Source organism: Lepus europaeus, chromosome 22 (assembly GCF_033115175.1).
Source record: "Lepus europaeus isolate LE1 chromosome 22, mLepTim1.pri, whole genome shotgun sequence".
Lineage (NCBI taxonomy): Eukaryota > Metazoa > Chordata > Mammalia > Lagomorpha > Leporidae > Lepus > Lepus europaeus.
The window spans coordinates 31,452,235-31,738,921 of NC_084848.1; the positions used below are offsets into that span (position 1 = coordinate 31,452,235).

Consider the following 286,687-nt stretch of genomic DNA (forward strand, 5'->3'; position numbering starts at 1 on the left):
TGGAACTCAAATTGAATCTTTTTTTTAAAGATGTATTTATTTATTTGAAAGGCCCGGGGCGGGGGAGAGCGGGGATCTTTCATCTGCTGGTTTACTCCCCTAATGGCCGCAATGGCTGGAGCTGAGCCAGTACAGAGCCAGGAGCCAGGAGCTTCTTCCAGGTCTCTCACGCGGGTGCAGGGGCCCAAGCACTTGGACCATCCTCTACTGTTTTCCTGGGCATGTTAGCAGGGAGCTGGATTGGAAGTGGAGCAGCTCAGACTCGCACTGGCACCCATATGGGATGCCAGCATCACAGACAACAGCTCTACCTGCTGCACCACAGCACCAGCCCCTCGAATTGTGTCTTCCATGTGAGTGGCAGGAACACAAGTACTTGAACCATCATCTGCTGTGGGTATCCCAGGGTATGCATTAACAGGAAGTTGGAATTGAAAGTGAAGCCAGGACTCGAACCCAGGCACTTCAATATAGGATATGGGTGTCCCAGGGTGCATCCCCACCACTATGGAAACACCCATCCCTCCCCCTCTTGTAGAACAAACAAGTCCCCATCAGAGCCAGCCCCACTTACCCTGTGTGCAGCAGAGGGAAGGGCCCACACGGAAGAATCTAGTTCTACAGAAGGTGGAGGGAGTGGCTCAAGGACAAAGATAGGTCAAGGGCTGAGCCAGTATGAGAAGCTGATCTCCTGGCTCTAAGTCCAGGACTCGTTCTGAGACAACTGGGAAACTAACTTGTTCAGAGCAGCTGGGTGTTTGCAGACCCCCACTCCCACCTTGTCTGGGCTCCTCCTATAGTCCTCTCCACCATCTCCCACTGAGGCCTCTCCCCTCTCCCCAAGGGGTTGCTACAAAGCTTTCCTGGACCACCTGCCCCAAGCCAGTAGCCCTGCTCTGGTTTCTGGGGTTTGCAGTGTCCTGGGAGAGTCCCCACCAGGGCCATTTCACAATAGTCACGGATTTTGAAAGGTTCAAGAAATCCTATCAAACCTTCTGGGGTCAGCACGGCCCCGCCCTGAATCTCAAGCGTGACCCTTGAAGAAAGCAGAGTTCACGCCTTGAGTGGGGAGGAAGTTCCCTGGGGGCAGGCACTGTCAAGTGTTGGGCGGACAGAGACGCAGAGCCAAGCCAGGAAGCAGTTGAGCATCAGCCTGTGCCCCTTCCACTTGGCATGGCCAGTAGGTGTGAGTTGCCTGTGAGTGATGAGCCCCGAGTTGGGCACAGCTGGAGCCTAGGCAGCGTCCTTAGAACAAAGCAGGGAGTAGGGGTGGCACTAAACTGGTATTGGTATGGTGAGTTATGGAAAAGGGGAAGCCAGAACTGGACTGCCCACACCAAGACTCTCTGGCACCTGCCACACGGAGGGAAAGGCAGTGTTGACCTGAGAAGCTGCCACAAAGAACAGAGAGGGCTACAGCTGCTGTTTGTTCAGAAACCCTCCTGAGTTTTCTCTCTCCTCCTTACCCCCTCTGAGGCACAATGGAATGGACGAGGAAGCATCACAGGGGCGGTGATAGCTCCACCATTCCCTGGGGTGATGGCCAGGGGCCTGCACAAGAGTGCACCAAGGCAGTGAGGGGAGAAGGATTTAAATCCGGCTAGAGATGGAGCTAATACGTAGCTGAAGAGGCCAGGAAATGATGGGGACTACCCAAGTCGTGAGTCGTGGACCCAGGCACCTTGCGAGGGCGAGTCACTGCAGTGCAGCTGAAGGCAACGATTGCACAAAGAGGGGGAGGGGGAGGAGGAGGAGGGAGGAGGGAGGGGGAGGGGGAGAGGGCTTCAGTTATCCCAGAATCAGCTTCCCGGTGGGGGCTTTCCCCTTCCACCTCACTGGGGAGGAGATGATAGCCGATGTGATAGCCCTGTCAGAAGTGATTTACATAAAATGCATCATTGAAACTGGGACAAGGGAGTCTTTTTGTTTTTCCACAATGCGAGAATTTCAATTTTTAAAATAACTTTGATGCATTCATTTTTATTTTATTTTAAAGGCAGAGAGATCTCTCATCTGCTGGCTCACTCTCCAAATGCCTGCATGCAGCAGCCAGGGCTGGGCCAGGCGGAAGCCAGGAGCACAGAATTCCATCTGGGTCTCCCACTTGGGTGGCAGGGACCCAAGTAGTTGGGCCATCATTTGCTGTCTCCCAGAGTGTGCATTGGAAGTGGAGTACATGGGACTGAAACCAGGCACTCCGAAATGGAATGCCGGCATCCTAAGTGGCAACTTAGCCACTGTGCCAAACGCCCAGCCCCCAAATTGCAAGTTTTTAATCACGATAGAAAACACAGTCAGTGTGGTGGCTGTCCCCAGAGTCGTTCAGTGATATTCTGATTCTGTGTCTGGGTCATTACACCTTGTCTTTGACTTAGGTGGAGCCATGCATTTGCTTTCGGCATTGGAACGTGAGCAACATGGCACACGTCGCTTCTGGATGGAAGTTCTGGGAATCAGGCTGCGATATACCCAGCTCCCTTTTCCCTGCCTCCACACCCAGGGAAGTCAGACTCCCTCAGCCAGGGGCCCTGAGTGGGGACAATGCAGAGAGGAGCCCAGCTGCCGCTCATTGGCTGTTGCAGGAGTGAGGAAAACACCTTTGAGCTTTAAGCCCTGAGGCTGGGAGGGGCTGGTGTTCCTGCAGCTCATCCGTGTCTCCCCTGGCTGATGGGCAGAGTGGTCACGCCCACGTCTGTAATGTTCCCCTCCGCCGTCAAGTGTGTGCATTATGAGCGTGGCTCTGGACTGCGGACAGGCCTGGTCCAGGGTGCCACACACCCGATCACCAGCTCCAGGCAGTGCTTTGGCTAGGAGGACATAAGCAAAGGGGCTTTCATGGAGTGTACCCCCTTAGAGGAAAAAGGAGGGGTACAGGCCAGGGAAGCGTGCTGAGGCTGCACTGACGACGTGCTGTGTGAAGGGCTTAGGAGAGTAAGAGAAATCAGCCAGAATGCTCTGCCTGGGTTTGGCAAGAGAAGCCCGTGCGCCACAGCTAGCACAGGTGTTTGGGAGGAGTAGGCACAGAACCAAGGTCCATTTGTGCACGTCACACAAAGGGTAGTAGAGATCCCTAGGACTGGGGCCTCCACTAGGTGGCGCTGCATGAAAAGATGGAGTTCTGCTGTCCTCCCCTGTACAGTCCCACCAACCAGGAACTTGGGAGCAAATGGCCAGACGACAGCCTGGCTATCTTGGGGTTTTTCTATGAGGCGGTTGGTGCTGCCAGCTTCTCAACCCACTTGGATGCCCTTGGGATCCAGGGGCGAGCACTGATCTGGGGCCCCTTCTCTGTTGGCATCACAGGGACCCTGTGAAGATGGCTGGTCCCATCAGTATCCACCTCTGAACATCCCAGCTAAACATGGGCCCAGTCTCCCCCGCCCCAGAGACCAAGAGTGGCTCCGGAGCCTCCAGGTGAAGGGAGGGACACGGGGGACCTATCTTGCACTGTTGAGTCTTGCCCTGCCGTCCTTGGAGAGCGTGGAGGAGGGAGGCTGCCGCTTGTCCTGCAGCCCTGCCCCCTTCCTACTCCAGGTGGACTTTGTGCCGGGGGCAAGGACAACCCAAATCTGCCAACGAGGTCCTGTGGGAGCAAGTGCCTTCCTGTTTCTTTTCCAGATCCCCGAAGCCTGCAGTAGGCAGAGCAGTGACTTTTTTTTTTTAATATTTACATATTTATTTGAAGGGCAGAGTTACAGAGAGGCGAAGGCAGAGAGAGAGAGAAATGTCTTCTATCCACTGGTTCATTCCGCAAATAGCCACAATGGCTGGAGCTGGGTCAATCCCAAGTCAGGAGCCAGGAGCTTCCTCTAGGTTTCCCAAGTACCTGGGCCATCTTCTACTGCTTTCCCAGGCCATAGCAGAGAGCTGGATCAGAAGTGAAGCAGCCAGGACATGAACCGGCGCCCATATGGGACTGGGTTTACCTGCTACGCCGCAGTGCTGGCCCCCAAGCAGTAGCTTTAATAAGGCCCTTACCTGCTCAGAGAAAAAAATGCACTCGCGGCTGAACGCAATCCCCAGGCAGGTGCAGGCTGGGCAGGAGGGGGAAGGTTGCGGTCCCAGCCCTTCAAGGAAGCAACAGGGCGTGGGCAGAGCTCCAGACCCACAGTCAGAAAATCTGAGGGTGACGCCTGCTCTGCCTGTCCCAGCTGTGCGGCACCCAATACGTCGCCAAGCTCCCGGGTCTGTGTCCACAATGATGCGTGTGTTATGGGGTGGGGGGAGTACTACACAGGGCAGGGTCTGCAGCCAGGCAGCACGGGATCTGGCAGCTGGGGAGTGGGCAGTAAGCTGTGGCCGCGGAGAGCCTGGGGGCAGGGAAAGCCCAGCCCTGGGTGGGGGCAGCGGCGCAGTGTGGCCACACTCAAGGGCTCAGGAGCGCTTAGTGGGAGAAACGTTAGGGGGAGATTTTGCAAGGGGAATTCTCTCTGCTTGCTGGTGGAGGTCAAGGGGGCAGGGCATGGAGAAGGTTCTCAAGGTGCTGAGCATGGAGTCATCATCACAGACAGCTGTGTGTGGAAAGAGGGCACGGGAAGACGCCAGTCACACAGAGGGCGCTGGAGAGCCCCGCCGGGCCCGCTGCTGAGCCCCGGCCTGCAGACCTGCAGCTCTGTAAACCAGACCAGCCCAGACTCGCTCCCTGCAGGACTGGGCCACAGACTGCGTGAGCCCAACCCAGAGCTGCATGAAGCCCGCTGAGCCAAGCCTAGGGTCTTCAGATCGGGCCTCGCTCCCAACTCCCGCTGGCCATGGACTCGGCTTCCCATGGCTTTGCCCCCAAAGCTCTGTCTGCAGCGTTCCCCACACACCAGTGATGTCTGAGGTGGACGGCGGGGGACTCCATGGGGCAGCTGCAGGGCGGAGATAAGAGGAAGAAGAATGACGGAGAATGCACACATAGTGGAGGTAAAGCCCAAAGGGGTGGGCCCGGCTCCTCCCACAAAGTGTGGGCCACCTGGTGGCCACCTGCAGGGATGGTCCTTGACAGCCAGGAGGAGAGGATCGAGCAACCCCGGCCAGGGACGAAGACTGCGCTAGGAGAAACCAGAGCCTCACCCCCCCAGAGACCACCCAAAGAACGCGGCAACCACTGCGAGGTGCATCCATTTTTATTTTATATAAAACAAGCTACAAATGGATTCCCTCCCTCCCTCCCCACCCTGCCCCTCCCTCACAAAGGAAAACCACAGCGCAGCCTACACGCACAAGCGAAGAAGACGCCTGGGGAAGATTTCAGCCTCCCCAAGTGAGCCCCTCTCCATGTGGACACGCTTCCTCCAAGCCGGGAATGGGGCTGGGGTCTCCTCCATCCAGCTCCAGCGCGCCGAGTTTTCTGGTTGAGGCCCAAAGCGAGGGCTTGCTCTCCACCCTGCCACATGTCACCCTGAGACACCCTCGAGGACTTTCTGCAGGACAGCTGGAACCTCCTCTGGCCTGAGACCCCATCAGATCCTATTCCCAGAAGGCCGTGGGCCCCGGGGAGGGCAGTGCTCACAGGCCACTGCCTTGCAAGCCTGTCTGTGTGGCAGACACACCGGCTGCCGAGGTGGGTGCCCTTCCAGGGACACTGGGCGGGAAACGAAGATGAGCCAGGTGTCGCGTGGGATGAGGGCAGCAGTCCTGGGCTCCCCACGCTCCCTCCGCGCCGCAGGGGCTGCCCACGGGAATAGGCGCTGCACTGTCACCTGGCGCTGTGTCTGAAGGTCATCTGAATGTGGAGAGGTCGCAGCGCATCTCCCCGACGGCAGGGCAGCACGCTCGGGAGCCCTGCCGGGACAGAGCCTTGCCAAGCCAGGCCTGGGTCTCCCCAGAGCCTGCTTATTGTCCCTGTCCTTTTAGGGGAGGCAGAAGCAGAAGGTCCGAGAGTTTTCCTTCTAGAATTGGCCCGAAGCCTGGGAGCTCAGAGGAAAATTTAAGGGAACAAGAGGAACCTCAGTTTGGGTTACACACACACACACACACAACTGCTGGGTACGGAGCTCCCTCGGGCTGTGGCCAGCGCTGAGGACAACGCGGGAGATGGGCGAGCGGAGGCAGCGGCCCCATCTGAAGCCTTGGAGCCTCGTGCAGAGGTTTGCGGGGACTCAGATGTCTTCCCGCGGGTTCCGCTCCCCAGAACGGGCCTTCTGTCCCCCTCCCCGCGCTGCGGGCGTGGGGGGGGGGCCCTTTTCTGCCAAGGGCCGTCTGGACATTTATAGCATCGTTCGTGGGCCGTACAAGATCAGCAACTTAAAAATTAGCCTGCTAGGGATTTATTGCATCGCGAGTCCCGCCTGCGGTTGCCTTGGCAGGGCCAGACCCAATGATTTCACGGGCCCTCGACAGCTCGCGGCCGGACCGTCCCCACCCCTGCTAAATGTACTAAATCAAGGCCCGGCTGCGTGTGCTTTTCTTTGGCTCCCTTCCCATGCCTGACACGTGGAAGATGCTTAAACTCTCCTAATGCAAATTCTTGGAGGGTCATTTGCTTGGTGGGTAGCAAACCAGGCCCCAGGAGGTCTGTAGCGCAGAAGCAAATGGATCAGGCGAGAGTTGGGGCCTGCGCTGGCTGCTCCGCTGGCCTGGCCTCTCCTCCTCCCGCGGAGCAATGCCCATCTACCCCCAACCCAGCAGCCCTGGAGAAGGCCAAGGGCCAAGCGGCCTGACAACTTCACCAACTGATGGCCCGGAGCAGTGCACTCCTCCCACCAGAAGCGAACAGCTGGAGTCTGCAACAGCATCGCAGGCTCCCATCTGTATGTGCACCAGGGCGAGTCTCCAAGCGGAGTCCAGGCCAGCTGAAGACACAGTTCTGGGTTCTAGAAAGCGTCCACAATCGGCAGCAGGGAGAGGGAGGGGGGTAACGAAGAGCAATGCCAACGCCTGTACAACAGGACTATACAATTTACATATATATTTATGTACAGTATATAAATCTCTTTCTTCTCAGTTCCAGCGACACCCTTCCCCGCCTCCCCCCTAAAAAAAATCCCCTAAAAGTTGTCAGTAGCAGATCCAAAAACTTACAATGAGAGAGAGAAGAAGCAGTCTTTCTTCCCCTTCCTGTTCCCACTGTGGTGTTAGATACTGGTGTTTAAAAATGAAACCGAACACAAGACACGCAAATAAGAGTTATTAAAAGTGCAAACATGGTGGGCGTCACTTATGTTACAGGGGATGTGGCGGGGCCGTGGGCAGCGCTGAGGTTAGGGTCAGATGGCGCATCTTGTTCCCCTGGGCTCTGCACCTGCCCTCTGGTTTCTGCTCCTTAGACGAGGCGTCCTGTGGGAGGAGGAGGAGAGTACAGAAAGGGGGGGGGGGATACAAGCAAAAAGCAGTTAGCGTTGGGGGTGTGAGAAATGCAGCTGTGTGTCAACTCCCCACAGGAGCAGCCTTGTCCCCTGCTGTCAGACACAGCACCTGGGGCACAGGTGGCCTAACTGTGCACATTAGCACATCCGCCCAGCGTATCCATCAACTCTGAGCCACACGATGGCTGTCGGAGGTTCCAGAGAACAGGGCTTTCCTGGTACGCACAGGTCAGGCTGTGCACTCTGTACAAATCACACTACCCCGGGCTGCGCTGCAATGACAAGTATGGGAGTGACCGGTGGGGCGGCAGCGTCCTCTTAGCGCTACTTCAGCCTTTCTTGTCCTCAGCGAACAAAAATGGAAAATGACTGTCGAGGGGGGAATCTAGTAAGGGCGGATCCCTTCACCAAGCTTCCTGGCGGGGGCTGTGGAGTGAAGAGGGAGCCCAGGCGGGGGCCACTTACTGAGAGGGTTTGTGCCTGCTCATTTTCCCTGGGGAAGGCGGCCAAGGCTACCACCTGCAACGAATAGGAACACATGACACTGCAGGGGCCTTGACCCAGGGAGCTGGCAGGGCTTCGCTGGCTCTCTCTATCCCGAGAATGAAGAATGAGGTGGGGAAACAGCTGTGCTTCTGTCCTGTCTGCGTGGGTGGGCCCGTGGCTGACCAACACCTCCAAGCAAAGCCCCCTTCCAAAGCCTCTTTGGGAGCCCCTCAGTGAGCAGCTCCTGGACATCTACAAGACCTTCAAGTCCCAGAACGCCGGAGGTGGAGTCTTCAAACCAGTCTGGTGCCTCCACTTGACAGATCGTAGAAGCAGAGGCACAGGCAGCTGAGTGACTTACAGAAAGTCCAAACCCACTTCCGCTAACACCCACTGCTCCCCCAGAGGGTGCTGAGAGGTCCCGGACGCTATTGAGCCTGCTTCTGCAGGGCTCAGGCCTCCTGACGGAGGGGCAGGGAGTGCAGAGGCCTGCACACCAAAAGCCGGGCCAGCCGTGGGTTGTTCTGTGCAATGGGAATTAGGACCTCGGCTGTGCTGTTTCAGCTCCGCCTCCTGCCCAGGCCTGCCTGGGGAGCAGCCTGAACTCTTGCGGGAGGAGAAAGACGTGGGGAGCGTTCAGTGCTGTGCATGCATTGTCTGTGTGACGCCATGGCTCCGTGTCCCTCTAGCTATGCCAACATGGCTTATGCCCCGAGACAGAGGCGCAGACCGTGGGGTGGAGTGGACGCAGGCGCGTTGGTGCGTCCAACCTTGCAGACGAGAACACAAACTCAGAACGCTCCAGAGACATGCCCGGGGGCAGGGGGCAGCGGCAGAGCCAGGTTGGCTGCCTGCCCCTCCCCGCTGAGCTGCACCCACAGCTGCTCCTCCCAGTGGTGGGCAGAGAGGTGAGCGCATATGAGGGGCCTTCAAGGAGTCCGTGGAGAACGGAACTAAGAAAGTTTATTTTGGGGCAAACAAGTTTTAAACCCAGGTTTTTTTTTTCTTTAATTTTTGACAGGCAGAGTGGACGGTGAGAGAGAGAGAGAGAGAGAGAGAGAGAGAAAGAGAGAGAGAAAATGGATTCTATTCTCCATGATATCTTAAATCTGCTCTTTTCATTTTGCACTGTATTACTAATTGTTTTTTTTTTTTTAATTTTTGACAGGCAGAGTGGACAGTGAGAGAGAGAAACAGAGAGAAAGGTCTTCCTTTGCTGTTGGTTCACCCTCCAATGGCCGCCGCGGCTGGCGCACTGCGGCCGGCGCACCGCGCTGATCCGAAGCCAGGAGCCAGGTGCTTCTCCTGGTCTCCCATGGGGTGCAGGGCCCAAGCACTTGGGCCATCCTCCACTGCACTCCCAGGCCACAGCAGAGAGCTGGCCTGGAAGAGGAGCAACCGGGACAGAATCCGGCGCCCCGACCGGGACTACACACTCTGTCATGTGCTTTTGGAAGGCCCTCCTACACTTAGCTTTCTGAATTTTTTGCATCAGTATAAACTTATCCTATAATTCCATTTTCCACAAACTTTTCAAAGTCCCCCACAGCAATGAGGCTCAGGAAACCAAATGGATCACCAGGCATAAAACCAGTTCCCTTTCGTAGAGGCGCGCACTGCTGGTCCCCGTACCTGGGTCCCATCACGGAATCCTCAGTGCCTTTATACGACAGTGGCACAACTGTCCCCACGTTGTGAGGACGGCACTGAGGCTCGCGGACGCCGAGGAGCCTCTCCCGGATGGCACAGGTTGCTTGTGGAGAACTACACTCTGACCACCAGGGAGGGCAGGCGAGAGGACGAGCCTGAGCCCGGGGCAGCCGGCACCCTCGGGCAGGTCAGAGGGAGGGTTAGCATTCCTGAAATACGGGAGCACTGGGCCAGGTGCTGACAACCTCCCTGACGCAGGTGCTTATAAATAGGGAAGGGCCCGTTCAGACACAGGCCTGGGCCTCAGAATGGCCTCTTCCGGTGCTGCCCAGACTTCTCCAGCAAGGGTTCTTGATGGTAAAAGAAGCTGAGATCCCAAGGCGTTTCCAAAAATTCAGTCTCACACGCCGTAAACTCTACTCATTCCCATACTCTACAGCCGGCCCCTATCTAGCTTTTGCCCCGCCCCCCTGCATGCAAGCCCCTGTCAGCCCACCAGAGGGCGCCCCACGACACCAGATGACCAGTGTGTAGGCTTCCTGGCGTGGAGCAGCCGCACAGGTGGCATCTACCCAAGCCGCTTTTCTGCCCACCTCCTGAGCAGGCGGACACAGGGAAGCCACCAGGCCTGTGCCCAGCGCAGGCTGAAGGGATCCTCCGGTGCCCATCCCTTCTGTGCGTTGTCTGTGTGCCAGGCACTGTGCTATGTCCTCGACATGCCACAGCTCAGTAAAGCCTCACTCCAAATCTAGGTGTTGATGCTTTCCTTCCCATTCTACAGATAGGAACACTGAGACTCGGGGAGTTCAGATCACTTGCACCTCTCCGCCTGTTCACACCATCCCAAGGCTGGGTCTGCTCCCTGCTTCCCCAGGCGCACTGATAGCCAGCCACCCCCTTGGCTTCTTCAGGCCTCCTCAAGCCTGACCTGGACACACGAGGCACTGTCTTCAACATTCTGGGCTGCTCCTCGTGGAGGGACAGCGGTCTGGCCCAGGATGCCTGAGGCTGGGCCAAGTGCCAGCAAGGACGCTGCGTCACGAGCAGCCTGGAGGAAACAGCGGGCCCTCTGCAGGCTCTTCTAGGTCCTCACCTGCAGAACACACTAGAGGACCTAGAGGGGCTTCTCGCTCTTGGCAGGCGTGCACCTAGAGCGGCGCACCCTGTGGCGTGCGCAGAATTGCAGCATGAAGGAGAGGAATCCTACTGCACTTCCCCGTGGGCTTTGCATCCACACAGCCTCCTGCCCAACCCATTCGACAAACTAACCCTCCATCCCCTGCTGCCGCACTCTGTCCCACCCCATCACACACACGCGCAGACAGGCAGACATATTAAAGACAGTGCATATACAGACATGCACACGTGCACCCACAGACAATGCCTAAAGACGTGTGCACAGACACTACGCAGACCTTGCACACACAGACACAGCCACGCACACACTCAGCCATGCCCACAGAGACACGCACATACGTGTGCACATACAGATGCACTTTTAACCACGCAGTACGTTCAGGGTTCAAACAACCGTCCAAAGCTTCTGGTCTCCCCAGTCTCGCCTTGCGGCGGGAGTCAGGAGAGAGGTTGGGCCAAGAAGGATGACAGCTGCATTGCAACGCACCCTAGAGGCCTCCGTGGGCAAAGCTGTGAAGGTAACCTGAACCTCCGTCCTGTCCCCAGCTGAGTGTGGGGTGAGGAGGGACTTCGAGATGGCCGGTGTGCCCTAAACACCACGTCTGACCCGCACTTTTCCCTGGCTGCTTCATTCCGTGCTGGACTGGCAGACACCTGGTGCCTGCAAAGGCTTCAAGAAACGGTGGGGAAGCTCCTAGGCTTTGGGGACCCGAGGTCACCACACTCAGCCTTCCTTTGGCTTCTGTGTGCTGTGACAACCAGAACTACCAGCAGGGGAAGGGGACCAGAGACAGGGTTGGAACGGATCTGAGATCTCTTTCCTGCTCAGCCCAGAAATGCTCCTGGCTGGGTGTGGGGCCTACACAGACACTGGGGTAGCCCTCTGTCTGCACCCTGTGAAATGGGCACACACTTCAAGTGTGAAGTCACACTAGAGGCAAATCCCCCATCCACTCATTCACTCATTCAGTCATTTGACGAGGGCTCAGTGAACTGCTCAGTGCCCTGAAGTGTGCAGGAGATGGGGAATTGAGAAGACAGAGTCCTCGGCTTCACGGGGAGCTGAGAAAGGAAGTGCAATGCTGTGGTCGGTGCTGCTGAGACAGGCAATGACCTCATGAAGCAGAGGGGTAGCGCTGCACTTCTGCTGTTTCACACGCTCAATATCCCCACTGCACAGGTGAAGAAACTGAAATACAGAATGGCGGAGTCTGCCACAGTGAGAGCCCTGCGGCTGAGGCAGACCCACGCCCCGGCGTCCCAGGGAGCACAGAGAAGCATCCTCATCAGACAGCCGTGCCTAGAGTGAGGAGGTCATTCACCTGGGGTCACACACTGGTTAACCTCAGAACCCACACAGGTTCTCAGATGGTTCCTGGGGTAGCCCATCCATTCCCATGCTACCCTTTGAGTCGACACAGTCTGCCATGAAATAAGAAAAAGCCCTTTTGTGTTCTAGACCACCCTAGACCACCTTGGCTTTCCCAAAGCCTCTGTTAGGAATAAGTCAGCATCACCCAAGTCTGCTTCTGCAGCCCAGAGCCTCCACCTGTACCACAGGGCCATGCAGCCTGCAGGTGCATCCAACTCGACACGTCTAAGCCGTCCTGTGTCTTCCCCGCCCGCTTCACCTGCTCTGCTCCCTGTCCACACTGCGCATGTCGGTGAAAAGCCCTGCCCTGCAGTACATCCCCAGAGTCCACTCAGTCGCCAACCCACCCTCTTCTTCAAACCCCCCGGGTTTCATTAACTTGGCCCCTTACCGCCTCTCGTCTGGACTCCACCTTGCTCATCGCCAGTCCGTTCCACAGTGCAGTGGGAACCACACTCGTAGGCATTGACGGAGCCCCTCCCAAACCTCTCTTCCGTCCTCATGAAGTCAAAGCTCTTACCTGGATTAAAAGGTTCTCTGGTCTCACCTGGCCTCTTGTCACTGCCCCCCTCCCAATTCCTGCCACCTGAAACTCACGGCTTTCAGTTCCTCTAAACCTGTTTCCCAGTCTTCTCTCCCCATCGTCTGCGGCTTAGAACGCTTTTCTCTCCCTTGATGTCTCTCCTTGGCCAACTTCTACTGACGCCTCGGCTGTTCGTTTAGACCAGAGGTAGCAAAATTTATCTGTAGAAGACTGGATAGTAAATATTTTAGATATTTTGTGGCCCATGGATAGTCTCTGTCTTATATTCATCTTCTTTTAAAAAAATGACAACCTTGGAACCAGCATTGTGGCACAAGGCGTTAAGCCGCCACCTGTAATGCCAGTATCTTAAATGGGGCTGTTTGAGTTCTGGCTGCTCCACTTCCAATACAGCTCCTTGCTAATGTGTCTGGCAAAGCAGCAGAAAATGGCCCAAGTCCTCAGGCCCCTACACCCACAAGACCTGGAAGGAGCTCCTGGCTCCTGGCTTCAGCCTGGCACAACCCTGGCCATTGTGGCCATTTGGGGAGTGAACAGTGGATGGAAGACCTCCTTCTCTCTCTCTCTCTCTCTCTCTCTCTCTCTCTCTCTCTCCTCTCTCTGTAATTCTACCTTTAAAATTAGTAAAATTAACATAAAAATAGGACAGTGATTTTTTTAAAAAAGATATCATTATTTTTTAAATATTTACTTATTTGAAAGGCAGAGTTACAAAGAGACAGGGAGAAACAGAGAGAGAGCTTCCATCCACTGGTTCACTCCCCAAATGGCCACAATGGCTGGGGTTGGGCCAGGCCAAAGCCAGCAACTGGAGTTCCATCTGAGGTTACCATGTGTTGGCAGAGGCCGGAGCACCTGGGCCATCTTCCACTACTTCCCCAGACACATTAGCAGGGATCTGGCTAGGAAGCAGATAGCTGGGACACACACCAGCTCTCACACGGGATGCCGGCTTCACAGGCAGTGGCTTAACCCTCTGTACTGCAATGCTGGCCTCAAAGGATAACCTTTTAAAAGAGCAGAAACTGGGGTGGGCATTTGGCCTAGCAATTATGCAGGTTAGGAATCCACACTCTGTATCGGATGGAACACCTGTGCTCCAGTCCCAGCTCAGCTCCTCATCCCAGCTTCCTGCTAATGTGCACCCTGGGAGGCAGCAGGAGGGGATTCAAGCATTTGGGTCCCTGACACCCACACAGGAGACATGAACTGAGTTCTGGGCTCCTGGCTTCAGCCTGGTCCAGCCTAGGCTGTTGTGGGCACTGGAGAGTGAAACAGTGGACACTAGAGCGCTCGCTCTCTCTCTCTCTCACCCCACCCCAGGTGTCTCTGAAATAAACAAAATAGTACCTAAACATTGAAAATGCAAGATCACACAAAAACAGGTCACGGACTAGGTTAGGCACGTGAGCCGTGGTTTGCTGAGCCCTGGTTTAGACATTTCCATTCACAAAGTGTCCTGAGGCTGCCTACCCACCTCTGTATGTTCCCACAATCCTCTCCACCTGTTCTACTGTGACGGAGGTTTCTAGGTAGGTGTTCGCCACAATCCATGCTTGCTGCCTCCTCCTGGCTTCCCAGTCTCCTCACAGTTGGCTGTGGTCTTGTGACTGAGTTCGAGCCAGCGAAATAGGAGAACTAATGCATGTCCTTCCCAAGACCGGCCATGGAACTCCCTCCCTCCACTGCTCCACGCTGACTCCATCTGGTTGACGGGGAACGCAGATGACTCCAAGGGTGACCTTTGGAGCCACAGGGTGGAGATGCAGAGTCACTCTCAGCCTGGATCTCGGGGTGGCTACAGGAGATCACCCCACTCCGAGGGCTTTCTCTACACACACACACACACACACACAACCACCACTACTGAACCACTCCATGGGCAAGACAAAACATCTCCACTCTGCTGAGCCAGGATACACGTGGGTCTACTTGTTACTGCAGCCTGCCGTAACTAATACACCCTCACGGCCCTTATCACAATGCGTGGGAACGCTTACTAAAAACCTGTCTCCTCAGTAGACTGTGAGAACACAGGGCCTTACCTGTCTGCTCTGCCACAGTAACAGGCATCTAGCACGAAACATAGCAGAATCCCAGGAAATAGTTGTGGAACACATAAGACTCCAGCGCTCACTGAGTAGATGACATTTCAGAGCCCTGGGTCCCTGTACAGAAAGGCCAGGGGCCCACTCACCTTCTTTGCTAACACCCAGGCAGCCCTTTAGCTCAGGCAGCGAGATGACCTTGTCCTTGTTCAGGTCACAGTAGTCGGTGAAGCGCCGGGCACATTTCTTGGGCTTGGCTTTCTTCTTCACGTAGCGCTTGAAGGGCTTCATCTCGCGCTTGTTGATGTCACTGCTGCTGTTGCTGTCCAGCTGGCTGAAGTACCAGTGCACCACTCGCTCCTCCAGGGTGTGGCTGGGATCTGGCTCTGAGAATCTGGGCCCAGAGAACAAAGTTTAGCATCTGGCAGGGACCGTCGGCCACTCCACCCACCCATCCCGCCACGATTCTCTCCCAGGTGGTCAGTCGCCAGGGCGCTTGCTGTAGTTTGAATGTGATTTGTCTCCACCAAAACTCATGCTGGAATTTGGTTGCCAATGAAATGGTGTTGGGAGGTGGAGCCTTTAAGAGAGTTTATTGTCTTTGTTGCAGTACAAGGTTAGTTCTCACGGGAATGAATTTGTTCTCCCAGGAGCAGACTGTTATAAAGCATCTGGCTTCCTTTGTGCCCCCTTCTCTTTGGGTGCACCTGTTGCCCTCCTACTCTCTGCCATGAGTTTAAGCTGTACAAGGCCCTCCTCTGCTACTCTGGCTGCTCTTCAGACCATATAAATCTTTTGCCTTTCACTAAAGGCCCTCCTCTTGCCAGATGCCAAGAGGTTGCCAGCTCCACGCCCTTGGACTTCCAGAACCAGAAGCCAAAATAAACCTCTTTCCTTTATAAATTACTCAGTACCTGGTATTCTGTTACAGTAACAGAAAATGGACTAAGATAGCACTCATGCTGGGCCGCCAGGCGTCAGGAAGAAATGACTTCTGCAAGCCACAGACCCCCAGATGCACTCAGCTCAGGGCAGCATCGAGACAGCCTCTCCCACTTGTCTCAGAACTGGACCATTTTTTTCCCAGGGACCCCACAGATGTGCACCTTATGAACCTGCCACAGCCAAGAAAGTTCTTGCACCTGATGAGTACTTAGAATAACTTGGCTGGATTTAATTCACCTGAGTAGGCCACAGCTGGATTCCGAGCTGCCCTTCTCTTGGCCTTGTGCTCACTGAAGACAAATGTGTGGGCCTCGTTGGATGCAACCATGGAAAAGGGTGCTCTATGGCCACCGCACACTCAGTGCCGGGCCTGGTCCTGGGAGGGCACCCATGTCCTCCAGCTGCCCACAGTCTCTCTGAGGTAGAGCCAGTGGTGTGACAATAGCCAGTGACAAGTACAAGCAAAGGATGAAATGTTCATGGCCCTTCACTGCCAGGCACCAAGAGGGCAGGAATTGAGAGAAGAAGGCAACTGAGATGCACAAAAGCAGAGCTTCTAAAACCAGCCAATCCCAGGCCCTCTTAGAGGGAGTCTCTCTAGCCCATAGTTATCCGACAGGAGGTCAGGGGTGGACCCAGGGGAACCACAGGTTAACCAGCACCCCCTGGGGATTCCGCCGGAACTAGAGTTACCAAGAACACCTCCTGCTGTCCAGATGCACAGTAAAGGTCACATCCAGCAAGGCCATGCACCTGACTGACTGTGAGGCTACGAGTCCAGTGCCCACTCGTATAACTCCATGCAACGACCCATCCATCTGTCTTATCTATTTATGTCTGCCCCTTCTTTTCCCCAAAAGGATTAGGGTGCTAGCTAATATTTATAAGCTTTAGAGGATGTGTCCATTCCAGAAGGGGGGACTGGATGGAGCCGCACAACTCTCGTGGCTCCAGGTCCCACGGCTGGGCCCTGAGCGAATATCATCTAGGCCCTAGCGTTCAAATTCCTGAGCAGCTTCCCTTTGGGAAGGGGACCACGGTTGAGCCTGGGAGCCCCATGCTTCCAGATACTTCACGTGCAGGACACTGGGATACAGCACATGTGTGCCAGGGCTCAGAAGAGGGCACAGAGGGGCTGCTGTTATACAGGGACCTGAAGCAGGGGTCAGGGCCTGCCTGCACATTCGGAAGCTGCTCATCAAAGAAACTATTCAAGGTGCTTGCCAAAGTCACCCTCTTTTCTCTGGAGTTTGCAGATTTTTCCAGAAGGGAGGGGCCCATCTGCGACCTATCCCCTGTGAAAGATCCAGCAAACTCCCTGCCCACCTCACCCTTTAAGTGACCTCAGAGTTCAAGGAAAAAGAAATTTTATTACAAAAAAAGTAGAGAGGGAGTGCTTTGTGGCCCAGCAGGTTAAGCCACCACTTAGGATGCCCACATCCTATATCAGAATGCCTGGTTTGAGTCTGGGCTACTCCACGCTTCTGATCCAGCTTCCTGCTAATGAGCCTGGGAGGCAGCAGATGATGGCCCAAGGACTTGGGTATCTGTCTCGCATGTAGAAGACATAGATGGAGTTCAGGGCTCCTGACTTCAGCCTGGCCTAGTCTGGGATGTTGCAGGCATTTGGGGGAACGAACCAGTGGATAGAAGCTCTCTCTCTCTCTCTCTCCACCCCCCCTCCTTCTCTGGCTCTCCCTCTCTTCCTGCCACTCTGTTTTTCAAATAAACAAATAAATCTTTCTAAAAAATAAAGAAAAACAAAAAGTCAGTCATCCTGCTGTACGCCCACCTCTAATTAAGTGCGTTTCCATCTTGGACAGGTTCCCCTGGGCATCCTGGACTGATTCCAAGAGGGCACAATGAGCAGCTCTGCCAGGCGGCCCTCACCCTAGCAGGGCTGACCCAGGGAGAGCCTGGGGACAGTGTGAGGGAGCCATACAGAGCCGCCAGCTGCCTGCAGTTCTTCACGAATCTGCTTCATCCGTCACGGAAACCAGGCTCGGGAGGTCTTTGAAGCAGGCATGAAGTTGCTGGCTGCACAGCTTGGATTTTGTCACGTGCAGCGCACACAGCTTGTGAGTGCTTGGACTCCACCCCTGTGCACCTGCAACACCGCCTCTGGGGGGGGGGGGCGCCCCCCCCCCCCCGCGGTGCACAGCAGGTGGGCAGCGGGAGGCCCTCTTCGGGATGCAGGAGATGCAGGATGGACGTGGAGCACCCCACGGCCTCTGCCTTCCTCTAGATGTCAGGAAGGACACAGGTGGTGGAGGAGGGGGTGGTCCCCCGCCGCCCTGGGCAGCTGGGTACCTCCCCTCCCGGCCCCTCCTGCCAGGGGACCACGCTTGCTCCAGGCGAAGGCGGCTCTTCCTTTAACCTTTAGGCACGGCATGGCGTCATGTCTGCCCAGGTGCTGGAATAATAAGGCTCCAGCTGCTGAGACGGGAAGGGATGAAGTCATCCCTCAGGAGGCCCTGCCAGGGAAGGCTCGCGGCCTCCAACGTGCGCTCCCGGGGCTCCTGTCTGTCCAGTTCTCAAGCATGCCATTGAGAGAGTTTCCCCTCCCCGCCCCCACCGAGGGCAAGAAGCAGTGCCTCCCCACACGGCAGCCTTTGAGAGCTTCTTCCCATGCCAGAGAGCCATCATCACCATCCTCGTTCAGCTCCAGCCGTCCCTTCCTGCCCCGTCCCCCTCATCAGGAGACGGGTTCCGGCTCTCCCCACTCCCACCAGGGCTCACAGCACAGAGCAGCTGCAGCTCCAACTGTGGCCTCCTGGTCCCAGCCCTGGCCTGGGCGCCTCGGGGGCTGCAGAGTGCACTTGCACTTCCTCAGAACGGCCCCTCCCAGCACTTCCCAGGGCTCCTTGCAGCACCGCCACCCCTACCCCCCCCCCCCAGCCTGCCCTGGGGCCTGAACATCCTGCCTCTGTTGCCTCCTTGCCTGCTGGCGTGGGGGCTCTCTGGAGACCCTTGACAATTAGAACCACTCTCCCAGCCCCTGTGTAACTCAGCCCGGCTCTACCTGTAAGTCAGTGAGCACTGGGGCTGTCCTTTGGAACTATACACCTTGGCCAGACCAAACCCCAAATGCATTTGGAGTAAAAGCTTCTTAGCTTTGGGTCCGTGGAGGTCCATGGAGGACCATGGGTCCACCTGAGAATCTAAGCAAAGCTATAGGCTCCTTCTCTAGAAAAATGTCCGTGCACACGCAGTGCAGATCTTAGGGGATGATTGGGTTTCCTAAAGCCCATCCAAAATCCACGGCCTCAAGTCAAGAACCCTGATCTAAGAGCAGCTCTTTGGCCTGGAGGTTAAGATGCTGGTTAAGGGGCCAGCATTGTAGCACAGCGGGTTAAGCCACTGCTGGTGAGCCAGCATGTGATATCAGTGTCGTTTTGAGTCCCTGCTGCTACTTCCTGATAACGCAGCTGGGTAGGCAGAGGGTGATGGCGCCAGTACTGGGTCCCTTCCACCTTTACAGGAGATCCAGATGGAGTTCCTGGCTCCTGGCTCTGGCCTGGCCCAGACCTGGCTGTTGTGGCCAGTTAGGCAGTGAATCAGCAGATGGAAGACCCTCTGTCTCTCCTTCTCTCTCCCTCTCCCCTGTCTCTCACACACTCTCTCCCTTCCCCCCTCTGTGTATGTGTGTATATGTGTGTGTTTCTCCCCGTCTCTCTCTGCGTCTCCCTCTCTGTCTCTACTCTCTTTCTCTGTTGCTCTGCCTTTTAAATAAATAAATAAATAAGTGTTAATACTGGGGGCAAAGACGCTGGTTAAAAAGCCTACATCCCACTGGAGTGTCTGGGTTCAATCACTGCCTCTTTCTCTTGACTCCAGTTTCCTCATACTGCAGACACTGGGAGACAACAACGATAGCTCAAGTAATTGGGGTCCTGCCACCCACGTGGGAGACCTGGATTGGATTCTTAGATCCCAGCTTTGGCTTTGATCCAGCCCCAGGCATTGCAGGCATTTAGGGAATAACCAGCAGATGGGAACTCACTCTCTCTCTCTCTCTCTCTCTCTCTCTGACTCTCATATAAATACAAAATAAAAAGGACCCTGATCTAGAGAAACAGACGCTCTAGCCATGGTCCAGGAGAATACTGAAGCATGACGCTTCTAGAAGATGAAAGGAGACAAAAGGCAGCAGCTAGGAGAGAAATAAGAAAACTGCTGAAGGCATCTGACTTAAAATCCTGTACATTTCTGGGGCCGGCTCTGTGGCGAAATGGGTAAAGTCACCGCCTGCAGTGCTGGCATCCCATATGGGTCCCGGTTCTAGTCCCGGCTGATCCACTTATGATCTAGCTCCCTGCTATGGCCTGGGAAAGCAGTAGAAGATGGCCCAAGTTCTTGGGTCCCTGCACCCTCATGGGAGGACCCAGAGGAAGCTCCTGGCTTTGGATCAGCACAGCTCCGTCCATTGCAGCCAATTGGGGAGTGAACCAGAAGATGGAAGACCTCTCTCTCTCTCTCTCTCTGCCTCTTCTCTTTCTGTGTAACTCTGACTTTCAAATAAATAAAATAAATCTTTAAAAAAAAATAAAACCCTATACGTTTCTGATTTGGCAATAGCCTTAATTCACAGACAAGGCAGACAGCGGGGAGCTTATGTTTTATGCAAGCTTTGGTTAAGACTGGGCCCTATCGGGTTCCTGGTGGAGACAAGCAAGCAGTGTGCATGTCCGAGAGAGGGCTCAAAAAGTCTTTGTCAGCTGCACAGAATCTGTGATTTATCCAGAGAGGAGTGTTGGACTGGAGTGGGGCAAGGTGGCCTCCCCCACTGTCCCCAGGAATGTCTTAAGTCATCTTTTCTGGGGTCCTTTCTACTCCAGGCTGCCACTTACACCCTGACCTGGAAGCCATGCCCCTCTGCCCGCTCTAGCTCTCACAATTTTTCTGTCCTATCCTTTTACATAAACCTCAGTAACTCAACTTCCAGCTCTAGGCTGCCGCTAGCCTCAGACCCGGGACCCTGTCTCACACATTCTCACACAGCTACCCACTGCACACCAAGCTTGCTGTATTCACTCAGGCCAGGGCTGGGGTCCTAAACTGAGCACACCGCGCCCCTTACGATCACTGTCACTACACTCCCTGAGCTACACTGTGGGTCTCTCCATAGGTGGGGTGCTACTAAAAGCGTTCTCTGGGAAGGTAGAATAACCAAGTTCCCTTGGGTGTGGCGTAGAAACACCCAAAAGGTACCAAATTCTAGAGTTTGGAAGGCAAAGGTGCAGTTCCACACCAGTATGTGCCGTGTCCCTGGGCTCTCAGTGGCTGCCCTGTTGCCTCGCACCTGCAGGGACAGCGAAACCTACAGGATCCAGGGTCCTCCCTAGACTGGCCCCACGGAGCCTTCTCCCCACCTCAAGAGAGAGGCACAGGCCGCCTTCTGCAGCACTTTCGGTTTTGTTTCTGCAGCCTCAGCCCTGCCAGCCTTGGCTGCAATGCACCGCTGGCGAGCCAGCCCCGTCCACCACGAGGAAACCTCTCTCGGCCAAGATCTCGGGCCCAGGACTGCTGTGCTCAGCAGCTCCAGAGAAGGTAAGGTGGGATGGGCTACAGGCAGCAGCCAAGCCACGCACACCCACAGAGCCCCACCTGGAGTCGGGTCTGGGCTCTGCCAGCTGCGCAGGTGGGGCTGGGAAATGCCAAGTCAGCGCCGTGCCAGCCTCTTGCTAGCACAGCCATCGGTGGGCAGCAACACCGGGCAGGGAGGATGAAGCCCCAGGGGAGTACGGGAAGGGCCAGGAGGTGCATCCCCTCCCCTCCCAGCTGACTTCCCCTGGGCTACCTGGAGCAGGGAGAGCTCTCCCGGGCTCCAGAAGGCTCGGCCAACTGCGATCACAGAACTCTTCCTTGACACTGATAAACGGGAGGGCCGGTCTAAGGGACATGCTGCCTCCTGCTGGAGGGGCCCGGGATAACTCAACAGGCTATCTGCAGGGTGTTCCTTGCCATGCACCAGCCCCAGAGGTTTCCGCCAACGCCCCCATTCCACTTTGCCTATTTTTAGACTTGGGCTTCACCACTAACTCAGGCTAGAGGGCCAGAAAAGGGAGCAGACGCCTCCTCCTCTTGCACTGCCTACATCTAACACATCTGGAAATGCTATTGATTGCACCGCAGCTCAGCACCCTGCCCCCCGCCCCTCACAATCCAGGCTCTCATCCCCCTCCACACCGACGAGTGCTGTTCCCTGCATGCCCCGGCCTCGCGCCCCTCCAGTCCCGCTCGCATAGCCCATCTCGTCCGGTGGCCCCCTGCTGCCCTTTGGCATGACTCAGGGGACTGGTGAGCCCTGGGCTCCGCCCGGCTCTGCAGCCTCATCTCCCGCTTGTCCACAGCCTGCCCTCAAACCTACGCTTCTTGCAATGCCTCCCATATGCCCTGGCTCCTTCATCCTCAAGACAGTGTTCCCCTCTGCTGAGATGAGTGTGCCCCTGGCCATCTAAGGGAGGGTGCTGTCACATTTGTGAGTGACAAGGCGGCTCAGATGTCACCTCCTATGTCAAACAGACCCTCAACGCCCTTGCTGCCCTTCCTCCCCAGAGCGCTCTCGCAGGGTCAGTGGCCACGCCGACTTCGCAGTGTGGTCCTGTGGTTCCATGTGTCTCCTCCAGACTGGGGACTGTGCCCTCTCCCTCAGATGTCCCCAGAACCCAGCATGGAGCTCATCCCCGGGAGGGGCTGCCAAAATATCTGTGTCTTAGAGGTCGGGGAGTGAGGAGGTAGGAGGGAGACACCTGCCCCACGTTGTTCAAACGCCCTCCCTGTCCCTTCTCACTGTCTCCCGTCGGCCTCGGCTCAGGGACAGCTCCATCTGCCAGACCTCAGAAAGATGCAGGCGAGATCAGGTGTGGTGTCCTTGCCCCGTGTCTGCAACCCCCAGCATCCCCCCATCGCGCATGAATTCCAAAGTGAAGGCCAAAACCCAGGAGGCCTGGACTTCCTAATTTGCTTCCTCAGCCCTGTCCCAGATCGCCACCAGATCTCCAGCTGCTCCTACATCGTGGAAGGGGAGCAACTGGCCGGGTTCTGTCCACACAGTGCCCCCAAGCCCCTCAGGCCCAGCCAGGGCATTGCAGAGCTCTGGTTACAAAGACGTGCCACCATGAACTTGACTGCTGCATCTGGCCCCTACACTGAGTCGTGCAGTAGTCGGTGGGCCCTCTGATGTGTGCCTGATACAGAGGCCTCATCAGGAAATACCACACGGGGCACCCAGCCACCCCCCACCAGTATTTCTAGCTCTTCATTCACTTAGCACATACTGTTGAGTGCCTGCTGTGTGCCGGGTACTAAGTCCGGGGAACACAGCAGAGAATAAGGCAGTGAGTGCTCCCTCTCTCATAGAACTTAGATTCTTGTGTGTGAGGGGTGGGGAGGGTGCAGCAGACAACACATAAAGCAGCAGGAAAAGATCACAGCGTGACAGGCGCTAGCTAGGCCATGCACCACACAGGGCTGCTGGGAAGAGCACTTGGCCTGGAGGGTAAGGCACACTCCCTACATTTCATTTCAGAGTGCTGGATTTGAGTCTGGGCTCTGGATCTCAATTCCAGCTTCTGTGAAGGAAGACTCCGGGAGGCAGCAGGTAATAGCTCAAGTGGTTGGATTCTTTCCACCCATATGAAGGAGCTGGTCTGGGTTCCTGGCTGCTGGCTTTGGCCTGGCCCAGTCCCAGCCATTGTGGGCATCTGCTGAGTGAATCGGCAGATGGGAGCTCTCTCTCTCCTTCTCTCCTCCCCTCCTCCTTCTCCAATAATAAAAAATGGAGGGAGGAGGTGCCATGGCAGAGGATGACGGGACAGCTCCTTCAGGGCAGGTGGTCTCCAAGAAGGCAACATTTAAATGGACAAGCAGGGGCTGAGGCATTGTATTCTAGGCTAAAGGAGCAGCAGGGATGGAAAGCCTAAGGCAGACAAGAGCTTGACCTGTCGGAGGAACCCAGGGGATCAGCACCCGGCACATGAGCTTGGGAGGGAAGGGAACATGAGAGGAGGGCCAGGGGCCAGCAAGGCCAGCCTGCAGGAGGGCTTATGCCAAACATGAGGGGAGGGTCCTGGAGGACTTTAGCCCCAGTAAAACCAGCAGCCCCAGCCAGCTACCTTCCCCTACCCCGCCCCCGTATCACTGCTTCTCTCTCTCTCCTTCTTTCCCCTTCCTCTCACACCCTTCCTTGATTTCTAAATCATCGCTCGGGCCCTCTCGTCCAAGCCTCTAGGTAACACAACTACCCAAGCAGTTGCAACCTCTCATTCCAAGCATAGTCAGGCTAAGATGAGCCCAAAATCAAACACACACACACACATACACACACACACACACATATATATATATTTTTTTTGATAGGCAGAGTGGATAGTGAGAGAGAGAGAGACAGAGAGAAAGGTCTTCCTTTTTGCCGTTGGTTCACCCTCCAATGGCCGCTGCGGCCAGTGCATCTTGCTGATCCGAAGCCAGGAGCCAGGTGCTTCTCCTGGTCTCCCATAGGGTGCAGGGCCCAAGGACTTGGGCCATCCTCCACTGCCTTCCCGGGCCACAGCAGAGAGCTGGCCTGGAAGAGGGGCAACCGGGATAGAATCCGGCGCCCCAACCGGGACTAGAACCCAGTGTGCCGGCGCCGCAAGGCGGAGGATTAGCCTGTTAAGCCACGGCGCTGGCCCAAAAACACATTTTTGAAAAGAATAGTTTTTAAAAATTTCTCTCAACTCTAAATTACACCTGGAAGAGAAGGGAGTCCTCTCCCTAGGACACACGGGTATTAAAAACATTATAAATGTCCTAGTTTTGGGGTCAGTGCTGTGGCGCAGAGGGTTAAAGCCCCAGCCTACAGCGCAGGCGTCCCATATGGGTGCTGGTTCAAGTCCTGGCTGCTCCACTTCTGATCCAGCTCCCTGCTAATGCTCCTGGGACAGCTTCAGAGAATGGCCCAAGTCCTTGGGCCCCTGCACCCACATGGGAGACCCAGAAGAAGCTCCTGGCTCCTGGCTTCGGATCAGCTCAGCTCAGCTCCAGCCATTGCGGCCATCTGGGGAGTGAACCAGTGCATGGAAGACCTCTCTCTCTCTCTCTCTCTCTCTCTCTCTCTCAATCTCTCTCTGTAACTCTGTCAAATAAATAAAATAAATCTTTAAAAAAAATTACGCTATGAGAGAGAAAAGACCCCATGTTATAAAAATATATAAATAAATATCCTAGTTTCCGTTTTCTGTAAAAGCCCCTTCAGCCCATGGTTGGAGGGTAGGACCCCATTCTGACTTCCCCAGTATCAAGACTTGGCCACGTTCCCCTACCTGTAGCCCAGGGCTCCCCTAGAAGAACGCGGGCTGCGGCTGGACAGCTGGCTCCAGCTCCGGCGGGCCGGCAGCCCCCAGACCTGGCCTTTTCAAGCCCAGACAACAGCAGATATGGCCCAAGACCCCCAGGGATGCCTGAAACCCCAGATAGCATCCATCTCAGTACAGACTATGTTTCGCCCATGCTACATCCAGGGACTTCCAAAACTCATGGAAAAATGAAACTAAAAGATAAGCTTAGTTTGGTGCAAAACAAAAAACAAAAACAAAAACAATCCAGTGACCTCCATGTGGGCCCAAGTGGGCTTGACGGTTTCAGGGCCCCAGGGAAGCAGCACCACGCGGTGTCGCTCAGCCCCGTGTCTCCATAGGGCAGGACTTCCTTCCTGGGTTAGGACTGACGACCACTCCGCCACCCTTGCATCTTGGCTGTTTCCACAAGGCGGCTCTGTGGGCACTCACGTTGCCAGGACACGCGCTGGGTTTCCAAGATGGCTGCCTTCTTCTGCCCCAAATGCAGGGGGCTTGACAGCTGCGCTCAGAGCCTAGCGCCCCGCCCTACACCCACACCCAGCGGTGCTGGCGATGGCGGCTGAGGGGGCCTGGGGGCCTGGGCCTGTCCTCCTGGTGGCAGCCCTGCTGAGGCCGATGCTGGGGGACCAGCTGCCCGTCCCTGCCCCGTCCCGGCCCCGCCCCAGCCACACCGAGCTGAGAGGTGCTCTTTCTTAGAGCCACATGTTCCTTCCTCCTTCCTGAAATGGCCTTCTTCCTTCTCCTGACTGGTTGAGACCCCCTGTCCTTCAAAACTCAGCTCGGCTGGCACCTCCTCCAGGAAGACTTCTCTGATTCCTCCAGACTGTTAGACAGCCGCTCTCCAGTCTTCCACCTCCGTCCTAGCACTCTCCACCAGGTTTGGAGGTGTAGAGCACGGTCTAGCGTCTCTACTAGGATGCTTTCCTTGAAGTCAGGGACGTGTATATCCCTGGGTACTGAGTCCGGATCCCAGTACTTGGAACATCGCACATCCCCATGAGGTGCCAAGTGGACGCAGGCACGCAGGCAGCTGACCTGATGGCCCAACCTGCGACCCCAGCGATGCTGGTTCCGAGGAAGCATGTGCGTGGCGGCTGCACGTCAGGACGGCCTCACTCCTCAACTAAGCTTGATTTGGCTCTGGGAGAGACCAGAGCCCTCGGGACTGCCAGGAGCTCAGAGAGGCAGCTAGCCCCTGGCTTCTCAGAGGAGAAGAAAGTCACTAAGGGCTTTGAACCCTCCCCCAACCCCATCCGCCCTGCCCCCATCAGGTGCCCGGCACCCTTCCTCCTATGCAGGGCTCGCACTCCAACACATCCCCCTTCTGAGACCAGACAGCTGGAACTTTCCAGACAACTCTGCTAGGCAGGTCACTGCAAGCTGGAGTCACAAAGCTCCCAAAGGCTCGGGGAAAGGGGAGGAGCTAGAAGATTAGGCAGAAGGTGAGACAAAGCCATGGGGACACAGTTCCAGGAAAACGCCAGACTTCCGGCTCTTCCCTCCGCAGTCCTCCCTGCTCTCCCATCAGCAAAGTCAAGGCCCACCCCCCACTCCCTGCTAGGCCCAGTCCTGCTCACATTCTCACCTCCCACCTCCAGTGGGCGCTGCTGAGTTAATGGCCTGAACCATGTCGGTGGTGAGTGCGTCCAGAAGGCTGGTGATAAACTCCAGTTTCTTCTCTTCTGGACAGCCTAAAAGATAAAATGAGTTTGAAGACAGACGCCAGGCAAATAATCAAAGAAAACAGCTTTCTCAACTACCATCCGTTCCCAGACCTCTGGAAGTCCTTCTTGTCCAGCCAAATCCACTTTTAGGATTTGTTTACTGCTCAGATGATTCTTATAAACCTCCCTAATTCCTCCACCCCCATGGGACCAAATGGATAATAATGCTTTAAATTTTCTGCCATTCCACACATTTTGGCTGAGAACCAACTCAGACGCTACGTTCAAAACTGCAGATATAACAGTGAACAATACACAGGGTCCTTATGAAGTTCACAAGATTTTGGGGGCTCACGCAGAAGGGCAGGCAGTCCCCCTAGAGTATTAAAAATGCCACTCGAGAAGTAAGAACTAAGTGCTATGGATGCACAACTAGGGGCAGAACTCCCAGTGGTTGGAGCGGGCACTGTGGCCCAGAAGGTTAAGCCGTTGCTTTCGATGCCAGCATCCCATATCAGAGTGCCAGTTTGAGTCCTGGCTACTCCACTTCTGATCCAGCTGCCTGCCAGTGCACCTGAGAAGGCTGTGGAAGATGCCCAAGCACTTGGGCCCCTGCCATTCATGTGGCAGACCTGGATGGAGTTCCAGGCTCCTGGCTTCAACCTGGTCCAGACCTGGCTGTTGCAGCCATCTGGGTAGTGAACCAGCAGGTAGAAGGTATCTGTGTCTTTATCTATTTCTCTATCTATCTTATTTACCCTATCATCTAACTCTATTTATTGATCTCTCTCTTTTGTGCCATTTTCCAATGAATAAAGAAATCTTAAAAAAGAACTCCCAAGGGTAGATGACTTACAGAGACCTTCACTTTGTCCAAGAACCTCCTCCTTTTGTTGCTACCCTCCCCACCCAGCATGGACTACAATTATAGAAGCTCCCTTGTAAATACTCCAAATCCTTTGTTCTCCTTGTCCTCACTGCACTATTCCAGCAAGCACAGATGGACCTCCTGGTGCACAGGCCTTTTCCATGTCCACCCCCACACAGCTGAGCATTGCCAGGGAAAACACTACGGCACAGCTGGGTAGATGGGTGTCCCCAGAAATTCACGCTCACTGGTACAAGTGTATCCTCAACACGGCCCACAGTCCTCTCTGCACCAGTAGTTTGTTCTCGTCTCTTTCCAAACACTCCAGGTGTTGGGTTAAACACACTTGTCAGAGAAGCCATGAAATACAAGGTGGCCTCTCGCTCACGTCCTCACAGTCCCTGCTGTCCTCCATCAGAGGCTCATCAGAGCTATCTACACCAGGGCACTTCAAAAAATTTTGTGGGAAAATGGAAATAAAATATATGTGTATTTTGGTGCAAAAAAAAATTGAAATCCATGCAAAGAGTGTTCTTCAAAGAGTTCATGGGAAGTATGTATGATGGGAAACTGTTCATGAACTTCAAATCTTCAGGGACTGGCACTGTGGCACAGCAGGTTAAGCCTTTGCCTGTGATGCCGGCATCTTATATGAGCACCCGTTCAAGTCCTGGCTACTCTGCTTTAGATCCAGCTCCCTGCTAATGCGTCAGCGACAGCAGCAGAAAATGGTCCAGGTGCTTGGGTCTCTGCCACCCAAGTGGGAGACCTGGATTGAATTCCTGGCTCCTGGCATCAGCCTCACCCAGTCGCTGCCATTGTGACCATTTGGGGAGTGAATCACCATATAGAGGATCTCTTTCTCTCTCTATCTCTCCTTTTCTCTCTATAACTCTGCCTTTCAAATAAATCAAATAAGTCTTTTTTTTTTTTTAAGATTGATTGATTGATTTGAAAGGCAGAGTCACGGAGAGAAAGAGAGAGAGGGAGGTCTTCCATCCGTTGGTTCACTCCCCAAATGGCCATAGCAGCTGGAGTTGAGCCAATATGAAGCCAGGAGCCAGGAGCTTCTTCTGGGTCTCCCATCGGGTGCAGGGTCCCAAGGACTTGGGTCATCCTCCACTGTTTTCCCAGGCCATAGCAGAGGGCTGGATTGGAAGTGGAACAGTCGAGACTCGAACCGGCACCCAAATGGGATGCTGACACTACAGACGGCAGCTTTACCTGCTACGCCATAGTACCAGCCCCTCAAATAAAAGTCTTTTAAAAAAATAAAAAAGTCTTTAAAAAAATAAATTTCAAAGCTTCTTTTGCACCAAAATAAACCTCTCTTTTAATGTAACAACAAACACTTTCATGTGTCCTAGTGTATGGATGGATTCCTTTATTTGTATGTAATCCGTCTCCCTCACTCTGTAAGCCTCACGCCGATACCGATCAGTAGATTAAACCCAGTGCCAGGCACAAAGCCGAGTCTCACTCACACCGGTATGGGGGTGACTAGAGGGAGGTGCCCTGGCCTCCGCGACTGTGCTCCTGTGACAGGGAGGTTCCTACCACGCCGTGAGGAAACCCTCTGACTCCAGGACTCGCCACTCTCAGTTCCTCCTCCGGAGCCCTGATGTGTACGGAAGGGGCTCTAGTTCCCACCAGCACTGCTGCAAGTCTGTGTGCAGTAAAACTCGGAGAGTCCAAGCCCTCATCTCTAGTAATCTTACTGTCACCGGCAGGCAGAGGTCGCCACAAAGAAGGAAAAGCCCAGCACCCGGTCGTTAGGAGGTTCTGAGTCTCTTCCTGTGTGTCTTAGGTCCCCGGTCACCCCCTGTGGCCGTCCTGTGTCACCAGGGACCATCGTGAAAGTACTCTACAGGGCAAGTGACAGACACTGCCCCACCCACCAGGACAGCCCCTGCCTGTAGGCTATACTCTCTTCACAGTCCTGGAAAAAAGCGATTCCCAGACTCCAGGACATTATCCCACAGGTGGAAAATGACTTAGAATTGCAGAGTCAGCATTTTAACCCAATAACTGTGGCTTTTTTTTTTTTTTTTAGAAAAATATATTTATTTAAAAGTCAGAGGGAGGGAAGAGAGAGAGAGAGAGAGAGAGAGAGACTCTTCCATCCACTGGTTCACTCCCCAGTGCCCGCAATGATTGGGGCTGGGCCAGACTGAAGCCAGAAGCCATGAACTCCATAAGGGTCTCTCACATGGGTGCAGGGGCCCAAGCACTTGGGCCATTTTCTCCTGCTTTCCTAGGCTCATTAGCAGGGGGCTGGGTTGGAAGTGGAGCAGCTGGAACTCAAACCTGTGCTCCGATAGTGGGTGTGGGTGTTGCAAGCAGCAGTGTAACCCAGCAGTGCCACAACACTGGCCCCAGTGACTACATTTTAAAGATAAAGAGGCCACAGCAAGGAAGGGAAGCAACGCACTCAAGAGCCCGGGAGGAGCTAGGGACAAATCCCAGAGGACCCGGGATGCAAAGCTCCAGTTCGCTGGCCCGCTCAGCAGTCCCGGCTCCATCTCATAGCCCAGGAAGACGGGCAGAGAGCTGCTTCTGCAGGAGGAGTGGCTGCAGGGACAAGCGGAGGTGAGAGCCAAGCAGAAGTCGTGCAACTCCCACCTGGTAGCTCCCTGTCCTTGAAGGGGTCATCCACCTCGGCGCTCTTGGCTCTGGCGTCGCTCTCACAACTGGGCATCACGTAGCTGGGAGGAGAGAGGGAAAACGAGTTGGGAGGGGCTGGCAACTGAGCCCCGCTCACCCATGGCTGCCCAGTGTTGTCACCAAGCCTGCAGTACCCAGGGCAGCCAGCAAAACCTCCCCTTGCTGCCCAGCAGCCACAGACAGCCCCAGCAGAAAGGTTCCCGTTGAGACATGTCACTTTTACCACTCGAGCACAACCATCGTGTCACCTTAGGTCTGCACACAGGATCTTTTTTGAAACAGAACCCAGCGGGCAGGGCAGGAAACTGACATTCAGAGGCCAAGTTCTTTTCCAAGGCCCCCAGCAAGGCAGGAGCAGATCTGTGACCGGAATCCACGTTCCAGGTCTTTCTACCAGACCCTCATCTGCTCCCCTACCATCTCCACTGCCAGCAAACCAGGGCAGGGAAGCTGGGAGATGCCGGAGGGGCAAGAAGCTGGTCCGCTTGGCCAGAACCCAGTCTGAGCTGCAGGACAGGCTCTGCGTGGGCTTACCGTGTGGACGTCCCGGGCAGTGGGCGCCCCGTGTCCACCAGCACACACCAGCAGTAGCCAGTGGACTGGTGGCACTGCACCGGCTTATAGAGGCCCCCAGGGGCACACTCCGGGATGACAATGCCCTCGCGGGGATTCTGCCGGGCCTCTTCCAGGGCGCTCTGCCTTTCCTGGTCACAAGAGTGGACTTTCTCTGCAAGAGAACAGACAGCCTGGCTGTGACTCTCACTCCTGCAACTTACCACTGCTGTGTGCTCTGCCCGGCACCCTAAGTACATAGCAAGAACTAGGCCTGGCCCCAGGCAACTGATGAGTTGGCTGGCAAATCAGCAGAGAGCGAGCTGTGTCTCCCACACCAGCGGGTGAGAGGGCTGGATGCCCAGACCCTCTCTGTGGCCACCTCTACTGCCAGCCCTCAGCCTCCCTGCCAACAACAAGCCAGCCAGCCAGGGCCTCCTGGGCTGCCTCTTCTTAGAGCAGCAGTTTGCCCTGGGGCTGGAACTTTCTCCCTGCTGTCAGCTTGGTTCCTACCGGATGCATGGTCTACGAGCTGCAGGAGAGGCAGGGGCAGGAGCCTGGCTGCCCTGCACAGGAAGGCCCAGGCATGTGGACACTGCCAAGCCTGGGCACAATAGGACAGAGCCAAGGCCACAGGCCTCTTGTGCAGGGATGCTCCAGGAGGGACAGAAGGAAGGGCCAAGTCCAGCTCTGCCCCAGTGGGACAAAGTAGGCTGAATGGCATTGGGACAAAGTAGCGGGACAAAGTAGGCTGAAGGGCATTGACCTGACTCAGCGCTGCATCTACCCAGTGGCAATGAGAACAGGCCCCGGGGGCAGGGGACTGCACTCAGGAACGTAGGAGCGTGGGCACGGCTCAACTGCCACACTTGGTTTCCCCTGAGCCAAGGCCACGCCGAAACAGGGTATGACGCCTTGTGCCAGGCATGGCCAGCCCAAGGGGGCCTCACACCTGCTTGGCCCCTTATCTGAAAATGCCCATCAACCTGCCTGGCTTTGCTTTCTTTGGTGGTGTTGTTTCAAGTATTAAAAATAAGTAGCACTGGGTTTCTTATTATAAAGAAATTTTTAAAAGGAAAGTTTGAAAATCCCATAACCCTATCAAAGTTAAACACCATGACTCCCCTAGACTTCCTGCTGTGGACACAAAAGGACAGGTCCAATAGCCCATGGGAAAATGGAGTTAAAGACAAGTTCATTTCAGTGCAAAGTCTTTGAAATCCACACATAGCTTTTCATAAATGCATTTCCCAGGAACTTTCTGAAGACCCCAGGACACACAGGCACACACAGTGACACACGTTTTATTTTTATTTTTTTACAATGAAAAAGATCACATCATAAGCTGTACTATTACCTTATCTTCATTTAATTAATTCATTTATTTACCATATTATGACTTTTTAAAAAATATTATTCAGGGGCTGGCGCCGTGGCTCACTTGGTTAATCCTCCGCCTGCGGTGCCGGCAGCCCATATGGGCGACGGGTTCCAGTCCCGGTTGCTCCTCTTCCAGTCCAGCTCTCTGCTGTGGACCAGGAGGGCAGTGGAGGATGGCCCAAGTGCTTGGGCCCTGCACCCGCATGGGAGACCAGGAAGAAGCACCTGGCTCCTGCCTTCGGATCGGCACAGCGCGCCGGCCATAGCGGCCATTTGGGGAGTGAACCAATGGAAGGAAGACCTTTCTCTCTGTCTCTCTCCCTCACTGTCTAACTCTGTCAAATAAAAAAAAAATTAAAAATTAAATTAAAAATAAAAAAATAAAATATTATTCTACAATTTTGCTCTTGAAATGGACAGGAATCCCAGGGAATTTTTGCAGAGTGTTAAAAAATTACCACTCTTGACCCAAGTTCTTTTTTTTTTTTGACAGGCAGAGTGGACAGTGAGAGAGAGAGACAGAGAGAAAGGTCTTCCTTTTTGCCGTTGGTTCACCCTCCAATGGCCGTTGCGGCCAGCGCATCGTGCTGATCCGAAGCCAGGAGCCAGGTGCTTCTCCTGGTCTCCCATGCAGGTGCAGGGCCCAAGCACTTGGGCCATCCTCCACTGTACTCCCGGGCCACAGCAGAGAGCTGGCCTGGAAGAGGGGCAACCGGAGTAGAATCCGGCGCCCCAACCGGGACTAGAACCTGGTGTGCCAGTGCCGCAAGGCGGAGGATTAGCCTAGTGAGCCACGGTGCCGGCCCCCAAGTTCTTGATATCAGCAGCCTGGAGACCCACACGCTCACTGGCAACAGCAGAAAAGATCAAAATCACAGAAACTCAGCTCCACCTTAAAGGACCCAGACACCCTGAAATAATGGTTCTGCTGAGTTCCTCAAAAAGTTCATAGAAAATGGAATTAAAATATGATTTAATTTGGTGTAAAATGTTTGAAACTCACACGTGGAGGGGGATCCTTAAAAAGTTCATGGAAATTGTATATTAAGAAAAAAAAGTTATGCATGGATTTCAAAGATTTTGTGTCAAAATAAACATTTTTTTAAGATTTATTTTATTTCTTTGAAAGACAAGTTACAGAGAGAGGTAGAGACAGAGAGAGAGGTCTTCCATCCGCTGATTCACTCCCCAGATGGCCACACGGCCGGAGCTGTGCCAATCCGAAGCCAGGAGCCAGGAGCTTCTTCCGGGTCTCCCACGTGGGTGCAGGGGCCCAAGGACTTGGGCCATCCTCCACTGCCCTCCCAGGCCATAGCAGAGAGCTGGATCAGAAGTGGAGCAGCTAGGCCGGCGCCGTGGCTCAACAGGCTAATCCTCCGCCTTGCGGCGCCGGCACACCGGGTTCTAGTCCCAGTCGGGGCACCGATCCTGTCCCGGTTGCCCCTCTTCCAGGCCAGCTCTCTGCTGTGGCCAGGGAGTGCAGTGGAGGATAGCCCAAGTGTTTGGGCTCTGCATCCCATGGGAGACCAGGATAAGCACCTGGCTCCTGCCATCGGAACAGCGCGGTGCGCCGGCCGCAGCGCGCTACCGCGGCGGCCATTGGAGGGTGAACCAACGGCAAAAGGAAGACCTTTCTCTCTGTCTCTCTCTCTCACTGTCCAGTCTGCCTGTCAAAAATTAAAAAATAAATAAATAAATAAATAAATAAATAAAAAGAAGTGGAGCAGCTGGGACTAGAACCAGTGCCCATATGGGATGCCGGTGCCTCAGGCCAGGGCATTAACCCATTGTGCCACAGTCCGGCCTCCAAAATAAACATGTTTCAACTCTGTTTTCCCACAAACTTTTGGGGCCACCCCCTCGTATAGGAGAAGCACATATGCTTAAACAATCTGCAAGTGTGTGCACAGGGCACAAGGTAGCTCAACATGGTTCTAGAGAGAAGTCAGATGAAAAAGCCGTTCGTCTCCCGGTCAGGAAGACTACGACAGCCAGTAGCCCAGCGATGCTCACTGCAGGGTAAAGCGATACTTCCCTTGGGGCACAAAAATATTTGAGGGCCAGGGCGCAGGGATGTGTGGTACATTCACTTCTCCTCCTCCTCCTCCTCCTTCTTTTTAGAATTTTTTTTATTTATTTGAAAGAGTTTCAGAGAAAGAAACAGAGAGAGGGAGAGAGAGGTCTTCTATTCCATTGCTTTACTCCCCAAATGACCACAATGGCCAGAGCTGTGCTGATCAGAAGCCAGGAGCTTCTTCTGGGTCTCGCACATGGGTGCAGGGGCCCAAGGACTTGGGCCATCTTCTACTGCTTTCCCAGGCCACAGCAGAGAGCTGGATTGGAAGAGGAGCAGCTGGGACTTGAACAGGTGCCCATATGGGATACTGGCACTGCAGGCTGGGGCTTTAACCTGCTGTGCCACAGCGCTGGCCCTGCACATTCACTTCTAAAAGATAGTTTGACTTTGGAAAATGGAAAAAAAAAAATCTATTGCTTCATAAAGCTGAATAGAATCCCACTGGCTACAGGAAAAAGAGTTTTAAAAGGTCAAAAACATCAGGGTCGGGATTCCGCCCCCAGCCCCAAGTAAGCCCCACCAGAGCAGCACTGAGGGGCTGCTCAGGAAAGAGAGAAACAGTGGCAGGGGGCCTGCAGGAATCTGCCTCGAAGATTCTGACTTCAGCCCCTGGCCAGAGTGGTGCCATGGCAGCTTACAGGGTTTTCAACAGCTCCCACCAACCCCAATTTGGTAGCCTTATTTTCCTACCTCATATTTCACCCCATGAAAGAGGAGACAGAAGAGCAAAACCAAAGGAAAACAGCTTCTTACTGGTACCCACGTTCGGGTAACAACCTCTGACAGAGGCTTTAAATTAGGACTCTCCAGGCCGACCTTCTCAAGTCGTAAATCAGACTGAGGGCCAGATGGAGAGAGAGAGCAGGGGAGAACACTTCCCGGGGCCCAGGAGCGATGAATTGACTTCACTGCCCTGAGGGGCCCGCAACCCACCCCCGGGGGACACGTGCACCGGGGCCATCCTGGAGCTGCACACCCTTGGTGTGGGCCCTCCTAATGCAGTTCAGGAAGTCCTTGAGGACTGTTCTGAAAGGTTTAAAGTCAGCTTCTGTAAAGTTCTAGAGAGAAGCCGGTGCCGTGGCTCAATAGGCTAATCCTCTGCCTTGTGGCGCCAGCACACCAGGTTCTAGTCCTGGTTGGGGCACCGGATTCTGTCCTGGTTGCCCCTCTTCCAGGCCAGCTCTCTGCTGTGGCCCGGGAGTGCAGTGGAGGATGGCCCAAGTGCTTGGGCCCTGCACCCCATGGGAGACCAGGAGAAGCACCTGGCTCCTGCTTTCGGATCAGCGCGGTGCGCCAGCCGCAGAGCGCCGGCCACGGCGGCCATTGGAGGGTGAACCAACGGCAAAGGAAGACCTTTCTCTCTGTCTCTCTCTCACTGTCCACTCTGTCTGTCAAAAAAAAAAAAAGTTCTAGAGAGAATATAGTCATAAAAGGATAAAGCTCCCTAATGCGGAAGCATGCCGATCAGCACAAGGTTAGAGAGAAGGCTGAAGGCGGGGCTTATACTTGATGTTAATTTCCCCATTTTGTTCTTTATGAAGCCCTGTAAGAAAGAGACAGGATGGTTTGTCACAACAGCATCAACCGCTGAGGAGCACACAGTTCGTTTTCCAACACAGAGAAAATCTCTCTTGAAATCATGTTTACCCTAATAACCGCACAAGCAGATTCGTAAAATGTGCCAGGCGAGAGACTAAGGGCTGTACTTGTCTTGTCTCTTTGCCTAGCCGAGATAAACAAGGAAGCTTAACTTGGGAGAGAGTCATGAATTTTCCCAAGTTCACCCAGCAGGAAGAGAGGAGGGCTAAAGATTCCAGTCAAGGGCTTCCGATGGCCAAGCCCAAACTGCTAACCCGAGACAGCATCACCGCCCACCCATCACTGTGGGGGAGACACACTAACTGTTGCAGGGAGCTTTCTGCAGACTCCCCCAGATCTGCTGTGCTGGGCACCGCCTGGCTGCTTCTTAACTGACAGTTCCCTCCCTGCTCACAGTCTCGTGCCTGAGTGCTTCTCTCTGCCTCAGAACTAGAAAACTCAAAACCGTGTCTGTAACTCTCCCAGCACGAGAGAACTGTAAAATGAGCAACTTAAATAGTGACACCTCGTGGGTATTTACCATGTGCCAGACTCAGGATGAGGCCCTTGTGTTAACTCATTCCAGGCTCATCGGAAGGCTTTAAGAGACGTGTGGCTGTGAGCCTCACTGAACAGGAGGATGCCGAGACAGGCTGGCCAGTTCCATCCAGGTCAGACAGCCACAGGAAGTGGCAGAGCTGGGAGTCTAGCCCGGCTCCCGTCTTTACCGCTGCAATATCCTCACATTGCCATAGGTAAGTTTGACTTTCACTCTGGCCTATATCTTCCTTTACCAGTATGGTGACTTGTGGAAAAATGACCCCAGTGACTACACCTGACCTCAGGCCTTTCTGATTTGCTATGGCCAATGGAACGGCTGAGTGACAACGGGACCAGGCCGGGGTCTGCAGACGCTTGCGCTTCCACTTGCACTTTCTTGGAAGCCATCCTGAGGCCAGCATGAACAGAAACAGGTACAACCTGAAGCAGGAGAGGCCACTGAGAAGAAGAGGAGCAGCTCTGCCCACACCCACGCCAGCTGCTGATGTGTGCATCTTTTTTTTTTTTTTTTTGACAGGCAGAATTAGACAGTGAGAGAGAGAGACAGAGAGAAAGTTCTTCCTTTCTGTTGGTTCACCCCCCAAGTGGCCACTACGGTTGGTGTGCTGCGCCGATCCAAAGCCAGGAGCCAGGTGCTTCCTCCTGGTCTCCCATGCAGGTGCAGGGGCCCAAGCATTTGGGCCACCCTCCACTGCCTTCCCGGGCCATAGCAGAGAGCTGGACTGGAAGTGGAGCAACCGGGACAGAATCCTACACCCCAACCGGGACTAGAACCCGGGGTGCTGGCGCCACAGGTGGAGGATTAGCCTAGTGAGCCACGGCGCCGGCCTGATGTGTACATCTTGTGCATTCCAGCCTCACTGATCCGCTACCTGGAGGCATCCAGGAGCAAATCCAGATAAAACCAATCACGGTCTCTCAGCAACCCCACAGCCACATTAGAAAGAATCAATCATTCCCATGGTGGGCCAGGAAGCTTTGGGATGGGCTGCCACACAGCAATAGATAACTGAAACCTCTTCATCAATCTATCCCATGAGTGTCGTCATGGCCCCTGCAAAGCCCTTCAATCGATTAACCAACCGATTATTCTTGCAGTGCTTCTCCTAAATCAATTATTCATGCAAAAGCTAATCGGTTAGCATCAAGAAGCATAAGCTCATGTGATATATGAGTACCCAGAAGCCAGCCCGTCCTTGGGACTGCTGTCACCCTCTGCCCTTGTCAGTCACTCCCAAAATCAATCTTCAAAACCACGTCTATCAGTTTTCCTAGTGCCAAGAAATCACCTTCCTGGTTGCAAGACAGAGCTGTATTTCAAAGGTCTCGTCCTGACCATCGGTTCAGAGAGGCGGCTCTCTAGACGTGGACACACACTATTACAGCACAGTCACCCTCACCTTAGGAAAGCCTAAGGAAGGAAGCCAGGACCAGCCACACACTCAGAAGACGCAATCAACAGCAGGGAAGAGGCCAAACCAGGGCTGTCTGGGGGGAGGGGGGTGGTATGAGCTTGTGGAGCCACACACACTTGCACACCTGCCCCTGATAATCCTCCCCCTGGAATGGTGCAACAAGCTTCACTCACAAACCTCTGATGGCCTCCGAGAAGAAACACAATAGAAAAAGCATCCTGAGTAAGAAATGCAAGCAAGTGGCCGGCGCTGTGGCTCAACAGGCTAATCCTCCGCCTAGCGGCGCCGGCACACCAGGTTCTAGTCCCAGTTGGGGCGCCAGATTCTATCCCAGTTGCCCCTCTTCCAGGCCAGCTCTCTGCTATGGCCCGGGAAGGCAGTGGAGGATGGCCCAAGTGCTTGGGCCCTGCACCCCATGGGAGACCAGGAGAAGCACCTGGCTCCTGGCTTCGGATCAGCGCGATGCACTGGCCACAGCGGCCATTGGAGGGTGAACCAACGGCAAAAAGGAAGACCTTTCTCTCTGTCTCTCTCTCTCTCTCTCACTATCCACTCTGCCTGTCAAAAAAAAAAAAAAAAAAGAAAAAAAAAAAAGAAAAAAGAAAGAAAGAAAGAAATGCAAGCAAGTGCCGCAAGAGAACATACAGTCAGCTGGTCCTCCAACCCCATGTGGCACCGGGTAAGCAGGCCTGTAGTGGAGCAGCAGACAGGAGATGAACGGTGAGGGGGAGCCAGACAGACACAAACCCTGTGTGCAGGCCCAGGGCCTGGGTCCTCATACACCCCACCAAAACAGGTCAGCGTGGAGAATGGCCGACTGCTGCGGCTGGCCTGGGCCCCTGTGTCTCTCCATTCCGCCTGGTAATTAGGAACAAATAGGAGATGGAGGACCTAATCCTCAGTTAATGCCCAGAGTTTATCCTTCTGTCCTGGGGATCTTTCCTCCTTCATCATCTTTTTCTTTACCATTTTTTTTTTTAAAGCAAAAGCAGCCAACAAACATAAACATCACAAGATTTGAGTTTGAGCTCCTTGGGCTGGTCTTTCTTTCTGATGGCTGCTTCTAGTTCAGGGAACTGCTAGGGTCCGGGGCAGGCGTTCGGCACAGCAGTTAAGACGTCCACATCCCATCTCAGAGTGCCTGAGGACAAGTCCAGGCTCCACTCTCCATTCCAGATTCCTGCTAATGCACACACTGAGATGCAGCAGGTGACAGCGCAGGTGCCACCCAAATGACCACTGGCTTAAGTTCCAGCTTTGGCCTGGCTTTGTCCAACTATTGAGAGCATGAGGGGATTGAACCAGAAGATGGAAGCTCGCTCTCTCTCTCTCTCTCTCTCCCCCTCAAATAAAAAGAAAAAAATAACATTTTTTTCCAAAAGAAAAGAAAAGCTGAAGTCCTGGCAAACTAATGCCCAAGCACCTGAAAAATGCTGTCAGTTACTACTGGGCCAGTCACGGTGTGAACTTTTTGGAGCAAGGGGATGGGAACCTCACAATTCTGGGGCACGAGGTGAGAAGGGTAGAGGGAAAAAAGCAATGGTTAGGGCAGGTCTGTATCACCCAGAGAAAGAGGACCAATAGGAAATACGTAAGAGGTTACTTCAATGTATTCACGGGAAAAGGCAATTTAAAAATAATGTACATTTTCTTTTTTTTTTTTAATTTAATTTAATTTTATTTTTTTATTTTTGACAGGCAGAGTGTACAGTGAGAGAGAGACAGAGAGAAAGGTCTTCCTTTGCCGTTGGTTCACCCTCCAATGGCCGCCGCAGAAGCGCGCTGCGGCCGGCGCACCGCGCTGATCTGATGGCAGGAGCCACGTGCTTCTCCTGGTCTCCCATGGGGTGCAGGGCCCAAGGACTTGAGCCATCCTCCACTGCACTCCTTGGCCACAGCAGAGAGCTGGCCTGGAAGAGGGGCAACCGGGACAGGATCGGTGCCCCGATCGGGACTAGAACCCGGTGTGCCAGCGCTGCAAGGCGGAGGATTAGCCTAGTGAGCCACGGCGCCGGCCAATGTACATTTTCTATGAACTTATTTAGTTATTTGAGACAGAAAGAGACACAGAGGGAGGCAGAGAAAGAGAAACAGACAAAGAGGGCTCCCACTTGTTGGTTCACTCCTCAGACACTTACAGCATCCAGTTCCAGGGGCCAGGACTAGAGTGAGGCCAAAGCCAGGAGCCAGGGACAGAATCCAGGCTCCTACATGAGTGGCAGAAACTCCATTACTTGAGCCGTCACTGCTGCCTTCCCTGGTCTGCATTAGCAGGAAGCTGGAGTCAGGAGCCAGAGCTGGGAATCAAACCCAGGCATTCTGATATGGGACGCAGGCATCCTAAGTGCTAAGTTAAATGTGTGCTTCTTCCACAAGCTTTTTGAAATCCCCATGTGTGTGGGGTGAGGAGGGGTGGGGAAGGGTGTATAATAGTCTCCCACTTAGCCACAGTCTTATTTTCAGCAATATCCATTATCCATGGTCAACTGTAGCTTGAAAATATTAAATGGAAAATGTTAGAAATAAACAATTCAAAGTTTTAAATTGCTGTTCTGTGTAGTGTGATAAATTCTCATGTCATATCCCTTGGGACATGGACCTTTTATGCCTTGTTTCACATCCCACAACAGTAGAAAGAGACTGCATTCACATAACTTTTATTACAGTATCCTGCTATAATTGTTCTATTTTATTATGAGTTACAGTTGTTATTCTCTTATGGTGCCTAATTTATAAATTAGACTTTACCATGGGTATGGATGTATTGGAAAAAACAAACTGTGTACAGGGTTTGGTTCTAACCACAGTTTCAGGCACCCATTGGGAACTTGGAATGTATCCCCTTGTGGATAAAGACGGACTTCCAAATGTTTGTGCATGAACACATACATACAGAGAGAAAGAGAGAGAGATATTTTATGAAATTGGCTCAAGTGGTTGTGGGCACTGTCAATCCTGAAATATATGGGGCAAGCCAGGAGGCTGGAAATTCAGGTACAAGTGATGGGCAGCCTTGAGTCCAAAATCAACAGGGCAGGGCAGCCGCCTGCAAAGTCAAGCAGGAATTCTGTGTGGAATTTGGAGGTAGAATTCCTACTTCTTGGGGAAACCTCAATCTTTGCTCTGAGTCCCTCCAGCTGTTCAGATGAGGCCTGCCCACACTGCAGAATGCAATGTTGAAGTTTGCTCAGCTTACGCTCTACATAGGTGTTGAGATCTTGCACTGTGCCCCATAAAAATACACAAGTAAAACATGTTAATCAAACATTTTCATTAAAAATTTTCTTTAAAAATTTGATATTGACTGTAAATGCTTAGCCTGTCCACAGTCAACCTCCACAACAAAATCTACATTCATGTTTGACCGTAAAACTGGGCACAGTAGCCAAGTCAAGTTGACACATAAAATGGCCCATAGGATAAACTAGGGCAAGCAAAAGGCCAGTGTCTCAGAGAACCGTGCGCAGAAGAGCTGAGAAGAGTCATGGGCCATAAAAATGTGGGCTGGGTGGACGCCCGGATGAATGAGGCAATCTCCCCAGAGAAAGAAGCTCTCCTCCTAGAGGAAGCTGTGTTGGCATTAAGGGCAGTCCAGGCCCCCCAGACAAGTTGCTCACAGTATAGACAAAGTGGGGAGCTGACAAGTCTCAAGACAGAGTCCTGAGGGAGAGGGAGCCCAAAGCAGGAATCAGAGGAACAAAGGAGGTTGGGACCCAGGAGGAGGAAAATAAGATCTGGGGTCTTGGTGGACCTAGGTTCTCACCATGGCTGTTACTGGGTGTGCACTCGATGCTGGTGCCACGTCAGGCAGCAGAGAGAACAGCGAAAGCTCTATAAAAATAGAGCAAGCAGAAGGAACTAGCCATGAGCTCTCAATCAACCCCATGCAAAGCCTTCCTTCATCCCTGAAGCTTTCCCCAGGAACCCACACCCTGGAGTGACCCAAGGAGCAGTGCGACCCCTGCTGAGCACCAGTGCCCCTCCCACATCTCTCCCCTTGGCCTTGCCTTCACTGGACTGTCCACTCCTGAGAGCCAGGAATCTGTCACATCTCTCCCAATCCTTTGCCACACATCCATCCCTGGCACCCAGCTCCCAACTCACAGGAGAACCAAGGAATCTTGGGGATCAAGGATCCACTAAGAGTATTTAATCCAAGCATCCCATTATGCGGTCCCACCTACAGAATTCTATTCTAATCTGATGCTTCAGAGATGGGGCTGTCCACTGCCAAATAGAGTCTCGCATGATGGGAATGAGACCATAGGGGCTGGGAAAACAATATCTCTCCCCTTGACTCATCCTGGGAAATGCTACACACTCAACCCTCAGACCATGAAGCATTAGATTTTCCTAGGGGAAAAAAATCAATAAAAGTTTACCCAGCCTGAAAAGTGAGAGGCACTGGCTTATGTTTCATGGCAAAAGGATTCATCCCACTGGGCCAAGATCATTAAAGGAACCACCGGGGTTCTGTCACCTTCAATAACCCTGAAACCCCTTCAAATACTTCCTACCCACCTAGGGTCTTACCAGAAACAAGTGAAATGCTCAAAGAAAACCCCAGACAACAAACCGTGTGTTAAAAAAAAAAAACAGCCTTCCTACATCACAATATGAAACTAGAGGCACAGGCATGGTGCGGCTTCTGCTCAGGGTTCTCCTAGTCCATGCAGGTGTACCTGTGCCTACAAGCGGCTGCTATCAAGACCTTTCCTGAACTGCTGGGCGGCTGCGGATTTGGTGGAAAAATCGCAGAAGCAAAGGAGGGAAAGGCAGGGCTGGGTTTCGGGGAACGGAGTTGGCTGTCTGGGCAGGGCAAGCCCAGGGAGAGGAGACGCGGGGCTCCAGCGAGGGCCCTGCTGGAGTGAGTAATCTCCGGGAGTGATTTATGGGACACCACTGAGCAGGCGCTTTCTGTGTGCTTAGCTCCATGGGGTTTTTAGCACCTATGGTTCCAAGCCAACTATGTGAATCGGTTATTTTTCTTGCTTGTGGATTTTGCACTTTGTCACAGGAGGGACTAAGTGGCCCCCAGAGACACATCTGTGCAGCCCCCATCTGCTGGGCCGGCTCTGCCCTTCCACACAGACTTCTCCTCATGCACAGCACTGGGCACCACGTGGCCGCAGCCAATTGCAGAGTCTCGGCGTCCACGTGACTCAAAGTCATTCAAGAACCCCTGGGGGGAGGAGGGCCCACACGAGCCTCTGCCCGGCATACAACTGACCCTAGAAGGAAAGAACCAGAGGCGAGGGCCTGCCAGGGCTGGGCAAAGCAAAAGTCGCTGGCAGACGGAGCAGGCCCTGGAATTGTGTTCAGCTGTGTGTCCAGTTGAGGAGGGGTGGGGAGAATCGGTGCAAATTTTAAAGGCAACCTCAGCCCCCAGGCGTAACCTACAAGAGGACCTTGGAGAACTCCCTGGAGAAGGCATTCCTTTTGACTGACTGACTGGCCAGAGAAGAGTTGTCTGCGGTCCCAGCCCAGATGGGGAGGAGAGGCTGGCGCTCCGCTGGATGGCTGCTTCCCATTGCCAGCTGGAACCGAGGGCCGTCACAGGGAAGATGTTCCTGGAACTGGGGTGGATGAGGGATACCTGGGCTTGCTTGCCCAGGCTGCAGCCACAGTCAGTGCCTGTCACTCCTATTTCTGCACACTCCACCCACGGGTCTGGCACAATGGAGGCTTCTGCCACCATTCCACAGAAGTCAACAGCCCTCAGAATAGAGGCATGTAGCATGGCACTCAAGAGCATGCACAAGGGCCAGTGCTGTGTCATAGCATGCTAAACTGCCACCTGCGACAATGGCATCCCATGTAGGCACCAGTTCAGTCCCAGCTGCTCCACTTCCAATTCACCTCCCTGCTAATGGGAAGATGGCCCAAGTCCTTGGGACCCTGCACCCACATGGGAGACCTGGATGAAGCTCTTAGCTCCTGGCTTTAGCATGACCCAGGCCTGGCCATAGCAACTATTTGGGGAGTGAACAAGTGGATGAAAGATTCTCTCTCTCTCTCTCTCTCTCTCTCTCTCTCTCTGTGTGTGTGTGTGTGTGTCGGTCTGTCTGTCTCTCTCTCTCTGTAATTCTGCTTCTTAAATAAATAAATACATCTTTTAAAAAAAAGAGCATGTGATTTGTTGGTCACTGACCCAGGCTTTGGAGTTACTTATCCCCGGTTAGCTCTGTGACTTTGGCCAGTTAATTTAACTTCTTTGTTTTTTTTAAAGATTTATTTATTTTACTAAAAGTCAGAGTTATACACAGAGAGAAGGAGAGGCAGAGAGAGAGAGAGAGAGGTCTTCCATCCGCTGGTTCACTCCCCAGTTGGCCGCAACAGCTGGAGCTGCGCCCATCTGAAGCCAGGAGCCAGGAGCTTCTTCTGGGTCTCTCACGTGGGTGCAGGGGCCCAAGGACTTGGGCTATCTTCTACTGCTTTCCCAGGCCATAGCAGAGAGCTGGATTAGAAGTGGAGCAGCCGGGTCTCTAACCGGTGCCCATATGGGATGCCTGCACTGCAGGCAGCAGCCTTACCCATTTTGCCACAGTGCCAGCCCCTAATTTAACTTCTTGAAATCCTACATTCCTTCCTTTAAGAACAGGATAATCTTAGCACATTCTTCATGGGGTCATTGTGAAAATTAAATGAAATAGCTTGGGGGTATTTGTAAAACCCCATGGAAAACAGAAGTAAAAAGAAAGTTATATTTAGGGGCAGGTGTTGTGGCTCAGCATGTTAAGATGTCACTAGGGACATCCATATCCCGTATCAGAGTACTGGTGTGAGTCCTGGTTACTCCGCACCTCTGGTCCAGCTTCCTGCTAATGTACTCGAAGGAAGTGGAAGATGGCCCAAGTGCTTGGGTCTCTGTCACCCATGTGTGAGACACAGATGGAGTTCCAGGCTCCTGGATGCAGCCTGGTCCAGCCCTGGCTGTTGCTGCCATTTGGGGAGTGAACCAACAAATGGAAGATCTCTCTCTCTCTGTTTGTCTCTGTCTTTCCCGCTCTGTCACTCTGCCTTTCAAATATATAAATGAACAATTTTTTTAAAAAAATATAAGCTTATTTTTGTGTAAAAAATTTAATATTATATAGATGATGGGACAAGTGCTGTGGCCTAATGGGTAAAGCTACCGCCTGCAGTGCTGCCATCCCATATGGGCGCTAGTTCGAGTTCTGGCTGCTCCTCTTCCAATTCAGCTCTCTGCTATGGCCTGGAAAAGCAGTAGAAGATGGCCCAAGTCCTTGGGCCCCTGCACCCACATGGAAAGACCCAGAGGAAGCTCCTGGCTCCTGGCTTCAGATTGGCACATCTCCAGCCATTGTGGCCAATTGGGGCGTGAACCAGCAGATGGAAGACCTCTCTCTCTCTCTCTCTCTCTCTCTCTCTGTGTAACTCTTTCAAATAAATCTTTTAAAAAAAATCATATAGATGAGAGGTCTTCCAAAAGTTCATGAAATGTATATTATGAAAAAAACTGCATGGGTTTCAATTTTATTTTGCAAAAAAATAAACTTATCTTTTAATCATATTTTTAACAAGCTTTTTGGAGTACCCTTGTACATACAAAGCATTTAACCTGGGGCCATAGTAAGCAGATAAATCACTTCTATGGTGATTAACTGGTCCTAGGGAGCAGTGTCCTCAACAAATGTGAAGTCAATCCAGTGCTCCTGACTTCTCCCTGGGAATGACTGTTCTCTACTGACCCACAATGACTGACACAGCTAGATATAGATATAGTAGACATAGATATAGATATAGATATAAAGACATAGACATAGACATAGACATAAACTAAGAATCAGACTTCTCTTTACAACCATTGTGCCAATGATAAAATATTTCTGTCCCTGGGGCCAGTGCAGTGGCTCACTTGGTTGATCCTCCGCATGTGGCGCCAGCATCCCATATGGGCACCGGGTTCTAGTCCCGGCTGGTCCTCTTCCAGTCCAGCTCTCTGCTGTGGCCCGGGAAGGCAGTGGAGGATGGCCCAAGTGCTTGGGCCCTGCACCCGCATGGGAGACCAGGAAGAAGCACCTGGCTCCTGGCTTTGGATCGGCGCAGCACACCAGCTGTAGCATCCATTTGGGGAGTGAACCAACACAAGGAAGACCTTTCTCTCTGTCTCTCTCTCTCTCTCACTGTCTATGACTCTGCCTGTCAAATAAAAAAAATGTATTTCTGTCCAGGGAATGGCCTGCGCTTCCCCTGCCCTCCCCCCACTCTGCCCCACCTCACTTCCTTTGGTATACCACTGCCCGATGGGCAGCCCCTTCCTTAGATATGCCTTATTGCTTCCCTGGACCCGCTTGGTTCCATATAGACCTTGACACATAATAGCTGTTGATGCACCTGCATGACTGTGTACAAAAACCTCAGCAGGCTGGTTCCCATTGAACTTTAAGATCCTACATGACCCCCAGTCCCTTCTCACTCTAATGGCCTACAACCTGCCAACTAGACAGGATCAGGTGCCCCTCCCCACAGCTCAGGGGCCCAACTGCAACTTAACTTCCCAAGTCTCAGTGCAACCAGGAAGGGGCCAAGTCAAGGGCAAGCCTGCCTCAGGCTTCCAGGCTCCCCTCCTACCTCATGCCTCTCTCCAGCGTTGCTATGCGATCTGTGAGCCCCACCTAACCTGTGTGTCTCAGAGGCCCCATCTTCAGAGCAAAATGAACACCAGCCAGCCCACATCCCCGGTGCTGGCTGCACGGCTACTCACAGGGGTGTTTGCATTTGGCACTGTAAATAGGGCAAGTTGTTGGGATGAAGTGTCATGGGTGAGGCGGTGTAAGGGAAAATTACAAACCTATCAGCCTGAACACTGTCTCTCTGCAGCACCTAAAATGGTCATGCATGGCTCACCGCGGTCTGAGGGGGTGACCGCTTCCCTCTCACACAGGCAGAGCTTGAGCACCTAGGGGCCAAGGAGAGGAAGACATAAACTCTGTAGAGAACTGTCCTCCAGCATGGACTGGCCCAAGAGCGCATGGAGGCATTTTTCTTTTTAACGATTCCTCCAAAGCATCGCTGACTCATACCCACTCGGGGTTCCCATCTCTGCTGACTCACACCATTAAGTGAGTAGATACAAACCTTCCTCCAAAAAGAATAGGAAATGCCTCACAACATTTTTGCCATGACTGGTACTGAGACACAGTCCTCTTTCTAGCTTTTCTCAGTCACTCCATTGACCTTGGCCCAGAAGGGTCTGTACTTTAAGGATCAAGAGCTGATCAACAAAAATTCAAATGAGAAAGGAGACAAAGACACAGGGGGCAAGATGGAACAGATAAGCAGAGCTTCAGAAAGCTCGCGGAAAATGTGTTTCATGAAAAAAAAAATATGCATGGATTTCAAAATCCTTTTGCACCGAAATAAACTTACATGAGCTTTTTCAAGTACTTTTGTATTTTTAAGTTTGTCAAAATAAAGTATCATACTCCACTCTAGACTAGTGTTGCAAGTGTGAGTGTGTTTATAAGATGGATGGCCCACTTCCAAATTCATTTTGCAAAGAAACACAGGATGAAGGCCCTCGGAGCAAAACAGAGACCGCCATTGGCTTCTAGCAAACATTACAACACATGGGCAGGACCTTAAGAGGTTTTTTTTAAAATTATTTATTTATTTGAAAGGCAGACTGATAAAGAGAGAGATGCAGAGACAGAAAGAGAGAGAGAGAGAGAGAGAGAGAGAGAGAGAGAGAGAGAGATCTTCAATCCACTGGTTCACTCCCTAAATGGCCACAGTGGTCAGGGCTGGGCCAGGCTGAAGCCAGGAGCCAAGAACTTCCTGCATGGATGGAAGTGGCTCAAATACTTGGGTCATCATTTGTGTCTTCCCAGGTGCATTTACAGGGAGCTGGACGGAAAGCACAGCAGCTGGGACTCGAGCTGGCACCCTGATACAGGACACTGGCACCACAGGCACAGCCTGACCTGCTGTGCCACAACGCCGGTCCTGATCTTCAGATGTTTTACAGCAGAGGCCCTAAGAAGGGAAATACTAGGAGGCGTGGTTTTGCCATCAAATACCAAAAGGTGCACAAGTCCAGAAGCCCCAAAGGCAGGATCACGTAGTCACCTATCACCTGTGCCACCTTTGCAGACAGACAACACAGCAAAGGAGCCAGGCAACTAGAAAAGCTAATTTTACAGTCAAGTCAAAATGGACTGTGGGGCTAAGCTCTTGGGGGCCTCTAACACATTTGCTGCTCCTCTTGGCAAAGGAAACGTTTGAGAAAGAGCAAGGCCTTCATGGCCTTGGAGAGAGTCACAGAGATGATCACTTGTTCCCAGCCCAACTCTACCGGCCACTATTGGCCAAGGCACCTGCATAGGATACACGAGCAAGACACTCAGAAGGTCAGTTACAGAAATAAACATCCAAGGTTTGTTTTCATATAGATATTTTAAACACACACAAGCCCAGGCCCGTCCTCAGCTGCTAACGTTGCTGTATTACTCATTCTTCCTTCCAATCACGTCATGTATGAGAGTCCAGGTGGCTGTGGGGTATTTGCTTACGACGGCTACCGCTGGTTTCCTTGTGAGCTGTTTATTTTTCCAGGCCTCAGGTCATTACATCAGCTCGTGGTTTCTAGGCGGGCCTAGACTGCTGGGCTGGGGGTGGGGGATCCAGCCAGGAGATGCTGTTGCCTCACTGACCCCCAAGTCTCAATCCTAGCTGCTGTCCCAACAGGAACACTCCTGGATGAGGGTGGGGCATCCAAACGGTGGCCAAGGGGCTCAGGGCTAAGAAGATCAAGGCCTGACAGAGGCTGGTAAAGACAGGGACAGGGACGATGCCTTGGGCAAGCAGAGACTCTCACAGACGAGAAGATAGGTTGTCATTTTCATGGCAGAACTCCTAAGAAATCAATTTCTGTCTTGTGTCCCCTCTGATGGCTCTGTCTGCAGGGAGCACAATTGTTCCATTTTTAAAGAGATATATTTATTTGGAAAGCAGACTGACAGGGGCAGAAGGAGAGAGAGAAAGAGAGATCTTCTATCCACTGGCTCATTTCTCGAATGGCTGCAAAAAGGGCTGGGCGAGGCTAAAATCAGAAGCCAGGAGCTCCTTCATCCAGGCCTCCCATGTGGGTGGCAGAGGCCCAAGTACTTGGGTCATCTTCCACTGCCTTCAGGTGTATCAGAAGGGAGCTGGATTTGGAGTGGAGCAGTCAGGACTTGAACCGGCACCCATATGCAATGCCAGTGGTGTAGGCAGTGGTTTAACCGGCCACAATGCTGGCCCCAGTTGCTCCATTCTTTGATATACAGAAAGAAGTTCTACTGGTCAGACAGTCAAGGGAGGAAGGCATGATCTCTTTGCACTGAAATCACAAGCCCAGGTTCTAGAACCTTCTTCAAGTCCCTGACCATATATGAAGGAAGTTAACTAGGAAAGACAGGGATAAAAGCAAAGAAGAGACAGGGAGGCAGACAGGGAAGTCAAATCTCTCCACTAGAGGCTACAAGAGCTAACTTTAACTCTTGACCTCCCGGCGCAGAGGGAAATTGGATTGTAGGCCCTGGTAGCATTACAAGCTGCACAAAGAGAAGAGCTAAGGCTTGTATGACCTTTTCCTGAGAGATCACATTTTTCCAGAGGAGAATTTTGTTGGGCAGAAACAAAAAGACATATAAATCACAGCTGGAAGAAAGTGTCTGCATATAGTCAGATTGGAAGCCATGGGGTATGCAATGAAGAATTATATGAAGTCTAATTCTCATTTATTTCATCTCTTTAAAAATGGTTTTAAAAATATCTTACACTCTAGGTATATTAAGAAACGCTTTGATAACTAGCTCCGGATACAAAACTCAGCAGGAATTCATATTTCCTTATGGAAGTAGCACAGAAGGTCTGGCTAATGTGCATCTGTGAAAGGATGCTGCTCTCAAGTTCAAAGTGTTAGCTGCTCAGGTACATCCTCTCCTTGGACACGAAAAGAATTCCCAGGGCAGTGAAAAAGCAAGAGGGGAAGAGTGCAACAGAGGTGAGAATAGAAGAGAAGACCAGAGAAGCCGACCTGTCACTGCTGAACCTGCCCAGAACTCCAAGGGTAGCACTGACCACAGTGAACCCATGACAAAGCCTTAAAAACAAGGACCAGAGCTTCCAGGAGGGAAGGAGACTGGATATGTCTGCAGGCCTGTGTGTCATGTTATTGCAAAACTGCAGCTGCCCAATGGAACCTTTCCAACATCAACAGTCCCCAGGCCAGAAAACAAACCTGGCGTCACAGGGTCTGAGTGTGAAAAAGGATGTTTGGGGTGTAAAAGAAGCTGGGATCTTCTTTTCCCTCTGAGAGTCAGCTGAGAAGAAGCCATCTCTCTCCGGTGCCAGCCTCTCCTTACAGGCAGCTGAAGCTCACCTGAATCCGGAAGCGTCCATCGAACTCTAATGGAAAACAGTCTCAGGTGTTTGACCAGTTTCAGGGCCTCGCCAGAGCCAGGTGCCCAGACTTGAGTTAGCGTTAACATCTAGCGAGCTTCTCATTAAATCAAATGAAATAATGTGAAAATTGGCTAACATGTTACCTTAAGATAGTCCATCAAGAGTAGCCATTCTTGGGGTTGGTGTTGTGGTGCAGCAGGTTAAGCTGCTGCCCGTGATGCCAACATCCCATACGAGCCCTGATTTGAGTCCCAGCTGCTCCATTTCTAACCTAGCTTCCTGCTAATGCACCTGAGGACATAGGCAAAGATGACTCGAGTGCTTGAGTCCCTGTCCCCTGTGTGGGGAGACCTGGATGGAGTTCCTGACTTCTGGCTTTGGCCTGGCCCAGCCCTGGCTATGCAGCCATTTGGGAAGTGAACCAGCAGATAGAGGATCTCTCTCTCTGCCTTTAAAATAAATAAATAAATAAATAAATAGCTTTTTTAAAAAAATAGTCATAGGATTTTAAAAACTAATTTATAGTACATCTAATATGTGCCATGCATTGTATATCTATCATTAAATCCTCAAAAAAAAAAAAATCCTACAGGACACTAATCACTTTCGTTTTTTTTGTTTGTTTGTTTTGTTTTGTTTTTTTTATTTGACAGAGTCATAGACAGTGAGATAGAGAGAGACAGAGAGAAAGGTCTTCCTTCCATTGGTTCATTTCCCAAATGGCTGCCACGGCTAGCGCTATGCTGATCCAAAGCCAGGAGCCAGGTGCCTCCTCCTGGTCTCCTATGCGGGTGCAGGGCCCAAGCACTTGGGCCATCCTCCACTGCCCTCCCGGGCCACAACAGAGAGCTGGCCTGGAAGAGGAGTAACTGGGACAGAATCTGGTGCTCCAACCAGGACTAGAACCCGGGGTGCCAGCACCATAGGCAGAAGATTAACCAAGTGAGCCACGGCACCGGCCCCTCTAATCACTTTCTTTTACATACTAAGATACTTTAAAGGAGTTTGTGAAACAACAAAGTTAAAAGCTATGTTTATCTTAGTGCAAAAAATTGCTTAAATCCATGTATAGCTTTTTCATAACACAGAGTTTTCATGACCCCACTTGTGCATGGATTTCAAACACTTTTTTCAACAAGAAAACTTATCTTTTAATTCCATTTTCCATGAACTTGCTGAAGCACCCTCTTATTAGGAAATCTAAGCTCAAGGAAGTTAACTTCCCCAAGCTCACCAAACCTCTGAAGGAAGCTAGCATTGGAAGCCAAATTGAAAGGTTTGTCTGGGCTCAGTGTTGTGGCACAATCAGTTAACCACTGCCTATGAATCCAGCGTCTCATATGAATGTGGTACACACACTGGCTGCTCCACTTCTGATCCAGCTTCCTGCTAATGCACCTGGGAAGGCAGTAGATGATGCTCCAAGTGCTTGGGCTCTGGCAACCCATTTGGGAGATCCAGATGAGTTATTGGTTCTTGGTTTCAGCCTAACCCAGCCCTGGCCATTACAGCCATTGGGGGCGTGAACCAGTGGATGGAAGATTTCTCTGTTTATGTGTGTGTAACTGCCTTTCAAAGGAGAAAAAAATCTTTTTTAAATGAAAAGCAACAAATTTTAAAAATGAAAGGCAAAAGGCCAGCGCCACGGCTCACTAGGCTAATCCTCTGCCTGCAGCGCTGGCATCCCGGGTTCTAGTCCTGGTTGGGGTGCCAGTCCTGTCCCAGTTGTTCCTCTTCCAGTCCAGCTCTCTGCTGTGGCCCAGGAGTGCAGTGGAGGATGGCCCAGGTCCTTGGGCCTTGCACTGCATGGGAGACCAGGAGGAAGCACCTGGATCCTGACTTCGGATCTGCACAGTGTGCCAGCCGCAATGCACTGGCCGTAGCAGCCACTTGGGGGGGGTGAACCAAAGGGAAAAGGAAGACCTTTCTCTCTCTCTCTCTCCCTCTCTCTCTCTCTCTCTCTCTCTCGCACTGTCTAACTCTGCCTGTCTGCCTGTCAAAAAAAAAAAAAAAAAAAAAAGGCAAAGCCCATGCATTTGCCATTCCATAGGCAAACATTCCCAACAATTTTGCCTATGAAAGCCAAGCCTCAGGCTGCTTCCTTGGCAACTCATCCATGAGAGCATGCACAGAATAGGTTAGCAAAGCTTGAAAAAGGTGTATGTGAGATGGTGAAGAGCTTTGAGAGGCGTCTCGAGAATTCTTGTGCGGATACAGGTGTACCTGGTCGTATCAGGAAACATCCCAGGAGCTATAGCCCTACTTTTGCTTGGTCGACAAGATGCCAAAGAATTGGGTAAGACAATCCCCTACACACTCCCATCCAAAAGCTTCTTTTTCATCCTACTCATTGCATGAGTTTTAAATATTTTTCTGGACCCAAACTTATCTTTTAATTCTATTTTTCCATCAAAATTTTTATGTACTTTTATATTTTAAGCTTTTCAAGCCATCCAGGCTCTGTCACAATTATTTCTCTCTACTCTCATGGTTGAAACCAAACAACCAACCAAACAAACAAAAAACCCAGCTATGGACAATATGTAGATAAGTGGTTGTGGCTATGTTCCAATAAAACATTATCTGCAAAAATGGGCAGGCTGTCACCTGCCAACCCTTGCTATGTGCCTTTGTGGTAGGACACCTTTTCCATACAATTACCTCAAAAAGGTTGACAGGCACTCAGCAGCATTATCAGTTGATGGTGATGAAGGATGTCCCAGTTCATTCGGACAGTTCTAAGTTATCAATACTTGGTAATTGGTCCTAGTGTCAATTTCTCCCAGGGGGATTGTTCTCTCCCAACTGTCCTGCCCTACACATTAACCATCCAGACATAACTTGGGTCAACTGGGGAAAAGTTAACACAACTGTGCCACTCCAATGAGAAGGTGGCTGTACCTGCCTGGAAACCATTTCCCACCATGACCCTATTCTCAATCAGTTGTAAACTATGGATAAGGTAAGGATGGTAGGGAGAAGAACTTACAGAGTGGACAAGATCTTCAACTCATGTGACATCATCTCTTTATTACACTTGAAGAATATAGCACAAGAGAGCACACATTCTATTCCCAAGGATAGCTAAGCCCAATCGCTTTCTACCTATGACTCTGGATGAGCTATTTCTTCTCTCGGTCTCTCATCCTTCATCTGCAAGATAGAGACAATCATCAGAGTCATCTCACAGGGCAGTGGTGAAATAAGCTCAAAGGAGTTGACCTCTGTAAAGCTGTGCAGGACCCAACAGAGACCAGCCGTTGTGACAGTGCTCTTCTGATTTTACAGATAACAACGAGGATGACCGTTCTTCTCCATCCCATCTCAGAGCAATCCAACACAGCGACTTAATTCTAAATTATTACAAAGAATTGGTAGGCAGCAAAGACCTGGCACCTAGAGACTTTTTATCTGGGTGGAGAAATTAACCAATGGTAGATCAAGAAGAAATTCATGGAAGCAATTTCAAGTGTTTCAGATAAAAGGTGCACAGTTCAGAAAGTTCACTCCCATGTCTACCATGTAATCACGGAATGAGCATTATCCCTCTCTCTGGGACCCGGCAGCCTTCCAGAGTTTCAGGAACTAGGGAGACCATTTTCTTTCTTTCTTTCTTTCTTTCTTTCTTTCTTTCTTTCTTTCTTTCTTTCTTTCTTTCTTTCTTTCTTTCTTTCTTATATTTATTTGACAGGTAGAGTTACAGACAGTGAGAGAGAGAGAGAGAGAGAGAGAGAGAGGTCTTTGTTCTATTGGTTCACTCCCCAAATGGCAGCTATGGCCAGAGCTACGCCAAATGGCCATGTGGGTGCAGGGTCCCAAGCACTTGGGCCATCCTCCACTGCCCTCCCGGGCCACAGCAGAGAGCTGGACTGGAAGAGGAGCAACCAGGACTAGAACCCGGCGTCCATTTGGGATGCCAATGCCACAGGTGGAGGATTAACCTAGTGTGCCACCACACCGGCCCCTAGGGAGACCATTTCCAAATGTTCCTTCTAGCACCAGATACTATAGGCACCAAACCACCTCTCTCTCACTTATCCTATTTGCCTAGGAGTGAGGTGTGGAGGGAGGTCCTAAGGAGCCTGCCTACCAGATGCCCCCACTTGGGTCCACAATCATCAATTCTTTCCTGATTGGAAAATTCCCACAATAAGTGCTAAAATTAACACCCCCTTATTCCTACCAACAATGATGATTAATACATCGATAGACTTAAAATTTAACATGCACTATCACTAAGCCAGGCATTTATTAAATACCATATTGACATTGACTTAGCTAACCTTTAACCACAGTCTCTTGAGGGAGAGACCATAATCCCATTTTATATATGAGATTGAACCGACAGGGCTAAGTGTTGGAACCAAAATACAAACCCCAGTTTTCCCAATTCCCAGTCTATGTTTTTATCACTGCCCTATTCCACCAAAGACTGTGGGCCAAGGGAATTCCCATGATTTCCTTCTACCACCACCCCCATCCCGAACTTTCAGCTCTCATCAGTGAACTAGACACATGGAGAGGTACTCAGTCACAGAGAAAATCAAAATGCCACATGGATTCACATCTGGATCTAGATCAGCCCCAGCACTCCAGCCCCCATACTGCCACCTGTAGGGCAGAGATGGAACACAGGGTGTGGGGGGCGCGGGGATGACAGTACAATTCATTAATGGCCATGTAAAACTGCCTCTCCATTCAAAGCCCCTTTGTTCCTAGTCCTTACCAGCTATAAGGAAAATATTATATGGTTAAATTCAATAACCAGGCATAAATTATGCATAGTAGTGTTTCTCACAATGAAGTCTTGAGCTGTAGAAAGAAATCCTCCCTGATAGAAACCCAGATTTGGGCCGGCGCCATGGCTTAACAGGCTAATCCTCCGCCTTGCGGCGCCGGCACACCGGGTTCTAGTCCCAGTTGGGGCGCCGGATTCTATCCCGGTTGCCCCTCTTCCAGGCCAGCTCTCTGCTATGGCCCGGGAAGGCAGTGGAGGATGGCCCAAGTGCTTGGGCCCTGCACCCGCATGGGAGACCAGGAGAAGCACCTGGCTCCAAGCTTCGGATCAGCGCAATGCGCCGGCCGCAGCGGCCATTGGAGAGTGAACCAACGGCAAAAAGGAAGACCTTTCTCTCTGTCTCTCTCACTATCCACTCTGTCTGTCAAAAAAAAAAAAAAAATTAAAAAAAAAAGAAACCCAGATTTGATTTGTTAACACATTTTCTTGTTAATGAACATTGCATCTTTATTGATGGTAAATGAATGTTAATGACTTTGGTCTGTATCCACAATAAATAAGCTCTATTATCATTACCTTTCTACAAAGAGTTCAGTCAGAGTCAAAACCTAACCTCTGGGCTGGTGCTGTGGTGTAGCGGATAAAGCCACTTCCTGCGGTGCTGGCACCCCATATAGGCACCAGTTCGAGTCCTGACTGCTCCTCTTCCAATCCAGCTCTCTGCTATGGTCTGTGAAAACAGTAGAAGATGGCCCAAGTCCTTGGGCTCCTGCACTCATGTGGGAGACCCGGAAGAAGCTCCTGGCTCCTGGCTTCAGATTGGCTTCAGATCAGCTCAGCTCCAGGCGTTGCAGCCATTTGTGAAGTGAATCAGTGGATGGAAGACCTCTCTCTCTCTCTCTCTCTCTCTCTCTCCCTCTCTCTCTCTTTCTCTTCCTCTACCTCTCTGTAACTCTGCCTTTCAAATAAATAAATAAATCTTTTTAAAAAACACCCTAACCTTATTCGCAAGCTCCCCGAAGATCAGACCAGAAAAGCCATCACTGTAAGCAGTTACTTAGAGCCTTGGAGGTGCATACCAACAGGTCTTTTTAGACTTGAGGTCCAACTTCTTTGTGCTAGCCATTCTTCTTTCAAACTCTTCTGACTGGCATATAGAAAGTCAATCAAAAATTAAAATATACAGTCAAAACTTTTCGGCTAAAAGGATCAACTACTCATGAAAGATGATCCCTGTGATGATAACCAAAAATAATTAAAATTAGAAGGGATTAGCCCATCCTGTCTCCTTACTTAATAGGTATAGAAAGTGAAGACCAGACCGATCCAATGCCTTGCCCAAACCCATAGGATAGGTCGCCGTGGGGCAACCAGGCACATACTGGGTACATATCTAATCCAGGGACGGTTGTTACCTGAATTTCTTATGTTGGTGTTGTTCATTTTGGAGTCCTTGATCACCAAGTGTTTAATCCATAGAGTGGGAGCAGTGATTTCTGAAAAAATATAAAAATAAAAGGAAAGAAAAAAGGTATGAGCACAGAGAAGTATTGACATGGTATATAACCCAGACTTATTTTTATAGCTTTTATAAAAAGCCTGAGGCACCAAAGCTTCAGCTATCTCATTCCACATCCACCCTGTCCCAACGCCCTCTCCCTTCCTCATGACGGAAGCTCGTCTCCCCACCAGCTCCTAGGAGCCAACCAGAGCATCCTGTGTGAGGAGACAGAGTGGTCAGAGTCCAGAGGCACCAAGCCACTCCATCCAGGAACAAAAATATTATCCCAGGATGGGAGGGACAAGGGCCAAGCCAAGTCCCTCTCAGCTGCTTCCCTGGGAGAAGATTTAAAGGGGATAAATCAACAAATGACCGCCAAACCAACCACAGCGACCATTCTAGAGGAAACAGCTGAGCCACAGCAGATTCATCATGCTGGGGCTCTGGCTCAGACAGGGCAGAGACAAGCAGGCCTGTCGCGGGTGTCAACCCCTTCTGACAACCTGTCACGGAACAGAGATGAGTGCCGCTTCCAGAGCACCCCGGGTGCCTCAGGCCCTCTCTGGACTTGGGGTACCCAGCAAGGAGGGCATGTAGCAAATGACACTGAACATACTTTGGGGTGACAAGATCTTCAGTGAGGGTGTTGGGGAGGTCTCCCACAATGACATGGTCTCCACTCCCCACTCCAATGACCTTTGTGGATCACACAGACATTTGCACTTGCAAGCACAAACATACACATACTCCACCAAAGGAGCCAGTGGCACAGATGGTTCACATATCAATCCTTGTCCCCAAAGCTGAGCCACGCTAGGGACATCCCCGGCCACGGGACTAACCATGGCACAACCTGTTTTTCTCCTCCTGCTTCCCTGTCCAGTCTCAGGGTGCAGGCCTGGATGCATTGAGCTAAGAGCTGCTAGAAGTTTGCTGCATCTTGCATCAAGAGCTAAACCTTGTGCTTAGATTTTCGAGAGACCTCACTCTGCCAACTTCCTGCTCCTCCCCATGGAGAGCTGGGATGCTCAGTCATGTGACACTGAAGAATACAGGCCCTGAGCAGCTCAACCTGAATGGAGTTCAGGCTTCTACACCCCATGTCCTTTCTGTCCACTCCACCGCTGTCCAGGGGCCTCCAGCCTTTATTTTGCCACCAGCCATGCACTATTTCCCTTAACCCAGGATTTCTTCCCTCCCAAATGTCTTTTAAGGAAAAAAAAAAGATTTATTTATTTATTTGAAAAGCAGATCTAGAGAGAGAGAGAGAAAGAAGAAAGAGAGAGAAGATCTTCCATCTACTAGTTCATTCCCTAGGTGGGCACAACAGCCAAGCTGACTCCTGGCTTCTACTTGGCCCAGCCTTGGCCATTGCAGCCATCTGGGGAGTGAACCAGTGGATTGAAGATCTCTCTCTCTCTTTCTCCCTCTCTTTCTGTAACTCTGACTTTCAAACAAATAAAGAAGTCATTAAAAACAATCAAAATCGTAGAATTCAGCACATTAAGCTCTCTAACAGTTGCCAGCATGATGAGAGCGAAGGCTGACATTCATAGACATCCTTTTCATCCCCAGGGACCTTGCACAGTGCTGGACATGTAAGTGCTGATTCATTTACTAAAGGGACATTCCTGGCCATGACCTTGGCAGTTCACAGGGTCTGTCCAGGCTGTGTTGATGTTGGACATGGGGAGAAAGTCAGGAAGCCAGGAGAGAACGGAGGACCTTCCCAGAAGTGGAGAGCATCTCCATACCTTGGAGAATTTACATTTGTTAAAAGGTTAAGACAACCCAACTTACACTGGGAAAATCTGAAATTAAAAAAATGAATAAAAATAATAATAATAAAGCTTAAGCAAATATCCAAAGTTAAGACCTCTCCCAAACCTGAAAACGGGTGGAAAAACGATGCCTTGGAGTAAATCATAGGGCTTACCATCTCCATCGAACACCGGCTGGGTCTCCATCGTGGGTGTCGGCTTGGATCCGTCATCTGAATTGAGGGTTAAAAAAAAGCGAAAAGAGACTACCATTATTGAGGTAAATACTATCTACTCTCCAGCACTGTTGAATGGTTGGGGTTTGTACATGGCCCGGCCAAGGCCCAGTGAAGAAACCAAAGAAGAGAAAAGAAAGGAGGCAAGAATAAGAAAGAAAGAAAACCCACAGAGAAACACCAACAATAGAACAATTCCAGTTGTGTGCACACCCTCCCAGGGGACAGAACAAAAAGCAAGCCAGTTTGCATGGCTTTGGGGACCCCTTTTCTGAAGTCTGAGGACATTGGTATGACTCTGTCAGCCCTTGTTGCTCCCCACAGGAGAGCCGGGAGGAGGTACCTTCCCCAGCAGCCCTGAGCTCCAGCCACGCTTGTTAGAGTAAGGTTGACAATTTTAGGTATCAAATTCTGATGTTCCCAGTTCTGTTCCTGCCTCTTATGAAAGGGGTCAACTCAGAATATTTTTCTAGTTTCCTTGATTGAAAGGAGCTTAAGAAAAACGAGAGACTTGGGTGCTATTCCTTTCCAAACTCCAGCTGTTTCTCCAGGATGAGAAGGTGGGAATGACCATTCTCTGTCCAGCACGATGAACTGAAGAGGTTCAGGAATCCTTCGAACCTTTCTGGCAACGGAACAGCATGCACCCCAACTCCTAGTACAAGGTGCAGGCAAACGAAATGGGAAATTGCAGCTATTACCCTGCGCTTGCTTGGAAATTTCTGACACAGGTGGTGGGAGCAGAGAGTTCTCAGTAACAAAGTTCTAATGCTTACCACTCCAGCGCTTTGGCAGCTCTCTGCAGAGCAGGGACCTCTCTGCAGGTCAGGTTAGCATGGCCTTTGTTTATAGGCCTCCCAGGACTCTGAGTTACTGTCACCAAGGCCCCAAAAACCTCAGCTTAAAGCAGGGTTCCCAATCTTCTTTTCCATTATTGTCCTTATAAGAGGCATTCTGTAGGCAATTTTTTTTCCTAATCACCTCCCTAACGAAATTTCCATACTACAGCTAAGCTGCCTCGTCTGTGAGTGAGTACGTGCGCCCGTGCGTGTGCACGTGTGCATGCTTTGTGTGTGAAGAGTAAGTTTCCTCACGTCCATTGAGAAACAATTTCACCCCTTGGTGAAGGCTGAGAGCGGGGATCTGCACCCATCTTGAGAACACCCAGCTTAGAGATTTCCCTGTTTTCTCCCTCAGGGGTAGGAGCAGAGAAGGACAGCACTATTGTCACTGTTGTCCCAGAAGGTTTGATGACCTCACCATCGTCCTCTTCCCAGCCCACTCCTCCCTCGGAGGTCTTGGAGAACGGAACTATTTATGGAGAATGCAAGTTCTCAGGGAGACTCTGTGTTGGCAGTCAGAGATGGTCAGTAACATCCCTCCCAGTGCCTCTGGCTGACCACCCTGCATCTTATCTGGAAGGGATAAGATGAATCAATCTTTCTTGACTCAAGATCTCACCGGGATCTTAAGATTCAAGAGCTATAGAAACTCTAACCCTGGCTGGAGGCAGAGGCGAACAACCTGACAATCATGTGAAAGTGTCGTTGGCTGACACCAAGACCCAGCTCTCCAAGCGGACCCAGTGATCCTGAACTGACAGTCATCCCCAGGAGTGAGGCGTAGCATCCACAGAGGAGTGGCTAAGCTGGATATCTTATTTGCCTCAAACTGGAGTCCAGAGCAGGCACCTTTAGATGCCAGACTGTGTGAATTTGATCTGGAGGTCACTGAGGAGGGATACACACAGCAGAGCCGCACAATGTCATTTTTAAAATAGCATCACTTCCCCAACTCCATTAACACCTCTTTCCATTGAATTCAACGAGCCACTGAATGGAGTCTTTTGGCAGCTGCAAGGCACACTTGGTTGCTCCTGCCGGATGCAGAGTTCACAGTGTAAATAGCCCAGCACAGTATGCTCAGCCCTCCGCCCTGGCTGGCTTCGTCTTAGGAGTCTTACAGGCTTACAAAGGGCAAGTGAGAAATCAAATATCTCAAGACGGACAACGGTGAGAACTTTGTTGCGAAATGGCTTATGCAATATTTTAACATTCAGTATAGACATTAAAATCCTCCTCTATTTCAAAAGCTGTGTGTCTCTCTGGAACCAGATAACTGAAAACGTCCCGCCTTTTGCTCCTATCTTGCCGATACCCTTGTGGCCCAGCCATCAGCAACGGAGGTCGGTGCTCAAGGAGGTCACAGTAGTTTCCTAGAGGAGCCCTCACTCTGCAGGTGTTGACTTCCACAGCATGCCCAGCTGCAGGCATGGAAGCCCAGGGAGCACGAAGCCACCTACAGAGAGGGAGTCCTCCTGCAGGGCAGGGTCACCGAGGGTCACAAGATACAGCTGCTCTGCCACAGGGAGGCCCGAGGTAGAAATCTTTATGAAGTGAGAAAAGACAAGGCGCCCTGCTGCCAGGAGCCACCTGTGATATCCAGCAGGCCCAGCGGCCAGGAGGCCAGGCCAAAGCCAACAGGGCCCTCTAGCCATCATCTCCGGGCACCTGGACACCTGGCTTCTGACCCAGCAAATAAGCACACCTCTTCTCCCCAGCAGAGGTCCAGGGCCTGGGTCCAAGGTCCACATCAGTTCTACTTCCAGGCAAGCCTTGGAGCAGTCCCAGGCCCCACACCAGGCCTTGGAGAGAGAGAGTAAAGTTCTCTATGTGCTCCTGGCCCCACAGCCTCAAGTGGGATCACACCGATTCCTGCTTTACATCCAATAAGCTGGGTAACCCAAACCCCTCAGTTTACTTTTCTGGGCAGCAACATAAAAGATGAAAGATGCCTGCCTCCCAAGTTCCAGGACATTGTGTAGGTGTAAAAGCCTTTAAAGACCTACTAAAGGGAGTATATAATTCCACAAGTCTTAGCCATCTTACTCAACTGCTTATGTTCAAATTTGGATTTATAAAATGAAATTTCATCAAAGCTTTAAAATTGAATTATAAACCCAGTAAGATGACAAACAGCCTTACTTTAAAATGGGAAAACTATTTTAATACACATTTCACCCAAGAAGATTTACGGATACATAAATACACAAAAACATGCTCAACATCATTAGTTGTTAGGGAGATACAAAGTAGAATCACAGTGAGATATAACAAACCACCCACTAGAATGCTCACCATCAAAAACATAGATAACATCAAGTGTTGGCAAGGATGTGGAGAAACTGGAACCTTCCTCCATCACTGGTGGGAACATAAAATTGGGCAGACACTTTGGAAGTGTCTAGAAATTTCTTTCAAAAGCTAAACATAAACTTAACATTCAACCCAAAAGTCGCACTCCTAGAAATCTCTCCAGGGGTAATAAAAAGATGTCCACACAAAGACAGGTACACAAATAGTCATAGCAGCATTCCAAATGCCTCACACGGAAAGCAATCTAAATGCCTGGCAGCTGTGGATTAGTGCACTGTGAAGTATTCATCCAGGAATACTATTCAGAAATTAAAAGAAATGACAGTATACGAAGAACCTCATAAACACTGTGCTAGGTGCAGCTCAGAAGCCAGAGGCAACTGCTCCGTGGCATCCAGTCGCATTCATATGGAATGTCTAGGGAAGGGGAATCTACTGGGGCAGAGGACAGATCGCTGACTGATTTTCTGGGGCTGGGCTAGGAGTGGGGTGCAATCGTAACTGGGCTCCAGGTTTCTTTTGGGGAAGGTGGAAATGTTCTCTGGCGATGGCTGCATGGCTCTATAAATTACTAAATTCCATATTGGGCAATTTTTATGGTAAGTAAATTATCCTTTAATAAAGCCATTAACACAAAAAGGAGAGGGTTTAAGGTTATCACAAGTAACCATCAGGGAACAGAAACCCCTTACGTGGGGTGGGAGGGGCTCTCACACATATTTGAAGGAAAGATATCTGAATCTCAGTTTACACAGCTACATATGACGATTTGGTGCCTGATGCTGATTCTTGGTGGTTCTTCTGGACCTCAAACAGGAAGGCTTTATTTCTCTTTAATACCATAATGCTCTCCCAAACTAAAGGAGATAGAGCTCCCAGAACAATCAACTCAAAGACTGTTTTTAAAAAAAAAAAAAAAAAAAAAAAAAAAAAACATGGCAAGAGAAACAGAAGTAAATCTGGAAACACTGAAATAAAGAAATAAGGTAAACTTGAGAGAATTTCTCAAGGACCATGTCAAGATCAACAATAAACATAATGAACATAATAAACAATAAACATTTGCAGTGCTCTGCTCCTGGCAGGTGGCTCTCCACATCTATTCTCACCACCATCAAGGCAGAGGATATCGCCACACAGATAAAAAAATAACTGAGTTTCAACACAAGCAGTGATTTGCTCAAGGCCGCAACAGCAGCGAAGCAGCTCTGGAAACTGCCCAGACCCAGAGCCGTGGCGTTTGTCCTTCCAAGATTCCCCAGCCCCCACCAGGCCTTGTCCTCGCAGGTGCAGGCCCAGAAAGTCGCGGCCCCTGCGAGGGCTCTGGGAGCCTATACAGACAGCGGGCTTGTGTGACAGCACAATTCCTTGCCCTGCGAGGAGGCCTGGCCCACGCACAGACAGCTGGAAGTCACTTCGACCCCCGATGACACTGTTCAAAGCCTCCTCTGTTTGGCTTTTTGATTCCTGATTGACGTTTGCTGGCTAGGGGAGATAAATGCGGGGCTGAGGACAATGTTGATCCGCTCTGACTATTCTCAGGGAAAGACTTTTCAGAATAACAAACAAAACAAAACAAAACCCCAAAAACACTGGTGTGCTTAAGGCACTGAATAGAGCCAGAGAGGTCCAGGGACGCAGGGCCAGCCCTTTCAAGGGGCTGGCAAGTCCATTGAGGAGTTAATTGTTTGGGTGTACAATGAGTTTATTCTGACCACAAACAAAGAGCTTTCTCTTCCAGGTCCTTCAAAAGCAAGTGTGTCAAAGGGGCCAGAGGAGGAATCTGTATTAATGGCATCTCTTGGGGTCTCCGAGATGGAGGAGCCTTGGAGAATGAGGGAAAAAGAAACCACCACCCCCTTCCTGAGGTTTGGACACGCTCTCAATAATTCCAAGTAGACCCTTCGAAACCACAGCCATCACTGGCAAGCCACCATCATATTCTTCTAGGTCGCCACTGTCCACCTTTTTTCAAAGACAAGGAGCTGCACTTCAACCTGGAGAATGAAGGGACCACATTTACGCCCTTCCCATCCAACATGTGAGTCGGGGCCCAGTGTGGAATCAAGGTGACTTATTCTGGGTTCCAGAGGGAGATACCCACGCGCCTGTGTGCGAAAGTCCCTACATCACACCAGGAGCAGGTGCGATGCTCATCCAACTCAGCGTTTCCTGAGATGCACGTCCTGTCACCAGCGAGGCCCAGGTATGGCCTGTGATCCACCTGACCTGTGACAGCGGAAGGGACCTGGGCACTTCAGCTCCTTTCCAGAACACGAGGGCAATGACACCCCTGTTTACACATCTGCTCACTCCCTCCCCTGAGTGAAAACAAGCTTCACACCAGCTTTTTGCAAACAGCTCCCCACGCCCTCAAGCTCTAGGTTCCCCCAGGAAGAACAAAACCAGGAGGTGCGAGAGGTGGGAGAGGAGAGGCAGGCACTGGCAGCAGTAGACTGGGTTGAGGGCTGGGTTCCCACAGAAGGTTCTGATCATGCTTTTAACTCTGTTTTGACATGACTGTAGACTCACAGGAAGTTATAAAAATAATACAGAGAGGCTCTGTGTATCCTTTATCCTGTTTCTCCCAAGGGTTAACATAATTACATAGGTCATGGCATTATGTAGGTAACACAACTACTGCATCAAAGTCAGGAAGTTGGTATAACCATGGGCTTTATTCAGAGTCCACTGGTTATTGTTTTTAATTAATAATCAATTAACTAATTTGAGAGGCAGAGAGACATACACACAGAGAACTCCTAACCACTGGTTCACTCCCCAAATGCCCTCAATAGCATGGGCTGGGCCAGGAGCTGACAGTCAGAAATTCAATCTTGCTTGAGCCATCATTACAGCCTCCCACCCTGGTCTGTATTGGCAGGAAGCTGGCATCAGGAGACAGGGCCAAGTATTAAATCCAGGCACTCCGATGTGGGATACAGGCATCTTGAGCACGAGGCCAAACACCTGCCCCAAACTCCACCAGCTTTGTATGCAATTACGTGTGTGTGTGTGTGTGTGTGTAGCTCTACACAGTGTCATGTAACCACCAACACAATCAATGCAGAACAGTCTCATCATCACAAAGATCTCCCTTGTGCTATCCTTTCTCCTCAACACTTTTCCTCCTTCACTCCATCCAACACAACTGGCAGCCACCAATCTGTTTCCCATCTCTATAGCTGTGTCAGTCCTAGAATGACATGTGAATGGATAACGTTATACATGACCTTTTGATGTATGATCTTCTTTTTACTTTGCATGACGCCTGTGGCAGCATCCAGGTAGCTGCATGTGTCAACAGCTTCTTGCCCAGCTATCTCTGTGGTATGGACGGACCATCATTTGTTTCATCCACTATGTAGATTGTTTCCATTGTTTTGGCTATGACAGATAAAGCTGCTACTCACCAGTTTTTGTGTGGACATGACTTTTTATTTCTCTAAAATAAACACTCAGGGATACAACTGCTAGATTATGGTAAATTTATGCCTAGTTTATTTTTTAAGATTTATTTATTTATTTGAAAGTCAGAGTTACAGAGAGAGAGGGAAAGAGAAAGACAATCTTTCATCTATTGGTTCACTCCCCAAGTGGCTGCAACAGACAGGGCTGGGCCAGGTCGAAGTCAGGGGTCAGGAGCTTCAGCTGGGTCTCCCACATTGGTGGCAGGAGCCTAAGCACTTGGGCCATCTTTTGCTGCTTTTCCCAAAGTTGCCAGGAGCTGGATGAAAAATGAAGCAGCTGGGACACAATCCAGTGCCCATATGGAATCCAAACATGGCAGGCGATAGGTTAACCCACTATGCCACAAAGTCTGCACCTAGGTTGTTTTTTTTTTTAACAAACTTACAAAGTATTTTCCAGAGTTCTTAGCATTTTACATTCTTACCAGCAATATATGAGAAGTTCACTTTCTCTGCAGCCTCACTAACATTTGGTATTATTGCCATTTTTTATTTTAATTCATCTGATAGGTATGGAGCGATATCTTACCATGGTCTTTATTTGCATTTCCTGTGTCCAATGATGTTGAGCCTCTTCTCATGTGCTCATTTGCCTTCTGTATATATACTTTGGTAAAATGTTTATTGGTATATTTTGCCAATTTTTTAATTGAACTATCTGTTGCATTTTGAGAGTTCATTTATTTTTGAAAAAAGTCCTATGACAGATGTGTGGTTGGTAAATACATCTCCCAACTTGCAGCATTTTCATTCCCTTTATAGAATATTTTGTAGAGCAACTGTTTTTTATTTGAAACTCAATTTATACATAATTTATTTTGATTTTTAAAAGATTTATTTATTTACTTGAAAGAGTTACAGAGAGAGAGAGAGAGAGAGAAGGAGAGACAAAGAGAGAGATCTTCCAACCACGAGTTCACTCCTACCCAGATGGCCGCAACAACCAGCGCTGGGCCAGGCTGAAGCCAGGAGCTTCTTCCAGGTCTCCCATGTAGGTGCAGGGACCCATTCACTTGGGTCATCTTCTGTTACTTTTCCTAGGCCATTAGCATGGAGCTGGACTGGAAGTGGAGCTGCTAGGACTGAAACCAACATCCACATGGAATGCCGGTTGAGAGTTCAGATTGACCATTGGTTTTGTTTGTCTTTCTGGGCCCACGGATGTCCAGTTGCCACAGCACCATTTATCAAAATGACCATCTTTTCTCCATTGAATTGCTTTTGAATCATTGTCAAAAATCAGTTGACCTTCTAGGTTCTCTATTCTGTTTCATCAGTTTATGTTTCTATCCCATTGCCAATACCACACTGTCTTAATCACTCTAGCTTTGGGCATTTGAAGAGGGAACCAGCAGATGGAAAATCTTTCTGTGTATCTGTTTCTCTGCTTTGGATGACATCCCATATCAGAGTGCTGGTTCAAGTCCCAGACACTCAGTTGCCATTCAGCTTCCTGTTAATGGACACCCTGGGAGGTAGTAAATGATGGCCCAGGTACTTGGGTCCCTGGAACCCTGTGAGAAACCTGGATAGAGTTCCTGGCTCCTGGCTTTGGTCTGGCCCAGCCCTGCCTGCTATGGGCATTTGGGGAGTGTACCAGTGGATAGAAGACCCAAGGGGCTTTCCTTAGGGACTCTGGCTAGAGGAGCCACCAACCAAGGCCACCTGCCTTCCCCACCTCCCTTTGTAGAAATGACAACTTTGGAGCTTCTAGAATCCTGCTGTCCTCTGGGAGGCTTATCTCTACCTTAATCTCCCTAATAAATGCTGAGGACTATTAGAATGTGGGTTTCCTGAGGTAAGGCTGGGGTTCCTACGTCAGGTTTCACTTACAGCTGGATTCTCAGTGACCATAACCAGTCTGGCCCTTAGTAAATTCTAAATACACACGAGGATGCGTCAAAACGTTCATGGGAAAATGGAATTAAAAGATAAGCTTGGGAACCAGTGCTGTGGTGTAGGGGGTAAAGCTGCCACCTGCAGTGCCAGCATCCCATATGGGCGCCGGTTCAAGTTCCAGCTACTCCACTCCTGATCCAGCTCTCTGCTATGGCCTGGGAAAGCAGTAGAAGATGGCCCAAGTGCTTGGGCTCCTGCACCCACGTGGGAGACCCGGAAGAAGCTCCTGGATCCTGGCTTCAGATTGGCGCAGCGCCGGCCATTGCAGCCATCTGGGGAGTGAACCAGCAGATGGAAGACCTCTCTCTCTCTGCCTCTCCTTCTCTCTTTGTGTAACTCTGACTTTCAGATAACTAAATAAAATCTTTAAAACAAAGAGAGAGAGAGAGATTTCAGGGGCCAGTGTTGTGCTGCCATGGGCTAAGCTGCCCCTGTGACAGCAGTGCCAGTTTGAGTCCCAGCTGGGGAAGCTGCCCTGCTTCCCATCCAGCTCTCTGTTAATGTGCCTGGAAAAGCCGCAGAAGACGACCTGAGTACTTGGGCTCCTACACCCGTGTGGGAGACCCTGATAGAGTTCCAGGCTCCTGACTCTGGCCTGGCCCAGCCCCGGCTGTTGTGGCCTTTTGGGGAGTGAACCAGTGGATGCAAGATCTCTGTCTCTTTCTGTAACTCTGCCTTTCAAATAAATAAATAAATCTTTTTCTAAAAAATGATAAGTGCAGGCAACAAAAGCAAAGCTAGACAAATTCAATTATATCAAACTAAAAGAAAACAATAGAGTGAAGAGACATCTGACAGAGTGGGAGAAAATATTTGCAATCTATTTATTCAACATAGAATTAATATGCAAAATTGTATCAGGAACTCAAAAAAGTCAATAGCAAACAAACAAAACCCAATCCAGTTAAGAAACGGGCAAAGGACCTGAATAGACAGTTATCAAAAAAGGAATGTAAATAAATGGCCAACAAATATATGAAAAAATGGTCAACATCACTAGCCATCAGGGAAAAGCAAATCAAAACCACAATGAGATATCACCTGATCCCTTTCAGAACAACTGTTATCCAAAAGACAGCAAGCAACAAATGCCAGGGAGGATATGGATTCCCACCACACTGTTGGTGGGAATGCAAATAGCACAGCCACTGTGGAAAACAACATGGAGCTGGGGCCAGTGCTGTGGCACTGGTAAAGCTGCCGCCTGCAGTGCCGGCATCCCATGTAGGTGCCAGTTCAAGTCCCAGTTGCTCCGATTTTGATCCAGCTCTCTGCTGTGGCCTTGGAAAGCAGCAGAAGATGGCCCAAGTCCTTGGGCCCTTGAACCCATGTGGGAGACCTGGAAGAAGCTCCTGGCTCCTGGCTTTGGATTGGCGCAGCTCCAGCTGTTGCGGCCAATTGGGGAGTGAACCAACGGATGGAAGACCTCTCTCTCTCTCTCTCTGTCTCTCTCTGTCTCTCTCTCACTGTCTCTCTCTGCCTCTCCTTTTCTCTGTGTGTAACTCTGACTTTCAAATAAACAAATGTCTTTTATTAAAAGAAAAAGAAAACAGTATGGAGATCTCATTAAAAACTAGAAATGGAACTGCCATATGATCCAGCAATCCCACTCCTGGGTGTATACCCAAAAAACATGAACATACTGTATCAAAGAGACACACCTGCTCCACCATGTTTATAGCAGCACTGTTCACAATAGCCAAAATACACAATCAACCAACATGCCCATCATCAGATGAATGAAGAAAACGGGGCATATATACACAATGGAATACTATTCAGCCATAAAAAGGAATGCAATCCTGTCATTTGCAGCAGATGGATGGAACCAGAGGACATCATGCTGAGTGAAATAAGCCAGACATAGAAAGACAAAAACCACATATTCTCTCTTGTATGTGGGAGCTAAAATTTAAAAAAAACTCAATCTGAACAGAGAATGCTGATTATTAGAAGGTGGGAGAGTGGAAGGGATAAAAAGACTTCAGATGTAAAAAAAAGTTAGGGGAAGCTGAGTGTGGTTCATTAATTGTGACAAATACGCAAATATGAGATGCTAATAATAGGCGAAGTGGGAGAAGGGATATATGGAAACTCTTTGCATTACTGTCTCACAATTTTTGTTTTAAAAAATTTTAAATTTGGGGGCTGGCATAGTATAGCAAATTCAAGACTCAGCTGTTCCATTTCCTGTCCAGCTCCCTGCTAATGCGCCTGGGAAAGCAGTAGAAGATGGCCCAAGTGCTTGGGACCCTGCACCCATGTGGGAGACCCACATGCAGCTCCTGGCTCCTGGCTTTGGTCTGGTCCAGCTCCAGCCATTGCAGCTCTTTGGGGAGTGAACCAGATAGAAGATTCTCTCTCTCTCTCTCTCTAACTCTCTCCCCCGCCCTGCACGGTGTGTGTGTCTCTCTTCCTCTCTCTGTGTAACTCTACTTTCAAATAAGAAAATAAATCTTTAAAAAGGGAAAATTGAAAACTTTTCTGGAAGTTTTTTTTTTTAAGTCACCAACAAAAACAGCCTATGAATTTAACAAAACGATAAGTTTATTTTTGTGCAAACAAAACCTTTGAGAGGTTAGCATTTGGCCTAGTGGTTAGGACACCAGTTAAGATGCCTGTGGCCCATATTGAAGTACTTGAGTTGGATTCCTGGCTCTGGCTCCTGACTCCAGCTTCCTGCCAATGCAGACCCTGAGACACAACAGCAATGACTCAAGTGATTGTGTCCCTGTCACTCATGTGGGATACCTGGATTGCATCCCAGCTGCTGGTTTTGGCCCTGGCCCTGGCTGTTGCAGGCATCTGGGGAATGGACCAATGAATGGGAGAGCTAGTGCTCTCCCTCTCACTCCCTCTCCCTCTCCTTCTGAGCCTCTGCCTTTCAAAAAAATTTTTTAAAACCCATGCATAGTTTTTTCATGGTGCACATTTTTGTGAACTTTTTGAAGACCACTTGTATGTGTGGACCTCAAACCTTTAAATTTTCATTTATTTAATTTTACTTTGTTCATTTAATATATAGAGAAAAGATTTAATGTAGTTCACAGATACAAATCTAAGAATATAATGATACTTCCCTTCGTCCATCCCTCCTTTCATTCCTCCATCCACCTTTCTTTCTTTTTTCTTTCTTTCCTTCTTTCCTTGTTTCCTTCCTTCCTTCTTTTCTATTTTTCTCTCTTTCTCTTTTTCTTTCTCTCTCTCTGACCATAAATTACATTAAAAATAATTTATCTCAAAAATTAGGGACTGGTGTTGTAGTATAGCAGGTTAAGCTGCCACCTGCAACACTGGCACCCCCTGTGAGCACTGGTTCATGTCCTGGCTGCTCCACTTCTCATCCAGCTTCCTGCTAATACATCTGGGAAAAGCTGGGGAAGATAGCCCAAGTGCTTGGACCCCTGCTACCACATGGGAGAGCCAGGTGAAACTCCTGGCTCCTGGCTTCAGCCTGACCCAGCTCTAGCCCATGCAGCCATTTCAGGAATTATTCAGCAGATAGAAGATCTCTCTCTCTCTCTCTCTCTCTCTCTCTGTCTCTCCCTCTCTCTGTAACTCTGCCTTTCAAATAAAATAAGTAAATCCTTTTTTAAAAAATTAGACTTCAGACTTTTTTTACACCAAAATGAACTTCTTTTAATTCCATTTTTCTATGAACTCTTTAAAGTTCCCTCATATATACTGAATAAAAGAACCAAATATAAATGCCAGTGGTTACAAATACCGCCAGAGACGCAAATGAATCTATGGCTAAGAAGTGTTTCCTTAAATCCTTAAATCCCGATTGCTCCCCAGGCCTCAGAGATGGGGATATGGCAAGGATTCAAACTCTTAGCTTTGCACTCTTCATGCATACACTTCCTTTCAGAGACCTAGAATAAGTGCTGACATGGGGGCGGGGTGGAGGGGGAACCACGCCGCAGGAGCCGTTAGCTGTGGAAGGAGGGACACATCGTGTGGGCCCGGGACTCCAGCACAGCCCTTCCAGAAGGCGCCCCCCGCGATGCCGGGGCGCTGAGATGCCAGACACAGTCAAGGCGGCTCAGCACATGAGACGGCAGCAGCAAGATGCGGGCAGCCAGGCTGGCAGCTGCCGGCCCACAGCTCCATTGCAGCTGGTACAGTCTCAGGGGCAACGCTTCTCCACCAAGGAAGAGCCATGGGAGTAGAGGTCAATACCGACTCCATCCGAACCCAGCCCAGGCTGGGACATCATCAGACCTTTGCCATGCGATGGCAGTGCCAAAAGATCCAACTTCTGGTCCAGCCTCCACCTCCGTGATAGGGAAAGAGGAAGTGGAATAACTGGGAAGAGTTTGAAGTCATTCCCATGCAGGATGCACCCCGAAAGGCAGCCTGGCACTCCTCAACCAAGCTCAGGGCACCGAAGTTGTACCAAGCCCCCAGGAGCACTGAGGCTGGAGCTCTCCCTGTCCCTTCATCTGTGACAACCGCCAAGCCAAAGCTCAGTGCTGCCTGATCCACCACCTGAGTGACACAGTCTCCAAGCTGACAGCCACCTGAAGACCAGGCTCCATGAGAGATTCTAGAAACAGGGACACAGATGTGGAGGAAGGGGACCCTGGAGAAACACGTGTGCCTCACTTTCGACTTGGAGTGCTTATATATGGGGCCAGGGGGGAATTACAAAATTAAAAAGCCTTTGCAATCGAAGGTGAGTTGGATTCTGGAAATTCTGCCTGTCTCCAAGACCTGCTTGACAAACACAGTCATCATGCAGGAAACGAAGGCAGAATGTGTTAATACCTTTATTTTTCTCTCATTTTCCTGAAACAACCAACTCTTACAGAAAAACAGCAAGTGGACCCTAAAGGTCCACTTGCCGTCTGTTACAGCATCGCCCCAGAGCCTCTGAGCGGCTGAGCACTGAGAAGACAAAGCTCCCAGGGCACAGCCAGAGATCTTCCAAGTGCGACCCCACACATCCTCGTTCAATCCTTCTTCCCTCCAGCACAGCCCTCTGCGATGCCGGGGTGCTGCAGTCCCCCACGCCCGAGCCTGCGAAGGTCGCGCATAGCGATGAGGGCCAGCCCGGACTTTCAGTTATTCCAGAAGCTCCTCCAATCACCGACAGTAACTAGCATCCAGACCCGCAAAGAGGCGCTGCAAAAAAGCTCGCGGGCGTGGGGACGGCCAGGTAAATCCGCACAGGGCAAGTTCACGATGTCTGTAATCACTTTCCTTCGGGGCTACTTCAGGGAAAACCAAAGCACCAATCTCTCGCAGCCTCTGCGGCAGGTTTTCAGAGTCCCAGGGGCTGCCGGGGGCCCTCTCCCTCTCTGCAGATCCTCCTCTGTGGCATCAATAAAACACATATGAGGGCATGTGTGCGCCACCTCTGAAGCACACGCGCCCCTTCCATCTCACTCCTAGGGCAAGGACCAGAGGGGAGGAAGGGGAGGGGGCAGCCAGGACGCGATTACGCCAGATCAATGGATATTTGAAACTCAAACACATGGCCCGGGACCTACACTGCACGTGTTAATGACCACACATGTGCCCATAAAGGAGTCCGTTAAACACAAGGGGCCCAAAGAACAGAGCGAGGAAAGGACATCCCAAGGGATTAGGTAAATAGTCTTAAGTTGTGATGCCCCTCCCCCCACGGAGCACGTGCGTGTGGGTAAGATGACAGTGCCTCCCTCCTCCTCCTCCCCCACTTCTTCTGGGCCCCACACCTGTGGACCCAGGCACCGCAGCCACCCAGGCCTCAGGTCCTCAGGCCAAACGGCTGTGACCTGCGCGCACCTGGCCTCCCTCCCGCCTCCCTTTCTCCTGCTATCTCCCTGGGCCTCCTCCCCCAGCCTCCAAACACTCTGACTTTCTCCTCTCCTTTGGAGGACCAGTTCCTGGCCAGCACCCAGACTCTGTGGTCACACAATGCGTCTTTTCATTCCTTCCAGGCAGAGAACCATTTCCACCCCCCAACCCCCCCACTGCCCAGCCTTGTCATGGGGCATATTCAAATAGGCAAGGGGCGGGGGAGAGGGAGCAGAGAAAAAAAAAAATCTGGTCCTCGCCCGCTGTCCCCACCACCGCTCACATGCCCAGACCACCAGCCTCAGCCCGCACAAGGGCCCAGGCCTAGCACTTCTTTGTGGCAGGCCTCAGGGCTGTGCGCTGCAGCCCTAGGGGGATGCCTTCCAGGACAGCCCACGTGTGGGCTGAGCTCAGACAAGGGGCCTTTGTGTCTTCCCACCTGCTGCCCTGCAGAGCACATTCCTTTCTTAAGTGGCGGCTGAAAGAGGAACCTGGTGGCGGTCGACACAGGATATTACGAATGCCCTCTCGCACCCTGTCCCCATTCAAACCCCCGTTTCCTGGGCAGGTGTGGCTTCAGGTAGCCCTTCCTACAGGTGGCCCCAATCTGCTCTTCCCTGCACTGCCCATGGCAGACAGAGCATCCAGCACTTAATTTGATCCTTCAAAGTAGAAAGAAAGAGACACCAAGGGGCAGCATTCAAGCCTCCAGGACAGACTGAGCTCCAGCATGGCCCCCAGCCCCACCCTCAGGCCTTGTCCCGACCTTCGCACCAAAGAGGAAGCCCTTAAAGGACCATCGGGGTGAGGGGTCCCATCCCAAGCTGGGGAGCAAAGAGCAGGGAGCTGACAGCAAGTCATCCCTCGGAGAGGTTTCACCTTCTAGCCCCTGCAACAACCCCCAGCACCCTCCCCCGGAGGAAGCAGGCTCCTCTGCCCTCTCACTGCTCTGCCAGCTAACCCTAGAACTAAAAAGGAACGCAGGGTGCTCACTGCTGTTCCTTGTGAGCTGACGGCCCCGGCTCACCCGCCCTCTTCCAGCTGGATCTGTGAGACCCCAGATAACCACAGGTCTGTCCTTCGCTGTTCTCTACAGGGTGCAAAGTCACATCAACCTGAAAGCACTTCTCTGTCCAACTTAAGAGCCGAAATCCACTGCAGGGCCTTCCTGAGTTGCCTGCCTCGTTCAGCAGCCTACACTCCGCTCCTGTTGTTGGGGAAAATCTGAGTGGTCAACTGCATGTGAGTCCCAATGTGCTTTTCCTACACCCACGAACAAAGGTGATGGTTCTGGAGATTTCTGTGGCCACAAGCAAACCTGAAGGCGACTCCCTTTCCCCACCCGAATGCACACATAGCATTCACAGGGCTGAGGACTTCGAGTCTTCACTGAAAGAGGCCTTCATGTTCCTCTCCCTACTTTTCCATCTGGGAGGCAACCACCAGCACCCGTGGCTCTCCCCTTACCCTCCCAAAAGGGTCTGGAAAAACACTCCCTCCCTTCTTTGGACTCGCTCGTTCCTGCCCAGGGGAAGAGGGGCAGGCTGTCTGGTCCATCGGTCCAGGTTTCCTAGTTGGGTGATGGCATCACCATGATCCTCTTCCACATCTCAGAGCACCTGCTCCTTGGAGCAGCAGGTTCTCAGGATTCTTATCTCCTGGAGTTGGAGCAGGTGACTTTTTCTTTTCTTTCTGTCCCCATGACATAAGCACCAGGGCAGGGTCCAGGGCCTGGCCTTGGTCTTGGTCTCCCAGGAAGTCTGCAAAGTTCACAGTGACCCTGAGCAGACCCTGGACCCAACTTTCCACATCACAGAGAGATGAGCACATAGTTCCAAAGCCTAGACGTGGTGGGAAGGCTCATGCTCAGTCTGGGATGGGAGTCAGGAGTGCTTGCACATGCAATGGAATTGAAACCTCCACTCAGCTTCCAATTCTCTGTGTGCATGCTGTCCCAGAGGGAAGCAGCAGTGAATCTGAGGCTTCAGACTCTCTTCCACACCGGAAATTGTGGACAGCATATCCCAGGGACCTATTGCTTATGTTGGCTTGTCCATTAACTAGCACTCAGACATATGCCAGCTCTACAATTCTGGGGGCCCAGCGTAAAACAAAAACATAGGGCTCTTTGTTCAAAAAGCAGGAGTAACCTACTGTTCAAGCACTAAAATCTAAAACCTTTATCTCTCTTCAATAATTTCTTTCTCTTGTGATTTTTTAAAATTTGCTATTTAATGTTGGTTGAGGTAAAGAAAAACTAGGATTGTAAGCAGGCTATGGAAATCACAAGGCACACATCACAAAAGCTGCATGTTAATGAGGTGAGGAGTCTGGGTGGCACCCCCTCATCTCACAGGGATCCCCTCTGCACAGGTGCACACCTCACTGTTCCATCCGACTCAAAGACAAAAGCAGAAGAACAACTGGACTGGTTGCTTGCTCATGAAGCCAATCTAATCTTAGTGAAGACAATCTGGGACTGCTGGAGCAACTATTAAAGAGAATCAGCAGTGAGTGGGAGGATACTCAAGTGGGTTTATGAAACAAGAGACCCAAGAGTTGACCCCTACCTTCATCGTCCTCTCTGCTTATAGGTTGGCTCCCTTTGTAGCTAGCTGATTGGCTAAACTCCTCCAAGGAATCAAGATTCTCAGGGCTCACACAAAGGCTCTGCCAGTTTCACAGTCTACATTCTCCCTACCTCCCTCCAAAATTCTGGCGGCTCAGTCTCCACCACCACATGAGCCTTACTTACCTCCAATGCTTCTGGGAGGAAACCGCAGAATAAGAATGGAGAAGACCTTCTGCAAAGCACAGTGGGCTTGCACCCCAGGCTCCTCTCTTGTCCAAGAACTCCTGCGTGCACTGGCTTTGGACACAAACATTTAGATAAAGCATAAAACTCCACTCACCTTTCCTTCCTGAGTTACCCTGGTTCAAGGGCTTGTCGGTGACTGAACCTTGGATGAGAGAGGAAACAAAAACACAGCCATTTAGAATGAATCGTGGTTGGTTTCTTTCAAAGAGTTGGCAGAGCCTGAGGTTATGAGCATATGGTCATGTATATATGTATTGTATACACACTGGGGGATATTATATACAAAGTTAGTACATACATCCATGCCGAGTGGGGTTTGTTTAACATCAATGTCACTGATAACCCAGCACTGTTGAGACGAACTGTGATTTCCAAGTTCCTTAGCAATGGTCTGGACCAGATTTTTTTTTCAAAATTCTACATCTACATAACTCCCTTGTTGAACATTCCAATATCTTCCCCTCGCCTCCACTGCCCCATATCCCCCCTCTTCTCACCAAGTCCATGTTCTGAGCCATGTCCAGTCAGCAGGGCCAACTGAAAAGAAACCCCCTCTTACTGCAAATGCAATGATTGACGTCCCTTGGTCAGGGCAGGAAATCGGCGATTTTCCATCTACATTAAGTAGAAAATTGTTGGCCCAATTGTACTGAATGGGCAAAAACAGTCTGAGGCATGGAAACAATTTTCTAGACACAGCCTGTTCCTCAAGAAGTGAGCAGCATGTGTGTTTGGCCAAACATTTGCCCTGCAAATACTGGGATGCCATGTGTACCCCGTCCTCCGGGCCTGACCCTGTGGCACCTGTCTTCCCCATGAATCTCAGCATCACACAAGCAGGGCAAAGTCAGTTCATCCACAGAAGGGCACCTGCAGAGGGTCCACCAACAAAATAAAAGGAGGAACCATATTTTCCCAATCCATGTCACACCTTGTCTCCATCTACTACCGGTTCTGTGAGAATTCAATTATATTACCCTGCATGGCTTGTTTCTAGTGCATTTGTTTGCTTTAAATGAAACTTTCCAGGTCATTTGTAAGGAGGGCTAATTCCTGCCCCTCCTCACTCCAACCCCAATTAAGGTTTCCAGTTTCCATGTAAACTACAAATAAAGTAAACTTCCCTTTGTGACCAGCAAATTGGGTTTCCTGATGGAGATTCTTACTGCCCTTTCAACTTACTTTTCCTTTCTCATAGCTTAATTTCATTAAGAAAGGAAAAAGTTACCGTAGCAAGACTGCTAGATTTCAGAATTTCCCCATAAGATTTAGCATCATGTTTTATACTTGATTTGCACTTAAAATTAAAAATAAGTAAGTAAGCAAAATCTTAAGACACACAGATATGGAGAAATACAGGGGCTGAGCCACGGCGGCTACAGGGAGCAGTTTGAGAGTCCCTAACCCTCCGAGTGTAAGTGTGGAGCTTGTGTAAATCCGTAATTCATAATCTGGAGAATCTGACCTGAAACCAACACTTCTCTGTGCTTATGAAGCTGGCAATAGAAAGGGGTTAATTTTTGCTATGGACTAACCCATTGGGTCACTAGAGCAGTGATTTCCTACTTGTCTTGTCATCTGCAAAGTGTCATCAAATAAGGACTTCAGGTCTACTCTAGACCTGCTGGATCAGAATAGAGAAGGAGGATGGATCTTCAGCCTAAGGGGCTTCCCAATTCCCCAGGCACTGTTGATGCTCAGGCAGATGTAAAGGCTGCTGCTACAAAAGCTGTCCATGTGTCTATGTAACACTGTGAAAGGGCTGCACACAGGCTACCACCCTCCTTTCCTGTACCCAGGACAGACATCACTAATTGATCACTACAACCTTCAATGCTGAACTCCCAGGTGGTCTCAAAATCCATCTCAGTAAAGTGCTTCAAGGGTCAGTAGCAATGAATCAGCAGACAAGCTGAAGACGTGTCTGTCATCCCAGCTCCAGAGGTGATGGCCAATACTTAGGCAAAGAGCATCAAACCAGAAATCTACACTCAGAAGTAATAAATACCTGTACACAGGCATATACTGATCCTCATCACCCAGCTGACTACTGGGCAGGTGTGTCAGGGTCCAACCTGACCTGAGAATGGGCTTAAAACCACCAATAACCTTTCAGAGGTGCCCCCGAAAGATGCAGGAGACCATGCAGGACCATTCTTCCCGCCCTCTCTACAGTACCTGAACATACAGGAGTTTTGTTCTGCACAGATGAGCCACTGATGGGCTTCCCATCCGGGGTGACACACCAGCAGTAGCCTGTGTAAGTGTGGCACTGCACCTGTTCAGGGAATTGGGACGAGAAGAGAACCATAAGTCTTGGGGTCAATATCAAGAGTCATGTCCCACCTCTGTCCAAGCATGGGCATGCTGCCCATACAGTGCAGGAAGAATTCCGTCCATATCTCACCCCTACGTCTGTCCCCAGAGTGCTCTCTCAGGTGGACCCATCAGCCGACAGCACCAAGGACATGTTAGCTGCGTGCCTCGCACGCACACCCTTAGCAATTTATTTGCTTCTTTCTTAACGCTGAACATCTGCCACCATCCTGAGAGACGTCCCTTGTGTTTTTCCTGTGATAGTGCCCATTAACATCGGTACTTTTTCCCCAAGTGCTGGTACACACTCTCATCCGATTACTAAAAGTTCCTGATCAGTGAGCTTCATTTGGCAAGTACAAGTTAGAGTATCGGCACTGTAGGTTTGAGACAACACTTCTTTAACAAGTGAAGGCAAACAGTAAGCTTTTCTTCATCTCGTAGCTTTTCCAAGCACCCACTCTTAGGTCAGCCTGCCTAACACTGACCATGTGCCTCTCTGAGACAAGGACATGCATCATGGGGTTCAGGCAAGAGCAGAGTCGCTTGTAGCTGTGAGTGCTACTTCTAGAAGCCCCTCTGCACCACTGTGTGTGTGGTCTTACTCAAGCCTCCATGGTCAGGTGCAGCTATCTTGGAATAGTGAAGGAAAGCAAGGTATTCTGCATCCTTCAGCATAACCCTGCTTCTTCCAATAGCTGTCACCCCACCCACCTCGTCCCACACTACCCCACTCCCCTCTTCCCATCTGCTTCCCCCATGGAGTTCCTGGAAGCACACTGTCCTCCTGACAACCCCTTAATGATTCGCTTTTGGACTCAGGCTAGAGAGTGAACTTGCTGACATGGCGCCCAAGATCCCCCATGTCTGCCCATCTATCTGCAAGGTCATTCTGCTACTCTGTCTCCACGCACACTGGCCACTCCGGCCACAAGGAACCCTTTGAGGCCCCAAGCACACCCTACTTTCCCAGGATTATGAAGCTTTGCTTGCTCCAACTACGCATTTGTCTGGAATGCCATTTCCCAATCTACTCCGAGCCTGCTCTCTGTTCCCAGCCTCCCTCCTTTCCTCAAAGCAGTCCCAGCCTCTCCTGCTTCCCCTTGCTCCTTCCTCTGATCCTTCACACAGCCAGGATCCCTCAGCTTCAGAACCCTTGTCACAGGGAGCTCAGGCTGTGGATTTGTGTTGTCCACGTGCCCTGCTCTAGACAGTGACCTCAAGAGCTGACACTAGTTACTTCTAGATTCCCAGCATCTAGTGTAATGCCTAAAATTTATTACAGGTAATTGATGAGTTGAGTAAAGGCATGAGTTATCATAGCTCTTCCATCCTGGGTCTCTATCAATTCCAAAAGTGCAGCATAGGTTTCAACAGTCCCACCACATTAAATGGAGATCTCAGTGACAAGATATGTGCCAACTGTGAAGATATTAAGGTACAGGAAAATGTGTCTCTTAGAATCAAGGACATATCGGAATGGAGGCTTGACAGGGATAACAGAAATTGAGCAGTGAGATACAGAAGGGAACAGAGTGAAAAAGAGATCTGACAGCCTGGGGGAAATCCAGAAGTTATCACTAAGGCAGAAAGGTTACAGACAGCCTTCTGTTGGATGGTACCAGACACCTTAATTTCTCCCCCAGATAAGTTGTTTTCCTATGGACCCAGTTGCAGAAACAAGAACAAGAAAAAACAGAGGGTTCCTTCTTCCTACCAGTGGAATGGCTGCTGTAGGAGGGAGGTGCTCACCTCTATGACCTATGCAAGGAGACTGAGCTTGTTGCCTGTACATAGTACCATATTCCACTCCTAAGATCCCATGGTCATGGATGCTGCCCCAGATGCTCCCCCAAGTTCAAGGTCTTGGGCTGGGTCAGTGCTACCTTCTGAGAAAGCCCAATGGTGAAACAGAATGAAATCTAAACAGAACTGGGTTTGAATCCTAGGCCAGCCTGATGCAAACTAGGTATATGACTTGGCTCTTTGACCTCCACCTATAGAATCAGGACACTGATGTCCAACCTGGAGGGCTCTGGTGAGGCAGCCCAGACCTACAGTGGCTGCAGCAGTGACTGCTCTCAGCTGTGTCAGAAACACCTGGCCAGCGTCCCCCTCATGGGCCAGGGCTCCTCTAGGAACCTGCAGAGGCTTGAGTGGGCAATGCTGCTGTAAACTTAGCGTTGACCCCTGCGTGGTCTGTCAGCCCTGCAGGGATTATTTCCTAGGGATGTTTCCTCTTCAGCGGCAGCATCTTCATAGAGTCTGGCTGGCGGCTTTCTCCTCCTTAGCCAACAATCATCTCTGGGGAAATTTGTCCCAGGGACCAGGCAGCCACACTGATTCACTCCCAGGCCCCTTGGCTTCTCTCTCTGTGAAGACTGTGCCCCCTACCCCCAGGATGGTGCCTGAAGCTGTGCCTAGTACTGTACCTCTGGAGCCAGGCACTGCAGTCACGCAGGCTGTAGGGGGGCTGACTTGGAGCCTGCACAGAGCCCAGCTCTGGCTGCTGAGGGGAAAACCAATGCATGAGTAAGAGCCTAAGCCCAAAGCTTTGTTTCAGGGAATATAATCTGACCTCTGGGCTCAGAGGACCCGGGGGCCATATTCGCACTGAGAGTGCCCATTGTATCCCTGCAGGCACTTGGGCACTGCCTCCCAGCCCCCAGCCAGGCCCAGCAGCCCAAACACAGCTCCTTTCTCTCCAGGCTCAAGGAATGACCCTGGCTTCCAAAATCCTCAGGCTGGGAGCTCCTTCCAAGTCCCACAAAACCACGATAGAATGAAGAATGGTGGCCATGTTCCCTGGGCACCTGGGGCACACAGTGATGGGCACATCTGCCCCAGGTGGGTGGCAGGGGAGGAGCAGCTGGCAGCAAAAGGAGCCACCAGCAAGGTCTCAGACCGCAAGAAAAACTGCAGGAGATGGCTGAGCGAAACCCTTTGCTGAAGGATTCCTGAGTGGATTTGTCTGTGATCTTCAATGCCAGGTGGCTTTCAAGGTCTCTTGGGGAGTTTTTACGACATCTTCTTGCAGAACAAGGAAAGTTACATGAGGACAGACTGCAGCCTGCCTTGTTTCACCTCCAGGCTTCCCCACGTAACTCCTTCTGCAGCCTGGGAAAGCGTCTTCATCAGGCCAAGCCTCGACTGTCTGCATCTATGTGAAATGGAAGAGGGTGGACAATGGCACAGTGGTAAAGACAATGACTGGGACACCTGCATCCTATATCAGACCAGGTTTGAGACCCAGCTCCACTGTGATCCCAGCTGCCTGCTACTGCAGACCCAGCGAGGCAGCAGCGGATGGTTCCAGCAGTTGGATCGCTGCCACCCGCACAGGACACCCGGACTGAGTTCAGCCTCATCCCAGCCTGGGCCACGGTGGTCATCTGGGGAGTGAACCAACAGATGGGAGATATCTCTCTCTCTCTCTCTCTCTCTCTCTCTCTCTCTCTCTCTCTGACTTTCAAATAAAGATCAAAGACACTTAAAAATGTTTTTGTAAAAGGACAGATGTTACAACTAATAAAGATAACGGTACCTATCCCGGTGGCAGAGAGATTTAGATTATGTAAATAAAGCAATTAGCTCACAGGGAGAGTGCTCAGTTACCCTTGCCTATGTATTTGTACAATTGTCGTGCTGTTTTGTAGCAAACCATCAGTACACTAAAACAGGCCAGAGCTGCATTATCTGATGAGGAGCAAAGAACATCCTTCTGTGACCAGCTGGGAGGACAGAACGATCTGCAATCCGTAAAACATTTTTAAAGTTTGGATGGAGGAATGCGAAGTTTGTTTTCAAATAGAAATAGTCCTACTACGCTCAAAGGAGAGAAGCAAGGTTTCTTACAGAAAAGCAATGGGGGTGTGAATTCTGTCGAATTCATGGCTGTCATACAACAGTACTTCAAAAAGTTCATGGGAAATAGAATTAAAAGATAAGTTTATTTTTGTGCAAAATTATTTTTGAAATCCATGCATAGAGTGATCTTCTACAAGTTCATGGAAAATGTAGCTTGTGGGAAAATTATGCATGGATTTAAAAAGTGTTTTTGCATTAAAATAAATGTATCTCTCAATTCTATTTCTCCAGGAATGTTTTGAATTGTACCATCAAGATGTAAATTCTACCTGGTTTATCTTCCTCCCCTGCAGATTTGCTATTTCAATCAATAAGTAATACCCTTTTGTTTCCCTGAGAGCCTCAAATTGAGCTCTGGGAAGTTTGGGTCGAGAGGAATGACAAGGCAGTCAGCCATTTCTACTCTTTCTGCACAGTCCTCAAAACTCAGGGTTGTTCCAGCCCCAAGGATACAGATACAAACCATGGAACTTGCTCAATCCCACACTGCAGCACCCTGGGGAGGCAGCAGTGTCCATTGGTGGATCTTCCTTAAGACATAAAAAGTGTTTGCCCATCATTCTAAGTGAGCTTACTCTCTGCTTCCATTGTAACCACCCTGCTGAATACAAATGTATTCCTAAGGGCACTTGGATACTTCAAAGGGTTTGTGGAGGGCCAGGCATTTGTCTTCCACTTGGGATGCCCACACCCCATATCTGGGTGCCTGGGTTCAAGTCCTGCCTCCAGGCCTGATTCCAGCTTCCTGCTTTGCACACCCTGGAAGGCAGCAGGTGATGACTGGAGTACCTGGGTTCCTGTCACCCATGTGGAAGACCCAGACTGAATTCCCAGCTCCTGGTTTTAGCCCAGCCCTTTCTTAGTTGTTGTGGGCACTTGGAGAGTGAACCAGAAGATGGAAGCACTTACTCTCTTTTTCTCTCTCTGTCAACTAACTAAATAATTTTTTTAAGTTCATAGAAAATGGAATTAAATAATAAACATTTATTTATCTGAGAGGCAAAGACATGAGAGAAAGAGTTCCCTTCTGCTAGTCTAGCCCCCGAATGCCTGCAATGGCCAGGGGTGGGCCAGGGCCAGAGCTAGAGCTGGAAATGCGGTTCAGGTCTCCCACATGGGCGGCAAAAGCCTAGTCACTAAGTCATCCCTGCTGCTCCCAGGGTCTGCACTAGCAGGAAGCTGGAATCGGGAGCCGGAACTAGGGATTGTTAGGAAACTGGCGCAGTTTTAGCCAGGTGGCCACATGGCCCAACCTCTGTGGTCAAGCTCCACCCCCATCCTAATGGGATTCGCTGCTCCTGCTTCCCTGCCCGCCCTCAGGCAAAGTTTTAAAAGGGCCTGTTCCTGAACACGTGCTCTCTTGGCTCTCTCTCTTGGGTCCTCTCCTCCTCTCGTCTCTCGTCTCTCTGCTCTATCTTCTCTCCTCACTAGCTCCTCTCCTCTGGCTCTCTCTCTTATACTCTTTCTCTCTCTTTTTCCTTCCCCGCCCCTTCACTCCGGACTGTTGGGTGTTCCCCAATAAACCTTTTCCCTTACTCTGGTGTTCGGTGTGTTTTGCGATGGCTAACATTAATATCTAACAGGGATCAAACCCAAGCATTCCATCCCATATGGGACGCAGTTGGCTTAACCACTAAGCAAAATGCTCACCACCCGAACTTACGCTGTAATCCTGCTTTTCCACGCTCTTTTCCGAAAGGCCCTCGTCCTTTAAAACAGTGTGTTCTCAGATAAGTTTCATCTCTGGCTCACAGAGTTTAACATTTCTGGCAAGAAGTCCTTTATGCAAACAGCCCAGTGTCCAAATGAAGACAAATGTGAAATTATTTTAAGCCTGCTTATCCTCAAGATTAGTCCAACAGTCCGACACCTGGGAGAACATGGGAGGCCAGTGCTCCCGACAGAGGCAGTTGGGTGATGGATGAATAGAGAGGAGCAGACAGAAGATAAGCTCACAGGGAAGCCAGCTGGGGGAGCGAGGGGAGGGCAGCACTGGGAAAAGCAGAGGGACAGAGGGACCCTGCGCTCAGACAACTGTCACCCACGGGGGCTGCACCGCTCACGGAACGACTGCCCGTTACCATGACAACAGCTTCTTGATCCCCACTGAGGGTCTGTGGGTTATCTCATTGGGCCTCAAAGTCATCCCGTGTGCACAGCCTTTAGACAGGCACAGGCAGCAGAAGTTGATTGTTCAAAGGTCACCTCCAAGTGCTCAGATCATTTCAGAACCCACAGAGCTGGAATAAGCCTTAGCGATCACCAGTCTGACCCAGACACCTGACCAATGAGGCTCGGGGACAGAGCTGTGGCAGGGTACCCAGCCCCGGAAATCTCTGATCTAGAAGGGAGAAGGGGAAAGGAAGTGGGCGCCAGCACTGGAGTCCGAGGGAACTGACTGAGGCTCTTTTCGCCTTGTGATTGTCTGGCAAATACAATTCCTTTGGGTGTAAAAATTCTCCTCGACGAGGCTGTAGGAAGAGAGTGACCGGGAGGGCTTTTCTAGCATGGTTTGGACAACAGCATGGTGGCCTCCACCACACCCACTGGCTGGCTTTCCCTTGGTTCTTCTTTTATTCAATTATTTATTTAATTTTTATTTATTTTTTATTTGATAGGTAGTTACAGACAGTGAGAGGTCTTCCTTCCGTTGGTTCACTCCCCAAATGGCTACTACGGCCGGCGCTGCACCGATCCGAAGCCAGGAGCCAGGTGCTTCCTCCTGGTCTCCTATGTGGGTGCAGGGGCCCAAGCACTTGAGCCATCCTCCACTGCCCTCCTGGGCCACAGCGGAGAGCTGGACTGGAAGAAGAGCAACCAGGACTAGAATCCGGTGCCCATATCGGATGCTGGTGCCACAGGCGAGGATTAACCAAGTGAGCCATGGCACCGGCCCAATTTTTAATTTTTAAACACTTCTTATTTTCTTTTTACCTGAGAGACAGAGAGAAAGAGACTGAGACAATATCTGCTGGCTCACTCCTCCAAATGTCTTCAACAGCCATGGCTGGGCTAAAACCAAGTCAGGAACCAGGAGCTCAGTCTGGACCTCCCACATGCAGGGTCCCAAGTACTTGAGCCTTCTCACCTGTTGCTTCCCAAGGTGCACACTAGCAGGAAGCTGGAACCAGAAATGGAGGCAGGACTCAAACCCAGACACTGCTATATGGGATGTAGGTGTCCCGAGTCACATCTTAACTGCTACAGCAAATACTCGCCCACCCCCAGCTCTTCTTTAGGGCTTCTCTGGCAGGGGTCAGACCTCCCTTCTCAGAGCAGTCCTTTACTTGATTGCTCTTTTTCTCTCCTTCCTACCAGGCACTCCACTTCCCCAGGATGCCCACAATGAAAACGGTCCCCTACATGGGCCCCCTTTCTTCTCTGTCTCCCAGGAACATGGAGCCGATATCCTCACCATCTTAATGATGCAGTGTTGATGCACTGGTGTTCTCTAGGGCATGAATAGGAGCTACTGGGCACAAAAGTGCTCTCTGGACAACGAGCCCTGGAAATACTGGGTTAAACAAACTCAGAAAACTTCTCTACCTCAGGATTTCTCCCGGCTTTAAATCAATGAATGGTTGAACCCTAAGACAACAGTGCCGTTTTCAGCAATTCCTACACGTATTCATCTAGGGGACTCACCCTTCATTTTTGTGAGCAGAGCACTTGACCTCTTTGTATTCTCTGAAACATGGTTGGGGAGGGAGCACAAGACAGTGAGCTGCAAGCCTTGCTGGTCTCCTTCTTGGCTTGCCCAGTCCTACTTTCTACGGTCCAGATAGCAAGATCCCATTTAGTTCACTGCGTTCAAAACTATTTCCCTCCAACAACAACAACCCCTCTTTTCTTTTTTGCAACATTTTCGCAAGCTGTCAGTGATGGAACAAGCACATACTCCTTTCTTCTTACAGCCATTCTATTACAATATTCACTTTTGATTTGCCTCAGAACTTCAAGGACAATCGGAATCCCCACCAAGGCACAGGGCATTCCTACCCCATGACTTACTCCCACCGCCTTCTAGTTTTCTGTGCCTGCTTTATAAAATAGAAAGCACGAACCATGGGCAAAGGAACAGGCTTGACTGCGTATTTTACACAAGCAAAGAAGTGACCACAGTTATGTACCTGAACATTTGGGAGTGGGAAAAGTTAACTGAAAGCAGAAGGCATGCGGATGTTTCTCCAACTCTCTTTTAGCAGTGAGTGTCTGAGACGTTTTCTCTTTTTAGTCTGCCTGCTGCTCTTAACGTCACTGATCCTATCTCAGAGACAGTGCTGAGACACCACCAAGAAGGTTATTGAGATGAACCGCGACAAGACAAGCAATGCATCCAAAAGAGCATCACATGTAGAATGTGACCCCCCACACACTAATTTCATGTGTTACTCCTCCTTTGCAGGGAGGAGAGAGGCTATAGATTCAATGCACTACTATTCTTGGACATCTTGTTAGACCTAATCTCCTTATGCCAAGTTGAGGGAGCAAAATTTATTGGAGAACCAGGGATTTTCCTTTTATAATATTTACCTCACATTCCAGAATTGAAGAGGGGATCCTGGGAAGAAAAATCATCCTTCAATTTCAAATCCTCCTAATAAATGCAGGGGTCCTTGTTGACTATATTTTTTAGGACTTGATGGTGTAGCATGGCTGTCAACATGACATTAGTTGGAAGTGGTGGGCTAACAACAAGGGGCATCCCTGTTCTCCCTTAGGCTGTTCATGACCACGTCTGAAATCTTGTGTCCAGTTTGGGGAAGTTTGCTTTATAAGAAGGGCCTTGTCAGGGTGGGTTTTGTGGTGCAATGGGTTAAGCTGATACTTGGGACACCCACATCCTATCTTGGAGTGCTAGTTCAAGTCCCAGCTACTTCACTTCTGATCCAGGAAGGACACAAGTAGAGCACCAGGCATCTGGCTTCAGCCTGACCCAGCCTAGCTATTACATTAGGGGAGTGAACCACCAAATGCAAGTTGGTCTCTCTCTCTCTCTTTCTCTCTTTCCCCTTGCCTTTTAAGTAGAAGAAAAGATATTTTTAAAAAAGAGGGTCTTGGAAGGTCAGATTCAGAAGTAAAGAGGCTAGGAGGAGAGGTATAAGCCCTTGTGACATGAGAATGAGTAGGAGATCCAAGTATTTTTGCCAGGGAAAAACAAATATTTGTTGGTAAAGAATAAGAATTCCAGGGCTGGCATTGTGACACAGTGAGTAAAGCCACCACCTGCAACACTGGCATCCCACATGGGTGCCAGTTCGTGTTCTGGCTGCTCCACTTCCCATCTAGCTCCCTGCTAATGGCCTGAGAAAAGCAGCAGAAGATGGCCCAAGTAGTTGGGCTCCTGCCACACACACAGGAGACCCGGAAGAAGCTCATGGCTCCTGGCTTCAGCCTGGCTCAGTACAGGCTGTTGCAGCCATCTGGGGAGTGACCCAGCAGATGGAAGTTCTCTTTCTACCTCTCTGTGTGAAAGGCAGCCTACAGCAAGGCAGAGAGAGAGAGAGAGAGATGTCTTCCATCCGCTGGTTCACTCCCTAGATGGCTGCAATGGCCGGAGCTGCGCTGATCTGAAGCCAGGAGCTTCTTCTGGGTCTCCCATATGTGTTCAGGGGTCAAGGACTTGGGTCACCTTCTACTGCTTTCCCAGGACATAGCAGAGAGCTGGATCGGAAGTGGAGCAGCCGGGACACCAACTGGCACCCATAAGGGATACTGGCACTGCAGGCGGTAGTTTACCCACTGCACCACAGCGCCGGCCCCAAATCTTTTTTAAAAAATGAGAATTACATGAGGACATAACATTGTCCATCTTCAGATCTTCCTGTAGGAAGTGGGATTTCTGTGGGTTCTGTAAGTCCTATCACTGGAACTGAGGTCATCTGTTGGAAATAATGGGAAGACAGCCTTCAAATCAGTGTGAAAAATGACTTTCCACAAACCCTACCCCAACTGGAGTATGGATTTTGTCACTGTGGGAATTGAGCTCTCTGTCTCTGGTGGCATCAGCAGAGGTGGGGGACCACTGGTTAGAGGTGACAAGCAGCGCCTGAGCCCTGGGATGGAAGGGGGAAGGGGAGAGGAAGGAGAAGATAAGCCAGGCATTTCTGAGGTCGCCCCGGAAGGGCTGCAATTCTCTGAATTTTTGCTATTTAAGAGTAAGGTGGAAATTTATGAACTAGTCCCTGATTATCAGTGTTAGCACCGCTATTCCAAATATATGATGAAGAATATTTTTGTATGTATTTTCCAAAAAAGTATGACCTATACTCCCAACACATGCATAAAGATACTATAAACACCAGAGTGTTGGGACTTCAGGGCCCCAAGGACTTTTATTTTCTTGACTTCTACTCCTGTTCTGTGCCTATAATGACCCAGGCTTAGCAAGCAGCGAGCATGGTGGCTTTTACTCGTTTACTTTTAGTTCCATTTCAGGAACATCCAATAAGAAAGTTCCGCACTTACTCCAAAATGTGAGACCTCTGTCCTTAATGTGTTGTATTATGAGAATTAACAGTAAAACTAGTCTTCAAACAGTACTTTATACTTTGTGTGTCTGTGTGGGTGCAATCTGTTGGAATCTTTACTTAGTACAGAGTTGATCTTCTGTGTATAAAGATAATTAAAAATGAATCTTAAGGAAGAATGGGATGGGGGAGAGAGAGTAGGCAGTGGGATGGTTTGGGGGTGGGAAGGTGGGTATGGGGGGAAGAACTGCTATAATCCAAAAGTTGTACTTACAAAAGTTATATTTATTAAATAAAAGCTTTCTATAAAATTTTTTTTTAAAAAAAAGAAAGTTCCCGATATGCCAGAGCTCTGTTCAAGTCAGAACTGTGAGCGAGCCAGCTGGTGGCAAGACAGAGGTAGCCCTGGGAGGGGATGCCCCTTTTTCCTTTAGGTGTCTGACTTCACTTCCACTTCAGTTCAACTTTCCTGTCTCCCTACCTCCCTCCTTTGTTCCTATCCCCTTCCCTATTTTGATATCAAAACAAAAGCAAAAGCAAAAACAAAAACTCTGATGCCTTCCATTTTGCAGAAAACTCCTGTGACTGCCCTGCAGGTCACCTCCTGGCTTGCTACACGGCCTCACGGTACAGTAGGAATAGCCCTAAACGTGTGTGCATTAATGGCTCTGCCTGGAAGTTTCCTCAATAAGGGTTTGCTGCGAGCCTACTGTGTGCCAGACCACCTCGTAAAATCCTAAAAAGTGTAATTTTCTCCCTCAGAGGTTACCAATTTAACCCCTTTCCTAACGCAGTAGCACCCCCTCTCCACACCCCATGGCTTCCTGGCAGGATGTCCATTTGGTTTCTGCTTGTCCACTTCCTGGGCTAAGAAGTCCTGGGAACAGATGTTTAGCCTAGAGGTTAAGACACCTGCATCCCATATCAAAGAACCTGGGTTCAAATGCTGGCTCTGGCTCCTGACTCCAGCTTCCTGCTAATGCAGACTTCGGGCGGCAGCACTGATGGTTTAAGTAATTGGGTTCCTGCCATCCCCACGGGAGACATGAACTGAGCCTCCATCTCCTGGCTTCAGCCTGGCCCAGCCCAGTTGTTGCATGCATTTGAGGGGTGAACCAGCAGATGACGATCTCTCTCTCTTTCTCTCTCTCCCTCTCCTCTCAAATCAATGTTTTAAAAACTAAAAGGAAGGTAAGTCCCCTTTGTGTCAGACATTCCATCTGTGGACTACTCTACTTGTAAAAATGCCTTCCCTTCTCCGAGTCAGGGTGCTAGTCTTCATGTGGGTCCTCTCTGTGAGCACACAATAAAAGGCTATTGTAGGCCGGCGCCGTGGCTCAATAGGCTAATTCTCCACCTGCGGCGCCGACACACCGGGTTCTAGTCCTCAGTGCACCGGATTCTGTCCCGGTTGCCCCTCTTACAGGCCCGCTCTCTGCTGTGGCCCGGGAGGGTAGTGGAGGATGGCCCAAGTGCTTGGGCCCTGCAACCACATGAGAGACCAGGAGAAGCACCTGGCTCCTGCCATCGGATCAGCGCGATGCACCGGCCGCAGCAGCCATTGGAGGGTGAACCAACAGCAAAGGAAGACCTTTCTCTCTGTCTCTCTCTCTCTCACTGTCCACGCTGCCTGTCCAAAAAAAAAAAAGGCTATTGTCATTCTCAGACACAGGTCTGAAGATGGCTCTCATGGAGCCCTTGGGTCATCGTTTCCATTCATCCTCTGTGTCTTCATTTCCAGACCACACATCTGTGGCTCCACTGAAAATTCCCCTGGTGACAGTCTTCCCTGACTTACTCCTGGGAGTCACCCTTCCAGGTATGCCCTAGGACGGCACAGCACTTTAAAAGATGGTAACCTCCTTGGTAGGGGCTGTGGGAGTGGAGAGTAGGGCCAGGAATTCTGCAGCCAGGCAGTTAAAAAAATAAATAAAAATAAGTGTAGTGAGGATTGAATAACTTAACGTGTGTCAGCCTGAAACACTGTGAGTGCTACATAAGCAAAAAAATGCCATTGTTATGATGATGGTGATTATCTGGCAGAAGCTTCGCATCCCAGAGCCGCTCCCCCTCCACAGCCAGCAGGAAGACCAGAGAAGCAGCTTCCATCTTTCCCTCCCTCCCAAGTGCACGCCCTTGCCGAAGGACAGCTGCAGATACCGCCCAGAGCTTGCTCCTTTCATTTTCATAATAGACAAACTGTAGGGACAGAATCAGCATGGGCTACAGGGAGCTCAGAGGCCCAGCTGGGCGCACCCAGACCCTGCGTGCTTGCTCCAAAGCAGATGACACCAGCCAATCTAGGAGAAGACGTAGAGTGACCATTCAGCACAAGACCAGCCATTGATGAATAGGACAGAGCAGAGGCTGGGGTAGGCAGTCCCCACAGAGCACAATGGAAACACTGTCAGGAGCTCAAAACGTGCTCCATCCACCCTCAACTTACTGCACATGCCTGCAACTGGTGAGCAACCCTGGGCATACCAATGTTCCCACCATGTGCAGAAGATCAGACGAATTCTTCCTACACATGAATGGACTAGGCCCTGCCCCTGCCATCATTTACATAATTAAAATATTACATTTACAGCTGCATAACTTAAATTGCTTACTCATCGCAAATTACATGCCACCTGTATCTCCCGTCAGAAAGGCCAAAGGTAGAGTCCCCCCTCAAGAAGCTGACTGCTGGCTGCCACTCACCAGCTTCCATGTCTTCCTAGCTCTCCATGTGCTGAGAACCTTAGTGGCCACAGAGGACTGACTACCAAGAGAGGAGCCAGCAGAAGCCCAGTGCTCTACATGGACAAGCAGCAACACGTTTCCTCACTATACCTCATGGTTGCTAATTGGAAAAACATTTTTCCCTACTTATAAATTCTAAAGAAATATTAGCCTCTCAAAGATTGAGAGCTCTTAGTGTTATACAAGTCTCTCATCTTTGGTAATTCTGTAGAGCTTCTTACCTCCAATTTGCACTTTTCTCTCTCTGACCTTTCCCTTCCTCTGAAAGTATCAAAGCACAGAGACAGAAACTGTCACATCATCTTGGGCCACAGTCCAGGCGACCTGCTCCTGGGCATTTCTCTTCCTAGATGCACTGCCCTGGTAAGAGGAGCTGGCATCAACCCTACACATGGGTATGGTGCAGCACCCCCTCACTGCTCACTTGGGAAGGGAAAAAGATATTCCAAATTTACTTCAATGTTATGATAATCAAGAGAGGGTGGCACTAGCAAAAGGCTGGACATGTAGATCAATGGGATAGAACTGAGAGTCCAAAATAAGTCATCACATTAATAGTCAACTGATTTTCAACAAAGGTACCAATGATTCAGGAAGGAAGTAGTGCTGAGATAACTGACTATCCACAGGCAAGAGGATGAAGCTGGACCCCTACCTCACACCATGCACAAAAACTAATTCAAAATGGACCAACGACCTAAATGTAAAACTATAAAATTCTCAAAAGCAAACAAACAAAAAACGTGAGAGTAAATCTTTATTACCTTGGATTAAGGAATAGTTTCTTAGGTATGACAAAAAAAGAAAAAGCAATAAAAGAAAGAAATAGATAAGTTAAACCTCAAAATTAAAACTTTGTGTCTCAAAGAACATTATCGAGAAAGTGAAAAGACAAATCATAGGATGGGAGGAAACATTTGTGAATCATCTCTCTGCTAAGACTCATATCTAGAACATATAAAGAGCTGTTACAACTCAATAATAAGGTAGAAAATAACTGAGTTAATAAATGGATGGAGGAGCTGGCGCTGTGGCGTAGCGAGTAAAGCTGCGGGCTGCAGTGCTGCCATCCCGTATGGGTGCAGGTTCTGGTCCCAGCTGCTCCACTTCCTATCCAGCTCTCTGCTAATAGTCTGGGAAAGCAGTAGAAGATAGCCCAAGTCCTTGGGCCCCTGCACCCGTGTAGGAGACCTGGAAAAAGCTCCTGGTTCCTGGCTTCGGATTTGCGCAGCTCTGACCGTTGCGTCCATCTGGGGAGTGAACCAGCAGATTGAAAACCTTTCTCCCTCTCTCTGCCTCTCCTTCTCTCTTTGTGTAATTCTTTCAAGTAAATAAATAAATCTTTAAAAAAAATTTAAAAATAAATGGATAGAGGATCTAAATAAGCATTTCTCCAGAGATATAAAAATTGCCAAAAAGCACATGGAAAGATGCTCAAAATCATTAGTCATTAGGGAATTACAATTTAAAATCATGAGATACTACTCCATACCCACCAAGATGGCTATATTAACATAGATAATAATAAGTGTTGGCAAAGGCATAGAAAAGTTGGAAAATTTATATATTGCTTATGAGAATGTAAAATGGTCGAGTCTGGCACTGTGGCTCAGCGGGTTAACGCCCTGGCCTGAAGCGCCGGCATTCCATATGGGCGCCGGTCGAGACCTGGCTGCTCCACTTCCAATTCGGCTCTCTGCTATGGCCTGGGAAAGCAGTGGAGGATGGCTCAAGTCTTTGGGCCCCTGCACCCACGTGGGAGACCCGGAGGAAGCTCCTGGCTCCTGGCTTCGGATCTGCGTAGCTCTGGCCATTGCGGCAATCTGGGGAGTGAACCATCAGATGGAGGACTTCTCTCTCTCTCTCTCTCTCTGCCTCTCCTCTCTCTGTGTAACTCTGACTTTCAAATAAGTAAATAAATCTTTTTTTAAAAAAAATGGCCCAGCCATGTTTTAAAACATTCATCAAGGAGCCAGCACTGTGGCATAGTGAGTAAAGCTACCACCTTTAGTGCTGTCATCCCACATGGGCACTGGTTTGAGTCCCAGCCACTCCTCTTCCAATCCAGCTCTCTGCTATGGCCTGGGAAAGCAGTAGAAGATGGCCCAAGTCCTCGGGCCCCTGCACTTGTGTGGGAGACCAGAAGAAGCTCCAGGCTCCTAGTTTTGAACTGGGACAGCTCTGGCCATTGCAGCTCTTTGGGAAATGAACCAACAGATGGAAGACCTCTCTCTCTCTCTCTCTTCTCTCACTCTCTCTCTCTCTCTCTGCCTCTGTGTCTCTGTAACTCGTCCTTTTAAATAACTAAATAAATCTTTACAAGATTTCCTCAGAAGCTTAAATATTGAGTTACTATGTGACCTAGCATAGGTCATAGGAAAAATTCTACTTTCTAGATATACATCAAGAGAACTGAAATAAAATATCTACACAAAAACATACACAAATGGTCACAACAGTATTATTTAGAATAGCCAAAATATGAAAACAATCCAGGTATCCATCCACTGATGAACAGGTAAACAGATTTGGATATATATACTACAACAGAATATTATTTGACAAGAAAAAGGAATTAAATATTGATTCAGGCTACAACATAGATAGACTTTAAAAACATTATGCTGACTACAATAAGCCAGACATAAGAAGGCATGCATTTTGATTCCATCTACATGAACTGTCCAGAATAAGCAAATAATAGAAGTGAAAGTAGGTCAGCAGTTGCCAGGGGCTGAGGAGAGAGGTAATAGGGAGTGACTTCCAATAGGTACAGGATTTATCTTGGGTGATGACAATGTTCTGGCATTGGAGAGTAGCAATGGTTGCACAACACCTGTGAGTACCCTAAACTCAACTGTACACTCAGAAAAGGTAAAACTTAGAATGTGTAAATGATAACAAAGAGGGTTGTTGTTTCAAAGAAGAAAACCAGATAGCTAGACCACAGATCTCACTATGCCAACCTGTGGACTAGCTCACCTCTCCCATATTACACTTAGGCAAACTGAGACCTAATGTGAAGAAAACTAACATTTGCTAAGCAGCAAGTATATGTTAAGTAGAGGGTATTTTTGTAAACATTACTATATGCAATATCTAATTGTTTGGAAAAAAAGCAATTCAATGAAAAACACATGTGAAATAAGCACTAAAATGCCCAGGTCAAAGCAGATATTTAAATGTAATAATAACATGTTTATTGAGTACTTAACAAAAGAGGAGAAATACAACTTGCCCAACAGTAAAGTCCATTTACCATATATGTCCTCTATACATAAAGGATGGACTTGAATTTTTAAAAATATGACCACTTTTTAAAAAAAAAAAAGAATTGGCATTGTGTATGTCCCAGAAGCTGAAGAGGCCTAATTCAGGGCACCATCCACCCAAACACACAGAAAAGGCTTTGTTTGGGCATCCAAAGGGCCCATCTGTGCCTAGAGAAGGTCAAGGACTCTCCAGCTTACAGGTGCACCCCAGGCCTTGATACTTGACCTACAGAGCCCTCTACACTGTCCAAGGAGACCCTATAATGCCTCCCTGGGCAAACATCTTTCCATATTAAGGCATAAAAGACCAGTACCCTGGGCTCTAGGCTCATCAAAGAAAGGACAAACCCTTTCTACCCCATGAGGGTGCATAGCCCGCCAGCCTGCCAATGTGTAATCAGCCCAGGTCAACAAAGGCTCACAGCTGGTGTCAATCACCCATGCCTGTAGCACTCATGGGAAATATGAGAGTTAAGCCAAGGTGCTTTCAGGGCGAGTACAAAAGGAACGAGACCTACTCCAACCCTCCACCCCCAGGGAAATAAGTGTTCTGTTTCCCAAGTTCTAGGAACTATGAAGGTACTTCAGAAAGTTTGTGGGGGAAATAGAACTAAAAGATATGTTTATTTTGGTGCAAAAAAGGTTAGAATCCATAATACACAAAAGGTTTTCCTCATAATGTGCATCTTTCATGCATGTTTTGAAGACCTCTTGTAGGCATAAATTTCAACTTATAATGTGTAAATGATAACAAAGAGAGTTGTTATTTTAAAGAACAAAATCAGATGGCTAGACCACCTTTTGGGGGGATACCAAATAAACTTATCTTTTTAATCCCATTTTACATGAACTTTTTGAAGCACCTTTGTATGTGTACATTGATGTGGAAAGCAATGGCTAGAATAAAAACAGGAAAAATATTAGTGCCTACAGAGCTATATCAAGAAAGACTGTTCCTGGAACAGGGAGCTGAAAGACAGGAAATACATTTTTTCACATAGAAGTAACATAGTGAATGGCATTTCATAATGTACAATATTGTTAAACTATAATCCATCTATATAAGAAAGTGTCTGACAACCACTAATCAACCACCATGTTGTTCAACATGGACAGCAATTTTGGTACCAAATGTCTTAAAAAGTGCACGTCAGGGTAAGTGTCTGGCCTAGCAGTTACGACACCAGTTAAGATGCCTGTATCCCACACTGGAGTGCCTTAGGTTTGATACCAGGGTCCAGCTCCTGACTCCAGCTTCCTGCTAATGCAGACCCTCGGAGACAGCAGTGATGGCTCCGGTGGTTGGGTTCCTGCCTCCCACATGGGAGATCTGGATTGAGTTCCCAGCTCCCAGCTTTGGTTTCTCAGCATGGCCCAGGGCCATTGTGGGTATCTGGGGAGTGAATCTGAAAGGAATAAGCTAAAGTACTTCCAGGGCAAGCTAAAAAGGAATGAGACCCACTCCATAGCTCAAAACGGGCCATTAGGAAGTTAAGTGTTCTATCTCCCAGAGTTTAGCAAATATAAGGAAACTTTAGAAACACCAGGACTTACCCCTCTCAAAGTCTCCTAAATAAATAAATGAATGAATTTCTTAAGTGCATGTCCTTTTGACCCAGTATAAGGCTTCTGGAAATTTAATCCCCAAATTTCTAGGATCCAAGGTACATTCACACAATGGAACACAATGTAGTTATTCTAGAAAACGAAGTAGAGCTGTATACAATCTACATGGAAACAAGTTCACAATATAATTAGATGAGAAAATGTTATAAAACAATATATGATGTAATACAATTCCCTTCTGTTCTAAATAATGATAATCAGTATACAAGAGAAAGAAAATGGAGAGGCTTACAGATTAAGTTGTTGCTATCTCAGGAAGAGGAAAGTACTGGTTTTATCTTTCTGCCTTACATATTTCTGCATTGTCATAAAATTTTTTACAGGGTGTGTATAACTTTTCTATTTAGAAAAAAATGGAGCCAGCGCTATGGCGTAGTGGGTAAAGCTGCTGCCTGCAGTGCAGGCATCCCATATGGGCGCCTGTTCGTGTCCTGGCTGTTCCACTTCAGATCCAGCTCTCTGCTATGGCCTGGGAAAGCAGTAGAAGATGGCCCAAGTCCTTGGGCCCCTGCACTCGCATGGGAGACCTGGAGGAAGCTCCTGGCTCCTGGCTTAGGATCAGTGCAGCTCTGGCCATTGCAGCCAACTGGGAGTGAACTAGTGGATGGAAGGCCTCTCTCTCTCTCTGCCTCTCCTTCTCTCTCTGTGTAACTCTGTCTTTCAAGTAAATAAATATTTTTAAAAATGAAAAATATATTTTTCATTATTTAAGTTGCTAATATACATATACATACACATACACACACATACATACATATATAAAATGATCTTCACACAGCATTTTGATAGTTGCATAGTGTAGCTGTGTCATAACTTACCTAAGTTATTCTTTATTGTTGAATATTTAGATTGTTTATGGATTGTCACTATTATAAACAGAACATATATTGAAATCTTTGTGGCTAAACATTTTCACATATTTTAATAACTTCCTTAGAATAAATTCCTAAAGCAGAATTACAGATCTGAAATGTGGACACAATTAAGCACTTTTGCCCCAGATTGCAAAATTATCCCATTAAAAAGCTGGTGCCAATATACTTTCCCAAGGACAACATGGGAGTAGTCTTTTCCCTTCATCTAATTCTGGATATTATCCTATTTCCCAAATTTTTTTACCAATTTTTTAAGAAAAATTATCTATCATCTTTTTTTGTTTGGGCTTCCTCAATCACACATGATTCATATCACTTACTGAGTATTCATTATAATTGTGGTGTCTGCCTGATAGCTCTTGCTAATTTTTCTACTAGGATCTTTTTTCTTTCTGAATTGGAAGAATTCTTTTTTTTTAAAAAAAGATTTATTTACTTATTTGAAAGTCAGAGTTACACAGAGAGAGAAGCAGAGAGAGAGAGAGGTCTTGCATTGGATGGTTCACTCCCCATATGGCCACAATGTCCAGAGCTGCACCAATCCGAAGCCAGGAGCCAGGAGCCTCTTCTGGGTCTTCCATGTGGGTGCAGGGGCCCAAGGACTTGGGCCATCTTCCACTGCCTTCCCAGGCCATAACAGAGAGCTGGATCGGAAGTAGAACAGCCGGGACATGAACGGGTGCCCATATGGGATGCCGGCGCTTGAGGCCAGGGCGTCAATCCACTGGGCAATAGCACCGGCCTGGAAGAATTCTTTATATAAGATTAGCTTTTTATTTAGGCTACTGTGTGTCCTTTGATTTTAGTTTTGCTTAAGGTGTTTCTGCTCTGAAATTTTAATTTATTTATATTTTCTCAATGACATCAGAACTCCAACTAGTTTGTGAAATTTTGAAACAAATTCTACAACGGCCTACGACAGTGGTGTAGCAGGTAAAGCCACCGCCTGCAGTGCCGGCATCCTATATGGGCACTGATTCAAGTCTCAGCTGCTCCACTTCCAACCCAGCTCTCTGCTATGGCCTGGGAAAGCAGTGGAGGATGACCCAAGTCCTTGGGCTCCTGCACCCGCATGGGAGATCCGGAGGAAGCTCCTGTCTCCTGGCTTCAGATCAGCACAGTTCCAGCTGTTGCGGCCAATTGGGAGACCTCTCTCTCTCTCTGCCTCTCCTTCTCTCTGTTGACTTTCAAGTAAATAAGTAAATCTAAGAAAGAAAGACAGGAAGACGGAAGGAAGGAAGGAAGGAAGGAAGGAAGGAAGGAAGGAAGGAAGGAAGGAAGGAAGGAAGGAAGGAAGAAATAGGTACTACAGTTGTAAATGTATGGTCCTTGATACTGTCACTCTATGATTTATCTCAATATTCTTTCTGCATATAAACTCCTTCAAGGCAGAGGACACTGTGTTTTATAATTCTCCAGTAGCAACCAGCACACAACCCAGAACACAGTGGAACATGTTTGGGATGAAAAAATCCTGTGCCTGGGGATTTTCTTTGAAGCAGTCCGGTTTGGGGTGAAAGATGAAAATGGGTTAAAGATGAAACAGAACTGGTCACGTGTCAGTCATTATTGAAGCCGGGTGATGAGTACATGGAGTCCGTTATGCTTTATTTCTACTTTTTTTTTTTGTCTTTTTAAAATTTTCTATAATCAAAAGATATTTTTTAATGTGGGTTGGATTGATTGGGTAACAGCATCAGAAAGAACTTCTGGAATAACAATGGTGATGAAAATGAAATACATATGCATCAAGGCCTCTTTCGTAGCACACAAAAAAAGTTAAGAGCACAGGCCTTAAAGTTACAAAGGCTTCAGCACAAATCCTTTCTAGCTTAGTGACCTCAAATCAGCTTTTCAGCTCCTCGGAGACTCAGTTCCCCTTTATAATAATGGTATTAATAATGACCTCAAAATGTTCCAGTGAGGATTAATGGGTGTGAAATTCTGTCTTGCACCTAGTGGCACCCAGTCAAGAGCCACATCATTATCATTCAGTGATACACGCGCTTGACAAGCTAGCTCCAGCCAACATTTCCTGATGGTGGCAATCCAACACCTTTGCACCACAACTGAGATTCCAGTTCATCAGTTTGGGCACCAGACAACCGCCTGGTAGAACAGATACCAGGAATTGTGTTCCTGAGACTCAGAAGAGAAAGAATCTAAGACAGCAAAGGGCAAAGCTTTAACTCCTGGCCTTACTTCCCAGGTCATCAATGAGCCTTTGCTCCACATTCCAATGACGGAATCAAGAAACAAGCGTGGCGAAGTCTTTCCAACGGAGGCTCACAACTGTAGCCAAACACTGGTGTCACCTGGGGAGCTCTAAAAAATACAGTGTCTTGGATCCCACTCCCAGAATTTGATTTAATGGTCTGGGATGTGGCCCATGTACTGAGACTTTCAAAAATCTCATGTGACTTGCTGTGCAGCCCTGGCGTTATAATGTAGAAGGAAGAGCCCCTCTTGTGTGTGGGAATAGGGAGGGAAGAGGCTAAGGGAAGACAAAGGAAGAGAACAGAAGCCCTAGAGTCCCACATGAACCCCATTAAAGCCAACTCAGTCATGTGGTTGCAAGCTGCGCCCCATGCCAGACAATTCCAATCCCATTAGCATCCCATCACAACCTCGCGAGGGTGTTACGGATAATAATTCCCAGGGCTAAAGTACTTGTTATTAACACCAGGATGTGTGCGTGTCAATATTCTACAGGATATTAAAGCAGTGTAGCTTGTCTCTGAGTTTTGGTCTTGAAAACAAAAAGTGTTCAGCTAAGTGATGGTGGAGGTCGGGGGGAGGGGAGAGCATCCCCCTTTGTTTCACAGTATCTTGGAAGCCTGTCCATGTGACTGAAGCACACGCAAAGAGGCAGCCCCAGCTTGTGAAGTGATTGCCGTGTCTTTGATCAGGGGAAAGACACATCCATTTCGATCAGCGTAGCTGGTGTGGGCCTGCTGTCTGGCTGTCTGGCTGCCCACCGGGGTGAGCCAGCCCTGAGCCTGCGGACACATGGCAGTGCTTAGCATGTCAGACTAACAAGGAGGTGCCTGATTGTCTATACAACCTTTGCTGAACTTCAGGGGCCCTCTCATTTAGCAATTCAGGCTGGACTAATCTGGAAGTTCCTTTCCCCCAGCAAACACCACCTGGTCCAGCCTGATCTCGCCTAAACAAAGGCTGGCCAGAGCGGGCTGTCTGTCACGAGGTGGCAAACACTTTGGAACTGAGGGGGAGTGAGGGGTGGGGGGCCGAGGTCAACCATTCTCATCAAACACACCCAGGATTACACAAGCCCAGAGAAAGAAAAAAAAAAAAATGCCTCCCATTGGCTTCGTCCTCCTCTCCAACAACGTCTTTACCCTGTCTCGGCCCCAAAAGAGCCTGGGCGAGGTTTGCTTCCCCCTCCCCAGACACGAATGCTCAACGGTGCAGTCTGAAATGCATACGAAGATCATCCATCATGTTCTTTTCACGAGAACAAGTCACAAATAAAGGACAGATGAGAGAGCTCATTGGTTTGCGAACTTACCAAGATTCAACACAAGGTTTTGGTTTTCTGTTTTTTCACCTTACGTGGTATCGTCCACAAAATCTCAGGGAGATGCGAGTGGTGGGGCCACTGTGGGGCTGGGAGTCAGGACAGCATTAATGGCAGCTGTCCACAGAGCAGCTGTGAGTCCCAAGTGCTTCACATGTGTTAACTGCCTAATCCTCACCACAGCCTTATGAGGAAAGCTACAACAATACGTTCATAACAGTGAGTGATATGCAATAATGCGTAACAAACATACACATAAGTAGGTATCATGATTATTATTATATATTATAATGATGATGAATGGGGATAAGCATCTTCATCTCCCAGACAAGGAGGCTCAGGGACTCTCCCTCAGTGGTAGGGACAGGCCTTCACACATAGGCCCTGGTTTGACTCCAGGAGCCAGGTGCTAACCATAGCACCACACTGCCTCCTACCAGTGCACACCTCAGGGCCTCCTGCAAAGCCACCAGTTCAGAGAACAGCAGAATATGGAAGACTTGGGAGGGATCTTGAGCTGAACCCCAGCTTGGCTACTCCATGTCCCTCTGTTGGTCCTTCAACTGCACATGTTAATAATGACACCTCCCTCACCCTCTGGCTTGTGGGACGGTTTAAACAAGAAAGCAAATTAAAAATACACCTTTCCCAGCCAAGTCTGTTTAACCCAGTGGCTCTCAAGCCTAGCTGAACATTTTAATCAAACAGGAGACATTGAAAACGCTACTGTTGGGGCTGGCGCTGTGGCGCAGCGGGTAAAGGCACCACTTGCAGAGCCAGCACCTCATATGGGCGCTGGTTCAAGACCCGGCTGCTCCACTTCCAATCAAACTCTCTGCTATGGTCTGGGATCGCAAGTCTTTGGGCCCCTGCGCCCACATGGGAGACCCAGAAGAAGCTCCTGGCTCCTGGCTTCAGATCAGCGCAGCTCTGGCCGTTGCAGCCCAACTGGGGAGTGAACCAGCAGAATAGAAGACCTCTCTCTCTCTGCCTTTCCTTCTCTCTGTGTAGCTCTGACTTTCAAGTAAAATAAATCTTAAAAATAAATAACTAAATAAAGCACTGCTGTGTGGTACCTGCCCAACCCCCTCCACAGCTCTACCCCAACATCTTTGTGCCACTAAATCAGAATTAATATAGAAGCATCAAAACTCCTGAAGCCATTGTCCCCAGACAACGAGATCCCTGAAATGCCACTCCATTGGGAGTGGCACCAGGACGTTACCAACCACCTGGCTGAGCTCACCCTCGTCCAGTGACCTTCCCCACTGCCACCCAGACAGCACCTTCATCAGCCAGCGCCAGAAGCCTCCCGCCTCCCAGACTACAGCCCCACCCCCAGCACAAGCCCTTATGCAGAAAGGGGACAGTCTAGAAGTTTCCCTAAGGAGCACTTTGTTGTCCCAATGCTGCCCTGTTTCAGAAACAGTTCATGCCAACATCAGTGTGGTTTACACAAAGTACTAACCAGGAGACCATGCAGGATGAGAGGCGGGGCTGCCTAAAAAGAGACTTTAGGGTCTGAGCCTGGTCCCTCTCCCCCCTTCCCTCCCCTCTCCTTCCCTCCCTTTCTCCTTCCTTCCCCCCCTCCCTCTCTCCCGCTCTCTCTCTCTCATGTACACACACACACACACACACACGGAGACCCCGGTACACTCAGTACTCCAAGAGGACCGACTCCACTGCACTCAAGGACAGGGAGTAACAAGCCAGAGGATGCAGGGGGCCAGCAATAAACAGAGACGGGAATACCAGGGTTGCCCATGGAAACTGGCATGGATAAGAAAAAATAATCAGCCCACATTTGACAGGAGAGAAAAACGCAGGCCTGGCCCTGGGCAGAGACAGCCAGCAGGGAGGACGGGCACCCAGCGATGCCAGTTTCCTGGCTCAGACTTGCAGACTTGCACACGTCTTCTCAGGCCCACTGCCAGCTGGCAGGAGGTGGCATGGGGGGCCACGGGGCGGGGAGGCAACACCGGGGAGCTCTGTCCCAGAAAGCAAAGGTGCCAAGCGGTCCCCACACCCCCGGGACACCTCCCCTCTGCCTCTGTCCCAGAAGCAGCGCTCAGAGAACTAGCCAAGGCCTCACCTGGGTAAAGGAGCCGTCCTCGCCACACTCTGGGACAAACACGGCCTCCTGTGGCTTCTTGGCTTGCTCCAGGGCTTGAGCCCGCTCCAGGCGACACTTGCTCTGGCCGGCATCTGCAAGGTGAGAGGGGCGTCTTTCTCATTGCACTCGGGTTCCTCACTGAGGCCTGGACAAAAAGGCTGCCCCATGAGAGGAAACCACTCCACCTCCGGGAAGCCCTCAACTCACACCCTCCCACCCCACCTCACACACACACAGCCTCCTCTTCCCCTTAAGGTGATTCTCAGAAAAGTGGGTGATGGGGTTCATGGTTTATATCAGGTTCTGCTTATTTTGTGTCCCAAGTACCCCCACCCTCATCTAGGAAATAAACAAGTTTCACTTCCATTGTTTTTTACTGAGTTTATTCTAAAACTAGCAGGCCTGAGGGGTCTCAAAGATGGTTTGTCATTCAAGAATCACAAGCACTTTCTTCATAACATCAAAGGCGCCAGGGCACCAGGGCTGAGCCTCCTCCAACTCTCGCGATGGCTCTAGCAATCCAGAGGCACAGACACCAGTCTCTACAGGACTAAGGAAGCTAGAGAGGCATGGCTGAGACACTACCAGGAGAGCTGAGGACCGTGGCAAACCGGAAAACAGGCTCCCCTGGGAGAGACTATGACCCAGCTGCAGCCATAGGTACAGGCTTTGCAGAAACATAGACCAAAAATTACCAGGACTTCCGATTTTGGAAGAGAGGTGCAACTGGCCAGATTTTCATGTGGAATCTCCCAATTTTTAAATGTGTTCTCAAATGTTCTTCACATTTTTAGACATGTGAGCAGATCCAACAAAATACATCTGTTGGCCAACAACTTGAAATGCCAGTTCAGGAGCCAGCAGTAATGCTTACAACTCCATCGAGAAAACAGACAAACAAACAAAGCACCAGACAGATGGCAGCGGGAGGCTCTCAGCTCTTGCCTGGTGGGAGCACCTGAAAGACAGAAAAGTGCTCATCCCTTCGGGGTGGGGAACCTTTATTCTGCCATTTGGAGATTTATAACATCATTCGTGGGCCATGCAAAATTAACCACTTAAAAATTAGCCTGCTATAGACTTAGGGTATTTAGAGTCCTGACTGTGGTTGCCTTGGCAGGGCCAGACCAAATGATTTTGTGAGCCTTACACAGTCCATGGCCCAGATGGTCCCCATCTCTGCCTAGGTATAGGCCAGTTCTCCTTCCTCTACACCCAGCAGGAAGGGGCAGAGAGGCAGGATAGGTGAGCAAACCAAATGAACCAACTCATCTGGAGCTCCAGGGAGGGGGTGGGGGAAGGTGATTTGCTGAAAGTGATGCCAGGAGCCTCTCCTGGGCCATACGCAGGTGCACACTCACCTTTGCATCTCCCTCGATGGACTACACCCAGGTTTGGGTCTCGACACTTGGCTCGCTGGTACTCGCACATGGACTCGTAGGACCTGCCGTCAGAGGCACAGATGGGTTTGGGCTGAGTCCTGGAGCAGTGGAGGTTGCATTGAGGATCACGGTCACTTATTAGGAACTAGTTGGGAAAAAAAAGTGACAGGGTAGAGAGGTTACTTTTGCCAAGAAAAGCAGGTGAAAGTCCAGGACTTATAGGACTGGTTGGCCCTTAGGAAAACAAGTCCCAAATAAACCCAAAGTTATAAAACCCTAGAGGTGAAGGGGGCTCCGCAGCCAGAGTCTCACCAGGGAAGGCACTGTCCAGGCATCATAAGCCCAGCAATGTCTCAGGGACCATTAACAGGCACTGTGCCAAGAAATTCACAGATGGGATCTCCTTAGTTCTCACAGCAACCCTCTGAAGTAGAAACCAGCACGTAGCTGAGGGAGCTAGAGCCAGGAGAGTGGAGGCCTGCCCAGCGTCACATATCTGGAAGTGGGGGAGGTTGAATTTGAACCTAGATCTCCCGGAAGTGCAATCAAACCTTTAACTTCTAGGACACTTGGCATCTCCCTCCTTGCAAATGGTCACACCACCTCTATTTGGGTGCTTCCTTAAATCAGAAACCAAATTTCATCTTTGAAAAGAGTTACTCATCAGCTAATTGTATTGAGCCCCAAATCTGCTCTGTGGAAGAAAACAAATGATTTTTTTTTCCATAAGAAAAGGGTTTCCTGATTTTAAAAAACAGCAATAATAATCAGCTTGGGGAACGCCGAGTGAAACAGATCTCTTTAGCACCGGACTTCTCGGATACCTCTGGCACATTCTTACGCCTCGTGAATCTCCAAGAGGCACAGTAAACTGGAGATAGCTACAGATTATTTGCCCCGCCCATAGCTGCAGAGTCTGATTTCCTCCTGCTTGAATCTAGATTGGCCTCGGTAACTTGCTGTGGAAGCGGGATCTGGGGACTTGGAAGACAGGTCAGACGGAGCCTTGAGGCTTCCACCTAGGCCCCTTGCTATACTCGCCCTGGGGGAAACCGGCCACCAGGTAGGAAGCTTAGCAACCACAACCGTGAGGCTGCCATATTGTGAGGAAGCCCAAGTTAGCAGGTGGCAAACCACATGGAAAGAGACACCCCCAGCCAACCCAGGCACAGAAACACATGAGTGTAGAAGCCTTCACGTGAGTCTAGCCCCAGCTGTCAACTGACTGTAGTTGACAGAGACAGAAGTAAGTACTTGCCTGAGAGCCCCCAGGTAAGAACCACTGGGCCGAGCCCAGTCAGCGTATGGAACTATAACAGGTAACAGTACTATGCTGTTGGTTTTAAGTGGCTAAGTTTTGTAGTATCTTGTTACACAGAAATCAATAACCAGATGAAAGGGTACAAAGGATAAAGCATCTTCCAAATTTGACTGAGGGGAAGGTGTTTGGCCTGGCACTGGTAAAGATGCCTGCATCCCACATCAGAGGGCCCGGGTTTGATTCCCAGCTCCATTTCTGATTCCAGCTTCCTGCTCATGCAGACCCTGGGAGGCAGCAGTGGTGGATCAAGTGTTTGGGTTCCTGCTACCTGTATGGGAGACTTGGATTGAGTTCCTGGCTCTGCCCCTGAGGGCATTTGCAGAGTGAACGAATGGAAGGGATCTCCTCCCTCTCTCTCTCTCCCTCTCTGACCATGAACCCTTTATCCCTGAACCCCTTGTTAACAACTATAGAACACAAGTAGAGAACAGAGGCCGGCACCATGGCTCACTTGGTTAATCTGCCTGCGGCGCCGGCATCTCATATGGGTGCCAGGTTCTAGTCCTGGCTGCTCCTCTTCCAGTCCAGCTCTCTGCTGTGGCCCAGGAAGGCAGTGGAAGATGGCCCAAGTGCTTGGACCCCTGCACCTGCATGGGAGACCAGGAAGAAGCTCCTGGCTCCTGGCTTCGGATCAGCATAGTTCCGGCCATAGCGGTCATTTGGGGAGTGAACCAATGGAAGGAAGACCTTTCTCTCTGTCTCTCTCTCTCACTGCCTATAACTCTACCTGTCAAATAATTAAAAAAACAAACAAACAAACAAACAAACAAAAAAAAAACAGAGAACAACAAGCGGGCTGAATCCATGAGCTCCTGTTCGATAACCAATAACTAGACCACAGGGGCCTTGAGAGCCAAGTCTGCTCCTAGTGCCCCTCCCCTGCATAGCACAGGCCTGGGCACTCTAGAGGCTCTTTATCAGCTGCGTGGAGGGTGTGACTATCCACACACTGTACCACAATGTACAGTGAGGTCATGAGCACACATCTGGCCACCAGGAATGCTACAGTTGGCCGTATAATCACACCAAACTCAAAGAGGGTTGGGGAAGGTCTGAAGACATGCTCTGTTTCAGATGGATTTGCAGGCCCTTTGGGTGAAGCAAAAGGATGAGCCATTGTTGACTCTTCTCCAGAAGCGCAGACAAAGGTCCAGAGGCGGAACCACACCCTTCATGGGAGTGCTGGAGACACACAGCCCACACTGGCCAAACTCCAAGAGAGTCCAAGCCTGCCTGTGAACACACAGACCACATCCCCGCTACACAGCCAGCCTCTCCCACTACCTGAACTCCTTCCCGGGTAGTGTCTCAGCACTAGGAGGGGGCAGCTGAGGGCGGGAGCCCCAGCACGAGCCTTGCCAGGAAGGACAGTGCCATCCGGCCCTCTCCTCGGGTGCCCCGAGCTCCCCACACTCACAGTTAAACCTGAGTCCTGCCTGAGGCCCAGGAGAAACGCCCTGACAGTGCCTCAGGAGCACAGCCCTGGGCCAGTGATGTGCAATGGGTTAAGCCAGCAGCCTATATTGGAAGGCAGGTTCGAGTCTTGGCTGCTCTACTTCTGATCCAGCTCCCTGCTAATGAGCCTGAGAAAGCAGCAGAAGATGGCCCAAATACTTGAGCCCCTGCCATCTATGTGAGAGACCCAGATGGAGTTCCTGGCTCCTGGCTTCCGCCTGGGCCAGACTCAACCATTTGGGGAATGAACCAGTGGATGGAAGACCTCTCTGTGTCTCTCCCCCTCTCTGTGTCAGCCTTTCAAACAAATATTCTTTAAAAATTAAAATTAAAAAAGGAGCACAGCACGTGTTAGGGTCTAGTGTTCTGGGGTTAAAATGAGAAATATATAAAGCCATATCCACGGTAATCCACTGTATCCCAGGCTGCCGTGTGCAAGAGGGATGAACTCATGGCAATACAGGAGGGGGCATGTTGTCCACATGTCAACCCCTGCACTGGATCTGTGGCCTCGCCCCCCCCCCAGGTTGTCCCTCCTTAAAACCCTTAAGTGATGTCCCCCTGCCAGACCTCCCCTCGGTGTCCCTGGCCCTGCAGAGCCTGCCCCCGCCCCCTCTCTGGCCTCAGCTGCTAGTGTTCTGCCGCCGTGCTCAGCATCGGCAGGCCCACTGCTCTGCTTCCGCTTCTCCCACAAAATGCATTTGCCCCTCGCTCCAGGCATCAGGAACCCCATCGTCTCTGACACCATGTCTTCTGGGGGTTTGCCCTGCCTCTCACAGGTGAGGCGCGTCCCTGGGGTCATCTCCCACACCTCTGTTTTCCTTCCTGGTTTGTAATACGCTTTGTACAGACCAACGTCTTTGTGTGATCTGCGGGACAGCACAGGGCCAACTCTGGGCTATGTGAAGACAAGGCTGACGTCTGCCTGGGAATGCATCCTCAGCACCCCTACAGCGGCGCTGCCTCACAACCTGCTGGTGCCACCTGCCCAGCCTGGCCTTCCACGCTCCTGACACCCCTAAGAGTTGGGGGGTCCCCTGGAGCCACTCCCCCAGCCCCCAGCCCTGAGCCTTGCCTTTCTTGAGCTATGTCCTCCCCTCCAGCTCCCGCCTGCATTACACTGGCAGAGGTGGGCCAGAGCTCCCTGCCCTCGCTCGGGCGCAGGCTAAGGATGCTCAGCAGGAGCTGCTCACAGGGTGCGGGGGTGCCCAGAAAGTGGGGCTACCTGCACAGGATGCTGCAGGGAAGCAGCTGTGAGTTCATCCCTGCAAGCAGGGCAGCGCTTCTGTTTGCAGGGTCCCTGTCACAAGGACCAGCAGCACCGCCCAGAGGTGAGAGTCACAGCTCTGGACCCACACCGGGGTCCAAGCCCAGCGCCAACACTTGCATGCTGTTTATTCTTAGGGAAGTTGCTTGACTGCTCTGGACTCTGGTTTTCTCACCCGTAAAATGAGGACAGCGACATATCCTGGCCCCTAGGGCTTTGGCAGTAACACTGTTAGTTGACATATTGTGAGTTAGATAATTTCTTCCTCATCTTCCTCTGGAATTTAAATGGAGAAATTTATTATTATTATTATTATTTTATTCTTTTTATTAAGAGAATATATGAAGAAGAAGAAGAGGAGGAGGAGGAGGAAGAGGAGGAGAAGGAGGAGGAGAAAGACAAAGTTGGTTTTCAAACTTGGGGAAGTTGCCTTGTCTGCTCCACAGCCAGTCGGGGAGGAGAGCTTCGTACCTCACCATGGCATTGAGCTTCAGCCCATAAATCCGGCTTGGAAATGGTTTGCTGTGTGCCAGCAGAGAGACCACAGCAGCTGCGCCAGAGACCAGCTGAGTAACCAGGAGACACTGTCTGCAAACAGGCAGGTTGAAGAGCCTCAGAAGCCCCACCCACCCCAACATGTGGAGACCCTTCCCGGTCTCAGAAGAGCTCCCAGAAGACTCCCATCCAGAAATTACTCACCCCTGAGGCCATGTAAAAAGGTCAGAGACCGTTCGGGCCATTGCTAATGACCATCTTCGGCAGCCTGGCATCTCATTTTTAGGAACTACGTATTCTTGGCATTGCTCTCCAGAAAAGGCAGTGAACTCTCTAAAATGCAGCTTTCAGAGGGCGACTTTGCCATACAAGGATCATCCAAACCTCCAGGGCTCCAAACACTAACTCTTCATCTACCACATGCTCAGGTTGGGAACAGGAACAATCTGTACCAAGAGTAGGCAGCACTACACAGCCACTATGGTCCCTGCTCTCCATGAGCCTGCCCCCTAGCATAGAGATAAAGAGCACGCAGTAACCACGCAGCACGTTAGGAGGGCACCACAGAGAGAGTAAGACAGAGAAACTTAGAACACCATCCTAAGGACCCCAAAATTCTACCAAGTCAATTGGACAGAACTCCCACCATGATGGAAATGTCCTATACCTGTGCTGTCCAAAACCATCATGGTTATTACACACTGACATGTTGCTAATGCAACTGAGGAACCTAATGTGTAGTTGTGTTTCCCTTTCGTTGATTTAAATACACATGACAGGGGCCAGGGTCGTGGTGCGTAATGGGTAAAGCCAACGCCTGCAGTGCCAGCATCCTATATAGGGACCAGTTCTAGTCCTGGCTGCTCCACTTCTGATCCAGCTCTCTGCTATGGCCTGGGGAAGCAGTGCAGGATGACCCAAGTCCTTGGGCCCCTGCACCCATGTGGGAGACTGCGAAGAAACTCCTGGCTCCTGGGTTTGGATGGGTGCAGCACCAGCAGTTGCGGCCATCTGGGAAGTGAACTAGCAGATGGAAGACCTCTCTCTCTCTCTCTCTGCTTATGCCTCTGCCTTTCTGTAACTCTGCCTTTCAAATAAATAAATAATTTTAAAAAAAAAATGCACATGACCATGTGTGGTTAGTGGCGGCTATCATGCACCAGGCCAGCTATAAAGCAAACAAACCAAGAAGGGATGTGGGAAGAGGGAATGGAAGTAGGGGAGGGGTCGTCCTTAGTCCTCGCCAGGCTAAGAGTGGACTAAGGGGAAAAGAAGCAGATCCAGAAAACACTGTCTTCATTTTCAAACTAGATAGGAAATCAGTGCATGACTTCTAGATCAACAGCCAGGATATCTCAGGAGCTTGTCACAGTCCACTGGAGTCACAAAGATGGCCTTCCTTTCTTTGCAGGGGACAGGAGGTCCAGGCTACAAGTCCACAGCCTCAGTCTGTGGCCCCGGTCAGTTTGCTCAGCACAGAGGCAAAACTCAAAGAATTGGAATCTCCCTGCTGGGACTTGAACCCCTGAGTCACAGAAGTCTGGGCTGATTCCAGAGCAACCATGGGTGGTGGAAAGTTTTGGTGTTGAGCAGAGGCAAACTGTCTCCCAACAAGCCAAACACTGAGGCATTTCCCTCTAGGGAGGAAATAGCATTTTCATAAAAATCCTCACATGGATTCCCTTCCTTCTTCCTAGTGAGGAGACAATAAAAACAAAATAACAATGTTAAATATGATTGTGAAATACGGAAGCCAAACACAAAAGGCTGAAACAACTGTGCATATGCAGTTGTCTCTCCCCTGGGGGAGTGGATGGCTCTAAGCATCTAGTGTTTCACTCACATTTATAAAGTAGGACAGGCACTTGATATACATGGAAACAAGTCATTCTTTCTATTGAGAAAGGAAGCCACTGACTGAAGGCTGTGTATGCAATAGAGTAGATCAGGACAGGCAAAACCTATGTAAGACCCACAATCCTTCCTGTCTGCAGTGCACACTCACTGGTCCCTGTCCTTCAGTCTCCAGCAGAGTACAACACACACCTTTCCATAGGTTGTGCTCAGGGAAACCACCCCAAGACCACAAGCTGTGTCGGGTTGGACTGACTGCCAAGTTTCCATGGCAATGCAGGGACCAACAGAGTCAGCCTAAGGGTCCATCTGGGAGGAGCTGTTCAGTTCTTTGTAATGTAGAGCTGTCCTCACATTCTTAAATTCCACCTGCTAGTACCACACTAATATAACCAGGCTAAAATTCTAATCAAGCATTTTTCTAGTAACATGCATAATTGTATACTTTTCCCAGTTACAGAGAGGAACAGGAGCTATATTCAACAACTGGATCACTGGCTCCTCCACAGGCTTTGGGAGAATGGAGGAGCACCAAGCAGCATCTCTTGTTATGAAACCGTACTCAAAAAAAACACAGGCTAACCTCAAACTAATTTAAGGTTTTTCTTTAATAAATTCATATGTGGAAAGACAATTTGATGCAGCAGTTAAGACACCACTTGTATACTCGCATCCCATAACAGAGTGCTTGGGATCGAGTTCCAGCTCTACTCCCTATTGCAACTAATGCATACCTTGGGAGGCAGCTGTGATGGCTCAAGGACTTGGGTTCCTGTCATCCATGTGGGAGACCTAGATTGAATTCCTAGATCCTAGAGCTTCAATTTGGCCAAGTCTCAGCTATTGTGGACATATAGGGAATAAACCAGTGGATAGAAGATGTCTCTATCTCTCTGCCTTTTAAGCAAAATAAACAAATAAAATTTTAAAGAAGTAAATTCATATGTAACACGTTTTCAAGTACTCACTTTTAACACCTCTGCTTCACTTACAAAACAAATGACCGATAAACCTAGTAGCTTTGAGCAGTGGTTCATGATTTCTCATAATTCTGTGGGATGGCTGGGCTCAGCTGGGAGGTTCATCTGCTCCACGTGTAGCAACTGAGGTAAGACATTTGACTGCATTCAGCTGGGAGCTTGTTTGGGGCTAGAACATCTATGATGGCTTCACTCACTGCAGCTTCAGTTGGGAGCCTTGAAATGCCTGGGGACCAGCTGGGCTTCTGTCTAGTGCAGGCTTTCCTCTCTGACCCATGACAACTTCATTTAGCCCTTTGTCTCTTGCCTAGATGTTTGACTCTGCCATCAACCTTCAACCCTCCACCATTCAGGTTCAAATTCCACATTGCCACTGACACCATCAACCTACAGAGCAAACACTTTCATGCTCTACACACCACCATCAGCTTCCTTGGTGCTTCTACCACACTCCTTTCAAAGCCCTCAGTCCCCTGCAGTATCATTTATCTGCTTACAAGTCAATAAAAAAGACAGTGTCTTACTAAGGCTTAACACAGTGACTCACCCAAAGCAGTTGTTCAGTACCTCTTTGAAGAATGAATGGAGGAATAGCAAACTTTACCTAAAATATATCATAAATACTCCTTTTTCTACCACTGTGAAAAGAAATATCTTAGTCCAACATCACAAAAAACTTAAAACTTTCAAGGTTATAAAGTGAGGGAAGCTATCTGCTCATTTCCTTTAAAGGGCATCTATTAGTGGCAGGTATTTAATGGAGACCCTAGGAGGTAGCAGGTTGATTCCTTGCCACCTATGTTGGAGACTTAGATTGACTTCCCAGCTTCCAGCTTCAGCCTGGCTTTGGGGAGTGAACTGGCAGATGGGAATTCTCTCTCTCTCTCTCACCCTCTATCTCAAATAAATAAATAAAATTTTTAAAGAACATCTATTAGATAAGGAAAGCCATACATTAAACATAGCACTGGAAAAAAAAAATCCCTGAGTCATTGAAAAGAATGCACCAGTGTAGCTAAGACAGTGCCCATATACCCACAGCAGCCATCACTAAGTGATCTTGGAATCTGGACCCAGTGATCCTGGCCTTAGCCTCCTCACACAGCCCTCCAGGAAATCTTTCCACCACCTTGGAGCTAAGGCATCTCACCCACAAGTCAGGCAGTAGCCTGAGACAGTCTGGGTGCTGAGCCTGAAGTGAGCATGCATCAAGGTAGAAAATCCTACAGTTAAGCAGCCAATGCAATTAGCACCCTGTTTTTCCTAGCGGCTAGGAAACACATGCACTGGAGTAAGAGCAGCAACCAGGTGATTAAATGGATTCCTTTACAAGTCAGTTTTTGACATCCTGAATTCATTTTTCCACAGCTTCCCTGTTATAAATAACAACGAGTGTTCTCCACCTGCAAATGCCCACTTGGAAGGAAAGGAAAGGAAAACAATCGTTGCCTGTATTCCTGCCAGGCGGGTAACAGGGCCAGCAGATTGCAACCCTGTTCTGCTCCTTCCCACCTCAGGACTTTGCACAGGCTGGCCCCTCTCCCTGAAATGTGCTTCCACTCTCAAAGCCCTAGTCACCCTTCCAGTCCCAGGGCAGAGGCTGCAGCCTCGGGGCATCGGGGCATCTGACTTCCAGAGGAACCTGGGACCTGTGCCACAGCTGTGATTATTAAATGACCCATTGTTCAATTACACCCATCTTGGTCTTGATCGTGCTCCTCCTCTATCCCTAGGCTGTAAGCTCCCTGCAGGCAGGAACCAAGATCTGGGAGCCACATTTCTGGATGTCCAGTGCCCAACAGAGGCCTTGCCCAAAGTGGGCCTTCTGTAGTGTTTATGGCTCGAACAAATGGGGAGGAAACCGAGGCTCAGCAAGGTTGGGCTAACAACTACTGGGACCCCTACTTTCGTTCTGATTTTAACAACCCAGATTCTTTCTGCTACACCACATGGCCCCCTCAGTGTAAGGCTATCAAGCGCTGAGACCAAAGCTGGCCAAGAAGCAGAGGGGGCTCTGCCGTTGCCTCTGGCAACCGTGGTTGAGGTCCCCTCTGGCAGGGGCCCCTCCGGCAGGCAGGAGTGGAGAAGGTCTCTGGAAACACAAAGCACTTTCCTGACAGAGGGGTTAACTTTTCTGTCTTGTTTGGACGTCAAAGCCCAGCTCAAGCACCTGAAAAGCATTTCTGGAGGTAAATCTGCTATTGAAAGGGGGAGAACACCACTCCTGGAGCTGATGCCTGGAACGCAAAGTGGAGACCCACATTCCAGACGTCTCGCTGCGGCCCAGCCGGGGACGCTCCAACCCCGCACCGTCCGCCTCCCCATCTACAAAAGCCCAGTGTGGGCCCTTTTCCCGAGGAGCAGCTTCACATGAAAACATCACTCACCCACCCACCATGGAATCCGTCATCCGCACTGAAAAGCCACGGCCCTCTTTTCTGCCAGCCGGCTCTCACCCTTGCCTGACCCTATGACCACTGCATTTACACAGGTGCAAAGGCGGCCGGCTTGGACTCCGCCAGGGGGGAGGAGGGGAGATAAGGGAGGTCAAAGGGAAGGGGAGGCCTGGCTGCCAGGCAGCGTCTGTTCTTCCTCCACACACCTCGCCCAGGGGCCTGACAGCCCCATGCCCGATTAAGGGGCTTTTCACGCTGCAGAGGGAAAGCAGACACCCCCTCCAGCTGTTGGGCAGCTGGAACCACTTCTGTTGTTTTAGCCAGGCCCTGCCTGACCTCTGTCACCCTGCCGCCACCCCCGCCCCAGGGGAGGAATTTAGTGGTCACTTCACCCAATTGCTCAGTTCCCACCTCACTGTGCCCCCACAGCCAAAGAGACCAGCGACCAAGGCCCAGGGGTGCCCCTGTGGGAGAGGGCAGAGAAGCATGAGGAAGGGGGTCCGTGGGTTAGATGAGGCAGCTGGGACCCCAGTCTACAGAAATGGGATGCTTACTCAGGTGCTTCCAACTCACACAGACCCCCTCTGCACCCCCAAAACCAGGTCCCACGCCAACCTTTAAGAAAAGCAGGTGCACACAAAGCAAGAGCCAGGACTCAGGTCATGGTGACCAGAAAATGAAGCGTTATTTGAAGTTAAAGAAGCCGGATTCAAAACACTACACACAATACAATTCTGTTTCTATGACATTCTGGAAAAGGCCAAACTAAAGGGACAGAAATCAGATCAGTGGCCACCGGAGCCGGGAGTGTAGGGCAGTACATGGGGATGTTTGGAGGCAACGAACATATTCCATATCTTGATTATGGTAGTCATTACATGACTGTACACATTTGTTAAAATTCATAAAAGTGTGCAGCTAAAAAGAGAATTATATAGCATGTAAGTTATATCACAATAAACAAATAAGAGAAAATATAAAACACAAAACTAAAAAGAAAAGAAATTCCAAGTAATGAGTGCTTTGAAGGGCACAGCATGTTCCCAATCCCCCCCATACACACACACACACACACACGTACTCAGCGGTTTCTGGTGATTTTTCTGCCTGCCTCCTTCAATTACAAGGCATTGTGCAAGGTGCATTGGGGGTTATGAAAATAAACACGAACAGAATCCCCCAAAGCTAATCTGGTTGCAAGACTGACATGCATATGGTTAAACTCCACCGAGACTGTGTTTTTGAAGCCAGCAACCAGGAAGCAAATCCAAAGTCATAAACAGACAAGAGGGTGCCACGAAGTCTAAGAGGTAAGAGGGCCACAGCTAACTTTTAAAAAGGAAAAGAAAGGAAGGGAGAGAAGAAGACGGGGAAAACGAGGCTCCCATTCAGCAAAGAGCTGCTGAGAGCCTTGCGTGTTCCCAGGCTGTGCTGAGTGCTGGGCGCTGAGCCTGGACTCCACGGGTCACAGTGGGAGCACAGCTCAGACTAGAAGGACAGGGACAGGGAGGACTTCTCAGAAAAAGGGCCATGAGCACTGTCATGAAAGATTCCTAGAAGCACAAAGGGATGTCCTTGGACATCCCAAGCCACGGTAGTGGAAACACCCAAATGGACGAGCAAACTCATTTCAGAATATAATTCAGAAACGACCGTTGATAGAAGCAATCAAGCTCTACGCCTGATTGGGGGCAAAGACCATGAAAGATCTTGAAAATTCCCAGCTGTCTCTTTTTCTTTTTTAAATTTTTAAAGAATTGGAAGATAGTGAAGCAAAAGACAAGATCAGACCCAAGCTTTAGACATCTCGGGCAGAAGGTACAGAGCAAGGCCAAAAAGGGGGTCCCTATGCCAGAGCATGGCATGAGTGGGGGGAAAAGAAGGGGCATGTTGGGGGCAGGGAAGAGGCAGGGCCTGGGAAATGAGCATGGCCTTGTAGACAATGAGCCCATACTCAGCAAACCCAAACACATCAGCACCCCCAGGAACAGCAGCCTCTCTATAGGCAAGCGACCATCGTGGCTCGGTCCCTAGGAGCTGGCAATCCCGGGGCTGAAAAAATGTGCCAGGAGGAGTCTGAAGCCGCTGGATGAATGCGGAGAAGCGATGACCAGACCCATGCAGCCACATGGGAGATGAGCGGTGTGGTACGTGACAGCCCTGCAGCCCGTCCCCGAGGCTGGGAAGGGAGAGCTGGGTTGCCGCAAGCATGCATCTTAGAGAGAAGAAACTTGCTTTGAATGAGAGGAATTCTATGCTTTAAAGACCCTTTTGGTTTTAGCCTTCCTTTAGCAACAATAGGACATCAAAACTTTAATTTTTAAAAATTTTATTTTATTTGCTTTAAAAGCAGAGAGACACAGAAGAAACTCAGGCAGAGATCTCCCATCCACTGGTTCACTCTGCAAATGCCCACAACAGCCAGGTTGGGCCAGGCTGAAGCCAGGAGCCCAGAAATCCATCTAGGTCTGTCACATGGGTGGCAGGGACCCAAGTACTCGAGCCATTACCTGCTGCCTTCCAGGGTGTGCATTAGTGGGAAGCTGAAATCAGGAGCAGAGCTGATACTGATTTGCTTATTAGTATTTCCCAACACTAATAAGCTGTGTGGGCTCTTGCCATGAGTTCAGAGAAGAACTCTGAATACTGGCTCAAATAAACCAGCCAGCGTGGTAAGTTTTTAAGCTGTTTATTCAGTGAGAGAAATGCACAGGAGAGTGATGGCATTATCAAAGAGAGAAAAGGAAATCTAGACCCATACCAAACACCAGGAGCCAGCCACATGGAGGAACATGGAGGCCAGAAACATGGAGCAGGTGGCCCGAAAGCCACGTGCCCCGAAGGCGCGGGGCAGCAAGGGGATCAAGGGCAGGGAGGGAAAAAACAAGGGTCTGGGCCCACCGTGCTCCAGGCCTTTAATCCACTTCCAAAGGGGAGTAGTTAATTAGTCAGATTGGCAGGTGGGCACACAGGTGGGGTCAGGTAGGGTCATGAGATCACACAGGAGCGTGGTGAAGGTGTGGTCTTCCAGCTCCCACACTTAGTCGATTTTATCTTATATGCCTGCCTATATCAGATCTGGAACTTGACCCCAGGCACTTGAAATATGGGATGAAGGGGTCCCGAGAGGTGTCTTAACCACCGTGCCAAACACCACCCTAGATCTTTTAATCAGAAAAAAGCATGTATTGTTGTTTCCTGCTTTCACTGCCCCCTCCCAGTACATATCAACCAACAGAACTCACAAAGCAAGTGCTGGAAGAAAGCCGAGTGCCCACCCCCCCCCCCCATCCCTCCAATTCTGCCATCAACGTCAATAAAAACTTCCCTACTGCAAAGCAAACACAGGGTTCTTCTGGTCCCAGGACCCAGCATTTTCCAATCCTCTCAACCCACTAGCACTGGGGAAAAACATAAGACGAAGCTGACAGAATTCACAAGGAGCCACAAAGTGGTCTTGTACTTGGGGCGCATCCAAGAGACCGCGGGGTTTAAGAGGGGGCTCGGACTTGCAGGGCTACAAAGGTGAAGAGGAGGAGGAAGATGTCCCTTGGGGCCTGTATGGCTCTAAGGGCCCTGCCCTTCATCCCCAGGGCACATGTGTCTGGTAGTGAGGGTTTGTCAGATTAGCACAATCTCTCCAACTGGCAGAGGCACTCTATTCAGCCAAGACTAGTGGCTCCTTACAAGGCCACCTTGAACATTCCTACAAGTTCTGCCCAGCAACATGCTCCAAGTGTGCACTGAGCCTGCTAAGAACAGAAACATCTCACATGTCACCGAGCAGCCTGGATGACAGCAAGGCCCGGACACTGCCACACCCCTGCCCCCAACCCCCCACCCTGTCCTACCATCACTGCAGCATGTGTGCCCAGAGATCTGTGATGTATGTTTTACAACTGGGGGACTGAGGGAGGAGTGTGGTTGGAAGTGGGGTTAATGACTTTGGAAGGGGGTGACTGGGATTGGTTCTGATCTAGCTGAGTACTGGGTAGTGACTGGGGGTCCCGCTGATTAGAAGGTCAAGGTCCCCGAACAGCCAGAATTATTTGGTAAGATTTGGGGCAAAATAGGAGGTGCAGAAGCTGGAAGGGGTGTTCAAGAGACTCAAGACCCTTGGAAGAAATCCGGGGCACTCACAGCTATTACGGGGCCTAGGTGACAAAGAGACACAGGACGAGGCAGGGCCTTTTCCTCACCCCTGTATGAGACCCAGCCCTGCTCCGGCACCTGAATCCGCAGCTTGGCATGGAGTTGCCTTCACCAGATCCAGTGCTCTCATGAAGCCCATGGCCAGCAATGAGTTTCTTGTGGGCAAATGGAAAAATGATGACAAGTTTGTGAAAGTACTGAAGGAACCCCAAACGAGGGACTAAGACTGGTTACTGCTTGAGTAGACGAGGGTCTTAGAGCTGAGCTTGTCCCTAGGCTGTGGCAGGTGTATGCCCGTCACTGGGCACATGAGCAGGTGTATGTGCACGGTGCACGCAGACCCAGAAGACTCGCCTTGGAAGAGCCCTGTGGAAGTAATCTCTTGGGGGGGTGGGGTGGGGGACAGCCAATTGCTACCTCTTGTTCAAGAGGACATGGATGGAGAAAGCTGCCAGCTAGGTTACTTGCAAAAATAATAGCGTGGGAAGTCTGTGCTTCCCTCTCCCCGAGGGCCTACCCTGCAGTCTCAGATGTAAGCCCGAGGATATCCCCACTTGTTTGCCAAAGGAGGTGAATGGAGACCCTGCTTAGTGACCCCTCACAGCACCCACAGAAGTCACAGGCACTGCCAGTCCTTCCTCCACCGGACCAGTTGTGCCAGTGAGCCCCACCAGCTGGCTTCCTGCCCCGCCCCCAACACAGCATCCTTGGTGGTAGGCCACCCTCAGGACTGAGCCACTGAACCTGAAACAGAGACTCTCATGCCAGCCTCGACTTCTTCCTCACCCTGCTGGAGGGCTGCCCTTTGCCCGCACAAGTCCACCATTTGCAATTCTTGACGTTGATGCTGTTGGTTTTCTGATATTGGGGGATACCTGTCTGTTCACATTCAAAAAGCCCATAGAAAATGTGGATTATAAAAAACTACACCTGGATTTCAAAAGTTTTTCTCAACAAAATAACTTTGTCTTTTAATTCTATTTTCCCATGAACTTTTCAAAGTCCTCCTGCTCATGCCACTTACTGTTCTCCTTATCAACATGGAGGGGCCCAAAACAGCCTCTCCAGAGCCCACCCACGATAAAAGACTTCCAAGCAAACTCCAAACAGAGCAGGAGGAAGAGGCAGGAGTTTTATACCCTCCTGGACCTCGAGAACTAGTTCATGATTTCATAAAAACAAACAAAACAAAACAAAAATAGAGAAACTGGTATGATTCCAACGTCATAGGATTATCATAAAGGAAAATTGTCATTTCAGTGTCCACTTCTTTTGGGCAAGATCCTGTGGTGCCCATTCAGGCTCCTCTTTGTCCCCCACTTACACAGTGGAGTGACTTACACCGACAGGGGCGATAACAGAGGAAGAAATGCTTTATCCGTGGCACTTGAGGAAATCCACTCCCTCACAGCTCTAAGCTCTGGGGATGAAGCTGAGCAAGTGCAGACCAAAACAAACAGAAGAGGAAATCCCAGTCTTGCTATAGCCTCGAATGCAGTTGCAGCTGTTTGTGTTCACATTGCATGTTTCCTTTTATTGCTAGTTCCACCGTCTTTCTGAGATGCTGCTATCCTGGTGTCCAGCTTGAGTTCACCAAACACAAGAGCACATACATGCATGCATGTGACTGTGCACATGTACATGCACACACACAGCGCCTGCAAAGTCAGACAAACAAAACAGGACGGCCCGTGTGGAACCGCCGTGTGCCACGTAAATTCTGGTGCCGCCAGACTATCTCAAGCTAAAAATCCCCACCGAGTCGCCTGGACAAGGATTGATGACCGCTGTCCAGAGCCCAGGCTCACGTCTTACTTCACACAAGTGTGAGGCTGTTCTGAGCAGGAGAGAATTCCTGTTGACTCACACTGGGCCAAGGAAAAGTAAATAAAACCATGTCAAATTCTGCAGGCAGCAATGGGAGATCAGTGGAAAACCAAAGTAAACCCACTCCTGAGGGACAGAAGGAATGATTCTTCCATTTCTAACCCTTCTGGTTCCGAGACAGAGAAGATGTCTTTCTTTAGAGGATCAAAACTTGTTTTTGATTTTTGAGGCTCTTTTGCTGTTAAACCAGACATTGAGAAGTTTAAATGTCAGATGTCCCTCCAACATGGCATAGGGCAAGCTGACAGAGTGGACATTACCTCTGCACTTTAGCAGGTCCGTCTGTGAGGCAAGGGACGGGCTGGATTTGTTAGGAGCCCTGATGGTGCAGGACACACAATAATCCAGGGATCCAATCCAGCTCTCCCATGTGGATTGCACAGACCCAACTGCCTGAGCCATCATCACTGTCTCCCAGCATCTGCATTAGCAGGAAGCAGGAGTCGGGAGCCAGAGCCAGGAATCAAACCCAGACACCCCGATGTGGAACGCAGGTACCTTCACCACTAAGCTAACTACCTACTCCCAACTCTGTTTCTGATGGGAGAGAAAGGGGCTGTCCTCATATAGGGGTCAGGGAGAAAGATGAATGCCAGATCAGCACAGTCCCCCAGCCGCCAATCCATTGTGACATTTCCAACAGAAACCTGATCTGAGCCTTTGCAGGACACGGCAGAGAAGGTGTGCCCTGGGAATGCCCCTGCCCTGGGCAGCAAAGTGTTAAAAGCATCGCCTTCCAGTGGGACAGGCCTGGGGTCCAGTCCTCACATAGTGGCCCTGGTCACCATGCCTCCCTCTCTGACCCTCGGTGTCCTCTTCTGTGAGACAAAGGAATATAGCAGGTCCAATACCAAAGGCTGTTCAGAGGGTCAGAGAGGGGATTGTCTTCCAAGAAGCATCTGATAAGGGGGCTGGCGCTGTGGTGTAGCGGACTAAGCCTCCGTCCGCAGTGCCAGCATCCCATATGAGCGCTGGTCTACTCCTGGCTGCTCTGCTATGGTCTGGGAAAGCAGTGGAAGATGACCCAAGTGCTTGGGCCCCTGCACCTACGTAGGAGACCCGGAAGAAGCTCCTGGCTCCTGGCTTCAGATCGGTCCAGCTCCAGCCGTTGCAGCCACCTGGGGAGTGAACCAGCGGATGTTTGGAAAGCTTTCTCTCTGCCTCTCCCTCTCTCCTCTGTGACTCTGTCTCTCAAATAAATAAATAAAATCTTCTTAAAAAGTGTCTGACAAATCTGAGATCTCACTATATTATGACTTCCATTATCAACTAAATCAAGAGTTCTTCAAGCTGTGTCCCATAGTTCAACGTATTTTCACTGAGGCCAGCAACGATTCTCAGGATTGGTTTGCAATCAAAGCTAAACTTCGGGTATTTTGTGAAATAGCCAATTTTCTTTGTATGTTACGTTTGTGCGAGTGCCTTTCTTTCTCTCTAATTTCACATTACAGTGATTTTCAACCCACAGCAGTATAAAAACCATGGCAAAAAGAAGTGGAAAATATTTTAAGTTCCAAAAATTTTTAAATTAAAAAACAGCACAACGGTTGCTAACTATAGTGAAAAATGTCTTATTTGTTTTGCAGAGATGGCAATAATGAATATTTTAAAGAGGAGACCAATATTATTTCAAGGCCACAATTGCCATCCAGGATCTTACAATGAATAAATACCACTCGCCTCACCATTTACTTTCTGTCTTAGACCTTTCCAATAAGAGGTCACTGGCTTGAAGTCAGAATAAATTTGCTTCTGCGGCTTGAAGGAATAAAAGAGTAACACTTGAAAAGAACTTTATCTGAAAGATGCATTTTGGAAAGGAAAAAAAAGAAGAAGAAAAACTCACACTTTTTGCTTGGGCTCTGCTGTGGGTAAAAAAGATATCAGTGTCAAGTTCTTTCCACACCATAATGTGCACGTCAGCCTGCACATCCCAGCCCTGAAAACACTCCCCATAGTCTTGCTTCAGAGCAGGCCATTTGACTGGATGCAACAAGCGCGCCATGTCTGTAGGGAGCTTGCAAACCGCTGGCCCAGGCTGCTCTAGTCTTGCATAGCTCCTCTCAGAAGGACTCAGATGGCCTCAAGGCGGGGAACAGACCCAGCGCCACCATGCCCCAGTACGAATGTGCCCCAAAAAGCTCACGGAAGGGGCAGGCATTTGGCACAGTGGTTAGGACACTGCTTGGGATGCCAGCATCCCACATCAGAGTACCTGGGTTCAAGTCTCAACTCCACTCCTACTGGATTCCTGCTAATGCATATCCTGAGAGGCAGAAGGTGACACCTGGAGTGGCTGGGGCCCTGCCACCCCCAGGAGGGATCCAGATGGAGTTACCAGCTCCTGGCTTCTGCCTGCCCCTTCTACAGCTATTGCAGGCATCCGGGGAGTGAACTAGGAGACGGAAGCTCTCTCTGTCTCCTCTGTCTGCCTGCCTCTTTGCCTTTCAAAATAAATTGAATAAAAATTCAAACACAATTTCTAAATTCACGGACAATGTAATTGAAAGATAAGTTTATTTTGGTGCAAAAAATGCTGAAATAGGGGCCAGTGTTGTAGCGTAGCGGGTAAAGCAGCCGCCAGCATCCCACATGGGTGCCGGTTAGAGTCCTGGCTGCTCCACTCCCAATCCAGCTCTGCTGTGGCCTGGGAAAACAGCAAAAGATGGTCCAAGTCCTTGAGCCCCTGCACCCATTTGGAGAACTGGAAGAAGCTCCTGGCTCGTAGCTTTGGCCCAGCCCCGGCTGTTGCAGCCATTTGGGCAGTGAACCAGTGGATGGAAGACCTTTCGCTCCCTCCCTCGCCCTCTTTCTTTCTATAACTCTACCCTTCAAATAAATTAAATAAATCGTAAAATAAAACAAAATGTCCACAGAAAAGAAATGGGTTCACATCCCAGGTACTTGTTTAAAAAAATGTTAAAATGCAGGCATATGAGGGGTCTTCAAAAAGTGGTCAAAGAACATGTATTATGAAAAAGAGAATGCCTGGATTTTAACATCTTTAGCTCCAAAATAGTTACCTTTCCATCTGTTTTCCACAAACATTCCAAAGGCCCTGGTACTTTCAGGAGGACAGAGCAGCCCGTGCTGCTGTGCACCCATCCCAGCTCCTGTGCGCGGTCACCAGGAAGAGCTGCCGGGCTCTTCCCCCCCAAGCTCAGTCCCCGGGGCCCACAAAGCTGCCTTTGAATGAATAGAGAGCCGGCTGCGGTGGGAACAAAGGCTGAATGTGCCTAATCCGGCCTTTGAGAGCCAGGCGGAGAGCTGCACCTGTAGGAACAATGCTGTATCTGAAGCCCACACGGGCACCGAAAGGTCCCTCTCGGGCTCCCACTGCCCCCTTTCCTCCTGACTCCTTTGTGGCTCTTTGTTCCTTCCTTCCGCAGCTCCTCTCCCCCAGGGCAGCCCGCACCCCCGGGGGAGGCAGAAGGAGGCCCCAGGGCTGAGGACAGCACAGCCTCCGGCTCTGCCAGGCACCCAAGACAAGGAGGAGACTCAAGCCCTGCCGGTATTCCAGCCAGTATTCCAGCGGCACCACCAGGCATGCACCCTACTGCCGGACACAGCCAAGTGTCCTACAAACCAACGTCTCCCCTACCCCTCCAGGGTGCCTTTAGGAGCTGCACCACCGCTCCTCACATCTCCAGGCAAGCCAAAGAGCACCGGCTGGCGAATTTGTGTTTTAAGAACCCCTGGGGAACATGGTGAGGGCAGGTGTTTACAGCCTTCGAGCGTGCCCACCCTGTACAGCCCACTGCACCCGGCCAAGAGCTGGGGGGAAGTTTGGGTTTCGGAAAACAAGACGGCGAAGCCACTCTTGGCTGGGACTTCCAGAAGAGGGGAAGGGCTCCGTGGCTGTGGCCCTGATGGGGCTGATGTCCCCTCCCTGCTGGACGCCTACTGCACTTCGCTTCTCTCACCTGGCCTCAGAGCCTGGTTTAAGTTGCATAATGGGAGAAAATGACCCAGAGCCAACAACAAGATCAGAAGTAGAAAGGTAGGGGCCAGCGCTGGCATCCCATGTGAGCGCCACTTGCCGATCCAGCTCCCTGCTAATGTGCCTGGGAAAGCAGTGGGAGATGGCCTGAGTGCCTGGGCCCCTGCCACCCCGCAGGGAGACCCAGACAGAGTTCCAGGCTCCTGGCTTCATCCTGGCCCAGATCCAGCCATTAGGAAAGTGAACCAGCAGACGGAAGGTATCTCTCTTTCTTTCTCTCTCTCTCTCTCTCTGTAACTCTACCTTTCAAATAAATGAATAGCTCTTTAAAAAAAAAAATAATAAGTAGAAAGGCAGGTCCTAGTCAAAAGTCTGGAGTCCTTAACCTGGGCGTTGCCATCTGGCCATTTCTCTCTCCTCCCCACGCCCCTTTCTCCACGGAGACCTGGACTGCCGCCACCCGCGCCGCCACATCCCCTGACGGCATTTCTCGGCAGACTTTCTCATTTTCCATCGGTGTCTCAAGACCTGGGCCTTCTACGTCCTCCCTCAGTCTTCCTTTCCAAACTTCTACCCACTCTCTAGAAACCCTTCCTGAATCTCATCTGAATCACTCAGGCTGCAGTGGAAGCTGGTTTCCTGTCCATCAATTCAACAGTGCCTTTCGGGTACCCACAGAAGGTCCGCCCCCGGGGCCGCGGGACTCCATCGGGCTCCCTCCTTCCAGCAGCCAAGGCTCTGGTTGAGGAGAAGACACCAACAAACAAGAGCGAGCTGCACACTGGCCATCTCGGCAGCCCGGTGCCCGAAGCCTGTGAGCCGACACTGGAGGTCTTGCAGAAGGAGCGGCTGAGGAGCCTGCGGAACGAGTGGGGCTTGGGCCGTCCTTCCGGGATAAATGTCCTGGGTGCTGGAGATGGAGAGGAGGGGTACCTTGGACAGAGTGACCGAGCATGTGCAGGGTGCCCAAAGGTGGTGCCTCAGGACACCGGCCCCCCTCCTGTGGGCCGCAGGGAAGCGTGGAGGCCTGAGTGGAAGGTCGCTGTGTAACCCTGGCGTACCCAGCCGGCCGCAGTGGACAGAACAGACCGAAGGGGAAAGAAAACACAGGCAGAATGGACAGTGAAGAGGCGCTGGCACCAAACCCAGCAGGAGGTGTTGACAGGGGCCCGAGCGACCCCGTGGCAGTGGGACTGCAAAGAGCCAATCTAGGAGATGGCCTAGAGGGAGACTCTGGAAATGGCTGTCACCATCCTGGAATCAGCCTGCTTTGGGAAATGCGATGGAATTAGGTTCACCTCCTGCGTTCCCTGCGGCAGGCCAACAGAGGCTTCAGGCCTGCCGGGAGCACAGGGGGTGGTAGGGGGCTTGCCCGGGACCTTCAGAAGCTGCTCTCTGGCCACACAGACCCCTTGCTGTACCATCTCTCCAGGCCCTCCCTGACAGAGTGAGCTTTCTCAAGGCCCAAGCCCAGAGGCCCAGCAACTGCCACGGTGGGGGCTCCCCTCAAACTCCAGCCCAGGGACCCGGCTGCTCTTCCCACCCACAAAACACATCTGGCCTGACTGAGTGTCGTCACTCCACACCCAGCCAGCTGCCAGGGGTAAAGAATCCTTCCCCAAAACCACAGTTGGTCCAGGCAATTTAAACACCAGGTCCCACGAATCAGGACTTGGGCTCTGCCAGCTTCATCGCGAAGGCACATCCCTCTAATCCTCAGAAACGGCTTTGGTACCCTGAAGGGGCCCTGCAGCCCCCGGGGCGGCCCCTGGCTGTAGCAGCCCAGCTGGAGCTATGCAGAGGCGAGCAGGACACCATGGTGGGGAGGCAGCTCTGGGGACAAGGAGAGGTGGAAGTGGAGGTTGGAACATAACTAGGAATGATCCAGACACAGGATAGCAGCACCCACGTGGAGTGGGCAGTCTCTGGGGTAGATCTGGGGGCAGGGACTGCTCCCCCAGTCACCTCCTTGGTGCAAGGACCATTGTAGGCATCACCCTAACGCATCACCGTCTGCATCAAACCCTGCTCGAAGCTCCAGGAAACGACATGGTGAAGCCGGGCCCAGCCCCTGGGAAGAGACATCCTTGTAGGAAGGCTCCTCTCCTCTTCACCAGCCCAGTGACCCTGGGGCTGCCTCCTTTCCTGCCCGCCCTGAGAACATGGCCCATAGCATCTGGCTGAACTTCCAGCTGCCAGGAAGAAGCAAATCCTCCTGTGTTTAATCTACACCCAAGAGGTTCTTTACTGATCCGTCCTTCTCCCTTGCGGATCATGTCTCTCCCCCTCCCACCATTTCTGGAGGCTCAGATTCCTCCAAGATCCAGCACTCCGGCTTCCCTCAGTCTCAGGCTTAACTCACATGGCTTCCAGAACATCTCTCCAGAACAAACACCCCAGTGCCCTGGAGAGCACTCGGTTTCCCAGTCATCTCTGTGGCCAGTGTTGCCCAGGATTTAAGAGTGTGGCCTTCAGAATCAGGCAGACCAGGGTTTCAAATCCCTGCTCCACGATTTACTTGCTGTGTGACCTTGGGCAAGTCACTTAACCTCTCTGAGTTTCTATAAAATAAGACTCATAACCAGTGTATGGATTGGTCAAGAGGACTGGTGAGATGATGGGTGTAGAGACCTTAGCACAAAGCCTGATGCACTGTAAACACTCAATAAACCAGAGCTGTGTTTATCAGGACAGTACCACAATCCTCAGAGGGAAACTGGATGGGGGAGGGAGAAGGAGGAGGGAGAGAAAGAGAAAGACTAAGCACACGGGGTGGCTCCGGCTGGCTCCTCCCTCTACCTCCCGTAACAGGTCAGCATGCACACGCCAGGTCCTCTGATGTGGCACATGCTAGCCAGCTGCTACAAGGCCGGGACCTGCCACCTCATCATGGCCTCTCTCTCTGCAGTCTGCAAGCTTGCTGCTCTTTGAGAGGCCCCGAGTTCCCAGAAGAGACCTTCTTAGGGATGCACATCCTCCCTAGAGTCCCCGCTCCAATACAGAGAGACATCGCTCCCTTTCTAGAAAGGTCTCTGCCTTTGCCGATAATCCCAGCATCCACACCATCAAACACTTGAGAGTTGGAAGGTATGTTTTCCTGACTCACCTTTGGGGAATTTAAGATAAAGAGGTCAAATAAACACAAGCAAGCACACATGAGGGCACTTCAAAAAGTTCAGGGAAAAAGCACATCATGAAAAAACTATGCATTTTTTGCACCAAAATAAACTTTTCTTTCCATTCTTTTTCTTTCCATTCCACTCCCCATGAACTTTTTTTGAAGTACCTCCTTGTACCATTCTGGCTTTGGAGAGCTGCAGTAAGAATAACTCTAGTCGGGTGGGATGTTCACTGGGCAAGCTGGAGGAGCAGGCATTCTGGATTCATCTAGATTTTTCTCACAAGTTGGCATGTGCAGCAGGCTCTTGTTCCACTTGCACTCTGAAATGAAGGCCCCAGGAGGCAAAGAGAGAGCTGGTGGGGGGTTGGGGGGAGACCAAAGAGCCCCTCCTAAGGAGTGCACGCAGGAGGCCCACGGCACCAGCCGCACCGCACCAGGGGTCAGAAGGGCCCAGCGCTGGAGCCTCACTGGGGTGGGCAAATCCAGCTCTGAAGCTGTCTGGGCTGGGCTGGACCCTCACCCCCGGCTGGCTCTGGCTCTGGCCTCAAACATTCTGAGCCTGCATAAACAAACAGGGGATTACACTGACCCAGACTACGAGGAGACTGCATTTTTGCTTTCTGAAGAAGTCGCGATTTGCCAAGAAAAACCATCTCTGATTCAGACAAGGAAAATCTCGAAATAAATCAGAGCAGCACACAGGCACGGCACAGCCGAGGAAGCCTGCCTGCTTCCTGGAGGAGGAGGACTGACTCCAGGTCAGCCCAGCCTCCTGCCTCTCAGCTCAACTAGTCAGTGGCCCATACCAGCTGCCAGGTGCCAGCCCGAAACACTCAGGATGATAAATCCCCCTCCAGGCCTGGCCTTGGGCAAGCCTCTTCTCCTTGTAGGACCCCTGGTCTGAAGCTGCCGGGATCTCGTTCCAGGCATCCCTTCTCTTTGGCAGGCTGCCCACTGCATGGAGCCCAGCATCCCTGGCTCCCCTTCTTGCCGGGGACCCCGCTGCCTTCTCGTTCCTGCACTGCCCCTGCCCCCTTTCTGTGTATCCCCCTCCTCGGATCCTCCGTGGCTCTGTCTTGGCTTTATGTTTCAGCACAGGAGGGAACTCTGCTCCATTACCGCTGGCCGAGGTAGCTTGGAAGTCCTTGCTAGGTACTCGGTCATGCCAAGTGCTTGGTTCAGCTATGCGCAGGCAAGAAGGGCCAGGCCTGTCTTGCCTCCCTTCAGCAAAGCAGAGCAGCAGCTAGAGCTGTGTCCACAGCCCATGCAGTCCTGCACCTCTGAGGGTCCACAGCGCGGGTCGCAGCTTTCTTCATCCCGGCTTCCCAAGCTGGACTCACTGTCCTGCCAGACCCCTGACGTTCACCAGCCATTGCACAGCCCTCCCTGTGTAGCATCTGTGGACTGCAGCACAGACGCACAGCAAATGCTCCCAGGTCAATGACCTTCCAAGCCGAACCCAAGCAACAATGTCTTGCATTGCACTTGGAAGCCAGTGGGCACTTTCCAAAGCATGTCCTGCATCTCTGAGCTCGGCTGGTCACGTGAAATAAATATGTGGGTTCGATCCCCAGCTCTGCGATGTGCTGTTTGACTCATCTGTGCCTCAGTTCCCACACCTGCAAAATGGACGTGATAATGGACCCACCACATAAGGGCTATGCTAAGCAAAGAGACGGGCAAGTGAAGGCCTGTAAAGAATTTAGAGTGGCGCCTGGCGCAGACTGCGCGCTCAGTTAACGCGAATCATTACCATCATCATTGTCGTATGGGAGCTTACAACCAATCAGGGGAAATGAATTGAGGCTCAGAAAGCTCCGGTGACTTCCTCACGGTGGCCGTGGGGAGAGAAGCCCGCAGCCTGGCCTTCGGGGGTGTCTCCTGACTCCAGCACACTCCCGCCATCCCACACCCCTGTGCCTCTTATCAGGGGCCTCTGTGCCTATCTCCTGCCCTGGGCTCCTACAGTGAGCGCAAGCACGGCCCCTTACCGGGCCCCATGAAGGAGCAGTGCGAGGAGAGGGACATGGCTCCCAAGCAATGGGACAGGGGCGGTCACAGGGCAGAGCGGGACTCAGCAGCCTCCGAATGAAAGGCCACTGGCCCTGGCAGAGCCTCTGCAACACAAGTCCACGAGAGAGACAGCGATTCAGCAAGAGGGGGCTCCAAAGGTCTCCCGGCCCCTGTAGCCTCATTTGTCCGACTTTCTCCTGCCCAGGGCCTGAAAGCTTACAGGACCAGCCCCTGCCCCATGGCCTGACCCACAGCTTGAAGCCGAGATGATGGCTCGGTCCTCTCTGACCCCCGACACAAAACCAAATGCAGGGACCATCCAAGCTGTGTGCAGGGGAGCCAGGAGCCCTGGTGCTGAGCCCTCTCCTGGGAACACTTCTCCATGGAGCACGGCTCAAGTCAGAATGGCTGAACTCCGGGGATGCCCTAGGCAGCCCCCAGCGGGAAAATCCTGCTTCTCAGGCTTGAAACACAGTTGTCACCCAGCACAACACCGTCCCTTTGCGTTTGCTCCCTGGACGTGCAGCTCCCGGATGTTGGTGGGGTTGGGTCATGTCAACTCAGGGGGAAAAGACCTTGTGATATCACCCAGCTTCCTAGGCCTTGGTGCCAGAGGGTTCCTGAGAAGCCGACACATCTCTGGGGAGTCTGGGGAGAGCCAGGGTGCCTCTTCAGTGCACGTTCCTTTCTGTCCCGGTTCCTCTGTGTTTCCTCGTGCTCTGAGGGATAAGCGAGAGGCTGGGCGTCGCTGCCTGCCCTGCTCTTTCCGATAAGAGAAAAGCCGGGAAAAGAACCTCCAGCCTACAGTGAACTCCCTGGACAGAACCCTGGAGCCTGCCTGACCTTAAAGGGGGGCCCTTCCAGATTCCACGGAGCTGGCAGCCCTCGTGTCTCTTTGTTCCCTTCTCCCAGGGTTCGCTCACTCAGCCAACAAATAATGAGGGTGCCTCAAGAAACCTGTGGAAAACGGAGCTAAAAGATAAGATTCATTCTGGTGTGAAAACTTTTGAAATAATACAACTATCTTTGAATTCCAGGTCCTATGAACTTTTTGAAGTGCGTCCCTGTCTTTGAACCTACTATGTGCCTAGCAATACCCACCGGCCTCTGCTCTCCTAGGGGCTCCAGGCAGACAGACAAAGCAATTTCAGACAGGGCGATGGCATAGCAAGAGACTGGGTCAGGGGGTTGAGGAAGAAATCCCCTGGGGGCGGCCGGCGCCACGGCTCACTAGGCTAATCCTCCGCCTTGTGGCGCCGGCACACCGGGTTCTAGTCCCAGTCGGGGCACCGATCCTGTCCCGGTTGCCCCTCTTCCAGTCCAGCTCTCTGCTGTGGCCAGGGAGTGCAGTGGAGGATGGCCCAAGTCCTTGGGCCCTGCACCCCATGGGAGACCAGGAGAAGCACCTGGCTCCTGCCATCGAATCAGCGCGGTGCGCCGGCTGCAGCGTGCTACCGCGGCAGCCATTGGAGGGTGAACCAACGGCAAAAGGAAGACCTTTCTCTCTGTCCCTCTCTCTCACTGTCCACTCTGCCTGTCAAAAATAAAGAAAAAAAGAAATCCCCTGGGGGCAGGGCGGTGATATCTAAGCACACTTGAACAACTCTGGGTGCTGCCCACAAAACTTCCAGGGAAGACCATGGCTCCTCCCCTCAAGAGCCCCCCGGTCCCGCAGAGGAGAAAAGGGGCACAAACATGAGAGTCACATCCCACCTTACCCACCTCACCATACCCACCTTTGCTCAGGTTGGATGGGACAGGATAGGGAGAGGGAAGGAACACAGGTCAGAGTATGTAGGACGATGCAAAGGGCGAGATGTGGAGCATGGATTTCACTCCCCAGAGCCGTGAGAAGGCGTTGAAAGGGCTGACACAAGGGGATGGTGTGCTTTGGCACACATTTTTCAAAAGATTCAGCCCAGGGGCTGGCATGTGGCCCAGTGGTTCACCTGACAGTCAAGACACCAGAGTTCCACATCCGAAAAGCTGGGTTCCACCCCCAGCTCTGGCTCCAGACTCCAACTTTCTGTAGACCCTGGAAGGTAGCAGTGACAGCTCTGGGGATTGGCCCTGCCACACCCGTGAGAAACTCAGATTGAGTTCCCAGCTGCCAGCTTCAGCCCAGCCCAGCTCCAGCCCCAGCTGTCCTGGGTCTCTGAGGAGCGGACCTGTAGATGGCAATCTCCTGTGTATCTCTTTGCCTCCCAAGTTTAAAAAATTAAAAAATTAAAAACCTCACCCCAGCTATTGTGTGCGGAAGGATAGGAAAGGGAGTAGAGACCATAGTAACGGTTACCAGGGGTTGGGGGTAGAAGGTGCAGAGATGTTGGCAAAAAGGGTACAAAATTTTAATTATATAAGAGGAGTGATTTCAAGAGATCTATTGTACAATGTGGGGACTACACTCATGCTTAATAACGATATTGTGATTGCTCAGAAGAGTTTAAATGTTCTCATCACATAAAAATGAGAGATAGGAGGCCCTCTCCCGCTCTCTGCCTCTCCTCTCTCTGTGTAAATCTGACTTTCAAATAAATAAATAGATCTTTTTAAAAAATGAGAGAAAATGCATGTGTTAATCAGCTTGATTTAGACCTGCTACAATGTACACAGATTTCAAATCAACACGTGCACAGTAAACACAGTTTATTTTTGTCGATTTCTTACAAATTCCTTTTTTAAGAAGGAAGAAGAGACACGGTGAGATCAACATTGAGGCTGCTGAGACTACCCGGGTGCAATGGTCAAGAGGCTGGGAACAGGAAGGCGCAACTGGAAAGAGAAGGAGAGCAGAGAGAGATGGTGCGGGCAGATGGGGCGTATCTTGGAGGCAGAATCAACAAGATGTGCTCATTGTCCAGATGTGGGGGGTTGAAGCAAAACAGTACCGACAGTGGTTCCTGGATTTCTGGGCTCGAGTGAACGGGTGGGGGTGGCACCATTTCCCGAGGCAGGCACCAGCAAGCTGAGGCCTATGGAGCCCTAGACGGCCACTCATTGGACATCAGCAGTAGGTGCTGTTGGCCCCCGCCCAGGCCTCTTTTCTGGCTGGCACAGCATCCCCGGTTGCTGAACCCGCTGCATTTCTTCTCTCTGAAGAGTTTCCTTGGTGAAGGCCACCTCCCCCTAGGGGACATCTGGGAGGTTATACTTCCCAACCTGTCCACCCCTCCTAGCAGATCAGGCCACGACCAAACGTGACCTGGCACCACATTCCTGCGGAGCCTCCTCTCCTGCCCTCAGTCAACCCCAGGTGTCCGTCTCAGACTCCACCTGCAACCAGGAAACCCAGCTAACGCAACGGCTGCATGAAGATGCCAGCCAGGCAACTGGAGTCTAGAGGGAAGGGCTAGAGAAAGAAATGTGAGAATCCCAGGGCATGGGTTTAAAGCCATGAGAGAAACCATCTGGGGAAAAGGGCACCCCTGGCATCAGAGAGCCAGGGGCAAAAGCATGGACCAATCCCACATGGAGATGGAGCAGACACGAGGCTAAGAAGGAAAACCCAGGAAGATACAGACACAGCCAAGTGAATCCCCCTCTCCATCCAGCCCACACCAATGGCCCCGGGTGCTCCCACCACCCCAACCCCAACCCCTATTCCATCACCCCTCACCCCTCAGGGAGTTGAAGGCAGGAGTTCTAGGAGCCATGGTGGATGCCAAAACCCACAAAAGCTCAAGCCCCTTACTTAGAAAGCCGCGGTATTTCCATATAACCTATGCATAGCCAAACACAGATGTTAAATCACCTCTAGATTACTTACAGCACCTAATGCAAAGAAAATGACATGTAAATAGCTGTTTTGCTGTATTAGTTAGGGAATAATGACAAGGAGAAAAGGCTGTACATGTTCAATACAAACATTGTTTTTAATCTCTTTGATTTGTGGTTGGTTGATTCTGCAACATGCAATGGGCCTAGGCTTCAGAACGAATGAGAGGGAACTCACATTTACATGGAAATAGTTTTACTGCATTTATTCAAACATGTATTGAATCCTGTTGTGTGCCAACCGGAGAGCTAGGGTGAGGGGTATATGGTAAAGACCACTCAGACGCTGCCCCCAAGCTCACCTTGGAGTGAAGCCAACAGGTGAACAAGATGCAGTGTGGCTGAGGGGGTGCACAAAGTCACAGACCAAGTTCTGTTGGCTCTCAGCTCTCCCTCTGCTCACTCCCTTCTGCTCTGCTGCCCTCTGCCCTACACACCCAGAGAGAGAGAGAGAGAGATCTAGTCCCATGTCAGGCAGCATGGCTGAAACTTAAAGGTGCCCACAAGTCACCTGCAGGTTTTGCTAACGTGCAGCTTCCCATTCAATAGGTTTGGAATCGTCCCAGGATGCTGCCTTACTAATACGCCTCTGAGTGATGCCAGTGATCCTGGGCCAAGGCCTGCACTCTGCGTACCCAAGGCATAGAGAAAATGTCACGGGCAGGCAACAGCAGCGGTCAAGGGTGACAGCAGGAGGTCAGCCTGAGCCGTGACTTTTCCCCAGAAAGCCAGTTCCTGCAGCAGGAAGGGTTCCGCAGACCCTGGGCCACGCTCCAACACTTGGAGCAGCAGCACGTACTGCACTTAGCCAACAATGAAGCACGAGACCTTTACATCTGAATCATGACGGGAAGAGTAAAAAAAAAAAAAAAAAAAAATCCAGATAACAGCATCGCCACTGTTTACTGAGCTCATGGACTCAACGCCGAGGACTACACTAAAGACACTGAGTGCATTCTTCCATCTATCCTCACAACTAGTGGTATGCGCACTTATCTGGTACCAGCGAGAAAGCTCCAGCGGCGACATTGCTGTAGTGCCTGGTACAATGTGGCCAGTACCCAGGCGGTCCCACATCAAAGCGAGAACTCTGTATCCCAAGAGCTGAGCCACCACTCGGATGAGCTAACCCGATAGGAAGCCCAGTCTCTCAGATCGCTGACTTAGGGGAGGAAGAGCTCAAGTTCCCACCATCACAGTTGGCCACATTTATCCGGAGCTCTCAAAGTGTCCCAGGGAGCAGCAGGGAGGTCTCCTTCCCTCAGATTCATCCGCATTCCTAACCTGCTGCTTCTGGTTCCCAACACAAAGCACTAGTTACTTCAAGACCCTCTGAGAAAAAGGAACCAAACACAAGAAGCAAGGGTTTGCTCTGCAGCTGGACCACGCGGTGAGACCACCCACATTAGGGCCCCAGCCCAGCCCTGGTCACAGCCCTTTGTTAAAAACCGCTATGGTTTGAATGTGCCTCTCGGAGCTCATGTGTGGGGAACTTAATCCCGGTGCAACAATGATGAGAGGTGGGACATTTAAAAGATGTTTGGAACCTGAGGGCTCCCTCCTCGTGACTGCATTCCTGCTGTGAGTTCTCAGGGAGTGGGTTCCTAAGTAAACGATGGGCCTGGAGCCCTTCCTCTCGCTTTGGGCCTCTCTTGCCCTTCTACCTTCTGCCATGGGATGACACAGCCCAAAGACCTACACCAGATTCAGTGTCTTAGACTTCCAGCTCCCAGAACCTTGACAAGTAACTTGCTTGTTATCAATACCCAGTCTCGAGTATTCTGTCATAGCAACAGAAAACGGATTAAGAAACACACAAACAGGGGCTGGGGCCGTGGTGCAGTAGGTTAATCCTCCCCCTGTGGTGCCGGCATCCCATGCGGGTGCCAGTTCTAGTCCTGGCTGCTCCTCTTCCAATCCAGCTCTCTGCTATGGCCTGGGAAAGCAGTAGAAGATGGCCCAAGTCCTTGGGCCCCTGCACCCACGTGGGAGACCCGGAAGAAGTTCCTAGCTCCGGCTTCAGATAGGCGCAGCGCCGGCCATAGCAGCCATTTGGGGAGTGAACCAATGGAAGGAAGACCTTTCTCTGTCTCTCTCTCTCACCGTCTATAACTCTACCTCTCAAACAAATAAAAAAATCTTTAAACACACACACACACACAAATAAGTATTTCCTAGGGTTTAAGTCAGCCCTCTCCCAGCCCAGAACACCAAGGCCCTGCACAGATATGGGCTTCTATTCACCCCTCTCAAAGACTAGACCTGGGAGAGGAAGAGCATGGCATTGCCACCAGGCTGCAGGCACCCTGAAGACAAGGGACAGGGCCCATTCACCTCTGAAGCCCCAGAACCCAGAGCCCAGAGTGACACATCAGGGGGAAATACAACAGCTGTTTATTGAATGATGTCCCACTCTATTGGGAAACTTGGCCCAAACCACAGAAGAATGCAACTCTAAATTTTGTAGTGAATAAGTGGAAATGACACAGGCTGTGAGCCTCATGTCCCAGTGGACCCTGAGAAGGTCCATACATACTATGTGGAACCTGCCTTCAAGATCTTACTCATGGGTCCAGTGGGTCCAGTCTTACTCATGTGGCACAGTGGGTTAAGCCACCACCTGCAGCACCGGCATTCCATGTGGGTGCAGATTTGAGTCTCGCCTGCTGCACTTCTGAGCCAGCTCCCTACTAATGTGCCTGGGAAAGCAACAGAGGATGAGACAAGTGCTAGGTTCCCCATACCCACATGGGAGATCCAGATAAAGCTCCTGGCTTCTGGCTTCAGCTGGCCCAGCCCTGGCTATTGTGGCCATTTGGGGAATGAACTAGCAATGGAAGGTCTCTCTCTCTCTTTCTCTCTCTCTCTCTCTCCCTGCATCTCCCTCTCTCTCTGTAACACTGCCTGCCCAAGTCCTTGGGCCCTGTACCCCATGGGAGACCAGGAGAAGCACCTGGCTCCTGCCATCGGATCAGCGCGATGTGCCGGCCGCAGCGCGCTACCGTGGCGGCCATTGGAGGGTGAACCAACGGCAAAGGAAGACCTTTCTCTCTGTCTCTCTCTCACTGTCCACTCTGCCTGTCAAAAAAAAAAAAAGAATAAATACCTCTGAAAAAAGAAATGTATAATTTAAGAAAAATAATCTAACTCATGATATAAGGATAAGGCAGAAGTCTAAGGACCAAGGCAGATGTCAGCGACAGCACTGGGGGCTACAGGTCATGCTCACTCCCTTCCCTGGCCCTAGGCTCCCCAGGTTGTGACTCACATCGGAGGCATCTGGTCAGCCCATGCAGAAGTTGGTATGACAGACAGCAGCGCATGGCCCAGGTACTCCGAAGAGCCCTCAAGCAACCCAGGAGGACCTTGCATGCCAGGCGACCAAGTGTGGCCTTCCTCACCAAGGAACTGAGTTCTCACAGAAGCCAGGTGTCAGGCTCATAGAGCAGGGGTCCCCAGCTGAATGGTGACTGTGAACTGGCTTGATGAATGAGGAGAATCTCAAGTGTCCACCTCTAGCCACTGGGCCTTTTCCTGAGCCATGCCTTCCAGCTACAGCTCCTCCCTTGTCTCCACCAAGCAAAAGCCTCCACCTCCAGACCCAGCCACAAGACTTCAGGGAAGTCTTGGCCTCTCCGACCCACCAGACCCAGCCAAAGCCTGGGGCAAAGCACATCTCTGTATCTCTCACTACAGGTGAAGTGTTTTCTTATTGATGTGACTCCATTATTGCCTCCTGCACAAGACTATCAACTCCATGATGGCAACACCTGGGTCAGGTTTGCAGTCACCATTGAGTCCTCACCTGAAGCTGTGTGTGGCACAGATCAGAAGTTCAGGGTACGTCTGCTGAAAGAGGGATTGAGTTGGGGCAAGAGGACAGAATAACGACTTTTGGGGTAGAGCAAATCGTTGGAAAATGGCAGGAAGCTGTTGAGAATTAAGACTCCAAGTTCTGGTTCTGGCATTGGCCCCTTGTCAGTAATAACACGGGGGCTGTTTGCTCCCAGTGAGGGCCCCACACCTCATCTGCACCACCTGATTTGCACAGTCATAAACCTACAGCAGGTGGATGGCAGTAACAGGGCCGACACTGGCACTAATCACATCCAGGATTAACACATCTGGGTTCACTCACTCACACAACCAATCATAGCAAGGCCCTGGAGATTACGAAGGAGGTCCCCACTACAGAATGGAAGAGCTCGGGGGCACCCAGGACCCCCCAGCACTTGCTCCCACTGCAAGGGTGCATGCTGTTCTTTGTAGGTCAAGTCCCTAGTGGAGGCTCTGAGTCTGGCTCTGATGAAATCCGTTAAACTGAATCCAATCCACAGCAATAGCCCAGGCAGCCAGCAGTGAGAGAGTAACTACATCCACTCCTGCCAGAAGAGCAGTGGATGACAGTGGACATACGGTGTGTGGGTGTAGACATTCAGCCTAGCAGTTAAAACCCCAACGGAGACACCTGCGTCCCATATTGGAGTGCCTGGTCCGAGTCCTGGCTGTGGCTCCAGATTATGGTTTTCTGCTAGTGCGCCCCCTGGGAGGCAGCTGTGCTTGGGTCCCTGCCACTTTCGTAAGAGACCCAGTTTGGGTCCCCAGTTCCTAGATTTGGCCCTGGCCCAGATGAGGCTGTTGCAGGCATGTGAAGAGTAAATCAGCAGATAGGAGCTCTCTGTGTCTTTCTGCCTCGCAAGTGAATTAATAACTTATAAATTATGTGCAGCTTTTACACATACTCCAAGGAAGACAGAGATAGAAGTATTCATGTTAACAGAATGATTTAGCTGAGATAATTACATTAATGTTATATTATATAATCCTTATTCAGCATAAGTTGTCCACACTGTGTTGACTATCTGTATAGCTAAAATACACTTTTTGAGAAGTCTACCTCTGGTAGATTTCCATTGCTTTTTGCCAAAACTAGGAGAGTAAATGACCCATTATTCTTTGTGGGTCTCAGCCCCCATCCCATTCCTACTGTATCTTTGAGGACTGTGAGTTAAAAGCAAGAGATTTGGAATCAAACAGTCGGAGCCTGAACCTCAACTTTACATTCACGGGCCAAGTGCCCGTGGCCTAGGTCAGGTTTCATACCCCAGTTTCCTCTGCATGTCCATAAAACATAAATCATCACAAGCATGTTATGATATTACAAGTGCCTGGTACCTTCTAGGTCTTAGTAAATATTAGTACAGTAGCAATCATTGCTGTGGTTGAAAGAGTAATCATTATCATCTTTAAGGTACAGAAAAGAAAAAAAAAAAACAAAGCCAATAAAAAAAATTTTTAATGGAGTAGGCATTTGGTACAGCAGTTAAGCTGCCAGTTGTGATGCCTGTACCCCACATCACAGTGAGCCTGAGTCCAAGTCCCAGCTTCACTCCCCATTCCAGCCTCCTGCTGAGTTGCACCACGGGAGGCAGCAGTGATGGCTGAAGTAGCTGGGTCTCTGCCACCGCATGGGAGACCCAGATTGAGTTCTGGGCTCCTAACTTCATCCTAGCCAGCCCCAGATGCTGTGGCTATTATAGGAGTGAACCAGAAGATGCGAGACCTCTCTTTTTCTCTATCTCTTTGCCTTTCAAATAAATCAAATAAACCTGGCTCTTCCATGGGCCTGGCCTGGCTTATAGGAGGCAGCAGCAGGGTATCCCAATAGGAAGCACCTGCCCCACAGAAAACAAGATCTAACGCCTTCTACAAACCATAACCAGAAGTTAGCCTTCTCCACTCCACCTTAGGTGTGTGTGTCCTCAGAGACAGCAGCAAAAAAAAAAAAAAAAAAAAAAAAAACCACAGCTTAACTCAGAGAAGCAGGAATCAGAAAAAGACAAAGACACAACCACCAAGCTCCAAAGACCACACCAACAGGAAGGGGTGTTTCCTATGCCTGGACCCCCGGCCTGGGCTGTGTGACGTCCTGATGAGGCACTGCAGCACCTGAAGACGCTGCGGGTCAGAAGCGCTCTTCTCAGCTCAGTGTTCTGGGGTCTTTCCCTCTCTTCTGGGAAAGGATCATCTCCCAGGATCAGAACAACAGTAATAACTAGCCAACTGCTAGCTACCCTTCTAGGTCCTTAAGCCTCAGAACAGTGCTGTGAAATTGAAACCTTTTACAGACGTCAAAGGTAAAGAAACCGAGGCTCAGGAAGGGCCATGGTGACCAGCTTGTAAGTGATGGAGCCAGGCATGAAATCCAGCTGGACTGGCCCTAGGGTTCACGGTCAAAACAGACAGGATGAGTACGTTGTAGAGATCTATTGCACAGCATGGTGACTGTAGTTAATACTGTCATATGCTTGAGAACTGCTGAAATTAGATCTTAAATCTTCTCACCACAAATGCAAAAAACAAGGATGTGAGGTGAAGAATATGTTAATTAGCGTGATTTAAGCATTTCACGACTTATACATACATTGAAACACCCGTGCTTAGGAGAAGTCTCAGAAAGTTCATGGGAAATGTGAATCATAAAAAAACTTCACAGACTTCAAATTTCTTGGTGTCAAAATAAGCTTATCTATTAATTCCATTTTTCCACAAGCTTTGCGATGGCTTCTCATGAAGCTACAAGTAGAAGGCAGAGAGGGTAAGAGGCTGCATCATTGCTGGCAGGTACAAAGGAGAGGCAGGGTTTTGTTTATTTATTTGAAAGACAGAGAAAGGAACAAGCCCCCATTGGCTGGTTCCCCACATGTCCACAATAGCCAAAGCTGGCCTTGGAACGGGTCGGGGCTGATGCCAGGAGCTGGAAACTCAATACCAGTCTCTCACATGGGTGGTAGGGACCCAAGTACTTGAGTCATCACCACTGCCTCCCATGGTACCTATGACGGGGAGCTAGAACTGGGAGCTGGAAGTGGGTACCGGACCCAGGCACTGTGATGTGGGATGTGCGTATTGTGACCAGTGTCTTAACCACTAGGTCAAATGCTCACCCTCATTTTGTTTTTTTTAAATGGACACTGAATGTTGTCTCTGCCTTCTGACTTTGGCTGCGTTGGTTCAGCATACAGCACTCACTAATGGGCACAGAAGCTGTCTGGAGCACCATCCCAGCAGCCCTTTGGAAAAGGCAGCACCTTGGTCAATGGCTAACCGCATGCTGCTCACCACAGAGGGGAGACAGAGATCTTCCATCTGCTGGCTCCCTTCTCCAATGGCCACAACTACCAGGACTGGGCCAGGCCGAAACGAGGAGCCAGGAACTTCATCCTGGTCTCCCATGTGGATGGCAGGGGCCCAAATACTTAGACCACCTTCCACTGCCTCCCCAGATGCGCTAGCAGGAAGCAGGACTGGAAGTGGAGCAGCTAGGACTAGCAGTTCTACTAATACACTGTCTCATGCTTCCAAGGTTTTGTGGAACACTGACAAAATTTTTCTCAGATCCTCTCACTGTGGGCTTATTTAAATGTTTTCTAAATGTGTCATTGATTAAGAAGCTATAGCTCTATGTGTTTTGTTTCCAGTTCAGGCAGCACATGGCTGTTCATGGGAGAAGCAGATCGAGTTCGCGGCAAGAGCTTATGTGCACCACGGTCAGATGCTAGGCAGTGCCCAGGCACACATGCTCAAGGTCAGCAAAGACCCCGTGAATGCTCAGCTTGGAAATAAAGGTCTCTTATTATCCTGCTTTCAAACATCTGGGTCAGTTTAACTGAAAAGTATTCTACAATTGCAAAGTGAACTACTACTATTTGCAATGCAAATCAAGACTTTCTCAACACTACAAAAATATACCAAAAGCAACATAAAAGTTAGATAAATTCAAGCCAATCAAATATCACTGATATATGCCCTACAAATTGAGGCTCATTTTTTAATTTATTTGGAAATTTTGAATTTATTTGGAAAAACAGTTACCGTGTTATGCGAAAGCACGAAACTGGGACAGGCACTTAGCCCAGCAGTCAAGACCTGGGTTGAGATGTCTGAACCCCACACCAGAGTGCCCACTTTCCGTACCCAGCTCTGACTCCTGACTCCGGCTTCCTGTTAATGCAGATCCTGGAAGCCAGCAGTGATAGCTCACCTGCCACCCATGCAAGAGTGCTGGATTGAATTCCCAGTTCCTGGCTTTGGCCCAGCCTAGTCCCAGCCATTGTAAGTATTGGCAGAATGAACCAGTAGATGTGAGCACACAACCTCTCTGTCTCTCTGCGTGCGTGCGTGGATGTGTGTGTGTGTGTGCCTCTCAAAGAAGTAATTTTTTAAAAGTATGGAAACTACTGCCTTATTATAATGCAGCCAACATACGTCTGAGAAGTAGGAAATCAGTCATTCAAAAAGCTTCAAGCCTGTTCTAAATCTCGAGCATTGTTGCAAGCACTGGGATCCCTGCTGTCATGGAGCTTTTGTTACAGTGAAAGGTCAGGGCCAAAAACCAAGCCCATGAATAACCTAGAGGTGGTGGTGTGTGCTATGGAGAAAAAGGAAGCCTGGGGAAAGGCAAAGGGTGGATGAGGTTGGGGATGGAAGTTCTTATCCATAGGCTGGTCAGGGAGAGTCTGTGAACAGGCAACATCTCGGCCAAGGGCTGAAGGAAGTGAACAAGTGAGCCAGGCGGGTTTCTAGGAAGAGAGCACTCCCTACAGAGGAACAGCAAGAACAATGGCCCTAAAGAGGGAATGTACCCAGCATGTTTAGGAAACAGCAAGGCAGCCAGAGCCACTGGATCAAACAGGGCAGAATGAAAGTCAGATGGGAGAGGCAGCAGGGAGAAAATCAGAAGGGTCTAGAAGCCACAGTAAAGTGGGCCTGGAAGCCACAGTGACTGCTCTGATCTGTGTTATAAAAGGCTGGGAGGGCCAGCACAGTAGGCCATGGCTGAACAAAGGAGCCCAGTGTGGCAGTAATTGCAATAATCCGTGGCTAGGACCATGGCATAGCAGCAAAGTGGTAAGAGGTGGGTAGGTTCTGGATGCATTTTGAAAGTAGACTTACCAGGATGTGCTGCTACATGTGATGTGGGACATGATAGAAGGACAAGGGACAAGGATGACCCTCACGGAGTTCAGGAAATGCCACCCCAAAACATGCCACTTTGAACTTCAAACTAAGGGGATCAGGGGAACAGCCAATGAAGGGAAGGGGGTTCCCTGAACTGCCCCTCTCTCCTAAAGACAGAATCTCCAGAATGAACTCAATCATGAGGTTTGCCTGTCAGGGAACCCATCAAGCTGGGAAGATTAAAGTCACATCACAGGAGAAGAGATTGGAGGACAAAACCACACCCAGACTGCCACAGGCTGCTGCCAGTCTTCTGCAGGCTCACTCACTTTCCCCCAAAACCATTATTTACTTTCCCCTAAGCTGCCTGTATCCCCCCTCCTCTTTCCCCTGCAAAAAGGATGTGTGAGCTTCTGGACTGCACTGGGTACCACACACTTACCTTTCTCTCATGTGGTGCCCCTATGCACATAATGTAATTGTGCATCCTGGAGTAAACATTTAACATAGCAGTTAAGATGCCCACATCCCATACCAGAGTACCTGAGTTTGATTCCTGGCTCTGGCTCCTGACTCCAGCTTCCTACTAATGCAGACCCTGAGAGGGAGTGGGGTGATGGGCCAAATAGTTGGGTCTCTGCCACCCATGTGGGAGACCTGCATTGAGTGTCAGGTCCTTGGCCCAGGTCCAACCTCATCCATTGTGGACATTTGCAAAGTGAACCAATGAATAGGAACTTTCTCCATCTCTCTGTCTTTGTCTCTCTTTCTGTTTCGCTACCTCTCAAATATTATAAGTAAATACATTTCCTAAAAATAAATTTGTGTATCTTTTCTCCTGTTAATCTGTTAGTTTATTTCATAGTCTCAATTACTGAGACCTCAGAGAGTAGAGGGAAATGTTGCCCTCACTCCAACTCCAAAGGTTTTGTCACAAATGTAAGGACAAAGTTGTCATTTATTGAGTTGGAGAAGACTACAGGGTAAATGAGCTTGGTACAGTTGGTGGGAGAAACCTGGAGCTTTTGGTTTCATTTTTATTTTCAAATATCTATTAGACATCCAAACGGAGGTGCTGATAAGAACAGAAATACGTCGATATGGATACATCAAGACTAGAGCCCTGGATTTGAGACAGCTCTGCATACAGACACTGATATCATCAAAGGAATGAGTACAGATTATGTTCCAAGGGCTGCGCCCTGAGAAATTCCAACATTTAGAGGTGGAAGAGGAACCAGAAGATGAGACCGAGTGAGAACAACCAAGAAGCTTGGAAGAGACTGAGAGAGTTGATGTTCCAGAAACTAAGGAGAATGGCCTGGAAGGAGGAAGTGATCAACTGTGTTGAGGGCAGCTGAAAGCCCAGTATGAGGAGCAATGAACATTGGTCATGGAAGCAACCACCTTGGTTAGTCCCTGATGACATTGACAAGTTGTTTTGGGGAAGCGGTAGAGACAAGAGACTAAAAGATGTGAGCTCCAGGGAAGACAGAGACAAGGGAACGGGGAACGCATATATGGGTAACCGTGTCAGAGAGCTTTTGCTATCAGGGCAGCAGAGGAATGGGGTGGTAACAAGAAGGTGATGGGAGAACTCATAGCAGGCTTGACAATGGGAAAGTGATCCAGCAGTCAAGAGGCAAGGCAGGCAATTGCTGCGGTAACGCCCTGGAGTAAGAACAGGGAGATGCAGTCTGGTAGGGAAGGGGAGCAGCATGCGTGTGTGGGAACCGTGGAAGTCCTCACAGTGTCAGATGTATCCAGGTACAGCAATGGATTGGTGCAGAGATGTACAATGGCAGCCTGGAGAAGTTCTCTTCCTTTGCCTCTATTTTCTCAATGAACTAGGAAGAAGGGTCATGTGTACAAGTATTAATCAATTTCCCATTACTATAATAGAATACTTAAAGCTGGGTAACTTTATAAGCAAGAGAGGCTTATTTAGCTCATACTTACAGAAGTTCCAGGGCATGGTGCCGGCACCAACTCAGCTCTGGTAAAGTCCATTGGCAGGTGGTGTCCCAATGGCAGAAGCAAGCGAAGGAAAGAGAGACCTCATTGTAAAAAAGGAAACCAGAGCCCACGCCATTCTCTTACACCAAACTTCTCATGAAAACTGTACTGGGGTCCCATGAGAACTTTCTTAGTCCTTTGCTTTTTTTTTTTTTTTTTCCAAGCAGAGTTAGACAGAGAGAGAGAGACAGAGAGACAGACAGACAGAGAGAAAGGTCTTCCTTCTGTTGGTTCACTCCTCTAATGGCTGCTACGGCCGGCGCTGCGCTGATCCGAAGCAAGGAGCCCAAATACTTCCTCCGGGTCTCCCTTGCAGGTGCAGGGACCCAAGCACTTTGGCCATCCTCCGCTGCCCTCCGGGCACAGCAGAGAGCTGGACTGGGAGAGGAGCAACCAGGACTAGTACCCGGTGCCCCAACCGGGACTAGAACCCAAGGTGCCAGAGCCGCAGGCAGAGGATTAGCTTAGTGAGCCACGGCGCCGGCCCTCAGTCCCTTTCAAGGGTACAAACCCAAGGACCTAGGGATCTCCCTCTGAACCCCACATCTTCAAGGTACCACCACACAGAAGACCAAGCTTCCAAACCATAGCTCCATCAGCCAAATGGAAGGAGGGAGGGCCAATGGGCTACAGGCTTAAGGAAAGAACGTGCAATTTAGTCTTCTGGGACGATGGAAGCTTGAATGGACTAGAAACAGGGCACACGGAACAGCCAGGCAGCTCTTGGGATGAATAGGAACAAACGGCCAGCGAGAACAGCCAGGGTGGTCTTCTTAATGAATGTCACATTGGGAACCAGGGTAAAACCGACAGATGGAGAGGTTTCCGCTCGCTGGGAGTCTTCCCTGATGATAGCAGCTTCTTCACCACACCTAGCAGCCCTGTTTTTGATTTTGTTTGTTCTTCTTTCTGGTGTCTCCCTTTTCTGCTTGGGGGACTGTTCAGGAGCGTTTCACACATGCCCGTGGATAAGGGGCAAGCAACAAGCCAGTCTGACTACTCCCAAGGTATCTCTTAGTTTCTACAGGAGCCCACAAATGACTCTGGGGGACACATACAGCCTAGCTTCCTGCTTTTGTTAATGCAGGGCTCTGTGCACTCGATTTATATTGCAGCCACCTGCCATCGTTAACATATTCTCCATGGCTGCTTTTGCACGACAAGGACAGAGGTTGGTATTTGCAACAGAGACCCTATAGACCCCAACGCCTAAGATTTACTCTCTGGACCCTTACAGAAAAAGTTCACTGACTCCCTAATTTACAGCAGTGGTTGTCAAACTTCAGGATGCATCAAGATCAACCAAAGAACTTGTTAGGGACAGACTGCGGGCCTCACGCCCAGACTTTTTGATTCAAAGGGTCAGTGGGCCCCAGATTTAGTTCTTTACAAGTCCCTAGCTGATATCGAGGCTGCTGGTCCAGGACCCACACTTTTTTTTTTTTTTTTTTTTTTTGACAGGCAGAGTGGACAGTGAGAGAGAGAGGGACAGAGAGGAAGGTCTTCCTTTGCCGTTGGTTCACCCTCCAATGGCCACCACAGCCGGCGCACCGCGCTGATCCGAAGCCAGGAGCCAGGTGCTTCCTCCTGGTCTCCCATGGGGTGCAGGGCCCAAGCACTGGGCCATCCTCCACTGCACTCCCGGGCCATAGCAGAGAGCTGGCCTGGAAGAGGGCAACCAGGACAGAATCTGGCGCCCCGACCGGGACTAGAACCCGGTGTGCCGGCGCCGCAAGGCGGAGGATTAGCCTGTTAAGCCGCGGCGCCGGCCCAGGACCCACACTTTGAGAAGGTCTGGTTTAGGGAAGCCCTGAGTATGTGAACGCTGGCCTCTGGTGCTCACATCATCAGCATTGCATTCATGCCTCTGTCATGAATGTGAACTTTCCAGTTCCAACCCTAGGTCTGCGTGCATACATAGATATAAGATCTACACCCTGAAAAATAAAGTTCTGGAAGCATGCAAGGGATGAGCCAGGCAGATAAGAGAACATAAACCTCATGTCGTCGCTGGGTCTCTTGAAATCCAGCCAGACTTCTCTAAGAGCTCCAGTACTAACGAGTTATCTTGTTAGCAGCTAGGACGAGGAAGATGTACTTTTCTTGCTTCAGAAGAATATCAGAAGTTCTACACTCAAAGAAAAATCCAATCAACAAATGTTTCCACCATTGTAACAAGACTGAGTAGCTCATTAATAATGATTCTCCACTCACCAGCTATATCAGGGCCTTCTCCTGACACTCACGTGAGCCAAAAATTACCAAATTTAACAAATAAAAATACAGAATAATTAGTTCATCTGAATTTCAGGTAAGCAATGAATATTATTTTTAGTATAAGCATGTCCCATGCACAACTTGGGCCATACTTCCATCTTTTAAAATTCAATACTTATCTGAAATTCAAATTTAACTAGGTGTCCTACATTTTATCCGGCAGCCCTAATGCTAAGGTTCCCCAGAGCACCCAGCCATATTTTGCTTTATTTGGTCTTCCTAGGAAGCTGACAAGGAGTACACAGAACTTTGGGTGTTGGTGGAAAAATCCACCAATACCTGCCCTCAGGCAGGTATACACAGTCTGAGAAGGCAGAGAGATACAGAAAGGACTGCATTACCCAGCAAGATGGCCCTGCAGGTGTCATTACACAATCCGGATGCCAAAGGCTATGGAGGCAAGCACAGCCCCTGTGTCCCCACCCTGGATGGCCTTGGGCTATCATCTCGTGTTTCTTTTTCCTGTCCCTTCTTTCATTGTCAAACTTCTCTGATCAGTATCTCCACGTGCCAGCCTTTAGCCACCCCTCCCCCAAACTGTAATTTGATGCTTCCAGTTTTCAAATAAGTTTAAAGTGATAGGCTTGTTCAAATTGGCTAAAAGCTGACAATAAACAGGCCTGAATACTTCCCTGTACCACACAAGGGGACTTTACAAAGTCTGTGGAAAAATGGAATTAAGGAGATAAATTTATGTTGATGAGAAAAAAATTTTGAAACCCATGCACAGCTTTTTTTTAAAAAAGATTTATTTTACTTGAAAGGCAGAGTTACAAAGGGGGAAGGGAGAGAGAGATCTTCCATCCACTGGTTCACTACCCAAATGGCTGCAACTGCCAGGGCTGGGCCAGATCAGAAGCCAGGAGACAGAAGCTTCATCTGACTCTCCCACTGGGTGCTGGGGCCCAAGCCCAGGCCAGTAGCAAGAAGCTGGATCCGGGGTGGAGCAGTGGGAACTCCAACAGGCACCCACATGGGACACTGACATTGCAGGCCATAACCAAACCTGCTATGCCACAATGCCGGCCGCCATAATTTTTTCACAACACATACGCATTTCCCACGAACATTTGAAGACTGCTCATGTTCCGAAAGATTTTTGGACCACATTAAACTTTCTTTTAGGCCCTCTGTCCAAGACCTTTGTGAAGCACACGTAGAAGTAAACTCCTTGCTATTTCTCCCGGATGGAAGGCAGCCACCCACCTGAAGGAGGCCCAAGGCAACCTGAGCAGAGGCACAAGCAGGGCGAGGTCAGAGTGCAGGGCTCCTCCACCACGACAAAGAAGAGAGATGTTGTCCTCGTCCCTCTCTCCAGCCTGGGGAGCAAACACTAGAGTCCATCTTGGGACTCTGCCAAAGCAAGCCACACTGGAAGGATGACAGCATTGAAGGACAGAACACCCTGGGTCCCCGACGACTTGGGGGAGCCCCGTTCTCCACCCCAAGCCGTCTCTAGCCAGAGTCCCTCTCTGCAGAGTCTGTATAATTACACCTCAACTGTGGTTGAGCATCGGCTAATGACAGCCAGGCACCATTCCTAAGTGCCACAGGCTCGGGGTACATTAAAACATAAAGATGCACCACAACAAAGCTACCCAAACTAGGATAAATGTGAAAATGTACACACGAGACAAATGATTGGCTTTTTCCATATACAAAAACACAATTCAAGATAATTGTGCCATTCGTTTTCCGTCCTGAAAACGGTGACCGCACGTGACCTCATCGGGAAACAGCATCCAGAGCATTGAAACAGAAACGCAAATTTCAACCGCAATGAGACACCACATACCTATCAGACTGCTAAATATAAATAAATAAAAAGTAATGACAATCCCAATTGTTGGCAAGCCCGCGGAGCAACAAGAACCCTCACGCATGGACGGTGGGAATACAAAATGGTCATCCACTCTGGAAAGCAGTTTGCCGCTCCTCATAAAGTTAGACATCCAGAAATCCCACCCAAGATACTGACTCACGAGCAATAAAATCCTAGGTTCGCACAAAAACCCATACATGAGCGTTTCTGACAGCTTTAATCACCCAACTGGAAACACCCCAGATGTCCTTCAACTGAGGAATACTCCAACCAACCAGGACCCACCAGCACCACGGACTACTATTCAGCAATAAAAAGGAACTAACCCGTTATGCCGTGTGTGCAATACCACGTATGAGTCTCGAATGCACTGTCATAAAAAGGAAAGAAGCCAGAGTCCAAAGGCTACATCATTCCACTTACATGACATTCTTCTGGAAAACGCAAGACCGTGGAGACAGAAAACAGACTCTCCCGTTGTCAGGGGTTAAGAAGGAGTGGGTTGATTAGACCAAGCCACACAAGAGAATTAGGGTGGGGGACGGGATGGATCTGCTCTGCATCTGGGTTTTAGTGGTTACACAACTCTGTGCATTTGTCCAAACTCACAGCACTAAAACTTGTTTGCATTTACCCATATATAAATTTTCAAATGAATTTTAAACAAGTTCGAAGGAGTGACTCTTCCGGAAAATAGGCCTGGGCTACATGACTCTCCCAGGCTGTCCATTTAGGGCCCAGTCTCAGTGTTTATCCCGATCTGTTCCATCCCCACTGTCTATCCCTAGGCACCCTCCAAAATCCACTGCAGTGGTAGGCGGCCAGGATTCCCCATCCAAATCCACCAGCCGCTAACTGGCACTCCTGAGAAGCAGAACAATAGCTATATTGTATGCAGCCGCATACAGGCCACTGCATAAGCATTAGCAACAAGTTCCATGGTGACTCCCTGCTACTGGCCTTTGCAGCTGCCCAACTCCCAGGACTTGAGGATCTGCCCAGGGTAACATGGAGTCTGGATACAGTTCAATGTGTCAGTCTTAAATCTATAGCTCATAACACTCTCTCTCGATGCCTGGAAACTCCATGGCAATAATACAGTCAGCAGACCCACTCGCACTGAAGTCCCCCAGCTTCAGGCCTCCTAAGAGCTGCTGTTGGTGATCTCCTGGAGGCCAGAGTGCCCTGAAGTCTTGAGTGTCCAGGGTTAATTCCTACGAGTCGGGCCATGGAAAATCCATCTGCTCGGGAGGGATTCTGACCAGGGGCGCATTCAACTTGACACCTCCCAGCATAAACACAGGCTGTCTCTCTTGACTTTATGCAGCTGCTAAGCCTAGTTTATTAAAAATTGAGCATCCAAGACTTATTGCAATAGGGGCATTTTTGTCGACGAAAAAAAAAAAAAACCTTCAAACATAAATCATTTACGCCACCCTCCACATTAGCTGGCATGCAATAAACAGAGGCTGTCTTGTGGGCAGAAGGTGCCAGAGTGGCTTTGCCAACTCCATGCCTCCTGCCTGGCCTTCATATATGCCACCCTAGATGCTGAAAATATAATAAAAACCTGCACAGAAATGTTCCTTCCCCCACTGTTTCTTTCCACCCACCTGTGCAGGTGACCCAAACTCTGCAGCACCGTGCAGTGAAAGCGGCCTGGTGTGTCAGAAAGCCCAACGACTCTGTAACCAGCGACTTGGGTTCAAACCCAGCCTCTACCTAATGGCCCCAAGCACCTTCCTGAAATGCTCTGCACCTCAGTTTGCCTCTTTGTAAATGGGAATAATAATCAGTTCCCTTTGCAGGTCACTTGACAGAAATAAATGACAGTGTTTCTACGAAATGCCTAACGTGAGGTTCATCCCTAAAACACGCTCATCATGTTACATCTTTCCTTTCCCTAGTTGATGCCTCTTTCTGGTGTTATCCACGTAAGCCCGGAAGCACAGCCAACACAGAAAACAGAGGTGTGTGACAATCAGACACCGGCATGACCCAGCTGCTCTGGATTAGTGAACATGGTTTAAAGAGTGAGTGACATGTGAGCAAAGAAAAGGACATTCTGTCTCCAATCGCCAAGTTTGACTAAGAAACCAAGTCTTTCCTAGGAAGTGTCACACTGACAAACCTCGGCTCCCTTACTCCCCTAGCCGTCCTTCACGCCCACTGGAATTCTTTTTGGCCCAAGAATCAATGAAAAACAAATTAAGTGGCCAATGTCCATAAGAAGACAAGATTTTTTTAAAAAGTGGTTTAACTGCACCTACCTCCTAGGGTGCCCTTGGAAAATGCCCTGACGTTTTATGGAAACTTTTTGAACAGCGTAATTTAAAATCCAAGATTGTTTTCCAATGGGAAAATCACTCCACAAAAATTAAAGACTGGGCATTCATTAAAGATATAGACACAATTTTGAACAGCTTTTACATAAATCTTCACCATAATCCAACTTCTGCAAGGCTGCCCTCTGGACTAAAACCTGCCTCCCTCCCTCACCCAATGTCCACGGCTTGGACCGGGAATCTCACGGGTCAGCATTGTAAAGTCAACTTTACAATGTGCATCAGGGGAAATGCGTTTGCTTAGAGAAATTTATCACAAACAGGAAAGGGCTCAGGCACTTCCTGCTCTCAGATACAGTGTTATGTTCAGATCATACAGCAATATTGCAGTCACTGAAGTAAAAAAGCAACCTACGCAGAATGAATCGGCAGTGGGATTCAGGGTCACAGGAGACTCACAGACGTTCGGTGAAATTCAGTTCGTGTCAATACCAACAGGTACCATTCAGTACTGGATATGCTGCTGAAGCCCAGGAGGACAGAGACCCAAGGCAGGCTGTTGCCCTCTGAGCCCTTGTGATGTGGTTGGAAATACAGAGCCCCTGACCCGGGAGGAGTCCACCCAAAGCCTCATGGGGCAAAGACATGAATGAACAATGAACAAAGCCATCCAGGCCCAGGGAGGGCTTTAGCCAAGGTGAATACAGAGTACTGGGGGGCAGAGAGGAAGAAGAAACGGACATGTTGAAGCAACCATGGGGAGACTAGGGCTCCCCTAAATAAATACATTTCTGAGACACACACACACACAATACAACAATACTTAGGGTTCTAAGGGGTGGGGTGGCCCAGCAGTTAAGATGCTCATGCCTGTATCAGGTGCCTGGGTTCAAGTCCCGGCTAAGGCTACCTGCTAATGCAGATCTTGGGAGGCAGTGGTGATGCCTCAAGGAGTTGGCACGTGAGTGACAGAGCAGGATTGAGTCCCCAACTCCTGGCTCTGGCCCTGGTGTATCATGGACATCTGGAGAGAACCAGTGGATGGGAGCTGTGTGTGTCTGTGTGTGTGTATGAGTGTGTGTGTATGTGTGTCAGTTCAATTTTTAAAACAACCCCCCAAAACCAGGGGGAATCAAAGAAAATAAAATGGAAAAAAAAAGCTCCCCTGCACAGCTTTGAGCCCCGACCTGCTCAAGCCCTCATTTTACCTGAGGAGGTACCAGCAATCAGCCTGAATGGTCTCAGCATCCAGACTCCAATACTAACAGGAAGTACTGCCGGAGGGTACCGGAAGGCCAGCACAGCACCCGCAGAACCCGAGGCACCGTCAGAATGAGAGGGGCGTCCAAGATATACACAGGACAGAGGCCAAACGAGGAGGGCAGAGAGGATGCTGTGGCCCAGGCCCTGCCAGTCCTGGCCGGCAGACCCTCCGGCGGAATCCAGACAGGTTCTTTTCTTCCCTTTGTTTAAACGTAGCCCGCCCTTGGCAGAGTCTGCCTGCTCCCACTCTGCGTTAGAGCAGCGGCCCCCGTGATGACGCGACGTGGCGACGTGACGTGACGTGACTTTGTCGAAGGGTGCAGAACACCAGAAGGGTCAGCCACCACTTACCTACCTGCAAATATGTGACTGTGCAACGTTAGCGGTCAGCTTTCATGTCTGAGATGCACCAACACCCTCAGGGGTCGCTGCATTTTCAAGAATGACATTCAGTCACATTTATGAGAATTACATGTTTCTTTTTAAAAAGGAAGTGGAAATCTACACCATACCACTGCCCAGAGAAAGCTGTTACCATTTTGGTGTGTACTCCTTTTTATTTTGTCAAAATAGTTTTTAAAACTTTTTATTTATTTGAAAGGCCGAAACATAGAAACAGAGACTTTTTATCCATGAGTTCACTCCCTGAATGCCCACAATGGCAGGAACCAGGCCAGGCTGACGCCAGGAGCCAGGAACTCCATCTGGGTCTCCCACATGGGTGGCAGGGACCCAACTACTTAAGCCATCACCTGCTGCCTCCCAGGGTGTGCATTTAACTGGGATCTGGGATTAGGAGCAGAGCCAAGGCTCAAACCCAGGGGCTCTGAAATGGGATTCAGGCATCCCAACCAGTGTCCTAACTGCTGCACCAAACACTTGCCCCTGTTTACTTATTTTCCAATGCATATTTGTCATTTGTAAAATGAGACTCTACAATGTAATGTTATTTAACCTATTTTTCTTCCACACTGAATTCATTGTGAGCTTATCCATATGATAACTCATGTTTATAGATTTTTGTGCCAGAGATCTATGCCATAACTTATTCACCTGCCACCACAATAAACATGTGTGTGTCCCTCCAAAATTCATATGCTGAAATCAACACACCCAACGTGACAGTATTCAGTGGTGGAGTTTTGGGGAGAGGTGATTAGGTCCTGGGGCACAGCCCTTATGAATGGAATTATTGCCTTTGGAGAGGGGCTGGAGAAAGACCCTGACCCCTTCCGCCATGTGAGGTTAGAGTGAGAAGACAGCTATGTGTGAGGAGGCAGACCCTCACCATACTCTAAGTCTGCTGGTGCCTCCATCCTGGACTTCCCAGCCTCCAGAACTCTAAGAGATACATTTCTGCTGTTTATAAAGCCAGCCTGTCTGTGGTATTTTGTTATAGCCTCCATCTTGTACCGCCCATGTGATTTGTGACGTCATCTAATTTGCAGAGCCACGTAAGTGACTAAACAGGTAGGCATCCTCAACTGCTCCCTATCTTTACTCTCATCTTTCCACATCCTGGACACCAGCTTTTGGCATTGTGCTTGCTTCTTGCTGGGTATTTTTATTCTTTCTTTTTCCAACCCCACTATCATCTCAACCACCTTAAGTCAGAGCTTCATCAGCTCCAGATGGGCTTTTGTAATTAATTCACACTGCTCCCCAGTCCAAACTCCTCACTTCCCAGTCCTCCTAAAACATCGCTCATTGCTCACGTCCTGGCTGTTCTGAAGATCCTTCAGCGGTGCCCACTACCCACGGCTCCAAGTTCCAATCTCTTAGCGTGTGGATATGTTGTGCCTCCTGACGGGTTACCCCTCCCTTCCCAGTCTCCTTCCTGATCCTTTACGATCATCTGACATTACAGCACAGGGCACTTCTTACAGTCTCTAGAACATACCACTCCTGCTCATACCTCCGTGCCTTGGCACAAGCCTGGAAATTCCTCCCCAGGCCCTATCATAGAAATTCCTGCTCAATGTCAGGTACCTACATCAAGTGTGACTACTTTGACTCTGCTTCTAGAAGAATCTTAGCCACTCTGTCCCTGGGTTGCCATAAAACCCACCCCTTCCCGACATCATCATATCTTTATTACATACAGAATTATCACATGATGTTTTAATTTGTTTATATTATGATCACTATTCTGACCACTATGACTTGATGACTCTATACTTGAATGGAAATAAACAAATATGTTACCAGACATGGTCTTTTTCATCATAGGCAAACCACGACAAACTGGATAACAAACCAAGCCAGAGGACTCCTCTGGGGGTTCAAAATGAGACGGGGGTATGGATGATGCTCTGCGATGTGCTGCTTCATTTAGCACGGAAGAACACTTACGGGGTACTGGGCAACCTGTGCTCCCCACACGCACGCCAGGCCTGCCACGTGCCTGCCTCATGTGATGGCTACCAGAGTCCCCCAAAGGGAGGTGTTACTGCCGCACACCTCACCTGTGAGGAAGCCAAGTCTCAGGAGGATGTGCACGAGAGCCTCAGTTAGCAGGTGGCAGAGCCAACCTTTGGACCCGCATATGTCTAACTCCACGGCCGCGCTATTTCACTGTCTCTACTAGCTTCCTACGTCTCAAAAAGCTGCTGGTCCCCTCTTCTGGGCATTTTCAGAACAGATCCGGAGTGAAAAGAGTGAGAACCTATTAAAAAGGTGCTGTGAGTTGAGGCAGAGGAACACTAAGTGTTAAATCCCGTAAGCGGCCAGTAGAGGACAAGTTGCTGACTGGTTTTCCCTGTGGGGCATGTGCTGGGGAAATCCTCCATTTTGGAGACAGAGGCACATTCATTCAGATGAGTCACACAAACGTGAACAGGAAGTGGATCCACCAAGAACTCACAGACACACACTTGACCAGGGCCGCTCCTCACAAGGCGGCTGGTGTCACTGAGAGACGGCGAGAGGTTCTGCAAGGGCACATTGCTGGTGAAGCCCAGTCGGTTACATAAGTGTACCAGTCACGACTCGCTCTTACGAATGACAGAACATCAAATCAAGCTGACCTGAGCCAAGAAGGGAAATGTCGCAGCTGGGAAAGCTGTCACAATCAAAATGGAGTCACTTGTGTCAAACCCTGGCCAAAAAAAAAAAAAAAAAAAACAGGAAGGAAGGAAAGAAGCAAGCCAACTGGGAGGCTAGCAACACGTATGCACATTGCCTGATAACAGGAACCACCACAACAGACTGTGCCAGAACCACAGCCTTGCACAAAGGCCACCACAACCTTGCGCAGAAAACACTTCTGCAAGGACGTCTGCCCAGTTCTGCCTGCTAAATCCTGGACGCCTGCCACCCTTGTTATTGATCCTTGTAGCCAAGGATGATTGTTTCAAAATATCTTATGTAACCCTCCTCCTTGTGTATTTAAAAACTCTCCTTCCTTCAGCTTGTTTGAATGTGCACAGTCTACCATGGATTCCCACTGCAGCGCTACTCCTGGACCAATGTATAAACTTCTGGAGAATCCCTCTCTGTTATTTAGGTTGACACAGCTATTTATGGATGCATAACAAACCAACCATCCCAAACCTTAGCAGTCTGACCCTGGGGGTGTGTGGACGGTTCAGCTGCTGGGTTCACCTGGGCATACCAGCACAGGTGCACTCGGGTGGACGGTCAGTTAGGCTGGAGGTCCAGCATGGCACAGTCGCTGACACGCTGGGCAGTTGGGTGTTAGCAGTTGGCTAGGGGACTTCCATCTCCTCCAGTAGGATGCACTGACTTTCATACTTGGTGGTCTCAAGGCAGAGGTACAAGAAGGTGGAATCAGAAGCTGCAAGGCCCTTTGAGACTCAGTCTCCATAATCCACCCAGTGGTAGTCCCACCACCTTCTAGGAGTCAAAGCCAGCCCAGATTTGAGAGGCGTGGAAACAAGACACCACGTCTTAACGCATGAAGCCACAAAGAACGTGTGGCCATATTTGATCTGCCATGAGAAGTTACTGGCTCATATGCTTGGAAGATTCTGGGAATATTTAAGCATAGCTGATCCAAGTGCTCATAGTATTCTATCAGAAACCCGGCTGGGGCCAGCGCTGTGGCATAGTAGGTTAAGCCTCTGCCTGCGGAACTGGCATCCCATATGGGTGTCAGCTTGTGTCCCTGCTGCTCCTCTTCTGATCCAGCTCTCTGTTATGGCCTGGGAAGCCAGTGCAAGATGGCCCAAGTCCTTGGGGCCCTGTACCCATGTGGGAAACCCAGAAGAAGCTCATGGCTTTGGATCAGCCTAGCTCGGGGCACTGCAGCCATTTGGGGAGTGAACCAGTGGATGGAAGATTTCTCTGTCTCTCTCTGTCTCTTCCTCTCTCTGTCAGTAACTCTGCCTCTCAAATAAATAAATAAATCCTGAAAAAAAGAAAGGGAGGGAGGGAGGGAGGGAGGAAGGAACCTGGCTCTTTCCTCTTCCAGTTTTGTTTTTCCCGTGTTATTCTGATTCTGAAGCAAGCATTTCCTTCATAGTGGCCACATGGCCACCAATCACCAGAGCCTACATCCTCAAGGTGCACCTACCCTGGGGTTCCTCTTTACCACAACAAAAAAAAGTTTGTGTCACATGATCATCCCTTAAGGCGGGGGGGGGGGCATACATTGATTGATCAAGCCTGGGTCATACATTTACCCTAAGATGGGGAGGTGGGATCAGTGCCCCTAAATTCTGAGGCCTAACAGTGAGGGAGGGGTGTTCGCCACAGGCAAGTTGCAATTCTGTTGTCAGAAAAGAGAGAATAGATGGTAGGCAGATCAAAACAACAGATGTTTCCTACAATAGGCCTCTCAAGATGGTGACGGGGCAAAGAGCCACCACAGAATGCCCTAAGTTTCTCTCTGCCAATGCATCATGCAGCTTCACCAACTGACAGGTCCCAGTTTCCCAGCAGGGTGGTGTGTGCACCACTGAATAGCTTGTTATGCATCTGGAGAACAAAGACACAGGACAAAGCCTTTTGCAACATGCACTTGCACAATTCTCCAGTCTGGCAAAAGACAGCCTTCCTCAGACATTTGTCAAATCGCTCCTAAGGTGCCCCACCCTCCTAGGAATCAGAACGCTTTGTCTATTAACTCGGTAGCTTTTCTGTTTTGAATGTAAACACTACTTCCTCCTTGCCTCCCGCAGTCCCACACGGGCCAACTCATAACATCTTGGAAGCAACTGGGTCAACACCATAGGAACGTTGAGGGGTGACAATGAGGATCTGGGCATCAGTAAATTAGTAACTCCCAGATCACTTTAGAAACTTTCATCACCAAGAATATTTACAGCATAACCCACAGAAAGTCAACCCTCTGCAACAAGTGAATGAATGAATGAGTCAAAGGAGGAACAAATGAGAGAGGGAGTGAACCAAAATGCTCCTCCTAATTACAGTTGAGCTTCAGGCCCAAGTCCTCAGGTTCTGAATCAAAAACTGTCAATGGAACGAAGGTGCCTTAGCGATCCAACCCACCCACCTCTTGGGAATCCCTAGAACTAAATAATTCATGCTGTAGCACCTCTCCTCATCTTCTTGGACATCTCCCACATATGGGACAAGGAACTGAGAGAGGAAACATCTTATTTTAAATCTCATCTTATGGTATAGCAGGTGCATGTGGCCCTGGAGACTTGGTCTTCCATGGAATTGGGCATCATTCTTTTAGAACTGCAGTTACCCTGCTGAGATTCCCAGTTTCACGTCAGTATAGGAACAGCTCCAACCTAAAAGCAGGATGTTCCGCTACACTCAAACATAAGCATACCATCTGGGACAGAAGAGGCCAGAGACTTCAAGGGGCTCCCTTTCTTCCAAGAAAGCTTGTCTTGGCATATGTAAGGAGCTACTGGCAAAAGCAAATAGAACTTGGAATCATTCATGTTCTTTTAAGTCACAGCTGCATGGGTCATGGGTTCCAGTTCCTGCCTGATCTTATTCCATTCTACAATTCTAACCTAAAGAAGCAGTCTTAGAGTGTGACTAAGAATCACCCACAACACTGTTTATAAATACAGTTCCTGGGGCCCTGTATCTTGAGTCAGCTAGACTATACTTTAGGAAATATGCTCTGAAAAATGTGTGTCTATAGGATGCAATAAGATTCTAAACTGCAATGTTTCAGGTCACTGGATAAGAGTCAACATTCTGCTAACCATATCCAGTTATAGGCTGGTCTGACCTGGCCATTGTGGCAGTGTCACAAGCCTAATCAGCCGTGGTGAGCACAAGGATGGGGAAGTACAGTAAGAACAGTAAACAGCGACTTAGCACTGGGTAACACCTAGTTGTTGGATTTGTTTTTTCTTCGTAATTAACCCAAGGGGAGAAGCTTTGGGTGTTGGGGACAGGCAAGAACGTTTGTCTCCTAAAGTTATATGTAAATACCTGCTACCCAAGGCAAGTACCTCAGGTCAACGAGTATCTCCGTGTCTCAGAACGCTCATCTGTGAAGTGGGGATAACAATGCCTTTTTCATAAAGTTTTTACAAGGCACTGGGACAAGGTTTCATGACCCACTACTGAGCACACTCTCTGTGTACATTTAGAGAGAAGCAGCTTGGGAGTCTCCCTCCAGCCTAACAAGTAACACAGCAGACTGAAAATCAACATCTCTTCTCAGATCCACCAGAGAAGTGAAGTCACAGGGCAAACCATGAGCCCAGCATTGGAGAGACAGCCGGGCAGGTACAGAGAATTATAATGCAACTAAGCAGAAACCTGCTCAAGACCGGTGTGCCAGGAAACCCTAAACTGGCACCTGAACCTAAACAGTCAAGTAAGAACACCTGAACAGTAGCTGAGGACTTGCTATGTGCTGGGGTGGACCAGTCTGAGAGGTAAAAACTCCAGGAGGACACAGTCTTACTTAAAGAGACCTGCACATTCTTAAGTCTTTCGCCTCCAGGAGCCCTACCAGAATCCCACAATGAGCACCAGAGAAAAATCCCCTTGTGTTTCCAAGAGGGAGAGGGGAAATAGTCATTTTAAAACACCACCAGGACATTTTGTTCTTAACAAGGCTGCCCTCCAGAGAAACTATTTTACCCTAACTGCTGGAGGTTTTTTTTTATTTTTTTAAAGACTTATTTATTTATTTGAAAGTCAGAGTTACACAGCCGGCACCGCGGCTCACTAGGCTAATCCTCTTCCTGCAGCACCAGCACCCGGGGTTCTAGTCCCGGTTGGGGCGCAGGATTCTGTCCCAGTTGCTCCTCTTCCAGTCCAGCTCTCTGCTGTGGCCCGAGAGTGCAGTGGAGGATGGCCCAGGTCCTTGGGCCCCTGCACCGCGTGGGAGACCAGGAGGAAGCACCTGGCTCCTGGCTTCGGGCCGGCACACCGGCCGTAGCGGCCATTTAGGGGGTGAACCAACGGAAGGAAGACCTTTCTGTCTCTCTCTTTCGCTGTCTAACTTTTCCTGTCCAAAAAAAAAAAAAAAAGAAAGTTAGAGTTACAGAGAGAGAGAAGGAGAAGAAGAGAGAGGGGTCTTCCATCCGCTGGTTCACTCTCCAGCTGACAGCAATGGCTGGAGCTATTCCGATCCAAAGCCAGGAGTAGGAGCTTCTTCCGGGTCTCCCACAATGAGTGCAGGGGCCCGAGGACTTGGGCCATCTTCTACTGCTTTCCCAGGCCATAGCAGAGAGCTGCATCGGAAGTGGAATAGCTGAGACTTGACCCAGTGCTTATATGGGATGCTGGCACTGCAGGCGGCAGCTTTACCCACTACACCACAGCGCCAGCCCCGACTACTGGAGTTTTATCAGAGCCTAACCTACCTGGATAAAAGGCAATATCCAACTCCAGGCCACTCTAGCCTGCCTGTCCCACCTAAGAGGGAGAAACACTGAGAAGCACTTGTGAAGCCAAGGGGTCCAGACTCACCAAGAGACCAAGACCTGTAATCATAAGATTCCAGAGTGCTTCCCTTACTTACACATCACCAAAGTCCCATCTACCACGATGCCTTTTACCCAACACATTATGTGGGGCTTTCAACAAAAAAATTACAAGGCATACTAAAAGGCCAAAAACACAATTTGAAGAGACAGCACAAGCATCAGAACTGGACTCAGATATGGATTCAGAAATTTTGGGAGTATTAAATCAGGAATCCTTTTAAACTATTGTTAATATGATAAAGGCTCTAATGGAAAAATAGACAACATGAAAGAACAGATGGATAATGTAAGCAGAGAAATGGAAATTCTAAGAATAAAAAGGAAGCGCCAGAAATCAAAATACTATAATAGAAATGAAGAGTGCCTTTGATGATCTCTATAGCAGCCTGGATATAACAGAGGGAGGATATGTTGACAGAAACTTCCAGAATTGAAGAGCAGAGGCCAACGTTGTGGTATAGCAAGTTCGGTCACCATCTGCAACGCCAGCATTCCGTATGAGTGCCTGTTTGAGTCCCAGCTACTCCACTTCTGATCAAGCTCCCTGTTGACGCATCTGGGAAGACAGTGGAAGACAGCCCCAGTATTTGGGCCCTTGCACCCATGGGGGTGACCCAGAGGAGGCTCTTGGCTCCTGGCTTTGGCCTAGCCCAGCCTCAGCTATGACTTGAGCCAACTGAGAAGTGAACCAGTGGATGGAAGATATCTCTCCCACCTACCCACAGCTGTGACTTTCAAATATAAATAAATCTTTAAGGAAGAAGAAGGGGAGGAGGAGGAGAAGGAGGAGGAAAAAGTGGAAGAGGAGGAAGAACTAAACAGCAAAGAGATATAAACAAACAAACAAAAAAACTAGGAGAAAAGAAACAGAACAGAATTTCCAAGAACTTTGAGACAACTAAAAAGGGCACAATGCGTAATACATAATGCATATATTAGATGGAGAAGACACAAAGAAAGAAAAGAACAAATAAATACTTTAAGCAGTAGCTGAAAATTTCCCCAGATTCATATTGGTTACCAAACCACAGATCTGGGAAGCTCAGAAAACACCAAGCAAAATAAATGTTTTTTAAAAAAACACCATTCCAAATACGCTATATTCAAACTACAGAAAAATCAAAGATAAGGCAAAATCTTGAAAAAGGAAAAGGAAAAGAAAACACCTTCCCTAAGGAAGAGCAAAAAATAAGAATTATATCCAACTTTAACTCAGAAACTACACAAGTAAAAATAGAATGCAGGAGCCAGTATTGTGGTACAATGGGTTAAGCGGCTGCCTGAAACACCAGCATCCTATATTGGAGTGCTGGTTCACGCCCCAGCTGTTCCACTCCTGATCCATGGGAAGGCAGCAGTAGATGGTCCACATACCTGAGCCCCTGCCACCCAAATAGGAGACCCAGATACAGTTCCAGGCTCCTGGCTTTGTCACAGCCCAGCCCTTAAATGTTGAGAGAAAGAAATGCCAACCTAGAATTCTTTGTTCCACAAAATTATATTTCAAAAGTGAAGGACAAATAGATTTTTTCAAATAAAAAAAAAACAGGAAACTGGTTGTCAGCAGATCTCACTAGCAAGAAGTGTTTAAAAAATAACTCTGGGGGCCGGAGCTGTGGTTCACTTGGTTAATCCTCCGCCTGTGGCACTGGCATCCCATATGGGCACCGGGTTCTAGTCCCGGTTGCTCCTCTTCCAGTCCAGCTCTCTGCTGTGGCCTGGGAAGGCAGTGGAGGATGGCCCAAGTGCTTGGGCCCTGCACCCACATGGGAGACCAGGAAGAGGCATCTGGCTCCTGCCTTCGGATCGGCATAGCTCTGGCCATAGCAGCCATTTAGGGGGTGAACCAACAGAAGGAAACCTTTCTCTCTGTCTCTCTCTCTCACTGTCTAACTCTATCTGTCAAATAAATAAATAAATAAATAAAATAAGTCTGTCATAGAGAAAGTAATTGATACATGTCAGAAACTTAGTTCTATATAAAGAAAGAACATCAGAGAAGGAGTAAGTGATTGTAAAATTGAACTTTTATTTTTCTTATTTTCAATTGACCTAACAGATAACGAGTTGTTGGAAACAATAATAACCAACAAGATATTCAATGGCTATAGTGAATGTTTAAATTAAATAAATGACATATATAAATGAAATAAATGACAGCAATAATACAAGGAACAGGAGGGAAGAATTGGGAATACTTTGTTGGATTGCAAAGCATTTGCACTCTTCTGGAAGTAGTATAGTGTCAATCGAAAGTGGACTTGGATTGGTTGTAAATGTTAACTGCAAACTCTAGGGCAACCTTTTGGGTTGTTTTTTTGTTTTTGGTTTTTGGTTTTTGTTTTTTTTTGTTTGTTTGTTTGTTTGTTTTTTTGCTTGTTTTTTTTTTCTGTTTTTTGTGGGTTTTTTTTTTTGTTTTGTTTTCTGTTTTGTTTTGTTTTGAGAGGCAAAAAACTAGACAGACGGAGCTGCCATCTGCTGGTTCACTTCCCAAACGTCGGCAATAGCTAGGACTGAAGCTGAGATCCAGGAACTCAATCCAGGTCTCCCACGTGGGTGTCAGTACTCAACAACTCGAGCCATCACCGCTGCCTTGCCAGGGTCTGCACTGGCATCAAGCTGAAGCCAGGAGCAGAGCTAGGAATCAACCCACACACCCCAATGTGGGGTGCAGGCACCCTGACAGCAAGGCTATACCCTGCTCCCTAGGGCAGCCATTTTAAAAAGCAAAAAGGAAAGAGTATAACTGATAGGCTAAGAGGGAAAATGAAATCGTATAAAATGCTCAGTTAAAAGCACTGAAGTCAGAAAACGTGGAAGACAAAAACAGAAACAAAGAATAAGAGCAATAAATAGAAAACGGTGACAAATACGCCAGATACTAATTGAACTGCATCAGTCATCACCTTACATGTCAATGGATTAAATGCACCAACTAGGTTTTTAGAAGGAAAAGAAAGTGAGTGTGGCTGGCATCAGCCGCCTTCTCTGGCACCATTCCTGCAGGAGGTCTCGCTGACTGCAAGGAGTTTCGCTTCTGACCTGGGGTTCTGCAAGCAGCCTGGGAGACGCTGCACTGGCACACCCACAGCCCCTGCTGTTCTGGGCTTTCCAGCACCAACAAAGGGGAGCCTCCATTGCAGTGAGAGCAGGAGAACGAGGGCTAGAAAAGCCAGGCCCTGCTCCTGCAGCTCCATGGGATCTTCCTAGACCACAGGCAGACACTGGGGAGACACTGGCAGCTACCCGGCAGACTCCCAAATCCAGAAGTTCCCGGCTGGCGCCGCGGCTCACTAGGCTAATCCTCTGCCTTGCGGCGCCGGCACATCGGGTTCTAGTCCCGGTCGGGGCGCTGGATTCTGTCCCGGTTGCCCCTCTTCCAGTCCAGCTCTCTGCTGTGGCCCGGGAAGGCAGTGGAGGATGGCCCAAGTGCTTGGGCCCTGCATCCCATGGGAGACCAGGAGAAGCACCTGGCTCCTGCCTTCGGATCAGTGCGGTGCTCCGGCCAAACTGTTTCTCATGGCCTTTTTTTTTTCTTTAAAGATTTGTTTTATTTATTTGAAAGGCAGAATGAGAGAGAGAGAGAGAGAGAGAGAGAGAGAGAGAGAGAATCTTCCATCTACTGGTTCACTCCCTGGAAACTAGAACTCCATCTGAGTCTCCCACGTAGGAGGCAGGGGCCCAAGCACTTGGGTCACCTGCTGTTTTCCCAGGTGCATTAGCAGGGAGCTGGCTTGGAAGCAGACCTCCCAAGACTCCAACCAGCACTCCTATAAGGGATGCTGCTGTCAGAGGGGCAGCTTAGCCTGCTGTGCCACAACAGCAGCCCTACGTTTCTCACAGTCTCGCAGAAATTACAAGAAGATAATCAAGACAACTCAAGCTTCTTGCAAAAGCAGAAACCCAGAGAACAAGCCACCATGCCAGGAAAAGAGAAAATGAAAGACTTCAGGAAAGACAGAGGGTGCCGCTGCCGGGAGGAAAAGACGTAGCCACGCAGCACGTGGAGGGAGACCAAGCCAACGAGCATTCTTCCTCCACCAATTTCCATCTGAGAGGATCCTGCTGACTTAGATCATGCTAGGAAAGGAAAGGAACTTGACTTACTGCACAAAAACAAAAGAAAGCCAGCTAGCTTCATTTTAAACAAAAGAGAATAACCCCGCAGATTATAAATCTTCCATGTATTGACGGGTTTTTTCAAGCTTTCCTTCCAAGGGGGGGGTGGGGGGAGACTAAAGAGAAACAACCACAGTTTGGTTTCCCATGTGGATCTCACACATTGTCTGGCTACATCTGTTATTTTTATGAATACTTAACATTTACAAACCATCCTGCCAGTATTTCATTAAAGCTCGACCAGGAGGTAAAGAGTATCTTCCATGTACAGACGGGGAAGCTGACGCTCAGAGCATGGTGAATTTGCCCAAGAACACACAGCCAGAAAGCAGCAGAGCTATGACTTAATCACAGGCCTTTATGGCCCCAGACCACGTATGCGTATGGGACGAGACTTCTCTGCTGGCACTAGCCGTTAGATGCGAGGTGCACGTCGCTCCCCAGGTAGCTGCGGCTTTAAGGCAAGGCACTACCTGGGAATCCGCGACAGATGAGGTGGGGGCTCCAAGCCCAGTGTTTTTCTGAGCCTCTACCTTGATGAGGCACCTGGAGCAGGCTTGGTCCTCCAAGCCAGGGAGAAGACGAGAAGGATGGAAATGCTGTGTCCTGTCCTGAAGCCACTGCCAAAGAAGCCGGGAGGAAGTGCCCACAGAATGCAGGCCCTGGAGGCTGCCAGACCCCACTCAAGACAAACAAAGGATTCCCACTTCTGCTCCAAGGAGGGGATGAATTTTTCAAAGCCACCCCAGAAGAGCATCACGCCGACCACCAAACACGTCCCTTCTGTTCCAGCTTTGCCACTCGGTTTTGGGGCACGTCTGCACTGGTCTCGCTGGGATTAACAAGCACTGGGAGTGTGACATCAAGACTAAGCCTGTACTTCTTCAAACTGTGTCGCTGGCTACTTGTTCTATCTGCTCCACTTCATGCTTCTTAACTTAAACTCTCAGCGTTTCCAGAAACCAGAAACTTGCCCGTTTTAGGGCAACAGGAATGCTAAGAAATGCATTTATGGTCAGGTGACAAGGATGGTGAAGATTCCACATGTCCTGAGGTTTTGGCCACACGTCCCAACCACTGGAAATTGCTGAATTGGCCAAAGGCAACTCAGAAACACAATCCGCTGCAAAAATTCAAGCTATTTCCTCCCCTTGGCTGGAATTCTGCCACTTTTCCAAGTGTTCCAGGGCATCCTTGAAAGGAAAAGTCGTGGACAGTGTAAGTCGGTTCACAATGTGTTATCTGTTTCTTGTCATATAAATTCCCAAGTGATATAAATACACCGAAGATCGCACACAAAGCTGACCTATAGTTACACCTTAAAAGTCTCTCAATCAGCACCAGAGAGTAAAACCAGCCCTCTGGTGCTCTTACCACCGCCACCAGCAAACACAGTGGCTCCCCATCCACAGCCACCCGTCAGGGCTTCCCTCTCACAGTTCTGCTGTCACATGCAGCCCCTCCCCCATCAAGAGACCACTGAGAGGGGAACGTTGACACCCATGCCCCCTCCTGTGGCAAGGTCAGGAACAAGGAGGAAAGATGACAGCAATGCCACAAAAAAGTTAGAGGAGTTCTTTTCAGCACGATTTGCTCCTTGCCTAAATATCAATGAATTATCAGGTACAGTAATGATCATCACACACCAACTCCCACGAAACATACTTGCAAAAATAAAAATACACCAAATCTCCACCTGAGCAGAACTATTGATCTACCATTTTACAAGAAATAGAAAGGACAGAGGAATGTGTCATCTGAATGCAAGAAGCAAATGTCGTATGGAGAATCCTAGAACAACCTCTTATTCAACACATAGAATACAAAGTACAAAGGTAGTAGAGGGACAACTCGTAGATTAAAATTCAGATCAACCAAGTATAATGTGTGGACTTTATCTGTGTCTTGATTCAAACCAACAGAAAAGCACGTCTAAGAGACAACCAGAAAGATCTGAATGTTGACTGAGTAGCTGATGGTATTATATTAAGGAATTATTGCTAATATTCTTTGGTTAGGATTTGGTATTGCAGTTAGCTTTTTTTTTTTTTTTAATGAATCCTACCTAAACTTTTAGAGCTCCTCAACTTACAATGAGCCCCAATAAACCCATCATGAGTTGAAAATATCGTAAGTGGAAAATGCATTTAATACACTTCACCTACTGAACATCACACCTTAGCAACAAGGTGCACTGCAGAGTATCGGTTGCTTCCCTCAGGACTGTGTGCTGAGAGAGCCCTACCCTGCAGACCACACTTCCACCCACGCAGCCACAACCCCGGGGAAGATCAAAATTCACGTTCTAACTACAGAATAGGCATTCGGCAAAGCAATCAGGAAAGCAGTTGAGACAAACACATCCCATATCACACAGCATGAGGTTGGGTCCCACTCTGCTCCAGATTCCAGCTTCCTGCTAGTGTGCACCTTGGGGGACAGCAGGTGATGCCTCAAGTCACTGGGTCCCTGACACCCTCGTGGGAGACCTGGATTATTTTATAGTTCCCGGCTTCAGTATGGCCTGGCCCAGCCTGGCCTGTGCAAGCATCTGGGGAGTAAGCCAGTAGATGAAAGCTCTCTCTATCTCTCTGTCCATCTCTGTCTCTCAAATAAAATAAATAGTTTTTTAAAAAAAGACAAAATTCAGCATATGGTTTTTAGTTCACTTCTATGGCAGGGACCATCTGCATATGAAAATCTTTACAAATGATAAGATGCAATGTCAGATTTGCTTCAAACACTGAGCAGGAGAATAAGGAGATGGTTTAGAGGAACAAGGCTGGTGATGTGAGACTGCCATGGGATTTATTAGACTACTCTTTTTACACATCTTTGATATTTTTCATAATTTTAAAAATATTCTTTAATGGATAGAAAGAACCCAAAAACAAGGGTATCTTAATTCTTTTCCAAAGTTCCAACATCATTTCCAACATAGCCCGCTTAGTAAGTAACACTTTTTACATGAATTTTCCCCCTTGTAATTGCCTTCACAGACTACTTCCAATGGACACATCTTTGCAAATGTTATTGGAAATTTCTGAAACACAGAACAAGCACTCTCTCCGTAGAATGACATTAAGTTTAGTTCCCAGAAAATGCTATATAAACTCAAAGCAAACATCAGTAGTTGACCTGAGTGCAATATGTTTGTTGCTGCTTGTGCAATGTAAGATTGAAGAAACATCCTCACCTTAATTTCTGTGTTCTTCATGGGGGAGGCTTTTCTCAGCCTGACAGCAAACATAGAAGCTGTAATGATTAGCCACATAAAGGTAGGTACATTTAATATTTAAAAATCACTGTCTTTGTATATAACATACTGAGAAAGGCCCTGGCCAGATCTGACAGGAAAACAAACATCTTTAGCATTATTTAAAAGAAAACCCTACTTTCCCTCTTTTTAAAATTAGCAAAAATTTAAGACAGATAATTCACAAAAGAAAAGGAACTAATGTAGCCTCAGCCAAAATGATAGAGGGTTCTTCATTAAATTTGAAATTCGGATAATTGGTGAACAATTGGGTCAGACTCATACTAGCATGTCCTTTGTTGTTTATCTGAAACTCTAACTGGGAATTCTGCATTTCTGTTTTCTAACTTGGTAAATCCTAAATTTACAGCCAATTACTGAGAACATGATGAGCGCCATTCATAATCAGCCAGGGGCAGAGCAGAGGCCCTGGACAAGCAGAGGGACATCCGCATGGCACGGCCCAGGCAGGCAGACAGGAGGAGCAGCTGCACCTGACACAGAGCTCAGGGGAGGTGTGGTCTCAGGGCCTCAGGAGGAAGGGAGGAGGTGGCCAACAGGAGAGATGGGGGAATAGAGGTTGTAAACTTTGTAGAAGGTCCCTGAGCATGTCCTTCTGTGGAAAGGAAAGGCACGTTTAGCATCACTGAGCAGAGAAAATTCTCCCAAGCATCGCTTGTATTACTTGTCCCTAAAACTTCACTGTGACCTAACAATATTTTACTCTTTTGTGAAAACTTTATCATGTATGATTTAGTACCCACCACCCAATTAGAAAAACATTACCAATTCAACCAAGCCTTCTCTGTGCCTCTCTCATGTATTCCTCTCCCACTTTACCTCATATCCTGTGTAACCATGAACCTGATTTTCATTGCCGCATACATTTTTACATCTGTTTGCACCCTTAAACAACATAAAGTTTTTGCATGCTTTAAACTTTTTTAAAGTTTTATTTATTTGAAAGGCAGAGTTACAGAGTGAGAGAAGGAGAAAGGCAGAAGCAGAGAGATCTTCCATTCGCTGGTTCACTCCCCAAATGGCCACAACTGCCAGAGCTGGGCCAGTCTGAAGCCAGCAGCCAGGAGCTAGGAGCTTCATCCTGGTCTTCCACAGAGGTAAAAGGGCCCAAGCACTTGGGCCATCTTCTGCTGCTTTCTCAGGTGCATTAGCAGGGAGCTGTACCAGAAGTGGAGCAGCTGGGGCTCGAACTGGTGCCCATGTAGGATGCCGAAGCCACTATATCACAGCACCAGCCCCACTTAAACTTTTATATAAATAGTAGCATGATGTGTATTTTCTTTTGCAGCTCGCTTTTTTTTATTCAATATTTCAATGATGAATTTGACCCATGATAAATATAGCTAGTTCTATGGAGTAGTCCATTTCAATATATCTTAATTTATATTTCCATTTTCCTGTTGACGGGCATTTAGCTACTTTCCAGTGTTTCACTGTCACAAAAGAATGCTGCTGTGAATGTCCTTGAACATCATATATATTCAAGTGCATTCCTCGAGGGGATACACCAGAGCAGAATTACAAGGTCAAAGAGTCTGGGCAACTCCAGCTATAATTCTACAAAGTGATTGTACTAATTTATATTCCCACCAGCAGCAATAAATACATTTTTTACAGTTATGTCCTGCTGAGGTTAATTGAAAACTCTCCTCTAAGGCAGACAGAGTTCAAAGTGTGCTGAAATGAGTAGGAGGCCTGGTATTAATAGTTACTAGCCCTAAAAGTCAGCCCAACATACCGACATACACACAGGCGCACTCTTCAGATGTAACCTGAATCCAGGGGTTATTCAGGAATCAGGTTGGCTTGCAACAGGTGTGTGTGTGGTGGCTAATCATGCATATTTTAAAATGATTTATTTATTTCAAAGGCAGAAAGAAGGGGAGAGAGAAGGACACAGAAAGGGAGAAAGAGAGAGAGAGATCTTCCATTCACTGGATGGGAGTGAACTCCCCAAAAGACCACAACATCTGGGGCTGGTACAGGCCAAAGTCAGGATGTCCATCCGGGTCTCTCACACGGGTGGCAGGGACCTACGCAATTGGGTCATCTTCTGTTGCTTCCCCAGGAGTGTTAGCAAGGATGTGGATTGAAAGCTGTGCAGTGGGGATTCGAACAAGCACTCATATGGAATACCAGTGTTGCAAGCAGCGGCTTACTGAGCCACAACTCCAGCCCTTAATAATCTTTGTTATTTTGCTCTAAGATTGTTATTTGCCTCTAAGAATTATTTTAACAGTTACTAAGATACACCTCATAGAAATCAAATAGTCTCATGATAGCCTCCCCAAACACAAAAGGCACCAGATTTTTCCATATACAGCTCAACCTTACTTTTTTGCACAAAGGGATCATATATTCTGGTTTGCATTCTACTTCTTTTTACTGTCCAATAGGTCTTTACAAGGAAAGAAACCATCTACATTTGTTGAGAATTCCGTTATTCCATAAACATTTACTAAGCACCTGCTCTCGGGCAGCACTCTATAAAGAAAACTAAGCAACTTCACCACTAAGAGACTCCCACTCTAAAGGAAAGAAACTACCAGATGCAGGTCATAATTATGCTCTGTCCTTATGGTACTAGATACTTAAGGAAGGTGGGAAGCAGAATAACGCCCCCCAACGATGTTCGTGTTCTGATCCTACCAATGCTGTTACACACAAGGAGGAACACAGGTTACTGACGGAAATAGAATTGCTAATCAGCTAATGTGAAAACAAGGAGGCTAGTCTGGATTCTGGATTCTCCAAGTGGATCCAATATCATCACGAGGATCTTTCAGTGGGGAAGAGGGAGGCCAAAGGTAGAGATGGGCGCATGAGAAAGGCTTGACTGGCCATTGCCAGCTTTGAAGGTGCAAGGGGGCCACAAGCCAGGGAACTGGGCAGCACCTCGAAGCTGGAGAGGACAAGAAACTGGGTTCTCCCGTGGAGCCTCCAGAGAGGAACTCAGCCCTGCTGATTCTGTAGCCCACTGAGACCCACGTCAGACTTCTGATCTCCAGAAACATGTATCGTTTATGCCACGAAATTGGTGGCAATTTGTCCCAGGAGCAACAGCAAGCTAATACAATAGACATTATCCATCCTCCCCACCACCCTGGAACGTAGTTGCTGTGAACTCCATTGGGCAAATCAAGGAACTACGGACCCAGGAGGTTGAATTACAAAGCCAGGCTCACAGTGGCAGATTGATTCACACTGGAGTCCATCTGCCCCCAAACCTGGGCTGCCCTACTCCCGGTTGGCTGAAATAGACCAGGTGGAGACACAGAATTCTACCGAGGGCCAGTCTGGGGGCACTATGTGAGATAGGATTTGAACCATTAGGAAGATGGGCAGGATTTTGACAGAAAACGAGAGGGAGGAGAGGGCATTTAGCCTAGTGGAAAAGACACCCATGTCCCACATCATAGTGCCTCGGTTCAATGCCTACCCAGCTCTGGCTGCTGATTTCATCTTCCTGCTAATGCAGACCCTGGGAGACAGCAGTGACAGCTCGAGTAATTGGGTTCCTGCCATCCCATGGGAGATCTGGACTGTGTTCCCAACTCCTGGCTTCAGCACTAGTCCAGTCCCAGCTGTTATGGGCATTTGGGGAATGAGCCAGCAGATGGGAGATCTCCCTCTCTCTCTCTCTCTCTCTCTCTCTCTCTCTCTCTGCTTCTCAAGCAAATAAAGTTTAAAAATAATAAAGGAAGTTAAAACAAAAACAAACAGAAAAGGGGAGGGATGGAGGAATCAGGACATGCTCAATGGCTCAAGGCAACTGAAACCTGGGGTTGGTGGAAGTGTCCACGGGAGGGAGGGCTGGGCACCGCCAGAGACTAGTGCTGTCAGATACACCAGCCACCAGCCATGGGCAACCACTAGCATTTACATTTAAATTAATTAAAATTCAGGGCCGGCACTGTGGCGTAGCGGGTAAAGCCCCCATCTGCAGTGCTGGCATCCCATATGGGCACTGGTTCAACTTCCTGCTCTACTTCCAATCCAGCTCTCTGCTATGGCCTGGGAAAGCAGTGGAAGACAGCCCATGTCTTTGGACCCCTGTACCCATGTGAGAGACCTAGAAGAAGTTCCTGGCTCCTCACTTCGGATTAGCGCAGCACCAACCTTTGCGGCCAACTGGGGAGTGAACCAGTGGATGGAAGACCTCTCTCAGTCTCTCTGCTTCTCCTCTCTCTGTGTAACTCTTTCAAATAAATAAATAAATCTAAAAAATTTTTAAAATAAATTAATTAAAATTAAATAACTGAATATTCAGTTCCTTGATTACACTCATCCCATTTCTAGTGCCAATAGCTACAGATGACTAACATCGGGTGATGTTGTATCTCTGCAAGAGGCTCTATCGGACAGCACTGTGGTGACAGAACTCCTGAGTGTCCCTGTTCCTGGGCTGGTCAGCGGCCTCACGTCCTGTCACGACACTCCCCACCACACCCTCTCCTCTCATCACCTGCTCTTGTGTCATCTCCCAGGGGCTTCACAGAATTTTTCTAGAACAGATGCACAATAAACATCTACAGATAGCATTGAAAACTCCCACCAGGGTTCTAAAGATGCATATCTGGTCCTAAAAATAACCACTTCTGGCAAGGAGGTTCTGTTCACCTCTACTGTCAATATGTTAAGAAAAAAGTAGCCCTTACCTTGCAGAACGCCATCAGTGCTGTCGAGCAAAAGGGTTTTAGGGCGGAGGAGCTCAGCTGCTCACACATGTGTGCGTAGAGTATCCGTCAGGTGTCCAAGCACCCCTACCTTAGCTGCCAGCGCCTCACTCTGTCCTGCTCCTCCTCCAAGCAGGGAGAGGCTAGGCTGAGATGAGAGTGGCCTTCCCTGCCTCGTGTCCCACTCTGGCTCCAAAACACAAGGCTGAGATCAACCAAGGCACCGTCCAGGAAGGACACAGCCCTCCATCACTCACAAGCTTAGGTGGTGGCCAAAGGTAAGATGACTTTGTGATCTAGCAATTGAGTTCAGAATGGTGTCAGATGCAAAGGAAAACCCGATTAATTGCTAGGATGACCAGCGCTGTCTTGGGGCCTGGGGGGCAGTTGGAAGCGTCCATGGAGATCCAATTCTCTTATTCCCTGGCTGACTCAGGGCTGGGGCAGAGCACACATTGTATACAGTGCTGACCTATTTGGCAAGCCTCACAAGCTGCTTCGATCAATTTCTCATCAGCCACTCAGCCCTTGTCCTCTCCCACACAGCTCCACAGTGACAAACACGGATGGAGGGGGCCCCCACCTGCCATCCCCCACCAGCAGCAGCAATGCCAGAACTTGGCTGCCTAAACAATACATTTCTATGTGGTCTGGAGAGAAAGGGGGGCCCTGTACCTGCTGAGCAGGGCCTTGCACCACCCCCTCCGGGGCAGCAGCGCCTGCGAAGACGGGTGAGAGGGAGCGGTGGGAATGGAGACAGGCATCAAACTGGAAAGCCCCACTCACCACCGCCCCCTCCCCTGGCAGATGCAAGGGAGCTTCACAAAGTTCGTGGAAATGCAATTAAAAGGTAAACGTATTAAGGTCTTCCAAAAGTTCATGAAAAATGTGTACGATGAAAAAAACACACACGGTTTTCAGGTTCTTTTTTGGCACCAAATACATTGATCTTTTAATCTGATTTTTTCATGGACTTTTTGAAACGCGTTCATTAGGCTTCTGACCCAGACACCAGCTAGTGGAGGCTTCTACTCTGCAGCACTGGGATTCAGACGCACAAACTCGGGCCCTCTGAGCAAGGGAGACGGAGACTGCCCACTGCCAGCTCCGCTGTACACAGGAGGCCTCAAGCCCACTGATATCCATGTTCATGCCAGGGTCTGGGCCTGCTCTGTGTCTAACCAGGCAACAACTAAAACACAAGCCAATAATGATTCCCCAATGGGGAAGTTTAGATAGGGCCACAGGCACATCTAGAAAAGGGGGAGATGAGAGTAGGACGAGGTATAAAGAGGAGTCCCTGACTCCGGGAAGTGTTTGACCTCAGGTGCAAAGAATTAAATTAATCATGTTTGCTTCATGTCACACTCAACATTGCTTTAGGCAGAGACCATTTTTATTTTGTCTTTGATCAGCTGTTAGATTTTCAATAGTGAACAAGTATCTTCAAACTCATCTCCCATTTTCCCCCGAAAGGTAAAATATTGACACTAACGCACAACAACCACATGGTTTCCCAAGCAATCCATCGCCCTGCCTCACCCTGACTTCACCCTAAATCTGTGTCCACCATTACCTCGCTTTGCTTCTCATATCATTTTATTGTAGCTAAATGTAAGAGAGTACTTCGAGGCCGGCGCCGCAGTTCACTGGGCTAATCCTCTGCCTGTTGCACTGGCACCCCGGATTCTAGTTCCAGTTGGGGTGCCAGATTCTGTCCTGGTTGCTCCTCTTCCAGTCCAACTCTCTGCTGTGGCCCGGGAGCGCAGTTGGAGGACGGCCCAAGTGCTCGGGCCCTGCACCCCATGGGAGACCAGGAGAAGCACCTGGCTCCTGGCTTCAGATTGGCGCAGCGCACTGGCCGCAACACGCCAGCCGTAGTGGCCAGTTGGGGGGTAAACCAACAGAAGGAAGACCTTTCTCTCTGTCTCTCTCTCTCACTGTCTAACTCTGCCTGTCAGAAAAAAAAAAGAGAGAGAGTACTTCGAATATGAAAAATTAAATTAAAGGATAAGTTTACTTTGGGGTGCAACAAATTTTTGGAAATGTATGCATAGTTTTTTCATAATGCCCATTTCCCATGAATTTTGAAGACTACTTACATTCTTAAATTTTTGAAAATTTTGATTATTAGTGAGTTTATAAAAGATACACTACTCTATTTTCTGGTACATTTCTTTTACTTAATTTCATATGGCCAACAGTCATTCAGATTTCTGCCTGGCACTGTTGTTCATTTGTTTAGTTTTATACGATTTTCCACTGTGTGACTACATCATAGTTCACTCATCCGCCCTCACACTGACAGGCATGTGGGCTCTTTCCTGGCTTGCAGTATGACGAACACAGTTGCACGTATCTCCTACCTGAGTTTCTCTGGGTATTTATACCTAAGGGTAGAATTGCTATTTCATTAAAAATGTGAAGATTCAACTCTAGGAGAGAGTAGTATAATACCAAAGTCTTTTCCATTTTATATTTTATTTATTTGAAAGGCAGACAGATAGAGATCTTCCACTCACTAGTTCACTCCCCAAATGCCTGCACAGTCAGGGATGGCCAAAGCCAAAACCAGGAGCTAAGAAGTCAATCCAGGTCTCCCCTGTGGATGGTAGGAACCCAACTATTTGAGCCATCACCTGCTGCCTCCCAGAGTCTGAATTAGCAGGAAGGTGGATGAGAATAGATCTGGGATTCAAACCCAAGTACTCCCACATGGTATGTGGGCACCCCAAGTGGTATCTTAACCACTGGGCGGAACACCCATCCCCTTTTCTATTGTGATTGCCTCTCCAAGAGATTCCAAGATGACTGCTTCCTCATCCTATCCTCCTCAGTGTTGCTTCCTGAAATTTTAAATCATGTTCTTGGCCTAACATCTGAATGGCATCTCAGATAAAGCCCTCCTACAGAGAAGGACACGGACACCAAGAAGGGCATCCGAGCAGACACTAGGGCAGGCTACTCACATTGACAGAAACACCACAGACACCACTTCACCTTCAGCAAATGCAAGATGTGAAAAGGCACTGGAGCAGAGCTAAAGCCAATTTCCCCAGCCAGTCCATCCCTCCTCCCCCAGGCTCCCTACTACCACCATACACGCTCTTTTTCAAACTAAGAACAAAACATGGAACATCCAGTTTGTAGGTAACCAAGCTTAAATGAGAGCAGGGTGTCTGGGTAGGACATCACCATACAATCCAGTCATCTCAAGATTATGTATAGAGGCCGGAGCGGCGGCTCAATAGGCTAATCCTCCGCCTGTGGCACTGGCACCCCAGGTTCTAGTCCCAGTTGGGGCGCCGGATTCTGTCCAGGTTGCTCCTCTTCCAGTCCAGCTCTCTGCTGTGGCCAGGGAGTGCAGTGGAGGATGGCCCAAGTCCTTGGGCCCTGCACCCCATGGGAGACCAGGAGAAGCACCTGGCTCCTGGCTTTGGATCAGCACAGTGTGCATGGCCACTGCGGCCATTGGAGGGTGAACCAACGGAAAAGGAAGACCTTTCTTCCTGTCTCTCTCTCTCTCTCACTGTCCACTCTGCCTGTCCAAAAAAAAAATAAAAATGAAAAAAATTTTTAAAAAGAATATGTATAGAGTGCTTTGCAAGGTAAAAAGCACACTGTGGACCTGAGCTCTATTCTGCCCTCAAGGGGCTTGCAGGTTTGTTTATTCAACCAGAAGCGCTGAAGTGGCAGCTTACTGCAAAGATGATGAAGGTGCTGGCCTGCAGATGGACCAGTAGAAGTCAGGCCACAGGGGATCACAGCCGGAAGTGGCTCCAAGGTCAGAGTGACCAATTCTAACCAGAAGTTGGCAAGTATTGAAAAGTTCCCAGAGAGTGATGTTAGAGCTGGGTTTTGAAGGGCAACCCAAGTCCTTGAGAGGAGAGAAAACAAAGGCGGTGCTTAAAACAATTAAGAAATCAGTTTCTGACTCAGACCTCTTGACCTTTCCATTTTCTTCTCTTTCTCAAACTTCTCAAATGTCTCTCCTGCTCCAAACGACGCTGACGCATCAAGGAAGTAGATTCCGCGGATCACTGTTAACCACGCCTTATCTGCATTTCTTCATTCATCGCCCAAACTAACAACGTGGTCTCCACCGGGTGCTGGGCCCTGTGCTGAGCTCTGAGCATACATGGAGGGCCAACACGGGCGCAGTTCCTGCCCTCATCAGGTTAGGTTCCCTGACTTCAAAAGCAGATGGAGAATTCAACAAAGACAGACAGTTGCTTTGGCCTGACCATCAGCCAGACTTCACCAGCGTGGGAGAGCGCCCCTCCCCCAGCCTATCGTCCCCCTGAAATGTTTTTGGTCAGTTGTGCACGATTACGGCAATAGCTGCTTCTCAGTAATTGAAAGAATCCTGACCAGCGTCCCAGGTAAGCCAAGCGGCTGCTTAGAGCCAAGAGACCCCAAAATCAGGTGCTTCCTACGTAATAGTCTCCAATCTGATACTTGATAGCTGCTGGTTTCCAGAGTCAAACAAATGTCAGGAATTTTATGAAGGAAGGCAGGAAGCAAAAAAGGGGGCAAGGATTGAAGTCTAGGCCTCCAGGGAGCTCAATTAGTGAGCCAGATAGAGTTAAACTGAAAGGCCATGCTCTCGGCTTCCTAGAAAGCCAGCTGGAAAAGATGCCAATCCTTAAGCCGCTGTCACTCAAAAGATTAACAGAAGAGACCTGGGGGTGCCCAAAGGGAATTCTGCAACAAGCCAGATGTTCTCGCTCTTCCTATGACGCCACCGCTCTCAACCCGGGGCCACCAAGAAGCCATGCAGGAGAGAGCTGGAGTCTTTTGGGATAGGCTGAAATTCAAACCTCACCCTTTAGCCGTGCAGACACTAAAAACTGATTGCTCCTAATACTTTCTCTGCACACGGCCGTGATGCACCTGGTTCTGCATTTTCTCACTGGGCCATCTCCTCCTTCGACAGGAACAGCAGCCCAAATCCGATGAACGCCCCCAGCTGCCTGGCGGTGTGGAAAGCATACAACCTTCAAATCCATGCAGGCTGGGCTTGGCTCCACGGGTGACTGGAGCATGTCACTTAGCCTCTTCCAGTCGTGCTTCCTCATTTGCAAAATGGCACTGAACAGACCCACCCTTCTGGGCACAGACCAGCCCACAGGTTCATGCAGGCAGCACCTGGTGTTGCACAGAAATGCAGCCAGGTAAGCGCGTGCTCAAGACAGGAGCTTACCCTTGGTTCTTGGTTTAAAAAAAAAAAAAAAGTGTTTGTGTGTGTGTGTGTGAGAGAGAGAGAGAGGGAAGAAAGAGAAGCAGTTCACACACAAGCCTATTTAAGTCCCTGCGTATGTTCTGTCACTTCCATCAAATCACAACCATAAGAAGCTAAAAGGAAACCTAACCCACATCTCCGCTTTCCCCTAAAGTCCCAAGCTTCTCGCCCAAAGCTGCTTCCTTCAATCTCAGCAGCGGAGAAGAAGAGCCATCTGGCTTGAGATGCGAGGCCAGCCCAGCAGCGGCGGAGCCCCCCACCATTTGTCTCCTTTCGACCCTCCTGTGGGCGGGCATCCAGATTTTCGCCGGGGTGCTCTGGTCTGCGTCTCTGTCTTGACTGTTCCTAATTACTGGAGGGAACGCCGCGGCTTGCCTGACCTCTGAGTTTAAGAGCTGGAGCCCTAATATCAAACCAAGCAGCTTCATTTAAAAGGCGTCCTGATCTGCATCCATAAAAGTCACTCCCGGAGCCCTGACTCGCCCGGCTCGGGGGAAAGCCTGCTGTCGAGGATTTATGACACGCCCTGGATCTAATCTGCTGTTGCACATCTGGTCATAAAAGCAAGGGCAGCCCAACACCGGGACAAACACTTTTCTTTCCTAAGTGGCTGCAAATCTGATCTCACAGTGATAGCTGGGCTGGGATGCAATCAGCCCAGCATCAGGGCAGTCATTAAGGCTCCACCCTCGACAGCTCTAAAGATGATTCTCGTAGCAAAAGCCCTGAATAAAGAAGCTGCGTCTGAACAGGTGGTCACGGGACTAGGCCGAGGGATACCCAGGCAGGAAAGCCTGAGCTGTCTGAGGAGCCAGGGCTGTGTTCACAAAGATCCCGGCTATTTCACACGGAGGCCGTGCAAGTAAGCAAACAGCTATGCTGAGAGGTGACTGCCTTGCGGCACACTGATGCCGTTTAAGATTAAGGCGGGCCAAATGCACCACTAGGTAGTTTAACGTCGGTTCTTACGGCAGCGAAATTATTTATTCGAACAGCTGGGGGAGGTGGGCGGGGGGAGATGGCCTAGACCAGACGTGAGCACAATGCTGTCGATTCTAGGAGACTTTTACAATGCCCTGGACGGCCCGTCCTGTGCACAGAATTGGCACGTTTCGTGACGTTCAGAAATTCCAATCGGACCAAGGTTCAACAAGTAATCCAACCTCCCAGCGCCGAAGCCAGGGGAAGAGCCCCGTGTTCAGCGCGCAGCTCTTCCCCGCCTGCCCACTCCACGCACACGCGCGCGCACACACACACGCACGCACACGGACACAGCCTCCCCACCTCCGCCCCTCCTCCAGGGCCGTGCGTGCCCAGCAGGAGCGAGCATTAAAATTATCTGCTGTGGGTTTTACGAGCAGAGATCGCTCTTTAAAACAACAGCAACACAAGGTCCTTGTGTAGCTCGCGGGTAACCTAAAACTCTGCAGGCGGAGCTGCCCCCCCACCACCACGCCTGCCAAGAACGCCGGCGCGCACGATCGGGAGCTGGGGGAGCCCCAGGCAAGCCCTGCCCGAGCCGAGGGCGACCTTCTCTGCGAGGGTCTCGGAGCGAAATGCCACGGGAGAAGAGGTCGGGAAGGGGCCCCCACCGGTGACAGTCCGGGGCCGGGGGCGGGGGCAGACAATGGGAGAAGACTTTATTTCAGCAACTTCGAGAAGCTCGCGGGCGACTGGGTTAGCCGGGGGCGGGGTGGGGGACGAGGTCCGACACGTCCCTACCCCCTCCCCTCGACCCCCGGGATGCGGGGCACAGCGATCGCGTCTCCCCCTCGGGCAGCTGGGCGCGCGGCCGGGGGGCGCACTTACCCTGGGGCCCGTGGTGCGGTGGGCGCGGGCCGGGGACAGCTGCACCAACATGAGCAGCAAGGGGGGCGTGAGCAGGCGGGCGCAGCGCGCGGGCAGCATGGTGCCAGCCGGGCCGGGCAGCCGGCAGCGGGCAGGGGTCGCGGGCTCTGCGGGGCGCACGCCGCGCCTGCCTTCCTGCCTGGGTGCGAGCCGGGGCCCTGGCGGCGGCGGCGGCCGGGAACAGGCAGCGGTGCTGAGGCGAGCGCTCGCGGAGGCTGCGGCCGAGCGACGCGGTCATGAACCGCGAAGGAGAGAAGAGCGGCTGTGTGCGGCGCGGGCGAGTGCTCCGCGCGCGGGCTCGCTCCGCTCGGCCGGGCCGCAGCGGCAGCAGGTTGGATGCCGGAGCCCGGGCCATGGGAATTCCCGTTATAAACCTCCGGGAGGGGCGGGGCGGAGCCCGGCCGGCCTGACTGACGGGCCGAGAGGCCTGTAGCAGCCGAGCCTGTGGCAGGTGAAAGCCAATGGGAGAGGGGCTGGAGGGGAGACTCGCGGTAACCCCCCCAGCCCGGCCACCGAGCCGCGACACCGGTCGCTCCGCCCCGGAGGGCTGCAGGAGAGACCGGGATAAAGCGTAATAACTTTCTCTTGGCCCTTCCGTCTGAGGGCGTCGGCGAGCGCCAGCTTCCCACCTGGCTGGCAAAAAAAAAAAAACCGCCTCAGGCAGTCACAGCTTTTACCTCAAGCGCGGGCGTTGTCCGAACAGCCCAGAGAGGGGCCGGACAAGTGCTCCTAGCCCCATTTTTCAGATGAGAAGGCCGTGCGCGAAGACACCGAGAAAGCCGCTTCCCGCTGCGTGGACTTCACCGGGGGTGGGGGTGGGGCAGCACTGGGTGGGCTGCGGCCAGGGTGGGGAGTGGGGGGTGGGATAGTCTCTTCTCCCCGGGTGTGGCACCCCGAGGCTTGCAGCCCCGTCCCCGCCTCTCCAGCGGCAAAGGTGAAGCCCGCCCTGGGCCCCCGTCCCCTGAGGAGGCCCGAGTGGCAGTGGTGATGCCCACCCTGTGTCCCACGTGCTCCGGGACTGGAGCCCGCGTGTCCTGGCTCCCCTCTCTGAAATCGACAGCGCTGGGAAAGGCGGCCAGAGTGGGCCTAATCCGCCGTGGGCCGGAGGAAGGGGGGACAAGGGACAGCCTGTGGGTGCAGAGGTCCTATAAAGGGGCGGGGGAGGGAAGTGAGAGCCCGCCCGCAGCTCGGCAGCGGACGTTGGAGGGCCCTGCCCAGGCCCGGCCCCAGCCTCGTCTCAGTCTGCACCCCAGGAGCCCAGGTTGCCCTCCTCGGCACAGTCCTGGGGCTTTGGAAGCCACTGGCCACTCACTTCACCGGGAAGGGAGTCTTGGCTCCAGCTGGAATTTAACTCCTTCCTGTCTGGCAGGCGAGGTCCCGCCGAGGATTAGCTCTGCTCTGGTCGCGCCTGTCTCCTGGATTAGATGAGCAAATTCTTCTGATGCATTCAGTTTTTCCCACCGCTGGGACTGGCCCCACTCGGGGTCCTCGCGCTCTTGAACGGCAACCCCGGATGCACCACCCTCTGCTGACAGGCTGCGCCCGTCCCCAGCGCTCTCGGGCTGGGAGCTGGGACGGTGACTTAGTACTTGGCGGTTCTCCAAATACAAACGAAGAGCACGTCTAGAAGAATCGTCTCTCTTCCGCCTCCTGGGAATTAGCGCAGTGGGTCAGACTCTGGAGCCAGGCAGCCAGGCTCAAGTCCTGGGTCTGCCCCCTGGTGGCGTAGCCTTGAACGAGTCCCGTCACTCCTCTGGTCCTGTCTCCTCCATAAAATGGCAAGTAAAAAGGGCATCCACGCCAGGAGATGTCGCTGGGATTTGAGGAGAGGGGGACTCGTGGAGACCGTTGGAATGAAGTTAGAAATGGCTGGCATTTGGGAAGGGCAGGGCAAAGGCTCTGTCTCGTTTCATCCTCAGAAGCAGTGGGGTCAGACATCCGCACTGTAGTAAATGCTGGGTCACAGAGGGGCTGCCCAGTTCAGAACGGGAACACACCTGGGTTGCAGTCTCAGAGCTCGTGGCCCACAGGGTCAGGGTGGGCATTACCATAGCCACAGGGGCTGAGTGCCCAGCACTGGCCTCACCTTGCCCCCCGGCCGCTCTCATAGGGCCAGCTGCTGCAGGACTCAGGCCATCATCCTAGAGAGCTCCTTCGACAGGACTGCATACCCCGAGGCTACCTCCCCACTCCCCGCGCTGGCCACAGCTCACCCTGTGTGAGTCCCCTGGCAGGAGAATGGGGCACCCTGACATTATGACTCGCCCGGCCTCCTGTGTCTGCTCAGTGACAGAGCTGAGACTCAAGGCTGGGGCTTGGGGGTCTAATTCTGCCTGTGTCATGTGGTGACTGCCATCTCCAGGCTCAGATGCTCGCTGTGTGCTGTGGGCATTGCTTCAGGGGGCTGCAAGGTACTTCACTGAGCTTCAGAGAAAGAGGGGATCGACAGCACCGGCCAGGAAACAGCCCCTGTGATCTGGCAACGCGGAACTCTGAACTTGAGACACCCACCCCAGACTGCACCTCGTGCAGCACTTACATCAGTTTCCATGTCCCCTTACGATCGTTCACCCCACAGGGGCTCGCGGGATGGAGATGTGACCATCCGGCTCAGCAGCCTGACGCCCATCGAGCTGGTCTGCTCCTCTCTGTTGCTGGACTTGTTGAGAAATCTATTGGAGCAGAGACATGTTTGAGGTGGCCCCCAGTATCTGGCAGCACAAAGCACCTAGGGAAAAAGCACTGTAGTAGACCTCCCCAGCCCCAACCCCACACGCTGCTTTGCAGCCAGGAAAGCTGATTTCCAAGTGGTCATTGGTCCAAAAGTCTAAATTATCCTGGATTTCAACCATGGAGCTTAGGTGAAAATATGAACAACTGTCTTCCAGTTACTTTGCTCAGCAGTTTCCCTTCCCTCTGGTTGGCATGCAGGCCCTGTCGTAACCATGGTCATCATTCAAACGATGCAGTTTCTGCTCCCAACTCCTCCCACGCCAAGAGAAGGTTAGAAATTCCAGAGGCCTATGAGTCCCAAGCAGCATCTCTCTGCCAGGCTCAATCTTCTGACCCAAGCAAAAAGTGAAACTGACAAGTTCCCTCTTTCCATAGAGGCCAGGTTTACGGTCCAGAAGTAAATCTAGCTATCTTGGCATCTGGGCTGTCCAGTTTCTGCTGTACTCCTTGTCCTGCAGAACTTCTATTTCCAAAGGGATATTTCCATAAGAGAAAAATCATACTTTATGTCACATAGTGAGGTCTGGGGCCTCAAATATTTAGTACCAGCTAAGAATGCCAGTTTCAAATACATCTGTGTTTCTGGACAACCCCAAGGAGTCTTTCCCTATCTGACATTCAGAATAGCACTTTCTGTTCGATTTTTACATTTTTAGATTTATTTTCATTTGATTTGAAAGGCAGATCAACAGAGAGAGCTTCCATATGCTGACTCATTCCCCAAGTGCCCTCAACAGCCAGAGCTGGGCCAGGCTGAAGCCAGGAGCCCAGAACTCCATCCGGGCCTCCCACGTGGTGGCTAGGACTCATAAGCTTTAGCCATCATCTATTTCGTCTCAGGGTGGACATTAGCAAGAAGCTGGATTGGAAGCTGAGTAGCCAGGATTCACACCAGGCACTCTGATATGGAATGCGGATGTCCCAAGTGGTGAGCACTGCACCAAGCAACTGCTCTACTTTATGATCATTTTATTTTTTAAAGATATTTATTTATTGAAAGTCGGAGTTACACAGAGAGAGAAGGAGAGGCAGAGAGAGAAAGAGAAGTCTTCCATCAACTGGTTCATTCCCCAACTGGCTGCAACGGCCGGAGCTGCGCTGATCCGAAGCCAGGAGCCATTTGGGGAGTGAACCAGCAGATGGAAGACCTCTCTTTCTCTCTCTGCCTCTCCTTCTCTCTGTGTGTAACTCTGACTTTCAAATAAATAAATAAATCTTTAACAAAACACACACACACACACACACAGAGCAGACACCTGGCGCCCATATCTAATACCTAAGACTGCAATGTGTTTTAGGAACTCCACAAGTGAATGGGCAAGAAAGACTCGTGGAGGAGGTGGACCCTGGCCAGGTCTGTAGCGCACAGTTTCTGTAACGTATACACCCCAATGGATTCCTGTTGGCCTCACCTGTTACAACAGCCACCAACAGGGAGAGAAGAGCCCTATCGAAGGTTCAGGACACTTGTCAAATATACCACAGATGCCGGCGCCACGGCTCAATAGGCTAATCCTCCGCCTTGCGGCGCCGGCACACCAGGTTCTAGTCCCAGTCGGGGCACCGATCCTGTCCCAGTTGCCCCTCTTCCAGGCCAGCTCTCTGCTGTGGCCAGGGAGTGCAGTGGAGGATGGCCCAAGTGCTTGGGCCCTGCACCCCATGGGAGACCAGGAGAAGCACCTGGCTCCTGCCATCAGATCAGCACGGTGCGCCGGCAGCAGCGTGCCTACCACGGCGGCCGTTGGAGGGTGAACCAACAGCGAAAAGGAAGACCTTTCTCTCTATCTCTCTCTCTCACTGTCCACTCTGCCTGTCAAAAAATAAAAAAAATAAAAAAATAAAAAATTAAAACTATACCACAGAGCCCAAATGCTAGGAACATCAAGAATCCTGGGTCCTGTTTCTGGATTTATGATTGATTTGCTATAATCTTAGCCTTAGACTTCATAGTCCTGTCACAGACAGCAGTTCCTCTTACCAAGACCACTCCTTACCTTTTAAATACACACGACAAAAATAATTAACGTAACAAGTGATTCAGAAGCTCATTTCTGTCTTCTACACACAAATTTCTTTCAAAGTCTAGAGCAACTCCCCCTCACCCAGGTTCCTTCTACTGTTTCTCTCTCATAGTAAACAGCTCTACCTGGTGGTGCAGGATAGTTGCTCAAACTCCAGCCATCACATCTACTTTACAGACAGAAGGAAAAGGGGAAAGGGGGAACACACTCTTCATTTCAATGCTACCTCCCAGAAATCATATTTTGTTTTATTTTTTTTTGGCTAGAACTTAGTGATGTCCCCACATCTAGCTTCAAAGAAGGGCTTAAAAAATGTGATCTTTATTTTGTTTTTTGAAAGTCAGAGTTACAGAGACAAAGGGAGAGAGATCAATCTTCCATCCTCTGGCTCACTCCCCAGATGGCCACATCAACCAGGGCTGGGTCTGAGGCAGGACGAAGCCAGGAGCTTCCTCCAGGTCTCCCACGTGGGTGCAGGGGTCCAAGGCTTGGGCCGTCTTCTACTGCTTTCCCAGACCATAGCAGAGAGCTGGATGGGAAGTGGAGCAGCTGGGTCTTGAACCGGCACCCATACGGGATGCTGGCACTGCAGGCGGCCGCTTTACCCACTATACCACAGCGCTGGCCCCCTGATAAGGCATTTAACTAGAGAGGTTAACCTTACCAACAACTGTCCTTAGGTGTTGGACAAATCCAAAATTCTGGTGTCCTCTTATATCTCTCATTCCTAAGAGTCAGAAGCACGTATCATGTATTTGTACATGATATTTGTACATGATATTTTGCGCATTACTAACACTTAACTCCCACTTGTATTTCTATGTTTATGAATTTTCTGTATTTAATCTACTGTATCTTTCATTTGCCTGCCTTATTGGCCTGTATTATTTATAACAGAGCCCGTTAGACAAGGTGTCTTTCTCATGCCTTCAGTTCCGTAACCATCATGTTTGGGTGCTCCAGAGAAAGCATTTTACAAGGACTTCATTCAGCCTGGGATTTAATATTCCATTGCAAATCACAATCATTTGTATTGGTATAGAGGCAAACCAGTCAATCAAATAAATATCATGACATATCCACAGTTAATATACCAAATGGAGAAAGAATGGAAAACTTTCTAAGATATGGAATAAGACAAAGTACCCATGTTCATTTTTATTCAACATACTACTGAAAGTTCCAGCCAGGGCAATCAGGGGAGAGGAAGAAATAAAGGGCATTCGAATCAAAAAGTACCCAGCGATTTGTCACTGTTGCAGATGACAGGATCTTATATGTAGAAACCCACAAATATTCCACAAAAAAATATTAAAACTAATAAATGAATCCAGCAAAGTTACATGTTATAAACTCAACATACAAAAAATCAGTAGCACTGCTACATTCCAGTAGTATATTATCTGAAAAAGAAATTAAGAAAATAAATCCAATTTACAAAAGTTATTAAAAGTAGCTAAGAATAAATTTAAAGAATAAAAATTAAAAATGCAATAAAAGCTATAAAACGTTGAAAAGAATTGAAGAGGTTAAAAAAGACATATTCATGAAAGAATCGATATGATTAAAACATCCATATTCCCCAAAGCAATTTACGGATTCAAGGCAGTCCCTGTCAAAATGTTAGTAACAGTTTTCACAGAAATGGAAAACAAAGGGGCTAGATGGGTCAGCGCTGTGGCATAACAAGCTAAGCCTCTGCCTGCAGCACCAGCATCCCATAGCACTGGTTCATGTCCTGGTTACTTCTCTTCTGATCCAGCTCTGCTATGACCTGGGAAAGCAGTAGAAGATGGCCCAAGTGCTTGGGCCCCTACATCCAGGTGGGAGACCCGGAAGAACCTCCTGGCTTCTGCCTTCAACCTGATTCAGCCTTGGCCATTGCACCTATTTGGGGAGTAAACCAGCAGATGGAAGACATTTCTCTCTGTCTCTCCTCTCTGTAACTTTACCTCTCAAGTAAATCCTTAAAAAAGGGGGGAGGGGGGGGTTGGTGCTGTGACATGAAATCCTAAAAGGTTTAAGCCTCTGCCTGCAGCGCCAACATCCCATATGGGTGCCAGTTCAAGTCCTAGCTGCTCCACTTCAATCCAGCTCACTGCTAGTGGCCTGAGAAAGCAGCAGAAGATGGCCCAAGTGTTTGGTTCCCTGCACGCACATAGGAGACCAGGGAGAACCTCCCAGCTCCTGGCTTCGGTCTGGCCTGGCTCCGGCCATTACAGCCATTTGGGGAGTGAACCAGTGAATGGAAGATCTCTCTTTCTTTCTCTTCCTCTCTCTCTCTGTAACTTTGCCTTTCAAATAAATAAATAAATAAATCTTTTTTTTAAAAAATAGACAAAATATCTAAATAGACATTTCTCAAAAGAAGACATAAAAATGGCCAATAAATATATGGAAAAAAATGTTCAGGCTGGTGTTGTGGCATAGTGGGTTAAGCAGCTGACTGCAATGCTGGCATCCCATACGGGTACTGGTTCATATCCCAGCTGTTCCATTTCTGATCCAGCTCCCCGCTAATGTGACTGGCAAAGCAGCAGAAGACAGCCCAAGTGTTTGGGTCCTGGCACCCATGCAGGAGACCTGGAAGAAGATCCTGGCTCCTGGCTTCACTCCAGCCCAGCCTCAGCTGTTATAGTCATTTTGAGAGAAAACCAGCACATGGAAGATCTCTGTTTCTGCCTCTCTTTCTCTCTCTCTAACTTAGCCTTTCAAATAAATAAATAAATCTTTTTTTAAAAAAAAAGAAAAGAAAAAAGTTCAACATGACTAATCAAGTTAATGCAAATCAAAAATATAATGAGTTATCACCTCACTCTGGTTAGAATGGCTGTTATCAAAAAGAAAAAGGTAATACACCCTTGGTGGGAACAGAAATTAGTACATCCATTATGGAAAACAGTGTGGAGGTTGCTCAAAAAATTAAAGACAGCTACTTTATGATCCAGCAATCCCACTCTGGGTGTATATTCAAAGAAAATGAAATCAGTATGTCAAAGAGACAGCTACACATCCATGTTTATTGTAGCACTGCCCAATAGCCAGTAACAGGAAACAACCTGTGTCCACCAGCTGATGAATGGATAAAGGCAGTGTGGTGTATAAATAAAAATACAATTGAATATATCCAGCCACGAAAAAGGATGAAATCCTATAATTTGTCACAACATGGATGGAGTTGGAACTGCAGGATATTATGCTAAACGAAATAACCCAGGCACAGAAAGGCAAACACTGCATGATCTCACTCACATACGGAATCTAAGAGAGTTGATATCATAAAGCTGAGAGTGGAATAGTGGTTGCCAGAAGCTGGGGACAGAACAAGGGAAGGAAAAAATGGAGAAGAGTTGGTCAGTAGGTGCTAAGGTAGTTAGATAAGAGAAAGAAGTCCTGGTATTCTATGGAGAGGGGCAACAGATAACAATAATGTACTACACAAATGTATCTCAAAAAAGCTAGAAGAAAAGACTATTGCTTTCTCCATGAAGAAGTGATCAATGTTTTAGGAGATAGGTTATCCTGATGTGAGCATTACACAGGGTATCATTTATCAAAACTCCACAAATATGCAGTTTCATGAATCAATTTTAAACATCAATTAAAGCATCCTATAAGAATAAATTTGCCATATGAAATTTTAAAACACTTTTTTCAGCCCTACTGTGCACCAAGTACTGCAGTAAGTGCAAGATAGATATACAGCATGAACAAAGGGAGAAGGCAACTTGCTTCAAGGAGCTTACAGCCTGCAGGAAAGACAGAGGTTACCTAACTATCAATCATTAAATCGCTCATTACCCATGTCCACACACATTTCTGCAAAGAGGTTTGGGTGTCTAGCAGAGTTATCTGTATTAAAATGTACTTAAATCAGTCTGAAGAGTCAGCAACAACTTTCCTAAGCAGGTAATATCTTAGTTGAGACCCGAAGGCGGCCTGATTTAAGCAAAGATAGAATTCTGGACGTAGCAAGCAGCAGATGCAAGGGCACTGCCACAGAGAGAGAACACAGGATGACATCTGTGACTAGCTAGATCATTGTAGCCCTTTATTCCACAGTAGCCCATGAAAAATAGTTATCACCATTTACCATCTGAGTTTGATGGGCCCATTTCATGTTCTTATATTTCAAATTCTTTTTAAAATACTTTTTTTATATTTTAAATTCTTTTTAAAATACTTTAGGATAGAATGTTCGTTATCTATTGCCACATAACAAATCAGCCCCAAGACTTGGTGGCTTCAAACAACAAGCATTTGTTGTTGTTTTTGTTGTCCAGTTTCTGGCTCAGGGTCTCTGGGCAATCACAAAAGGCCCCATGCTTGGCTCAATACTCTGCTGCTGCTGTCTTGAAAGTTTTAATAAGTTTTGGACAAGGAGCTCCCATTTTCATTTTGCACTGAACCCATAAATTATGGAGCCAGTACTGGGTGCAGGCAAACCATTCACCAGGGCCACAGTCCTCCAGGGCTGGAGGGCCCACTTCCAAGTTCACTTACATGCTTGTTAGCAGGCCTCAGTTCCCCTCTGGCTGCTAGCCGGATACCGCTGTTCCCCTCCACATGGATCTCACACCAGGGCATCTGGCTTCCTGCCCAGAGCAGCTGGCCAGAGAGCCCAGGGTGGAAGCTGCAGTCTCTTGTAACCTAATCAGGAGAGTGATAAATCATCAACACTTGGTCCACCATGTCTTGCTCAGCTTCTGCCGCTAGAACAGAGTATCTGAGTCCAAGTCATTTATTATGAGAAGAAATTCACCAGCTCACAGTTTTGAAGGCTGGGAAGTCCAAGACAGAGGGGCAGCATCTTATAAGGGTGTTCATGCTGTGTCATCCATGGCAGAAGGGCAGAGAACAAGAGGGGGATGCCCTTTTAGGAGGGCACCAACTCCACCGCTGAGGGTGGACCCCTGCCTGCCTGACCACCTCTTAATACTGTCCCAACATCAGTTAAATGTCAGTATGAGTTTTGGGGGAAGAAACACAGGCTGTAGCACTTCACTTTCCCATGTTCTAATAGCCACACAAACCAACCTCTGTACAACATGAGACAAGACAAACACATAAGTACCTAGAAGCTGAGCACCACAGATAGTGAAAAACAACTTTGTTTAAAATGTTAACAAGTATTTAAATACAATAAACTCAAGTTTTAGTCTAGATTATCCTAGTTTTGAAGATAACATGCCTGAAATAAATAAACTTTGATGAAAACCATCCACTCACTCATCAAATACCATGAGCCTGGAACACACTCATCTTGCAAATATTTATTCTAGATTTCAAATGAATGTCTAATTGGTTCTAGCTTATCGTTCAGTGCAGTTCTTCTGTTTACACTTGGATCATCGCAAGACAATACTTTTGAAAGCTTCCATGGCTCATAATTTTGTTCAAGAGAGGATGGGGGGCCGGTGCTGGTAAAATGCAGCAGGTTAATGCCCTGGCCTGAAGCACTGGCATCCCATATGGGCACCAATTCAAGACCCAGCTGCTCCACTTCCTATCCAGCTATCTGCTATGTCCTGGGAAAGCACTAGAAGATGGCACAAATCCTTGGGCCCTTGCATCTGCATGGGAGACCTGGAAGAAGCTCCTGGCTCCTGGCTTCAGATCGGTGCAGCTCTGGCTATTGCAGCCAGTTGGGGAGTGAACCATCAGATGGAAGACCTCTCTCTCTCTCTCTCTCTCTCTCTCTCTCTCTCAGCCTCTCCTCTCTCTGTGTAACTCTGACTTTCAAATAAATAAATAAATATTTAAAAGAGAGAGAGAGAGAGAGAGAGAGAGAGGATGGACATCTTCTATGCCCCACCATTACAAAACATTTTCATTTCTTACACTTAGATCCCCAGTTCCCCACATAGTGGACAATTAAATGGCTTTCTCCCTTCCTTGTGGCACTTTCCACCTTTTTACTGTGCTTCTTTGCATTATCTCCATATATAAGCTACTTGAACCAAAATTCCATGTCTCAGAATCTGCTACTCAAGAGAATGTAGACTCAGGCCAGTGTGTGTCATAGCGTGTGAAGCCATCACCTGAGAGGCTGGCATCCCATATGGGCACCAGTTCGAGTCCCAGCTGCTCCATTTCTGATCTGGCTCCCTGCTAACAGCCCGGGAAAACCAGTGAAAGATGGCCCAAGTGTTTGGGTCTCTGCATCCCACATGGGAGATCCAGATGACACTCCTGGCTCCAGGTCCAGCCCTAGCTATTATAGCCATCTGGGGAGTGAACCAGTAAATGGAAGATTGATCTCTCTCTCTCTCTCTCTCTCTCTCTCCCATCTCCCTGTAACTCTGCCTTTCAAATAAATAACTAAATCTTTAAAAAAGAGAGGGAGAGAGAGAGAGAACCTAAACCAAGGCACATAGTGAAATCCTTCATCATGATAAAGTAGGCACAGTTCCAAAAATCTTTGGTGAGGGGTCAGCGCTGTGGCATAGTAGGTTAAGCCTCTGCCTGCAGTGCCAGCATCCCATATGGGTGCGGGTTTGAGTCCTGGCTGCTCTACTTCCAATCTAGCTCTCTGCTATGTCCTGGGAAAGCAGTGGAAGACAGCCAAAGAACTTGGGGCCCTGCACCCACGTGGGAGACCCAGAAGAAGCTCCTGGCTCCTGGCTTCAGATAGGCCCAGCTCTAGCCATTGCAGCCATTTGGGGAGTGAACCAGCAGATGGAAGACCTCTCTCTCTGTCTGTAACTCTACCTGTCAAATAAATAAATAAAATCTTAAAATCAAATAAAACCTTCGGTAAGGCTGCTCTGGAGACACCACCAGTCCAGAAGAGAGAAAGTGGACTGAAGCCGGTAAGCCCATCGGCAAGGAAACCAGCTGGGACTGGGGAAGTACAGCTCAGAAGTCCTGCCTGCAGAGGTCAGGACAAGGAGCTGTCAGAAATGTTTTATCCACTCGGCCAAACGTTTTGGGGGCTCCTCCGGCAAAGGAAAGGCAGTCTGCTCTAATTTAAGAAACAGGCTTGGGGCAGTGCAGTAGCCCTGAACGTGGGGAAGGAGGACTTGGCTCCAGCCCATGCCTCTGATGTCAACGGCTGCCTCACTCCAAGGAGCATTAGAAGGTCTTCACAAAATGGGTGCAGAGAACCAACAGAATCACAGGTTACAGCAAAAGCCTCCGAGAGGTTAAGCTTGTGTTTTGATCTTAGCAAAACATTTACCTGCTACCTTAGCATGTGGGCTGGAGCAGAAAAATCACCTCAAAGCAGAGCTTCCTCCTTTGGGAAGAGTCACCTTTGTTATGCAAATGAAGGGTCAGTAGGCAGAGAAGCATTAGAACCAGACTTTTTTTAAGATTTATTTATTTGAAAGGTAGAGTTACAGAGAGGCAAAGGGAGAGAGAGGGAGGGAGAGAAAGAGAGAGAGAGAGAGAGAGAGAGAAAGGTCTTCCATCCGCTGGTTCACTCCCCAAATGGCCGCAATGGCTGGAGCTGGACGGATTCTTTTTTTTTTTTTTTTTTAATTTTTATTTTTTTTTTGACAGGCAGAGTGGACAGTGTGAGAGAGAGACAGAGAGAAAGGTCTTCCTTTTTGCCGTTGGTTCACCCTCCAATGGCCGCCGCGGTAGGCGCGCTGCGGCCAGCGCACCGCGCTGATCCGATGGCAGGAGCCAGGTGCTTCTCCTGGTCTCCCATGGGGTACAGGACCCAAGCACTTGGGCCATCCTCCACTGCACTCCCTGGCCACAGCAGAGAGCTGGCCTGGAAAAGGGGCAACCGGGACAGGATTGGTGCCCCGACCGGGACTAGAACCCGGTGTGCCGGCGCCGCAAGGCGGAGGATTAGCCTAGTGAGCCGCGGCGCCGGCGGAGCTGGACGGATTCAAAGCCAGGAGCCAGAAGTTTCCTCTGGGTCTCCAACACAGGTGCAGGGGCCCAAGCCCTTGGGCCATCCTCTGCTGCTTTCCCAGGCACATTAGCAGGGAGCTGGATTGGAAGTGGAGCAGCAGGGACTTGAACCGGCTCCCGTATGGGATGCCGGTACCATAGGTGGCAGCTTTACCCACCACACCACAGCGCCGGGCCCTATAACAAGACTTTTTGAAACATCCTGGTGGGCAGCAGCCAGCCCCACGCTCTGCCTTCTTCCCCAGGGACCTCACAGCTTAGTTGCTGAGTTCCCTCCTTCCGGCTGCCTTATCCACATCCCTCTCCACGCAGAGCACCCTGTGCACTGTGCTCCATGGGCATAAGCACCTGGTCTTCCAGGTCTCTCCGACCAGCATGCTTCAGCGGTGACCGATGAAGGCACCTAACGCTCTCCTTCCTCGCTGAGTTTGGTACCGGTCACTTTGGCATCTCTCAATCACAGAGAAGTCTAAGGGGCAGATGTGACTCCTCCCCACGTGAAGGTGCAAGTGCCAAGGGATCCCTAGGGGCATAGTGGGAGAGGAGGGAGAATGGCCTCCCTGGAGACTTGCTGCTGTTCCCAGCAGGCGAGGGCATGTTCATGAGAGCCCCAGGCACACTCACCATGCTGGCTGATCTTCCACGTCAAGGCGTCCCGACATCAGGTCCGACTTTATTCTGTGAGTGCGTCTGTGACAGTGTGAGGGGGTGAGACTGGACTCAGTCAACTCAGTAAAGCAGATGGTCACACACACCCCCATGTCAGGGCAGGGGCGGGGCGGGGCGGGGGGGGGGGGGGCTTCCGATTCATTGATGGCCTGAAGGGAACAGAAAGGCTTAGCCTCTCCTGAGTTAGGGAGCTTCTTGCCACCCCATGGCCTTCAGAGACACCAGCCCGCGGACTGGAGCTGCACCGTCAGCTCTTCTGGTTGTCTTCAGATTCAGTACAGAATGAAACCATTGGTTTCCCTGGGTCTCCAGCTCTATCCATACCCCCAAACTGTACTAAGACATCTCGGTAACCCAGGACTACCGTTTGAATAGGTTTTGGCTCCATGACTCATGCAAACAGTTAAATTCCAAAGTGATAAATTGAGGATTCCAAGATAATGAAAACTTAAATCAATTTTGTTTTCTAGGGGCCAGTGTTGTGGACCCAGCAGGTGAAGGTGCTGCCTGCAACACCTGCATCCCATTTGGGTGCCTGTTCAAGTCCCAGCTGCAGCAATTCTGATCCAGCTCCCTGCTAATCCACCAGCGAAGGTGGCAGAAGATGGTCCAAGTGCTTGGGCCCCTGTCACCCATGTGGGAGACTTGGATGGAGTTCCAGACTCCTGGCTTCGACCTGTCGCAGCCATTTGGAGAGTGAACTAGCAGATGGAAGATATATATATATCTCTCTCTCTCTCTCTGCACCTCTGCCTTTCAAACACATAAAATATTATTTAAAAAAAGAAGAAGAAGAAACAATATGCTGCCCAGTAGGTAGGCCTGGTGGGAGGTCCTTAGTCACTGGGGATGTGTCCTCCGAAAGTAGTTCTCATGAGAAGTTGGGTTATAAAATTCAAGCTGGTCCCAGTCACTCTCTCTCTGCTTCCTGGCTTATGGTGGGACTGATCCTCCTCACCTACTCTACTATTGCCATCCTCCATCCTCACCAGACAGCAACCAATGGCGTCCACCCAGTCTTGGCCTGTAAACCTTCAAGACCATGGGCTGACATACACTTCCTTCCTTCACAAGCAGGTACTGTGTTATCATGATGAAAACCTGACTAACACACCTAGTGAAGCTCCACACCATGCCTGGTCAGTGTGCAGTGTGTTAATCCCATCCACGTGTAAGTTTGCTATGGCTGCTATAACAAATTAACACACATTTAGTGGCACAAAATGACACACACAGTTGTGGAAGCCGGATGTTCAAAACCAGAGTAAGTGGCCTCAACAAGGCGTCCGTGAGACCACATTCCTGCTAGAGACTCTCGGGGGAAAGTGTTGTCCCACCTTTTCCCTGGAGCTTGCCTGCATCCCTTGGCTTACGGCCCCACCCTCCACCCTCAAAGCCAGCAATACAGCATCTTCCAATCCCATTCTGGTTCTGATCCTCCTGCCTCCCTCCTAGAACTGCCCTGTGGTGGCTATGTTGGCCTGCTCAGATAATCTAAGGCAATCTCCCCACCTCAAGATATTGAGCTAATCACATCTTCCAAGTCTCTCTTGCCATATAAGTTAGCATAGTCACAGATTTGGGGGTTAGGCAGGGAACTTTTGGGGGAAGGGGCATTGTTAAGCCTCCTGTCTTCCACCACACCTCATTTCCCCTTCTGACTCCCTCCCACCCCCTTTCCTTTCTCCGCAGTGTCACCAACTCCAGGCCTTTCTATCTCAGGTTCACTGCCTTCACCGGGAGGCTCCTTCACTGTCACAGCCTCAGTGACAATGTGTGCTTTAGAGATTCTCACACTAATGCCTTCGGCCCGTGTGCCTCATCTTCCCTTCAGTCCTCTTCTTCTATTTGGTCTTCTTTCACTTAACTTGCATATAAACACAGTGCGTGGGGATGGCCTTGCCGAAGTCTCACCTCACCCCCCTTCCTGGGCCACTGCCCTCAGTAGCTCCCAACACCTGACCCTCCAGGCTCCAAAGCTCTCCCACCTCATCTTTTCCAACTCCTGCCCATTTTGCTCAGATATTTGCAGTTGCCGCATCTGTTGCCCCCAACTCTGCCATGTGGCTTTCCCAAGTTCCAGCGGGTTTCCTGAAAAAATGTCTCACCACACTCTACTTCTCCTGTCCAAGGATCTCTCGTAATCTGCACTTTTTATGTTTTCTGCAATGGGAATACACTACATTTGTGGTAAGGCCAGAAGTGTTATTTAAAATGTAAAAAGGAAAGATCAAATCCAGTCTCCTCTGCCTCCCCACTGCACATGGATTTATGAATTCCATACTGCTCACTCTCCTGAGTCCCCATCAGGAACTTCCCATTCCACAGCGACGCTGGCGGATCCAGCATTTAGTGAGTGCCCACTCTGTGCACGGTGCACACGTTACAGAATTCAGCTCCCCCCTTCCCTAGATCATCCTCTCTGCTGTTCAACAAGGCAACCAGCCTTCTCCCGCAGAGCTGGATCGCGATGGGAAGGCAAATTGACAAAACCATTCAACGACGGGAGAAATCAAGGTAAATTTAATGGTTTTTCCTGTTTCACATAAATATGTATTTTTTAAGACCTATTTATTTATTTGAAAGTCAGAATTACAGAGAGAGGGAGAGATAGACAGAGAGAGAGAGAGAGAGAGAGAGAGAGAGAGAGAGAGATAGAGAGAGAATATTCCATTCACTTGTTCACGTCCCAGATGGCTGCAATGGCCAAGGCTGGGTCAGCCTGAAGCCAGGAGCTTCTTCCAGGTCTCCCATGTGGGTGCAGGAGCCTAAATACTTGGGCCATCTTCCACTGCTTTCCCAGGCACATTAGTAGAAAGCTGGACCAGAAGTGAAGCAGCCAAGACTCGAACCACTGCTCATATGGGATGCCGACTCTGCAGATGCAGATGGCTGCTTAACCCACTATGCCACAGTGCTGGCCCCTGTGTGTGTGTGTGTGTGTGTACACACATATGTATATGTATGTATTTTAACAGCTGTTGTTTATTGAGCATTTATAACATATTATAAATATCTCATTTCACCTTCATGACAATCCTATCATCCCCTATGTTATTCTCATATTTAAGCCATGGAAGAAGCTGGAACTCAGGGGCCAAGACACTTTCCTATGGTTACATAGTCCCCAGTAACAGTTGTTTTTGAATTTGAACATGTCCTACCCCTAGCCCATGTTCTCTGCCATTAGTCTGCTGGAAGAACTGGACAACCAGAAAGAACTTTTCCTAAGAGTCAGTCCAGAGGCTCAGCTGGCACCAGAGGCAGGAGCCAAGTGGTTTTCACGGGACCTTGGTTCAAAGTCCATGGTGCAATCCGAGGGCCATGGCGTCTGGGCAAAGTGGCACTCCAGAAGGAACCGGAGTCTGGGAAGCAGGGCAACACCAGCCGCAGCCTCCTTCTCTTGAGTGCACTTGGTGGAATTGTGCCAGGCCTTGCACCCAGCCCAAGAGGCAGCTGTGCCTTTGGCCGGGAGCCCTTCTGCCTCACAAGTACACTGCAACCACTCCTCCACACCCCAAGGCCTCAGCCCTTCTGAATCTCCTCCTCCAAGTGGCCCAGTGCTCCTGTGGGCCACATGTTTGTGCTGCTTGATAATACCTCTCAGATGGCCCTATCGCTGGCCAGTTGGACCACAAACATAATGAGATGTGAGGGCTTATCCTCTATTTTCTGGCTTCTCTATCTTCCTACCTCCCACTAAGGTCCACCTCTTTGCTTGAACACACTTGCTAGATCATGAAAATAGCCAGGGGATATTGCAGCAAAGGACTACAGGGTGGCCACATTGAACAGATTATTTTTAAATGAACTAGGATGAGATGCAATTAAGAATAAATCATTTGTTATTGCTGTTTTCCCATACGAGAGGTGCCGTTTCAATAACATGTAAAAATTCCTGGGACATATTTTGTTCTTATATTTATGCCTTTACCAGATGTCTTGCACGATTAGACATCTGTCCAAAGACAGAAAAATTTGCATTTGGACGCTTGTATTAGAAGCAGGAAACAAAACATAATGGTTAATAGCCCCAGTTTGGGAATTAGTCTTTGATTCACATTCCATCTCTGTGACTGCCAGGCTGACCACAGACAAATCACTCCATTCTCTGAGCCTTAGCTTTCTCAGTTGTGAAATAATAATTTAAAGTGCCTTCTTGGGGACAGGGCTGTGGTGTACCAGGTAAAGCCACCGCCTTCACTGCCGGATCCCGTATGGGCGCTGGTTCAAATCTCGGCTGCTCCACTTCCCATCCAGCTCTCTGCTATGGCCTGGGAAAGCAGAAGATGGCCCATTTCCTTGGGCCCCTGTAGCCGCGTGGGAGACCTGGAAGAAGCTTCTGGCTCCTGGCTTTGGATCAGCTCAGCTCTGGCCATTGTAGTCTTTTGGGAAGTGAACCAGCAGCAAATGGAAGACCCCTCTCTCTCTCTCTCTCTCTCTCTCTGCCTCTGCTTCTCTGTAATTCTGCTTTTCAAATAAATAAATAAATAAATAAATAAATTTTTTTTTTAAAAAAAAGTGGCTTCCTCTTCACACCCACTAGGACAGTTATGTTACCACACACACACACACACACACACACACACACAGGCAAAGATGTAGAGAAATTAGAATTTTTGTGTATTGCTAGTTAGAGTGTTTAAAACACCACAGCTACTATGCAAAACAGTAGCATTTCCCCCAGAAAGTAAGCACAGCACTACCATGTGATCCAGCAACTCCAGTCCTGGGTATATACCCGAAAGAATTGGAGGCAAGGACTCAACAGACACGCGCACACGAATGTGTACAGCAGCCTTGTTCACAATAGCCAAAAGGTAGACATGAGCCACAGGCCCACTGACAGATGAAGGGATAACCAAAACATGTTGCAGACGTACAATGAATACTGTGCAGCCTTTAGGGTGCAGAGCCTGACACACACTACCACACAGATAAGCCCTGGAGACATCACGCTGGGGGACACACACCAGATCCAAAAAGAGGAACGCCGTATGCGTCTGCTCTTCCAGTTCAGAGACACAGAAAATAGAAGCTGGCAGGAGCGGAAGATGGACTGCATGGATGCAGGGCTCCAGTTCGGAAGATAAAAATATTCTAGAGATGGAAGTGGTGACACTTGCAAATTAAGTAAATTCTATTTACCACCTGGAACTGGACACCTAAGGGTGATTAAAATGGTAAATTTTATACATTTTACTACAGCTTAAAAAATGCATTCCTTGGGGTTTTGTGCTAAGGGCTAAGTGGATTCATGTTGGTAAAGCAGCTAACAGGACCTGGCACAGAGCAAGAAGGCTGAACGCATTGCAGATCTCACCGTTGCTGTCATTCGTCTCCAGAAGCAGTAACTGAGTCTTGACCAACCTAGGACCTACAAGTGGGTTTGGATAGGAGAATAGAGAGAGTACAGAAACCCCAGCATGAGAAATGAAGGGATCTTTTTATAAAAAATAATTTATTTTATTTATTTCAAAGGCAAATTGACTGAGAGAGAGGGAGAAATTGAGAGAGATCTTCCATCCGCTGGTTCACTCCCCACATGGCACAAAGCCAGGAGTCAGGAACTCCATCCAGGTCTCCCATGTAGGTGACAGGGACCCAAGGATGTGGGCCATCATCTACTGATTTCCTGGGTGGATTAACAGGGAGCTCAATCAGAAGAGGAGCAGCCAGGGCTCAATTTAGCGCTCTTGGGTGGGATGCTAGCGTCACAAGAGGTAGCTTAACCCTCTGTGCCACAACACTGGCCCCAAAATGAGGGGATTACAACTGGACAGAGGGAGAGAGGAAGGAGAGGGCCCCAGGAAAATCCAAGGCCATAAAGCACCCCAGGAAAAGGGAGACAGGAGGGAAGAGGGTGTGTAGGGGAGCCAGAGCAGAGCTGCCAGATAAAACACAGGATGCCTGGAGAAATATTAACGTTAGACAAACAACATGAACATTTTAGTCCAAGTATATCCCAAACATTATATAGCTCTATCTTACTACATGGTGCAGACTTTTACTAATAACATATTCATTGTTCACCAGAAACTCAAATTCAACTGGGCATCTTGTATTTTTGTTTACTAAATCTGGTAGTCCTGGGCCAGATACATGGCTCACCCTCAGTGCTTTGCATCAAGAAACGTTAGGATGATTGCTGATTCTAGAACAACCAGGTTACAAAAAGTCTATTTTTTTTTTTTTGACAGGCAGAGTGGACAGTGAGAGAGAGAGACAGAGAGAAAGGTCTTCCTTTGCCGTTGGTTCACCCTCCAATGGCCGCCGCGGCTGGCCGCGCTGCAGCCAGCGCATCGCGCTGATCCGACGGCAGGAGCCAGGTGCTTCTCCTGGTCTCCCATGGGGTACAGGGCCCAAGCACTTGGGCCATCCTCCACTGCACTCCCTGGCCACAGCAGAGAGCTGGCCTGGAAGAGGGGCAACCGGGACAGAATCCGGCGCCCCGACCGGGACTAGAACCTGGTGTGCCGGCGCCACAAGGCGGAGGATTAGCCTAGGGAGCCGTGGCGCCAGCTACAAAAAGTCTAGAGAGCTGTGGTTGGGGAGCAGAGGATGAAACATGGTGTTCTGCTTTGCAGATTGGTTCTTTCCAGGCCCAGCGTTGCAGCACAGCGAACCAAGCTGTGCCCTACAACGCCGGCAGCTGCTTTGCTTCTGATCCAGTTCCCTGCTAATGCACCTGAGAAAGCAGTGGAGGATGCCCAAGTGCTTGGACTCCCAACACCTACATGGGAGACCCAGATGGAGTTCCAGGCTCTTGGCTTCTGCCTGGAACATACCTAGCTGTTGCAGTTGCAAGGTGTCCGGCGCGTAACAAATCTTCCCAGGTGGATGAATCAATTAATTCACAAGCTTTTATTGAGATTCCACTCCCGGGCAAGGTTCCTGGGTCCCAACAGAGCAGGAGCCGGGGAAGTCGCACGTCAGAGGTTGGGAGGGCTCCTTTTATAGATACAGGATGTGGGGGTTAAAGATTGAGGCAGGTCTGATCCTCATTGGTTGACCTTTAGGCATCCGTGGGGACCTTGACAAGGACTTTTCGTCCCCGGAAGTGCGAGTAGGGACTCTCCATTCCCGGAAGTATAGGCCTTCTCTCCTTGCAGATCCCAAAGCTACCAGCAGTCAACTGGAGAGTGAACCAACAGATGAAAGATCTGTGTGTGTGTGTGTGTGTGTCTTCTCTTCTTCAAATAAATAAATCTTCTTCTGAACACCGATTTCCTTACAGTTGAGTTTCCATAAATAGCAAGTTCCTTTAATAGTCTTGACACAGATGTTAATTTTTAAAACTTAAATTTGCAGCCCACTGTTGAATGAGCTCACCTGTCAAAACTTCACGGCAGAACAGGCCATGGCCCCAGAGCTGTGGTTCTGCTGGCTTCTGGGAGCCAGAGGAGGGGAGCAACTAAAAGCAGGTCTGGCAGATCCAGGCCACACTGCCACCTCCCACCCTGTCCCCGAGAGTCCACTCTCCGCCCCCAGGCCCCTGCAGCCACAGCCCCTCCAGCCCTTGCTGCTGGGGTCATTTGCATAAAGGGTTGTCACAGATTTCCTTGAAAGCAGAGACCTAACGAGGACTGTGTCTCTGCAAAACCAAACACAATTCTTCCACAGCCCTAAACTGATTATAAGCTGGAGTGGCTGGTTTTGTTTTGAGAAGTGCCAGGGTTTCATGCTGGAGTCCCCCCTTCCCTCCTCACTGTTTGCAGCTGCTGAGGCACATCAGGGTGAAAGACCACACACCAGCAGCCCAGCATGCTGAGGCCTGGCGGAGATTAAACCCCAGGCAGGATGGTGAGGGGGGAGGACGTGGCGGGGAAGGTGGGCAGGGAAACCCCTGGTGCAGAGGCAAAGCTGAGTGCTGAGACGGGAGTTTGGGGAGAAACCCTGCCCTTCCCCACCCACCCAGAGCCAAGCCTCAGGTCCACCTGCAATCAGCGCAGACAGAGGCAGAGGTCGAACGCAAGGCCAGGGGGGGTAGGAGTGGGGGTGCTGTATGGAATGTGGTGAAGCACGCCTTTCCCCTTGACTTTTTTTTTTTTTTTTTTTTTTTTTTTTGTAATCTAAACAAATTTATTGACGACGTGGCAAATGCAGTTTGAAGGGAAGCCTGAGGAGCAGTGTGTTCAACACGAGGCATCGCCCCGTCCCACCGGCCAACTGCACAGGCACAGATGGCAGTGCGCAGCCTCATCTGTCATCTGACGACTTCCAATCTGGGAGGCCGCATCCCAAGACTGAAAAGGCAGGTGAACCACGTGCGTGGGTTATCTCCCGTGCCATCCGAGACGGCAACCTGCAGGGAGCGTGCTGGTTTGCTTTGCTTGTTCCTTGTGTGTCTCAGCCTCACCACAACGTCCGACGCTGCCGTGTGGCTCGGCACCGGGGACCCAGGAGCTCGCCCAGTGCCAGGCACCAGCGCGGGGCTCCGGGAAGACTGTTCAGTGGGAGGAACGGGGGCTGGAAGGTGCACTGCAGGAGGACAGGTGTGCAGGGGACGAGCCAGTGCTCCCACCTGGGCACTCTGTCATCATCCTGGCAGAAGGGGATATTTTTTCAGTGTTTGGCATTCCTCAGCTATTTTTCTCTATTTTGTTTTGTTTTTGTTTGTCTTATTTATTTGAGAGGCAGAGAGACAAAGAGATCTCATATCCAGTGGTTCTCTCCCCAGATACCTGCAACAGCCCAGCCAAGTCTCCCACGTGGGTGGCAGGGACTTGCGACTTGAGTCATCACCTGCTGCCTCCCAGGGTGCGCATCAGCGGGAAGCTGGAGTCAGGAGTGGAGCCCAGAGCTTAACTGCTGCCCCCACGCCAGGTTTTGATGCAAACAGGTGTTAAACGCATGGCAGCGGGCATTGGAGTCTCACCCCCTTCTCCTCTGCCTTGGGAGCTCACTGTCCTCATGCGGGGGGTTGGGGGGGAGCCTTGGGGAGACGGCAGAGATGTCTCCTCTGAGACCACAGCAGGGGGCCTTCAGTGGCTCTTTTTGACTCTACCTGTCATGCAGCAGACCATGGAGTTGGCGTGAGTTAAAGAAAATCAAAGTAAGGCAGAATTTACATGAGGGAGGGAGGGACCAGAGCTGCTGATGAGCCCCAGAAGAGCTGCAATCTGTCCTGGGGGAGATGAGGAGGCCTGTCTGTCCCCGCCCGCCTCAGGGCTGTTGGTGCCTCCTCCTCCCCTTCCCTCCCCACTCCGCCCAGTCCTCCTCCCCACCCCAAAGCTGTAATGAAAAGTTCATGTTCAAAGCCTCACATGGGATCTGATTTTCAACACTTTAATTGGATTAATAGAAGCAGGGAGGGAGTGAGCCCGGAGCCCTTCCTCCTGGGACGCCCCTCCCCACCACTTCCCCGGCCCCTGCTCCTCCCTGAGCCGTGTGCAAGCTCAGCCCTCTTCCCAGACGGCCTGGCTCGGCCTCCCCTCTGCTCTCCCTCTGGCTGCTCTGCCCTTCCCACCCCTCCCCTGCTTCCCTGCCCTCCCTCTGGCTCCGTAGCCTCCTCTCTATTCCGGCACTTTCTGAGCTCTGTAAATGATTTTTGTCTTTCTTTCCTAACTGAGGGAAGAGCAGTGGGATTACTGAAAACCCTAAGAAATGGAATATTTCTAAAGAAATTCCATTTTATTAGGTTCTGGGATATACACTAGGCTCTAAAAAGGGTACAGGATAACCTCTCTAAAGGCACTGTATTAAAGACACTGAAAATCTTCAATAGAAACAAATGAAATGCAACTCAGATATTGGTTGTTACTGAACAAGTGTTGCCATTAAAGAATCTCATTCTGAGAGTGATCAGCATTTCCCAGATAGAATCTGGGCCTAGGCACTGCCACCTCCTTTGTGTTGTTGTTGTTTAAATAGATATAGCTAAAAACGCGGAGGGGAAAAGAAACACTCCAAGCTGTTCCCATGATCCATAGCAAATGCTTCAAGGCTAGGAGCCATAATATCCTTATAAACAACAACAAAACTCCATGCTGCTACAATCTTCGGACATACCATGTGCAGAAAGCATAGAGAATTTTAAAGAATCAAATAAACATGAAATGCACCATAATTTTATGCTTTATTCATCATGATGCCTTCAATTCATCACTCATTGATATTTCAAGGTAAAATATTCAGCTAGGGCAAGACTCATCATTGATGATGGATGCTGTAAATCCACATTCCATCCAAATAGACTGCAGGATCTTTGCAATTTGTTTTACTTACAGCTGTTTTGCCAAATCACTGTTTTTAGTTCATGCTATGGAGAAAGGAGACTTCAAAAGAGACATCTGAGAAGTGTTGTTGTTTTAACATGATTTTGCAGTTCAATATTATCTTAAAAATGTTTCTTGCAGAAACTGTTCAGGCTACCTATCTACTTTATGAGGATAGGCGCTAGTTAAACATAAACAACATACTACAGGCACAAATACACTATAACACATCACAACAGGCTGAAAGGCCAGGGAAGGCAGAGGGCAGCCACTCTTGATGGGAATCAGGAGAGTTTCCACCCACACATCCTGCATGGTGCGCACCTGTCTAAGGTGTGGGCGGAGCAGGGAAAGAAGGGGCACTCTGGGATCTATCATGGGTTTCTTGTTTTGCTTTAGGCAGAAATACGAGACGTGCTATTACTCCTTTGCCATCACCCGGGGGTTGTCACGAAGTCGTCCTCAGTGACCACTGCTCTGGGATCCACAAATCAATAAAGCTCTCTGATTCTCCAGTACATCTGTAGACAGAAACTGTCTTGGCGCTCAGATCCACCTGCTGCTAGCCCACACTCCCTACTTGTGAACTGAGCCACAGCCAAAATCGCGCCTTGCACTGAGGGTTGCCAGCTGTGAAGGGCAGGGTATCAAGGGTGAGCTACGTTGGCACCGTTGGCCACATCTGGGCCCAAGAGTCCAGCCTCACACCGTGGTCCAGAGCTTGTGGCAATCTTGCTCCAAAGGATGGTTCTCCACTGCCCTCTCATCGGCACAACCTCCTCCATACCAACCTCCTCCTCATGTCCCTCCCTTCCCAAAGCAGGTGTCACATTTCCTTTGCTCAACCAACCCTTCTTCTACTTGGAAACAGGAGGAAAGAAGGCTGTTTTGCTGTTTTGCTCACACAACTGAGGCCACCTTGGACTTCCCATCTTTTTATGCTTCTGGTTCACAAAACTACCCCGTGGCAAAGCCAGAATTGGAAGTAGAAGTCCAGACCAGCACAAAGCCTACAGTTTCCAGCTCAACAAAAGCAAGCAGTGACTGTGGCGTGTGTGTGGCATGTGACCCCATACAGGCACATAAACATACATGCATAGATGTAGGAAATAAGCCCCCCGGAGACCACCTACCCACCAAGGGCCAGACTCAGAAGCACGAAGGAAGCAGAGAGCGAGCCTAAGAGTGGTAACCAGTGGGTGGAGGCAGGCACCGCCCTCAGACATGCAGCTTCTGTTATCCCTCTCACTCAGAGGTCCCTTCCCCTGTTACTCACTGGTTGAGTCACTTGGGAGGCACAATCTAAACACCATAGGATGCCTACAGCAAGGGGAGGGGGGCGCTGGGGGTTGGGTGTTGCTGGGCAGGTAGGATAGAGGAGGGGGTGCTTACACTGTGGTTGCAGAAAAATCGGTTCTGAGCAATTCCAAGGACAGGTATGTGAGAGCACTTGTGATGAGCATTCTGTGGTTACATGGTTGAGACAAGAGCACAAGAACCACTAAGCAGCTCATCAGCTGATCTACTTGGGGTTTTTCCACTTAGCCCCCTTTGCAGCTGGGCACCAGGCCTTGGCATCATGACTGTCCTAGGGATAAGCCGAGTTCTTATGAAAATACACCAGGGCCGGCGCCGTGGCTCAACAGGCTGATCCTCTGCCTAGCGGCGCCGGCACACCAGGTTCTAGTCCCGGTCGGGGCGCCGGATTCTGTCCCGGTTGCTCCTCTTCCAGGCCAGCTCTCTGCTATGGCCCGGGAGTGCAGTGGAGGATGGCCCAGGTCCTTGGGCCCTGCACCTCATGGGAGACCAGGAAGAAGCAACTGGCTCCTGCCTTCGGATCAGCACGGTGCGCCGGCCGCAGTGAGCCAGCCGCGGCGGCCATTGGAGGGTAAACCAACGGCAAAAAGGAAGACCTTTCTCTCTGTCTCTCTCTCTCACTGTCCACTCTGCCTGTCAAAAAAAAAAGAAAAGAAAATACACCAGTGGGTCACGTCTAACAATAGACACTCATGCAAAGTAGTTGAACATGACGCAGACAGGTAGATGAACAACTGTACTAGGGTGAGGTTGACACAAGTCCACACAGGGACTGTCAAGTTGAGAGAGCCCTTGGGGCAGGCTCCTAAAACTGGTGGTTCTTGGTAGCTGGCAAGAGAAAGAGATTGTGCCCACTCATAAAATTCCAGCAAAACTGTAAAATAAGACTCCGATGTGCCCATGGCTGACTCACCAGTCTGGCCTCTTTAAAGGGATGGCATTTGCTCTGGTCTTAGACAGAAACCTGTTCTGGTTTGAAGAAGAATCGAGTCTTTTTCAAGGTGATAATGACCCAAATACCACTTGGGGAGCTTCTGCACCAGCTGTCTAAGCTCTAGGAAACAAACTAAGGAATGTGTGGCTCTTCTGTATCTATGTGACAATGTGATTGGCAACCAAGTGCAAGTTTCAAAAAGAAGGGAGCAGAGGAATAGAAGCGTCCAAACAGGGCTTGACTGGGCCTCCTTAAGTGGGATTAGTTGGGAGGCAGTATTTCAGAATAAAAGTCTACACTTCTTTCATCAGCTCAGCACATGGTGTTGCCAGGCATGCCATGGAAACCTTGAGATAAGCCCCACTCTCAGTTAAAAGAAGGTCCTAAATGTCAAGGTAATGAGGATGACAGTGACTCTAATAATGCCAATGGCATCCACCATTTGTTCTGCAGGTATTCTGTGCCAAGAACTTTTCAAACATTATCTCAATTCACCCAATCCTCCCCGTGAGGCAACAGTTATTCTTATCTTCAGATGAATAACCTGAGGCCAGAGTGCTCAGTAATCCTCCCAAGTTCACACTGCCACTGAAGGGCGGAGCCAGCATTGCAATCCAGATCTATTGGGCTCCTAAGGCTATGACCTTAATCACTGCTCTAGGGCCCCCAGGCTGGAAACCAAGGAGAAAAGGGCCACCTTTTCACAACACAATCATTGTGGAGTAACTTGACCCAACAAATATTTAAGGCCAGGCAGTCTCTTCCTTTGGGTGATCAGAAAATGTCACGACCTGTTCCTTCATCCAAAAAACACCATCATCTACTATGCACAGGCACTGCTCTAGGTAATATGGATGAAGACATGAACAAAAAATGCAAGTTCCTACTCTCATTAAACACAGAATGCAATAAGCAAAGATAATAAACTAATACGTAATGTGTCGAGGCGTTCAGCACCATGGGGAAAAATGAAGCAGGTGAGGGAGGAGAGTGGTGGGGAGGGCACGTTGCTGTTTTGGATAAGGTCCTCAAGGAAGACCACTTTGATAAGGTGACATTTGAGCAGAGGTCTCAAGGGGCAGGCAGCGAGCCAGGCAGCGACTTGGGAGAAGAGCCTTCCAGGCAAAGGGAAGAGAAAATGAGAGGCTACCTCAACAAGCTCATGGAAAACAGAATTAAAAGATGAGCTTAGCGGTGGTTGTTTGGCCTAGTGGTTAAGCTGTGGACTGGGTCAGGCCAGTGTTCAAATCCTGGTTCTGCTCCCAATTCCTGCTTCCTGCGGATGAAGATGCTGGGAGTCAGCAGCTGATGGCTCCCGTAGTTGAGTCCCTATTTCTCATGTGGGAGACCAGGAGTGAGCTCCCTGTTCCTGGCTTTGGCCTGGCCCAGTCCTGATTGTCACAGGTTTTGGGGGAGTGAATCAGCCAATCGGAATTCTGTTTCTCTCTCTGCCTCTAAAATAATTTTTAAAAAAAAGTTTGGTGCAAACATGTAGAGTTTTCTCACTATATATTTTCTTTCGTTTTTAAAGTTTTATTCTATTTACTTAAAGGGAAGTGATGGGGAGGGGGAAGAGAGGTATTTTCTATCTGCTGGTTAACTCCCCCACCACCAAAAAATAGCCAACAGCTAGTCCTGGCCCAGACCAAAGCCAGTAGCCCAGAGCTCCACCTGGGTGCCCGGCGCCCAAGCACTTAAGCTGTCTTCCACTGCTTTCCCAAGTGCATTGGTTGGAAACTGGTTCAGAAGTGAAGCAGCTGGGACTTGAACCAGCAGGGACGTCGGCATCACAAGTGGCGGGTTAACCTGCTGTGCTGGACACTGGCCTCATATTGTGCATTTCCCAGGAACTTTTTGAAGACCCCTTATCCAAAGCACTCTTGGGTAAGACTATGCCTGCAGCCCAGGTTGGCCCATGCTTGTAAGTTCTCAAGCCTGCTGCCCTTTGCTAATTAGCAGGACTTTATTATCCTTATTTTGCAGTGAGAAAATCAGAGGACTAGATTCAGAAAGTTATTCTCTTCCCTGGTTTCACAGAGAAACGAAAAGAAATAATTGTGTTGTGTTGACTTATACAAGCTTATTTATTCTTGCAACAGCACTGAAAAGTAGATGTGTTAAAGTTATGGTCGGCTGGCTCCAAAGCCTGTGCTCTTTCCACCGTACCATGTAAAAGTAAACCATATGACTTCAGATTGATGTAATTCCTTCCTTCTTAAGAGCTCAGTGCACCTGGAAACCAGAACTCCAGGCATTTAACCGTCCATCCATCAGATATTAGCGGAGAGCCTTCTGTATGCCAGGCTTATGCCATAAGGACAAGGCGATGAGCAAAACAAACAAGGCACTTCCCAAGGATCTTACTCAACAGGGCCAGCTGTGGGTACAGCTTCCAAGACACACATCCTCAGCAGGCTTCATGCTTTCTCATGCTCCTGGGGAGCCCCAGGCCAAGGCCCAGAGGAATTCCTCCGATTTCAGCTGTGTTGTAGGGCAAGTGAGACTTGGGTCTGGTTTTCCGCCAACCTTGAGCTGCTAACGGGGGCTCAGTCTCTGCTGCCTGCCCCCATTCAACATCTCCTCCCATTCTGTGAAGTCTTCCTGGCTAACGGAGAGTTGGTTTTTAAGCTCAGCTCTCCCATTCTTGCCCACTGAATGAAATAGAGTGAATGAGGTAACCAGGATGCCCTTGTTTTCCAGGGGATGGAATCCAAGGGACCCCCTAGGGTGGGTCCAGCCATTGGAGGAATCCAAGATGAGTTCGGGGATCCAGGCAGAGCTCTGGTTGGTTACCATTTGCTCCAAACAATGTGCCTATCAGTAAGCCCACCACACCCCCTTCCCCAGAGGAAAATGTAACCCCATCGAGTATTTCCTGGAATCCATCTTCAAGCCCTCCCATAGTGGGACTGAATTCCCAAGCACAATGGAACAACCGGGGCAGGACAACCAAGAAATGAGCCTGGGGCCCATCAGCCACTACTTTCCTCCAGGCCTGAAAAACTAAATGGGTTGGTTGGAAATGGGACGTGGAGGCACAGCACAGGGGAGCAGGGCTAAGTCCCAGCTGAAAGCCACCTCCCCCACCCTTCAGGGCCCCGCCTCAGTGTCAACAAATATGCAACCAATTAATGTAATTGCAGAGTTATTTACGGTGCCCAGCAAAGTGCAGCTGGATCCTAAAAGACAAGGTTGAAAGCAGAGAAAAAAAAACTCTTTCCGAGTTTTGGGGGTGTGGTTTTACTGGTTGGTTTTTGGGGGCTGGGAGGGGGGGGCACGTGGGTTTTGGGATTTTTTTTTTTTCCCCTTCCTTTCAGATGTTTCAGTCCACTTGTGGTATCCATGTGTCTGGTGGTCACGGCCCCTTCCAGGCAGTTTGCAGGTGTTCCTGTGGGGGCGAGGGGGGCTGGCGGTGGGGGAGGGAAAGGCTGGAGGGAAAAAGCTAAAGGTCTTCAGATTTCAAATGTGAGCTGACATCACAGCCCCTTTCAAGGTCCCCCACTCGGACTGCACCCCTGCCTTAATCCTCGCCCACTGACCCTTCCCATAACAACCGCCATGAAAGCCGCACAGAGAGACCCTGTCCCTCGAAGCCCTGTGATGTGATTGTTCGGTGTGGCAGCTGTGTTGCCATTGAGCCCCTGTACAAGACAGGTTTTAATTAGAGTTATTGAGGGGGTTGAATTGGCACAATTAGGGCCATCGTTAATGGGGTCTCCATGTGTTCTTTTGAACAGTCCGGCCCTACTTTTTGTCCCAGGGCAGGAGGGGGCTGCAGCTAATGAAGTTGGAGAGTGCAAATGATCTCAGCAAAAAGAGGGCAAATGTAAACGACCCAGGGGAGGAGGTGCGTTCAAAGGGAGGACACACACACATTCCCACACACGCACGTGCGTGTCCTCCTTTTGGAAATGGTCCTTTCAGAAGCAAACTGTGGCCACCACGCAGGTGGCCTTGGCTAAGAGGGGAAACAGAAAAGATGTGTGGACCAGCTCAAGTTAAACGTGTGTGTGTGTGCATATGTGTGTGAGTGATGCACACAGAAGGGGCTTCAAAAAATTCATGGAAAATGTGTATGATGAAAAAACTATGCATGAATTTCACAATTCCTTTTACCCAAATAAACTTGTTTTTTTCATCCCTTTTCCGTGAGCTTTTTTGAAGCCCCCTCGCGTGAGTTTTTATGCTTACCCCGAAAGCTTGTGGGAGAGAGCGATACAAACTTCCAGGATGAAAAGTCATAGCCCTTCATTCTCTGAAAGGTTGATTAGGCTGCACGATGCCAATTTCCCGTTTCCTTTTCTCTCCAGATATCTGTTTCTCTCTTTGAACTCCTGGAGCCCTCATCCTCTATGCCTTCTTGAGAAGCCTCCAAGGAAAACGGCTCTGGACCCTCGACCCATGAACGAGCCCAATAAAGAGCAGCCGGGGAGGGTGCAGGGGACAAATCTTAGGGCCCCCAGGCCTCGAAGCTTCTAACTTCCCTGCTGCTCTTCCAGAGCTGCCCTTGCTCCATGGCATTTCCAATCACAAGTGCGCCAGCCAGCCAAGGAGGAGGAAGGCCAGAATTAGAAAAACAAACACAGCGTGCAGGCACTTCTAAACATCATCAGGGGCTACAGGGAGCTAAAAGATAAGTTTACTTTGGTGCCAAAAAAGATGAAACCCATGCGTAACTCTCTCATTACAACACTTCCCATGACCTTTGTGCAGACCTGCATTTTTGGCACCAAATTTATCTAAATCCATTTTCCAAGAACTTTTTGAACTACCCTCATATGGCGGAGCCCAGTTATAAATCATCTCTCTCTCTCTCTCTGGGAGAGAGTAGGGCAGTTGAACTGCAACAAGGCTCAGCTCAGTGTGGTCCCAGGGCCTGAGGCTGGCGTTTGGGTGGCCCAAGTAGCTTTGGGGACCATAGAGTGAGCTGTCCAGTAGGCTAAAGCCACAGAAGACCACAGTGATATGAGGAGGTGGAGGCAGGGTCTTGCACAGATTGCAGCCAAAAATGAAAATCAGGTTAAGCTCCCTTCCAAGCATGGCAGGCCAGCAGCGTCCTCGCCCTACGGATTTCAGTATAGGGCCCAGGCTTCCCTGTTGCGCAGTGTCCCTCCCCTTCCTTCTCGCTCCTTTCCCAGACGTCTGCACTCCGCCAGTAGCCAAGGCTGCTCTCGACATCGGGCATAACGAGCGGGGAAGAAAAGCTGGCTCACCCTCTGTGAAACTGTCTTGGAGACAGACATGGGGAGAACAGGTGAAGGCACTGGGGCCACGCTGACCCAATGCACTCCGAGAAATGTGGACAGAACACCCATTTTAAAATGCTTCTTGCACCCAACAATCCTTTGGCATCTGGGACACAGACTGTTTGGCCTTGTCTGAGTCAGCCAACTCTCCTCCTGACACTGTCCCCCCGAAAAACACAGGGCTGAAATTTAAGAAGCAAAATTGGCTAGTCAATTCGCTTCCCCAAAAGATGAAATTGCCGAGCCCACAACTACAAGCATGCCAGCACATGCAATGTGCCAGGGTTTCTTAGCACAGTGGTTCTCACCAGGGGACATCTGGCAATGTCTGGGCACATTTTTGGCAACCACATCTGGAGGGCAGAGGCCAGGGAATCTGCCAAACACCGGACACTGCAGAGGACAGCCCCCACAATCCCAGGCTACAATGTCAATAGTGCCGAAGTTGAGAAACCCTGCTTTAAAAGGCAAACACACCTAAGTTCAAACTCCAGCCCTCCCTCCCATCTCCTCCCCATGCAATTTCAGCAAGCTAGGAACCTAAGCCTGGGTGTCTATATCCATAAAACAGAGAGGATAAAGCCCTCACTCCTAGTTAAAGCAACCTCATTGGAGGAGTCCAAGAAATACTAATTCTTCCCCCTCCCCCGCCTTTTTTTTTTTTTTTTTAACTTGAAAGAATTTCCTGGGATACCTTTATCAGAATCTCTAACAGAAGGTGGCACTTGGGTAATCACTAACCAAGTCTTCCAGCCCCAAGCCCACCGATTACATGTGCGGCTGTCACCTGCTCCCTTCCCGGGTCTGTATTCCCCACACAGCCACTGGAAGGCTGGAAGAAGGCTCGGGACGCCTCCCATTGGAAAACCTCGCACGGCCCGGCTCCCTCGCCACAGCTGCGCTGTGGTCCCTGGCTGGGCCCCCAGAGACCGACCCAGGGCGGCTTCATTTCCGGTGGAAGTGGACTTGGGGAGCTGGGTCTTTTCTTTTGAACTCAAGGCGGCAGCCAAACGTCAATTAACGGAACTCTGAAAAATGAGTGCGCTGGGCCTTGCTCTCTGGGGGGGACAGGGCGCCCCCGGGGCCGGCCTGGGGTGGCTGCCCCGTTCCCCCTATTGTGCCTCCAACAAGGGCATTTTATTGAAAAGAGCTGAGTGCATCTAATGCAGTTATCCGTGTCCGCCCCATCGCGCCGTGGGCTGGGGGCAGGCGCGCAGCTGCCGCCGCCTCACACGCTCGCAACAAAGGAGCGCGCCGTGGAGAATTTGCTCCCCTTTGAACCGCTCATCTGGTTTCCATTTTTGAAAGGTTCCCCAATCTTCGCTTCCCTTCTTCCCCTCCACCCACCCCTCCTCGTTCGGGCTGTGCCCCTTGGGGAGCGCACCCCGCTGCTCCCGGAGTTGGAGGCGTGGGCATCGCCTCTGGGCACCCAGGGTCCGCTGGGCAGACCCCTGGCTTCCCGGCCACTCTGAACCCCGTTCCTAGACCTGAGCCTCAGTTTCCCCATCTTCGAAATGCCACAATTGGATGCCACCTGGACGCCTTTCGTCCGCAGTGGTCTGTGAGTCAATAGGCTCACTGATGGTTACAACATGTGGCAAGCACGGAATGGAATAATTGGGAAAATTTAAATTGCCTTTTGTCTTTCTCTGTGTACACGGAGTCATCTACAAGATTATTGTTGCTTAATTGGGATCACATTGTGTATACAGTTTTATCTCCTGTTTTTATTTCTATCTGGAGGCATTTTCCTATGTTAATAGTCTCTGAAAACGTGATAGTTTTAAACAGCTGCAAAATCCAGCATCGTGGGTTGGTACCATAATTAATTTAACTGGTCTGCCAGTGTCCATTTTTGAGATTGTTTTCTTGTTTGCTTGGGTGGTGGTGGTGTTTTTCGCCCACTAATATAAATCACAAACCAACTTTTGTAATAGAATCCTCAAGTGGCTTCCCAAGTTGACAGCTGGGTCTCAACCCCCACCCCCTCATAAATCAAAGGCACAAGGCAGGCACTTCCACCTCTTCCTAGGGCTGGCGTGAGGGCAAAGGTCATCGCCGGCCACCTGCTCCCCTGCCTGACACCTCCAGGCACCTGCAAGTTGGACGTCCACATTGGAACCCTGGCCCCTGTGAATTATGGCCTTGGGAAAATCGTAGAAACCTCAGCATCTCCGCTACACAGTGAGGATTCAATCACACCCACCTCTGAGAAGGCAAGCAAAGGAGAAACGCGGTGTGCTGAGCTGTAACCAGGACACCGCCGTCTGGCTGTCCCGTTTCCAACTCTGCGACCTTGGGCAAGTTTTTCCTGGTCCTTCCGTGCCTCGATTTCCCTGCCTATATAATAGGAAGGTGTGAAGTTTTGATGAAGTAATGCTTAAAACCCGAGCTGGGCATGCACAGGCTAACTTCGAACTTCCTGCCTAACACCAAGTTCTCAGGAACTTTGGCTGTGATCGCTGGGGGCCTGCCTACCCTGCTTGTGAAGGGTGAGGCCCGCCCACCCAGGAACTTGCTTCCTGTCCCCTCTGCCAGGCCTGGCCCCTTGCCCACCATTATCAGCACAGCTCCCTCCCTTCGCTTTCAAGCTGGAGCCCTCAGAAAGCAAGACCCTGGATGAGACACAAAACTTCAGCCAAGAGCCCAGGCCTCAGAGCACCCACGCTGCCAGGTGCTGCCCCTGGGATCTGGCCTTGTCACTGGCGAGGAGTGAGGGGGCTGCCTTGCTGTGACCTTCAGTCTCCTCTCTTGCTTATTTGTCCAGATAAGAGTGACATCAATAACAGCCCCCACTGACTGAATCCCCATCAGAAGCCTGCCCTGCAAAGTGTTAACAATGGCATCTGTGAATGATTAACCCATTACACAATAATGGTTAAGCAGGGGTGAGTGTTTGGCCTAGCAGTTAAGCCACAGTTCAAGCTGCCTGGGTTCAGTACCCAGCTGCACATACTAACTCCGGCTTCCATTAGTGTAGACCCTGGGAGGCAGCAGCAACAGCTCTGGTAGTTGGATTCCTGGCGCCCGCAGGGAGACCCGGATGGAGTTCCCAGCTCCTGCCCTAACTGGTGCAGCATTTTAGGGGGAGGGAAAATAGCATATGGGTCTCTTTCTCTCTCTCAACTCTCCACCATCCTTACCTCTGAAATAAATACCGTTTTAAAAAAGAAAGATGGTTAAGCAATTTGCTGAAGTGGTAGAGCAGAGATCCGATGCTGCCCACCAAGACCTGCTCTTCCCAGGACACCACATCTCTCAGTGAGGTCATAGCTGTGGAGTGACAGCCTCCCCAACCCCACAATATACATCCAGAAAAACCTAAAAATGAAAAATGGGAGGGCATTTTGGATAGGGTTGCTAGGTTAAGCAAACAGACAAACAACAATTTTTTTTTAGAATACCTGTACCCCCATGCAATATTTAAAGATGTACTAGAGGTGGCAGGCACTGTGGCATAGCGGGTAAAGCCACCACCTGCATTGCCAGCATCCCATATGGGCGCTGGTTCTAATGCTGGCTGCTCCACTTCCAATCCAGCTCTCTGTTATGGCCTGGGAATGCTTGGGGATCCAAAACCATCACTGTCCTACGCCCCCTTCAACATGTTGGGCGCTAAAACGTAATATGAAATGGTGATGATAATTTCTCGAATATCCCTACTTGTGAGACCAGCCTTGTGGCACAGTGGGTTAAGCTGCCATCTGCAATGCTGACATCCCATATGGGCACCTGCTGCTCCATTTCTGGTCCTGCTCCCTGCTAATGCACCTAGAAAAGCAGCAGAAGATGGCCCAGTGCTTGACCCCCTACCACCCACATGGGGGATCCTGGCTTCAGCACTGCAGCCCTTTGGGGGGTGAACCAGCAGATGGAGAGATGGAGGATATTTCTCTCTCTCTCTCTCTCTCTCTCTCTCTATATATATATATATATATATATATCACTCTGCCTTCCAAATAAATACATCTTAATAACAATGATATCCCTACTTGACAAAATAAATTGCTAATCTATAACTACCCATCAGTTTTGATAACTAATTCAAGAAACGCCAACACGGAGGAGCCCCTGCCAAGTCTGACCCTAGCGCTAAAGCCTCCTTGATGAGAAAGCAGGGACAATGAATTGCAGACCATCCAGCTCTCTGTTTAGAACCTCATCTTAAGAGCCCAAGAAACGTATCTGACTGCCTGGACAAGGACCAATGGAGCAGGAAACCAAGAGTGCTCCCCAAGAAACCCTAGGACTCCAAGAGGGTCTGGAACCCCTGAGTGCTCATAATGCTATAGACGTGTGCTGACTACCAGCAAGCTGATGCATGAACTCATCTGATCCCAACAAGTGTGCCCGGTCGTAGATATTATTATGCCCATTTTGTAGGCGAGGAGACTGAGGCATAGAAAGCTTAAGTAAGTTTGCCCAAAGTCAGGCAGCTGGCAAGTGGTAGAGTTGGGATATGATCAAAGGCTCTGGCTCCATAATCACTAATTTAGAAATCATTATTAAAAACTAAAGGAATGGGCTCCAGCCTAGAGGTCAAGACTGGTCTGGATGCCCGTATCCGGTAGTAGAGTACTGGGGTTCAATACTTGCCTCTGGTTCCTGACCCCAGCTTCTTGTTAATGCAGAACCTGGGTGGTTGTGGTGATGGCTCGAGTAAGGGGGTCTCTGCCACCCACATGAAAGACCCGGACTGAGTTCCCCATTCCCAGCTCCGATGCAGGCTTTGGCCCACTACAGCTCCAGCTGTGGCAGGCACTTGGGGGGTGAACCAGTGGATGAGAGCTAGCTTTCCCCACCCCTCTCTCTCTCTACCCCCCATCTCTCTCCCTCTCTGTTTCTGCTTCTCAGATACATAGATCAACAATTCAAAAGAATCTTAAAAAGGCGGCTGGCGCCACGGCTCACTTGGCTAATCCTCCACCTGCGGCGCTGGCACCCCAGGTTCTAGTCCCAGTTGAGGCACCAGATTCTGTCCCGGTTGCTCCTCTTCCTGTCCAGCTCTCTGCTGTGGCCCAGGAGTGCAGTGGAGGATGGCCCAAGTGCTTGGGCCCTGCACCCACATGGGAGACCGGGAGGAAGTGCCTGGCTCCTGGCTTTGGATCAGCATGGTGCACTGGCCACAGCGGCTCCTGGCTTCAGATTAGTGCGGTGCACCAGCCGTAGCGTCCTTTTGGGGAGTGAACCAACGGAAGGAAGACCTTTCTCTCTGTCTCTCTCTCACTGTCTAACTCTGCCTGTCAAAAAAAAAAAAAATCTAAAAAAGGCAAAGGACCCTCAAACACAAGTAGTATAATATCTGGCTTCTCATCTGGGTTTTAAAATTCTGATTCATCATTCACTTTCCTTTGATTGGAAAGTCACTTAAGTTTTTAATCTCATTTCAAGTGCCTCGGCCTTAGGAAAAAAGCCATTAATCTTTCTCTCTCAAACAGAAAATAAAAACAAGCTAGGGGGAGGGACTGAACAGACAACCCAAAGAAAACCCAGATCCATGGTGGTGAGTTCAGTTGGCATCGTTTCTCGGCTTGTACGTGAGCTGTTTTAGAGCCTGGTTCATTTTCTTTTCTCCTCTGAGCTTTGTTGCCAGCTTGCATGGTCCGTTTACTCTGCCTTCTCCCCAGCTCAGGGCCAGGCCCAGCAGGTGTTCAGAATGAGATGGGCATCACCCAGGAGCACCCGTCACCCTGCAGTACTCACCCTGGCCCAGAGCCCTTAGCCAAGAAACAGACACGGGGGACCTAGTGCTCTGAACCTCTCCCAGAAAGTCCCCAGGGGACTCTGGGGTCTCAGTTCTTCACTGCCACCTTGTTGAGTGCACAGTCATCATCATCGCCCACGAAGCGACTCCTCCACTGTACCCCTACCAGGAACACGGGTGTTGCCTGCACACTCCAGCCAGTCGCACCGACCAGAACCCTGGTCCTTCACTCCCCATTGCCTCCCAGGCCTCAAGCCCTGAGGATCCATCTCCTCCATGGCTCTCAAATCTGCCCACCCTCCCCAAGCCTCTACCTGTCCACACAGCTCAGCCCCTCCCTCCCTCCTCACTCCTTTGTCACAACTCCTTCAAATTCTACTTCCAAGTCATCCCTCCATTCTCTGAGCCATTAGTGGAGGGCAGCATTATCTTTCTGAGCCCCAAGGACAACCACCTATCTCAAATAGTCTGCGGCCCTCGCTGCCCACAGGTGAAGCCTGAACTCCCAGGATTCCTGAGGATCTCTCATTCCAAGGATCATGGGAGAGGAAAGATAAATGGGGGGTGGGGGAAGGGAGTATTGCCTTTGTTCCCAGAGAATTGCAATAGAGCTAAGAGGACAAGAGAAACAGGAAGCTGCACATGAAGCAAACCCAGACCCTCAAATGCTCATGGAAAATGCATAGAATGAATAGGATGAAAAAGCTATGCATGGATTTCAAAATATTTTGCAGCAAAATCAACTTACCATTTCATTCCTGGGTTTTTTGTGTGCAAACCTGTAGAGGTGCTCTGGTGTAAATAGTGTGTTGAGCAGAGTGTCTAACAATTACAGCTCAATAAATAGCATTCATAGTAACAATAATTATCATCACTTTTTTTAAAGATTCAGTTATTTATTTGAGAGGCAGAGTTGCAGGCAGACAGAAGGAGAGACAGAGAGGTCTTCCATCCACTGGTTCACCCTCCAAATGGCCACAACAACCAGAGCTGATCTGAAGCCAGGAGCCAGGAGCTTCTTTAAGGTCTCCCATGTGGGATGCAGAGGCCCAAGGAGTTGGGCCATTTTCTACTACTTTCCCAGGCCATTAGCAGGGAGCTACGTCAGAAGTAGAGCAGCCAGGACTTGAACTGGTGTCCATATGGGATGCTGGCGCCACAGGTGGAGGCTCAACCCACTATGCCATAGCACCAGCCCCCATCATCATTATTATATGGTGTGATGTCATCATTCTATGACACCTAGTGGGGATGTCATCATTCTGTGACACCTAGTGGGGCTTGCTCTAAGTGGCTCTTTCCAGAATCACGCCTCTTCTACACTCTGCACCTCATTTTCGGTGCTTGCTTGCAGAGATAGTTTGGAAAGGAGCCTTGAACTTTGTGGATGAAAGATATTCAGATATCCAGGCTTCTCTGGACTTCTCTTTCAGCAACTCTCCCACTCCTCACAGCCCCCATCACTTGGCTCCAACAACACTCCCTCCCTAATAAGACAAAGGGTTCCCGTGCAGATTCAGGGAGGCCTCAGACTTGCCCAGCCTTCCCCAAGCTCATTCAGGGCTCAGCTGGGAGACAGAGGAAGACAGGATGTCTGGGAACTCTCTCCAGCTTCCCGGCCAGCTGGCTCTCTTTGCCAAGGTGGATGGCAGAACCTGACACCTTTCGTTGTTATTGAACATCCAGCCTTGCTGTCCAGACAGCCCGTGGCCAGGCTGCGGTCTAGGCCAGGCACAGGCAGCACACCCCACACACACACACACACACACACATGCAACCCCTAGGTCATCACCCAGGCCTCAACCCTCTCAATGCCTCCCTTCTTCCACGCTGCCCTCGGCTGCTTGCTGGACACTGAGCTCCAACATGGTCAACAGTTTCCCAACTGTAGCCACTCAGCCAGATCTGGGAGCAGGTCAGGTGGAGGAGCCTGGAGGAGCCGCAGTGTGTGTGTGAAAACAGCCCGGGGCCGGCCCCAGCCTCACACCTGCACACCCATTCTTCCCCGCTGTTTACACATTGTCATCTGCAGTTAATGCTTGCCCAGGAACTGCAGCGGGCTGATTGCCCCACCGCCACACAGGGACCCATTCTGAGCCCTTGTGTCTGTTCAATTGAGCATGGGGCCTGTGATTAAATTAAGGTCTGGCGCTCGGCTCGCACTCCATCTCACCCTGTCTTGCCTCTGCCTCCCCTCCCTTTCCTCCCTCCCTCTCCTTCCGCTTTCCCTTCCCATTCATCACAGGGCCTCTTTGCAACTTGATGGGAGGAGGTGGGCAAGGGGGAAAACGGGCTGACCTCTGGACGGGGAGGAAGAGTAGATATTTTCCATTTAAAGTGAAGATAAAAGGACGTGCGTGACCCCTTGATGAGAGGGGCTCTGGAGGGAGGAGCCCGTGCTGGAAAGAAGAGGCTGGAGTGGAGTTTTGACTCAGCTCGTTTATCAGTCCCCAGAACCAGCATGGCCAGTGCTCAGGAGGTAAGACAAACCTGTGCTTAACTGGGATCTTGCTCGGCTTTAGACACCCTGAGTCTTTGTTTCTCGGAGCTGGGCAGAGGAGCAAGGAGACAGAGATAGCCGAGGGCAAGGCATTTTCAAGGGAAAGGAAGTGGACCAGGAGAGCAAGACCTTAATCCTTGGCAGGGAGGACATGGGCTTGCTAACTGGTCACCGCGGAGATCCATGGAAGCCAAGCCGTCCAGGGCTGGCACCCAGGCGTGCAACAGCCTTATGTGCCAGGTCCGGAGGTCGGCCTTCTTCCTGGAGTCCCAGTGCACGTCAGGACCTGCCAGGGAGCATCTTCAGCAACGCAGCGTCTGTCGTTCTGATTTATAGATCTGAGCTTAGCTCAGGAATCTGCATTTGTCTGAGATTTATTTATTTATTTGAAAGGCAAAGTAACAGAGAGAGAGAGAGAGAGAGAGAGAGACCTTTCACCCACTGTTTCATTCCCCAAATGGCCGCCAGGACTGGGCCAGACTGAAGCAAAGAGCCAAGAACTCCATCCGGGTCTCCCACGTGGGTGGCAGGGACCCAAGTCCTCGGGCCACCTCTGCTGCTTTCCCACGTGCAATAGCAGGGAGCTGCCTCAGAAGCAGAGCACGAGAGATTCAAACTGGCACTCGAGTATGGGATGCGCCATACTGCGCCACAACATTGGCCCCAGGAATCGACCTCTTAACAAGTGCACAGCAAGTTCTGATGCAAGGGGCTGAAGAATTCCCTTGGAGCACAGCCAGCAGGTGTGGGATGGCTGTCCTAGAACTTTTCGAAGTGGAAGAAGATCATTAGATTTGCATTCTAATTGGAAAAATAGGGACGCTTGAGTTCAAGGAGTGGAAAAACCACAGGCGATGGACCAGTGAGGGACATAATACTACAGTGCAGAGGCAGGATGGCGAGGACCTGACCTAAAGCAGTGTCCAGGAGACAGAGAGCCGGAGAAATATTTGAGGATGAGCAGGACATGATCAGCAACTGGCTGTGGGAGTGGGGTGCAGGGGGAGCCAAGCCAAGGGTGAGTGTCTATTCTGTCTTAGAGAAGGGCTTGAAGGGCACGGATCGCTACAAGACTGGGGGACCGGGGAGGAGGAGTTCTGTTGCAGGCCCACTGACCCGAGGTTCTTCTAAGTAGATGGGAATATGTGTTTGGAGCTCAGCAGAGAGAACTGAGTGGGGGGATCCTCCAGGGAATCATTAACCCAGAAGTCAGAGATCTCCACCCCCTCGGGAGATCTGATAACAGAGATACCTGGGTTGAGTCTACGGGAAATCTGATGGATCTAGCAAAGGACCTGGAATTCCATCTTTTTTCAGTGCAATGGATGATTCGGATGCTCTGTCAAGGATGAGGACCACTGATGGGTGTTTTCCAAATCCTCAAAGTCGATGATCTCCTCTAGTGGGAAGCAGAGGTGCAGGGGAACAGGGCTGAGGACCACAACAGGCGGCCTGATGTTTCAAGAAGAGGGTCCAAGGGAACAGGCCAAGGTGGAGCAGAGACAGAGGCAGAGGAGAACTGGGAGAGGGGCACACCTGTCCTGGAAACCTGGAAGGAGGAGGAGGCAGGAGGGGCAGGGCTGTCCTGCGAGGGATCCCATGGGACAGTGGCACATCGCTGGACATGGTCTTGTAAAAGCGGCAGAAAAGACAGAAACAAGTGTATGGCCATGATCTGGCTAATGGAGTTTGCTCTCTCTGAAAGTGGGGTAGAAGAAGGGAAGGAGGAAGGGGAAACGGTAGAGCAGAGGAGAGGTGAGGTCCTGCTGCAGGTGTGTGTGCTCAGGGTGAGGCAGGCACAGGCACGGCTGTGAGCAGAGAGACAAAAGCGCAGGAGCAGCAGCGTTAGGGGGCACACGGAAGTGTAGAATTGCTGGAGCAAGTTCTAGAGCAGCTGAGAGGAAAGACAGAAACCTCCTCCCGGTGATCTGAGCTGGCGCAGGTATTGGTGTGGAAGAAAGGCAGAAAAGGCTGTCTCTGTGACAAAAAAAATGTCCTCCATGAAGGGTCTCGGAGAGAGACCCTGGTGGAAAGAAGGGGCCTCAAAGAAGGAGGTGTTTTTCTCTGAAGGGAGGAGAGAACGTCCACTTTGCTATGGCCCTGTCTAAATACTGACGGAGATTGTGGATTCAAAAGGCTTCCATAGCCTTGGCAGCTCATGTCTAGAGCCTTGGGTGATCACTGACATCATACGTAAGAGTGATAATTGTTAAATTAACAACAGGAATCACTGTGCACTAACTCCCCATGCAGTACTTCTGTCCTCAATGAGTTGTACTATGAGAATTAACTGTAAAACTTGTTCTCAGGTTTTTTTGTGTGTGCATGTGTGCAAATTGTTGAAATCTTTACTTAGCATAGAGTTGGTCTTCTGTGTATAAAGTTAGTTGAAAATCAATCTTAATGGAAACTGGGACTGAGAATGGGAGAGGGAAGAGGAGGTGGGGTGGGAGGGCGGGTATGATGGGAAGAATCACTATATTCCTAAAGTTGTACTTATGAAATTTGTACTCATTAAATAAAATATTTCTTTGGGAAAAAAAAAAAGAAAAATATGTCTGAGATGAGAAAAGAGGAAGACAGGAAGGGGGAAGGGCAGGGAGGGTGGGCAGGTAGATAAAAAAAAAGGTCAGCTAATTCTGGAACTGCAGGGAGAGAAATTTAGAGACTGAGCCCCCTACTGGCTGCTACTCTCTTGGTGAAGTGGGAGGAGGCCATGATCCTTGCTAAGTGTGCCGGAGGTAGGGCAGAATACAGGCACAGTGGCATGGAACAGCCATCAGAGCGAATGGGAAATGTGTCCAGCCAGGCTGAAACTTCAACACATCTCAGCACCTGGCAACCTCAGGGCAGGAGCGAAGTCAAAGGGGTCCAAGATTATGACTGGGTGCTCAAGCACACTGCATGTCCAGGGGATGGCAGGGGTGAGAGCATTGAAGAAGGTGCAACAGAAATGTTCAGCCGGCCGGCGCCGTGGCTTAACAGGCTGATCCTCCGCCTTGCGGCGCTGGCACACCGGGTTCTAGTCCCGGTTGGGGTGCCAGATTCTATCCCGGTTGCCCCTCTTCCAGGCCAGCTCTCTGCTATGGCCCGGGAAGGCAGTGGAGGATGGCCCAAGTGCTTGGGCCCTGCACCCGCATGGGAGACCAGGAGAAGCACCTGGCTCCTGGCTTCGGATCAGCGAGATGCGCTGGCTGAGGCGGCCATTGGAGGATGAACCAACGGCAAAGAGGAAGACCTTTCTCTCTGTCTCTCTCTCTCACTATCCACTCTGCCTGTCCAAAAAAAAAAAGAAATGTTCAGCCTATGGGATCCAGGCAACAAGTGAAGAAGGAAGAAAACAGTGCCTTGAGAAAGCGGGGAGGCCCAGAAGTGATTGTCACCAACTCTTTTTTTCTAATACTGTCCTCCAATCTCCAACAAAGGCACTAGGAAAAATTCTGAAAACCCTACTTCTAAGACTCAGACAGAAAACAGAAATAATGAACTCAGAACATCTGATAGTGCTAGAAAGAAAGGCAGTGCACACGCACACACACACGCACACACCATGATGTCAAAGGGACACGGGAACTAACTGAAAGAGCTACCAATGCCCAGCCTGGAACAATTGGATCAATAAGATAAGCCAGTACTGAACTAACCACAAGTATAAAATCAGACTCTTGCCGGCGCCGCGGCTCACTAGGCTAATCCTCCGCCTTGCGGCGCTGGCACACCGGGTTCTAGTCCCGGTCGGGGCACCGATCCTGTCCCGGTTGCCCCTCTTCCAGGCCAGCTCTCTGCTATGGCCAGGGAGTGCAGTGGAGGATGGCCCAAGTGCTTGGGCCCTGCACCCCATGGGAGACCAGGAGAAGCACCTGGCTCCTGCCTTCGGATCAGCGCGGTGCGCCGGCTGCAGCGGCCATTGGAGGGTGAACCAACGGCAAAAGGAAGACCTTTCTCTCTGTCTCTCTCTCACTGTCCACTCTGCCTGTCAAAAAAAAAAATCAGACTCTCTACTGATATAAATAAATAGCAGAATAAATAATACAGATGTTAGAGAAGAGACAGCCATCCCGTGCAGAATATGGAACACGCTGCCCTCCACAGCTTCCCACTCTGTGAGTGTGGGCTGCTCACTGACTTCCTCCCAAAGAAGCTGCTCTAAGGGGAGGAGACGAAGAAAAGAAACTTTATAGTGAAGAAACCGAACAGGCGCTCCTTTTGTCCGGGGGATCAGGGTCCATTGACAGAATGGACCCTTGATATAAAGACATGAGAGTGGCACTTTATCTCTGATGTATTCCTTAGGAGTCCTAAAGAAAGCTTAAGAAAGTATGGACTCTGGTTAATAGTAATCTAGTGGCAATGTAGTTATAGTAATATGGCTCATTATGTTGGATGGAACCACATTGTGCCTGAGGCGTGCAGCGGGGAACCCACCCCGGGCCGAGAACGCTGCCGGCGCACTCGGACCAGCGCATCAACAGCATCGTGGGTTTTCACAGGCCTGGGATTGGCAAGGAAGGCAAAATCAAAGCATCAGGAAGGACAGTGAGAAACCGAAGCCCTACAGCATTCCACAGCGAGTGGTGCTGGGGGATTCGGTCACGCCGACCCCCAGGATGGTGTGGCCGAGGTACAGGGGACCCAGCTGGGAGACAAACTGGACTCTGGGGAGCCGCCTGAGCGCGGACCAGAGGCGAGCTGGCGGCACACAGCGTGCAGAGGGCTTCTCACCGTGGGCTGGAACGGTACCTCTCCAGAGCTGAAGGAGCAATGAAGCTAAGGACGAAAAACCCAGTCAGGGCGAAGCAAGTACAACAGAGGAGTCCGGCTCTTCCCCAGTGCTTCGATCGGTGGCGGGGGCTCCTCTCGCTCTTGCCGTCCGTCAGAGCTTCTGTTTGCGAATACTTCTCCATGTTTGCTGTGTTTCTTACAACTCGCGTCCAGGGCACGGGTCAAGCATTGTCCCAAGGGTAAAAAGAAGAGCGAGACAACAGCGGGGGGGCTGCTGCACTTCTGTTATCTGGAATTCCGGCTGAATGATGAATGGAGCAATGGATACCTGTGGCAAAATGCGGGAAGTCTTCACAGATCTCTGTCCACTCGTTCGCGGTGATCTTCCGTCATGGCTCGGCTGCTGGGCTCCGAAGGACCGCGATGCCTGCAGATGGCAGAAGGAGCTCACAGGATCCCAGTTTCTCTTCCGTGTCGCAGCGTCCTTAAGAAGGCAGACTAGCTTACACCTTTATGGAATTCCGCCACTCTTTCGGGTTAGTAACGCCACTTTTTTAGGCATGAAATGGCAGATCCCCTGACTCAAAAGGTCTGGGGCTGCATTGTACTGGCACAAAGAACGGAATCCCAGTGTCATGAGTTGATTTTTCTTACTTACATAGACTCTCCAGGCCACGCCTTTCCCGCCTTCTCAGATCTGTAATTCTGCGTTTGGGGGCTGAGCCAGTGCTTTTAGGAGAGCAGATACACAAGGTCTCAGGGAGTCCTCTGACTGTTCTTGTGTTTGTGTCAATCTGTCCTGAGAAATGAAGCCATTTTACAAATGAAAGGAGCTAAAAGAGAGAGACCAGGTAACCATAAAGGAAAAGATACAGTTGGAGCCATTCCTTCTACCATAAGTCAGGATGTATACCAAAAAGATCAGAAACTGAAATGTAAAAAAGACATAGCATGGGCCGGCACCGTGGCTCACTTGGTTAATCCTCCGCCTGCAATGCCGGCATCCCATATGGGCGCTGGTTCTAGTCCCGGTTGCTCCTCTTCCAGTCCAGCTCTCTGCTACGGCCTGGGAAAACAGAAGATGGCCCAATCTCCTGGCTCCTGGCTTCAGATCAGCTCAGTTCTAGCCACTGGGCCATCTGGGAAGTGAACCAGCTCTCTACAAACACTTTATGACATGAGATAATTGTGAATCTATGGCAGTTAAAATCATGGTCAAAGGTGTTCCTAGAAATCGTCTGTTGCCTGGGCTGTGTGAGGGGGGTACCTTGTATAGCTAAGACCCCAATGACCCAGGCCCCAAACTCTACTTCTCCCCTCCGTGAATTGTTTGGGCTGCACACCAGCTTCCTGCTTCTTCATCCAGCTTTAAGCCTTCATCGACTCTGTTTTCCATCACTCAGAGTTTTGCTGTTGATATTAATTTCCACGATACTGTCAGAACGTCGGGGTAAATTGTTGACACCTTACTTAATCAGCACACTGCATCTTATGGAGATTTCCGTTTAGGAGTGGACATCTTCTGGCCCAGCTGATGCCAGTATCCCCTCTCACGTGTCTGGGTTCGAGTCCTGACTCCTACCCCGACTCCACTCCCAACTCCAGCTTCCTGCTACTGTGCACCCGGGGAGGCAGCAGTGATGGCTCGGGTTGGTGGGTCCCCGCCACCCACGGGGGAAACTTGGAGTTTTGGGTTCCTGGCTAGGCAGGGCTATTGTGGACATTTGGGGAATGAATCAACAGATGCAAGATAACTAACTCACTCTCTCTCTCTCTCCCTTTCAAATAAATAAGAATTTGGAAGGTAAATTGGAATGCAAATGATCAATAAAGAAAACATCCGGTTGGAAAACAGAGCTGGGGAGGGAATGAGAGAGCAAGGTAGGAACTGTGCGATCAGTCGCCCAGGAAGGCCAATGGCTCAGGTTTGCTCTGCAAGGGAGATGGAAAAGAAAACTGACCCCAGTGCAGGCGTGAAGTAGAACGTCTTCTAGCACCATGCTCCATCCCCGAACTCCCACCCACATCCAGGCGGCACCCAGAGCCAAGTCCTTGGTACGCCTAGGACATCAACTGTAGAGTCTTGGGGGACCCGGGGCAAGTCGCTGACTCTCCCTTCACCTGTAAGTTCACCTCGCCACACACCTGAGCACGCTGCATGTGAGTAAGCCACATCCGTGGCCATGGCTCTATCTGTGGAAAGGGAGGGAAGAGTCACATAGTGTAGAGGAAGAGAGCCATCAGCCCATCAGCTTGAAATCAAGGTGTTGCGGGGGAATCGGGTTTATTCCCAAGTTCTTGTCTCAGGCAAAAAGAAGAATTCAAAGCAGAGACATAGGCAAAGGTGCAGAAAGCAAAAATTTATTTAAAGTATAGTACACTCGAGGCCAGCACTGTGGCATAGCAGGTAAAGCCGCAGCCTGCAGTGCTAGCCAGCATCCCATATGGGCGCCGGTTTAAGTCCCAGCTGCTCCACTCCCACTCCAGCTCTCTGCTATGGCCTGGGAAAGCAGTGGAAGATGGCCCAAGTCCTTGGACCCCTGCACCCATTGGGAGACCCAGAAGAAGTTTCTGGCTCCTGGCTGCAGATGGGTTCATCTCCAGCTGTAGCGGCCATTTGGAGAGTGAACCAATAGATGGAGGACCTCTGTGTGTGTGTGTGTGTCTACTTCTCTCTATAACTCTTTCAAATAAATAAAAATAAATCTTTAAAAATAAATAAATAAGAGATAGTACACATTCACGCGTGTATGAAGGCAATATCCCTCCATGAGAAAATACTGCCTCCTGCACTCACCAACATTTGGGTCATCCCTTCATAGGATGCCTTAATTGAATATTCAAATGGGGCAGAGTTTAAGCAGACCTTCTGTGTACATGGTGGTATCCAAGAAGGTGTCATGGTATCTCCCTGTGGGCATACACATGGCCATCAGAGCAGTGGGAGGTGAGGCTCGGGTGCACGATGGGGGATGGGTGTGCAGAGCCTGCAGCCCTGTTGGGTTGGGAGGGAAGAAGGTGGGGTTTGCACAGTGTGTGGTTCTCAGCTCCTCTGCTCACTGGCTCCCTGCCTAGCTTGTATTAAAGGCAGTGGGGTTTCCAGTGCTCCCTAATGGGAGACCACAAAGGGCAGCCTTAGCCCAGGGAATGGTACCCAGAGCAACACACACACACACACACACACACACCCCTGGACCCAGCGATAGACAAACAGAAAATGGACTAGAGATTTGCAATAGCAGTCAAAACATAGGGAAGGGTTCCGTGCATTACTGTGTCATGAAATGTAAAAATGTTTTAAGGAATGTAGGAACTTTGAAGATTCACTTTCAATTCAGACAAATAATATACGGCCTTATGCAAATGTTGGCCCCTGGTGCAAATGCTGGTGCCTGGGGTAGGTCACGGCAAACCAAACTGGCCTTCCAGGCTTGTTTGCCCTCACTCCCACCCCTGCGCCTGTCCCAAGCCCCCCGGGGGTTCTTGGCCAGCCCTGGCAGCACGTAGCTCGGCTCCAGCCGTGCGGAAGCACCGATTACCCTTGGCCGTGAGACCCAGGCTCGTGACTGGACAGAGGAGGTCTGCAGGCCATCTCAGTGTGAATTTATTCAACTATTTATTTCCGAGCAGGCTGAGGATGGGGGTAGGGCTGTGTCTAAGACTTGAGAAACCTAAGACTCATTTCGCTTTCCCTGCTGGTTCATTGCAAAATTCACATCCAGGGTTTCCCAGGCAGGCTCCGAGGAATTAATCTTAAAAGGAGAAGAAGCAAGGAGTCCCGGGGGACAGGCCCAGCAAGGCTCAGCTTATCTGGGAAGCCAGAAGGGCTGGCTTCCAGGAAGGAAGCTTGGAATCTGAGTGAGGCCCCGTGGGGGAAAAATCCCACGTTCCTACCATTTAGGAGACACAGGGATCCCGAGCCTGTGACCACACAGCCACCTCCTTCCCTGGGCAGTGCGATGGAACTGGGTGGTATCCATGGGTTTCACAGCCCCAGTTTCTAGAAAATCAATTCGAAGAAAGGAGATGGCTCGTGGAGAGTAGAACGGCGTAATGGGCTCGGGTTGTATCTGAAGATGATTAAAGGTTTTGGAAGCAGACAGAGACAGTGGTGCACAACATTATGGCTTGTGAATTCTCACTAAATTGTTCCCTGTAGGATGATTAATTTTATGTTATATGAATTTCACCTTAATCAAAAAAGATGTTCGAGACAGTACTGAGTAGAAAATTAATATTCAAGAACCAATTACCTTGACATCGAACAGAACTATCCAATTAGAAAAGAAAATTATGGGGGTAAAATCTAATTTAAAATAGCAACCAAAACAATGAACTATCTAGGACTAAACAAGACATACGTGAGATCCACGCACTACACTGAAACCAGGACGTAAAGGACTGCAAGAAAAAGGAGCCAGCCGAAATGACGTGACTAGGCCGCCATGTACGTCCAGGGAGCAATTTTACCCACAGTGCTCTACAAATGAAATGCCATCTTTATCAAGAGTCCCAACTTTTTCTGGAACTTGACATATTTCCTACGTCATTCATTAAAAATTTAGAAAATGCAAAGTGTCATCGCTGCACCCTCCCCTAATCGCCGGCAGCACAGATAACTTCTCTCACCAGACTCATTCTGTTGTCTTCAGAGTATGTGAGGCATCTTCAGACAGCTCACGGGAATGGTTATCTGGGCAAAAAGCTATGCACGGATTTCAGAACTTTGGCACCAAAATGACTTTAGCTTTTAATTCCACTTTCGAAGCCCCGTGTGTACATCTTTGGAAAAGCACAGTGGTGGAGAGGAGACCTCGGGCTCTGTAATCAGAGTTGACCCCAGTTCTGCAGCTGAAGGTCACGTGTGTGGTGTCAGCCCCACACAGGCCTCAGCTGTCTCTTTTGCAGAATGGAAAGAATACTAACACCTACCTCACATGGGCGAGGATGAAATGACCGCGTGTGTGAAAGCTTAGCCTAGTACCTGCTGCACAGTGAACCCCAGTAATCAGTAAACTGCTACTGTGACTCTCGTATAACTCTCTGAAGCCACACATGTGGCTGTGTTACACACTCCAAGCTGGCTTTTTTTAAGCTGAATGTTCTACGATAAACATCTCTGCAAACCAGAGCACATGTTTTCATTATCCAGTACTAAACATGGCATCGCACCTGCTACGTGCTCAGAATATAGTTACTGGAGCTGGCAAGTGGTACAGCAGGACAGCCACCACTGGTGATGATAGCACATATCCCAGCGCTGGTTAGAGTCCCAGATGCCCTGCTTCCGATCCAGCTGCCTGCTGGATGGCCTAAGAGCTTGGGCATCTGCCACCCATGTGGGAGACCTGGATGGAGCTCCTGCCTCCTGGCTTCAGCCTGGCCCAGCTGCAGCCATTGCAATCATTTAGGGGATGAACCAGCAGACAGATCTCTCCAGCTCTTTCTTCCTCTGTCTCTATCACTCTGCCTTTCAAATAAATAAATAAATCTCTATAGTTGTTATGTGAGTAAATGAAGACATTAATCCTGGCTCATCCCACAGTTGATGATGCCTGTGGGGTTAGCTTTGGGTTTCGGGATGCAGAAGTTCTGTAAGATAACGACTGATCTTCCACTGGCAGACATGTACAAGGGGACTTCAGAAAGTGCGTGGAAAATAGAACTAAAAGATACATTTAGGGCCGGCGCCATAGCTTAACAGGCTAATACTTCACTTTGCAGTGCCGGCACACGGGGTTCTAGTCCCGGTCGGGGCGCCAGATTCTGTCCCGGTTGCCCCTCTTCCAGGCCAGCTCTCTGCTGTGGCCCGGGAGTGCAGTGGAGGATGGCCCAAGTGCTTGGGCCCTGCACCCACATGGGAGACCGGGAGAGGCACCTGGCTCCTGGCTTCGGATCAGCACGATGCGCCGGCCGCGGCGGCCATTGGAGGGTGAACCAACGGCAAAAAGGAGGACCTTTCTCTCTGTCTCTCTCTCTCACTATCCACTCTGCCTGTCCAAAAAAAAAAAAAAGATACATTTAGGCCAGCGCCGCAGCTCACTAGGCTAATCCTCCACCTGCGGTGCCGGCACCCCGGGTTCTAGTCCCGGTCGGGGCACTGGATTCTGTCCCGGTTGCTCCTCTTCCAGTCCAGCTCTCTGCTGTGGCCTGGGAGTGCAGGGAGGATGGCTCAAGTCTTTGGGCCCTGCACCCACATGGGAGACCAGGAGAAGCACCTGGCTCCTGGCTTCGGATCAGCGCGGTGTGCCGGTCACAGAGCACCAGCCACAGAGCACCGGCCGCAGTGGCCATTGAGGGGTGAACCAATGGAAAATGGAAGACCTTTCTCTCTGTCTCTCTCTCTCACTGTCCCCTCTGCCTGTCAAAAAAAAGATACATTTAATAAAGCACAAAAAAAATTGAAATTCATTCACAATTTTTTCATGGTATGCATTTTCCATGGACATTTTGAGGACCTTGTACGCATGCATTTCAACATTTTTACACCCAAATAAAGTTAGCTTTTAATTTCACTTTCTGCCAACTTTTTCAAGTACCTTTATATTATTTATAACATTCAGGAAACTGAACCCAGCATTATAAATGGTCACAAATGGGGGTTATGAGTAGACTTTGTAGTTTAAAAGATTCCAAATGAGTCCACACATTTCCCCACCTATCCGAGTGCTACTCGTGACCGAGTATACCTGGAAGTCATTTCAAAGCACCTGGTAAAGACGGATAAAAGCCATGGTTTTGGCCTCTCCTTGGCCAGAGGCGATTACAGCCAAGGGTCCCTCAGCAGGTGGGTGAGCCTGCCTGAGCCCCCTTCTCCACGTTCTTTCATTGTTTGGCTCCTATCTGCCAATAAAATGATGGCTGTTTGTAGAAAATGATCAGCAAGTGTATAATGTAGTGAAATTTTCTGTTAAAAAATGTGATTCAGGAGAAAGCCTGGAGCCCCCAAACCTTCAGTGTTGACAGATACTGATTCTGAGGTTTTGACGCTAATATGACAAAAACGTGTGAGCTGCGAGACCGCATCTCCTGCTAACTACCTGAGCAGCAGGTGTACTTCAAAATGTCCAGGGAAAATGCGTATTGGTGCCCCTGACATGCAATGGGTGCTCAACGCAGCACACCCATTCCTACGTTACACTAGTAACCCTGCAACTTTAAGCACTGAAATCAACTTATCTCTTCAGTCCATATTTTTGCACAAATTTTGAAATACTTTTGTATGTGTTGTACCTGAGAGAGTGTAAACAAAGGAGCACCACACATTGATAAAATGTGATGGTCCTTTATTGCCGGCGGTGGAGAGTGGGCTCATGTCCTAAAGAACTCTCAACCCTGAAGCCCAAAGCAACAGGGTTTATAAAGGCAAAAACCGCAAAATCGGGAGGGGAATACATGGTTGCTAGGATCGGGGAGGAATACATGGTTACTGGGGTCAAGCTGACCTGAAACCTATGCGAAACTAGTATCAATTATAATCTTGACAATACCAGTTACAATCTTAACAATCTTGACATTAATCCAGGTACTGGTTTTAATCATATGTAGGACATAGACAAATTACATTTTTATCATTAACCCAGGTGCAGCCTATCTACTTCCAAGCTTGAGCGATCATGCTAGGGGGTTTCTGTGCTCTGCCAAGTGTGATGTAGTGGACCGCTATTGTCCAACTGTTTTAGATCATAGTTTCAGACCAGAGTCTCACGGTGTGGGGGGGGCATCTTCCCAGAATGGAGTCTCAGGTCCCTACTGTCAAGGTGTTACTTCATACGCAAATGAAGTCAAGATGTAAGTGGAGACCGCTGGCCGTTAGCCCACCACCCACTCTCGTCCCACCTCCAACACCGTCCTCCACGGGAGGAGCCTGTGTGCACACCTGTGTCTGGGCAACCAAATTCCCACGTCCCCCCATCCATGACCCTCCTCCCTCAATAAACTGGCCTCCCAAGATTAGAAGTGCGCAGTCCAGCGGCCAGCAGAACTGGCACCAAGCCCAGGGAGGCCTGGGGAGAGGGGATATGGTGCAGAAAGGTGGGAGGTGCAGTGGGTAGGCTGTCTCCTCGGCTCCCCAGACTCCTCGCCGTGTAAGGGGGCAGCCGCTGGAGGAAGGTGGAGCAAGACCCGAAAAAGCCTGGAGAGACCCCTGCCTCCTCCCCCCACCACGCTCTAAGGCGACACTGGGAGCCCGTCCCAAGCTTCTGTATACACATGGGCTGTTCTCAGCTGAGGATGACCCTGGGAGAATGTGTGCCGACGTCTGGAGCAATTACACTTGTCCCAACTGGGGGAGAGGGAGCTACTGGGATCCCAAACATCCCGCAACACACAGCAGCCTCCCTCCAGTAAAGAATTACCCAGTGGTGCTGAGGCTGAGCCAGTCTGAGGGTGGAGCCGACCGGCTGGGTTCGGATGCTGACTCTGTACCGGCTGTTCTGTCTGTTCTGTCTCTCTGTGCCTCCAGTTTCTCTTCCTCGGATGAGGTTAATGGTAACCATTGTGGTTGTGAGAAATAAAAGGTGCATTATAGCAAAACACCTGGCACACAGTAGGTCCTCAATCAACGTTACAGATGTTCCTTAAATGGGGAAGAAGGCATATTTCTATCCTTAGATGTCTCTTATGAACCAATTAGAAGTCTTGGAGTTTGAAAGAAAAGATTTGGGTCATGTAAGCATGAGAATTTTACATTATTTCAGAACTACCAAGGGGAAATATGGGTGCATAGTAATATGGGTGCATAGAAAAATTAGCAAGGTTGTATTTATACCATGCTGTAAGGAGCTGTGGATTGTGTGAGGCCATTTCCCTCTTCCTCAATGGAGTCTCCATACCCAAACATCACTCCCTCCCTTCCCCTGTATCTAACAGCGCCAGGCCACCAACTCCAGAAGTCCCAGCGCGCAGGGCGATCTCATCAAAGGGGACGTACTGCCATCTGCTGGCAGAACTGGGAAAAGCAACTTCGGTTTTGTCCGGTGGTTTGGCTCTGCCAGTAACCAGATGTTGATCCACCACAAACAAGTCTGTCATTTATTCAACAACATTCTAGGAGCTCCCAGGAATGCAAGGTGGACAGTCCACACTCCTTTCCAGAATCAGATGCTGACATCAGGGCTTCTGGGCAGCTGATAACTTGGGATTCCTTCAAATCTATTTAATGTGCTTTGTAGGAGCAGGGATTCTCCATGTAAAAAAACAAAACTGTATAATCGCTTAGGCTCACATAAGGAATTCCCTACAGGTAGTGATACAAAGCTGAGATCATTCACATTTAACCCAATAAGGAGACCATTTACAAGAATGTAAATATACAGCAATGTACAAGGGCCGACACTGTGGCATAACGGGTTAAGCCACTGCCAGCATTCCCTATGGGCAATGGTTCAAGACCCCGCTGCTCTACTTCTGGGCCAGCTCCCTGATGATGCACCTGGAAAAGCAGTGGAGGATGGTCCAAGTGCTGGGCTCCTGCACCCACGTGGGAGAGCCAGATGAAGCTCCTGGCTCCTGGCTCCTGGATTAGGGTTGACCAAGCCCTGGCCATTGTGGCCATTTGGGGAGTGAACCAGCAGGGGAAGGCCTTTCTCTCCTCCTCCTCCTCTCTCTAACTCTGACTTTCAAATAAATAAATAAATCATTTTTAAATGATCTATTTTTTAAAAAAAAAAGCAATGTCCAAAATGGCTCAAAAATTCTTTTTCTGACTTAGTCTGCAAAATATTTCCAACTTTCTGAGATTTCTTCTTCTCTCATATGTTATTTTTCTTTTTTTTTTTTTTAACTTTTTTTTTGACAGGCAAAGTGGATAGTGAGAGAGAGAGAGAGAGAGAGAGAGAGAGAAAGGTCTTCCTTTTTGCCGTTGGTTCACCCTCCAATGGCCGCTGTGGCCGGCACATCGCGCTGATCCGAAGCCAGGTACTTCTGGTCTCCCATGCAGGTGCAGGGCCCAAGGACTTGGGTCATCCTCCACTGCCTTCCTGGGCCAAGCAGGGAGCTGGCCTGGAAGAGGGGCAACCAGGATAGAATCCGGTGCCCCAACTGGGACTAGAACCCGGTGTGCTGGCGCCACAAGGCGGAGGATTAGCCTGTTAAGCCATGGCGCCGGCCTTGTTATTTTTCAATTCTCCTAATTGGGAATATTTTGAGGAGCAAATGTAAGGACTTAAAATGCAGATAATCAGTCATCCGTCACTGATAACATTACACCACAATTGCTTGGTTTCAGAATTTCTACTGATTTCCAACAGCACTGGGGCTGTGGCGTAACCTACTATTGCACTGAAGGAATTGCTTTTCCAAGTCACAGCACTGCTCACCAGATCCAGTGTGGTGATACCAAGCCCCGATCTAGAATGGTAAGTCAATGAAAGTGGGACCAGTCCACTTTTCCTCGAAAATAAATGGAATTGCCTGTGCCCTATGCTATGAATGAGCCTTGCAGAAGTTTGCACGTGGGGCTGGCGCTGTGGCACAGAAGGTTAAGCCTCTTCCTGCATCCCCAGCATCCCATATGGGCACTGGTTCAAGACCCGGCTGCTCCACTTCCAATCCAGCTCTCTGCTAATGCGCCTAGGAAAGCAGCAGAAGATGGCTCAAATGCTTGGACCCCTGCACCTGTGTGGGAGACCCAGACGAAGATCTTGGCTCCTGGTTTCGGCCTGGCCCAGCCCTGGTCATTTCAGCTATTTAGAGAGTGAACCAGCAGATGGAAGACCTCTCTCTCTCTCTCTCTCTCTCCTCCTCTCTCTGTAACTCTGACTTTCAAATAAATAAAAAATAAATCTAAAAAAAAGTTCATGCCCTGGAAACATATTCCAAAATTCATACTTTCGGGGTTTGGAGACGGGGCCTTTGGGAGTAGGATTAGATGACGTCACGAGGCCTCCGCGCCCTGCAGGCATTGGTGGCTTTGCAGGAAGAGCGCCTGTGCACTGCACCCTATGAAGACGTTCAAGTATTGCGTCTCAGTCAACAACTTAGCAAAGCAGCCACAACGCATAAGTAGAAGAGGAAGAGAGGCTCAGCACCCTTGCTGTCTCTCCGTGTGGCGCTTTCAGCCACGTTCGGATGCTGCAGGAAGGCCCTCCCCAGTGCCTGGAGCGAGGACTTCCCAGCCTCCAGACCGGGAGCTAAATAAACGCCGGGTTTTTGTTAAGTACCCGGTCCTGGGGATTTTGTTACAGCAACAGAAAGGAGACCAAGAAGACATGAAAAACAGTTCACTGCACTCTGGATTTCTAATTCATTCCAGTGGTTTTTTTTTTTTTTAAGATTTATTTATTTTATTTGAAAGACAGAGTTATAGAGACACTGGGGAAGAGAGAGAGAGAGGTTTTCTATCCGCTGGTTGGCTGCAATGGCCAGAACTGTGCCGATCCGAAGCCAGGAGCCAGGAGCTTCTTCTGGGTCTCCCACGCACGTGCAGGGGCCCAAGGACTTGGGCCATCTTCTGCTGCTTTCCCAGGCCATAGCAGAGCTGGATTAGAAGTGGAGCAGCCAGGACTCAAACCAGCACCCATATGGGAAGCTGGCACTGCAGGCGCAGGCTTTACCCACTATACCACAGCGCCCTCCAGTGGTTTTTAAATTTTCAATATTACAAAAGAGTTTGTACATGTAAATAATGCTTGTATATATGATGTAAAGAATAACAAAACAGGGGCCGACACTGTGGGGTAGCCGGTAAAGCTGCTGCCTGCAGTGCTGGCATCCCATATGCGCACCAGTTCGAGACTTGGCTGCTCCACTTCTGATCCAGCTCTCTGCTATGGCCTGGGAAACCAGCAGAAGATGGCCCAGGTCCTTGGGCCCCTGAACCCGCGTGGGAGACCTGAAAGAAGCTCTTGGATCCCCGCTTCAGATCAGCTCAGCTCCAGCCATTGCAGCCGTATGGGGAGTGAACCAGTGGATGGAAGACCTCTCTCTCTCTCTTGCTCTCTCTCACTCTCTCGCTGCCTCTCCTCTGTGTGTGTAACTCTGACTTTAGACAAATGAATAAATCTTAAAAAATAACAAAATATCTACCTAAGTTCACATAGCCCAGATCAAGAAAGAAGAGTAAAAGCGGCCGCTAAGCCCCAGTGCCTGTGTCAGGGTCGCCTCCTGCTCTCTTGCCAGTCATTGGATCCCATAGCATTTCTGCACCCTGCATCAGTCAGATGCCCAGGCGAGAATCACAGACGCCAACTGAGATGATCTCAAACCAAAAGGGCTGTGGGCTGCGGCAGGAAGAGAGAGGTCCCCACAGAATGGGTGGGGGCAAGAGCATCAGCCTCGTGATCCGTGCGAACCACTGAGGCCCGGACGCCGCCCCCGAGGACCAGAACCCATCTCACCCCGGCCCCTGCTTCCTTCTCTAACAGGAACTCATTTTCAGAACACCTGGCAGGGGGTGGATCCTCGGGAACCCTCGAACTGGACGCTCAGGGCCCCGTCTGTCTACACACACCGGACTCCGCTCTTGTCTCTCCGATGTGTACCCTCAGAGGGAGAAGCCCTGGCAGGAGCCCAGAGAACTGAAGGTGCATGCGAAGTGTCCCGAGAGGTTTCCAGGTGTCTCTTGGGCACCTTCTTTGTGTGACACACATGTGACAGTCGCGCAGGGACGGAGAGAACGCTTCCCTTCAAGGAGCGCTGAGCCTCTGCGGGACGGGAAGCATTGCAAAAGGAGGCAGAGCACGGAAAGCTTTGTAGGCAGGAGCTGCAAAAAGTTTGCAGAGGGGCTGGCGCTGTGACCTTGTAGGTTACTCCTCCGCCTGCAGTGCCCGCATCCCATACGGGCGCAGGTTCGAGTCCCGGGTCCTCCACTTCTCATCCGGCTCCCTGCTGATGGCCTGGGAAACCAGAGAAAGACAGCCCAGGTCCTTGGGCCCCTACACCCACATGGGAGACCTGGAAGAAGCTCCTGGCTCCTGGCTTTGGATCTGAGCAGCTCTCTCTGGTCTTTACACTCGACAGGGGAGTAAACCAGCGGATGGAAGACCTCTCTCTCTCTGTCTCTCCCTCTCTCTCTCTGTAACTCTGCCTTTTTTTTTTTTTTTTTTTTTTTTTTTTTTTTTTGACAGGCAGAGTGGACAGTGAGAGAGAGGGAGAGACAGACAGAGAAAGGTCTTACTTTGCCGTTGGTTCACCCTCCAATGGCTGCTGCGGCCGGTGCACCACGCTGATCCGAAGCCAGGGGCCAGGTGCTTCTCCTGGTCTCCCGTGGGGTGCAGGGCCCAAGGACTTGGGCCATCCTCCACTGCACTCCCTGGCCACAGCAGAGAGCTGGCCTGGAAGAGGGGCAACCGGGATAGAATCCGGCGCCCCGACCGGGACTAGAACCCGGTGTGCCGGCGCCGCAAGGTGGAGGATTAGCCTGTTGAGCCACGGCGCCTGCCCAACTCTGCCTTTTTAAACAAATAAATGTCTTTTTAAAAAAGAAGTCATGGGAAATGGAATGGAAAGATTTTTTAAGAGAAGTTTACTTTGGTGCAACGAAATTTTGAAGCCAATGCAGTTTGTTCATCCTATGCGTTGTCCGTAAGATTTTTGGAGAGCAGGGAGTTTTTCAGGGAGTCTGGCCACAACACTCCCCTGGGCTTTGCTTCTTCAGCCCTCTCCCTTCCTCAGTCCTCTTTCTGGGTCTTCTAACTCCGAATGCTGGAGTGCCTCAGGGTGTGACCTCTGACCTTTGCTTTACAAACATCTTGAAAGCATTCACGGAAGATACACGTTAAGGAAAAACAATGCATGGACTTCCAAACCACTTGCACCGTAACAGCCTCGTACTAACTTGTGATGAGACAGGTCCTAACAGGATGCAGCTTAGAGACTGAGAAGGGTAAGCCATCGGTTTAGGGAAAGTCTCAATCAGAGCAACGTGTATTCTGTTAAAATTGAAACAAGAGGGGGCCAGTGCTGTGGTGCGGTGGATAAAGCCCCGGCCTGCAGTGCCGGCATCCCATATGGGTGCCAGTTCGAGTCTCGGCTGCTCCACTTCCGATCCAGCTCTCTGCTATGGCCTGGGAAAGATGGCCCAAGTGCTTGGGTCCCTGCACCTGCATGGGAGACCCAGAAGAAGCTCCTGGCTCCTGGCTTTGGATCAGCTCAGCTCTGGCTGTTATGGTCATTTGGGGAATGAACCAGTGGGATGGAAGAACTCTCTCTAACTCTACCTCTCTCTGTAACTATTTCAAATAAATAAAAATAATTCTTAAAAAAAAATGAAACAAGAACAAACATCAAATCGATGGTGAGACATAGAGGTAAGAGTGGTGAAATCATTGCTGCTTTATGAACAGTTTATGGGAGCAAAGCCTCCGAGGAAATCAGCAGTTTACAAGTTGATAAATGCTTTAAAAAGGGACAAGGCCATGGTGAATATGAAATCCACAGCAGTAGACCATCCACGTCAATTTGCCAAAAAAAAAGTAATTTGTTCACACCCTAAGTGAACAGAACTGACAACGAACAGCAGAAACAAGAGTCAACATTGTAAATATCTTAACTGATTTAGCTTACACAAAAATTAAAATTTGCAGGGCCTGTGCTGTGGCGTGGTGGGTAAAGCCGCCACCTGCAGTGCCAGCATCCCATATGGGCGCTGGTTCGAGTCCCAGCTGCTCCACTTCTGATCCAGCTCTCTGCTGTGGCCTGGGAAAGTGGTGGAAGATGGCCCAAGTCCTTGGGCCCCTGCACCCTCATAGGAGACTCCATTTTGGGAGTGCATCAGCAGATGGAAAACGTCTCTCCCTCTCCCTCTGTCTCTGCCTCACTGTAACTCTGCCTTTCAAATAAATAAGTAAATCTTTTACAAAAATTAAAAGCTGAAAAAACTTTTAAAAATTAAACCTGAACCAGTTTTCTACTAAACAGATGCCAAAACTGTTGTGCCCAGATCAGCTGCAGACAAGAGCAGAGCTTTCTAAAAAAAAAAAAAAAAAAAAAAAAAACACACTTCTTTTGATTGATTGACTGATTGGACAAGCAGAGTTACAGAGAGAGAGAGAGACCTTCCATTTGTTGGTTCACTCCCCACCTGGCAGCAACAGCCAGGGCTGGGCCAGGCTGAAGCCAGGGACCTGCAACTCCATCCGGGTCTCCCAGGAATGTGCAGGGGCCCAAGCACTCAAGCCGTCTGCTGCTTTCCCAGGGGCGTTAGCAGGAAGCTGGATGGGAAGCAGACTGGAACCAGCACTCCTATGGGATGCCTGCACTACAGACGGTGGCTTAACCCACTGCACCCCAATGCCAGCCCCAAGAGCTGAGCTTTCAATGGAAATCCTAAGCAAGTGGAATCAAGACCCCGAGGCACTTCTTCAAACAACTGTAGCAGGAGATGAAACACAACTCGGCCGCACGCTCTGGAAGACAAGGCAGAGCCGAAGCAACGGTGGAAGTGACCCAGTCAGAACACAGACGAAACTGGTCGCGAGCACTGGCCACGCGACAGCTTCTGGGCTACCTGATGCATTTTTCTTACTGGCCTGGAGTGACAAAGAGCAATAACACCTGCTCATTCTGGGAGTGTTTGGAGAGTGTCAGCCACGCTGTAACAGAAAAACGCCCAGGGAAGCTTCACCAGGGGGTGCGTTTCCACCACAACCGTGCCCTGCTTGCTCCTCTCGTGAAACAAGGGCTGTTCTCACAAGAGTTTCGATGAAGAAGCATTGGGCATTCCCTTACAGTCCTGATTTGACTCCTTCTGACTTCTTTCTGTTTCTTAAAAAAAAAAAAAAAAAAAAAATCTTTAGGAGCCAGCACTGTGATGTGGAGGGTATAGACGCGGCCTGCCGTGCCGGCATCCTCTATGGGCACCTGTTTGAGTCCCAGCTGCTCCACTTCCAATCCAGCCCAAGTCCTTGGGCCCCTGCACCTGTGTGGGAGACCTGGAAGAAGATCCTGGCTCCTGGTTCCAGGTCGGCCCAACTCTGACCATTGTGGCCATTTGAGAAGTGAACCAGTGGGTGGAAGATACTGACACTCTCTGTCTCTCTCTCTCTCTCTCTCTCTCTGTCTCTCAAAAATTTATTTTATTTATTTGAAAGACAGACTTACAGAGAGAGGTAGAGAGACAGAGAAAGAGACAGAGAGAGAGAGACAGAGAGGTCTTTCCACCCACTGGTTCACTCCCCAAATGGCTGCAACAGCTAGAACTGAGCCAATCTGAAGCCAGGAGCCAGGAGCTTCATCTGGGTCTCCCACACGGGAGCAGGGCCATCCTCTGCTGCTTTCCCAGGCACATTAGCAGGGAGCTGGATTGGAAATGGAGCAGTCGGGACTTGAACCAGCACCCATTTGGGATGCCAGTCACTGCAGGCCGTGGCTTTAACCCAGAGTGCTGGCCTCTGCCTTTCTCCCTCCCTCCCTCCCTGCCTCCCTCCCTCCCTCTCTCTTTCTCTCTCTCTTTCTCAACTCTGATTTTCAAATAAATAAATCTTAAAAAAAAAAAAAAAAAGATGCTGTAGATCTTTCAAGGAGCATCTCCACAGCCCACAGCCCTCTTCCCAATAGTGTCAATTCTGCATTTTCACCCCGTAGGCTGTCTATAGTTTGGGGTTATTACCGGTGTGTTATTTGAGAATGGGATAAGAGATGGGTTGGATCATTTTGAGTTAAATCTGAGGGCTGACTGGGAAGACGTTGAAACAGCAGAAAGAACAACTAACTGATGATTCTGTGTCCAGGATATTTTACCTTTTCAAAAACTGTCATGGGGCCGGCGCTGTGGGGTAGCGGGTAAAGCCACAGCCTGCAGTGCTGGCATCCCATATGTGTTCTGGTTTCAGTCCCGGCTGCTCCACTTCCGAACCAGCTCTCTGCTGTGGCCTGGGAAAGCAGTGGCCCAGGTCCTGCACCTGTGTGAGAGAGCTGGAAGCAGCCTCTGGCTCTCAGCTTTGAATCAACCCAGCTCTGGCCATTGCAGGAATCAACCCAGCTCCGGCCATTGCAGCAATCTGGGGGAGTGAACCAATGGATGGAAGACCAACTCTCTCTCTCTCTCTCTCTCTCTCTGCCTCTGCCTCTGCCTCTCTGTAACTCTGCCTTTCAAACAAATAAACCTTTAAAAAACAAAAACAACAAACTGTCAGTGCCGCCATAAATGAGGACTGCGAGAGATTGTTTAAAACCCATGAATGGGGGCCTGTGTTGTGGCGCAGTGGGTTCAGCCGCTGCCTGCAGCACCAGCATCCCACATGGGCACCAGTTCAACTCCCAGCTGCTCCACTTCTGTTCCAGCTCCCTGCTAATGCACCTGGGAAAGCAGCAGAAGATGGCCCACGTATTTGGGCTCCTAAACCCACGTGAGAGAGCTGGATGGAGTTCCAGGCTCCTGGCTTCAACCTGACCCAGCCCTGGCCACTGTGGCATTTGGGGAGTGAACCAGCAGATGGAAGTTCTCTCGCTGTCTCTCCCTTTCTCTCTGTAACTCTGCCTTTCAAATAAATAGATACATCTTTAAAAAACATTTCTTTTTTTTTTTTTAACTTTTTTTTTTTTTTTTTTGGCAGGCAGAGTGGATAGAGAGAGAGAGAGACAGAGAGAAAGGTCTTCCTTTTTGCCGTTGGTTCACCCTCCAATGGCCGCTGCGGCCGGTGCATCTCGCTGATCCGATGCCAGGAGCCAGGTGCTTCTCCTGGTCTCCCATGTGGGTGCAGGGTCCAAGCACTTGGGCCATCCTCCACTGCCTTCCCGGGCCATAGCAGAGAGCTGGCCTGGAAGAGGGGCAACCGAGATAGAATCCGGTGCCCCAACCGGGACTAGAACCCGGTGTGCCGGCGCCGCAAGGTGGAGGATTAGCCTGTTGAGCCACAGCGCCGGCTAAAAAACATTTCTTAAAATAAAGAAAAGCCATGAATGCCAGAAACCATAAGGCAAGGTGTTGTGTGACCGAGCCCAGCGCTGCTCCCCTAAGGGCGACTCTCATGAAACACCAAAGCTGCCTCTTGGGAGGGGCTGCTGGCTGGGCCGGGAAAGCCTTTTGCCGGAGGGCATCCACGGCTGATCACCCTGTCTCCGAGGGGTCGTGGAGTCATAACCCTCAGCTTCTCCATGCAAGCCACTGGTGCAGGGACCAGGGGTGGGAGGGGGGAGTGGAACAGAGGAAGGAGGAGCAGGGGCAGCCGGGGGTCCAGGCTCCCAGGCCAGACACTCGTGTGGCCTCTCTGCCCTCGGAACTTTGCACTCTGAAACCGCTGGTGTCCGGGTTCAGTCTCCCGTAGCATGGGTTCCACTGGAGCAATTCAGGGGTACAGAAGCCCTGGTTTTGACCAAACTCGCAGACCGGGGAGGGGCTGACTTCCAAACACCAAACAAAAACTTAAAAAAAAAAAAATCCCAAGAATTCACTGATAGCCAAGGTGTTCTGCGTGGCTGATGAGGTTCAGCCACAGTTCCAGACCTGCTACACATTATGAAATCTCTTTAGGCATGCGATAGGCGTCTGTGAAACCCTTGTCTAAATGTAGAGTTCAAACCACGGTGTCAGTTTTGTCTTAGAAAACTATAGATTTACATTCTCTGAAAAAAAAGAACTTTTTTTAAAAAATATTTATTTTTATTTACTTGAAAGGCAGAGCTATAGAGAGAGAGGGAAAGACAGAGAAAGAGATCTTTCATCTACTGGTTCACTCCCCAGATGGCCGCAACGGCCGGAGCTAGACCAGTCTGAAGCCAGGAGCCAGGAGCTCAATCCTGGTCTCCCATGCGGGTGGCAGGGGCCCAAGCACTTGGGCCATCTGCTACTGCTTTCCCAGGCCATTAGTAGGAAGCTGGATCAGAAGTGGGGCAGCCAGGACAGAACCAGCGCCCCTATGGGGTGCCGGTGTCACAGGCAGTGGTTTAACCCACTATACCACAACGCTGACCCCCCAAAAAATCTTCAAAGGTGTAGGTGGTGGAGCACAGCAGGCTAAGCTGCTGCTCGTGACACCTGCCTCCCTTACCAGAAGGCCACTTTGAGTGGCAGCTGCTCCATGGGCAGACCCAGATGGATATCCTGGCTCCTGGCTTCTGGCTCCAGCCTGGCCCAGCCCTGCCTGGCTGTTGCAGTAATTGGGAAATCAGCAAAAGGAAAACACACACACACTCTCTCTCCCTCTCCCACCCTCCTCCACCTCTCTCTGTCACTCTTTCAAATAAACAAATTCTTGTTTAAAAAGATCTTTAAACAGCACTCATTTTTCTTTAGTTAATAACATTAAAAAAAAAAAAAAAGGTTGCATTGATATGGTTAAATTCCCAGTCGGTTCTTTATGTCATTCACTGACAAAAGTGTCTTGTACTTGATGGAGCTCCTGTTAAAAAAATATAATTTTTAATTCCATTTTCCTGTGACCTTTCTGAAGTTCCTTGATACTCGTGCTCACTCACCGCTTATCTGCTGTCCCTGGACTAGAAATACCGTCCAACTCCATGTTCAGTATCTGTACTTGGCCACACATTCAGTAGCTCCAAAATTGACTCATGGATTTCCCCTGTCCATTCCTCCAGGTCCCTCCTCAGTGAGCCAGCTGCTGAGCCCTGACCCCTTCCCCGGTTACGCTGCCGTTACCTCTGCTGTCAGGACCCTTGCCACCCCCATGAGAGCTCTCGCTCCCACAGCTCAGCAGAAACACACTGCCAGCCACAGAGGAGCTGGAGTTCCAAGCCTTGAAGCCCAGGTGCAGGTGCACAGCACACACAGAGGAGGATCAAATGTGTAATTTTAGATTTTCTAGAAGCCAAATTTTCAAAGTGAGGAGTAGGCACTGAGCCTAGCGGGTAAGACACCTGTGTTCCATATTGAGGTACGTACGTTCGATTCCCACCTCCGGCTCCTACTGCAGCTTCCTGCTAATGCAATCCCTGGGAGGCAACGGTGATGGCTCCAGTAACTGGGTTCCTGCCACCATGTGGGAGACCCGGGTTGAGTCCCCAGCTGCCGACTCTGGCCCTAGCCTAGCCCCCACCATTGTGCACGTGTGGTGAGTGGACCAGCAGATGGGAGCTGTCTCTCTAGCTCTCAAAGAAATGTCAATAGCTTAATTGTTTAAAATGAAGCCGTTGAGATTACCTTTAATAATATATTTCCCTTAACTCCACATAGTCAAAGTATTACCATTTCAACATGTAATCAACATTTCTAAAAACTATCAATGGGGTGTTTTATGTGTGATTTCCATTCCAAGCCTTGAAGCGCTGGTGCAGGTGCACAGCACACACAGCAGAGCCACACTGCAGGAGGCAGCCTGTGGCTGGGGGTCCCCCCAGTGAACAGCACAGCTGTAGCCCCAGCAGCCCTCAGCGCGAGCTTGCCTGTATCCTTGTCTACTACAGTTTTCATTTAGGCCCAAGGTTTTCTCCTTCTTGGAGTCCACTCAGACCCGCACCTGTGAAGTCTCGCAGGCCCGCCGCACGATCCCGGGGCCTCTAGGAACCCAGATGAGAACCCTGAGAATTAAACTGGCAGTGCTTATCGCGAGGTGGTGTGATTTTTGTTTGCTTTGGTGTGTTTATTTTCTACCTTGTCCCAAAAAATGAGCCTGTGTAACGTGTGCTGTTTTGCTTAACTGAAAAAAAAAAAAAAATCAATGTTGGAAAGGACTTCTGACCCCAGGGTCCCACTGCCTGCTGCCCTCTCCCCAGCACCCCAGCACTTTGCTCTCTCCTGGCCGCAGAAAGTTTGCTTAGACTTGCAAGGGGGTAAGAAGTGCTTGGGGTGGGGGTGGGGGTGGTGCTGGCCTCACAGTGCTCAGGCTAAGTGATGTAGGAACCGAGGGGAACGTGGCAACCGTCACAGCGTGGGTGATTCCAGGAGGAGAGCCCAAAGGATTTTCTCAGGGAAAGTAACAAAAGGAGCAGGGTGAGCCCCTGGAAGTTTTAAAAGGGGACAAAGCGACACAGCAAATTTCAGGAAACCCCATGCTTGAGGAAGACGTCCCTGACACCTGTGGGTGCCCTGACCGGTACTGAGGGGCTCTCTTCCCCACACCCTAGCTGCAGCTCACAACTCAGCAAACCAGCCCTGGTCTCACCAGGGTCTCATGCCCTCCCCACCACCACTGGCTGGTCCCATCCACCTGGCTTGAGATGGGCCAAGCTGTCCACTATCTATACCCTCTGATCACCGGAGCCTGCCGTCGTCCCCAGCTCTGCGGTCCCAAAGCCCGACCTTGGCATCGTGGCAGAGAGAGGTCAGGCGCGCCCTGGAGGCGGCTCCGTGTCTCCAGGATAAACTGGCTGTTCTTCCAAAGCCGCTTTTTCAGCTCCGATACCCTCAGTCCTCGGAGTTTATAAAAAGCTCCCTGCCTGCTATCTCTGATGATTGGGTAACACACCCGAACATTTCCCAACCACATACTAGAACATTGGATTTCTGTGTTTCTATTGTAGCAAATGTGTAACCATCAGACAGCATCGTGCTCATCTCCCTTCACTCAAACACACCCCCTGCAACTGGGTAACCCTGGGGTCTCCAGCCAGAACACAGCCTCCGTGTCCAGCTCCCCGTGACGACCTAGGCCCCCGAAAAACGGTCACTTCCACCTGAACCTCTCGCACCCAGCCCCGGGCTGGTGCCGGCCAAGGCACCGCGTTCTTTCTCAGTTTTCTGTTGCCTGCGACCAAGCAGTCACCTTCCCAACTCGCAACTCTGAGTCCTAAGTGTTCTGAAATCTAAGCGTTTTGTTGTAGCTCCTTCCACGGCAAAGCCTACTCTGAACCCATGTGAGGCTACTTCTAGCCGGCTCCTGGCTGACGTATTGATGCGTCTGGTTGTGGAGCCAACTGAGATGTTACATAAGGTACAGCATGTGTACTATATCACCTTTCCCGATTTTTTTTTAAAAAGATTTATTTATTTATTTGAAAGACAGAGTTACAGAGAGGCAGAGACAGAGAGAGAGGTCTTCCATCTGCAGATTCACTCCCCAGATAGCTGCAACAGCTGGAACTGTGCTGATGCGAAGCCAGGAGCCAGGAGCTTCTTCCAGGTCTCCCACAGGAGTGCAAGGTCCCAAGGATTTGGGCCATCTTCCATTGCTATCCCAGGCCATAGCAGAGAGCTGGATCGGAAGTGAAGCAACCGGGACTCGAATTGGTGCCCATAAGGGATGCTGGCACTGCAGGCGGAGGCTTTACCCACTACGCTACAGCACTGGCCCCTTTCCATGCTTTTTTAAAAACTGCTTATTTGCATTCTATTTGAGTGGATTTAATTTGATGTTGAGTACCACCCATCACTGAATGGACAGGTCCTTCGCATGAGGCTCTGCAGAGTGGGCCAGGACAGCCATCCAGGACAGCTGGGTTTCCCAGCGCTGATTGGGAAGACACTACTACACCCCACTGCTGCTGCTCTGTGCGGTTCTTGGTGTTGCCCTGTGTGTTGAATTAGTGAGGCCGCAGATTCTTTGCTACTCTTCCCATCTGGCTGAAGTGCATACCTCCCCCGTCTTGAATCCGGGGTGTTCTTAGTCATTTGCTTAGCAAATAGAATCTGCTGAGAGTGACATCAGGGGGGTCACCCACTAGACCACAGGACTCTTGCAGCTTGGGCCCAGGCTACCGCGTGAGACTGCTTGCTGTGAGGAAATGTACGGTGGCACCTGGAGAGGGATGCCCGACACAGCCTTCCAAGGGCGGGCACCACACGACAGCAGCCGCGCGAACGACCTCAAGCCAGGGCCGTTCACTGAAAGCTGCCCTGCCCAGAACTGTGAAAGGCAACAAGCGATTGATGCTTTCCGTCACCGACCTTGGAGACGGGTTGTTAAGCAGCAACGGATAACTCAGCATCCACTCTATCCTACACACCTGATCGGGGCGAAAGCTGCCTTCCATGAACTCCGGCTCACCCCAGAACCCGTAACCGTTGTTACAAAGGAAGGGGGTTCCTTCCACTCTCGGGGTTGCACCCTTTAACGCCAGGAGGTGTTCGTATCCCTGACGCTCTCTGCCCTCCGCACCGCTGGTCACTCCCCATGGCTCCTTCTTTCACTTCCTCCTGTGGGACAGCCACCTGCTCTGGGAGCCTCTTCCGTATTCCAGGGTCTGCAAACCATGTGTGCCCCAGCTCCACTAAAACACACTGCCTCATTTTTCTAGTTGCTTTTGAATGAAAAGAAAAATAAAGAAGATGAACTGTAGGAAATATGCTCTCTTTATAATAATAAAAATATTTTTTAAATAAGACAAAAGAAAATCAGTGGGGGAAAAGAAAAGAAAAATAAAGTTGGAGTTTTTACTGGCTACATTCTTTTAAAGGAGCCAATCACCTATTGACTGCCATATAGGCTGTTTCCCACATTTTTTAAGTACAGAGCAACGCTGTCGTGGAAATCCCTTTACATAGCTGTGCTGAACTCAAGCAATACTTCTCTGGGGTAATTTTCTGCAAGTAGAATTTTGGGGCCACGGGCCACAGCTGGCCAGAGGCTTTTTGTGCCCCGTTAGAACATGACAAGATACAGCTCAGTTTGGTCTGAGCAGACGCCCAAGTGACCCTTCAGTAATTCCACCCCACCACCATCACCGCCATTACATTGTCTGGGTATTGTGTTTGGTGTAGGCAGCCAGGCTAGGCCAGTCTGGAGCAAACTCACAGTCACAGGGCTTTCCTGGGTATCAGGCAGCAGAGAAACTGGGGCAGAGGGTGAGGCAAACCCAGAAGGGGAGAACACAGCAGAGCAGAGTGGTGAGGGGCACGGGCCCACCTGGGCACGAGCAGCAGCTCCGGCCACACTAGCTGTGCACGGCCGGCAGCTACCTAGCTACAGCCCTGCTTGGCTTCTCAGTACTACAGGGACCATACCAGCACCTACCTCCTCGGGCTCAAGTGAGGGCTGAAGCAGAAATGTATTTTTTATTCTTATGTTGTTTATTAATCAACAGTAGCATCATTCTAAATCACTTTATAGAGAGCTTCTTATACTTCAACTGGATAATACACTCATCCAGGATCCAAGTCACAGACTGCTTCCAAAATTTTGCTGTTAAAATGTTGCCGACACGATGGCACAGTGTGGCTTAACCAAGCCACCACTCACCACTTGGCATTCCATATCGCAGCGCTGGTCCTAATCCTGGCTTCTTTGATGGGTCTAGGAAGTCAGCAGAGGACGATCCAAGAACCTGGGCCCCAGTCACCCATGTGGGAGACTTGAATGGAGTTCCAGGCTCTTGGCTTCAGCCTGGCCCAATCCTGGATGTTGCAGCCCTTTGGGGAGTGAACCAGAAGGTGAAAGATCTCTTTTTCTCTCTCTGTCTCTCCTTCTCTATTTTCTATTATTTCTAGTCTTCCAAATAAATACAATAAATTTGTAAAAATTATAAAACAAAGAACTCTATCATGTAAATATTTTTAAACAGAGAGTGCCACAGTGCATAACTTTGTTCATGTTTTAATCCATATTTATAGAAGAGACTCTCCATGGAAAATTCTAGAAAGAAGAGTTCGCTAAGGAGAGAGTTTAATGTCTCCAGGATTTTGTCAGATTCCTAACCCTTCATCTTCAGGGACTGTATAACTTTGCACTCTTACCAGTGACACCTGCTGAGAAAGTCTGCTTTTCAAGTTCTGACAGTTTAGTAAGACAAGAAATGGTATCTTGGTGAAGTTTCAACTGCCTTTGCTTTTTTATGTAGACCTTGTGGTAATGTGTTATCATGCTTTTCTATGTTCTTGCTGAATTTAGTTCTCCATTTTGTCACCTTGTATTTGTTTTATTTTGCTACTTTTTTTTAGATTTATTTTATTTATTTGAAAGACAAAGTTACAGAGAGAGGTAGAGACAGAGAGAGAGGTCTTCCATCCGCTGGCTCACTCCACAGATGGCCACAACGGCAGAAGCTGTGCTAATCCGAAGCCAGGAGCCAGGAGCTTCTTCCAGGTCTCCCACGTGGGTGCAGGGGCCCAGGACTTGGCCCATCTTCCCGGGCCATAGCAGAGAGCTGGATCGGAAGAGGAGCAGCCGTGACTAGAACCGGCACCCATATGGGATGCCGGCGCTTCAGGCCAGGGCTTTAACCTGCTGCGCCACAGTGCCGGCCCCTATTTTGTTACTTTATTCAAGAGGCAGAGAGATAGAGAGAGCTCCCTTCTGCTGGAACACTCCCCAAATGCCTGAAATGGCCAGGGCTGGAGGAGGCTGCAGACAGGAGCCAGGAACTCAATCTGGGTCTCCCATATGAGTGGCCAGGACCCAACTATTTAAGCCACCACCACTGTCTCCTAAGAGGTCTGTTAGCAAGGAGGTGGAACAGGGAATGGAGTCGGACCCAGTCCCAGCTACTCTGATATGAAATACAGTTGTCTCACATGGTGTCCTTTTAGATTTTTTTTTAAGATTTATTTAAAAGGCAGAGTTACAGAGAGAGAGAGGGAGAGACAGAGAGAGAGAGATCTTCCATGTGTTGGTTCACTCTCCAAACAACTAGGCCAGGCCAAAGCCAGGAGCCTGAAACTCCATCCTGGTCTCCCACACAGGTGCAGGGGCCCAAGGACTTGGCCCATCCTCTGCTGCCTTCCCAGGCACATGAGCAGGGAGCTGGATGGGAAGTGGAGCAGCTGGGACTCAAATTGTCACTCATATGGATTGCTGGAGCCACAAGCAGCAGCTTCACCCACAGCATCAAGACACCAGCACCCAAGCAGTATCTTAACTGCTGCACCAAACACTTACCCCATCTTCTGGTTTTTTTTTTTTTTTTTTTTTTTTTTTTTTTTTTTTTTGACAGATAGACAGTGAGAGAGAGAGAGAGAGAGAAAGGTCTTCCTTCCATTGGTTCACCCTCCAAATGGCCGCTACAGCCAGCGCGGCACCAATCCAAAGCCAGGAGCCAGGTGCCTCCGCCTGGTCTCCCACACAGGTGCAGGCGCCCAAGCACTTGGGCCATCCTCCACTGCCTTTCCGGGCCACAGCAGAGAGCTGGACTGGAAGAGGAGCAACCGGGACTAGAACCCGGCGCCCATATGGGACGCTGGCACCAAAGGTGAAGGGTTAGCAAATTGAGCCATGGCGCCAGCCCTCTGATTTTTTTAAATAAAATTTATTTATTCATTTGAAAGAGTTACAGAGAAGCAGAGGCAGAGGCACAGAGAGAATCTTCCATCTACTGGTTCACTCCCTAAATGGCTGCAACAGCTGGAACTGGGCCGATCTGAAGCCAGGAGCCAGGGGCTTCTTCTGGGTCTCCCATGTGGGTGCAGGGGCCCAAGGACTTGGGCCATCTTCTATTGCTTTCCCAGGCCAAAACAGAGAGCTGGATCAGAAGAGGAGCAGCTGGAATACAAACCAGCACCCATATGGGATGCCGATGCCACAGGCAGAGGCTTAGCCCACTATGCCACAGTGCCAGTCCCTGAAGGGTAAAGCCACCGATTGCAGTGCTGGCATCCCATATGGGCGCCAGTTCAAGTCCTGGCTGCTCCACTTCCGACCCCACTCTCTGTTATGGCCTGGGATAGCAGTGGAAGATGGTCCAAGTCTTGAATTCTATTTAAAAAAAAAAAAAAAAAGCCTATGAGCTAATTCTATTAAGTGTTACATGTATAAAAGAGCCTGACAAATAGTTTTTTTAAAAACTTAAATTCTGATTTTTAATCCAGTCTTTGTATTATTTCTAATCACTTAACGGTTATACTCGTTCTAATTATTTTACATCTCTTGAAAAAGCAGGCAATATAGTCTAAAAGGCACTTATAAGAATTAGTTCTGAGCCGGCGCCCCGGCTCACTAGGCTAATCCTCCGCCTTGCGGCGCTGGCACACCGGGTTCTAGTCCCGGTTGGGGCGCCGGATTCTGTCCCGGTTGCTCCTCTTCCAGTCCAGCTCTCTGCTGTGGCCCGGAAAGGCAGTGGAGGATGGCCCAAGTGCTTGGGTCCTGCACCCCATGGGAGACCAGGAAGAAGCTCCTGGCTCCTGCCATCGGATCAGCATGGTGTGCCGGCCGCAGCGCGCCAACCACGGCGGTCATTGGAGGGTGAACCAACGGCAAAGGAAGACCTTTCTCTCTGTCTCTCTCTCTCTCACTGTCCACTCTGCCTGTCAAAAATTAAAAAAAAAAAAACCGGATGCCCCTCTTCCAGTCCAGCTCTCTGCTGTGGCCAGGGAGTGCAGTGGAGGGTGGCCCAAGTCCTTGGGCCCCGCACCCCATGGGAGACCAGAAGTACCTGGCTCCTGCCATCGGATTAGCGCGGTGCGCCGGCCGCAGCGCACCAACCGCGGCGGCCATTGGAGGGTGAACCAACGGCAAAGGAAGACCTTTCTCTCTGTCTCTCTCTCACTGTCCACTCTGTCAAAAAAAAATTAAAAAAAAAAAATTAGTTCTGAGGCCAGCGCTGTGGCACAGTGGGTTAACGCTCTGGCCTGAAGCACCAGCATCCCGTATAGGCACCGGTTTGAGTCGCGGCTGCTCCACTTCCAATCCAGCTCTCTACTGTGGCCTAGGAAAGTGGTGGAGGATGGCCCAGGTCCTTGGGCCTGTGCACCTGTGTGGGAGACCTGGAAGAGGCTCCTGGCTTCAGATCGGTGCAGCTCCGGCCATTGCAGCCAATTGGGGAGTGAACCATTGAATGGAAGACTCTCTGCCTCTCCCCTTTCTGTGTAGCTCTGACTTTCTAATAAATAAATATTTTTTTTTAAAAAAAAGAATTAGTTCCTATGAAGACCTAAAAAAACTAGAGCACGAACAATGGGATGCCGGCACGGCAGATGGCGGCTTTATGCACTACACCACAGCACCAGCCTCCCCATGTTCTGATTCTTAAACATTACTCTTCAGGTTTCACAGACGATGATGGAAATCCTCCAAGGAAACGCTGTCTTCCAAAGAGGGAGAACAGCTCCCCTCTCATCCGTGACACAGGTATTCACAGTGTGGAGACGGATGAACCAGACTGGGAGTGGGCTACATGGAGAAGGCACATTAGGAACCACACGGAGCCACTTCAAGTTCACAGTGAGGGCATCTTGGCTGCCTTCCTGGTTCTGATCAGAGCAGGACCCTTGCCGGGGAGGTGGGGTTTGGACTCATCCCCATCGGGCCAGGAGAGCGGAAGAGTCAGCACAGCGAGACTGGTCCAGCCGTCTCCCAGCTCCAGGTCTGCTTCCCAAGCCCCTCTGCAGCCACGCCCCTCAACCCCGGCACCCTAAGCCGCACCTCGGGCACTCCTCCTCTTCCAGGAGCTGGCCCTCTCTACACCCTTCAACCTTCTTTCTTCTTGGGTCGCTCTCTTTAGTTTTCAGCCGTTAGCACAGTACAAAGTCTCGAGTTGCAAAAAGTCACTATCATAAACAAGACACGGACTCCACTGTGCCAGAGACAGAGACAGATCTTCATCTTGAACCCCGTGAGGACTCTGGCAAGCAGCTGGTGCCTGTGGGTGGAGGCCACTGTGGAAAGAAGGGACCCCAGGTCTGAGGCTAGGAATTCACACAAGTGAGAAGCACTGGACTTGGTAACAGGCAGCTTATGCAAAAGGCTGGTGGGGCCACAAACAGCAGACTCACATCAGCCTCAAGAAACTGGGGCTGCCCGTAAATCCCTTGCCCAAGGGTCACTGTGCCAGTGCCGGCTGAAGCTTCTTCCCATGGCTGTCCTGACGCCACACACGTCTCTTCTGCCTTTTGTGCGGTGGGTGGGCTACTTTGGATCAATCTTGAGGAACCAGCTTTGATCTGAGAGACACACTGGCTTTGTGACTATACGTTTGTTGAGACTTCTCTTCCTTGGGGGCTGGGGTGAGGCTTGGTGGCAGCAACAGCGCTGGAAGTACCTCCCACTTCCAGGAACGTGTCATCGCCCAACAGACATCTGGGGTCTAGGGAGTACCCTCAAACCTAAGCACGGCATGGGGGCATCTGCGGGGGGCTGCCTGCTCAACCCTGGGCACAGCCCCCCCCCACTTCACGGTGGCCACAGCCATGTCCTAAGTCTTGGCCACCTTCCCTTCTCCCAGGTCAAAGGAGATTTTGTCCTTGTGGTCCAGACTGGAGTCTCATATGGACCATAGGTCCCCGAGGGCAGGAAAATGAATTACATCATTTCCCCTCTCCCCTGGTGCCTGACACTTAGCTGATAAGAATTCCCCTAGCATCTGCAGGAGGCAGGGCTCTTCCGACTACCTCCAGGGAGAAAGCAGCCCCCTTTGGCCACCCCCTGGCCCTCTGGTCACCCTGACTCTCACCAGCATCTAGTGCTCAGACCTCTGCCTCCCTTCCCTTGAGACCAGTTCAACTCAAACACCAGGAAATCGTTAATATCGAAGACTTCAAGTTCATGTTCCCCCCCCGGGCCAGGTGTACATACGGTGCATTTCACAATCCCGAAGAGCAGCTTTCTCATGGCTGGGATGCAGGTGTGGGGCTCCTGTTCCCTAACCTTTGTCTGTGCAGGATTCCAGACTCCTCCAAAGCCACTGTTGGAGAGGTCTCACTTTTCTGGTAGCTCATTACACCAAGCTAAAATCTGCCCCACACCCGTCCCACCGGGGATCACACCCTGGGCCCTGTTCTCTGTGGAGCTCCCTGCACAAAGCCCGGTCACCTGTCTCCGCAGATGGGAAACTACAGAATCCATCCTGCCCCAAGGCCCTGTGGGCTCTAAGCCAGCGAACAGGAAGCTGGGTCTGTGAAGGTCCCGCCCCTGCAGCTGGGATGGAAGCAGCAAGGCCCAGCGCTGTCCAGCCTGCTGCTGCGGCACACCCCGAGCCTGGCTCCCAGCCTGAGACAGAGGCGCGGTACAAAGGCGGGGAAGCCAGGGAGTCAGAACGATCGGCTGTGCGTCCCAGCTTTCTGCTCATGTCCCGACAATGGGGCTCCCAGCGGCACCAACTCATCTCCGTGGCCAGTTCCCTCCAGGCTCCTGAGGGCCCATCTGCCGTCCCAGCAGGTCCTCCGTCCTCTGAAGGGAAGCACTGCGGGGGGCAGCCACCAGCCCAGGTGTGGGGATAAGACAAGGGTTTCCCCAGCACAGGTACAAAGGATCCTCTCCTGGAGGCCAGCAGCACCACCTGCCCCGACCCTGGCCCACAGCTCCACGGACTTCACCGCCTACATCCAGGAACCAATGGTAACACTCAGCTTCTTTTACTCCTGGGCTTTGGGGATAAACGGTAACCCATGGAGGATCCCATATTGGAAAGAGTGCCAGTTCCAGGCCTGGCTGCTCCACTTCCAATCCAGCCCCCTCCTGATGTGCCTGGGAAGGCAGCGGAGGATGGCCCCAGAACTTGGCCCTCTGCACCTATGTGGGAAGCCTAGAGGAAGTTCCTATCTCCTGGCTTTGGATCTGCCCAGCTACAGCTGTCACAGCAGGTGGAAGCCCTCTCTCTCTGCCTCTACCTCTATCTGTAATTCTTTCAAATAAATCTTTTTTAAAAAAGATTTATTTGAAAGAATTACACAGAGAGAGGAGAGGCAGAGAGAGATAGGTCTTCCATCCGCTGGTTCACTCCCCATTTGGCCACAATGGCTGGAGCTGCACCGATCCAAAGCCAGGAGCCAGGAGCTTCTTCTGGGTCTCCCATGCGGGTGCAGGGTCCTAAGGACTTGGGCCATCTTCTACTGCTTTCCCAGGCCATAGCAGAGAGCCGGATGAGAAGTGGAGCAGCCAGTACTTGAATTGGTGCCCATATGGGAAGCCAGCACTGCAGGTGGCAGCTTTACCCACTACGCCACAATACCAGCCCCTCAAATAAATCTTTAAAAAAAAAACAGAAAAGGCTGGGCCAGAACAGAAGCTGCAGGAAGGTGCAGGGCTGGACTCCAGCTCATGCAGGTCCTGGCTGGATCCCCAGGCACAGAGCACCTGTAGAGCAGGTTCAACACAGGGCAAAGGGGAGAGATAAGCCCTCTGTCCCTGGTAAAGGGAGAGTGTGAGTGGCACCCAGGACACAATCAGAGGTCAGGGAATTGGGGTGAGGCAGGAGAGGCCAGGCAGATAAGGCCCTGAGCTCTCTCTTCCCTCTGAGGTCACAACCAGAGAAACAGCTCTGTTCATTGCATAATCCTTCTATTTGCCCAGAGCTACATTTTGTCCAGAAAACACTTTGACTGGGGAGGCGATTCAAGAAGGCATCCCAGCCGGGACACGGCGAGGAGAGAACCAGGGTGGTCCTGCCGCGGCCCACGGGAGGATGGAGGCGCACAACGAGTCCGCCCCCTTCAACTTCACGCTGCCGCCCAACTTCGGCAAGCGCCCCACCGACCTGGCGCTCAGCGTCATCCTGGTGATCATGCTGCTCATCATCATGCTCTCGCTGGGCTGCACCATGGAGTTCAGCAAGATCAAGGCTCACTTCCTCAAGCCCAAGGGGCTGGCCATCGCCCTGGTGGCCCAGTACGGCATCATGCCGCTCACCGCCTTCGTGCTGGGCAAGCTCTTCCGGCTGAACAACATTGAAGCCTTGGCCATCCTGGTCTGTGGCTGCTCACCCGGGGGGAACATGTCCAATCTCTTCAGTCTGGCCGTGAAGGGGGACATGAACCTCAGGTAGGATGGGGGTGGGGAGGGTGCGTGCTGCCCCAGGGGCTGCTGGGGAGACAGCGCGTTTGAGGGAAACAGCTGCACTGAAGCCCGCAGACAAGGGCAGGCGGCGGGGATGCCGGGTGGACACCCGGGCAAGGTGGCAGCTGGGTTTACTGGCAAGAGATTTTATGCTGAGCAGGGGCTGGGGAATGTCTCTAAGAAACAAGCCAAAGGGGCCAAAGTGGTCCAGGGACAGTATCCTGTCCACCCCCAACCCCCAGAGGCATCTCAGGTGGGCACAAGGATCGTCTTAAGGGGACATTCAGGGCACGCGGGGGCCAGGTTGTCAGCTATGAGGCCAGGGATGAGAAAGGAGATACAACTGGTTGCAAACAGTCAGGGAGATCAAGATGACTTGGAACCAGCGAGCACCTCCAATGCCTACAGAACAGGCAGGCAGCCAACAGGCCTCCCAAGGGTCTCGGCATCTGGGACGTCTGGTCCTTGCCTGTTCTGTCTGGTCCTCCCCCTAACCGATGCAGCAACTCTCTCACGCAAAGGTACAACCAGGTAAATTCTAGCACCTGTCCAGGTTATGCTGGGCCCCCATCTCAGCCAAACAGGTAGGAGCAAATTCAGTAGCATCCCTCCTGCCCCCCCTCCATACACACACACCAAGCATCCAGCTGGAATGAGCAAGGGATTGCTCCTGGGAGCCGGAACCCTTCCAAGCAGGTAGGACTCTGGCTCTGAATGCCCCAGAGGACAATTCAGACCTGCTCCAACCACCTGCGTACAGGCTCACCAGCAGAAGTCCTTGCTTTAGTTAAGTCTCTCTCTCAAGCTAGTTTCCTCTGGGTTAGTGTGCAGTGGCGATGCCCTCTATGCCTGACGACTGCACCATTCAGAGTCCGCGTGCTGGGGCCTGTAGCCTCTGGGCCTGCTGACCTCTGCTTAGAAAACCAGCCAGTACAGAAGCCCCTCCTGGTGATGCCAAGTGACACTGGCACAGGTGATTTTTTCTTTAAAAAATGTATTTATCTAAATATCTAAAGAGTTAGGGGAGGAAGAGACAGAGAGCAGAGAGAATCTTGCCCACTCTGGTTCACTCTCCAGATGGCCACAATGGCCATGGCTGGGCCAGAAGGAAGCCAGGAGCTTCTTCCAGTTCTGTCACATGGATGGCAGGGGCACAAACACTTGGCGCTGCTTTTCCTCCGCTGCTTTTCCCATGCCATCGGCAGGGGGCTGGATCGGAAACGGACCAGCCAGGGCACAAAGCCATACGGGATGCCGGCTTCACAGGCGGCGGCTCTACCCACTGCACCGCAGTACTGGCCCAGATTTTTAAGAGAAACTGGAGGGCAAGCTGGGGCTTGTCGGGACCTGACACCTGCAAGGCACTGGGCTCTCAGTCCCTGGGAGTCCACCCTCAGAGAGGCTGCCCACAGGCGGAGGCAGGATGAGGGACTTGGCTTGTGCAGTCTCTCCTGGGAATATGCTTTAATGTTCAACCACCTCCCAGGCAGGAAATTCTTCCCCCATCTAAGCTAAATCTTTCTTGTTGCAAAACCAGCCCTAGGTCACTGATCTGACCTGTGGTCAAGGTTTGTCAAGTGCTTTCTGTCCCAAGAAAGCCAGACATTCTCTTAATTCTGGTGTAGAAGAATGCTGAGGGTAGGGTGTGAGGGAAAGGGTAAGCTAAGGCTTTGTGTACCTGCAGCAGCAGCAGAGCCTCGGGGACAATGAGTGGGGCTGGGGTTTAAGTGTGGGTGACCAGATGTCCCAGTGGGCGCTAATGAGGCCTCTCCATCAGCATCTACATTTCTGTGGTTCTAAGCCCCACCCCAGGGCGGAGCCTGAACACGACCCTGGTGCTCTCCTCCTCCAGAACCTCTTTGTCCACATACCTGGGAGCTGCTTCTCCCCAGACCTCACAAGAGATTTTCACTCTACTGGGACAGTCACCTTCCCCAAGCTCCTGTGCCTCGCACTCCAGGGACAGGGTGTGAGTCCTCTACCATCCTGTGCCGCCAGAGGGCAAATTCTAATTGGAGCTTGGCTGGGACAGCTTGTTACATGCGTTATTACAGAACAGCACTGGTAAGAAACAGCTAGCTGCGGCCCTAAACACCTGCCCTGGCTAAGTGAGCCTCCTGGCAGGAGGTGCCACAAGGAGCCATAGTTCAAGATGCGGAAACTGAGCCCGAGAGACTGTGCTTAATGTCGGAGCCGCTCCAGGGCCTGTACTTACTCCAGTACCTTCAGGGCCAGCGTGTCCAAGAGTAGAGTGGCTGGAGACAGATGCTCCTTGAGGGGTAGGGGAGCAGGGCCCACAGCTATCACGGCTTCCTGTGAAATCTCTGAATTGTTAAACATTGAAAAGATTGCTAAGTAGCTCCCAGGCCCCAGTTTGCGTGCATATTTTACACAAGACACTCTCCAACACCCCTTTTAAAGCCAGAGGAAATCCGTAAGACATGGATTCCGTTTTATACTTTAACTTTGGGGAAGTTGTGTCCAGAGCCATCTACTTTGCCTCCCAGTTGGGAGTGAGGCTGGGGCAGCCATCACAGGAAGCTGTCACGTAAACCAAGCAGAGCAGCTCCTGCCTCAAAGATGCCACTAGACAAGCTCCAAAACCTGCATGAGACAACAGGCAAGAGAAGTGCCCTCCAAACCGGAGGGAGTGTGGCTTGTTGGGGCATGCGGAAGGTTGCCTCCCACGCTCACCTGCTCCCCACACCTCACCAGGCCACAGCAGAGACCACAGCCAATGGCCATGGGGACCACAGAAAATCCAAGGAGTTCCCCAGGTCTCTCCACCATGATGTAGAAACCCTAAGCAGAAGGAGATGGAAGCCACCCAGAAGTCGCCCACTTCAGAGACCCTGAGGTCTTCCCTTGCAGCTTTCTCTACGTCTGCCTCCAGTCGCCAGGGACTCAAAAGCTGCCCCTCAAACAAGGTGTACGGATATCCAAAGGCAAGAGTCCATGCAATGCTCTTAGAGCTCGAGGACGAAGAAAAAATACGAAATGTGCCCCTTTCCCCAAGAGGCAGCCAGGCCCCTATGTTACCACAGTTCCAGTCTTGGGCATTTCCCATCCCTGTCCCTCAGGGTAAAGTAAGGATCCCAACAGTCTCAGAACCAGCAGGTTAGGACCTGGGGTCCCTGGACCAGCCTCCAGCTCCTGCACACATGCAAATAGCACCTAGGTGACTGGGAACATGGCTCCCACATACCCAAGTAGACAAGGCACACGGAGTCCCAGAGCAAACTCCAAAAATGCTCACACCAAGCGAAGGTCAGTCAGCAGGACTTCTCTGCTCTAAGTTACCACCCAAGCAGACTTTTCCCCTAGGAAGAAACAGCTGGCCCTACGTGTCCCGATCTCATTCCCCTCTACCGTACCCCCAAAGAAAGCACCTCCCATGTTCATCACTTCCAGCATATCCACACAATAAACTGTCCTATCTCATGTTGTATCATTTGACAAGTATTTGATAGGCATGTAACTAAAATGTCACACATCTGAACTGCTGTAGTTTGCTGTTATTTATCCATGGTTCTGTGGTCAGCTATTTCTGAGTTTCACGTTTTGGTTCTGTCTTGTTCATGGTCCACTGGGGGCACATGTGACAGCATACATAGTCAAAGCCAGACTGCTGGGGCCTTCATTGTTACAGTTGGTTAAGCCACTACCTGCAAAGCAGGTATTCCAAATCAGAGCACTCCTTCAAGCTCCAAGCTTAGTGCCTGAGAAGGGAGATGGTGGCCCATAGGCATAGGCCCCTGCCACCCATGTGGGATGGAGTTCTGGGCTCTTGGCTTCAGCCTGGCCCAGCTCTGGAGGTTACTGCCATTTGGGGAGTTAACAACTTTAAATTTGATTTCATGGAAGATCTGGAACCTTCATATGTGTATTAGCCCTCTCTGAGCATCCTCTTCTGAACAACTTTGTCCTTCGCCTGTTTTTTGAGATTGATTTGGGCTTTTTATTATTGATTTGCAAAGTTGTTTATCTATGTCACAACAACCTACTCAGTTTGGAGCCTGTCTTCACCCCTTGATAAAATGTCATGACTTGCCAGCATTTTTGCAGATGATTTGTCTTGCAGTTATTATGAAACCTGTTACTATTGGCAATGTTACAAAGTTTTTCTGTATTTTCTTTCAAAAAGTTCTCAATGTTTGATTTTCATGTGGAGATCAACCCAGTTTATTTTTTATGTATGGTATTATCTTTTCAAAGAAATTCCCAGCACCACTCAATCTGCAGTTAACTTGAAATGCCACACCTCTTGAGAAGTGAGCATGCGTGAGCTGTCACCTATGATTGACTGGTCTTTAGCTCTTCTTGCACGAGCATCACATTTTCCTAAGGAGACCAGATATCTGAAGGGTCAAGTCTCCCTACTTTGTTCTTTTTGAAAAGAACTACTCTTAGTCCTTTACTTTCAATTTAATTTTTTTAGGACTTTTAAAAGTTTTTATTTATTTGAGAGAGCCAGAGTTACAAACAGGGACAGAGAGAAAAAGTCTTCCATCTGCTGGTTCACTCCCCAGATGCCTGCAACAGCTGGAGCTGAGCCCATCCAAAGCCAGGAGCCAGGAGCTTCTTCCAGGTCTCCCACGTGGGTGCAGGGGCAGAAAGCCTTGGGCCATCTTCCTCTGCTTTCCCAGGCCATGGCAGAGAGCTGGATGGGAAGCGAAGCAGCCAGACTAGAGCCAGCGCCCATATGGGATTCTCAGCCTGCTGAGCCACAGCGCCGGCCTTCAGTGTCCTAGAGCAGAGACCTTGGCTTGGTGTGAGCATTTTTGGAGTTTGCTCTGGGACTCCGTGTGCCTTGTCTACTTGGGTATGTGGGAGCCATGTTCCCAGACACCCAGGTGCTATTTGCATGTGTGCAGGGGCTGGAGGCTGGTCCAGGGACCCCAGGTCCTAACCTGCTGGTTCTGAGACTGTTGGGATCCTTACTTTACCCTGAGGGACAGGGATGGGAAATGCCCAAGACTGGAACTGTGGTAACATAGGGGCCTGGCTGCCTCTTTGGGGAAGGGGCACATTTCTTATTTTTTCTTCTTTGAGCTCTAAGAGGATTACATGGACTGCCTGATGGAGGCTTTCAAGTCTACAAAAAATACTTCTTCACTGACATCTATACAGGCTTAAGAGATGATTTCCCTACTGCCTTTCCATCCATGAGTATGGTATACTCTCGTATGGCTCCAACAGCTGGGGCTGGGCCAGGCCAAAGCTGGAAGTCAGGAGCTCCTTCTGGATCTCCCACATGGGGGTAGGGCCCAAGCAATCTGGCCATGTTCCGCTGCTTTCCCAGGCACGTTAGTAGTGAGCTGGATCAGAAATGGAGCAGCCAGGTCTCAAACCGGCACCCATATGGGAAGCCAGAGTCACAGGCTGCGGCTTTACCCACAACACCCACTCCTCTGTTAAGTTCTATACTTCCTTCCGTAAATCTTTTAGATATATTTGTAAGTATTTTTTAGTTCTATGAATGTTATGTTATATCTTTAAAAGGAAATCCACTTGTAAATTATTTGTTTCTAGAATGTTACCCAATTATTTAATGTATTTAGAATTTCAAGGATTCTCTTATTTGTTACAAATCACTTGGATCACCTCTGTGGACAATCTTATTATTGGCAAAAACTGAAAGCTCAAATTCCTCTCTTCCTACCCTATATTTTCCTATTTTTTGTTTTGCTGTGCTAGTGAGCTCATAAAGAAGTGACAATACCCTTGGCTTATTCCTCTTGTTAAAGAAAATCCTTCTAATTTTTCACCATGAAGTTTAAAATTTGCTGTAAATTCTTGGTATCTTTTTCAGATTTAGGAATCCAGTTGGCTGCTGGCACGCTTAATTTTTATGTCAGCACACTGAATCTTGGTGACTTTTCCATCACCAAACTTTTCTTAAACTGGTTAACTATGGCTGCCTCCTCCACTGCTCTATCATCATGGTCCTTCAACTACTCCCCATTGCTACTGCTCTGCTGCTGTTTCTATGATCCTTCTAACTGGCCTCTGCTGACTTCCCTCTTTTGTTTTTTTAACCTTCTGCCCTATTATCCATTCCCCAAGACCAAGTGCTGTCACTGTGTCTCATATTATCTCAGTTGAACAAAGCTGCTACACCTGGCCAGTCCCCAGGCTCTAAGCCAGACATTCACAAGTGTGAGCCAAGTGCTCTTCCTGGATTACAGTCAGGGTGCTGGGAGCTCACCTTCCTCCAAAATCGGCTGTGTGTACAGCACAGCTCAAAGGAGAAAGAGTAAATCATGGTGGTTCCTTCCGCAACAAAGCACAAAGAACTAAAGCGGCTGCACAGTTCTGGATGCAAATCTTGTCTCAGTCAGTACCTGAGTGATCTGGGCCAACTCACAACTCTTCTGGTGTTCAACTTCACAGCAAAAAAAGAAAAATACCAGAGGCTACTGGGAAAATAAAATGAAGCAATGAGCTGCAGCACTTAGCAGTGCCTAGTACACAGCAGGCCCTTCCCAAAACAGTCTGGTAACGGGCGCTCTCCACTCTCTCTGTTTCCACCCAGCATCGTGATGACCACCTGCTCCACCTTCTTCGCCCTGGGGATGATGCCTCTCCTCCTGTACATCTACAGCAGGGGCATCTATGAAGGGGACCTGAAGGATAAGGTGCCCTATGGAGGCATCATGATATCACTGGTCATGATTCTCATTCCTTGCACCATAGGGATCATCCTCAAATCCAAACGGCCACAATACGTACCCTATGTCATCAAGGTAAGAACCCGGGGCCTATCTTAGTGAGCAAACTGGGCAGGGAGCAAGAACACCACCACCATCTCAACGTATGGTTGGAGTAAGTCATTTGCACTTTCTGTGTCCATTTCCTGGTTTTCTTTTTTAAAAAGGTCTGCTATTGATACACCTACTACTTTGTGGGATCATAATGTACAGGAGGATGCTTTTGAAAGCTAGAAAAAATATATAAAAACATTATGCTCCTACTGGATGCTAATGTCACGCCATGGACTCCAAGCACTCACCTTCCTCTGAGTCAGGAATCTGCACAAAGTGAAAGAGCACATCCGAGACGAAGACGCAACAGCAGCACACGAGGAGGTTTTCACAGAATCAAGGAGAGACCAGTAAGGGTGGGGAGTGGTCAGGAGGCTTCTTGGAAGGGAGGGGCCTGAGCTAAACCAGGAACACAGGGTAAGACTGGTGAGCCTGGGCTGAAGTTCAGAGGTCAAGTTTGCTGACTAGCCAAGACAAGAAGAGACCAGGGATGTAGCAGCGTACAGCTGATGGGAGGCAAGTGAAGAGGTAAGGTCACAGGTGGTATGGAAGAGCACAAAGCATCATGCCACAGCCTCGCTCTGAGAGAAACCCCAGACTCCTGGAGTGCAGTCTGCCTCCTCCACCAACTTCTCTGCCCTTGGAGCTCAGTCCCTGTCCGCCTCATTGTTCATCCTGGTCCTCAGAACTTGGCACGTGCTGTCATCTGTCCCCAGGATGTACGTCTTCAGCCTGTCCACATGGCATGCTGTTTGCAAGTCTGAGGTTTGCCAACAGTTTAAGATCTGGAACAAAGCAGTTCCAAGTTTGCAGCAGTTTCTACTTCTGTCCTTGCCCAGTCCCAATACCATGGCTATGGTTCCCTTTTCCATCTATTTTAAGACATGGAAAGGTCACTCCTCCTATCCACAGCGGAACACTCTCACATCAGCCCTGGGGTTTATCTCCCACTCTCCCCACCTTGCTCCTCAGAGACCTCCTTTTATTGACTACGCCCCTCCTGTTGCTCTAAACACCTCTGTATTGTCTCTGCAGATCAGCACTGCTAAGTTCACGTCTCCCCTACCATTAACAAAATAACCAATCACCAGGATTTGTTGTGGGATCCACCTCCCCTTCCTAGCCGGGCTTCAGAGAAACTCCCTTCCCCATCAACCCACTTCCTTTCCAACACCTTCGTACCTCCACCACACTGCCTGTCAAACTCCTGAGCGACCAGGCCCTTAACAATCGATCTGTTATCTGAGCTGCCCCCTCCTCCACTTTCCCCTCTTGGTGTCCCATTCGCGCAGCATCTTAGTCACCCCCTCCTAACTCCAATGGACATTTCTCAACACCTCTTTGACCTTTTACTAGTGTTACATGCGGGACCACAGTCTCCTTCCTAAAAGCTTCTCCTTCAACTTCAGGCTCCCCACCCTCCTACCGCCTCTCCCACTTTTCTCTCTTGTGAGTTAATTCTGTGCATTCAGTCCAACCTTGCTGCTTTCCTGGACTTCTCTCGCCCACAAGATCTCATCCATCTCAGGCCTGCAAACACCACCTGCAAGCTGACTTCCCAATGCCTGTATTAACTGCCACATCTTTCTACATGAATACCCATTTAAGTTATAGTCACCACCTCCCCAGCCTGCTCCTCCCTCCTCCAATGACCACCTTTGAGAGTGCCACTCTGTACCTCATCACCTGAGCCAGCTCCAGGGTTGCTGTCAAGGTCCCCTCTCCCTCCCCACTCACACCCACCCTCCACTATCTTCATTCAGACCTCCACCTTCTCTTACCAGACAACTCAAACAGCCTGCTAACCTTGTTCTCTGATCCAGTTCTACCCTGAGAACAGAGATGTGGAGTACAAAGTCTACCCTGCCGCTCCACTGGTTCCTTGCTCCCCTCCAGGATAAACATTAACCACCTCAATGTGGCTGCTCAGGCCTTTCATTAGTCTAAACTGGTCCTCCAGTCACGGCTTTTTAATTTGGTCATGCCCTTCCCTTACCCTAGAACACTCTCCTGCTTCCCAATTCCCACCCCACTAACCACCTTCCCCTGGGCTCACTCCCTTCAGGTTTGAACACAAACAGCACCTTCTCCAGGAAGCCTTCTTTGACCCTGCCAACCAAACCCGGGCAGGACACCGACTCTATTCACTCCTACAGCACACAACATCTACTAACACTTGGAGTTATCACACTGTATAAACACGTGTTTCTATTCCCCACTTGTATCCACGTTGTCCCTTGTTAAACCTGTTAAAACAACCACAAGGTCAGCAGCTCTGTTTTATAGTACATTTCCAAACTCTATCACTCCAGTGAGGAAGCAAATACAAATCAGTGGGCCGAAATGCACTTCTTTGTTATTACAGCTTCAAGCTCTGTGTTCATCCTTCAACACCCTGTTCCACAAGAAACAGAGCAGAAGTTGACAAATGAACAAATGGATTGTGTAGCCTCTGCATATTAATCCTCCAGACTTTTCAAATCAAAGCAATCCAACTTTCAAAAACTAGCCCACCTCATGGGTCACTGGCAAGCTGATAGGTGATACTCCCCAGGGCCACTTGTCTCAGCAAGAGGTTGTGAACTTAATTCCTCCAGTAGCACAGTTAAGAATGGGAGGAAACTCTGCAAATCATCTTTAACCATGAGCAATCATAGTGATTCTTAGATGCTAGATCCTGGGCCATCAACCTCAGGAAAGCTGAGTGATTCACCAAAGTTTAGATACCAGAAACTGGCAGAGCCTGCTGTCACACCTGGACCACAGACTCTGGGCTCATACCCACCACTCTGCAGCCACAGGGTAGGGGACACCAAGAGTGAGCATGAATACCCACGCACAGGAGATGGCTTCTGCAATTGTAGACAACAACTGCTAACCAATGTCCCCTATATGACCCATCAAACGCAAAAGGTGAAATCCATCCAAGTGCAGGGAAACTAGCTGTCTTTCAATCAAACAGTCACAACTGTAAAAAAGTCCTTAGTCCTGGGCTAAGACCACTAATTGGTACAGGTGTTCACATCAGTTACGACATGCATTAAAACAGAAATGCAAACCTGCCCTGCTAAAATCTGAGCAATATAAATGCTAGTGTTCCCAGGACAACACTGTACATGTACTTAATGTCACTGAATTACGCACTTAGAATTCAAATGGCAATTTTTCACTACAAATTTTTTAAATGTTCCCAAAAATAGAAAATGTAATAAATGAGTGAGCTGGAAACTGAACCAACCCATAAACACGTAATAACCGTGAAGCTAGCATGGGAACGCAGCAGGTTAAGTCACCGTTTGCAATGCCAGCATCCCATGAGCACCAGGTCAAATCCTGAATGCTCCACTTCCAATCCAGCTCCCCACAAATGCACCTGGGAAGGCAGCAGATGATGGCCCGATTGCTTGGGGCCCTGCCACTCACATTGGTGACCCAGATGGAGTTCCAGGGTACTGGCTTCAGCCTGGCCCAGCCCTGGCTGTTTTATTGATTTGGAGAGTGAACCAGTTGAATGGAAGGTAGCTTTCATTCTGCCTTTCAAATGAATAAAACCAATCTTTAAAAAAGAAACAATGCAATATTATGTGCTGTATTTCTTCATTCAAGATAAAAAGGACAAGCCTTAAGACAAGCATACATCACCAGTTTGGAGTACATTACTTTCTAAAACGTACTTCCGACAGTGCATGGATGTGCATTTTCAAAGCTAGCATCCTTACGTTATACACTAACACCTGATTGATACCTAACTTTTAAATGTTAATGCAACCATGACCTTTTAAAAACTTCAGCTATTTGAGAGGCTGACACACAAAGAATGAGCTACCAACGGCTGGCTCTTTTCCCCAGATGCCCACATTGGTCAGGACTTGGCTAGGCCAGGCCAAGATCTGGAAACTCAATCCAGGTCTCCTATGGCGGTAGCACGTACCAAACCACTTGAGCTGTCACTGCTGCCTTGCAGGGTATTAGCAGGAAGCTGGAGTCAGGAGCCAGCACCATTCATCAAACCCAGGCACCCTGATGTGGGACATGGATTAGTCTTTAACTAGTAGACCAAATGACCACTCCTTCACACCCACACCCCACTGTTCCCAGCATTTACCTGGGACAGAGCAGACCCACAGTTCTGCTACTGTTGTTTTCAACTAATTTGAAAGGCAAAGATTAGGAGTGGGGTGGAGAAACAGTATCTTCCCACCACTTGCTGGTTCACTCTGGGATGTTGGCCACAACACCAAGCTGGGTCAAGCCAAAGCCAAGAGCCAGGAATTCAACCGATGTCTCCTAAGGGGTGGCAGGGTCCCAAGCACTTGAGCCATCACCTGCTCCTGGTTGTGCATCAGCAGGAAGCCAGAACTAGAAATGTAACCAAGACCCAAGCTAGGCACGGTTGACTGCAGATGTCTTAAGTGACATCTCAACTGCTTGTGCCAAATGCCTGCCCAGGCCTTTAAGTTTCTAATAATGCTATTACAACAACACGATTTTCAAACTCCAGGAACTTTAATATCCAATTTGCAGGTCACTCAGGTAGGCTTGCCACTTTATGACTGCTATCATTTTGGGCCTAAAATTATATTATCTGGCTGGATCATCCACTTTGCTTACCAGCTTCACTTCAAATGACCCAGAAATTTCCAGAAATCAAATTTCCAGAAATCAATTAAAGTCCTCACCCTAAGATTTTAGACAATATGTGAAGTCCCACTGAGTCTCAAAATACTTGGAATGACAGCATTGTAGAAATGTGTAGAAAGCCTCCAAAAATGACTATTTACAACCACCACTTCACAGAGGCCTGGGCAGTCTCACTCCTTCCAAACCACAGCACTTCACTGACAACCTGCTATCCAGCCATGAGGCACATCTCTCGCACCTGCACTTGACTGAGCTTTTGGTAGTGGCGTCCACGTTCCCTTCGGCTTCAGATACCAATGACTCAGTGCACATCCCCTCCCAGCCCCAGCCCTCTCCCGGCTCTCCTTATCCCCTCTAACCTTTCTGATTGCCCTCTTGTCCTCATGCCCAGGTGGGGGTGGTCATCACTCTCTCCATCAGCATAGCGGTCGCCGTCCTCTCTGCCATCAATGTGGGCAACAGCATCATGTACGTCATGACACCGTATTTTCTGGCCATCTCTGCCCTGATGCCTTTTATTGGCTTCCTGTTGGGCTTCATTCTCTCTGCTCTCTTCCGCCTTAGTGCACGGTAGGTATTACTTTTAAGTCCCCCCATCCCATCTTTGTGCTGTATCCCCTTCAGAGTCTAGACTCCACCTACTGAAGAGCTGGGTTTCTCTCACCTACAGGTACAGTCGTACCATCAGTATGGAAACCGGATTCCAGAATGTTCAACTCTGTTCTACCATCCTCAATGTGACCTTTGCCCCTGAAGTCATTGGACCACTTTTCTTCTTTCCTCTCCTCTACATGATTTTCCAGCTCGCAGAAGGGCTTCTCATCATCGCTGTTTTTCGGTGCTATGAGAAAATCAAGCCTTCCGAAGGCAAGTACTCAATCATTCCTTTCCAAGTTCTCTTCCCAGTACGAGACCAGAGACTGACATTTTTTAGGAGAGTCCTTTTGGATGGGGCTTTCATTCTTAGCAAGTCACTAGTAAACAAGAGAGCAGCAAGAAATACCCAAGCCATCTTCAACAGCCAAACTATCCCTATCAATTAAAATTCTATCTCTGCCTTCTAGCTGAGTCAAACTTCGGTTACCTGGACCACTCTGTCCAAGTGCAGAGCCCATTTAAAAGGAAACCATGAGCATTAGACAGTTGAGATACTACTTTTGTAAAAACAATTTCTCTTCTACTTGCCAAAGTTCATCAAGATTCTGGGCTTTTGAGGACTAGGATCTTGAGCCCTGAAACCATGGGCACTCACACTGGAGAGGGCATATTAAAGCAATGCAGCTCAATATAACCCAGAATCCAGCGTATTCCTCAACTCTGGCCACACAGTAAATTAAGCATGAGTCCGCTGAACAGTGGCTGCTGCGCAATAAGCTCAATTCTATTTATGGTTCACTCCCGATTACCGCTGGACTGACATAGACCTTTCCAAAAACGTTCACAACACTTACCTCAAAAATCCATCAAACCTCAGCCACATCTGGAATTCCACCCTCAAAGTGCCCTGTAACCCTAATTCTTTTTCTTCAGGAAACTACTTTATAATACATTTCCATAATTTCTAACTCAACACCAGCTTGTTCCTAACTGCCCCTTCTCATGAACTTCAGAGCCTCTTCAACACCTTTCTAGACCCTAACATATTCCCCTGAGAGAAAATACAGAACTTTTGCTAATAAAATCTATTACCCTCTATTAACAAATGCATTCTCACTCTGCAGTAACTACAATATGATCTTACCTAGTAGCCAAAAGAAATCCATTTTACAAGCTTTGATTCAAAACTACAGAGTTGTAGGGAAGAATTTAAGCCCCCGAGTTACCAGAATAACTCAGAGATTCAATGTCCAATAATGTTGCCATCCTCTTAGGGGAAAAGAGGGTAGGGTTGTGCATGTGAAGGCGTTCCTCGAAGAACCACCAACCACGTTCTCGGGCCTAGAGTGCCCCAGGGACAATCTCCCAGATCTTTAGCTCTCAAGACCTAAGGAGAAAAATTTCTTCACGATCCACCTCAGAAGACCCCAGCAGCAATAATATGTCAGAGCAACCTCTCTCTAGAGCTCAGAATCCCGGTTTGTTGTCAGAATAAAGCAGCTGTGCGTTGGGTCCTAGAGATGGAGCCTGGAGGGCAGACTCCCTTCTGCAAAGCTGCCCACCCCTTCACGAGCAGGAAACTGCACATGAAGACGTGTTGGGGATGGCTGGACACTGCTTGGCTAGATGCTTCCCCAAGCTCTTTCCTTCCTGGCGCCCTCCTTACCCCCAGAATGCAAGCCATCCTTCCTTACTCTGTCTCCCCTACTGTCTTATTGTACTTAAAAATTGGTGGTGGAATATCTAAGACTCATTATTCTGCTAATTTATTTCTTATTTCTAGTACTAACAGCTTGAGTAAATCATAGGCGGGATAAGACAGAACTATACATATGGCACTGCAGCAGTAAGTGGGTATTCTTTTATTCTTCATATGAATTTCCTATTCAATGTTATTCTCCCCACCTTTGATCCTTTTTAACTTTTCAGACAAAACAAAAGTAATCTACAAAGCTGCCACAACTGAAGAAACTCCAGGAAATCTGGGAAATGGCACCACCAAAGGAGAGGAGTGCTCCCCGGGCACAGCCTAGTCTTTCCCCTGGTGGCCTGGACTCTGGTCAGACTGCAATTCAGAAAAACATGGTGGTTAAATGCAGAGCAAAACCAAAAGGAACAGCTGTCTTGTCAGTGTTTCCCCAGCACTCCAGCGTATGGCACCAATCAAGCCTTACCCTGGAGGACAATCTCACCTCAAAGCATCACCTATCCCCCCCAACAGGTAGACCCTAATACCTGTTATTAAAAACGACTCGCTCTGTGACTGCAAACTCTATGAAGGCAGAGACCCAATTTGTCTTTTGCCTCTGAATCTCCAGAACCACTCATTTAGTTACTGAACTGACAAATGGGTGATTTACCCATTAATCAAACACCCAAATCATTTTCCAAGATTTGTGAAACAAAAGAAAAATAAATGCTCAAGAATACTGCAGTTCTTCCTAACCTGAAAGACTCCATTCCTTCCCCCGTGACACTGAAATTAAAGTTTCTAAGAACCTCATCAAGTTACAAGTAGGCAAAAGTGAGCACGAAATACAAAAGTGGGCACCAGCACTGTGGCATAACAGGTAAAGCCGTTGCCTCCAGTGCTGGCATCCCATAAGGAAACCGGTTCGAATCCCAGCTGCTCCACTTCCGATCCAGCTCTCTGCTATGACCTGGGAAAGCAGTGGAAGATGGCCCAAGTCCTGGGGTCCCCACACCCATGTAGGCTCCTGGCTTTGGATCTGCACAGCTCCGGCCATTGTGGCCATCTGGAGAGTGAACCAGCTGATAGAAGACCTCTTTCTCTGCCTCTCTGCAACTCTGCCTTCCAAATAAATAAATGTCTTTTAAATATTTTTTTAAAAACCACAAAAGCAATTGCACAAAAACTAAATACAGCTTCTCACAGCCATAATGTGATGAAAAGAATTTTAGAAAATACAATCCCAGAAGTAGGGTAGAGCATATTCTAACAAGGAGAACCAGGGAACAGGGCTTTATTTCATTAACATATCATCACTCACCAGTGGCTTCTCACGCACCATACCCAGAAACTGCAGGTACTGTGAACTTTTGCCGAAAGAATTACTTCCCATCTAAAAATTTTCAACTGGAAGTCTCAAATTTCAAATTTTCTCTAAGCAAATTTTAACGTTTTGTTTATTGCTTGTATGTAAACTAAAATGGCTAATGAGTATTAACACTTGCAAGAGTTGACCATACCTAATTACTTAAGAGATTTCCTATCATCTAGTTATCAGGTACAAATGAAACCAACAATAACTTCAGTGAACCAATTTGGCAAAAATGCAGGTCTAACAAGCAGTCTCAACACCCAGAGAGATTACCAGCTTAGGTCATTCACATCCTGTTAGCAACAGAGGTAAACTATCATTTTCTAGGATTATGTTCACATTTGCCTATTCAGATTTTCTCAATCACCTGCTGTTAAGACTTGGTTACCTAGAACAAAAACCAGATCTGTTCAAGAAAAGCAGGGGGTGCTGGCACTGCGGCTCAATAGGATAATCCTCTGCCTTGTGGTGCCGGCACACCGGGTTCTAGTCCCGGTCGGGGCGCTGGATTCTATCCCGGTTGCCCCTCTTCCAGGCCAGCTCTCTGCTGTGGCTCAGGAGTGTAGTGGAGGATGGCCCAAGTCCTTGGGCCCTGCACCCCATGGGAGACCAGGAGAAGCACCTGGCTCCTGCCTTCGGATCAGCGCAGCGCGCCGGCCGTGGCAGCCATTGGAGGGTGAACCAACGGCAAAGGAAGACCTTTCTCTCTGTCTCTCTCTCTGTCCACTCTGCCTGTCAAAAAAAAAAAAAAAAAAAAAAGAAAGAAAGAAAGAAAAGCAGGGGGTTAGACTGCCCTTAAATTGTCCTTAGTGGAAACTAGGATGAAACTAAATGAAAAAGGATGTAACTAAAACAAAGGTTACACCACACTCTACAAAGGTTGATCCTAAAACATTTAGGATACATTTACACTCCTTTTTAGTTCAAACTAACTTCCTTTTTGAACTCAGTTTCTTAGCCTCTGGTATTTATTGGTGGGGAGGGGGCCGGAATAAAAACAGTAACCACTGCATGGCCGAAGTATACACGACTGAGTATTACCATTTGGGAAGGTGAGGAGTTTGCTTTTTGCAATCAAGGTCTCTTGTACAAGCTCTGAGGATTACAAAAGAAAAATGCTTAAGTTCTGCCATAGATATAAACCCAATTCCCTCAAATTAGCAAGTATGCCACCGACTTCTAGCTTCAGCCTATTGACACAATCATTTAAGCTCTAGTCTTGGCTACAGCAGGAAGTGGCCTTTACACAAGGATACAGATTTCCACTCTGCAAGTTCTTCTGCCTCCCTCAATATCCCTCAAATGCTACAAGTGTGTGGTTCTGGGCTCCTGGATCGAGACACAATCTGGATTCACTCCCATTTCACTGTTCTTGGAAAAGTCCCCAAATTTTCTCATGTAATTTTGAAGACTGAAGAAATACATAAGGCACTTAAAATAGTTCCTTATAATTCCTTGTTAAATAGATGCTATTTGTTGTCAAATACTTCTGTAGCACAATACCCAAACAGAAGACTAAAATCTAACCATTCTTCAAGATTTCTAAGAACCATAAAGTCCTTACTGGGTAGGATCTGAATGCTCAAGTACAGGGCTTAAAGGGAATTATCACTCGTTTTCACCAGAACACACGTTCTAACACACGTCTCAGGACTAAAAGCAGCTGCAGGTTAGAGTGCCTTAAGCATTTATGTTCACTGTTAAAAAGCTACATATCTCTGAGCATAAAACTGGACCATTAAACCTTCAAAGTAGATGAGGAACACGTTGCTACCTGAACACACTGACGCTAATAAAGTGATAAAGGGAAAACATAGGGGAGAGGGACATAGGAGGAAACTCTGAACACCACTCAGTCATCGATTCTGAACGGTTTACTAACTTCTCTGAGCATCTTTTCACTAGCCTGGAATGTCCTAAAACATTCTGTACAAAGACAGGAGTGGGAGGAGTATATAGCATGGGATTTCTTCAGACAAGGACAAAAAGCAGTTTTGTAGTATTTTATTATCAATAACAAACAGCTGCTTTTAATTGGTCTGTCCTGCAGCTGTTAAAGGGTGGGCAGGAGGATACCCGTAACCCTAACAAGGAAAACTCAAATTAAGCCTTTATGTACAAGCAAATTCAGAGCTCTTTTAAATGGCCAAAGCTGTTAATTAGTTTAATTGAGGCATTAAACTAATTTTGAATTAACATACTTGAATAACCAGGAACTAAAATGTTCAAATTTTTTTCTAGTACAAAAAAATTAAATTTGCTTTAGTTATAAAAGAGCTCTGTCAATATACACAAACTATATACTTCAGACATTCACAAAAATGTGAGCAGAAGGCTTATCAAAAGACATTTAATACAATTAGTTTTCAACAACCCCTTGGTGGTCCACATCTACAAAGATATCCAGCCCAACCCCACCCCCCTCCAAATCCCACCCCCACAGAAAAGCACATACTTACCAGAATTTTTAGCAAGTATGGTTTGGGAATTTGTTTTTTTGTTTTTTTGTTTTTTTCTTTAAAAAAAGGCCCCCTGGGCAAGTTATTTACAGTTTAATTGCCACTGTCAACTGATCTGGACCTGGACCTGGACCTGGACCTGGACCTGGACCTTGACCTGGACCTGGACCTCTGGCGATCCACAGATGCTGGAGACTTAGATCTACTTGAAGAACCACGTTTCTGGCTCTTCTCAGGCGCAGGAGACCTACTAACAGAACGAGATTTGCTTCGGCTCCGGCTCCTGCTTCTTGAACGGCTGTAAGACTTGCGACTACGGGAACGAGATCGGCTACGAGACCTAGAGGAACTCCTGGTCCGGGATCGAGACCTGCTTCTTGACCTACTATGAGAAAAGAAGGAGGGGAGGATCAGCCCATGTGATAAGCCCTACAAACCCATTAAAAAGCCCTTGTGATTTGGAATTATTAAAAATACCTGTGTCTTTTGCTGCCTTCGATTAATTTTATTTTTCTCCCATTTATTTCCTTTCCAGAAAGTTTTTCAATAGCATTCTTTAAGTCACCATAAGAGGCAAACTCAACCACCCTAAAATGATGGGAGGAAAAAAAAAACATTTTCAGAGTATATACACCCCATTATCTTGCGACCTATCACAGTGTAGATGAGCAGTTCCTCTGTTTTGCTCTTGCTGCATCAAGCCTGATTTCTGATAGACAACACTCCTTAGAGTCAACTTTTGGCACTGCTGACATTCTGGCCAGGCAATTCTTTATTGTGGATTAACTATCCTGTATACTGTGGGGTGCTGTAACAGCATGCCTGGCTTCTACCTGCTACATGCCAACAGCACGCTCAACCAGTTTTTACAACCGAATTTATCTCCAGGCACTGCCTCGTGTCCCCTGTGCAGCCACATTTGTCTCCAGGGGAGAACCACTACATTCCAATACATCCAAATCATAAGTCTTATTTATGGAAAAAAAGTTAGGGTATTTAAAGGCTTTCACAATCTCCAATATACACTCACCCTTCATTTAATTTAGGTCGATGTGCATCCGCAAAGGTTACTTCCCCAGCTTGCCTCATGAAATCTTTGAGATCCTTAACACAAGATAATTGTGTTACGCGGAGAAGAGGAAAGGTGACACACAAACAAGCACATGGTATAAAAACAAGACTACTGAAAGAGAAGATGTTAGATATACAAACATGGCATTTACCACACTTGTATTCTATCAGAATTCAAAAAGTATCTATCAGGGCACGAAATAAGCAAATAGCATATTGCTTTTAAGCAAAATGCTAAAGGAAATTCAGATTTTAACATTAAAGTAGTATTAGTCTATACTGAGTTCAGTACAAAGGGGAAAAAAACAAACAAAAAAACAAAAACAAAAAGAAACAGTACAAATTTTAAAGACTAAAGTAGAAGATTTATATTAAAAAAAAAAAAAAAAACAGAACATTTACAAGACACCAGTTATTTTGTGCCCCATATGCCATTAAAAAAGTTTACTTTACCTTTATTAATATTTCCCTAGGCTAGTCAAGCAGCAAACCATTTATCGGTCGGAGAAACCTTCATGACATAGGCCCGACTGGCTCTTCGCCACCCACTTGAAGGATACTACCCAATCGCTGGAAGCCTTTAATCGCACAGCCCCTCCCTATCAGCGGACTACTGGCGATGCAGACATGTTCTACTCTTGAGCAGTTACCAAGGACCACTTTACTGCGATCAGGACTCCAACGAACACCTAATTGCGTATCTTTCAACTCTTTTCGACCAGGACCTCTTATTCGGAAGCGTTACAGGAAGACAGCTTTCAACTTAGGGATCAGATCACGTTATCAATGCTCTGGGATCGCTGCAACCTGGCACTTCAAGGAAGTGCACCGATTACGTCTAGACCGGCAAACACAGATCTAGAGGTGGCCAATTGATCACTGTAGGAGCTGACTGGCAAAGTCAACCAGGCCCAACCAAGAGTGACCAAGACAACGATTAGGATAACCCACAGGCACTCCTCGTCATAAGGCCAACGACACAGATAGGCTGGCAAATAAAGGGTTTAATATTTGGTTAAAATTGATTTTTCAAAACAAGAAAAATATCCTCAAAACATTTACATTTGATTAGTTAATAATAAAATTTGAAACATCCCCCAATTACAATTAATTAATTTAACTTTACAATTACAATTCCATTAAAATAAATTAATCAAAGATAAAATTACTTTTAATTTTAAAACATTAACAAAACATTAGCTACCCATTAATATTTCTTTAAAAAAATCCACATCAAAATAACGCAAAAACCGTATTTCAACAAACCTGCCAGCTGACTCTTGAGGATAAATTCTCAACTATAAGTCGATTTTCTGTTCTTACAGGTGGAGCATTTCTGAGGAAGAAAATGAGTATTCACAATGGAAGCAATGCAGTGCCGAGCGCACTTCTAGTGTTCAACCCTGGACAAGCTCAAACACTCAGCCGTGACAAGTCACCAGGTGACTTCCATCAACAGTTGCTGTGTTATTCTCTGTGACTCATTACAGACTCACCAGGACCAGTGAGCTACCACAGGAACACACCAGACTCAAGTCCCAGCATCATTTACTCTTAATGGTTCCTCAGGCTTAAACCAAGTCCCGGTAGCCAGAATCAGCAGCAGTCCTCCGCCCATCACATACCGTCTATCATTTCGAGGTCTGCGACTACTAAATCGGTCAGAATATCGTCCTCTACCTCTTCCACCTCGAGACCGAGCCCGAGCGTGTTCAATAGTTACCCTACAGAAACAGAAGAACGAGCCTGCGTTAGACATTCAAGCTGTACGGGAGGGAGCCCTGCTTAAGGTAACACCCTGGCCGCCCTGGTCTGCTCCATTTTGTACGAAACCCTCACCTTTCACTGCAAAGTTCTTTTCCATCAAGTTCATACACGGCATCATCTGCGTCCCTGGGATCCTCAAATTCCTACAACACAAGCGAAAGACGCTTAGCGCGGCTGCACAAGTGGATATAACACGCAAACACTAAAGGAGGGGAGGGGAGGGGAGGGGAGGGGAGGGCAACATCAAGACATGACCACACACAGAAACCTCATCAAGAGGGTGACTCGGCAGGGGACCCAAGTCAGCCAGCAGGTTAGTCAGCCAGCAGGTTCGTTCTTAAGACAATCCGCTGCCTAACTTTTCTGCTGCAGACACAAGATTCTCCCTGGACACGGTACTGCCTACCCAAAGCTTTGCCCACTCGACGACCCTTGCTCCGAATACTCACCACGAAACCGAAGCCTCTTTTCAGATCAATATCCCTTATCCGTCCGTAGCCCTTGAAGAACCTCTCCACGTCTTTCTCCCTGGCCGCCGGATTTAGCCTCCCGATGAACACTCGACAGCCACTCATGGTGTCCGGCTAGCGCTTCCTGCCAGAGAATCAATCAACCGAGACAGCACCAATGAAGGGCGCACAGGAATGCCGGAAGCAGCCACCAAACGCATCCCACGTAGCTTAAAACGTTTACCCGGCAGGGTGACAGCACGGCCGGCTCCCAACGCGACCCCCCGGCTCTCCCCCTACCCCCGGGGCCCAGACCGCAGCCACCGCAACGCCCACTGCCACCTCTCGCACTGCGCAGCCGCGCCGCCGCGCGCCGCCCCGGCCCCCTCCCGTCTGCCGCAGTTAGGAAAGGCCGAGAACCGCAGGCGGAGCCGACCCCGCCCTCCGCGGGACCAGCCCAATGGCAGAGGCCCGGCGATTCACAGGGGGCGGGAACCTGCGTCTCGCGAGAGCGCGGCCGCGCCTGCGCACACAACGAAGGGCGGGCACTCGGCGGCCCCAAGATGGCGGCCGCGGAGTCAGCGCCGGGCAGAGTAGCGCGAGCCAAACTCTCCCACTCCCTCCCCGGTGCCACCATTCCGGACTCATTCTGCCCGCCCGCAGGTGGCCCCCGCGCCGCACCCTGGGCAAAGAGTCAGAGCCGCCTAGGCCCACGACTCGGGGCGGCTGGATAACGAAGCCATGAGAGTGGCAGGGAGGGGCGCGTAACCCCTGTGTACAAACGACCGCAAACATGACCACCCCTCCACCTTCACTACCCCTCAAGCAACACTAAAAGGGAGACGTGCCCCAGCGCCCACCTCGAGTCAACTGCGTTCATTAGACGCCGTCCTCCGCAAAGAGAGCAGCCCCGACCACTCGCGACCTGAGGGGCCATGGAGAAGCCTCGATCCGAGAAGCCTTGCCCTCAAAGTGAGCCACTCACCTACCGGACAGGATCTTTGGCAGCTGAGACCCAGAGAGGTCCGTAGTCTGCGACGGAGTCGTCAACCTCCCTGCAGACCAGAACTTAACTCGTCTACGCCTCTCGACAACTGACGCACTTAGTAGCGCTGGCGTTCCACAAAATGGAGGGCGCGTCCCTACGTCACTTCCGGGACCGCCCCTGGGGCTGTGGGGTACACCCTGTTGGGTCCAGGGCCGGAAGCTTCCGCAGGGCATGGGTCTTCCTACCGTGACCCCTAGAGCGACCCTCAGACTGCGGTGGGTGGGGTCGGGGGCGGGAACGGCAGGTGCGTCGGAGCGGCAGCCGTTGGAGACGTTTGCTTCTCCTGAGGCATGGAGTTCGGATCGTTTACATCTTTCCCCTAAGAGTCTCTTAAAGCAAATTGGACCCTTTTCTGTATCCAGAATTTTCCTCGGGCACCCGGAAGATGACCGAGTGATGGAAACTCGGGCTCTGTACAAAGACCTGGCTGCCCTGACTCCGTGCTGCGTGCTTCATGTGGTTTCACTCGAGGCCAGGGCGCTTCTTGCTCAAGTCAATCGCCATGGACATATGGCAGTGAGAAGGCCTAAGGAACAGAATAATGTTTTTAAATGGAAGGTTTTTTGAGTCATGAAATCTTAAAATGGAGACTGGAGCGTGAAGGCCATCTTGAATTGAAACTGGAATATGGTTTTCTGCCTTGCTACCACTGTGCAACTGAGCTGGCTTGAAGAGGTTTCCAGCTGCTTTAAGTCCAAATGGGATTTGGTTAATCCGCCCTGTTCAGGTTTCTGTAATGAAACACATGAAAGTCTACAATGCTTCAGCGACACAATTTATGTTGTGCTGTTAAAGTGAGTGTGCAACAGGGCTCTCCACGTATTTGAACTCCAGTCTTTTCTCAATAAGGTTGCCAGGCCTAGAATCTTGGGTATAAAGAGAACTCTTTAATGCTTTTAGGTGGAAACCAAGGCACTCCATTTCTGAGCAGGCCCAGAATCTAGAGTTACATGCTTGGAACTAGAGTTACACAGAGATAAAATAGTTCAAGCAGAAGAGCAGCTAGCCTTACCTGTGACCTCTGGTATGGGGCCCTCAAGAAGTCTGGATGAGAGTATGGAGAGTTTGTATGGGGCCAGCTCTTCCATTCACACAGTTTTAAATGCAAATAGCCCCAGTGGGGGCAAACAATGTTATGAAGTTACCTATGGTGTGGGGAATTAGATTTTAAAGATGGTAAGTATTTGTTGAAACTTTATCTTTCCTTGTTGGCTCATTGGCATTTTAAAGTGTATCTCTTGCCCATGGGCCTGGTGTTGCTCCACAATTAAGCCAATGCCTGTGATGCCAGCATCCCGTAGGATCACCAGTTCTAGTCCTAGCTGCTCCATTTCCAATCCAGCTCCCTGATAAAGCAACTGAGAAAGCCGCAGATGGTGGCCCAAGTGCTTGGGTCCCTGCCACTCTAGTCAGAGACCGGGATGCAATTCTAGACTCCTGGCTTCCACCTGGCCCAGCTCTGGCTGTTGCAGGCATTTGTGGAATGAACCAGCAAATGGAAGATGGGTCTCTCCCTCTCATTCTCACCCTCCTTCTCTCTAAGTCTTCCTTTCAAATAAATCTTCAAATCAAAACAAAAATATGTGCTCTTACTGGATTTGCATGGTTTCTACATAGTTAAAAATGAGATCTTTCAATTATTTTCTACATTTTGTAGAATGGCAACTGCTTATCATTACACTCACTATATTTTTGCTGTGATCAGCAAAATGTGAAAAAGATTTCTTGAAGTAGAAGAACAAGAAAGATGATGCTGTATGTTACCAAAAAAAAGTTTCTGCCTTCAGCCTACAGTGGTGTGATTTTCTTCAGGACTAATTTTTTATAAGCGTTTTTCACTTGAGTTATTTACTGTTAAAAAATTTTGAGTTCCACAAAAGCAATTTTTCTATGATACTGCCTAGTGATGCAATTTTAAAACACTTGTCTTCTGCAATGTCTGTTTTTTCCATGACTACCTAATGCCATGTCCCCCTCCTGGAGTGTTTCTTCCCACTTTCTCCAGTAAAAATTGTCTTCTGTCAGCAGAATTACTCTGCCTCTTATGTGATCCTACAATATTTTGTTCGTGCTCATCATTCCTTCATTACTGTCATATCAAAGATACATCATATTTGTCTTTTCCAGAAATGCCAAGCACAGAAAAATTTTTATAGACCTGGATTTGTTTGACTATTTTTTTCCACAGATCATCCTGTTCCTACATTAAGGTTTCAGGAAAATGACTTGACATTCTTTTCCTGAGACATCCAAGTGAATAGCAAATCTTTTAAGTAAAGGAAAAGAAGATGCAGAGAAATCACAGATTAAAATAAACACAGGGGGCCAGCGCTGTGGTGCAGCGGGTTAACGCCCTGGCCTGAAGCACTGGCATCCCATATGGGCGCCAGTTTAAGACCCGGCTGCTCTACTTCTCATCCAGCTCTCTGCTGTGGCCTGGGAAAGCAGTAGAAGATGGCCCAGCCCTTGGGCCCCTGCTCCCACTTGGGAGACCTGGAAGAAGCTCCTGGCTTCAGACTGGTGCAGCTCCAGCCGTTGCGGCTAATTGGGGAGTGAACCATCAGATGGAAGACCTCTCTCTCTCTCTCTGCCTCTCCTCTCTCTAACTCTTTCGAATAAATAAATATTTTTTTTTAAAATAAACACAAAGTTGATTGGCCATCTCTGTTGGGATACTGTGATGTGTTTCATTCGTTACAATTCTGATTTCCTCTAGTTAGCAAATTACAGCCTATGGGTCTCAAACACTCAAGTGTGTTTTTCTGGCCTGAGAATGAAGAAGAACAAAAGAAGAAGTGACACATGCAAATTATATGAAATTCAAGGATCAGTATCCATAAATAAGGTTTTTGGGTAAGAAACCCACTTCTATTTATTTACTTATTATCTATGTCTGTTGTGCTGTATACAAAGGAAGGGCTGAATAGTTTGTTTTTTTTCTTAAGATTTATTTATTTGAAAGGCAGAATTAGAGAGCAAGGTCTTCCATCTGCTGGTTCATTCCCCAGATGGCTGCAACAGCAAGAGCTGGGCCAATCTGAAACCAGGAGTCTCCCACGCAGGTGCAGGGGCCCAAGGACTTGGGCCATCTTCCACTGCTTTCCCAGGCCATAGCAGAGAGCTGGAGATTGCCAGCACTACAGGCAGCGGCTTTACTCGCTACACCACAACAACGGCCTTGGGCTAAATAATTTCAATAGGGATTACATGGCCTGCAAAGGCTAAAATACAAATATTCACTATGCTGACCCCTGAACCGACTGCTAAACAGCTCTATGAATGCACTACCCAACTCCCTTTGTCAGATAATAAAATTATAGACAAGGAAGCAGGGTTTGATATTTGTTTATAAATAAAATTTGCCAATTATAAAAGGAAATACATATTCATGACAGGGAAAATATTTGACAGGAAAAGAGAAAAAAGTTGTATCTCATCAAGTCAACTGCTGATCATACTTTGCTGTATTGTGTTCCTTTTGGGGAGTCATTGTCTTCCTTGTTCATGTTTCTTATATTTCTACATTTATTTTTAGGCATTTGTGGAAACACTTGGTTTTCTCCTCCAGTGGCTTTTATCTTGCAATGTGCCTCTGTGGCTTAGTGGAATGTCTGCTCCTTCAGTGGATATCCAGAGGCATGCGCTGGGTGGGGCCAGGGAGCTCCAATCAGTGCTCAAGGGTGTGGCAAGGATCCAGGTTAACACCCTGGTAGAGCTCTTCTATTTTATTTATTTGTTTATTTATTTACTTACTTACTTATTTTTTGACAGGCAGAGTTAGACAGTGAAAGAGAGAGACAGAGAGAAAGGTCTTCCTTCCATTGGTTCATCCCCCCCATATGGCCGCTGCAGCCGGCGCGCTGTGCTGATCCAAAGCCAGGAGCCAGGTGCTTCCTCCTCCCATACGGATGCAGGGGCCCAAGGACTTGGGCCATCTTCTATTGCTTTCCCAGGCCATAACAGAGAGCTGGATCTAAAGTGGAGCAGCCGGGACTCAAGCCAGTGCCCACATGGGATGCTGGTGCTGTAGGCCAGGTCTTTAACCCACTGTGCCTCAGCACTGGCCCAAGCTCCTCTATTTCAGCAGTGGGGAGGTTATGATCTTGTTTGTTGGCATGATACAGCCTCAACTCCTCTGTGCCAGGGTGAGCCTATAGTGGCTCTGTAACCCATCCACACTGGCACATGAACCACACAAAGGATTTGTGCGATCCTCAGTGTGAGTATGGAACCCCCTGCAATGACCCACCCCAGGCACTCAGAGAACGCTGGCCCTCTGAAGCCAGACACTGATTTCCCAGGGACCCAGCTACACACCGACCCTATCATGCAGTCAGAGTTCCCACAGTTACAGTGTGCATGGCTCCGTCAGACACAGGGAGCAGAGGGTCTACTCTCGCCCCATGGGCCTGTCCATGGCGAGAGCTGAGGTGTTCCCAGAGCTAGCTGCCTGTCGGTGCTCTGCCTTGGCAGGTTGAGTCTGGGTGCCTGTGAAAGAGTGAGGGAAGGGGAGCACCTCACAGGCCTAAGTGGGTGCCCCCCTCCTGCCTACCCTCCGGGCTGACTCAAAGTCAGTGGGGACCGCAGATTGATCCCTCTGATACGCAATGCAAGCTGCTGCAGCCTCCATTCACGTTCAGAAGGTGGTGCTTCCTCCCTGCTAGTTGCTGGGCACCCTTGTGGGGTATGGGAAGAAGACAATGCGCTCTCCCATCATGGGGTTAGGTGAGCACCCTGTCCCCGCACTAGCGCTCCAGGCCAGACTCCAAGTCAGTGTGATCCACAAGGTTCTCCCTCAGGTAATATCACCAGACATCTCTCACCCCCTTCCAAGAAGATGGTGTCTCCTCCGGCCCCCTGCAGGCGTTAGCGGTGGTGTTTGTACTGTCCACTCTGCTCCATGACGTCTCTCTTCTTTCTGTGGAATTTCCACTGCGAGTGTCTCTCCAACTCTCCCCTGGGAAAGCAGTTACTCTCATTTTCTTCTGTTATCCACTCATGGTTGAACTCAGCACATCTTTTCCCTATCCAGCCATCTTGGATCTCCCTGAAGAAATCTTGACGACAAATTATAACAACGGGTGATCCACTTGACACAATGGGTAAAGGAGAGATAAAAATCAAATTTCATCTCCGACTAGTGTGGATGCAAAAGAGAATACAGGGAATGGGGAGTAGAAAACGGAGGTGTAACGCCCATGAGTTCCTAAGGTTCATGGGTTTGGAAGCTCAGGACCTGGATGTCCTGGGAGGAGGACCCTTCAGGCACCAGAGTGCATATGACTGAAGTGTAGTCACAGATAACGAACGAGAGCAGTGTCTAAAGCCAAGTTCAGAGGAATCCCCACATGTGGGGATTGAGACTATGGAAACAGAGAAAGTCACCTTGGTTTTTATTGAGCAAAAGATGTGGAGGCAGCATTCTGTGAATAGATTATGAATGTGCTTGCCCTGGAATGAGCCTTTCAATGACCAGTGGAGAAAGGGCCATGGGGCCCGGGAGAACACAAGTTTGGACACTATAGGGGTGACAGTACAGGGGGACTGGCTGGCCGGAGGCTTCCACAGAGGGCTAGAACCAAGGATTATAGGACCCTGATTCTCTCACTTAGAACTCAGACAGTGGAGCCGGTGCTATGGCGTAGCAGGCAGTGCCGGCATCCCATATGGGTGCCAGTTCAAGTCCTGGCTGCTCCACTTCCTATCCAGCTCTCTGCTGTGGCTTGGGAAAGCAGTGGAAGATGGCCCAGGTTCTTGGGCTCCTGCACCCACGTGGGAGACCCAGAAGAAGCTCCTGACTCCTGGCTTCAGATTGGTGCAGCTCCGGCCATTACAGCCAATTGAGGAGTGAACCATTAGATGGAATACCTCTCTCTCTCTCTCTCTCTCTCTCTCTCTCTCTCTGCTTCTGCCTCTCCTCTCCTCTCCTTTAAATCTTAAAAAAAAAAAAAAAAAAAAGAACGCTGCCGCGTTTGGTTTATGCCTACTTTTCATTTGGTGCTTATGTGTAATAAAGACATCGATGTGGCTCATACACTGTGGATTAGTCAGTCCACCAATAGCACATTCTTGCTTCATTGAATTTTTTTAAAGTGATGTTGAACATTATTTTGCATGCCATTTTTTTTAAGATTTATTTATTTATTTGAAAGTCGGAGTTACACACAGAGAAGGAGAGGCAGAGAGAAAGAGAGAGAGAGGTCTTCCATCAGCTGATTCACTCCCTAGTTGGCTGCAACGGCCAGAGCTGCACCAATCCAAAGCCAGGAGCCAGGAGCTTCTTCTGGGTCTTCCACGTGGGTGCAGGGGCCCAAGGACTTGGGCCATCTTCTACTGCTTTCCCAGGCCACATCAGAGAGCTGGATCGGATGTGGAGCAGCCGGGACTCGAACCATATAGGACTCAAACCATACGGGACCCCAGCACCACAGGCGGTGGCTTTACCTCTATGCCGCAGCATCTGACTGACGTTTGATTGTTATTCTGGCAGTATTAGGAGGTGGGGCCTTTAAGAGGTGATTAGGCCCGGAGGGCTCGGCCCTCATGAATGACTCAATGACGGTTATGGCTGGAGTTACTGCAACAGGGCTTGTTGTAAAAGCTGCCCCCTCCTGCTCCTTCAGCCTCTCAGGTGTGGGCCACCCCTCACACGGGGCCAGCATCTGGATATGAGACTTGCCAGCCTTCAGGACTGTAAGAAATTGTTTTCTTTATGTAGTATTCTGTGTTTTTTTTTTAATTTATTTTATTTATTTATTTGACAGGTAGAGTTGCAGACAGTGGGAGAGAGAGAGAGAGAGAAAGGTCTTCCTTCCGTTGATTCACTCCCCAAATGGCCGCAATGGCTGGAGCTGCGCCGATCCAAAGCCAGGATCCAGGTGCTTCTCCTGGTCTCCCATGCGGGTGCAGGGCCCAAGCACTTGGGCCATCCTCCACTGCACTCCCGGGCCACAGCAGAGAGCTGGCCTGGAAGAGGAACAACCTGGACTAGAGCCAGAAGTCATGTGGGATGCCAGCGCCGCAGGCGGAGGATTAACCTAGTGCGCCACAGCAATGGCCCCTGTAATATTCTGTTAGTGCAGATGACAACAGACTAAGCACCCACAGATGCCCCGGGGCCGGTACCCCCTGGATTGTTTGGAACTGGGCTGTTCAAACCTCTTGGATCTTGTGATAATCCCCCTGTCCCTTCCACTCATTTCCTCTTTTTCCTTAGCTCAGGTTGGCTTCTGTTGCTTGGGAGCAAAATAACCTCACACACAACGTGACCCAGTGTATCATTAGGGTCTCAGAAGTGTCTCACGAGGAGCTGGCGCTGTAGTGCCTCGGGTTAAGCTGCCACCTTCAACACTGGCATCCCATTTGGACACAGGTTCGAGTCTCAGCTGCACCTCTTCTGATCCAGCTTGCTGCTAATGCTCCTGGGAAAGCAGAGGAAGATGGCCCAAGTAGTTGGGCCCCTGTACCCATGTGGGAGACCTGGAAGAAGCTCCTGGCTTTTGACGTCAGCCTGTCCCCGCCCTGGCTGTTTTGGCCATTTTTAGGGAGTAAACCAGTGGATGGAAGTTCTCTCTCTGTGTGTCTCTCCCTCTGCTCTGTAATTCTGACTTTCAAATGAATAAATCTTAAATAAAGAAATAAATGGGGAAACCACTGGAAGGCTTAGGCAATGTCTGGCCCTCAGTCAGAGCCTCCTGTTTGCCACTAATTAAAAAAAAAAATGGGCCAGTGCTGTGGCATAGCAGGTAAAGCCACTACCTGCAGTGCTGCCATCCCATGTGGGCCCTGGTTTGAGTCCTGACTGCTCCACTTCCAATCCACCTCCCTGCTAATGTGCCTGGGAAAGCAGCAGAAGATGGCCCAAGTCCTTGGGCCCCTGCACCCGCGTAGGAGACCTGGAAAAAGACCTTGCCTCTGAGCTTTCAGCCTGGCCCAGCCTCAGCCATTGCAGCTAGCTATTTGGGGAGTGAACCAGCAAATGGAAGATCTCTTTCTCTCTCTCTTCATCTCTTGCTGTAACTCTCAAATAAATAAGTAAATCTTTTTTAAAAAAATTTAAATAAGTGTTTCATGCAACCCAAGGGCAGAAAGTGCCCAGTCCTGAGAAGGAGTCTGATACAGGAGGTGAGAACTATCAAGAATTCAGTAATGTATACTTTCTCTCTCTCTCTCTCTCTCTCTCTCTCTCTCTCTCTCTCTCTCTCTCTCTCCCCTCTCTCTCTTTCTTTCTTTCTCTCTCTCTGCAGCTTGGCTTTCCTATCTCTTAATCCACATGGGAGAAGACGACCAAGCCATGTCATCCAGTTCTATCTCCCTCCATTCAAAAGTAGAGCCCAGAATGGGAATGGAATCCTAGTCCCAATGCCAAGTTCCCTGGAGAAAAAAAAAGTCTGACTTGAACAGTTTGGATGAGCTGTCTATACCGTCCATTCAAAGGAGATGAGGTCCCATGATAGAAACATGGCTGCAGAAGCCCAGCAGGTTAAGTCACTGCTGGAAGCACCAGAATCCTATATCAGAGCATCAGTTAGAGGCCTGGCAGCTCTGCTACCAATTCAGCTCCTTGGTAATGTGCCTGGGAAAGTTTGGAAGATGGCTCAAGTGCCTGAGCCCCCATCGCCTACATGGGAGGCCTGGACCTGTTGCGTCCATTTGGGGAAGTTAACCAGTGGATGAAAGAGCTCCTTTTAAAAAATATATTTTTTGGCCAGCGCCGCAGCTCAATAGGCTAATCCTCCGCCTTGCGGCGCCGGCACACCGGGTTCTAGTCCCGGTCGGGGTGCCAGATTCTGTCCCGGTTGCCCCTCTTCCAGGCCAGCTCTCTGCTGTGGCCTGAGAGTGCAGTGGAGGATGGCCCAAGTGCTTGGGCCCTGCACCCACATGGGAGATCAGGAGAAGCACCTGGCTCCTGCCATCGCATCAGCACTGGCCGCAGCGCGCCTGCTGCGGCAGCCATTGGAGGGTGAACCAAGGCAAAGGAAGACCTTTCTCTCTGTCTCTCTCTCACTGTCCACTCTGCCTGTCAAATATATATATATATATATTTTTTTAATTTATTTTATTTGAGAGACACTGAGAGAGAGAGAGACAGAAAGGTCTTCCATCCGCTTGTTCACTCCCCAAATGGCCACAATGGCTAGAGCTGCACTGACCCAAAGCCAGGAGCCAGGAGCTTCTTCTGGGTCACCTACATGGGTGCAGGGGCCCAAGGGCTTGGACCATCTTCTACTGCTATCCCAGGCCATAGCAAAGAGCTGGATTGGAAGAGGAGCAGCCGGGACTAGAACTGGTGCCCATATGGGATGCCGGCATCACAGGCAGAGGACTAACCTACTGCACCACAGAGCCAGCCCCCCAGAAGAGCTCTTTATCTTTCTGTCTCTTCCTTCTATCACTCTATCATCAAATAAATCAATAAATCTTTAAAAAATATATATGGTGATGTCACCTTACGAAAAAGGGGGGCCACCCTCATAGATGAGGATTGTGGTCAACAAGACTGGCACCCCAAATGTTTGATAAACAAGCAGTTCAACCTCCAAATGTTGGGAAGCTGTATCTAGGGCAGATTCAACAGATCCAACTGCCAACCACCCACCAACTTTCCACCAGAGCAGGCCAGACCAACACATCTGTCTTCCAACATTAGACTCCGATTCGGCAGACACACAAAGCCGTCTTTTCTACCTGAGTCATGCCTTTTTACCCCACTGTCTAGCACAGGAAGATATCCTAACAAGTACCTGCTGTACCTCACAGCATTCAGTAATATTTGCAGGGCTGATGTGTGCCAGGTACTGTGCAGGCTTTTCTCATTTGACCCTTTCAACAGTCTGAGGAGGAATATCGCTAATCCTATTTTATAGAGTAGGAAATGAGGCTTATTTCTCCAAGTTCAATACTACGAATGTACTTTAAAAGTTGGTGGAAAATGAAATTAAAAGATAAATTTATTTTGGCACAAAAATGTTGAAATCCATGCATTGTTTTTCCACCTTACATATTTTCCAAGAACTTTGCACCTAAGTAAATTTAGCTTTAAATTCCACTTCCTCAAGCTTTTTGAGGGCCTCTAGTATTAGTGACAGAACAGGATTCAAACCCAAGTCTATTCAAACTCAAAACCCATTTGCTCTTTTCACTGGGCCATGATTAATTCTACTATGAAATGGAGGGGTGGAGTTGTGTGTCTTGGCTAAAAACACAGCAGCTGAAACCAAAATTGAGTACAGGTTGAGTGTCTGCGACTTTGAACTTCCAACACTCCCCGCAGTCCTAATTCAGCATATGTCTCTGATTTGACTTTGCCGGGCAAAGTGGGGCTAACAAGGAGAGTCGTGTGATGGTAACCACAGGGCTCAAGGTTCTGTCTAACGATTTCTGAGTCTCCAAGCATTTTATGAGCATTGCCTGTCCCAGGAAGATCTAGAAGATCTAGAAGATCGCCCAATTTAGGGCGATTGCCAACAATAACCACTCACATTTATTGAGGGCTTGCTGTTCCTGACACTGTGCTCAAATCACTTCACTCCTCAAAACAAAACAAGTCAAGCTTACATAAGAGGACGTTGAGTCTTTGAAAGCAACTTTCCAAAACTTAACAGCAAGTTAATACACAAACCCAAGAAGTGTATCTCAAAGAGCTCAAACTTTTCCTGCTGTGACAATGAAATAAATACTCGTTGTGGGCTGAGGGAAAACCTTAGGACAGACCCAGAGAGGCTTACGAAAACAATTTGTCACACAAGAGGCAGTATGAGGCCAAGGAGACATTTTTTCTTTTTTTTTTTTTTTAAGAAAGATTAATTTATTTATTTGAAAGGCAGAAATACAGAGAGGGAGAGAGATCAGATTTATGTATTTATTTAGTTGAAAGGCAAAGTGAGAGAGTGACAGGTGCCCAAGTACTGGGCCATCTGCTGCTGCTTTCTCAGGCCATTAGCAGGCAGCTGGATCAGAAGGGGAGCAGCCATGACTGAACTGGGCCCCTTTGGGATGCTGGTGCTTCAGGCAGAAGCTTAACCTTCCATGCCACAGCGCTGGGCCCTGGGAGCCACTTTCTCAGAAGGGAGGAACCTGGGTGTGGTGGGCGGTGAAACACCTGAGGAGCCAGCGAGTCCTTTATCTCTGCGAGGGCTCGAGGGATCATCGAGGGATCGTGATTGCTGCTCTGTCAGTTGTAGCCTGCAGGGGCTGCTCCGCTAGGCTTGCAGCCTGTGGAGCCTGGGAGCCCCTGGGGGGCACAGCGAGACCTTCCAAAAGGCATCTGCAATTCCTTTTGTAGAAAATTGTTTAAATGGCAGAGAGAGAGAGGGAGGGGGAGAGAGAGAGAAAGACTCCCATTCATGGTTTATTTCTCAGATGCCTGCAACAGCCTGGGCTGGGCCTGGCCAAAGGTAGGAGCAAGGAACTGAAGCCTGGTCTCCCACCAGGGTAGCAGGGACCCAGTTACTTGAGCCGTCACCTGCTGCCTTTCCCAAGTCTGCACTGACAGGAAACTGGCATTGTGAGTGGAGTGGGACATCCGATCCAGGTACTCCGG

At 49.7% G+C, this 286,687-nt stretch overlaps 3 protein-coding genes and 1 pseudogene across 7 annotated transcripts; 2 read left to right on the plus strand and 2 right to left on the minus strand.

Annotated features, from left to right (window-relative positions):
- Window positions 1-5,173: 5,173 nt before the first annotated feature.
- On the minus strand, window positions 5,174-178,191 carry SMOC1 (SPARC related modular calcium binding 1). 3 transcript variants are annotated; one of them, XM_062181328.1, is made up of 12 exons: window positions 177,848-178,040; window positions 103,530-103,695; window positions 102,148-102,260; window positions 77,525-77,624; window positions 75,441-75,488; window positions 58,161-58,250; window positions 56,139-56,219; window positions 30,546-30,738; window positions 29,970-30,052; window positions 26,401-26,506; window positions 14,679-14,923; window positions 5,174-7,263 (listed from the first exon to the last, which is right to left on the minus strand). In XM_062181328.1, exons 1-12 carry the CDS (start codon window positions 177,944-177,946, stop codon window positions 7,250-7,252), a joined length of 1,338 nt encoding a protein of 445 aa, XP_062037312.1. In that variant the 5' UTR covers window positions 177,947-178,040; the 3' UTR covers window positions 5,174-7,249. The 3 variants fall into 3 exon arrangements, with proteins under 3 accessions (XP_062037312.1, XP_062037311.1, XP_062037313.1); XM_062181327.1 differs by lacking the exon at window positions 5,174-7,263 and adding an exon at window positions 7,552-7,811 and having other exon boundaries at window positions 177,848-178,191; XM_062181329.1 differs by lacking the exon at window positions 5,174-7,263 and adding an exon at window positions 7,559-7,811 and having other exon boundaries at window positions 58,161-58,217; window positions 177,848-178,042.
- A 39,085-nt stretch (window positions 178,192-217,276) lies between these two features.
- LOC133751446 (guided entry of tail-anchored proteins factor CAMLG-like) lies at window positions 217,277-222,396 on the plus strand (annotated as a pseudogene).
- Window positions 222,397-252,745: 30,349 nt separating this feature from the next.
- Window positions 252,746-267,322, plus strand: SLC10A1 (solute carrier family 10 member 1). Its single transcript, XM_062181809.1, has 5 exons — window positions 252,746-253,272; window positions 259,823-260,033; window positions 265,084-265,262; window positions 265,363-265,559; window positions 267,219-267,322. The coding sequence occupies exons 1-5, from the start codon at window positions 252,917-252,919 to the stop codon at window positions 267,320-267,322; spliced, it is 1,047 nt and encodes a 348-aa protein (XP_062037793.1). The 5' UTR covers window positions 252,746-252,916.
- A 3,018-nt stretch (window positions 267,323-270,340) lies between these two features.
- On the minus strand, window positions 270,341-275,216 carry SRSF5 (serine and arginine rich splicing factor 5). Of its 3 annotated transcripts, none has more exons than XM_062181811.1 (8): window positions 275,087-275,216; window positions 274,098-274,242; window positions 273,721-273,791; window positions 273,507-273,605; window positions 273,148-273,217; window positions 271,841-271,914; window positions 271,288-271,398; window positions 270,341-271,195 (listed from the first exon to the last, which is right to left on the minus strand). In XM_062181811.1, the coding sequence occupies exons 2-8, from the start codon at window positions 274,221-274,223 to the stop codon at window positions 270,904-270,906; spliced, it is 843 nt and encodes a 280-aa protein (XP_062037795.1). In that variant the 5' UTR covers window positions 274,224-274,242; window positions 275,087-275,216; the 3' UTR covers window positions 270,341-270,903. The 3 variants fall into 3 exon arrangements, with proteins under 3 accessions (XP_062037795.1, XP_062037794.1, XP_062037796.1); XM_062181810.1 differs by having other exon boundaries at window positions 275,083-275,216; XM_062181812.1 differs by lacking the exon at window positions 275,087-275,216 and adding an exon at window positions 274,958-275,072.
- Window positions 275,217-286,687: the final 11,471 nt, after the last annotated feature.

Coding starts and splice junctions, on each gene's coding strand:
- SMOC1 (XM_062181327.1), bottom strand. CDS start 177,946: ATGCTGCCCGCGCGCTGCGCCCGCCTGCTCACGCCCCCCTTGCTGCTC. Junction 102,261..103,529: donor CCATCGAGGGAGATGCAAAG/GTGAGTGTGCAC, acceptor CTCACCTTGCAG/ATGCCGGCCAGAGCAAGTGT. Junction 30,053..30,545: donor CTGCCCGGGACGTCCACACG/GTAAGCCCACGC, acceptor CTCTCCTCCCAG/CTACGTGATGCCCAGTTGTG.
- SLC10A1 (XM_062181809.1), top strand. CDS start 252,917: ATGGAGGCGCACAACGAGTCCGCCCCCTTCAACTTCACGCTGCCGCCC. Junction 253,273..259,822: donor AAGGGGGACATGAACCTCAG/GTAGGATGGGGG, acceptor GTTTCCACCCAG/CATCGTGATGACCACCTGCT. Junction 260,034..265,083: donor ACGTACCCTATGTCATCAAG/GTAAGAACCCGG, acceptor CCTCATGCCCAG/GTGGGGGTGGTCATCACTCT.
- SRSF5 (XM_062181811.1), bottom strand. CDS start 274,223: ATGAGTGGCTGTCGAGTGTTCATCGGGAGGCTAAATCCGGCGGCCAGG. Junction 273,792..274,097: donor AAAGAGGCTTCGGTTTCGTG/GTGAGTATTCGG, acceptor CTTGTGTTGTAG/GAATTTGAGGATCCCAGGGA. Junction 271,915..273,147: donor CCTCAAGAGTCAGCTGGCAG/GTTTGTTGAAAT, acceptor TCTTGTGTTAAG/GATCTCAAAGATTTCATGAG.